This window comes from Eubalaena glacialis, chromosome 15, assembly GCF_028564815.1.
Source record: "Eubalaena glacialis isolate mEubGla1 chromosome 15, mEubGla1.1.hap2.+ XY, whole genome shotgun sequence".
Taxonomy (NCBI): Eukaryota; Metazoa; Chordata; class Mammalia; order Artiodactyla; family Balaenidae; genus Eubalaena; species Eubalaena glacialis.
In genome coordinates, this window is record NC_083730.1 from 74,982,679 (window position 1) to 75,263,905 (window position 281,227).

General features: G+C 45.4%; 5 protein-coding genes across 13 annotated transcripts; 3 read left to right on the plus strand and 2 right to left on the minus strand.

Annotated features, from left to right (window-relative positions):
• The first annotated feature begins 5,850 nt into the window (after window positions 1-5,850).
• Window positions 5,851-33,278, plus strand: USP30 (ubiquitin specific peptidase 30). 8 transcript variants are annotated; one of them, XM_061169589.1, is made up of 13 exons: window positions 5,851-6,010; window positions 8,748-8,857; window positions 10,005-10,187; window positions 15,391-15,494; window positions 20,216-20,314; window positions 21,060-21,105; window positions 22,228-22,322; window positions 26,836-26,895; window positions 27,384-27,470; window positions 28,258-28,338; window positions 28,434-28,653; window positions 29,849-29,969; window positions 30,827-33,278. In XM_061169589.1, the coding sequence occupies exons 1-13, from the start codon at window positions 5,928-5,930 to the stop codon at window positions 31,089-31,091; spliced, it is 1,554 nt and encodes a 517-aa protein (XP_061025572.1). In that variant the 5' UTR covers window positions 5,851-5,927; the 3' UTR covers window positions 31,092-33,278. The 8 variants fall into 8 exon arrangements, with proteins under 8 accessions (XP_061025572.1, XP_061025573.1, XP_061025576.1 ...); XM_061169590.1 differs by having other exon boundaries at window positions 21,063-21,105; XM_061169593.1 differs by having other exon boundaries at window positions 30,849-30,994.
• ALKBH2 (alkB homolog 2, alpha-ketoglutarate dependent dioxygenase) lies at window positions 33,214-37,830 on the minus strand. 2 transcript variants are annotated; one of them, XM_061169598.1, is made up of 4 exons: window positions 37,638-37,830; window positions 36,830-37,106; window positions 35,827-36,025; window positions 33,214-33,800 (listed from the first exon to the last, which is right to left on the minus strand). In XM_061169598.1, exons 2-4 carry the CDS (start codon window positions 37,104-37,106, stop codon window positions 33,494-33,496), a joined length of 783 nt encoding a protein of 260 aa, XP_061025581.1. In that variant the 5' UTR covers window positions 37,638-37,830; the 3' UTR covers window positions 33,214-33,493. The 2 variants fall into 2 exon arrangements, with proteins under 2 accessions (XP_061025581.1, XP_061025580.1); XM_061169597.1 differs by having other exon boundaries at window positions 33,215-33,800; window positions 36,830-37,267.
• Window positions 37,831-41,722: 3,892 nt separating this feature from the next.
• Window positions 41,723-52,655, plus strand: UNG (uracil DNA glycosylase). Its single transcript, XM_061169892.1, has 6 exons — window positions 41,723-42,200; window positions 42,711-42,806; window positions 45,333-45,430; window positions 46,073-46,161; window positions 47,521-47,699; window positions 51,705-52,655. The coding sequence occupies exons 1-6, from the start codon at window positions 41,889-41,891 to the stop codon at window positions 51,843-51,845; spliced, it is 915 nt and encodes a 304-aa protein (XP_061025875.1). The 5' UTR covers window positions 41,723-41,888; the 3' UTR covers window positions 51,846-52,655.
• On the plus strand, window positions 47,628-184,112 carry ACACB (acetyl-CoA carboxylase beta). The gene is made up of 53 exons (XM_061169893.1): window positions 47,628-47,699; window positions 79,592-80,247; window positions 99,407-99,539; window positions 101,543-101,681; window positions 104,540-104,649; window positions 104,864-104,945; window positions 106,469-106,567; window positions 107,565-107,674; window positions 107,769-107,879; window positions 110,803-111,012; window positions 111,300-111,470; window positions 119,107-119,268; window positions 121,124-121,287; window positions 123,969-124,119; window positions 124,218-124,321; window positions 125,379-125,460; window positions 127,912-128,057; window positions 129,207-129,357; window positions 131,047-131,181; window positions 133,295-133,441; window positions 134,979-135,167; window positions 136,696-136,796; window positions 138,363-138,451; window positions 138,544-138,668; window positions 142,992-143,105; window positions 143,270-143,383; window positions 143,964-144,053; window positions 147,070-147,188; window positions 149,939-150,076; window positions 150,882-150,981; window positions 151,070-151,177; window positions 154,373-154,429; window positions 154,666-154,707; window positions 156,427-156,642; window positions 158,091-158,246; window positions 159,119-159,322; window positions 160,655-160,810; window positions 165,494-165,616; window positions 165,934-166,203; window positions 167,127-167,224; window positions 168,276-168,396; window positions 170,077-170,187; window positions 171,054-171,197; window positions 172,487-172,607; window positions 174,455-174,551; window positions 176,385-176,481; window positions 177,902-178,037; window positions 179,042-179,219; window positions 180,832-180,944; window positions 181,883-182,037; window positions 182,747-182,917; window positions 183,010-183,146; window positions 183,869-184,112. The coding sequence occupies exons 2-53, from the start codon at window positions 79,601-79,603 to the stop codon at window positions 183,993-183,995; spliced, it is 7,371 nt and encodes a 2,456-aa protein (XP_061025876.1). The 5' UTR covers window positions 47,628-47,699; window positions 79,592-79,600; the 3' UTR covers window positions 183,996-184,112.
• Window positions 184,113-190,786: 6,674 nt separating this feature from the next.
• FOXN4 (forkhead box N4) lies at window positions 190,787-214,623 on the minus strand. Its single transcript, XM_061170069.1, has 9 exons — window positions 214,538-214,623; window positions 200,878-201,023; window positions 197,768-197,892; window positions 197,560-197,673; window positions 197,125-197,252; window positions 196,402-196,498; window positions 195,285-195,492; window positions 192,111-192,503; window positions 190,787-191,046 (listed from the first exon to the last, which is right to left on the minus strand). Exons 1-9 carry the CDS (start codon window positions 214,621-214,623, stop codon window positions 190,787-190,789), a joined length of 1,557 nt encoding a protein of 518 aa, XP_061026052.1.
• Between the last annotated feature and the right edge of the window lie 66,604 nt (window positions 214,624-281,227).

A 281,227-nucleotide genomic window follows, 5' to 3' on the forward strand; every position in this document is an offset into this window, starting at 1 on the left:
ACAAGTCTTTGTTAGATATATGTATTATAAATTTTTCTGAAATTTGTGGCATACTTTTTCATTTTCTTAACAGTATCTTTCAAAGAGGAAAAATTTAAATTTTGATAAGATTGAGGTTATCAGATTGTTTTTCTTTTATGATTTGTGTTTTTTGTGACGTAAGAAATCTTTGTTTACCCCAAGGTTGCAAAGATTTTTCTCCTATGAAAAAACTCCTCAGAGAGTTTTATCGTTTTCACTTTTACACTTAGGTCTATGATCCATTTCCAGTAAATTTGTGTGTTTCATAACATTTGTTCACAATAGTATGCCCTCTATATTTTTAGGTGTCCTTCCCTTTCTCTAGATCTCTATGGGTTATTTGGCCACTGAGGAATAGTGTATCTTGCAAAAAGGTTTGAGCAGGAAGACAGGAGACAGGGCTTGCATTCAAGCATTGTGACCTTAGACCGATCTCTCCACTTGTATGTGGCTCAGTGTTCTCATCTGTAAAAGTGGCACTGATCATACATTACCCTGCCTGCTGTCCAAGAGTGTGGTGAGAATGGAAGGAGATGCTACAGATGCCAGCGCTTAGAACTGGTCCAGTTCCAGAGAACATGTGGGGTGCTATAACTCTCATCATTTCCAAATGATCTCTATTCCTCTGTCTCAGTGTTCTACCAAGTATAGAGTGTTTACTTCTGAGTGTAATGGAGATGACTTTAGGTGATACATGGGATAAACATTTAGCCTACTTAAATGATCAAATACAGATACTCATTTTTATGTATATTAGAAAAATATGGTTTTTTCCAAATGTGAAAACAATCTAAAAACAAAAGAAATTTAAAAATATTTATGTGATATAGATAAAAAAACAAAACTAAACTAATTAAACAAATTGGGAGATTAGGATGGACATATATACACTACCATGTGTAAAATAGATACCTGCTATAAAGCACAGGAAGCTCAGCTCGGTACTCTGTGATGACCTAGTTGGGTGGGATGGGGGCGGTGGGAGGGAGGTCCAAGAGGGAGGGGAGATATGTATACATATAGCTGATTTACTTCATTGTACAGCAGAAACTAACACAACATTGTAAAGCAATTATACTCCAATAAAAAAATAAATAAAAAAAAATAAAGTGACTTCTGCAGACAAAAAGAAAATTAAATAGTAAAGGTGACATCTAGATATGGCAAAAAAAATTTAGGATGTTATCCAAATAGCTGAAGCTTGTCAAAATGCAGATTTATGGGCATCACACTGATACATTCTGATCCATTTGGCTGGGATGGAGCCAGGAACCTACACTTTTAACCAGGAAGTCAAGAGATTTTTGAGCTAAGTGGTGTAAGGCCCACATTTTGAGGAACATTACTCCTAGTGTCTTAGTTACCTATAGCTGCATAACAAATTACCCCAAAACTTAGCATCTTTGAAAAATATTAACAATTATTATCTTGCACAGTTTCTGTAGGTCGGGAATCCAAAAGCAGGTTATCTGGGTGGTTGTAGCTCAGGGTCTCTCATGAGGTTGCAGTCAGATATCAGCCAGGGCTGCAGTCTCATATGAAGACTCGAATGAGACAGGAAGGTCCACTTTCAAGATGGCGGACTCATATGGTTGGTAAGTTGGTGATGACTGTTGGCAGGAGGCCTCAGTTCTTTGACAAGTAGACCTCTCCATAAGAAGATCCTCTCCTGAGCATCTTCACAGTTAACATGGTCAGTGGCTTCTCCCAAAGTAAGTGGTCCAAGAGAAAGCAAAGTTGACGTGAGAATGTCTTTTATGACCTGGCCTTGAAATTCACATACTGTCCTTATCACAATAATCTTTTGGTTACACATGTCAGCCTTATTTGATGTGGGATATGAATCCAGGATATAAGGGGGTCTTTGGGGCATATCTTGGAGGCTGGCTACTACACTCAGCTTCCCTTCCATATTGTTCCCTATGTTTGAAACTCTCAGAAAAGACAGTAGAGAAAAAACACAAGAGTCTCTGCCAGGAAATGGGGTGACTAGTTTAATTGATGGCAGAAGTTAATTCTGTTATCAATTAACTCTTCTGGGCCTCAGTTTCCTCACCAGTCAGATGAGCTGGCCTCTCATGGCCTCTTCAGTTAAGGCCCTTCCTGATTAGAAAAAGAAGTAATTGTGACTTTTAAGATGTTATGATCAGATGTTCTGGGAAGCAATGGGCTAAAGTCTTACAGGGCTTCTGTCCGAACAGGAGGAAGTGACTTTTAAGCTAATGCCATTCTTACTGGAAAATAAAAAAGGAATCCAGTCACTGTTTGGCAACATATAAAGCAACATCAAATAGGAGGAGACATGCAAAAAACCATACCCAAGTTCTTGGAAACTTGCATGGGCTTGCTGATTTAAGAAAATGAATATATGTGAAATATGAACTGATCAACCATATAAATTAGGGAATAATTCCCACAATTACTTATTGCAAATCAATTATTTTTATAAAGGATTTATATTGAAGAGCTCCCAAGAAGGCTTAAATGTGGGTTTATTGTGAGGATCTGAGAGGTAAAGCAAGCTTAAAAGCTGATTTTAGGATCTCTCTGGAGATTGGAGATCAACCAGAAAAGGAGGGTTTGAGTTACAAAGGCTGCAACAATTCAGAACTACTGCATAAAGAAAGATAGACTTATATAGTCACTCTTAAAAATGTTTCTAATTATGAAAGAAATAAATGATCATGGTAGAAACTCAGATAATATAGAAAAGCATTCAGAAGAAAAGAAAACTTACTACTAATCTACCACAAAGAGATAACCAGAGTTAACCATTTTGGGGGTATAGCTTTCCAGCCATTTTTTGATGCAGGGACACATACATAGACGTCTTCTTACAAATTTGGAATCATATTTATCCTATTAGGTGGCCTGCTTTTTCACTTTTCTTGAGCTTCTAGTGAGCATTTTTTACCAGAAGGAATATCAATTTTGATGCTGTATTTCCCCTGTGTTTTGATGATGCTTTTCAAGTTTAACATTTTAAATTATTTTTTGAATAATAATGCATGCACATGGCACAAAATTCTCAAAGGACAAAAGGTGGCCTCAGTCACACAGTTCCCTTACCAGAGGCCAGCAGTGTCCCCAGTTTCTTAATTATCTCTATATTTATAAACACTTAATCTTATTCTCACACAAATAATAGCATTCTCTTCCATTGCCCTGCACCTTACTGTTTTCCCTTAACAACACATCTTAGAATCTCCCTTATTAGTATACAAGAGCTGGTGCATTATTTTCATAGCACACAGTACTCCATTATACGGGATTACTATAATTTTTCTAGGTATTTAGATGCTTCTAATTTTTTATTATTAGCAACAATGCTGCAATAAATATCTTTATTCTTATGTGTGTGTGATAAATATGTAGGTCACAGAGTATGCAGATTTGTCATTTTTGTAAATAGTCCAAATTGCCCAAGGTGAAGATGGCACCCATTTACTCTCCCACAGGGATGCCCAAGAGTGTCTGTTTCCCCATATACTTCCCATCACTGTGTATTGTGTTTTTCATGCTTTGTCAATCTGATGGGTGGAAAAAAATGTTTTCTGATTGGGGTTTTAATTTGTATTTCTTTCATTACCAAGTAAGGTGGAGCATCTTTTCAAAGGTGTAAGAACCAGTTATGCTTCCTTCCTAACTACCCCAGCTGGAATCAAGGCCATGTGCCCAAGTGGGTACTTGAAACCAACACAATGTGGAGTGTTGATCACAGTGTGGGGTAGTAATGGTCCCATCTTGATGGACTCAAGTCTGAGGCAGAAGTATCCAGCCTAAGACACAGACCTTAGATCCACACAGATCTGCCTGACATCCTGTCTGGTCACAAACCAGTTGTGTGACCTTGGCCAAGTCATTTGGGCTTTCCTCTTCTGTGAAGTGGAGATTTTTTTTTTAATACATTATGCGTTATGCACATGTAACACAACTTTCTAGCAAGTCATCTTTTTTTAAAATTAATTATTTGTTTTTATTTTTGGCTGTGTTGGGTCTTCGTTGCTGTGCGTGGGCTTTCTCTAGTTGTGGCGAGCGGGGGCTACTCTTTGTTGCAGTGCACAGGCCTCTCATTGCAGTGGCTTCTCTTGTTGCGGAGCACAGGGTCTAGGCGCGCGGGCTTCAGTAGTTGTGGCACACGGGCTTAGTTGCTCCGCGGCATGTGGGATCTTCCCGGACCAGGGCTCGAACCCGTGTTCCCTGCATTGGCAGGCAGATTCTCAACCACTGCGCCACCAGGGAAGCCCGTGAAGTGGAGATTTTAATAGAACCTACTTGGTGGGATTGTTGGGAGGATGAAATAGGACAGTGCACGTAGGTACTTAGCACAGGGATCTAGCCGCTAGCAAGTGTTTGGCAAGCGGTTTCAATTATTATGTTTACAGCGAGGAAAGTGTGAAACCCAGTGTATGAGTCAGGATTCTCCATATTTCTCAATTTTAATTTTTAATAGTATAAGTATAGTTAGGCATAATCCACTTAAACAAAACTCTCTATAATTTATAAGCGTATAAAGGGGTCCTGAGACCAAAAACTCTGAGAACCACTGAGCTAGAACTTTGATTTCTTTACTAAAGCAGTTGCAACTACTTGCTCTGGAGTTGGGGGAAGTGATTAAAAGGGAGGGCAGGGCTTCCCTGGTGGCGCAGTGGTTAAGAATCTGCCTGCCAATGCAGGGGACACGGGTTCGAGCCCTGGTCTGGGAAGATCCCACATGCCGCGGAGCAACTGGGCCCGTGAGCCACAACTACTGAGCCTGCGCGTCTGGAGCCTGTGCTCCGCAACAAGAGAGGCTGCGACAGTGAGAGGCCCACGCACCGCGATGAAGAGTGGCCCCCGCTCGCCGCAACTAGAGAAAGCCCTCGCACAGAAACGAAGACCCAACACAGCAAAAATAAATAAATAAACAAATAAATAAATAAATAAAAAAGGGAGGGCAAATTCTCTCTGGCTCCAGTGCTGTAGCTGCTGGCCACTTGCGGCTATAGAGTACATGAAAAACGGCTGGTTCAAATTGAGAGGTACTTAGTACAAAAGAAGAATGTAAATTATCTCATTAATAATTTTTCCATATAAATGACAATATTTTGGACACATTGGGTCAAGTAAAAGATATTGATAAAATTAATTTTATTTGCTGTTTTTCACTTTAATGTGGCTACTAGAAAATTTAAAATGTTTACTTCCATATATTTCTATTGGACACTGCTATTCTGGAGACACACAGACTTGCCTGCCAATCTTGTTTCCACCACTTACAAGCTGTGTCAAAAGACTTTTTCTCTAAATTTCTTATATTTCCTGGGATGTAAAAACTGTGAAGATTGAATATGAATAATGCATGTGACGTACTTAGAGATGCATTTAAGTAAACAATAAGTTTGGTGGCTGTTATTATTAAAGGTCTCGGTTTCTCTTTAGGTGTCGTCAGAGATGGGCCACATGCTCATTAAAGGCCCTTCCTCTGCGATCCATTTCCACTCCGACGACAATTATAACTAACGGTGGCCAAGTCGTGATCCCGTTTTCAGGCGGGGGTCGCCCTCTTCACACCGAAAAATAAAAATGATCCAGGGTTCCTTCTGCAAATGGGATATGTGTAACTATGAACACGGCCCGAGCAAAACTTGAAAACCAAGCGGCCCCGGGCCGCACGGCCTCCCTTAGTAACCGACGCCGACACCAGTGACTAAGGGGGAAAAGGAAAAACAACGCGGTGGTCCATCGACTCCAGTCCTCCGGCGAGAACCACTTCCGTTTCTGCCGGGAGCCCGTCCTTCGGTCTACCCTCCCCGGAGGAGCTGGGACTTTGGCCGCGGGTTCCGCCGTCTCGGGAGCCCTCGGAGCCCTGGGTCCGGCCGCGGAGATCGCGGCGGGGGCGGCGGCAGGCCTCCCGCGCAGCCGCGATGCTGAGCTCCCGGGCTGAGGCGGCGATGACCGCGGCCGACAGAGCCCTCCAGCGCTTCCTGCGGACCGGGGCGGCCGTCAGGTGAGCTTTGGGGGGCGGGACGGCCGGGGAGGCCGTGACCAGAGGGACCAGGGTACCCAGGCTGGCCTATGGCGGCCCTTTCACGCCCTAGTAATGGTCCCCAGGGGCCAGAGTGAGCATTCCGGAGGTTTCTGCGTCCCGAAGTGTTGGAGGCCCAGGCCTTGGGGCGGGAAGGGCGACGGGCCTCCAGGCAACAGCGATTCTGTCGGCACTCCCCAATTCTGCTGGCGCTCCCAGTTTTATCAGTGCCCCCTCCACCCCCCTCCTCCGCCTGCCAGTGCCTCCTCTAATCCTGTCATTGTCCCCAGAACTTCCAGGGAGCCTCAGCCTTGTCAATGGCCCCCTCGGAGCTCTCAGCGCCTCGCAGGCCTTACCGGACCCCTTCTTCCTTTCAAGATACCCCCAATCCTTCTGGGCTCCCTAGTCATGTCAGTTCCTGGCCTGCTAGGGTTCCCCAACCTGTCAAGCTCCCCAGTCCTGCCATGGTTCTCACAGCCCTGTAAAGTGCCCCGGGCTTGCTAGCGCCCCCCACCCGCACTTTGTCAGTACCCCTCTTCCTGTCACACCCCCCCCCCACTTTTGCCAGGGATCCCTTAGTCTGTATGGGTCCCTAATCTAATTAGTGGCTCTTTATCTTGCAAGGGCACCTAAACCAATCAGGACCCCTTAACCTGTTAAGGCTCCCAGTCCTGTTAAGATCCCACATTCCTGCTAGGACCCCCAATAGTATGGGTTCTCAACCCTGTCAGGGTCCCTATGTCCCTTCCCTTATCCACCCTGCCTCGGGCTCCAGGCTTCAGAGCTGAGCACTGTGGCTCCGTCCCTCCCCACAAGCCCCCTTCCTGACCGTAAATGACTGAGACCCATTGCTCAGGTCAGCTTCCTCCCTCTGGAACTGGAGCAGTCTAAAGAGCTTATTATCCCATGTTTGGAAGTCCTCAGTGGCGATCCTGTCCAGTGCCCCCATTCTGTAGTTGGGACACGGGCCTTGCAGTGGCCATGCCTGTGGTCCTACAGCTGAGCTGACAGCAGAGCTGTGGGGAGAAGCCACATCTCTTCACTCCCAGGGCCCACTACTCTCCTCGTGTTGTGGGGTTTCCAGAGTTACACTTGGCCCTGGGTTTTTTATCCATGCCCTACTTAGGACCTAGGCAGGCCCTCTCTCCCATCCTTTTGACATTCTGTCCTTCAATTTCCCCATGAGCTTCCTGGTTTGAAACACAGACTTGGCAGCCCAACAGACATGAGTTCAGATCCACGTGGCCTCACGTGAATATACCTATTGTGTAAAAGTCAGCACAGTGTTGCATTAAGAAACTTCAAGAATAACTTTCACGAATGAAGCTGAGATTATAATTCTTGATAATTGCAGCAGCTAACATTTATTAAGCTCTTACTATGCACCCCATGCGTTAGCACTTATTCAGTCTTTACAATAATTCTGTAAGGTAGGTCTCACAATTGTCCCCATTGTACAGATGAGGAAGCTGAGGCTTAGAAGGTACAATGATGCCGTAGGGAATAGCAGAACCAGAACTGAACCAGATTACGGAATTCCACTTTCTTAACCAAGTTCTGTGCACATTCTACCAACACTGTCTTGGGAGAACAAAGATTTATTTGAAATTCAGTCATCAGTTGTGTATCACATCAGCCATGACATTGGAAAAATGTTGGTTGTTGTAGACAGAGTTACTAGTATCACCAGTGGCTCTTCCCTGAGTTAATGTTGACTGAGTTGAGATCAAAACAATACTCACATGATCCATATATTGGGATAAGAATATTTTAAACACACACACACACATATATGTAGCTAACACATATATACAGGTATATATTGCACAGATATATGTAGGTACATATATTGGTTGCCTTATGTAGTGGAAATACATAACTGTGTATGAAGACAGTGTTTTAAGTTACTGGTGAAATTTCTTTATTTGTAGTAAAAGAATAACTTCAGTATTCGAGTCAAGCCTCAAATGAAGAAATCTGTAATTTAATAAATATTTAGAAGATCTTTTACACTATTGTATGCCTCTCCCCCACTGTTTAATAACCTAAAAGATAAATCCATTTCTATATTTCTCCAGGTCCCAATCATTCAATAAATATTATCAAGAACCTACTATGTGATCTCAATACTTGGAAACACTTGGGATATGTTAGTGTGTAAAACAAAGATCCCTGCCTGTGGGGACTTTGCATTTCAGTTGCGGGAGACCGAAAATAAACGTGGTGAATAAGTGAAAGTTAGGTTGGTGAGCTCTGTGGTAAAAAGAAAAAGTAGAACTGGGTAAAAGGGCCACGAGTGCAGGTTCTAGTAGTTTGTTAGAAGTGAAGGGATGGGGAGCGAGTGAGCCAAGCGGTGGGACCTGGGGGAACAGCATCTGAGGCAGAGAGAGCAGCAGTGCAGAGGCCCTGGGGTGGGAGCTGGGCTGTGGCCGGGGTGGCGGCCAGTACGGCAGCAGAATGAGAGGCAGAGCAGGAGGAAAGCCCTGGCCGGTGGGGCTCTGGGGAGGTTGTGCTCCGACTTAGGTTTTAAATCCTAATGTCTAAATGTGCTGATTTTCAAGACATAATCCTATACTGTATATTAGTTTAATCTGAAAGCTAGGTATTTGGCAGGCCAGTGGGTTATTTTGATGAAATGTTATTTCTGTGTACCTGTACCTGTATATACACATATTGCATTTGTGATGAGGAAAGACAGTAAACTTATTTTCTTTTTTAGATATAAAGTCATGAAGAACTGGGGTGTTATAGGTGGAATTGCCGCTGCGCTAGCAGCAGGAATATATGTTATTTGGGGTCCCATTACAGAAAGAAAGAAGGGTAGAAAAGGTAAGAATGAAGCCTTTGGATTATGGTCTATAGACTGGACCCAAACTCTTATTGTTTAAAAACAGTACAAAAAGGGGAGGACATTTTTGGTTCTCTTGTATCTTCAATTTTGTCAATAGTACTTTCTTTTAAACAGAAGTTAATTTTAATGACTCATTATTTTATACCCCATAGTAAAAAGATTTATATTTCACCCCCACTAAAGTCATGAGTTTGAGACATGCTTCGTAATGAAAAATTTCAAGTGGCTTAATTGTCTAAGTGTTCTCATTGCTATGGCCACTGTGTTTTTCAGTTGTACAGCTGTCTAATTGTGTGACGCCTTTGTGCTTTCACTGAATAGCTGCTAGTCACTAGTAAATGTTTCAAGTTCGTTTCTTCACTAACACAAAAATCTATTTCCTTATTTTAAAAAATGCCCCCCTTTGTCAATGTTGCTCTACTTATATTGATTAAAATTCAGCCAAAATAAATAAATACATAAAAGGGACACGTGTAGCAAAATGTTGATCACTGTTAAATCTGGGGATGGTTGTAACTGGGGTTCATGAGATATCTGCTCTTCTTTTGTGCATGTTTGAGAACTCTCATAATAAAAAGTTTTTTTTTGTTTGTTTTTGTTTTTTAATTTCAGCGGAAGAGGGAAGTATGTCAGATTTTGTTGATCTCTTTGCAGAAGGACTGATCAGAATGGCAGTAGTGGTGTCTTTCCCACTGATTATAAGAACAAAATCATTGTCCTGGGGAACAAGAACAGAACAATTGTTTACTTCTGTTGTGAGAAACATGGCTTTCTTAACAAAGAAGAGAGAGAGAGTGAGGGAGAAAAAGAGAGAGAGAGGTTACTAAGTGTTTCTGAACATTCAATGGAAGCCAGGCTGTGCCAGACACTCTGGTGCATTTCAGTAGTCACACGCGGCCCGGGCTTGTCCTTCTGCGGCTTGCGGTCTCCTGGAGGAGCGGTAGTAGGACTGGGCCTCGGCTAGGACAGGATGCCTGGCCCCCTGCTCTCTGTGGATGAGGACTTTCTGAGGTAGGGGTTTTCAGTCCAAGGCCACGGTGCAGGAATTCTGGGTCCCAGATGGGAGAAGAAAAAGGAGATGGTCCAATGTGATGCTCTGTTCTCTTGTTCCCCCCACTTTTTTAGGCCTTGTGCCTGGCCTTGTCAACTTGGGGAACACCTGCTTCATGAACTCCCTGCTGCAAGGCCTGTCTGCCTGCCCCACCTTCATCAAGTGGCTGGAAGAGTTCACCACCCAGTACACCAGGGATCGGAAGGAGTGCCCCCAACACCAGTACTTGTCCTTGACACTGTTGCACCTCTTGAAAGGTACCTACCTGGAAATGTGAAGGGCGTGGTGTGCACTTTCAAAGCAGCAGCCCAGATGGCAGGCAGAAGGTTAATAGCCTTTGTGTAGAAAAAGATCATAAGGGCCCAATAGATAGACACAGGTATTTTTTTTTTAAATCAAAGCTGTAATCGTTTATTTTAAAAATTGTCAGTTTAGTAACAGCTTTTTAGGGAAGGAGAAAAATCCGCTTCCATTTAAGCATTTTGACTGTAAGAAGTACTCTGGTTTCACAAACATCAAAGTTTAAAAACAAAAAATGTCTTAGCCTAGGAAATAAGGTAATTCACAAAAGAAATAATACAAATTGTATTTAGATAGATACAGAATGCATCTAACAAACAAAATAGGCAATTTGGCCATCATCAAAGAAATGTAAATAACATAATAGTGAGGTACCATTTTTTGGCCTGTCAGCAAAGACTGGAAAATCCACAATCCTGACCAGCTGTTGGGTGACACCTTCATACATGCTGGTGGTGGTGTAACTTGGGGCAGCCTTTCTGGAAAACAGTGGAACCACACAGTAATAGCTTGCAAAATGTTCAGTACCATTTGACCAAGTAATTGGTGGACCATGATTTACACTAGCCTGCAGTGGAGTTCTCAGGGCAAACAAGTGTGGGAATGGCCCAATACTGGCCCTGAGCTTGGAGAGTCACAGTGTACACGGGCTTGGTAAAGGTTTTAAGAAGCCACCAATCTAACTTCATTTTGAAACCACTTTTTTTGACTGTAGAACTGGGTTTCCTCCTACAGCATCTGGACAACCCCACACGCAGATACCAAAATCTGCAGATGCTCAAGTCCCTTATATGAAATGGTGTAGTGTTTGTGTATAACCTACGTACATCCTCCCATAAACTTTAAATCATCTCTGTGTTACTTATAATACCTGATACAATGTAAATACTACGTAAATAGTTGCCGGTGCCTGGAATGCTATGTAAATAGTTGCCGGTGCCTGGCAAATTCAAGTTTTGCTTTGGGGAACTTTCTGGAATTTGTTTTCCTGAGTATTTTCTTTTATTTGGGCTGCACTGTGCAGCGGGATCTTAGTTCCCCTACTAGGGATTGAACCTGGGCCCCTGGCAGTGGAAGCGCAGAGTCTTAACCACTGGACCGCCAGGGAATTCCCTTCCTGAGTATTTTCAATCCTTGGTTGAATCTGAGGATGCGGAACCAGTGGGCATGGATGGCTGACTATATGTGCAAAGATCTCCAACACCTAGTGGTAATGGGGGGAAAAAGGAAAGAATATGGTTATCCAGCAGTAGAATGATTAAGCAATCAATGGAATGTTGCATAGCCGTTAAGAATCACCTTTATGAATGTTTTTGTTTTGCTTTTAATTTGGGAAAGGGCATAGGCTATTCTATTAAGTTTGAAAGAGTGAGGTACGAAATATGGTATAATTTTACTTCAGCCAAAGCAAAAATTTCCACAGAAAAAGGCTGGACAGAAAAAGCCAAAATGTTAGCCATGGCTATTTTGGCATGGTGCAGGTGACAGTTTAAAAACATGAAAAAAAAAAAAGAACTACTAAAACTTTCAATAATTGTGCATTACTCACATAGTCAGAAAAAAAATTGGATTTTAAAAACACTCAGCTAAATATTGCTTCACTGAGGTATGATCTCAGCTTGACACAGAAACCTTTATGAAAAGTAAGTTCTGCTCTTCTGTATAAGAGGCAACTTGAAAATAATTTCTTTTACTGCCCTGTTAAAAAAAAAAAAAAAATACCATCCCAAAGACTGTGTGAAGAACTGACACGTCCACATAGGTGTCATAATGTAGGGTTAGGTGTTGTCCTCCCATTATATCCTTCCTTCTCTGCTTCTGATTCTCAGTGTCTTTTATTTTGGTTTTTAGAAATAGTTTTTAATTATATAAGTAATGCATGAGTAAATTCTTCTTGTTAAAAAATTAAAGCATTACAGATAAGGCTAAAATTCTCTTTATCACTACCCCGGTCCCGCTCCCCTCCTTCCTTCCCAAAAGTAAAAGATAAGTGTAACCTTCCAGACCATTTTCTGTGCATTTAACTATGTTTCTAAGTACCCACAGAAATGATATATTGTTTTGTTTGTTTTTTCATGACCAAATAACGTGATATGTATTAGAAAAATGGCCATTTCAGTACTTGTAGCTCTACCTCATTCACCGTTTTTTTTTTTCTTTTTGTGAGTTTACTGGTCTCATGTATTTTGTCTTTGAACTGCCAACTCATATCCTTTGCCCATTTTTAAAAACTGAGGTAAAATATTCATAATGTAAAATTTACCACCATAACCATTTTCAAGTAAACAGTTCTGTAGTATTAAGTATATTCACATTGTTGTGCAACCATGACCACTATTCATCTCCAGAAAGTTTGCATCTTCCCATATTGCAACTCTGTATCCATTAAACAATAACTTCCATTTTCCACTACCCCCAGACCCTGGTAACTACTATTCTATTTTCTTTCTCTATGAGTTTGACTATGTACCATATTTAAGTGGAATCATACAATATTTGTCCTTTTATGTCTGGTTTGTTTCACTTAGCATAATGTCGTTGAGCTTCATCCACATTGTAGCATGTGTCAGAATTTCATTCCTTTTTAAGGCTGAATATGAGTAATATTCCACTGTGCGTGTATATGTATGTACATACACACTACATTTTGTTTATCCATTTATAGGTCAGTGGATGTTTGGGTTGTTTCCACCTTTTGGCCATTGTGAATAATGCTGCTATGGACACTGGTGTACAGATATCTGTTCAAGCCCGTGCTTTTAATTTTGGGGGGTATAGACCCAGAAGTGGAATTGCTGGATCAAATGGTAATTCTGTTTACTATTTTGAGGAATCACCGTACGCTTTCCATAGCAGCTTTGGCATTTTACATTCCCACCAGCAGTGCACAGATGTTCCAGTTCTCCACATCCTCACCAGCACTTGTTATTGTCTGTCTTTTTGATGGGTGTGAAAGTGATATCTCATTGTGGTCTTGATTTGCATTTCCCTAATCATAGGTTATGTTGAGCATCTTTTCATGTGTTTATTGGCCATTTCTAGGGTTTTTTTGTGTGTTTTTAACGAAATGTCTATTCAGATCTTTTGTCCATTTTTTAATTTGGTTTTCTGTATTTTTGTTGTTGTTGAGTTTTAGGAGTTCCTAATATATTTTGGATCTCAAGCCCTTATCAAACATGTGATTTACAAACGTCACGCACCTTTACAGCTGCATAGCATCCATAATCGCAAGATATCCCGGTTTACTTAGCCATTTGCTTCTGGTGCCTTGTCTACATAAACAGGCTGCAGTGAACGTCCTTGTACATGCCCATCGTGCACATAGGCACCTCTTTCCCTGGGGTAGATCCTGAGAAAGTCATACTGCTGGATTGTAGGATGTGAAAATTAGTAGACATTGCCACATTGGCACACAGCATTGTAGGCAAAATTGGGCTGAAGGGGACATTCAGATTTTCCTTGGGAGGGTAAAAGCTAACAGAAGGGCTGCCTGGGAATGTAGGAGGAAGAAGGAAGGAACAGTACCTCTCCTGATGGGTCTCCTTCATACTGGAGGGTAAAGGTCTGACCTCAGAGTTTATTTGCACTGATAACTGGCTACTGGCTGCCAACGCTGCTGCTTCTCCACCACAGGTCACCACCCACGGCACCAGCCATGTTCCGACAGGGGTGGCGTTGGCAATATTCAGACCCTCCGGAGTCAGAGCCTGAAGTATTCAGAGCCATCTCTCAAGTTCACTGACTGCAAATCAAGGAGGAGAAACAGGCTGGCTTAGTTTATCTGGAGAATCGCTGAACTCCCAGAAACTGCATTGAGAGGGCAGGCTCCTGTATTTTTATCTCCTCTGCACTAGCAGTACTGGCCCAGTGTGATATACTAGTCCATAATAATATGCTGTGGGACGGGGGATGGTCAAGATCAGGAATCAACAAACTATGGCCCTTGGGCCAAATTTGGCCTACCGCCTGTTTTTTTTTGTTGCTTTTTTTAAATGACTTTATTTATTTATTTATTTTTGGCTGCATTGGGTCTTTGTTGCTGCGTGTGGGCTTTCTATAGTTGCGGCGAGCGGGGGCTACTCTTCGTTGCGGTGCGCGGGCTTCTCATTGTGATGGCTTCTCTTGTTGTGGAGCACAGGCTCTAGGCGCGCGGACTTCAGTAGTTGTGGCACGTGGGCTCAGTAGTTGTGGCTCACGGGCTCTAGAGTGCAGGCACAGTAGTTGTGGCGCACGGGCTTAGTTGCTCCGTGGCATGTGGGATCTTCCCGGACCAGGGCTCGAACCCGTGTCCCCTGCATTAGCAGGCGGATTCTTAACCACTGCACCACCAGGGAAGTCCCACCGCCTGTTTTTGTGAATAAAGTTTTATTGAAACACAGCCATGGCCATTTGTTTACATATTATCTATGTAATATGTAATATTACGTATTATTTATCTGTCATCTATGGCTGCTTTTTGTGCTACATTGGCAGAGATGAGTAGTTGCTACAGACACCTGCAAAGCCTAAAATGTTTACTAGATGACCCCTTACAGAAAGAGTTTGCCAACCCTGATCTGGATGTAATTGTAATATAAATTCATAAGCCCATCAGATTTTATTTTTGTCTATTAGGCTTGATTCTACCTTGATTGAAAAGTAAACCACTCAGAAGACCTTTTCAGGCTGCCTCATAGAGCTTGATGCTTTGCAGTGATAATCAGAAACTCAAATGCAAACAAATCCAAGAGAAGGCCTTATGGCCACAGGAGAGAGTCGTGTGGAGGGGGTTAGGGCAGTGAGTGTAGGGTTGGACCAGATGGTTGTTTAAAGGCCCTCCTGTACCTCAGAGTTGTGAGTTAAGATCATTTTATTCACTACAAATCTTGCAACAGTAAATTTATATTGATGATAGTAATTCAGATATCTGAAAGTCAGTTACTTCATTTAAATGCTGCAGCCTCATGAAAAATTACATTCATTCGACAAACACGAAGTGTCTACTAGTGTACTAAGCATTGGGTAAGGCTACAAGGAAGAATAATGAAAGAGATAGAATTCCAAGGTGAATTTTACAGTCCTTACATTTTTAATTAGCTCTGACACGTTGTGCTGTGCAGGTTTTCTGGTTAGTTGTTGTGCTGGTTCACTTAATAACTGTGCTTCCTTTTTTGTTCCCAGCTTTATCCTGCCAAGAAGTCACTGATGAAGAGGTCTTGGATGCAAGCTGCTTGTTGGACGTCTTAAGAATGTACAGATGGCAGATCTCTTCGTTTGAAGAGCAGGTGAACACAACATTCAAAGCAGGTTTCCTTGGAGAATCTTTCCCACTAATGAGGTGGGGCCTGAGCTCCAGAAACAGCTGCATTGCTGCAGCGGGAAGAATAAACGCCAGCATTGACCTTGCAGTTGTCTGCCCTGCGTGGACATTTCTGTGACATTTTAGACAGCCTTAGTGTCCCGAGACCAGATTGTGAACTTTATTCCTGCTCTCGCGATCAGGGGAGAGGGAAGGTTCACAGGATAGGGCATGAGCACACAGCTGCCAAAGAGGGAAAATCTTTTTAGTTCTTGAGTGACTTTGCATTTCAGTGGATGGTGGGGACATCTGGGGCCTATTAGAGAGAGGCAGGTGGCTTTACCTTAGAGGCTCAGAGGTTCAGGTGAGACTCTTTTTTAGACTATACCTTCATTAAAAAAAAAAAAAAATCAGTCTTCGGAGGCTGGCTTAAAGTGGCTGCAAACCTTGAGCAGCTGTCGTATGCAGTCCCAGGGCCTTCATCCAGCCACTCCTGCCCCCCTTTTCCACGACTACAGCTTCCTTATCTTCTTTGGTACTGGCCACCCTCCTCCTCTTCCCCAGAGGACGAGGCTGAGGCTGAGAGAGTGAAGTTCTAGGGACCGAAAATTTTGCTTCCGTTGCTGTACACTTCCGGCGGTCCATCCCCGCCTCCACATTTCCAGGCTGGCCCTGGCCAGCGCTGGGTTGGCTGCTTCTGCCTCCCCCAGGTAGCCCCTGGACCAGAGCCCCTGGGCTCCCAGAACTGTGGGGCTGAAGCAGGAGGCATGTAAAAATGGAGAAGTGAGGCGGGAAGGCTTCCTCTCTCCCCTCTTCTTTAGAGATCTCTGTTTCCACTTTGATCTGAAGCCATGTCTGTGTTACTTCTTAAACACGACGTTGAGAGTATCCTATACTTCCTTACAGTGCTTCTCGATTAATCCATTCTATGTTGAAATAGTTTTCCATTTAGGGAATACTTTTTAAATCCTCCTCTGGTAACTGGAATTATTTAGCTACATTTTACATTTCTCTAAACAGAGAGTGACTGACATTTAGTTCTTAAGAACATCAGATACCTGTCGGCTGAAAAAAAAATGCACAGCCTAAAAGTTGAGAGTTAGGTTTTATTTGACTGACGTCCTGAGGACTTAAGCCCGGGAGGCAGCCTCTCAGATGGCTCTGAGGGACTGCTCCCAAGAGGTAAGGGAGGAGCAGGATATATCAAGTGTTTGCAAAAACAACAGAACCAAAACCAGGTAGTCAGAACATCAAAAGATTACTGTAAATTAAAGAAAAAACAGACATCTCAAGTTAATGAATTTAGCATTTTTCTGTGTAAGGGAAGATGCAAGGGTCTGAGTTCATTGAAATCATTCCTTCGAGATGTCCCTTAGCTGTCTAAGGCTGGTATCCTGCTTTTCTCCATCTTGAATCCCCTCAGAGGACACATTAGGGGGCGGCTGCAGGAGCTGATGGCTTGGTGGCCAGCAACGTCCTTTGTTTACTGATATGACAGGTGACATTCTTTGCCCACATTCCTTTTCTAAGTCCTGCTCTTCTGTCAAGGACCCACTTAAGTCCCAGTTGCTCCTGGGGAGTATTTCCAGTGTCTGACACTGAGCCGCAGAGTGCCGTAGTATGCGTGGGAAGGAGAAAGCATGTCTCTCTCTGGTTCTGTTCCTCTTTGAAGGTATCCAGAGCGTCTAGCATGGGGCCTTGTCCACACCTTCACTATTAATGATCTGGTCATCCAACCACTTTTCAGTGTCTAAAGCTAGAGCTGTCGGGTGCTTTGGACCAGGTATGTGAATTATCTGATTGGATCCTCACCACAGCCCTGTAAGGAGTTACTGTTACTATCCCCATTTTACAGATGAGAACACTGAGGTTCAGAGCAGTCAGGTGACTTGCCCAAAGTCACACAGCTATTTGACAGAGCCAGGATTCAAGCCAGTCTGGCACTAAAGTGGCTGCTCTTCAGCTCTTCTGCGATACTGTTCCTTTTCTCAAGGCCAAGTAGTCACGTGGCTGACAGTGACAGAATAGGTTTTGGATCCGACTCCGTCCTGTCTTGGGATTTTTCTCTGTAGTGGACCCTTGCTCATGCTTCACGGGCTGGCCCAGATGCCTCGTCTGTCAGGGCTCCCCGAGCCTTGCAGGAAGAGATGATCCTCCCTCAGCTCCACGTCCAGGGCTCATTGGTCATAACAGGGCCATAGCATTGCACTGCTAGATAGTAGCAAGGCTGCCATGTCTGCGCCTGGGTTGTGAGTCCCTGAGGGCAAGAGCCATGCCTTACTTACCTTTGACTCTCCATCACTCTCTCGCCAACTGCTGGTCATAGCCTCAGAGGGGATTCATTTATACGTGCAACAAATACTTACTGAATGCCGGCCTCGGGAAGGGCCTGCTGAGGGCGCTGGGTGGTAGCAGCAAGCGTGACTTGCAGGGGCCCTGTGCTCAAGGAGCTCGCGGTGTAGTGAGGGTGGGGCTGCTGACCGTCCACAGGTAACCTTAACATGTGCTAAGAAGGTGATGTGAGAAAGTGTGGGAGGACGGGCGGTGAGAGGAAAGCGGCAGGGGGACTCCTTTAGAGGGGGCGGCTTCTTTAGAGACCTGAGGTTTCAGCTGAGACCTGGAGTCTAAAGAGGACCGAGGCCCGGGGTGCTGTGGGCGCAGTGTGCCAGCCGGAGGAGCAAAGCCGGGGCGAAAGCCTCGAGCAGCTGCAAGGACACAGCGTTTGGAGAAGGGCAGGAAGGGCAGGGCAAGCAGTGGAGGAGAGGGGGCTGTGAGGAGTGCAGGGCCTGGGAGGCCGAGGGCCGGAGCTGGGCTTCCGCTCTGCGTGCAGGGGGAGCCACTCGGAGCTTCGACAGGGGACTGCTTTGGCCCGACCTAACATGTGAACAGGACCACGCTGGCCTCTGTGTACAGGAGGCGTGCAGGGGGGCAGGACGGGAGCAGAGAGGAAAGCTGGGAGGCTGTGCAGACACCCAGGCCGGAGAGGGTCCAGCTCAGACTGGGGCCGAGGCAGGGCAGATGGAGAGACCTCAGGGATTCAGCGGGTGTTTTGGAGGGAGAGCCTGCAGGGCCACTGCTGAATGGCCAGGGGTGAGGTTAGGTCAGGGAGGGCTGGTGAGGGAGGGTTCCCTGAGGAGCCCTGAAGGATGAGAGAGAGGCGGCCGCGTGAAGACCCGGGCCTGAGGTGGGAGCTGGCTTGGCGCATTCAGGGAGCAAGAGGAGGCCAGGGGCTGGGGCACAGGGAGTGGGGGAGAGGGTTCTAGGGACCGGGGCGTGTCAGGGCTGGTCAGCTAGCTAAGAAGGGAGCCATTTACTGCAGCAGTGGAGGCCATCGGGAGGCTGAAAGCAGAAAAGTCATTTGCCTTTAAAAACAGATCGCTCTGGTGACTGTGGACGGAGCCAAGAGTGGCAGCCCAGTGAGGATCAGCCGCATCAGAGTTCAGGGCGCACGGGCTGCCCATCCCAGGGCAGTCGGGGTGGCTTTGGCTTTGGGGAGAGGGGTGTTTGAGTTGATCCTTAAAAAGTAGTCCCCTGTGGGCTTCCCTGGTGGCGCAGTGGTTGGGAGTCCGCCTGCCAATGCAGGGGACACGGGTTCGTGCCCCAGTCCGGGAAGATCCCACATGCCGCGGAGCAGCTACGCCCGTGAGCCACAACTACTGAGCCTGCGCGTCTGGAGCCTGTGCTCCGCAGCGGGAGAGGCCGCGATGGTGAGAGGCCCGTGCACCGCGATGAAGAGTGGCCCCCGCTCGCCGCAACTGGAGAGAGCCCTTGCACAGAGGCGAGGACCCAACACAGCCAAAAATAAATAAATGGATAAATGAATTTATAAGAAAAAAAAAAAAAAGTAGTCCCCTGCCACATGAGGCAGCAACTCTGCTTCTGGGTGTACGCCCGGAAGAGCTGAAAGCAGGGACTCAGATATTTGTGTAGCCCTGTTCACAGCAGCATCATTCACGACAGCTGAAAGGCGGAAGCAGCTCACCCGCCCATCGATGGCTGATGGATAAACAAGATGTGATAGGTGTACATAGTGGAGTATTACTCAGCCTTTAAAAGGAAGGAAATTCTGTGCTGCATCATAGATGAATCGGCATATTGTGCTAAGTGAAACAAGTCAGTCACAAAAGGACAGATACTGTATGATTCCACTTATCTGAGGATAAGCGGAATTCATAGACGACAGAGTAGAACAGTGGGTGCCGAGGGGTGGGGGGGATTGGAGAGTTAGTGTTTAGTGGGCGTGGAGTTTCCGTTTGGGAAGATGAAAAAAGTCCTGAAGGTGGACGGTGGTGATGGTAGCACAACAATGTGAGCGTGCTGAATGCCAATGAGCTGTACACGTAAAGAGCTTAAATTGGATGAGTGTTTTACCACAATGAAAAAAAAACAGTAGTCAGGTAGAGCAGAGGTCAGAGCCATCTCAGTAAAGCTAAAACAGGCTCAGAGACGGCTCGGATCAGTGTGAAGCCTGCCCACCCAGCATTCTTTCCTTCTCTCTCCCCTTGGGCCTCTCAGTTGAGGGCCTTTACTCGTGCAAATGTCTAGGATGTAACCATTTCCATTTAACGCACTGGGCCTTGAGAAGGTGGAAAGCAAATTCTGCCCACCTTAGCCATAGGGGGTCTTCCTGGTGGTCCACACAGGGGTGGTTCGGACGTTGCCGCGGCCTCTTCGGGCCACTCTGAAGAATGCTTTGCCCTTTGACAGGACGCTCATGAGTTATTCCATGTCATTACCTCGTCTTTGGAGGATGAGCGGGACCACCAGCCCCGGGTCACACATCTGTTTGATGTGCATTCCCTAGAGGTAAACCATTAACACTCTCAATACAGTGAATGCGGTCTGTGCATATTGAACAGATACAGGGAATACAAATGTAATTTTCGTGTAACTTTAAACTCAAAAGTAAAATTTGATAAAAACCCAGTAGTGGGAGTGAGGCTGGGGGAGGGTCTTAAACGTCACACTTGGCAGTTGGTGACTTTGGTTAGGGATGTCAAGCTCTTAAAAACGATTCCTTGCTGCAATTTGTGTTGGGCTTGAGATGAAAGAATGTATTTTCCCCCCCTATTTAATACAGGAGAACAAGGAGCCACAGGAATGCTAAATGAATCTTATTTCTCTGGCACATTATAAATGTTAGGGAGTTGATAAAAGTTAATTAGTAAAAGGGGGGGAATATTCCGGAGAGGCAGCATGTTCAATTGCATTTGGTGAAGGAACAGGTACAGTAACCAACCAGAGAGCATAATTAAGGCCCCTTTTAGGAAGCTTGGTTTAAAGTTGATTTTGAGGGACTTCCCTGGTGGTCCAGTGGTTAAGCCTCCGTGCTTCTAAGGCAGAGGGCTCGGGTTCGATCCCTGGTCGGGGAGCTAAGATCCCACGTGCCGAGCGGCGTGGCCAAAAAGTAAAAAAATATATAAATAAATAGAGTTGATTTTGAACTGTGCAGTCAGCACAGAAACTTGTGAGATTTAGGAGTGGGGTGAGGGTGGGTGATCAGAGAGATTGCAGTAGGGTTTTCAGCTTCTTTCTTTTTCTTGCCCTACAGCAGCAGTCAGAAGTGACTCCCAGACAGATCACCTGCCGCACCAGAGGTAGTCATTTTCCGTTGAACTATAACATGTGAGATGTGTACTTTTTAGATGTGACAATAATTTGCTTTATGTTTTCTAAAAATAATGTTTTTTCTGGTGACACGCATTCTGACTTGGAGTGTGTGTACTTGAAAGGAACTTGTGTTGTGGAAACAGTTTTAAACTGTCCCCCTGGTGAACATCTTGAATTGTTCCATCACACCCGAGCCCTGCTCAGTTTCCCCTGAATGGACTTATTTCTCCCTCAAACTAGGGTTTTTCTTTACCTTCTTGAATTGGTCCTCCGGTGAACTTAATAAGATGAAACTGCCGTGTCCTCAGCATTTACACTTTGGCCAACTATTCCTGCAAATGATCCCTTCCTCCTTAGAAGGAAATTATTGTTTTCTTAACACTTAAAAAAAAAATGACGTATCAATTCCTTTGCACACTGGTAGTAATGAGAACAATTCTCTTTTGGGTCCATACCGTGTGCCAGGCACCGTAATATCTCATTTAAGCCTCCTCACAGCTCTATGAAGTTGGCGGTATGGAGGATAGTGGGGTCATAATTATCCCCATTTCCGGCAAACTGAGGCTTACAGGGATGAAGTCTCTGGCTCTGGGTCACATGGCTAATAAGCAAAGCCAGGACCCAGCCCAGGCTGGCCTGACTTGGAGCCCGTGGTTCCAAGTAGCACACCACGCTGCTGTGTTTATTCCGCTAGCCCCCGTCCTGTCCCCCCCAAAACTCGCGTTTTTCAGAACCTGCTTATTCTGATGATTTCAGAAGTTTATCTCACTTTATGGAATGTTCACCAGTGGTATCATTCTTGTGACATCTCAAACATTTGAAGCAAATGTTTGTAAAAAGACATTATCAAACACAAATTTCTTTTTTAAATGTGGCTGTACCTATTATATAGAAACCACATTTAAGGACCTGTGTAAATTCTCCTTGAAGGGAACTGGTTGTCTTTTTGATGGATTTCAATAAGGGAAGCTCTTTCAGTTTCCTTTTCAGGAACTTTTTTTTTTTTTTCTAAAGAAGGTGTGTCTACCACATACTAAGAAGGGGGGTGAATTTTGAGGTTGGTGCCAGTGGGCTAGAGGTGGCCTTTCAAAAGGTGTTCTGTATTCCAGGGTCACCTCATCCCACATCCAACCACTGGAAGTCCCAGCATCCTTTTCATGGAAGACTTACTAGTAACATGGTCTGCAAACACTGTGAGCACCGGGTAAATACAATACCAATACTTGATATTTTCTGGCAAGGTTTTATTTAAGTTAAGATTCATGAAGGATCCAGAGCATGAGGACTGATATTGGTGTCTGGCTTTTGTGATTTTTCTGGGGTCTGTAGGCTTGGTGGACCGACTGCCCACCCTTGGTCAGTGCTGACATATCAGTTGATTCTCAGATGGCATCTTCTGTACCAAGAGCAGCAGACCCATTGTGATTGGCAGGGTTTTGAGTCCTAAGGTTGGGTCTATACCCATGGTGAACACAACAGATTCTAGGGCTGGTTTTTTGGTGTGTGTGTGTGTGTGTGTGTGTGTGTGTGTTTTGCTTTTGAGATTTTAAATTTTTATTATGCAGAATTTTGAGCATGATGCAAAAATAGAGAATTGTACAACTGTCACCTCAGTCAATTTTAGAATATTTTTCATCACCCACCCCTCGCTCCCGCACACACAAAAAAACCACCCCTGTACCCATTAGCAGTCATTTCTCATTTCTCCCCACACTCTGTCAGCCCTAGGAAACCACTAATCTACTTTCTATCTCTATATAATTTGTCTATTCTGGATGTTTCATATAAATGGAATCATATAATATATGGTGCTTTGAGACTAGCTTCTTTCACTCAGCATAATGTTTTCAGGGTTCTTCCACATGTTGTAGCATGTATCAGTACTTCATTCCTGTTTATTACCAAATAATATTCCATTGTATGGATAGACCACATTTTGTTTATCCATTCATCAGCTGATGGACATTTGGGTTGTTTTCACTTTTGCCTCATTTCAAATCTTAAGAAACAAATATTTGGTGTTTCATAATTAAGTATGATGTTTTCTTTGAGTTTTCATATTCTCCTTTTATCACACTGAGAAAGTTCTTTTCTATTCCTAGTTTGCTGAGAGTTTTTATCATGACTAATAATTGGATTTTGTCTTGCTTTTTCTACATATATTGAGATGATCTTTTTTTTTTCTTTTATTCTGTTAATATGGTGAATTACAGTGATTGATTTTTCTAATGTTAAACTACCTTTGTGTTTCTGGGATAAATTTCATTTTATTGTGATGTCATTCTTTTTATATATTACTAGATTTGATTTGCTAACATTTTCTGAAGGCTATTCGTGTTTTATGTTTATGATTTTCTTGTAATGTCTTTCTCAGGTTTTATTATAAGGGTTATGCTAGCCTCATAAAATAAGCTGGGAAGTATTCCTGCCTCTATTTCCTCAAGGTCTTTGGGTAATATTGGTATTGCTTTTTCCTTAAGTGTTTGCTGGAATTTGTTTCTTTTTCTTTCTTTAGTTCTATTTTTGCTGAATTTCTTTTGAGACTTTGCTATTAGGCACATACACATGAATTAATTATGATGAGTTGACTCTTATTGTCGTGATGAAATGTCCCTCTTTATCTCTAGTAAGACTCCTTGTCTGGAAGTCTATTTTGTCTGTTTCTATGGTATGTCTCTTTCTGTGCTCTTATATTTGACCTATCTTTTGTCTTTGTATTTAAAGTGTGGCTTTTGTAGACAGCATATAATCGGGTCTTGCCTTTTTATCCAGCTTCCTATCTGCCTTTTAATCGGTGTGTTTAGTCCATTTACATTTAACGTAGGTATTTATAGGGTGGATTTAGGTCTGCTGTTTTACCGTTTGTTTTCTACTTGTCTCACATAGTTTTTGTTTCTCTGTTCCTCCATTCCTCCCTTCTTTTGGGTTAATTGAATACTTTTTAGTATTCCATTGTAATTCCTCTGTTAGCTTTGTAGCTACACTTTTTTTACATTTGTGTGTGTGTGATTACATCATGCAGTGTTAACTTATCACAGTTTATTTAGAGTTAATATCATATTCCTTTGTGTAAAATGTAGGAACATTATGAAAGTATAGTTCTCTTACCCCATCTTTTGTGCTTTGTCGTATATATTCTTTACATCTACATACATTATAAACCCCACAACACTGTCATAAAAATTTTTGCTCTAAACAGTTATATGTGTTTAAAAGAAATTAAAAGAAAAAAATTTCACATTTACCATTTTCAGTATTTCTCAGTGCTTTCTGTAGATCCAGGTCCATTTGATGTTTTTTTCCCTTCAGTCTAAAAATATTCCTTTAACATTTCTTGCAGGTCTGTTGACAAATTCACTTAGATTTCATTTATATAAAAATGTTCTTGTTTTGCCCTTCTTCTTTTTGAAGACTGGTTTGGCTGCGTATAGAATTTTGGGTTGACAGTGTTGCTGTTGTTTTGGTTTGGTTACATTTATGTACATTTATGCTTTTCACCAACTTTGAACATTTTTTTGGCCATTATTTTTTTCAAAAAAATGTATGCCCCATTCTCGACTTGTTAGTCCATTTGATATTGTCCCTCAGGGTCACTCAGGGTCACTCAGGCTTGGTTCTTTTTTCTTCAGTCTTTCTCCTCCGTGTCCTTCAATTTAGATAATTGCTATTGACCTATCTTCAAATTTACTGACTGTCTTTTCCATCTTCAATCTCTGTTTGCTTGCCCAGTGAATTTTTCATTTTAGTTATTGTTCCTTTTAATTATATATTTCTTTTGGTTCTCGTATAATTTCCACTTCTCTGCTGAGATTCTCTATTTGTCCTCCACTAGATCTAAATAACTCTCTCTTCCTTTTTGTCCTTGAGCATATTTTTTTTTTAATTTATTTACTTATTTATTTATTTTTGGCTGCGTTGGGTCTTCGTTGCTGTGCATGGGCTTTCTCTAGCTACAGCGAGTGGGGACTGCTCTTCATTGCGGTGTGCAGGCTTCTCATTACGGTGGCTTCTCTTGTTGCAGAGCACGGGCTCTAGGCACGGGCTTCAGTAGTTGTGGCACGTGGGCTCAGTAGCTCCGTGGCATGTGGGATCTTCCCGGACCAGGGCTCGAACCTGTGTCCCCTGCATTGGCATGCGGATTCTTAACCACTGCGCCACCAGGGAAGTCCCCTTGAGCATATTTATAATACTTCTTTAGGGTCCTTGTGCTAATTTCACCATCCAGGTCATCACCTCCTCTTCCCTACACACCATGGGTCACACTTTCTTCTTTCTTTGTTCTGTATGTCTAGTAATTTTTTAATATTGACACTGTAGTAGAGACTCTGGATTCTGGTATGTCTCTCTGAGAAATAATGAATTCTGTTCTAGCAGGCGGTTGCCTTGGCTGAGCTCAAACTCCAAACCCCATCTCTCCCAACAATGGGCGGCAGAATCTCTGCTCAGTTTTCTCAGCCTCCAGCCGCAGCTTCTTGCTGAGTCCCTGGAGTCTCTTCCGTGTCTGTGTGCTTTAGGGATCAGCCATGGAATCAGGCAGGGTTTATACACAGATTTTAGGGCTTATCCTCTCTTGGCTCCTCTCTTTCTGGGATTTCCTCCAGCCTCTGTACCAGCCCTGAACTCTGTCTTCTGATACCTTAATCCTGTAAGACTGCTGCTTTTTCCCACCCAACACTGAACTGCATGGATTAGGGGGAACCCTCAGGCAAAGAAGCCACACAATACAAATCTCACCCATGGAGGTCCTGTTTCTCCAAGAATTGACTTCTTCTCCATTTCTTCCTGCTTTTGGTAGCCCTCCAGTTGTTCAAATTGTTTTGTTTTGGTCCAGATTTTACAACTGTTATGTCAAGGAGAGTTAGTCTAGCCAACCTACTGTGCCATCATCGAAAGCAGGAACTCTTTATTTATTTATTTATTTATTTATTTATTTATTTATGGCTGTGTTGGGTCCTCATTGCTGCATGCAGGCTTTCTCTAGTTGTGGCTAGTGGGGCTACTCTTCGTTGCGGTGTGCGGGCTTCTCATTGCGGTGGCTTCTCTTGTTGTGGAGCACGGGCTCTAGAGCGCAGGCTTAGTAGATGTGGTGCATGGGCTTAGTCACTCCATGGCATGTGTGATCTTCCCGGACCACGGCTCGAACCTGTGTCCCCTGCATTGGCAGGCAGATTCTTAACCACTGCGCCACCAGGGAAGTCCGAAAGCAGGAACTCTTAACCCTGTTTTATCATTTGTTGTTTTGGGGCTTTTTTTGCAGCTAATAATATAACATGCACATCTTTCCATATAATCATGTATAGTTCTACTACACTATTTTTAATATAGTATTCCATTCTATAATATATGGACATGATATAATTTATTTAATCATTTCCTAGAATTTTCACCAATTCACATTTTGCTGTCATAAATGATGCTGTGATAACCACATCCTTGTAGTTATGTTATCCATGGTTATTTCCTTAGGATAAATATCCCAAAATTGCTGGGTCAGGTATGCTATTGTATAGTTTTTCCAAGATATCCTTTAGTATTATGTTCTTATGTTTACAAGGTTGTTCTTAGTAGAATTTGCTTCTAGGTAAGTACATTATGTTTGACTATGTTACTGTTGGGCATGTAAATATTAAACTGTTTTATAGGCATGTATCTTCCCATCTATAAAGCTTTGAATTGAACCTAAGTCCTTTCTGGATTTTCTGCAATATGTGTTTCAGAGTCCCGTTCGATTTGATACCTTCGATAGCCTTTCACTAAGTATTCCAGCTGCCACATGGGTATGTACTGATCTGTGGTTTACTTGGGGTCTGTTTTGGAGACATTTGAATCTGAAAGGGCTCTGAGACATTTCATGTAGCTCAGCTACTACACATGACTCAGACACATGGTTGGTTGAACCCGTCTTAGTTTTAATCTGTGGTACCATGGCCTGTCTTGGGGGGAGAAGGTGGGCATATTCTCTCTTGCTGCAGAAATTTTGGCTTTTTTGAACACACACACACACATTAATCTCAAATTCAAAGCTATCTACAAGAACATGGAAGCCCATAATTTTCTGCAGTGTTATGTCCTGATACCCTTGAATCCGTCCATAAGAGCAAATCCAGGATGCTCTGGGCTCCCCATTTGTTCAGGAAACACCCAGTTGTGTCTGTGAAGCTTCACTGCCTGCCCAAGCAGAATAAAGCTCTGGGCTTCACACTGTGAACAGTTTCAGTCTAGCTCTCCTGGAATTGTAATCATGAACGTTCTTCTTGTGCTGTAGGGTCATCCACTGACCCTGGACCACTGCCTTCACCACTTCATCTCGTCGGAATCCGTGCGGGATGTCGTATGTGACAACTGTACGAAGGTATGACTTTAACCCCAAGTGCCATTTCCCAAGCCGGCTCACGTGTCCTGATACAGCGCTTCCCACACCGTCGGCCCTGAGCTCTGCCGACTACCCCCAGCGGCTCTCTGCAGCCACAGCCACGTCCATCTAAGGTGCTGAGGAAATTGGCAGCCCACGGACCAAATCTTTCTCCCAGATGAGTTTGGTTTCATCCACAAAATATTTAAAGAAAAAAATTTGAATGCCATGCTTTGAGGTGAGACAGGCCCGCTCCAATTCACTGCAGTTGCCTCCGTACCCTCCTGTTTCACATCTGCTTCAGCTGAGCGACCTGCCCGACTCCCCCGAGCAATTAAACATCACCCTCTGAATTAAGAGGAACTGTGGGGGCCAGAAATTTTGAAGACACAGAACGAAACAGATGACATGCTAGTGTCAGTTTCAGTGCGGCCTCTTTACTTCTTTTGCCTCCACGGTCACCATTAGTTAATGACTAAAAGAGTGAAGACAACTCACAGATAATTGGGCAGCTGAGTTCCTTCAGCAGGTGGACGTCAAGTGCCCAGTGAATGCACTTGTAACGCCAGCCTGACCCGCAGCTCTCCCTAGGGGTCCTGTTTCAAGAATTTCTGCAGAGGGACTTCCCTGGTGGTCCAGTGGTTAGGACTCCACGCTTTCATTGCCGAGGGCGTGGGTTTGATCCCTGGTCGGGGAATTAAGATCCTGCAAGCTGCGCAACGCTGCCAAAAAAAAAAAAAACCAAAAAAAAAAGAATTTCTGCAGAGGGATGTTTCCTTTATTTCAGATTGAAGCCAAAGGGACGCTGAATGGGGAGAAGGTGGAACACCAGAGGACCACGTTTGTCAAACAGTTAAAACTAGGGAAGGTGAGCCCATGCCGCATGCCTGGCCGGCTCTGCTCCCGAGGGCCCCCCGGGTCCCGCTTCCGACCCGCGGCTCTTTCCGTCTCTCCCACCCACAGCTCCCCCAGTGTCTGTGCATCCACCTCCAGCGGCTGAGCTGGTCCAGCCACGGCACACCCCTGAAGCGGCACGAGCACGTGCAGTTCAACGAGTTCCTGATGATGGACATCTACAAGTATCAACTCCTCGGACACAAACCCGGTCACCGCAGCCCCGAGCTGCACGAGAAGGCAGGGCCTGCGTTGGAGCTGCAGGATGGGCCGGCAGCCCCCAAGCCAGGTGCCTGCCCGAGGGGCCAACGCAGCTGGAATTTGCGGCACAGAGAGGGATCTGCTGGGTTCCTTGTGCCACAGGGCCAGGCTTGCCCGACAGCTGCTTAAATTCTTGAGAACAGCAGGATTGGGGGTGGGAGAGGGAAGGTTTTGTCAAAGAGGTTTAAATGATATAGTCATGAGATGTCTAGTTTTTAAAAACTCTCTGACAAATGAAAAACTATAGGCAGGAAAGCAAAAGGTTGCTTTCTGGTCTTCTGACTAAACAATAATTGGCTCACCTCATTCCAGTGAATTTCTTCTCTTTTCTTCCCCCGAGTACAGTCACCTCGTTTAGACAGGAACTGTGGGGAGGCAGTGTCCTGGCTGAAGATCCCCGAACATCTTATTTGGGTTGATCCTTCTTTACTGAATTGCTTGTTGTCTGATCCCATTGCCATCCTCCCTTGAAGCTAATTATTGAATCAGGTCCCAGTGAAGCCAGGTAGCTATTATCACTCTGTCTCACTGAAGAGAAAACCGAGGCTCCCAGAGGCTGATTGGTCCAGGGGCAAACAGCAGACGGGGGGTCTGGTACTGGAATGAAGTGTCGGGACAGTTTTGTAAAGGTGTTGTATGTAATATGTTCAGTTCTTTGTAAATGAGGAAAACTCACTGACTTTCAAGGCTCCAAGCCTGAACTCGCCACCCATGTGCCAGGACTGTCTTCCCTGCACCCCACCTTTCCCCACTTAACACCCCTTACTACCATAATTCTTTCTTACATCCATTTGTGTGGCCTGGCAGGACATCATTCACAGGGAGACCGAGCTTTGTCCTTTCTCAGCAGACCAATAGTTTAACATGGGGAGCAGCTGGGGTGGGAAGAGGGCCCAGTTTTAAATCAAGGACCTCTTTGCCCTGGCTTCCTCTTCTCCCTGGCAGGGGTGCAGGTCTTTAGCAAACAGGGCTGGGAATCTCAAAGTTTCACAAAGCTGTCAAAGTGAGCAGGAGGCTAGGAGCTGGGTACACTGTTTCCTATTTGGGATTAAAACAGGCAGAGACAAAAAGGAAGTTTTATGAATCAGCACAGTACAAAATCAAGTATCTGTTTTTCTTTTGTAGCCTTATTGGGGAGTTAAATTTCAAGCTAATCCAAACCATATTTTGTTTACCCAAAGCTGCTGCTCACTTTCGTTGCCTTCGGCCTTTTTCTCTTGCAGTTCGGAATCCCCCGGGGGGCACCAAAACACAGATTTTCATGAATGGCGCCTGCTCCCCGTCTTTCTTGCCCACGCTGCCAACCCCGATGCCCTTCCCCCTCCCAGCTGTTCCTGACTACAGGTGAGCCACTTTTTAGACGCATATGCCTCATTCACTGATGGCTTTAAAGATAAGAATTATAATAAAGTCCATAAAATGTAAATGTTATGTGTGTGTATACATGTACATATGTATGAAAGTATGTACATAGAATATAAAGAAAGAAATTTAAAAAATTTTTGGGACACCACCTAAAGATAGATCGCCAGTTAAATCTTTTTTTTTTTTTAATAAATTTACTTATTTTATTTATTTATTTTAGGCTGCATTGGGTCTTCATTGCTGGGCGCGGGCTTTCTCTAGTTGCAGAGAGTGGGGGCTACTCTTCGTTGCGGTACACGGGCTTCTCATTGCGGTGGCTTCTCTTGTTGCAGAGCACGGGCTCTAGGTGCGGGCTTCAGTAGTTGTGGCTCACAGGCTCAGTAGTTGTGGCTCACGGGATCTAGAGCACAGGCTCAGTAGTTGTGGCGCATGGGATTAGTTGCTCCGCGGCATGTGGGATCTTCCCGGACCAGGGCTCGAACCCGTGTCCCCTGCATTGGCAGGCGGATTCTTAACCACTGTGCCACCAGGGAAGCCCTCACCAGTTAAATCTTTGTCTTCCACTCTGTAAAGTTATGTGTGTGTGTATGTGTATGTGTGTGTGTGTGTGTGCATATACTACACAACATACATATACTCACAGAATGGACAGTTTACCAGGCCAGACCTGTATTTACAGGTCTCTATTTCAGTGGTTGCATAGTCTTCAGTTGTCTAGCTGTACCATTGTGTCAGTCCCCTATTGTTGAACATCTGGGGTTTTTTACTCTTCGCTTTTGCCTCTAAAGCTTCCGCGTTGTACTTGTAACCCACTGGCGTTTGTTCCTACCGTTCAGCGCCTCTGCGTACCTCTTCCAGCTGGTGGCAGTTGTCGTCCACCACGGAGACATGCACTCGGGACACTTTGTGACCTACCGACGGTCCCCGCCTTCGGCCAAGAACCCTCTCTCCACCAGCAACCAGTGGCTGTGGATTTCTGACGACACCGTCCGCAAGGCCAGCCTGCAGGAGGTGCTGTCCTCCAGCGCCTACCTGCTGTTTTACGAGCGTGTTCTTTCCAAGATGCAGCACCAGAGTCAGGAGCGCAAGTCTGAAGAATGACTCTGCCCCGGCCCCGAAGCTAGAGCTGATGGCTCCGTCCAAGCTGTGTGTGTGTGTGTGTGTGCGCGTGTGTACGTGCTGTGGTGTGTACCTGCAAGCAGCCCCACTAGAGTCCTGCAGCCTTCTGGCGTGTTCTAAGAGCAGGCTCCACACAGGAGCTGGTGGCCCCGATTCAAACGAGGTCAGGCTCCCCGCACAGCTCTGCCCGTGCGCACCAGGGCGGCGGTGTCGGGCTAGGAAAACAGTCATTGTGTCTAGAGCGTGTCTTGTCACTCACCTGATCCAGGTAATTAAAAGAAACCAGACTCCAGAAGCCACCTTTTTTAGATTCTGATACATTAGGTGTTCTCAGAGGGGAGTTAACTTTGTCTGATCCTCCAACGTGTCAGCATAGATCTTTTATTTTTAATAAGCAGTCCCATAAAAATGGTTGAATTAGTGAAATTATTAAAGGCAACAACTTCGAAGAAAAAGTGCCTTTCACTCTCAATTGCTTTCGTAGCATGTCCCTTATGGAAAATACACCTCATCTGGGAATCATATAAACAATTTTTGAAAAGCTCTGTACCTTCCAAAGTTACCGAATGGAGAGCAACAGAACAGTTAAAAGACGCCTGATGCACACCCGCCTTCCCTTTTTATATGGCTTTTTCTAACCTTTCGATTCTTTATATGTAGTAAAAGCTCATCTGCCAAATCTGCCCCTCGGGGAAATTCTTTCTCTACTTTGTCAGTTACAAGTGACCAGCTTTCTCTTTGCTGTTATCTTTTGTATCCTGGACTCCGAGGTGTGATTATCGCATATTATAAAACTGTGTGAACAGCCAGAACTCGGTGGCCTGTGTGCCACACCTACGACTCCTCTGCTCTGTAGAAAACCCTTTCTCACACAAGGACCCCAAGGTGGACAGCTATTCTCATCTATTTATTTATTGGCCATAAAGAGCTCCTGAGGTTTACAGGTGGAGCCGGGGGCTGTGTCGGAAAGACAATCCTGGCCTCCATTTGAGAGCTGGATTCTGAAAGAAGGGCACTGACCTTGGGGCTGCTGCCTCTCTGGACCTCAGTTTCCTCATCTGTAAAGTGAAGAGTTAGATTCCATGACCATCCAAGTCCAGCCCTTCCCACAAAAAAGAAGCTTAAAAAAACTTTTTGAACATACAATTATGGCTGATATCTAGTACTGTCATTCTGTTCTAGGTCCATATTCTAAATGTATTCGTTTCCAGTAGCCTCATACAAAAGGTCTCTCTTGGGCATCCTCCCCTCTCTTCAGGTAAGTCTAATGAAGGCAGCCCAGGGCCGAAGGAATTTTGATGACACAGGGGTATCTATGTTTTAGCTAGGCTATTTAAAAACAACAACAACAAATGCAGACTGACTCTTCAGAGGTAAGATTTGTAATCAGACGCGTCCAAAAGGTCACCTGAGGTCGGGCTGAGGACTGTGCTTCCCCCGGTGGGGACCAGCTGGCAGACGCTTCCAGACAAGGCCTTGGCGTCAGCTGAAAGCGCTAGAGGCCCAGGCGATCCCCATTCCCCCAGGCCCAGCATGCATCCCGAGGACTTGGAACTCTCGCTATTGACAGAAAGGACTGTGAAGTTCTCCAGGCCACACACCTCAGGGAGAAAGGAGCCGCACAAAGCTTCTGGTCTGTTCACGGCAGACGTCCCTTCCTGACTCCTTACAGACCCCGGCTTTGACGGTGAAAGGCACATCCCCGTGGTAAGGCACGTCCCCGTGGTACCCGCGTCTGGGGGAAACAAATGCTCAATCACGTGACCTTAACCTTTCTGGCAAAGCTGTAGCTTTGAGCAACTGCTGCTCTGCCGCTGCTTACGCTTTGCAATCTGCCATTAAAGAGAGATGCCGGGCATGAACGGGGCTCATCCTTTTAGCGTTCAGTTGTAAGCAGATCTTTGGTCGGAGGGATTGAGCCACGGTTGTAAATGTGAATGATCTCCGTGCAAAGCCTCTTCCCCTGACTTAAAGGCGACTTTCTCATTTTTTGTAAATCATTAGGTATTAAGTAGCAGCCAAATACTCTTATTTCTAGCTTTAAGTTATTTACAAAGTCGCTGCTTTTTGCAAAAACCTAAGTTAAACTCGTAGTTTATGCCATAATAACTGCTGATTTATGTTTTTGCTAAAGGTACCTTTTGTATCTGCTGTGTATTATAGCAATAAAAGAATCATTTTGTTAGGAAAAGAATCAACTGGTATTCTTTCGTAATCCACCGATTCGATACAAACATCCTGTTTCTGAGTTCAGCATTGTATGTAAGAAGCCCTGCGCTTGGGTTAAACCTTTTCCATGTTCCCTGTTGGTAAAGGAAATGCCAGCTCCCTCTTGGAGTAGAGAAGGAAGGAGCTAACAGAAGTACTAGCTGTTAAAAACGTTTTTACTTTGCAATAGGCAGGATTTTCCGAAATGTCAGGTTGACCCGGGGAGCCAGAATCTTCTTTCGGATGGGGAGACTGTGGTACCAGTGAGTGTTGGTTGGGTGGTTCATCATAAGTAAGCTTCCATGGGCCAGCTGGAGCCTGACCACCCCCAGCCTCCGGGAGGGGTGCTTCCCCCGGGAATCCTTATGCCTGAAGAAGAAGTCTCTGCAAGCCCCAAAGGAGACAGAGGCGATGGGGCTCCCAGGAGCCAGTTCTCTCTCATCATCTCTGTGCTCACCAATGTGGTCATGGCCGTCTTTGTACCTGCAGTGAGAAAACAAGCAGAGTTCACAGAACAGCCCTCTGTGGAAACATGCCCACACCCAGAGCCCTCGTTTGCCTGCAGGGAAACAGTGCCACAAGCACAGGTTTCTGCAGGGGCTGGAGGGCTGTATCTGGTTCACAGATGAGGCAAGCCTTTCAGTTTGTTATCAGCCCTCTTTGATCACACGCTTTAAAACCAATAGGGAGGGGCTTCCCTGGTGGCGCAGTGGTTAAGAATCCGCCTGCCAATGCAGGGGACACGAGTTCGAGCCCTGGTCCGGGAAGATCCCACGTGCCGCGGAGCAACTAAGCCCATGCGCCACAATTACTGAGCCTGCGCTCTAGAGCCCGCGAGCCACAACTACTGAGCCCGCACGACACAACAATTGAAGCCCACACGCCCAGAGCCCGTCCTCCACAACAAGAGAAGCCACTGCAATGAGAAGTCCGCGCACTACAACCAAGAGTAACCCCTGCTCCCCGCAACTAGAGAAAGCCCGCGCGCAGCAACAGACACAACACAGCCAAAAATAAAAACAAATTAAAAAACAAAACAAAACAAAAAAAACCAATAGGGAATTCCCTGGCGGTCCAATGGTTAGGACTCTGTGCTTCCACTGGAGGGGGCCCAGGTTTGATCCCTGGTCAGGAAACTAAGATCCCACAAGCCATGTGGCATGGCCAGGAAAAAACAAACAAACAAAAAAACCTCACCAATAGAGGCCAAACACGAGTCTTAGAGTTCTCCTGCAGGGTTCGTACGTGTAAACCTTCATCGCGTAAGACGGTTTCTTCCTACGCTTAGAAGAAAAGCCGTATTCCTCGCCCAGTCTGGCCCCTGCTGGCCTCTGAGCTCATCCCGTACCCCTCTTCCCCTCGTTCGCTGCCTTCCAGCACCTCCAGCGGGATTTCCACTCGAGACACTCCAGGCTCCCTCTACTCTCCCTCCAGGTGCCTGTGTGGCTCACGCGCTCTCTCGGTTTAGTCACCAGCTCAAACGTCACCCCTCCGTGAACCCTCCTCTAACCATCTTCCCTTAAACCCAGAGTTCTCAACCAGGGTGACTCTGCTCCCCAGGGGGCACTAGGCGATGTCTGGAGACATTCTGGTTGCTCTGACCAAAGGGACCCCTGAAAACAACGCACAATCTAAAAGCTAAGAATTATGTTTCATTCCGTGGACAAAACTGAGGACTTAAGCCCAGGAGGCAGCCTCTCAGCTAGCTCTGTGGGACTGCTCCGAAGAGGTAAGGGAGGAACCGACAAAACACGGTCGTTAGAACATCAAAAGATTACTGATAATCAAAAGAAAACCAGACATCTCGAGCTAATGAATTTAGTGCTTTTCTGTGTATGGGACAGTCTGGGCTCACTGAAATCATTCCTTTGATATGCACCTCAGCTCTCTGGGGCCAGTATCCTGTTCTTTCCCATCCTGAGTCCCCTCAGGGGGCACCACTGGGGGTGGCTGCAGGGGCTGAGGGCTTGGCAATGGCTATGTCTCCATCCTGAGTTCCCTCAGGGCTACAGTGGCTTGATGGCCCAGCATCCTTTGTTGGATGATATGGCAGGCAACATTTTTCATTCACAGGGTGGTGCTGGCATCTGGTGGGTGGAGGCTAGGGATGCTGCTCAACATCCTGCAATGCACAGGTCGGCCCCAGAAAGAGGATTATCTGGCCCAAAGCATCAAGAGTGCTGCTGTTGAGAAACCCAGACTCCTTCCTCCCAGCCGTTCTTAGATCAGCCTGCTTACTTTTCTACGAGACACTTATCAACGTCTGAAGTTATCCTGTTCACCTGTTCATCAGTTTGCGGCCTCTCACTCCCGCCATGGTGAGAGCTCCATAAAGACTAATTGCTTGTGTTCCACTACTACTCCCCTAACTACACTGAAGAATTATTTGTTGTACAAATGAGTAAAGTACGGTGGAATCCTAAACTCTTCTTTTTGGAAGAGACAGGAGATTTATAAAATTCAGTCCACTGTCCTAAAAAGCAAAAGGTAAAAACAGTTAGGGTGTCACCTGTTGACAAGCACGAAGTTGAAGGTCTGTCCAGTCACTACAGAAATGCGATCCCGGATGCGCTCTAGGACAGGGACCCAGGGCTTTGGAGACAGAGTAAGGCCTGAAAAGGTGTAGGTCAGCCCAGCGTCACCGTATGTCGCCTGCTTCCTTGGGACATTGTGCCACTTCCCAAACACCTGGATCCTGGCCAGCGCACCTGTGCAGGGGAAACATGGCAGCGCCTCAGACAATCCACACTCACTCCCTGAGTATTCAGAAAAGGAAGTAAAAACAGGAATAACATCTAATACCCCGACCGGGGACCCCCTCCTCAAAAATCATTGTGGCTCGCCCAAAACGTTCATGTGAGGACAGTGATCCTTGTCCGACACTTGGAGAAACAGAGCCCTAGTCCAAGTTTTTTATAAAAACACCCTAACTTAATTGCTCAGTAGAACCGTAATACAGAGGCTGAAATTGGAGCAAAATGAAGTCACGTGACACGCTAGCACAGTGATTTTGCCAACTGTGGGGACAAAGGGCATGGGCATCGATGGAAGATGGTGCTAATGCAGCTCAGGATGGAGGCTGGGTCTCCCGTGGGCATGTCCACGTCTCCCCGTCCCCGTGCTCTGCCACCTTGCAGCGGTTCTCAGTGTGTGATCCCCGGGTCAGCAGCATCACTAGCACCAGAAACTCTAGACACTAGACTGCGGGGGCAGGGCTGGCAACGCTGTTCTCACAAGCAACAAAGTCCTCCAGGTGATGCTGAGAACCTCGTGCGTAGGAATTACCTGGTAATTTACCATCTCTCCGCTCTCAGCGGACAGGAGATCCCTGTTACTAATTAAGTCTGTATCCCAGCAAGTTGCTTGGCCCAGAGGTGCCCGGAATATGTGTTGAGTCAATTAACAAACTCATCCGTAATTAATGGCTCCTGGGTTCAGATTTCCCTAAACACGGACCACTAGTTTTATTATCCAACAAGCCTTCCACACACACCCCACCGTCCCCTGCTTACCTGTAAAATATTCCACTTCTTTCTCCAACTCTTGGAAAATCTCATCTGCTTCGGCTTTGCCAAACAGGACTGTGTAATCGCAGTCCAGGCCCTCGGCTCCAATGTGCCTCCAGCTGAGGCCTGCCGAGTGGACTCCATTCCCCGGGGCTGCTCTCCTGGGCTTTTTCCCGCTGGTCCCCTCCTCTTTGGCCAACCCTGCTGGGCCTCCTCCGGTCTGCTCTTGCTCCCTCTTTCCCATAAGGCCCCTGACAGCCCCCTTCACCAGGAATCTGTCCATCTAGTCTCCACAAAGCAAACACCTGGTAGCCAGTGGCCAGGCCAAGAGAGAGAGAGATTGCCCAGGCTCTGTCCCAAATGCCAAAATCCACTCTGCAAAGTGGTCTTACAGTGGCATTCCTCCAGGTTTTAAGTTTCCATTTTAAAGTTTAACACCATGTCCTATAAAGGAAGTAAGAGGTTAAAGCTGGAAGGATCCCTCCCACACCTGAGTAGGTATTAGAATCAGCTGCCTAGCTTGCAAAACCCACGTGTGCCTGCCCTCCACCCGCAAACATCCGAATTTTTAAAGAAACACCCACCCCCCAGAATTCGCATGCCAATGGCAAACTTGGAAACTGCAACCCAAACCCTCACTTTACATATGGGCAAACTGACACACTGAGAGGGGGAGAGGTTTGCTCAAAGTCACCAAGAAAAGTATGTCTCTCTCTCCCTTCCACCCTGCAAAGGACAGGCTGGGGGGTGGGAGGTAGATAACTGGCCGGCCTCCCACGCAAGTATTAAAACAGGCAAGTATTGCGATCCTTACATGGGCATGATTCTGAATCTAAATGTAACAACGGTTAAACGTGGTCATACACCAGCACGCCGAATTCTGATAGAAAATAAGAATTGTAACACGTGCGGGGTCTGGGTGGTGCCGAGGGTTCTCTTTAAATTCTCAGCTCCCGCGAAGCTCCGCTTCTCCCAGACACTCTAGAAAGGTCCTACGGGAAAGAGGAAACACTTACCCCCTCCACAGAACTGCTTCCGGGTAGATTTCAGCCGCGAACTGGAGAAAATCCAGGCAAATCTGCAAAACAAAGCGGTGGGCGGCCTCCGGGCGCCACCTGTTGGCCCTCCGGGCGCGTTGCAAGCACCGCTGTATTTCTGGATAACGTTATTTGTTCCGCAGCAGTGCAGGGTCCCCGGAGGTTTGGGAGCTGTTGTTCGGTATCATCTCTCCCTGGGGATTAATTTCGTTTCCTGACAGGGAGTTGGGCCAACCTGCATATTGTCGCAGATAGGAACACGAATTCTGCAATCAGACCCTGTAACTTCCATTTCTGTCTCCTCAACCGTAGCTGTGTGGCTCCTACAGGTCACTTAACCCTTCTGGGCTTGAACTGCCTTCTCTAAACAGTGGGGACTACAAAACCTATGCCATGAGAACACCATGAGGAGTAAATGAGAGGATGTGTGAGAAGGGCCTCTGTGCTTCAAACAAATGTCAGCTTTTATTATCACCAATTTTTATTTACTCTCTCTCGGTCAATGGAAGGAAAAGAGGTTGGGGGCTTTGTTTTGAATCTTCTTAGCATCCAGCTCTGCAAATTTTGACAAAGGTAAACAGTTGTGTGACCACACCACAATGAAGATCTAGAATTCCATCATCACGTAAAATTCCCCCAAGTCTCCTAGTTATCAACTCGCCCCTTACCCCGCCCCTGGCAACCACTGATGTGTTTTCTGTCCCTAGAGTTTTACCTTTTCCAGAATTTCTTGTAAATGAAATGATACAATATATAGGCTTTGTGTCTGGCTTCTTTCACTTCGCCTAAAGCTTTTAAGATGTATCCATATTGTTCGTATCAGTTTACTCCTTTTTATTGCTGAGTAAGCTGCCCTTGTACTCATGCCCTACAATTTGTCCACCCACTTGCCACTTGAGGGGCATTTGGGTTGTTTCCAGTTTGGGGAAAATACAAATATGGTCACTATATCTATTCATGTACAAGCTCTCATGTGAATATAGATTCCAATTTCACTTGGGTAAATACGTAGGAGTGGGATCGCAGGGGCACATGGTAAGAGTATGTGTCACTTTATACAAAGCTGCCAAACTGTTTTTCAAAGTGGCTTTTATTTTCTTATTTTAAAAATAATTTTAAATTATGAGCATCTCTTCTTCTTACACATCAAGCTCCTTGTCCTAGGCGCTGGAACACAGCAGTAACAAGGATCAAGTCCCTGCCCTCACCTAGGTTACATGTTGGAGATGGAGACAGAAATAAACAAGGAGAGAATAAATAAGATTATTTTATTTTATTTTGGCCACACCACAAGGCATGCGGGATCTTAGTTCCCCGACCAGGGATCAAACCCGCGTGCCCTGCAGTGGAAGCGCAGAGTCTTAACCACTGGACCTCCAGGGAAGTCCCAATAAGATCATCTTAGATAGTACAGAAGCTATAAATAGAGTGACCTGCTAGAAAGTGGGGCAGGAGGAGAAGGCCCTTCAGAGGAAGGGTCTCGAGCTGAGACCTGAGGTTTTCCAGGCAGGGGGACAGTGCGTGCAGGTGTAAAGACCACACAAGGGACAGCTGGGTATGCCTGGTGACTGTGCTGAGAACCAGACTCATCATGTCACAGCAGCTGGGCTTCCGTGAGAGGGCGAAGCAGCCTTGCCAACTGGTAAGAAGCAGGGATTTTTTTTAAACCATTTTTAAAAGTTGAAGTATAGTTAATTTACAATGTTGTGTTAGTTTCAGGTGTACTGCGAAGTGATTCAGTTATACATATATACATATATTCTTTTTTCAGATTATTTTCCATCATAGGTTCCATTGAATATAGTTCCCTGTGCTATACAGTAGATCCTTGCTGTTTATCTATTTCATATATAGTACTGTGTATATGTTAATCCCAAACTCCTAATTTATCTCTGCCCCATCCTCTCTGGTAATCATAAATTTGTTTTCTATGTCTGTGAGTCTATTTCTGTTTTGTAAATACGTTTATTAGTATCATGTTTTTAGATTCCACATATAAGTGATATCATGATATTTGTCTTTCTCTGACTTACTTCACTCAGTATGATAATCTCTAGGTCCATCCATGTTGCTGCTAATGGCATTATTTCGTTCTTTGTTACGGCTAATATTCCATTGTGTGTATATACCACATCTTCTTTATCCATTTATCTGTCAATGGACTGTTTAGGTTGCTTCCATGTCTTGGCTATTGTAAATAGTGCTGCTATGAACATTGGGGTGCATATACCTTTTCAAATTAGAGTTTTTTCCCTATATATGCCCAGGAGTGGGATTGTTGGATCATATGATAACTCTATTTTTAGTTTGTTTAGGGAACCTCCATACTGGTCTCCATAGTGGCTGCACCAATTTACATTCCCACCAACAGTGTAGGAGGGGTCCTTTTTCTCCACACCATCTCCAGCATTTACTACTTGTAGACACTTTAATGATGGCCATTCTGACTGGTGTGAGGTGATACCTCACAGTAGTTTTAATTTGCATTTCTCTAATAATTAGAGATGTTGAGCATCTTTTCATGTGCCTGTTGACCATCTGTATGTATGTAGAAGCAAGGATTTTATTCCAAACATATTTGGAAACTATAGGATTATAGCCTGGGGATTATTATGGTGTAATTTACATTTCAAAAAGATGATTAGGTAGGAAAAGAGAAGACCCGCTGGGATTGTAGTTAGTAGACAAGAGACTGAGAGCAGCATTTGAATTTGGGCTTTATTATGGAGATAGACCCAAGAGGACCTGTCCATGGTTTGGATGTGGGGAGGGAGGGAGAGGAGAAGAATCCAGGTGTATGGGGATGTCTTTCAGAGGATGACTAGTTTGGAGTTTAACCTTTATGACCTCTGTTAAAGTCTCCCCCAAACCTTACAGGTTAGGCCTCTAGGCCTTAGTTTGTCGTCAGTAAAACAGGTTGTGAAAATTGGACAACTAAAAGCAAAACAATTACTATTTTAAAGCTAATTTCACTCCCACAAAAAACCCTACGGGGCGGGTACTTTTAAGTTCTTTCACCGGCTGAGAGGTGGAGGGACTTGCCCAGGGCAGAGGTATGATGGGTGAGAATAATGAATGAAAGAGTAAACATCTGAGTGAACCGACCTAAAGAACCCCGCTCTCTCTAAAGACCTTTCTGAGCCCCACTTCACCCCAGGGACCTTGCCCAGAGGCCCCTCCCACACATGCGCACTAGGCCCTTCGCTGCCCCCTCGCCCACAGCCCCCCGGTCGGAGCATGCGCGGGTTGCTTGGCGCCAATTACTGACCGCCGCAGCTGGCGCCAAACTCGCGGGTCCCCGGGCAGGGTGCGTTCGCTCTCTCCTCGGCTCCAGGATGATTGGCCAGAAGACCCTCTACTCCTTCTTCACCCCGAGCCCCGCCAGGAAGCGACGTGCCTGCAGCTCCGAGCCGGCCGAGCAGTGGAACGGCGTGGCGGCGGTAGCTGAGAGCGGGGATGCGGCGGTAAGGCGCGGCGGGGACCGCTCATGGGGCCGGGGGTCAGGGGGAAGGGAAGGTGAGGAGGGCGAAGAGGGCGAAGAGGGCGAGGAGGGCGGCGGACCCCGCGCGACCGAGGGGTTGCAGGAACATGGGGCTGACTGGGTAAACTGGGGCCTCCACGTGTTCAAAACACCCGCCGTGGCGCCCCATCGGCGGCCATGCTGAGGGGTCAGCCAATGGAGGCGAACCTCGGGGCCCACGGCGCCAATCAGAGGCGAGGGGGCCGGCCCACCCTCCAATCAGAGGAGGGAGGGGGTGGGTCCTGGAGGGGAGGGTTTTTGCCGCGAAAAGACCACGTGGGGACGCTAGTGGCGGGACCCGCGGGGCGGGGCCCTGGGTGCTGGGCCCCTTCTCCGTGAACCCCTAGCGAGACGCTGCGGGCCTTGCTCACAGACCTTTTTCCTGCCCTGTTTTGGTACCAAACTCGAAATTTGGGGCAGCGGCCTGTTAGTGCCGGACTGGGATCAGCCCTGGGTTTCCAGAGTCCGGTTTTGTACGGACCTGCCGAGCGGGGCCGAAACCCCAAGAATGGGTGTCCTCTACCCTGGGCTGTTGGGTTGGGGACGGAAGCTGCGGGCTCCCGGGAGAGGCCCGCTGCAGCTCGTGACCCGTTTCTGCGGGGACCACTTGCAGGCTAGCCCCGCCAAGAAGATCCCGGCCAGGCAGGAGGAGCCCGGCAAGCCGCCCTCGTCGCCACTGAGCCCCGAGCAGTTGGTCCGCATCCAGAGGAACAAGGCCGCCGCGCTGCTCAGACTTGCAGCGCGCAATGTGCCTGTAGGTTTTGGTGAGAGTTGGAAGAAGCACCTCAGCGGGGAGTTCGGGAAACCATATTTTATTAAGGTAAAGTTGGAGACTGCGGGCACTTGTAAATATAGCAGGCCAAGCCCACGTTTGTAGGATATTGCTTTCGTGAGCTCCTACTTTCCCTCCTTCAACATACAGCCATGATGTTTTGAATCTGCCCAGTTTAAGGTTTTTAAAAGACTATGAGGTGATATCATAGCTTCTTTTAACCCGTTTGTTTAGTCTGCTCTCTAGGAAGGAGTGGCCTGGTAAAACCACAAACCCGACTGAATGAAACCTGCCCTTTAAAAAAAAGAGGGAGGGGTTGGCACCCACAGGAAATCAAGGCTGCCAGGCCAATCAACTTTGACCCAGCCCAAAGAAAGGGGAAGGGAATTAAAATGTCGGGAGGGGAACTGTTTTGATTTTTAAGCAGAATTTGGATATAAAACTTGGCAAAGAGCTAGCTAAGAGCTCTTCCAGTAGCTTGCATTAGAAGCTTTCTTATTGAATTCGTATGCTTTCCAGTGAGAATCTGATTGTAAATCTAGTTTATCTTTCCATCAGCTTATGGGATTTGTTGCAGAAGAAAGAAAACATTACACTGTTTACCCACCCCCGCAGCAAGTCTTCACATGGACCCAAATGTGTGACATAAGAGATGTAAGTACAAGCTGTGGATGAATTTTACTAAAAGGGGAGTAGGACGCAAATGGTATTTTAAAATTAGGGACACTGGAGTTAAGCCACTGTCCATAATTCAGTAATAAATAAAATACTGAAATTGTGAGGTTTGGCGGGCTGTATTTTAGCCTATAATGTACCCTGTTTAACTTTTACTGTGTGCCGTTCATATAGCAAAAAAAGAAAAGTATGTACGTAAACCGTGGGTCTGTATGCTCTCACTTGTATTTTATTTTATCCTTAAACCGACCCCATGCCCGTGAGAGGTAAAGTGTGGTGGTGAGGAAACTGAGGCACGAAGCAGTTAAGTCTTTTTCAAGTGGTTGTCGGCGGTCCCACCTTGACTTGCAGCTCAGTGTTCTTTCTGTCTGACCACACCATCCTTTACGGTTGATGCTTTCAAACTTGACCTCTGGCCTGAACACATCTCCTGTTAACACATTCCTTTGCTTTGGTTCAATGTATACAATGGCTGCTCGCTGTCAGAAGCTTGTTTGTGGCTTCCCACGGTGCAAACTATGAAAGCTGAGGGTGAATACGGCCACCTCCTGCTTCCCAGCCTCACCTCCACCTTCCATTCTCCTCCTTTGGAGCTGGACAGGGCGGTGACCCTCTCCTCACTTCTGTCTTTTGAAAACCAACTAGGTGCATCTCTGGCACCTCCCGGAAGGAGGCCTGTCCCCCACTATATTTGTGATGTGGGTTTCCTTTGTGATGTGGGTTTTTAGTATCTGCTTGCATTGGAGGTGTTCCATTTTTTTGTTCTCCTTTTGCCTTACTGATTTTGTAAGCTGAGGGCAGGAATCCCGTGATTTAGTAAGTACCTGTTAAATCAAAGAGAAGTGAAATTGTTGAAGACGCCATCGTGATAAGGCTGACACTCCTAATACTTAGCAGACTTCACAATTTTCATTTTAGAGCAAGCACTTCGAACGTACCTCCTTGTTTATAAAGTTAAAAAAAAAAACAAGTCCTATTAAATTCAGTACTAGTTTGCCCCTTGTTTGAAGTATGTCCTGTTTTGAGTACCAATGAGCAATATTGTAAAGAAAGACTAAGAAAAGTGCATGAAACTTCTGAAGATCAGATGGCCCGGTGGGGCTTCTTTGCCGATGAGCATGTGGAGGGTCGGGGATGTGACCTGGCTCCTCTGAGGTCCTTATCCAGGACCAGAACCGGAAAGCTTCCCCGCTCGGACAGGTTGCTTCATGATGGGGAATATGCCAGGGGCAGCGTGAATACCAACTGGAGGAACGGAGTGGCCCATGAAAGCTGCCTGATTGTGGGAACGTCTGAAGCTGGATTTTGAAGGATAAAGTGTATGTTGGCTACGGAAGGAGAGTCTTAAGAAGGAACACGGCAGAAGTGTGGGAATGAAGAGAGGTGGGTGGGCAGGCACCCGATCAAAAGGCCTAGTAGTATTTTAACACCACTGACTGTGACAGTGACCTCATTCTCCTCTGGTTCCATCCCTTAAGAGGACACAGGCAGACCTTGTTTTACTGCGCTTTGCAGATCCTGCGATTTTTTCAAATTGAAGTTTTGTGGCAACCTTTCATTGTCAAATGATGGTTAGCATTTTTTAGCAATAAAGTACTTTCTAATTAAGATAATGTACTTTTTTTTGACATGCAATTGCACACTTAATAGATTACCATATCGTGTATGCACTAGGAAACCAAAAAATTTACGTCACTTTGTTTTATTGCGATGTTCGCTTAATGAGACAGTCTGGAGCTAAACCCACAGTATCTCTGCAGTGTACCGGTCCAGGGGAACATGCTCCTTCATATGCTGCTGGTGGGACACTGGAGTTTCTTCAACTCGTGGAAAAGCAATTTGGCATGTGTCGATGAAAATTTTAAATACACTTACACTGTGACCAACAACTCCACTCTTCTGAATCTATTCCATAGAAATGAAAGCAGCAGTATGTAAAGATACATGTAGTAGGATGTTTACTGTGTTATTTTTTTAAGGGAAAAAACTGGGAAACCAGCTGACTGCCCATCAACAACTGAGCTCTGTTGACTTAAAGGAGGCCCACAGTGTATGATGTGAGAAACACAAAAATGTAGGGTGATGAGTACAATGACCCTAATTATATATCAATAAGTGATTATAAATGGTTGAATCAGGACGGGGTAGGGATGACCCGGAGATCTTGATATGTTTCTGGATGGTCGTACTTGTGACAAGGGCGTATTTCCTTTTGTAATTTGAAAAATGAAGGGGATGAAAGCACAGTTGACCCCCACCTTGTTTCAAACACGTGGGTCAGAGAAGGGAGGGGGCACTGCGGCAGGTGACTGAGGGAAGGATAACTGGGTAATGCAAAGTGATGGTGCCAAGTCACCTGCTCCCTTCTGGGGGCTCTTAGTTGGGCCGGGAGGGGGGCCTGCCCTTGTCCTCGTAGTGCCCCTTTGTATAAGTTGTCAGCCAGCCAGGTGTCCGTTCAGACTGCCTGTACTATAGTGTTTGATCCTCGCCATCTGGTGTTCACAGGTGAAGGTTGTCATCCTGGGACAGGATCCATATCACGGACCCAATCAAGCTCATGGGCTCTGCTTTAGTGTTCAAAGGCCCGTGCCACCCCCACCCAGGTACGCAGGCTTTACAGGTGGCTCAGCTCCAATCGTGATTACTTTCAAATTACAGGTGCACCTGTTTGTGGGACCGTCACTAGCCTTTGGAGCAGGATTTCTCAGTTTCTGCACTACTGACGTGTGGGGCTGGGTCTTTGTGGTCGGGGGGCTGCCGTGTGCGTGGTAGGATGTTTAGCAGCACCCCTGGCCTCGAGATGCCAGCAGCACGCCCCACCCCCATTTGTGACAATGAAAAATGTCTTCAGATGTTTCCAGCAGTCCCTTGTGGGGCCCCATCACCCCTGGTTAAGAACCCCTGCTTTGGAGGATTTTACATATCATTTACAAATATAATGAACATTAAAGGTATAAACTAAATCCATCACTTGGGAGTGGGGTGGTAACTCCTGGGCTAATTTGCTTAGGTTTTCCAAAGTTCTCTTAAACCCAAGCACTGACCGAAGTAAAGGCGTTTGGCAGGTGTGCCTGTCTAAAGGAAGGGCAGTGTTTCCCATGAATCAGTGCAGTGTGTCCTGTTGTCCGCCCTGAGGGCTGGCTTTGTGGACTGTAACTTGCGTGTGTGCTGGAGAGTCCTGAACTTTCCGAATTGTGCTTAAGATTCTGTTTTTTTTGTTTGTTTTTCTTCTGGCTTGCTTTCAGTTTGGAAAACATTTATAAAGAACTGTCTACAGACATAGATGGTTTTGTTCATCCTGGTCATGGAGATTTATCCGGATGGGCCAGGCAAGGTAAACCAGCCACTGCTAGATGTGTTTTGGATGGATTTCAACTGTCTTTTCTGTCTGGCTTGCTTATATTTTTGAAAGATACCCGTGAAGAACCAGAGAGCTCTAATAAAATGGCTAAGTTTATGTAAGACAAAGAATGTATCTCACCACCCCCTGATATCCAGGGAGAGGAGATGGGCTGGAAGTTGAATCCATTGCCTATGGCCAGTGATTTAATCAATCATGCTTATGTAATGAAGCCTCCATAAAACCCCCAAAGGATGACATTTGGAGAGCTTCTGGGTTGGTGCACGCATGGAGATTGGAGAGAGAGGCAAGCTGAGAGAGGGCATGGAAGCCACGTGCCCTTTCCCTCTATCTTGCCCTTTGCAGCTCTTCATCTGACTTGACTGCATCCTTTAATATCCTTTGTAATAAACCAGTAATCTAGTGAAAAAAAAAAGTATCTCGCTTTTATCCTGCAGCCAGTGTTTTTCATGTTTTAATCATAGCATGAAAGGGAAAAGTTGGTTCCTCGTCATTCATATTTTACGTTGAGCCACTCAACTTCGACCATTCAGAAGGTGGCCTCAAGTTTTCTCATTTCGACACACGGGTTATGTTGTGTGTGTTTAATACCTATCTGTGTGACTTCTTTCTCCTTTTTTAACAAACTACAATCAGGATAAGGAAAGAATATTTACTCTTTTCTTGCAGTGAGATTTTTGTTTCAGTGAAACGTCTTGGCCTCCTTGTGTTACTTTCCAGGGTTATTTCATATCAGTTAGGGTATATTTTTTTAAACAATTCTTTCTGATGATGGATATAATGCACGGTCACTGTTGCAAACTCAGAAGTTCGGTCTTGAAAGTGCAGAGGTGAAAATGAATCTCGCACAGAGGCACCAGCTGGTCACGTCCTAATGCTTTCTCCACCACCTGATTTCAGGTGGCTGCACCAGTTTCCATCTTGGGGTGGTTTCGTCATGCTTTGAGCCCATTATTGGGTGTTTAGGCCAACTCGTTTCAGCCTCCCCCTTATTTTTTTTTTTTAATTTTATTGAAGTATAGTTGATTTACAATGTTAATTTCTGCTGTGCAGCAAAGTGGTTCCGTTATACGTATACATATTCGTTTTCATTATGGTTTATCACAGGATATTGATGGGTTCCCTGTGCTGTACATCCTGTATGTAATAGTTTGCATCTGTTAACCCCAAACTTCCAGTCCATCCCTCCCTCATCCCCCCCGTGACAAGCACAAGTCCGTTCTCTGTTATCTGTGAGTCTGTTTCTGTTTCGTAGATATGTTCACTTGTGTCGAATTTTAGATTCCACGTTTCAGCCTCCCTTGAACCTGCTTCTTCGCTGTGTGCTCGCAGGTGTTCTCCTGCTCAACGCCGTCCTCACCGTCCGGGCGCATCAGGCCAATTCTCATAAAGAGAGAGGTTGGGAGCAGTTCACCGATGCTGTCGTGTCCTGGCTCAATCAGAACTCGAACGGCCTTGTCTTCCTGCTCTGGGGCTCTTATGCTCAGAAGAAAGGCAGTGCCATTGATAGGGTATGTTTTGGGGTTTTTTTTTGTTTGTTTGTTTTTTTAAACAGTTTTTTTTTAAACAGGTTAGAGAATTCTAGGAATCCCTTTATGTGGTCCTAGAAAATCCATGTCATAAAATGAAGCTTATTTTCCCTTAAAACTGTGATAATTAGGATTAGGTTTCCCATCGAAAATTGAACAGAATTCAGGGACTTCCCTGGCGGTCCAGGGGTTAAGACTCCGTGCTCCCAACACAGGGGCACAGGTTCCATCCCTGGTCAGGGAACTAAGATCCTGCATGCCACACAGCGCAGCCAAAAAAAAAGGAAACGAAGAAAATTGAACAGAACTCAGACGAAATGATTAGTTGTGTATGAGGAGAACAGCTGGCCAGCTTCTGCTTAGATGCAGTTGGTAACACTGGCATAAACTTGCTGCATACACAGAAAGATACACAGGTCCCCAGGTTCCATTCATGTAACAACCGATGCAGTAAATGATGAGCGAGGTAAGTCTCTTGCTTTCAACAAGTTTGAGGGTATATGGAAAACATGAAGAGTTCCACTTAATCGCAAATTTAACCTCCCCCCATGAAAACACCATCAGCGATGATTATTAAACCTGGGCCCTGGTTGCTGGTCCCCGACACCAACCCAGCTCTTCAGTTTCTGCCCGCCCCACCGCATCCTTCCCCGACCCACCTGTGTATACTTGGTTGCTGAGATTAAAAACCGGAAGTCATCCTTGAATGCCCTCCCTCATCCCCTTAAACCCAGTCCTAAAACCATCCTAATTCTGCCTCCCCACTGTGCTGAGCACTGGCATTTCTCTTTGGGATGCCTGTGACCGGACTGGAGGTGATGCTGGTATGAAGGAGACTGGCAAGGGGAGGAGGGGGCGTGGGGCTGGGAGGGAGGGAGGGAGACGGCAAGGAGGAGTATTTAGCTTGGGCTACTGGGAGGCACTGAATTGGGCGGTGAGGGTGGGGGTAGAAATCATAGCATACACACATCATAAGTGAGGTAAAGGGATGAACCGAGGCGACATGGCAGTAGTTTATGGTGTATCAGAGATGTGCAAACAGGTGTCAGGAGCAAGTCCAGCACTTTTCACACAGCATCTCTCCTGACCTTTACAAAGGCTGTTGGGGGTGGGAGGGATACGCTGACCCCGCTTTGTACTGGGGCTCAGGGAGGCGAGGTCACTTGTCCACTTGCAGTGAATGGAGCTTCGGAGTCTGATCCGAGCAGCCCGCTCACCTGGGCGGGCCCGTGGGGAGGCCTGCCCAGCCCACGGGCGAGGGTGGCAGGGTTCCAAGCCAGCCATCAGCTCTAGAGACTTGACTCACATGTCAGTTATCTCCTCCATTTTCTCTCTAGTGGAGTTCTACCTTTATTTCGTAATTTAGGCCTTTTTTCCTTTTTTAAGGTAGTAGATTCACATGGTTAGAAAATAAAGGATGTTAAGGTCTCCCCTCCTAGTCCCCATCTGTTCAGATTCTTCTTGGCCTGGGGTAAGCACTGGGTTTTACTGTCTGACGTCTCCTTCCAGTGTCTTTATACACATGGATGCAAACAGCAAGGGGGCGTGTAGGTCAGATGGAAGAGCTGCTTTCTCTATAAAGGTTCTGTGTGAATGAACAGGATGTTTTCAGGTGTTTTTCTTTTCGGGAAGGGAATAGTAGGAATAAAACCTGGCATGAATGAACTAACTGCTAAGATCTGATTATCTCGGTAGTGAAGTGTGTATGGGAGTGATTTCCAGTCTGTGTCTTAGGGAGGTTTGTGGTCAGAAGCGCCCTTACTCAGTATATCTGTAATCTTAATAATGGTTCAGTTTGAAAGTAAACAGTTGTTAAAGTAGCTTGACCATTAAAAACCAGACTTCCCTGGCGGTCCAGCGGTTGGGACTCCGCGCTTCCATTGCAGAGGGCCTGGGTTCGATCCCTGGTTGGGGAACTAGGATCCTGCATGCTGCATGGCGCAGCCAAAAACAAAAAAAAACTAGTAGATTGACCATTAAAAACCAAGTTGCACATCTCTAACCCGGGGTGTCTCCTAAGCACTAGATCTATATATTCATCTGCTTCCTTACTAGGGACCTGGAAGCACATCAAATGCAACATTTTCCAATTCTCCTTTCCTCGTCCATCCCTCACTAAACTTGGGCCTCTGGATGCCCAAGGATAAAAAGGACCGCTGTCTACCCAGTTGCCCAACCAGAAATCACATATCATTCTTGACCCCTCCCTTTCTTTCCCTCCTCCACCCTTTGTATCTATCCCCACCTCCTGCAACCAGTCATACACAGCCTTTCTTCTCTCAGCACCACCCCCACCTGCCCAACTTAGTCTCAGGTCAGCCCCATCTCATCTTGCCCAGAGCAGAGGGTTCAGACGCCTTCTCCTTGGAGGGCCTTGACCTGGGCTTATGAGCTGGGGTCTGGGCACGGCCCCGGCCTGCCTCTCACCCTCTGTGAACTCCAGGCCCCCTGAACCACCTGGACTTCTCCCCGCCCCCCACTCCCCTGCCTGCCTTTGAACATCCTGCTTCCTCCGTCCAGCATGTAGAGGTCTTTTCCTTCCCTGGAGGCTGGCTGACTGGTCCTTTATAATGCACACAGCTCACGTGTTCAGGGGCCTGTCCCACATGCTGTACCCTGTGCTGAGCACCCGGCCTGCATCCCTTCCCAGGATGCTCTGCGCGCACGACCCATCTTTTGTTCTTCACGGGATCTTCCTGAGCAGGCGCTGCTGTTAACTTCCAGTCCGCAGGTGAAAAGTGACCTGCGGCCTAGGGAGGGTCAGCGACTTCCCTGGGGCTGCGCCACTGCTGAGTGGCAGGGCCAGGACCTGAAGGAACCCAGGTTCCATGCCCTGACCCATACTGCGCTGCCCGGCTTCACTGATGGCCCCTCCTCAGCCCAGCTCCTTGAAGGCAGGGGTGTCTTGGAAGACAATTATTTGTTGGGTGATTTTTTTTTTTTTAATTTTTATTTATTTTTGGCTGCATTGGGTCTTCATTGCTGCGCGCGGGTTTTCTCTAGTTGTGGCTTGCGGGCTAGAGCACAGACTCAATAGTTGTGGTACTCGGGCTTAGCTGCTCCATGGCATGTGGGATCTTCCCGGACCAGGGCTCGAACCTGTGTCCTTTGCATTGGCAGGCAGATTCTTAACCACTGCGCCACCAGGGAAGCCCTGTTGGGTGATTTTTATTTAAATACAGGAAAGAATGAAGAAAACAAAAATGGTCCAGAATCTTCCTGCTAAGTTAACTACAGTTGACATTTAAAAAAATTTTAAGTATTCTATTTTGGTGGTGAGATAATGCAAACAGCATAGAAAGGTACAATCTTTCACCTAAAGGAACTACTATAAATAGTGCCTTGGGTCTTATCCCCCCTACCAAAGAATTTTTTTTTTATTTAATGCATTTATCACTTTTTCTTGCTTTTTTTTTTTTCCACTTGACATATTTTAGAGGTCTCCCTGTGTCAGCATATGTAGCTTGATCTTGTTCTTCTAGTAGCTATGTGGTGTTGCGTTGCCAGAACTTTAGAAAAATATTTGTAATCTGTTGCATAACACTGGATTTATGGTAGGTTTTACCTGATAGGAGCCGTGCACCTCCTCATGCCTGCATCTTTATGGAGATGTGTGCATCGTGGCGTCCTTTACCAAATACAGTCTCAGCAGTGGGAGACCTAGCAGTCCCACTCAGCAGTGGGACTGCTGGGTCATAGGACAAGGGCACCTGCGAGTCCTATCGAGAGTGCCCAGTGGAGGGCAGAGACGGGTGCTCTGCATCCTTAGAGCCTAGCCCAGGCAGTGGCTCTACCAACCAGTGGAGGATGAACGCACGGACCTGTGTGGATGCTGCAAGTAAACCAACACCATGAGGAAAGCAGGCGAATTTAGAGCGGTCACAGGGGAGCGCCAGAGCTGACAGAAAGCGCCACAGCCAGAGTGGTTCTTTTTAAAAGTCCTGAGAGTGTCCCCACAATCTCACTCCCCGTCTCCTCCTCTTTCAGAAGCGGCACCACGTGCTGCAGACCGCTCATCCCTCGCCGTTTTCGGTGTACAGGGGGTTCTTCGGATGCAGGCATTTCTCTAAAACCAACGAGCTGCTGCAGAAGTCCGGCAAAGAGCCCATCAACTGGAAGGATCTGTGACCTTGACCCTTGGGGGTCGGGGGTCTTTGAGTGGTTTTCTGGAAGCTGTGATTGAAGTATCTGTCATTTACGAAGTCAAAGTCAAAAAACAATTTCCCTCCTAATTCTTCAGCACCCTGCACGAGGGCGCACATTTTCCGCGGAGCAGCAGTGAGCCAGGCAGCCTGGCAGCAGCTTTCCCTGGCCAGAAACCCCAAAATCACCCTGGGACCTCTGGCCTGGAATATGCTGTCTGTGGGTCAAGGTTCTTGGAAGGGAGATGAGGTCAAATAGTCTGGACTGTATTCCCCTTTGTTATTACTTTCATGGCCAAAGCAGGGAGATAAGCACCTTTTTGGTACAGCCAGCTGCTACTTGTTTTTACCTGGTAGGTTAGACTTTAGGTTTTGTGGTGTTGAGTGTTTTTATTTGGAAAGGCCCCCTTTCTTTACCCAGCCTGGCATTCCAGTCTTGGTCAGGTACACTGGCCCGTGATCTTTCACGGAGCCCTCAGGAAGCCTGAGGACGTTTTGCAAGTTCCCAGAAATTAGGGATCGAGTTCCTGACTGCAGTACTGGCGAAAATTGCTAAGGAACCATCCTTGGTGTGAACTTTCACGTCTGGAGGCTGGGGAAAGTGAACTGGGTCTACTCTAATGCAATTAGTTATGTAATTCTTTGGGTGTTTCTAGGAATAAGCTGTGGAGGTTGAACAGGAAGGAGGAGAACGGTTTTTGTTGGTTTTTTTAAGAGGAAAGAAATGCTTTTTTCCTAGCTGCACCCCGCGTTGGGTTTGAGCCAGCATATACTGCCAATGTTGTGTTTTCGTGTGTGGGGGGGTAGGGGGTGGGGATAGACTGAAATCACTTTGGGATTTTTTTTTGGCAACACTGGTGAATTTTGCTTTTTTTAAAAAGATACTTAACGCAGATGTGTATATATACATTTTTTTAAATCCTTTTTTTTTTTTTTTTTTAAATCCTTTTTTTAAGAGGCAATCTTTATTAGGTGTGCACCTCCATTCCAGATCCCGTTAGAGCGCTGTTTTGCTGTTAGCTGGGTTAAAGGGTTAACCCTGCGAGAGTTTGATAATAAAAGATTGTTGAAGTTTCGCTCGGTGCCTGGTCCTTCTGGGCCCTGGGCGGACGCCGTTTAGGCTACTCTTGGCTTGGGGCGGCCCGCGGTCGCCATGACAACCAGTGTGGGCCGGAAGGGCCGCCTCCGTGCCGCCCTGCCTCCTTTCCCCCTCCCCCCGCCGCTCCGATGGAGCCGCCCACCCCTGCGCCCGGTAAGCCCTGGGCCGGGTTCACGGGAGGGGCGCGGGCAGGAGTCGGCGAGGGTGGGGCTCCGAGCTCGGCCCCAGCCGAGCCTGGCGCAGCACCCCGGGCGCTGTGGAGGGGGGATGGGGGCTGAACGGGGTCGGGGTCTGCTGGGACCCTAAAGGAGCCACTTCGGACTGGAAAAAGCATTTCTCCACGGATCTTGGCATGCTCACCATGGCTGCGTGTCCTGCCAAGCCCTGCGACAGTGCGAGGGCAGCTTCCCCCCACCCTCCCTCAGCTAGTTTTCCAGACTCCTCTCTGGGCTTGAGGTGCGAGGCCAAGGCACTGGGAAGACCCCCTGATGGTGGCCTACTGACCTGGCAGCACTTGGCTCCAGTAGCTGGGGCGGAACATCCAGAGAAAAGGTCGGCGTCCCCTGCTGTCTGATGAAGGGAGCAAAAAGAATAAAGAAGTCTTGGGAACGCGGGTGCTCGTGTTTAAGCGGGCGAGAAGGACCGCATCCAGTGAGAACATCCAGTCTAACGCGTTTCTTAGGAGGGCAGGGATTTGGAAACTTGCTTGAGAAGATTGCTTCCCCTCTGGGCCTGAGTTTTCTCACGTCTGAAAAGAAGGGTTTATGATCCCACGTTGTGCAAAATCAGCACGAAGATGCATTTGCAGTTTTCCCTCTGGTAACTTTGGGGTCCTCCCCTAAGGGTTCCAACGGATTCCCTTTATCCAAAGAAGAAGTGAGAGCATGATGTTTATCAGTGTGGTTTTAACACTGATCTCCTAATGCAGTGCTGTGAGTAGGGAGGAAGCAGAAAGCTCTGAGGTACCACAAATAATTAAAAAGCAAACTAATTTTTTAAGAAATTGTATTGAACCTTGGAAGTGTAGTGACACTTTAAACAGAACACAGAGCAGCATCTTAAATGGTCTATGACCACCCCTGCCCCCGAAAAAGAAATACAAATTCGATCACTGATTTTTTAGAAACTAGGTTAATTTTGATGAACTTTTAGCTGTGTAGTTGTAACTTTTTTTCACATGTTTTCAGATTTGCTATGATTACAGCACTGGGTCACTGGGTATGCAAAGATGTTGTAAAAGGTGTTAAGTTCAGCTGAGTAAATGAAGATCTAATTGGCATCATTACAAGATTCATGAGTCAAGCAGCATCTCATCTAGCAGAGACATACTCTGAGGGGTTGTACAAAATGGAAGGCATTTGTAGAAAGGAGGGTGGGACAAGGAAATCATCGAAAAAAATGAAAGTTCATTGGAGGAAAGTCAGTTCAAGTGACAGTGGCTTCTCATTGGGGTTTGTGATTGACACGTTGGGGTAATTGACCAGAGTCAGTTACCAGAGGGCATAAGAGCTCCCTCTCCAGGCCCTCCCAACTCCAGTTTTAGTTGAGGTTTCCTTTTATTAATTTTCAGTTACTGCCTTTTGATCAAGATCTTTCTCCAAAAGCATCGCTGATCCAGAGACAGGCTTTCCAAATTCAGCCTTCGCTCCTCGGTGCCAGGAAAGACCTTTTCTGGGTGTCATGTCCCACACTGGAGGGAAAGTGCACGGACCAGAAACTGCCTGAGGCCACATTTGAGTAACAAGAGACAGTAGTAGGGAGAACTCGCAGGCATTTCTTATCCCAAGTCTGTATTTTGTCAAGGTTGTAAGCGTTGGAAATCATCTCAAAGCGCTGAGCTAGCATCACCTCATTAAGCACATCATTTTCACTAAGGTCCAACAAACAGGAGGTAGAAAACAAGTATGCAGAGCAGAATTTAAAACAACATAACAAAACCATCTTTACACAGAACCATAAAGATGGTTCTAAACCAAAACTTTCACATACAAAGATGTAGCCAGGAGGTGTGCATAAGGCTCCTGCGTAAGTGACAGTATCTGTGGACCCGTACATTGTTACAGAGGCATTAGCATCATTCAACCAAGGCTTATATACTGTATTATTATATATTGAAAGGCTGTCTAAATACATGGGTATGTCAGTAAGCTTACAAATGGCCTGATTACATTGGCTGCCCCACAGAGTTTCTTATATAGATACTCAAGAGACCTCATTTTCCCATCCCAGGGTTGGGTTAGATTGAAGCAAAGAACAAGGTTAGGTGGGCTTAGTACCCTCACTTTATAAAACAGGCCCTTGGAACACTTTAAACACAGTGGCATTTGGGATTTCATTGAAATTACTTCTAGGGTGGAGCCAGGCCAAGTGGCAGTTGAATGAAGTCCAGCTGCAGGTGTTCAAGGGTCTCAGGGCTCCAGGAGCAAGAATAGTTTTTCCAGGATGATGGACCTGGCAGATCAGAATTGTTGGTAGTCTGTTTTTGCAGTTTTGTAGACGTCTCCCCACCAATGGTGATTCATAATTTGAGTCATCTTAAATGTACTATGGTGGATGAAGGAATGTAAACACAAACAAAAAACAAAGGGATTTGCCAGGGTTCCAGGAAGAACCAGGCAGCCGTCTTGGGTTTCCAAGAGCCCTGACCATTCATTTAGTTTACAGCCATTGTCTACCCACCTTAATTTCTCTGATTCAGGAGCAGACTGTTGCCATGTTACAAGGATATCAGGATGGCAGAAGTCTGGCAGTGAGGGATGATTTTTTGCAGAAGCAGAACGGATTGCATCCACATGTGTTACAATCTTTATAGATTCCGTTGCTGTTGCCTTTGCATGAGAGTCATCCAGGACATTTCCCTGATACTCAGGTTCAGTCCTTTTAGTGTGAGTCTTAATTTTGATGACAGCAGTTTCAGAAAGTAAGAGAACAGCAGTAAGAAGATTGTTTACTTGTTGCCCATTTTCTATTGGGGTCCCAGAGGATGTCATACAACATTTTAAGATAATAACTAGAATTACAAGTGATAATCATTGTACCAGGTCCTATCAGATTTCTAGGAATTTCACACAATTTCTGGAACACTTACATAGCTGTACAAACACAACATAAAAAAAGCTTAGTGGGGACTTCCCTGGTGGTCCAGCAGTTAAGACTCTGCACTCCCAGTGCAGGGGGCACGGGTTTGATCCCTGGTCAGGGAACTAGATCCCGCATGCCGCACCTAAGAGCCTGCATGCCACAACTAAGAGCCTGCATGCCGCAACTAAAGATCCCGCACGCCACAACGAAGATCCCACACACGGCAATGAAGATCCCGAATGCCACAACTAAGAACTGGCGCAGCCAAATAAATAAATAAATATTTTTTTAAAAAAAGGTTTAGTACTATTTCTTGTTTGACAATGCTTCTCATGTAATTTAACATATCAAATAAGCCTAATTAGTTTAACAAATATTTTGGTAAGTTCCAGGGGCCCTGTGGGAAAATCCCAAAGTTTCTTCCAGGTCAAAAAGACTTCATTTAGAATTTGATTTGGGGAAGCTTGTTAAAAATATGAAAAAAAAAAAAAGGTTTAAAAACACTGCCTAGATAGGATCACAGGTCACTGTGAAACATTACTTAGTTATCTATTTAACCAAAGTGACAAAAATAATTTTAACAGGCAAATATAGAAGATTATACAGCTGTTAGCAAAACTTTAGCTCTTTTAATATGAAGAAGACTCAGTTTTCCTAAGTAACCAAGGACCTGATGACAAAGAGCACAGGAGATGACTGTGATAAAACACAAAATCTTTGCTTTCTAGGCAGATTACTTTTAAAGAAAAAGCTTTTACAATCTTTTATCAGGAGCAGATCAACAATCCCAGAAAACTTGTTCTGTCAGCAGATGAAAGAAAATTAAGCTTTAATTTTACATAATAAGCCCATTTCCAGAACCCTTCTGGTAGCCATCCAAATTTTAACCCACTTGACTACAGAAGGTAAATTTGTCCTTCATAAGCAGAAGTTCTAGTTTAGACAAAATTACTCTCACTTCCCTTAACAAAAATGCATCTTCATTCTTCATGCCTTTTCTTACCCAAAACACATCCTTCTTTCCTTGCATACAGAGTTGTTTCCCTTATTATTTCTAGTAGTTTCAATAACATATGTTAGAATTTTTAGCCCTGAGAAATCTTTAATTTCTAGTGAAAACTAAGAAGCAAGTAATCATGAACTGTCTTTAATATTAGCATTCTGTGGCTTGGCAAATTTATAAATACTTTTAATAGTTTATAGAAACATGCTTTTTGGTGTGGCTTAAAACATGTTTACTAATAGATCCACTTCGTTTCTCTGCAGTGGGAATTCAAAAGCAGATAAACCTATGATCAGTAATTAATATTCAATATTTTATCTTACTAGGGAATGATCCATATATTCAATAAGTTTCTATCATTTAATTTAACTTAGCAAAATTCTAAAGTTTCAGGTTGCCGGAAAGATCTGGGAAACTTATTTGAAAAGTTCACCTAAAAAACCTTTTATCTTACATTTATTTAATTTACTTGCCCTTAGCAGTTATGTTTAGATTACTTATGAAAATTTCATCATACCGAGTTATTTTTCTTGTTGACAAATTTGTAAGCCTAGGTAGAATAAAAGTATTATATTTAATGCTAAAAACTCTAAAGACATGCCTGTTTTATTTAAGCCAACAAATTTAAACTAGCTTTTATTTACTGAAGATTATCCCAGATCACATGAGGCATTTGGGTTAGTTTCTATTTTTCTGAGAATTTAGAATGCCCAATCTTTAAAAGTGCTTGACCTTCAAACCAACTAAATAGAGCTCTTTTACAAAATAATGTTAGCAATACCATCCAGAAGTAGAAAAATATCTCACATTTAATATCTATATCTATCTACCTATTTATCTCTCTCTATATCTATCTAGATACCTTTATATACATGTACACAAATATATAAACATGCAGACAGATTTTATAAGTTTTCCTTTTGTGCAGGACAGTTCTATATCTAATGTCCTGATATATTACAATAGGGGAGGTTTGGGGATTGGCAAAAAGGATTGACAGACCCCTCCACTTATTGTTGGACTGTTTCTTTCTCTCTGGGTACACAGTTCATTTTAACTTAGGGGAGGAGCCTAAAAAAATTACATCAAGCTCTGAATATCAGCTTCCAATTTTCTGATCATAAAGTTATTGAATCCTTTCAAACATCTTGTCAAGTTTTAGCCAGGGCAAACAGTAAATACTACTGGCAGTGTGAACAACCCCATGAATTGTATTTGTAGTTTCCCCTTGGCTGTTAAAGGGAATAACACAGCAGTTTACCAGAAAATCCCTCAGCGTCCCGTCAACTTTGGGAGGGGCCCATATGGGGGCATTTAAGTTGATGTTGAAAAATTTGCCTAAAGTTTTAAGGACAACCACTTTCCCACCGTCCCAGGTGATTACAATTGAGACATCAAGTTCTCTGCCAGTGTTTTTTCTTTTTAATATTTATTTATTTATATATTTATTTATTTGGCTGCCTCGGATCTTAGTTGGGGTACTCGGGATCTTTGTTGTGGCATGCGGGATCTAGTTCCTGACCAGGGAAGTGAACCTGGGCCCCCTGCATTGGGAGCTTGGAGTCTTAACCACTGGACCACCAGCGAAGTCCCTGGGCCAGTGTTTTGATAATGAACTGCTAATAGGGTGAAAAGGGGGAGGCCTAGGTGTTGTTTTAGATACCTTTTGCATCTTTAATTTTTAAAATTATCCTTTTGCAATGAATCTTCCAATGAAACTATTTTGGAATCCTGAAGCATTTTGGTAGCTTCCGCATACCATTTAAAATAGGTATCCCATCTGTTTGTTCAACTTGGGATCCCTTTCTCTCTAGCGTATTTCTTTTCTTTTTTTTTTATTTTATATCTAGCGTATTTCTTAAATGAACAATCTTGTCTGACTGGAACATTCCCCAGGATGGCCATTGTAATTCTATGTAGTCTTTATTAAGACTTTGCCATTTTTGTAGATATCTACAGCATCTGGGACCACAGTTCTTAGACAGAATAAGCAGGTGTGTGGGAAGGTGGTGAGCTCACCTCTTTGGATATAAAGGATCTGTTTCTTTTAGCTAAGTTTTTGGGTTTCTTGGAGCCTCACTAATAATCTGGGGAGTGGGGAAAGGGTTTAACCTCCAGGCCCCAAAGAATGAGGACTGTGGGTTGATTCCAAACAAATGAGCTGCAGCTGCTACCAGTAGTTCCCAAGGTGGAATCTGGGGGAGGATTCCAAATAAATGGGGAATTGTAGACTAAGCTGTTAGCAGTTCCCAAAGTGGAATCCAGAACGGAGTTTAAGGGCTGGGATTTTTCCATCTGGGAAATTGTAGTCTTAAAGGCTAGGGACTTAGCTTCAGGTAGAACTATCTGCCAGCTCAAGCTGACCTGCCCTGTAAAGGAAAGCCAAGCTTGAACGCAAAGAGGGTGGAGCCCAAACAGAGGGGAACTTACCAATGGCTCTCGCAAACGGCAAGAAAGACTGAACTCAAACCATTTCTCATTGTCCCCGAATGTCATCAGGAGTTTGCTTTGGATCCCCTCACTGCCACCAATCTGTTAAAAAACAAATTTCAACTGAGTAAATTTGAAGATCTAATTGGCTTTATTAAATGATTCACAAATCGGGCAGCATCTCATCTAGCAAGCAGAGAGATACTTCAGTTGTACAAAACGGCAGGTTTTGATAGAAAGGAGGGTGGGACAAGGAAATCATCAACAAGAGAAAAATGAAAGTTCATTGGAGGAAAGTAAGCGCTCAGGTGATAACAGCTTCTCATTGGCTGAGCTGTGGCCATTTCCATTGGCTGGGCTTGTTACTGGGCGGGAAGAAAATCTTCCTCCTGCTGGAGTAGTAAAGTAGTTGTATTTGGGAGTGCTAGGTGTGTCTCTTCTGGTTGGGATCTGTAATTGATGGCTTCCTGTTTGGGGTAATTGATGAGGAATGGGAGAGTGTGAGAGCTCCCTCTACAGGCCTTCCAATTTCAGTTGAGGTTTCCTCTTATTAATTTTCACAAAGGCAGTCTTGGCTTTGTAGGGCAGGGATCAGCATACATTTTCTATAAAGGGTCAGATAGTAACTATTTTAGGCTTTGCAGTCATCCCGTCTCTGGGAAATACTCAGCTCTTCATTGACAGGTACAAAATGTAAATGAATGGTGTGGCTGTGTTCCAATAAAACTTTATGGACACTGAAATTGGCATTTAATATGATTTGTGAGTGTCACAATCTTTTGATTTTTTTAATAAAGCATCTAACAAATGTAAAAACCACTCTTAGCCCGGGAGCCATAGGAAAACAGGCAACACGGGCCCAGATTTTGGCTCCCTGTTCTCGTCCTTCCACTCAGATGGCAGCAGTGATGGGGCCCATCTGTTGCGTCCTCCCACTGCCTGGCCAGTTCCGTGTGGCTTGCTGTGGGAGCCCGTGAGAGCCCAGCCAACAAATGATTCCCTTCTCAGGCAAGGAGAGCAGTGTCTATCTGCTGAGGGCTTTTGGAAACACGAGACACTCAGTTATGCAAAATGTTGTTCCGGGAACCCCAAGTTATAAATTAATCGTGTGAAAGCTACTATCTTGTTTGTGACTTAAGTCCAGCGGGGCAAGGTCAGGGAGTGTGAATTTTTTTTTTAAACTTTAGCATGTTGTGGGTATGCTTTCATTATTAGACAATACATTCTCTCCCTCTTAAAATTCCTCTTCGGCTTCAGTTTGCTCCTGGTATAAAAAGTCTTAAGAGTTTTGGATTGGAGAAGCAAACTTTTTGGTGTCTGTGTGTGTGACAGTGGCTTTTCATCCTTGTCAAAGCTTCAAGGCGTACAAGAAAGAACTGGTGGGGGCTCTGGGCTACTTGAAGGAGGGTCCTGGTAAATGACCTTGTTTGATCTCAGTGGGAACCAGTTTTTAAATTTCTGAAGTATGTTTGGAAATGCAAATATTCGTGAGAGGGGCATCCCGAGAGATCAATACATTGCTCCTCAATTGTGTACTTCCTGTGTCCTTGTGTCCCTCTCAGTTAGTGGTATTTGGGGTGATGAAGGGGGGATCTGGCTTCTAGAAAATGCTATGCCATAAACAGAGTGTCCAGGGAGAACAGAGCCACAGAAAGAGTTCTTTATCTGTGTGTGTGGAGCAGGAGGGAGAAGTGTTTCTAGTCTTTTGAGAATAAGGAATTTCATAAAAAACAATATTAAGTGCCTGTTATGAGCAAGCCACCATGCTAGAAGTTCAGTGCACACCATTTCATTTAATTTTCTCAACCATATGGTGAAGTAATTAGATGAAGAAACAGGCTTGGCCATTTGCCCAAAGCCACAGGTAACAGAGCAAGGATTCAAACTCAAGTCAACCTGGTTTCAAAGCCCAATAGCCTTACCACTCCTGACACTCTGCCCAGATCACAATTATTTGGAGTCATTGAGGAGGGATTTTCAATGGAGTGTTACAAAATTTCCCTGAGTCACAGATGGCTCTCCCCGGAGACATAGGAGACCATGTCTATATTTTGAGGGATGCTTCTTCCAAAGGATTGTATGAGCTACTCTAGAGTGAAGTAGGCTTGATAATAATCTAAGCACCGTCATCGGCTGAGTCCTCGAGCTGCATTATTTCATCTCCAGCTCCTATAAAATACATGTGCTACTCTCCCAGGCTCCTGCTGTGATACCCAGTCTCCAAGAGGACACGGCAGCAGGTGAGAAATATGCTTCCTGCTTACAAGTCCAATGAAGAAAATTCCAAGAAGTCCACTATTTGATAACTCTTCCTTCTTGGAAAACAAGCCCAGAAATGAAGTTGCTCTGGCATGGTGAAGGCTGCACCTGCACAGTCACCATTGAAATCATTTTTGCATCAGTTCAGGGCCCTTATGGATTTTTCCACTTGCAAAGCAACTGAACTGCGGTCCCCTTAGCTTTTCTTGGAGCACAATGCAATGCGACCCCCCCTTTAAAAAAATTTTTTATTGGAGTATGGTTGCTTTACAATGTTGTAAAGCACAACCACTGCACAACAAAATGAATCAGCCATACACGTACAGATATCCCCTCCTTTTTGGACTTCCCTCCCATTTAGGTTACCACAGTGCATTAGGTAGAGTTCCCTGTGCTATACAGTATGTTCCCATCGGTTGTTGCAATGCCCTTTTGTGTGGCCTCTGCTTTCCCCGCTCTGGCTTGGACCTGGACGTGACCTTTATCCTACATGCCTCTGGCTCTCCCCAAGCTGTAGAACACTCTGTCACTGTGGCATAGGCTGGATTTCTGTCTTCCCCGCCAGCCCGAGCGAGAGCCAGCTGACCCTGGCTGGGAACGGAGCTGTTTTGTTTCTGTCTTTTTCCCCGACAAGTCCGGAAAAATAGGAAACATTTCATCGAGTGGCGTCTTCCTTGAGAGGGTTTTACAAAATCTCTTCCGGGGAGAGAAGCCAGAAGAGTTTTTGATAATGATCATCTTAACCCATTCGAGCCTTCTCTGTGGGCTTGTTCCAGAAGCCATTTCTCAAACACTCAACAACCTGCACGGGGTTAATTTTCAGCATGTCACAGGAGGGCCAGAATGACTTTGTATTGCTGACGACAGCTTGGACTTTAGCTGGGCCGTGGCTTAGATATCTAGGGATTTTGAAATAAAGCAAGTGATGGGATTAAAAGGAGGGAGGCAGAACTGCTCCCACTTCACCTGGGTTATGCCTCCTCTTCAGAGTCTTGAAAGTTAAGCGCTCTGGGGATATTTTTAAATGGCAGGGGTCAGTTAATCTAAAAGTGACATTTACAGTCACAGCAGTGAGCAACTAGCTGGCTGAGATTCAGGTCCTCGGCTAACAGGGAACCCGGAAAACCTCAGCCTGAACGCACAATTGAGAGGACATGGGGAAAGAAAAGGTGGAGAGATAGTGGTAAGTGAGTTCCCCCCCTCCCTGGGGTCACTGACCATACAGCCAGCATCCATGTGAATAGGAATTTAACACATGGTGAGGGCAGCCCCTGGACAGAGGCTTGCATGCGGGCACGGAGGCATGGCTGTTTGCGGGAAGCTGATGTAAAGGGCTTGAAATGTAATGTAGATGAAGGACATTTTCTTTGCTTCTATAAATGGTTATGTTGCTGGGGATCCCAGTGCAAACTTTCATCAGCTCCACACACCAAAATAGTTTAGGCTTTAGTTTTACCTACAAGGCAATTCTGGGAGATTTTGGCCCCCAAAGCTTCTGTCTTCAAGAAGAGAATTCTGTTTCTTATAGATGTCCAATCTCTCAGACTGTTGCTCATTTTTTTTAAAAAAGCAGACTCTGAGAGTAAAGCATTTCTGGTGGTCCTCTGTTGCTAGAAAGACACAATTTTCTTTCATTTTTAAAAAGCGTAGTACGAAGTAAAAGTCTTGAAACAGCACAAAGTAAAATGAGGCGTCTTCTTGAACCGTCCTCTGTCTGTCCCTCCTCCTCCAGGGAAGCACTATCCCCTTACCTTTTACAAGGCACAGTTTGGTATGAAGCTTCCCAGAACTTGTTTCCTTCAGACCTTTTGTTCTGGGCATTCACTGTGTGCGTAATCATATCTCTCACGTCAATCATTACTGTTATTTTAACATAAACAGGCAGGACTGAGGGGGAGTTCCCGGGAAGCAGGTCTTTCAATTTAAAAGCTGAAAGGTATAGACATTGTTTTCTAAATAATTTTTCCTTCTAACAGTGTCTTGGGGGATCTTTACAAGATGTGATTTCTTTACTGACTTCTCCAGATTTTAAATGGAAAGACCCAGCCAATCCTAAGTCAGGTGATCAGAGGTGCAAACATCCCCAGATCGTGACGTTATTTGAAGAGCTCTTTTGAAGGCATTTTATATTAATGCAAAAGAGTTTTATTTGCTCCTGCTCTGGTGTCATGTAAACTCCCTCAGACTCTAATCAACTTCAGATCTGAGACAGAATTTAGAGTATGATGTTATATGACACACTTGATCTTTTTTTAAAAAATAAATTTATTTATTTATTTATTTATGGCTGTGTTGGGTCTTTGTTGCTGTGCACAGGCCTTCTCTAGTTGCAGCAAGCGGGGGCTACTCTTCGTTGCGGTGCACGGGCTTCTCATTGTGGTGGCTTCTCTTGTTGTGGAGCACGGGCTCTAGGCACACAGGCTTCAGTAGCTGTGGCACGTGGGCTCAGTAGTTGTGGCTCACAGGCTCTAGAGTGCAGGCTCAGTAGTTGTGGCACACGAGCTTAGTTGCTCCGCGGCATGTGGGATCTTCCCGTACCAGGGCTCGAACCTGTGGCTCCTGCATTGGCAGGTGGATTCTTAACCACTGCACCACCAAGGAATTCTGAGATACTTGATCTTTATGGGGAAATAAACATTTTAATCTTTTGAAATGGAGTTTCCTCAAAGTCTTATCCCCGTAGAAACATTGGGATACCTTATTCTAAAGCTTCCTCCGCATTTTGACTCAGGGATCTTACTTCGGAGGAGTGTATCTGTTCCTTGGGGAAGCCTGGAAGCATGGTCAGAAATCTTGCATTTTATCTGAAAACTTCATGTACAGTTCACATTCTGTTCTAATAGATCTCTTTGTTATTATAACAGTAAGCTTATTACCATAGAGTAAGATGGTTCTCCAGGAAGATAGTCTATGTTCCATTATTCTAGGGATCCAGGGCTGCTGGCTACAGCAAGGAAACTAAGGTATGGATTACTGAGTGGTTGGCATGTGCCAGGTGTTTACCCACAAGGACACTCCTGGTAAGGAGATATTATTTACTCCTTTTCACAGAGCAGGAAACCAAGGTTAGGAGAATTTGGGTGACAGGCTCAGGTCAGTCAGATGACAAATGTCAGAGCCTCCACCCAGGTCACTCCCACATCAGAAGTCCCGCTGTCTGCCCCTCTGGGGCACCCAGCACACATTAGCCACCCCGACCTGTGCTGGGGCCCCAGGAAAACAAGCACACTCTTCGGGGGTTTTGTGCCAGTCCTGTTGGACTCACTAAAGCGCCACCTCTTCAAATCAAATTAAATCATGAGTGACAGTGATATTAGAGGGAAACCTTGAACACACCCTCCTTTCTATTTACAAGTAAATCAGTCACAGGCTCCAGTACTAACTAGAATAATCGGTTGTTGGAAACGCCTCTCTTAGCAGGCTTCCTCCACTCTGTTATAAGGAAAGCTGTGCTCTCTTATTTCCACACTCCCAATAAAGTGGGGCTTTCGGAGCCCTCCTGCTGTGGAATAACCGGTGCAACGTGGAAAAACTCCTCTGGTTCCAAGCAGTTCAGGAAACATTGGGCTGCCTGTGGGGAATCCAGACCCTTTCCAGCAGGACTTGTCAGAGCCTTTCCTGTGCTCACCTGCAGTGGGACTCTCCAGGATGTGACTTTGGGATTTGGCAAGGATGGGGACTGTCTTTTGTACCGCACAGCCACCTCTTGAGAAGCATGGAACAATTTAATGCCTTCCTCCCTTCCTTTCAAGAATCCTGGGAGGCAGGATCGTGGAAGGGTAAGATTCCAGGCTTGAACTCCTGAGCAGGGTTCAAAGGCTGTGTGTGTGTGTGTGTGTGTGTGTGTGTGTGTGAGTATACGGAGCTCAGGCTCCCAGGGCTCTGGATGGATTGGAACAGGGAGATCTGCTAACAGACGATTGCACTAACTCAGCTTTGGGTGGAGCTGGGTATAGGAGAAGGGATGGAGAAAACACACGTGCGCGTGCACACACACACAGACACGCACACACAGCAGCTGGACAGCCCAACTCAGGTCCCTGACCTGCCACTTGACGATGTGACCTTGGGCAACAGACTGCCCCCCTGCACCTCATCTCCATTTGCGAGGCAGGAGTACATCCTTCATAGAGTTTTTGCAGACCTTTAAAGGGATGATAAATGTAAACTACGCAGCATAATGCCTGGTAGGTAGTAAGTGTGCAACAAATATTAGCCTTTATTATTATTCAGCAATTTCATTGGTTTCTTGAGGAACTGGTACGTTCTTCCCCCTGTGTCTACACCGGATCTACCGAAGAGCCCTATTTCCAGAGTCATTTTTTCAGATGCCTGCTTGCTAGGAAAGGGGTGGGGAAAGATTAAATCTGGGTAGACTTGGGTTTCAGGCCCCGGCTACCCTCCCAGAATTGACTTTCAAGGCGGGGAGACAGGTATGCATGTTACAGTGACCTCACACAAGACTACACGCTGTGATGAGTGCCAGGAGGGCGAGGACAGGGAGCCGTGAGGGCACAGAGCAGATGCTGGGCATTCTGGGTGCTCTGTCTCCTGCAGTCCCTTATATCACAGGGAGGGGGAGCAGGGTGCCCATCCAGGTGGTTGCCCCGCGCCTCAACTTGACAGTCACACCCTTGGGGCAGGAGGACTGTTCCGGGAGGCAGGAGGGCTGGGCCATCAGACACACTTGAGCCAGGTGCGGGCATCCATGCATCCAAGAGGTACTTACCAACCCTTCCATGTGTGAGGCACTGCACTGGGGAGTGGAGAGCAAGACAAAGCTGGTCCTTGTCCTCAGGAAGCTTACATGCCACTGGGGCAGATGGATGAGAGTATGAGTGAAAATATGGTGTAATTTCAGCAGGTGATAATTGACATAAGGGAAGGGATGTGTCATAGAGAATAAGACAGACCCATAGGGGGTCAGGGCAAGTCTAGGGGGGGAACACTGGAGCCAAAGACAAAAAAAAAGGAGCAAGAGATAACCATGCCAGGAGGTGGAAGGAGGCAGGGAAGGGAAGAGCATTCCAGAACATGGGCCAACGCCTGCGGGACTGAAGGGGACCAGAGTGGCCAGATCACCAGGGCCACGTGGACCATGGGAAGCAGTGCAAATTCAGTTCAGCTGCTCACTGCCAGCATGACCTTGGGCGAGTTTTTTTTTGTTTTTTGGCTTGGGTCTTCGTTGCTGTGCACAAGCTTTCTCTAGTTGCAGTGAGCGGGGGCTACTCTTCGTTGTGGTGTGCGGGCTTCTCATTGTGGTGGCTCCTCTTGTTGCAGAGCATGGGCTTCAGTAGTTGTGGCACACGGGCTCAGTAGTTGTGGCATGCAGGCTCAGTAGTTGTGGCATGCAGGCTCAGTAGTTGTGGCGCACGGGCTTAGTTGTTCCACGGCATGTGGGATCTTCCTGGACCAGGGCTCGAACCTGTGGCTCCTGCATTGGCAGGCGGATTCTTAACCACTGCGCCACTGAGGAAGTCCCCTTGGGCGAGTTTAACTTCTCAAACCCTGGGTTTCTTCCTCAATAAAATATGGCTTCTGGTGACACTGATCTCACAGGGCAGAGTGAGGTCATGATTAGAAAATGCTCAGTATAAGGCATATATCCAGAAAAGATGAAAACTCTAATTCGAAAAGATCCGTGCACCCCAATGTTCAAAGCAGCACTATTTACAATAGCTAAGACATGGAAGCAACCTAAATGTTCACTGACAAAGGAAAGGATAAAGAAGATGTGGTACATTTAGGTTGCTTCCATGTCCTGGCTATTGTAAATAGTTAGCTAGTGGGAAGCAGCAGCATAGCACAGGGAGATCAGCTCCGTGCTTTGCGATGACCTAGAGGGATGGGATAGGGAGGATGGGAGGGAGACGCAAGAGGGAGGAGATATGGGGACATGTGTATGCATATGGCTGATTCACTTTGGTGTACAACAGAAGCTAACACAGTATTGTGAAGCAGTTATACTCCAATAAAGATCTATTAAAAAAAAAAGATGTGGTACATATAAAAAGAATGAAATAATGCCATTTGCAGCAACACGGATGGACCTAGAGATTTTAAAACTAAGTGAAGTAAGTCAGACAAAGACAAATATCATATGATATCACTTATATGTGGAATCTAAAAGAATGATACAAATGAACTTATTTACAAAGCAAATAGGCTCACAGACACAGAAAACATGGTTACCAAAGGGGAAGGGTGGGGGAGGTATAAATTAAGAGTTTGGGATATGTACTATATAGCGAATAAATAAAGAACAAGGACCTACTGTATAGAACAGGGAAGTATATTCAATATCTTGTAATAACCTTTAATAGAAAAGAATCTGAAAAAGAATATATATATAACTGATTATATAATTGACATCCTTACATAATTATATAATATATAATTGACATCCTTTCCCTTGTCTGTATATATATATATATATAAACTGATTATATATAATCAGTTTATATATATATATAACTGATTCACTTTGCTGTACACCGGAAACTAACACAACATTGTAAATCAACTACACTTCAATTAAAAAAAAGAAAAGAAAAAAAAAAGAAAGAAAATGCTCAGTACAGAACCTGACACATAGTTAGTATTAGTAAGTATTAACTACTGGTATTCAGGTTCCAACCAGCCGCTGGGTGCCTTACATCTTGCTTTATGTGTTTTTAAACTTTTTAGTATAGAAAATTAACTTTTTTGAAAAACACATTCAGAGGTAGAGTGAATAGCACAACAAGCTGCTACCTATTCACCACCCACCTTCAGTAACTATTGACTTTCTGCTCTTCTAGTTTCTCCTGCTCACACATACACCTTTTCCCCTGTATTTTCCTCCCAACGTTTTATTATGAACATTTTCAGACATACAACAACGTTGAAAGAATTTTACAGCAAGCACCCATAAACCCACCACTTAGATTCTGCCATTAACAGTTTACTCAGGACTTCCCTGGTGGCGCAGTGGCTAAGAATCCGCCTGCCAGTGCAGGGGACACGGGTTCGAGCCCTGGTCCGCGAAGATCTCACATGATGCGGAGCAACTAAGCCCCTGCACCACAACTACTGAGCCTGCGCTCTAGAGCCTGCGAGCCACAACTACTGAAGCCCGCGCGCCTAGAGCCCGTGCTCCATTACAAGAGAAGCCACCGCAGTGAGAAGCCCGAGCACTGCAATGAAGAGTAGCCCCTGCTCGCCGCAACTAGAGAAAGCCCATGCACAGCAACGGAGATCCAACGCAGCCAAAAATAAAATAAATTAATTTAAAAAAAATTTTAAAAATCCCAATTTACTCTATTTGCTTGGTCACATGTCTGTTTCTCTACCTACACTTTTTACACATTTCTTTTTTTTTTCTTTTTGGCCGCACCACGCAGCATGCGGGATCTTAGTTCCCCGACCAGGGATCGAGCCCGTGCCCCCGGCAGTGGAAGTGTGGAGTCTTAACCACTGGACCACCAGGGGAGTCCCTTACACATTTCTTATAAATTGCAAACATCAGTACCTTTCCCCCTGAATACTTCAGTGTATGTATCAGTAGCTCGAGTTCTGTTTTTCTGGAGTATTTTCAAGCAAATCTCAGAGCCAGATAAATACTTTAGTACATATCTCTAAAAGAGATGAGGACTTTTAAATTTTATTTATTTATTTATTTTTGGCTGCGTTGGGTCTTCCTTGCTGTGCGCGGGCTTTCTCTAGTTGCGGTGAGCGGGGACTACTCTTCGTTGCGGTGCGCGGGCTTCTCATTGCGGTGGCTTCTCTTGTCACGGAGCAACGGGCTCTAGGCGTGCGGGCTTCAGTAGTTGTGGCTCACCGGCTCTAGAGCGCAGGCTCAGTAGTTGTGGTGCACAGGCTTAGTCGCTCCGTGGTATGTGGGATCTTCCCGGACCAGGGCTCGAACCCGTGTCCCCTGCATTGGCAGGCGGATTCTTAACCACCGTGCCACCAGGGAAGCCCTATGAGGACTTTTTTTAAAAAAGCCATTGCCATGATTATCTACCTCCAGCACAATTATTTATTTATTTATTTAGGCTGCGCTGGGTCTTAGCTGTGGCACACAGGATCTTTTTAGTTGTGGCATGCGGGATCTTTTAGTTGCAGCATGCGGGCTTCTTAGTTAGGGCATATGGACTCTTAGTTGCAGTATGCAAGTGGGATCTAGTTCCCCGACCAAACCCAGTGGGATCAAACCCAGGCCCCCTGCATTGGGGACGCGGAGTCTTACCCACTGGACCACCAGGGAAGTCCCGTACCTCCAGCACAATTAATGCTATTTCCTTAACCTAGTATCCAGCTCATGCTCAGTGTCCTCCAGTTGTCTCAAAGGTGTCTTTGAGGTTGTTTTGTTCAAATCGGGACCCACAAAACGTCCTATTGTCTCTTTTAATCTATAATAATCACCACCATTATTAAATGCCAGTTGCTTATTGAAGAAATGGAGTCATTTGTCCTGTAGAATTCTCCCCATCCTGGATTTGGCTGATTAAGCATCCTCCAAATGTCTTTTTTTTTTTATTATTATTATTTTTTTTTAATTAATTAATTTATTTTTAGCTGCATTTTCGTTGCTGTGCACGGGCTTTCTCTCTAGTTGTGGCTCACGGGGGCTACTCTTCGATGTGGTGCGTGGGCTTCTCGTTGCGGTGGCTTCTCTTGTCACGGAGCACGGGCTCTAGGCGCGCGGGCTTCAGTAGTTGTGGCACACGGGCTCTAGAGCGCAGGCTCGGTAGTTGTGGCGCAGGGGCTTAGTTGCTCCACGGCATGTGGGATCTTCCTGGACCAGGGCTCGAACCCGTGTCCCCTGCATTGGTAGGCAGATTCTTAACCACTGCACCACCAGGGAAGTCCCCTTTCTTCCATTTTTTTAACCCCTGTACTGGCATTTAAGAATATCCTCTCTCTGAATAACATAAAAAGTCACACACACACACACACACACACACACACACACACACACACACACACAGTTCTCAGGACCATCTCCACTGATCAGGGAACAGACAAAATTTAATTTACAGAATTTAATTCAGCCTGACGCAGGCTGCTGAAGCCCCAGAGATGCCTCCCCTTTGGGAAAGCACCTGCCCTGCGGGACTGAAAAGCTGAAGGGAGTCCAGGGACTGTTTCTGATGTGAGTATCTGCCTGTCCCATCCAGGCACCTGACCAGTGTCGGACGGGTGCCCCCACCCACGTGAGTCCATTTCTGTCCCTTGGTGGAAGAGGATCCTTACTCACCATCACCAGCCGCGTTCTTTCCGTTTTAGCTCACCAAGAAGGGGAAGGTGGTGTTTAGCGACCAAACAGATCTTGGTTGATCCTGCCAATAATCCTATGAGGTGGGTGAGGCTGGGGATTTTCCCTCCTTTTCTAACATCTTACAGAAAAACCTGAACGCACTTTTTGGCCAACCCAGTAGATGGGGAAACTGAGGTTCAGAGAGGGGACATGATTTAGCCGAGACAACACTCTGTGGGTAGCAGAGTGCCACCGTGCAGTGACTTATCCTGCCCGAGGCTCTCAGCTCGGATCGCTAATGATGATCGCTAAGATGAACTGCGCCTGGCCCTGCGCTCAGCGCCCTGCATGGGTGACCACTTTGGACTGTCGAGAACTCCGTCTTGGAGCTGCGTCCTTATGCTGCTTTGCAGTTGAGCAAGCTGAGGCTCCCTTGCCCAAGGCTCACCCCACATACAGGCAGCAGAGCCGAGATGAGAACGCAGATCAGTGTCCAGGGCACCCAACAAGGTACCCAAGGGCAGTGGCTCTTTACTCTGAATATCACCCCACACAGGCCTGGAGCGGGGGACCTTGGTGCTAGTCATGGCTGTGTCGTTAACTTCACATGTGACCTCTGGCCTCTGCTCACCTACAAAGCAAGGACACTGGACATGCCAAGTGTCCCCCTCTTAGGCTGCAGGTTGGAGGCTAAGTGGCTTTTTGGGAAACGCAGGGTGACCTGTGATGCCCCCCACCCTGTGGGCTGGAGTGCAGGTTGAAGTATCCACCTGGCGGCTTTGACCACACTGGCGGCCCGGCATAGCTTCCTCTATCACTTTAATGATCTCTGAATTTGCAAAACGTTGTTGCACCATCGCCTGCCAGCCAGAGGGTCCTCGAACTTCATCCTGATGCTTTTGCTTCTCTTTCCATCAATATCACCTTGGCCAAACCCAGGTTCTGCTGGGACTCATGCTCCCCTTCTAGCAGGTGTCTTACAGATGAACACATGGGAACAGGAGGCTGGCGTGATTATGGGAGTGTTTAAAACGCATAGAGTGTTTACAACTCTATGCATAGCACAGGGAGATCAGCTCAGTGCCTTGTGACCACCTAGAGGGGTGGGATAGGGAGGGTGGGAGGGAGACGCAAGAGGGAGGGGATATGGGGACATATGTATGCATATGGCTGATTCACTTTCTTATACAGTAGAGACTAACACAACATTGTAAAGCAATTACACTCCAATAAAGATGTTTAAAAACAAACAAACAAACACTAGAGGCTCAGAGTTGGGCAAGGGGGTGGCTGACCACACGAGCAGCTAAGTAGGCTCTAAGTCCAGGAGTGTGGCAAGCCAGAGGGAGGTGGCCCTGTGGGCCAGAGAGTGTACACAGCCTCTTAAGTACTTGAGCTTGAAGCTGGGGGAGGGGGAAGGGCGAGGACCTTGGCAAATGGCTTATATTTGTGGATGACAGATAAGGGCGCCTGACTTGGGGGAAAACTCACTCGTGTCCAGCATGAGCTGGTCCAAACTCCTCCCCATGGACTGATGCATGACACCAGCCTCCTGCTGAAAGGTGACACTCCACGGCCCCAGTTCCCTCAGGCACCCTGTGGGAGCCTGTCAGACCCACATGAGAATGGAGCCGGTGGCCGTGGCCACAGTGGCGGTAAGTGGCAGCGAGCGATCGGGAGTTCATCTTGGTGGGAGGGAACATCCGAGTGGGGAACAGGGTGGCTGGTTTAATGCTGACATTCTGCCCTCCTCTGTCCCTCAAAGGCTAGGCCAGGTATGGGTGGGTGTGTTGGAGGCGGGTGGCTGGAGAACAAACTCCCGACCCCCCTCCCTCTCCAGCCCTTGCTTGGCTGCCAGCCAGCACCTGTTGGAAGCGAGCAGTTTCCTGCATTTGTTATGGTCAGGGCCACGATTGCTCTGGCACCAGGCAGCTGTTGCTTGAGTTCGGTTTGCAACAAATAAAAATAGCTTCGGCCCTCGCTGGGTTTTCTGGTCAGCAAAGGGCAGCAGCTCGGCATGGCATGTCCACGAGGGTTCACTGGAAGGACTTCTCTGGCCTTGACTGCCCGTGGATTTGAACCACATGCACAGTGCTCCTTCTAGACCGCTGTGCACATCTGGCTCCACCCTCCAGGTACACAGCCAGGTATCTGATTTTAGGGTCGTATCCAGGTGCTTGTGGGAACACCCTCCGCTTGATGGAATTTATTTATATCCAGTTTCAATGGTGGAGCAGTGGGAAAGGTATGAGCACTGGGCCTGGATGTGAGCAAAGTCAAGGAACCGAATTTCTCTGAGCCACAGTTTACCGAACTGTAAAATGGGACTGTAATAAAGACCCTAGCAATCGTAACATCCACCAAGTTGTTCTGAGGATTGGAAGCTTGAAGGCACTGTACATGCTTGGTGGCTTTTTGATGCTTCTGATAGCATTGACACAAATGCTATATAGGTTATTCGAAGAGCAACTGTGAGACAGGTAAAGGGGGCAAGACTCAGCATCCCCATTTTACAGACGAGGAAACTGAGGCTCAGAAGGTTTCTTTGGGAGCTTTCTCAGAGAGTTCCCCATTTGTCTCTATGTACTTACTTGGGAAAAGTTCTCATGTGGTGGCCTGTGGATCCCCCATCATCACACTGCCAAGAAAAGGGAAAGACCCTGAGATTTTTTGTGCGGGTAACCTCTGCAAGGTAGGTTTGGGATGTTTGACCCACTGGCTCCTATCAGAATAACAGCAGATCATAAAGGATTTGCCGAGTGAGGGAGGGGGCTGAACTGGGGAGAATTGCCGGTCCCTCCATTCATTAGAACTTCCAATTTAGAGCTTGGCAACTTCACCCACCAGCCCTCAATTGCTTACCATGCATGTGTCTCGCCATCTTGCCCAGCTGGCCATCCACTCAACCCCTCTCCACGCACCACCTATCCATCCTTCCACCACAGTCCCCATCAGCCATCCAGTCATCCAGCCAGCAAGTTCCCAAAGTGCTTGTGCTATGCAAAACCGCATAGTGTGATTGGTTTTCCAATGGAAATCAACGTAAAGTATTCATTCTCAGGGTTCCTAAACTCCGAACCATTGTAGCATATTTTTGCTCTTTTATTTCCTCAGCAATAACTCAAGTATTTTTCTATTTGGGGTAGGGGGAAGCTCAGCATTTCAATGTAATGCACTTACTATTTCTTATTTCTCAGAATTTCCAATGTGTACATTTAAAGTGTACCTAAAATTGGCCACATTTGTATGAGGTCTTCTGCTTGGCACTCTACTTCAGAACTGCCATGGAGACACCCAGCTTGTTCCCCTGGTGTTCCTGAATGCAGCTTCAGAAATGAGATCCTGAAACCAAAATTCCTGCCTGCCTCAAGCCATCTGTTGGTGCTCAGTGGGTGTGCATGGATTTATCATTCATTCGGTACATACTTTTTGAGCACCTACTATGCACCAAGCACTAGCCTGGGCACAAGGATCCAGAAGTGAGTGACAGTTGGTCTGTGTTTCCAAAGGTCTCTGAGTTGGCCAGGGAAGACCAGTGAACAGGCTGTTTCCATGGTGGAGGTCTGTACCCACTGGCTGACTTGGATGGGGTGGGCAGTGGAGCTGTGAAAACACTCGGCCCATGTGGCCAGCAGAGGGTGTGAGGGGGGAGTGGCCAGCTGGCACAGTCTTGAATGACCTTTATGCACTGCCATAACCTCCTGCTTGGGGAGGATGTAGGGCTTTAAGCTGTCGAGCCTCCAGTAAAGCCAAGATAGCCTTTGCACCATTTTTGGCAATGCCATCTGCCAATTACCAGAGAACACGTGTGAGTCAGTAATTTCAGGACTCTGACCTTTCTTGCTGGTGCTTTTTAAACTTTTCTTGAGAACTTACTGTATGCAAGAGATGAGAAAGAAATACACCTTTTCCCCAGAAGCTCCCGTCTCACAATCTAGAAGCAGTGGGGAAGGAGTGTATAGGTGTAGGAGTTAAGACCAGTGGTTCTCAGGTGAGGGCAATTTTACCCCCCAGGGACATTTGTCAATGTCTGGAGATAGTTTTGGTTGTCACAACTGAGAGGGAGGAGGGTGCTACTGGCATCAAGTGGGTGGAGCCCAGGGATGCTCCTCGATATCCAACAGTGCACAGGACAGTCCCCACCACGAAGAGGTATCCAGCCCCAAATGTCAGTAGTGCACTGACTCAGAAACCCAGGAGTAGGAGCAAGGCTTGAGTATCAGAAAGTTGGGGTGCCGCTGTGAACATGTGCGTTTATGTATTTGTTTGTCCTTGTTTTCAATTCTTTTGGGATATGCCTAGGAGTAAAATCCCCGGGTTGTATAGTAATTCTATGTTCAACTTTTTGAGGAACCACCAAACCATTTTCCATAGCAGTTGAATTATTTTACATTCCCCCTAGTAACTTACAATTTCTCCACATCCTCACCAACACTTGATATTGTCTTTCCTCCTTTCTTTCTCCCTTCTTCCCTCCCTCCCTCTTTCTTTTTCTTCCTTCCTTCCTTCTTTCCTTCCTTCCTCCCTCCCTCCCTCAATCCCTCCCTCCCTCCCTTCCTTCCTTCTTTCATCCTAGTGTGTGTGAAGTGGTACATTGTAGTTTTGATTTGCATTTCCATAATTACTAAGGATGCATGTTTTCATGAGCTCTTTGTATATCTTCTTTGGAGAAATTTCAATTCAGGTTCTTTGCTCGTTTTAAAATCAGGTTGTCTGTCTTTTGTTTGCTGAATTGTAAGAGTTCTTTATGTGTTCTGGATACTAGGCCCTTACCAGATATATGGTTTGTAAAAATCTTCTCCCATTCTGTACATTGTTTTTTCACTTTCTTGATAATGCCCTTTGGTGCACAGAAGTTTTTAATTTTGATGAGTCTGATTTATCTATTTTTAATTTTGCTGCTCATGCTTTTGGTGTCATATCTAAGAATCCATTGCCAACTCCAAGGTCATGAAGATTTACCCCTATGTTTTCTTCTAAGAGTTTTATGGTTTTAGCTCTTGTATTTAGGTCGTTGATCCATTTTGAGTTAATTTTGGTGTATGGTATGAGTTAGGAGTCCATCTTCATTTTTTTGTATGTGGAAATCAGTTGTCCCAGACCCATATGTTGAAGAGACTATTCTTTCCCCATTGAATGGTCTTAATACCTTTGTCAAAAATCAATTGGTCGTAGATGTATGGGTTTACTTTTGGACTCTCAATTCTATTCCATTTGTCTATATGTCTGTCTTTATTCTAATACCACACTGACTATAGTTTTCTCGTAAATTTTGAAATTGGAAAGTGTGAGTCCTCTAATTTGTTTTGCTTTTTTAACATTGCTTTGGCTATTTGGGGCCCCTTGCAGTTCCATATGAATCTGTAGATTGCTTTGGGTAGTGTGGCCGTCTTAACAATAGTAAGTCTTCCAATCCATGAGGATGGGATGTCTTGCCATTTATTTAGGTCTTCTTTCATTTCTTTCAGCAGTGTTTCATAGTTTTCAGTCTATAGGTCTTTCACCTTCTTGATTAAATTTATTCCTAGCTATTTTATTCTTCTGGATGTGATTGTAAATGGAGTTATTTTCTTAATTTCCTTTTCAGATTATTCATTGTTGGTGTATAGAAACACAACTGATTTTTGCATATTGATCTTGTAGCCACCAACTGCTTAATTTATTACCTCTGTTAGTGTTTTTTGGTGGTCCTTTAGGATTTTCTATATATAGGATCATGTCACCTGTGAATAGAAATGATTTTATGTCTTCCTTTTCAATTTGGATGCGTTTTATTTCTTTTTCTTGTTTAATTGCTCTGGCTAGGACTTTCAGTATGATGTTGAATAGCAGTGGTGAAAGTGGGCATCCTTGTCTTGTTCCAGATCTTAGGGGAAAGCTTCCCATCTTTCAACATCGAGTATATATTTTCTGTGTTTTTTTTTCATTAATGTGCCTTATTCTGTTGAAGTTCTTTCCTATTCCTACTTTTCTGAATGTTGTTATTAATGGGTGTTGGATTTTTTTTTTTTTTTTGGGCTGTGCCATGCGGCTTGTGGGATCTTAGTTCCCCAACCAGGTATTGAACCCGGGCCCTTGGCTGTGAAACCGCAGAGTCCTAACCACTGGTCCACCAGGGAATTCCCAAGGGTGTTGGATTTTTGTCAAATGCTTTTTCTGTGTTCATTGAGACGATCATGTGTTTTTTCCCTTTGTTCTATTAATGTGGTTTGTTCATTGATATTGAACAACCCCTTGACTGACTTTTTTTTAAAAGGAAACTTGATGATCTTAAAAGAAAAAAATCTCCTGACCCTGTGTATTACCTAGAAAATACCCCTGACAACATTTCAGCAAATTCTGTTGCCCAAACTGTGCAAGAAGTACTTGGATCATTTAGTTCTGGGAGATCTTGAGAACTTTTCCACTTCCCTTAAGACTGTTGTGTTGAAATTTAAAAAGAAAATGCAGGACTTCCCTGGTGGCACAGTGGTTAAGACTCTGTTCCCAATACAGGGGGCCTGGGTTCTATCCCTGGTCAGGGAACTAGATCCCACGTGCATGCCTCAACTAAGAGTTTGCATGCTGGAACTAAGAGTTTGCATGCCACAACTAAGGAGCCTGCCTGCCGTAACTAAGACCTGGTGCAACTAAATAAATAAATAAATAAATAAAAAGAAAATGCCTTTTAGATACTAAAGTGATAAGCTTGAGTTTTGTGGTCCTCCTTTTTTTAAAAAAAATTTATTTAATTAATTTATTTTTGGCTGCATTGGGTCTTCGTTGCTGCGCGCGGGCTTTCTCTAGTTGTGGTGAGTGGGGGCTACTCTTTTTTGCAGTGCGCAGGCTTCTCATTGCGGTGGCTTCTCTTGTTGCAGAGCATGGGCTCTGGAGCGCGCGGGCTTCAGTAGTTGTGGCACGTGGGCTCAGTAGTTGTGGCACATGGGCTTCAGTAGTTGTGGCACACGGGCTCAGTAGTTGTGGCTTGCGGGCTCTAGAGTGCAGGCTCAGTAGTTGTGGCGCATGGGCTTAGTTGCTCCATGGCGTGTGGGATCTTCCCGGACCAGGGCTCAAACCCGTGTCCCCTGCATTGGCAGGCGGATTCTTAATCACTGCACCACCAGGGAAGCCCTGGTCCCGCTTTTTTAATGCTTCTACTGGATAATTATGGCAAAATTGGGTCAGAAATCTCAATACGTTCAGGTTGCGTTTTTGTTTGTTTGCTTTTTAAACTATTTCCTGCAAATAATAATTATCTATTCATTAATAGGGTAGAGTTAGTGTGTTGGTCAGAGGCATGGGTTAGAAATCGGAATATCTGAATTCATGTATTCAACAAAATGAATTTTTGTCCATTGTTAAGTTCTCACTCTGTACCAGGTGCTGTTCTAGACCCTGGAACAGAACAGACCCTCCTTGGTCTTGCTGAACTTTCATTCTAGCTATGAGCATACCTGCATCAGGTGTACTAGCGCTACAAAGAAAATACGACAAGATGCCCATTCCTCTTTCCAAGACCATGATGATGATTGTGATAATAATACAGTGATGCTGATGATCCTGGTAGTGAGGAAGATGATGATCATAGAAGCCAACAATCCTTTTCATCTACAAATTGGAATATAATGAAGTCTTTTTTTAAGATAAGCTTTATTGAGATATAACTCGTATACTGTTTGACTCACGTAAAGCGCAAAATTCAATGGTTTTTATTCTATTCAGAGAGTTGTACAATCATCACCACAATCAGTTTTGGAACATTTTCATCACTCCAAACAGAAACCTTGTACCCTTTAGCCTTCACCCCCATCCCATTAGCCCCAGGCAACCACTGATCTTTCCATCTCAATGAATTTGCCTAATCTGGGCATATTATCTAAATACATGGAATCATACAATATGTGGTCTTTGGGGACTGGCTTCTTTCACTTAGCATGGTGTTTTCAAATTCATCCATGTTGTAGCATGTACCAGTGGTTCATTCCTTTTTGTGGCTGAACAATATTCCACTGTACGGATAGACCCCACCTTGTCTATCCATTCATCAGTTATTGGGCATTTAGATTGTTTCTGCTCTGGGGATATTATGATTAATGATGCTGTAACAGAGTCTTTTAATGTACCTGATCTCATTTAGTTCTCTCTCACATGCATGTTTATGATTTATGGTGAGTGTGTGTTAGTTTATCTAAATTAGAGGTGGGAAACTGAGATCCAGAGAGGTTAAGAAACATGTCCCAGGGACTTCCCTGGCAGTCCAGTGGTTAAGACTTTGCCTTCCAATGAAGCGGGCGCAGGTTTGATCCCTGGTCGGGGAGCTGAGGTCCCACATGCCTCGTGGCCATAAAACCAAAACATGAAACAGAAGCAATATAGTAACAAATTCAATAAAGACTTTGAAAATGGTCCACATCAAAAAAAAAAAAAATCTTAAAAAAAAAAAAAAAAGAAACATGCCCCAGACCACAGAGCATGTAAGCCGGGAGGAGCTCCCCTTCTCTGCTCCCTGTCTACTGCTTTTCCCTTCCAGCTCTCTCAGCGGAATACACAGAACCTTAACTGGCTCTCACCACCACCTCCTTTAAGAGCTAGATAACATGATTACATAAATCCTAAAACGTCTCTCTTGTTCCCTTACAGATTTTCTGAATGATCCTTCTTCTTTTTCTATCTTGTCTGATTTTCTCCTGCCTGACCTTTTCCTGGTTAAGAAGCTGGGGGAAAATGACGGACTCCAAGCAAGTCATCAAGAGTAAATTGAAGGTGAGCTTCATCACAAGTCAGGAGCCTCTTCCAGCCTCAGACAGCTCCAGGGAGCCACTGCAGGAAAATTGCAGCAGCAGCTCTCTGCCAGAGACCCCTGACCAGGCTGAGCCAGCCTCCCACAAAGGTCCCAAAGACGCCTGCCAGCAAAGAACCTCCCAGCCACCCCTGCAGCAGAATCCCCAAGGAAACCCCCTTTCCTCCGATGACACCTTCCCAGCACGCCAAGCCAACGGGACAGGGACCGAAGGCCTGGAGACCCCAAATACCAGTGGCCTGTCCGTGCTAGCCAGACCCCAGGGCCAGCGAGCCAGAACCCTCTCCAAAGAAGACAGGAAGCAGGCGCACATCAAGAGGCAACTGATGACCAACTTTATCCTGGGCTCTTTTGATGACAACTCTTCCGATGAGGACTCTGGCACTGGCTTGTTCAGAGAATCTTCCCGGAAGGGCAGCCGAGCCAGCCTGGGGACCCTGTCCCTGGAGGCTGCTCAGACCGCAGGCGAGACTGAGACCCCCGTCCCCACTATAAGGTAACGTACCCTCTGTCCTCGTAACCAGGAGGCGCAGAGTTAGGGTGGGGTCCACACCCTTCCCTGCTCGGCCAAGCTACCCACTGATGCCAATGCTTTGAGGGTAGCTATGTGACAAGCAGAAGACATGAGCCTCCCTGCTTCCTTCCTTCCCTCCTATCAAAATCATTTATTGAGCATCTACTGCGTGTACAGGGCCCCAGGCCAGGAAACTGGCTTTCTAGAAGATCGCGGTCTGGTTGGGGAGGATGACCTTGTATGCAACAACTGGTTATAATTTAAGCAGGATGAGCTCAGGTTGGCAAGAGCCAAAGCAATGATGGGAACCCAAAGGGAGGGACGGTTTCCCTGACTCCTGATGAGACATTCATTTACTTGCTCATTCATTTGTTCATTCATCCAATAGGTAATTAACAACTGTAAAACATGCCTTCCCCTAGTGATGCCTTAAAAGCGGAAATTCAAGGGAATTCCCTGGCTGTCCAGTGGTTAAGACTCTGCACTCTCACTGCCGAGGGCCTGGGTTCAATCCCTGGTCAAGGAACTAAGATCCCACAAGCCATGCGGCACGGCCAAAAAAAAGAAAAAGGGCAGAAATTCAAATACTATAACACATCCATCAAACTGATTGTTGGAAACAAATACCTACAGGTCCATCACAGGTGGGACTGTCCCGGGAGTGTAGTCAGTGGCTTCATTTCTGTTGTTCTTGTTATCAGACTTTGCCACCCCCCACTCCCAAATTACAAATGGAATACGGTAATTCCAGGTAGAAAACGTGGAAAATATGGGAGAGCAGAGAGTACAAAAGAGCCACCAACCATGACTTTGCCAGCCCGAAAGAACTAGTGTTTCTTCCTGCTTCCAGTCTGTTCTTCTGCCCTGGGAGTGGAATCTTGTTGGCTCTTCTTTTAAGCAGCTCTTGCACGCTCTCTGCTAAAATGAGGAAAACCTGGACGAGGAGATGGGCTCTTACATAGGCACCATGTTCCCGGTGAGCATGGTTACTGGAACATTTTTAACCCTGGTTACTGGAAATTGGAGATAGAGAAAAGAGAAAAATGCAAATATTCCCTATACTGATGATCTTTAGGGGAAGACTGTCTTGAGTTTCTGGAAGGGTTAAAGGGACAGTCAGACTTCAGAGTTGAGTTCCACCCTGGCTCTGCCACCCCGCACTGTGTGACCTTGGGCATGGCACATCGCCTCTCCTGGCCCCGGTCCCTCATCTGTAAAATTTTGAAGGATTAAATCGGATAATGTTTATAAAGTATGCACAGAGTTTGGTATACAGTAGGTGCTCAATAAGCAGTAAATTCCTCCCCAGCTCCTTTCCCACCAGCACCCACTTCACCCAGCACTCGAATTCACCCAGAGCTTCCCCACTTCTACCTACCCCTCTTCTACCTACAGTTTATATAAATTACCCATTTATCCTTTATAACAATGGTACAAAGCTGGTGGTGGATCCCTATTTTACAGATGAGAAAACTGAGGCTCTGAGAGGTGAAATAAATACTACTCAGCTTTAAAAAATAATGAGATAATGCCATTTGCAGCAACATGGATGGACCTAGAGATTATCATATTAAGTGAAGTAAGTCAGACAGAAAAAGACAAATATCATATGATATCACTTACATGTGGAATCTAAAAAAATGATACAAATGAACTTATTTACAAAAGAGAAACAGACTCACAGACATAGAAAACAAACTTATGGCTGCCAAAGGGGATAGCGGGGGGTGGGGGGGATATAAATTAGGAGTTTGAGATTAACATACACACACTACTATATATAAAACAGATAGACAGCAAGGACCTACTGTATAGCACAGGGAATGATACTCGGTATATTGTAATAACCTATAATGGAAAAGAATCTGAAAAATAATATATATATATATGTGTGTGTGTGTGTGTGTATATATATATGTATATATATATATATATATATATATATAACTGAATCACTTTGCTGTACACCTGAAACTAACACAACACTGTAAATCTACTGTACTTCAATTTTAAAAAATGGTTAAAAAAAAAGAGGCAAAGTACCTTTTCCAAGATCATGCAGCTAGGAAGTGGCAGAGCCAAGTTTCAAGGTCAGATCTGTTGGACAGCAGGATTCATTTCACTGTGTCACAGTGTTGTTCTCCAGTAATCTCCAACATTCTCTCCCTTCCAGACCCCATTCTTTCCCTCATTATGACGGTTTCAGCAGGGATTAGGGAAAAACAGTTTATTAAACCAATTCACCCAAATGAAAAAGCATCAGAGATTATGTTAGACGTGGATGTCCAATGAGGGGTTGCTAAGTGGCATCTAAGGAGGACGAATGGTGAGATACATTTACCACACTGGCTCCAGCAGGAAACAAGATGGAGAGTCCTAGCAGGGAGATAGGAAATGTACAAATAAACAGGTAAACTGATCAGATAGTTTCCAAGTATGTTCAATGCCAGGAAGGAAACAGGCTACAGAAGAAATACCTGTGGGGATCTGTTTTAGAAAGATGTGGTCAGGTCAGGGACGAGCTCTTGGAAGAGGCAACTTTCAAGCCAGAACAGAGCAGTCCAACAGAACTTTCTGCCACATTGGGATGTTCCAGAATGGAATGTTCTAGAACTCTGCTGTTCAATATGGCAGCCACTCATCATATGCAACTATTGAGCACTTGAAATGTGACTAGTGTGACTAAAGAGCTGAATTTTATTTATTTATTTATTTTTTTGTTTTTGGCTGCACTGCATAGCTTGTGGGATCTTAGTTCCCTGACCAGGGATCGAACCCGCGTCCTCAGCAATGAAAGTGCAGAGTCCTAACCACTGGACTGCCAGGGAATTCCCAGAACTGAATTTTAAATTTAAGTTTCAATTAATTTAAATTTAAATAGCCTCATGTGGCTGGTGGCTGTTGTCTTGGATGGCACAGACCCAGCCCTAATGGATAAAAAGGGAACAACTGTGTGAATTCTTCCTACTGGTGCTAATTAAGAACTTATCAAGCAAATAGGCTTGCCAAAATAATAAATGATTATATTATTATTTTCTCCTGAGTCTTGGATTCCGAGAAAGTTCTGAAGATTAAATCAACTCATATTTCTAAGGTGCTTAGCAAGAGAATAAAGCACTTAATAAATGGTAGATTAAAATGGTAGGGCAGGGGGAAGACTCCCAAGTTTCTACTCCCTGTCTTCCACTACTATTTTGAGGGATCTTTGCTGGTTTGTTCTTAAAAAAACAGCTTTTCTGGACTGGCAAATTTATAAAGGTAAACGATACTTAACCGAGGGCTTATCTTTGCATGGCTGTGGGCCAAAACAGGAAGTGAATTTTCTGCCCTTATATCTTCATTGCATAAAACTTAGCATTGTATGTGAATCATTTTTCCTGCCTTGTCCCAGCAAAGGACTGGGGGAGGGGTAGAAGGATCTTGGTTTTTATAAACCAGAGGCACCAAAACATAGAGATGAAGGTGCATTGTGGGGTGATGGGGCACAGGGAGGACCAATGTGCTGTGTGACCTTGGGTAGGCCTCTTCCCCTTTCTGAGCCTCCAATGCCTCATCTGCAGCATGAGAAGGCTGGACCAGACTCCTGAAAGCTCACAGGGCACACAGTTCTTTTGCCCCCAGTACATGTGCTTTTCAAAGTCGAGAATTTTGAATTTTAGTACCAGGGGCAACTCAGGTAGTTCTGCTGGTGCTTCCCAAGATCCTGGTATTTCCGTTAGAACATTTCCAGCCCCAGCCAAGTCCCCGAATCAGGGGCCTCTGATGGAGGAGACCCGCACGTGTTCATTGTTTCTAATGACCTGGCATGAGAATCCCATGTGGAAGTATCTTCAGGGAGTCGAGGCCCACCTTTACAGTATTCCCCACGTGCCCCTAGTTTCTTGATCGATCACCCTGATGTGTCGTGAAAACTTAATCACTCCTTGAGATCATGTCTTTAGTTTCTTTATTTGTTTACTTGGTTGTTACCTGTCTCCTGCATTGGACCACAAGCTCCATGAAAACAGGGCCATATTTTTGGGGTCTCCACTTTTCCCCACTGCCTAGCCTAGTGTGGGTTCGTGGTAGACTTTGAAGAATTACTCACCAAATGCATGAATGAAACAAGCAACCCAAACCTGCCAAAGACAGAATTCTGAATTTCTGGGGCAAGCAAGACACTTTGTGAATGAGTCTGGGGATGAATGAATGAATGAATGAATAAATGGATGGATGGGTGGATGGACGAATGGGTTGGTGGATGGATGGATGGATGAACAGACGACTAGGCGTTTTGTTGTCCCTCTTTAGCAGCAGTAGAATTTCTGTTTTCATAAAATCCTTTTTGCATAAATCTTGTGGTTTGTATACTAGTTCTGAGGTTAAACTCCAATTTCAAATGTTTCTTCTGCCTTTAATACAGTTATGCAACCTCATACTTCCCTTCCCTTTTCCGACTGGACAAGGGCTGGCTACGATTATAGATTGATTACAGATCCAGTGACTGTGCTATCTACTCAGGGCTTCCCTCCTGTCTCTTTCCTTTTGGGTTCATCTCAAGCCAGGAGTTGGAACGTGGTCTTTCCTTGGACTTGGAAACAGTCCCCCAGGGTTGGAATTTCCATTCAACCCTTCAAAACAGAGCTGATGAGAACATTACATGATGTATAATAGCGAAATAGTTGCTCACATATTGTGAAATGAAGGTTACATGTGTTATCCCACATGTTTAACAAGCAGCAAAGTGGTTAGTACACGATGGACCTGGGCTAAGACACCAGGTTCAAAGCCGCCTCTTACTATCGTATAACCCTAATAATCCTACCCTATGGGGTGCATATGTGGATTGAGTGGGATGGGACACATTCAGGATCACGCAATTGCAGGCCTGAAATTTAAAGTTCTGAAACTTAAGTTTATAAGTTGGCAGTGAACTCACCAGCAAAACCTGCCTTGATGCAAAGTTATTTATAGTCTTGTCCCATTTTGTGTGAATATTTATGCCTTCTGCTGGTGAAATATTAACACCATAATGTGTCACATAAGGCTTTACCTTCGTAGAAAAATTTCCAAATTTTAAAATACATTGGGCCCTGGGAATTTCTGGTAAGGGATTGTGGGCACGTGTATGTCATGTGCTGAGAATATCCCCTGGTGCATAATAAGCACGAAAATATCCTTAATAAATGTGTGTGTGTGTGTGTGTGTGTGTGTGTGGCTGGAGAGACTGTAAGGAATGTCTCCAAATAGTAATCATTGTCTAACTATAGTAATAATTGTCTAATTATGTGGTATACTTATGAGTCATCTAAATTTTCTTCTGCATTTTCTAACTTTCTGCTGTAAATATCATTGTTATAAGAAGTTTTAACAATGTTTAATAATAAAACAATATAAAAATTACGGGGAGGAAAAAGTGAATCAGTCATCTCACTTCCTAGATAAGAAGCTGAAACCCAGAGAGGTGCAGGGGTCTGTCTGAGGCCTCCCAGCAAGATATCATAGGCCCTGAAGCCATTCAAACCCAGACCCTCAGCAGATACAGATCAGAAAGTGGTCTTCGAACTCCCAGTGTTGATGCTGCCGCCTAACCTGGGCCCCAGAAAAAGTACCTCCACCCTTCTCCTAACTTGTTCTTTCTATAAATGGGAAGCGTGAGGAGATGAGGCAATTTATCAGGCAGCCTTCAGCTGTGCATCCTTGGGGATGTCACCTACCCTCTCCATGGCTGGACTGGATGCTCTAAGTCCTTTGTGGCTCTCATAGTCTTTGCTTTTGTGTGGAGGGTTAGACAGGTCTGGGTTCGGATCTCAGACCAGTCCCATGCCCTCTCCGCTGCAATTTCCTCCTCCGTTGAAGGGGGATAACATCAGTGTCTACCTCAGAAGGGTGCAGAGATCATGAGAGCGGAAGTGCTGGGAGTGGACAGCCCAGAGGCTGCCTCGGTTGCCATCATTTGCTTTTTTTTTTAAATTGAAGTATACTTGATTTACAATGTTGTGTTAATTTCTGCTGTACAGCAAAGTGACTCATACATATATTTATACATTCTTTTTCATTATTGTTTATCTCAGGATATTGAACATAGTTTCCTGTGCTATACAGTAGGACCTAGTTGTTTATCCATTCAGTGTATAATAGTTTGCATCTACTAATCCCAAACTCCCAGTCCATCCCTCAGTTGCCATCATTTGAGTGGGCATCTCCCAAAGTTCTTATCTGTGGCCACGGCTATTTCCAAGCCCCACCGGGCATACACCTTTAAGGTATAGCAACCTGTGTCCACAGAGGAAGACGGACTGAAGAGGCAGGTGAAGCTCTCTGATAAAAGGATACGATGCAAAGCAGAGAAGTTGAAATATCCACACAGTGTCAATGAGTATTGGGGTTTGTCAATAGAGAATAAATATCTAGAAAAACGTGAGTAAACAGGAGATCCTAACTGACTTTGGGTAGGGTAGGGTGTTTTGAAATACCTTCATTTCCTGATTTTAATTGTTTTTCCTATTTTGAGGTGGTTACATGGAAGTGTGGGCCATTTGGGTCATGAGTACTTTTGGGTTTTTATTTGAAACTTAAAAAAAAAAATCAGCCTACGGCAGGTTTCTTTTTTGGAAGGACTAAAGATAAAGCCATGAAGAAGCTTCCGGAAACTCTGAAGAACTGAGAATTTTGTTCACCTGTTTTATTTATGAAAAAAATGTTTTGTTGTTGTTGAAGTATAGTTGATTTACAATATTGTGTTAGTTTCAGGTGTACAGCAAAGTGATTCAGTTATACATATACATATATATATTCTTTTCCATATTTTTTCCATTATAGATTATTACAAGATATTGAATATATATATTTTAAAATTATTGTTGAAATATTGTTGAATGTATAGTTAGAGGACTAACCAGCTAACCAGTGCCCTCAGGCAAGGCTGCTTACACAACTCCAGGGAAAGGTCACTGTTCACTTTGTGGCCGCCTGGATGGCGCCCCCTGGAGGTGTGGCCCTAGCTGTACCTTTAGAAGAGAATTCCTTTGCATTTATTTTATTTCTAATTTTTTGGGTTTGCTATCCACATAAGCTACATTTACTACTGTTGCAATGCTTGCTAGGCAGTGTGTCGGATCCTTTTTATTTATTATAACTACTTGGAGAAACATTCATTCATTCATTCTAACTGGAATCAGATTGCCTGGGTTCAGGTCGCCAGCTCTGGCACCTTGGGCGATAGACATCTCTGCGTCTTCTTTCCTTATCTGTATTACAGAAATAAAACAGTAAGATTGCTGCGACGATTAAATGAGACAGAGGCACCAAAGAACACTCTGTAAATACCTTATCAGAAGGAAACTTACTTAGGGTCACAGGGCAGCTGCGTCTTTCCTGTCTTGGAGGCCCTCATTTTAGCTGGGGACCCAGGTGGTTCCAAGTGTGTGCTAGTAGCTCACTGGGGGGAGGGGAGGCATGGAGCAGACACGTCCCTGGAAGTATAGGTGAAAGAATAAGCAAAAACCGGAACTTGGAAGCCATAAGTTGATTTGACTGCGGGGGCTTTTACCAGGCACCGTGGTGACATCTGACTCACATTTTAAATAACCCATATTTTCCACCACTTCCCTATTGTGTGCGTATTCCCGCACATGAATTGCTTGCAAGTTTTTCCCAGCTGCCAGTTTGTAGGGGGGGATGCCATCCTGGAATTGTTCTACTCCAGTCCGGGGAGCTGGGGAGCCAAGAGGTTTTTTAAAGTCTCGGGCCACACTCTCCCGGCGCCCAAGGTCAGCGGTGGCTGCGCTACTGGCTGGTCCGGGGCGGGGTGGGGGGGAGGCGGGACCCGGTGTGGGAGACAGCAGGGCCTGTATCCTGTCCCGGGACAGGAGGCGGGGCCCGGTCAGGGGGCGGGACCTCCCGGGAGGCGGGGTCCGCTTGGTCGGGGCGGGCGCGTCTGCCCCGGACACAGGAGTGCAGGACGCATTTCGGGATGGAGGAAGTCCCGCGCCGAGTTGGGCTGCTGCAGGGTGGTGCGCCGCCTGGCCCGAGGCGCTCTAGGCCCGCGCCTCTGCCTCCCTGTCGCTACCTGGCTGGTCCCCGGGACAGGAGTCTGCTTCACAGGGGTAGGGGGTGCATGCTGTGCATCCCAGCAGGAGCCTGGTGGGCGGCGGGAGGGTCAACATGAGTCCCGCCAAGTGCAAGGTCTGTTTCCCTGATCGCAAAGTAAAGTAAGTAAGGCTTCGACTTTAATGACCGTTGTCTTTTTTAAAAAAAAATTTATTGGGGTATAATTGACTTACAATGTTGTGTTAGTTTCAGGTCTACAGCAAGTTATCATTTTATAATCTCGTGCAGAGTCCCTCCCACCCCCCACCCCCCGCCCCCATCCCCTAGTAAAGACGGGCTGCGCCACCCCCTCCTTCCCTGCCCCATCCAAAGAAAGGCCGGCTTCAGTTTGGCAGCTGGGGAGATGGAGCCTGCCTCGCAAACTCTAGCTGGTCTTGGCGGTTCAGGTGGATGCCAGATTTGGCAGTGATGTTGATTGAAGAAGGGCTCTCGGGAGCGCACAGGTGCCTCAAGGTTGGCTGGTTGGCGGGGCCCGCGCTTTCCCCCTCCTCCTCCCCTTAGCCTTGATAAAGGTGATGGTTGCCCGATGGCAGGTCGTTTTGAAGCCTGGTGATCGTGAAGCCCGGGGCGAATCCACGTACCCTTGGGCAGGCATCCCACTTAAGGTTATTTTCTGAGCAGGTTAACCTGAGCAGGTTAACCTACACAGAAATGTAGGCATTTCTGTGCCTGAGCCCTTCTTAGCACCACCTGCTTCATTTCATTTCTTTTTTTTTTTTTTTTGTCTTAATTTTATTGCATTTTTTTAAGGTTACCAAAGTGATGCCGTGTTCGTTGTTGAAAATTCAGAAAATTATAGATAAGCAAAAAGGAAGAACAAGCTCACCCATACTCCTCCTCTCCATTTGATCTTTATTAACAGCTGCTGTATAGTCTTTCAGCCTTTTTAAATTTTTGGTGCAGGTATGCCTTAATTTATGAACTCGAATCATACAGAACATACTATATTGTAACTTGCTTTTTCACTGGGCATTAAGTAGTCTACCACGGGGCTCAGCACACTGTGGCCCACAGCCTGTTTTTGTGTGGCCTGCGAGCAAAGAATAGTTTTTAACTTATTTATTTATATGTTTTTTGGCTGCGCTGGGTCTTTGTTGCTTCGCGCAGGCTTTTCTCTCTAGTTGCGGCTAGTGGGGCTACTCTTCATTGTGGTGCGCAGGCTTCGCATTGTGGCGGCTTCTCTTTGTTGCGGAGCAAGGGCTCTAGACGCGCAGGCTCAGTAGTTGTGGCTCGCGGGCTCTAGAACGCAGGCTCGGTAATTGGGCGCAGGGCTTTAGCTGCTCCACGGCATGGGGGATCTTCCCGGACTAGGGATTGAACCCGTGTCCGCTGCATTGGCAAGTGGATTCTTAACCACTGCGCCACCAGGGAAGTCCCAGTTTTTAACTTTTAAATGGTTGAAAAAAATATCGGAATTCCCTGGCAGTCCAGCGGTTAGGACTCTTTCACTGTGGCGGCCTGGGTTCAATTCCTGGTCAGGGAACTAAGATCCTGCAAGCAGCGTGGCACGGCCAAAAAAAAAAACAGTTGAAAAAAAATCAAAAGAAGGCTACTATTTAGTGAGATGTGAAAATTACATGAAGTTCAGATTTCAATGTCTACAAATAAGGTTTTATTGAAACGTAGCCACGTTATGTATCATCTATGGCTGCTTTTGTGCTTCAAGGGCCGTATTTAGTAGAGGAATAGAGACTGAATGGACTCTAAAACCTAAATTATTTACTGTCCGGTCCTTTACAGAAAGCATTTGCCAGCGCTTGTTCCGCATGGTGCATTCTAGGGGTCCATAGTGTTCCTTTAAACGGATACACTTTAAAATTTATAAACAATCTCCTACAGAGAGTGGTTATTTGGGCTCTTTCTCCCTTTTTGTTATTATAACTAACACAGTGAAGAACAGCTTTGTAGCTAAGTCTCTCTCTATCCTTTGTTCTTTTCCCAGGAGGTATCCATCTGGTCCATAAACATTACCTGACTATCTCCTGAGTGTAAGGCCTGCATCTGGAAGCAGGAAGGGACACAAAAATGTTTGGGAAACATGACCTCTGCCTTCTAGGAACTCTTTTTTTTTTTTTTTTAATTTATTTATTTTGGCTGCGCTGGGTCTTTGTTGCAGCTCGTGGGCTCTTTTTTTGTGGCTTGTGGGCTCGTTTTGGCAGCGCACGGGCCTCTCTAGTTGTGGCATGTGGGATCTTAGTTCCCCGACCAGGGATCAAACCCGGGCCCCCTGCATTGGGAGCATGGAGTCTTAACCACTGGACCACCAGGGAAGTCCCTAGGAACTCTTGATCTAATGGGGGAAGCAGGTGTTTTCTTAGTAATTCAAATTCAAGGCCCACGGGAGCAACAGTAATTAACTGCTACCCTTCGTGGGGTGCTTTCAGGATGCCAGGCTGAACACTTTGTACATGTGATCTTCTGCCAGGTTTACAACAGCACCATGGGACACTCAGTGGGTGCTGTCATCTCCATTTTACAGATGAGGAACCTGAGGCTGTCAGTGCTGGTGATAGCGTAACGGGGATTCCGCTCAGGCTGTTACCCAAAGGGCTCTTCATGGGCAGCCAGGTTTTAATGCATAATGTGCTTGAATAGACTCTTTCAAAATATAAGCCCTTCCTGATGTTGGACTAGTCAGAAGACTAAAGGACTCGACTGGTAACTAGTTACTGTGGCTGGTGAGCGTGCCAGGGAAGTGAAGACTCGTAGAGTCAGAAGGGCCTCAGTGGTTGTTTAGTTTCTCAGATGCAGGGTTCAGAGAGGGCAAGAGACCCAGATGTGTGGCCAGCCCACCAGGAGGGAGGCTGACCCTCCAGTTTTTTGGTATTTCCGCAGGGGAGACTAACAGAGCCTTCAGGGGCACCCTCCTTGGAGCGCTCAGAGCATGTCTGAGCAAAGGGCCCGCAGAAGGAGAGGGGCCCCAGATTTGACTCACAGTCATTCTTGTGCACTAGGTTTTTTGTGGAGCATGGTAGTCACATTGCTTCCACATTTGGAGCCCTGATCTAACCCATCTGGCTAAAACCCTCAAGTCTTACAGGAACGAAAGCAGGCCACATGGTCTACAAAGGATACATTTTTCTCTGATCTATAAAACTATTAACACAAAAAGTTTAACCTATAACTCTTGAATCACATTTTATTGTACACTTTAGTCCAGAAGAATAGCTTTCACAAACCATTTTATTTTTTATTATTTTTTTTTAAAATTTATTTTTATTTATTTATTTTTGGCTGCATTGGGTCTGTGTTGTCACACGCGGGCATTTCTCTAGTTGTGGCGAGCGGGGGCTACTCTTAGTTGTGGTGCGCAGGCTTCTCATTGCGGTGGCTTCTTTTGTTGCAGAGCACAGTCTCTCGGCGCATGGGCTTCAGTAGTTGTGGAGCATGGGCTCAGTAGTTGTGGCATGCAGGCTCTAGAGCGCAGGCTCAGTAGTTGTGGCTCACGGGCTTAGTTGCTCTGCGGCATGTGGGGTCGTCCCGGGCCAGGCTTGAACTCATGTCCCCTGCATGGGTAGGCGGATTCTTAACTGCTGCGCCACCAGGGAAGCCCCGACACAAACCACTGTAATCCAGAAGAATGAACTTGCACGAAATTGGAATTGTCCTGGCAAGTTCAGACCATGTGATCACTGTATATATAATAATATGAAGGGCTTCCCTGGTGGCACAGTGGTTGAGAATCTGCCTGCCAATGCAGGGGACGTGGGTTCCAGCCCTGGTCTGGGAGGATCCCACATGCCACGGAGCAACTGGGCCCATGAGCCACAACTACTGAGCCTGCGCGTCTGGAGCCTGTGCTCCCAACAAGAGAGGCCGCGATAGTGAGAGGCCCGCGCACCACGATGAAGAGTGGCCCCCGCTTGCCGCAACTAGAGAAAGCCCTCGCACAGAAACGAAGACCCAACACAGCCAAAAATAAATAAATTAATTAATTAATTTAAAAAAATAATAATAATATGAAGATGCTTTATTGGGTCACTGTGTGGTTCCTCTCTTAGCTTAAAGTCGCTAAAAAGATGGAGATAGACAGCCACACTCTGCCGCTGAGCTCTGTAGCCTTGAAAAGTGCCATCAACCCTTTGAACCCCGGTTTCCTCATCTGTCAATGGGGCTGATCCTAATTGGCCTTTCCATGGTTCTTATGCCCAGCACTCAGGGCCGTGGGTGCTGTCCTGAGTCAGCACAAACATTTGCACAGCTCATAACAGTGATGACAGAATTCTGTTGCAAAAGAGGCCTATGCAGTCAAGAGGCATTTGGGATCCTGTCCTGAAGTCCTGGACCATCTACTAAGGAGCCAGAAATGATAGGAAGGCAAGGTCCCAAATGCCGGCCAGCATTCCTTTGTGTGCAAACAGGGCCAGAGTTCAGAGAACAGAGAAGTGAATGTGGGTCGGAGTGGTTGGAGGACATCTCAAGAAGAGATTTGAGTCTCTGTTGGCATGAAATAAAGTTGAGGACCGGAAGGCAGAAGAGTCTGGTCTTCAGTGAGCCCCACAATATCCCGTTATGATGTCACTGCCGAGGGACTCCTGCTCAGGACCAAGGCCCGCTGCCCATGTTGAAATGTTGGTTGTTGATCTGTGGGTGGTCTCACTCTATGTTGTGCACATTAGAATTTCCTGAGGGGCTTTTGAAAAACCAAAGTCTGCAAACTTTTCATAAATGGCCAAATAATAAATATTTTCGGCATTGTGACAGTATGGTCTCTGTCACAGCTACTCAGCCTTGCCTTTTACTGCTCCAGCTCCCACAGACAATATGTAGTTGAATGGGCCTGAGTGTATTCCAGCCATGATTTACAGACACTGAAATTTGAATTTCATATAATTTGCACGTGTCACAAGGTACAATTCTTTTTCAACCATTCAAAAATGTAAAAACCTTTATTAGTTTGTGGGAGGTACAGAATCAGGTGGCAGACTAGATTTGGCCCTTGGGCCCTAGTTTGCTGACCCCTGGCCCAGCCAAAGTGGCCATCTCTGGAGGCACTGAGGGGGCAGTTGGCCTGAGAAATTTCCAAGCGTCCACTTATCTGGGGGTCCAAAGATGAGTTCAAAGCTATCGACCTTTCCTGGGCTATGCAATGTCCTTTCTTGCTTACTTGCTGGGTGATAATAGTAAGGCCTTTTCTTCCATCAGGGCATCAGCTCAGAGCAGTGACCATCCCTGTTTTACGAAAGAAATGGTAGGGTAAGGGATTTAAGAGCTGGTTAATGCCAGGGCCCTAGCCTGATGGCCTCACACTGGGACTTTTATACTGGCTCCCGTGCAGAGAGGCACCTCAACTAAAGCTCTTTCCTGCAGGCCAGGCCCAGTGGTGAACCCTGGACACATGCTCTAGGCGGCAGATCCTATTAATATTATAAATATTCACATCCTATCAGGGAGGCAAGGCACAGAATGTTGACGCAACTTTCCCAAGATTACACAGGTCATAAGTAGTAGATTTTGGATTCAAAGCCTGGGAGGATGGTTCTAGTCTACTGGGCTTTCTCACTTGTGGCACTGTTCACATTTGGGGCCCTGTAATTCTTTGTTGAGGGCTGTCCTGGGCTTTGCAGGATGTTGAGTGGCATCCGGGCTTTTTATCCACTAGATGCCAGGAGTACACTCCACGCTGTGATGACCAAAAATGTCTGCACAGTGCTGTGCGTCCCCAAGGGAGCAAAGTTGCACCCAGTTGAGAACCCCGGATTACCATATTGTCTCTCAAATGTAAGTGCTTGTTTTTGAAAGTCCAGACCATAGAGTTACTTCCATTTATCTCAGATAGCTTTGTGCCTTGAAATTAGATCCTGGGGGTCAGATAGACTTCGATTGGAAGCCCAGCTCTGCCACTTGCCAGCTGTGTGACTTGAGGTCAGTGGGCCTCTCGGAGCCTCGGTTTCTTCATCTTGAGCAGGAGATGATGGTCTCCCCTGCATAAGGCTGTGGGGATTCAGGGAGGAGCCTCCTGTGCCCAATCTATGGTGACATTTGAGGATGTTTATTCCTTCCTTCCCAGTGCAGTCCTACCTGGTCTCGTGCCTGGGCAGCTGATGGTGTTTGGTGTTTGGTGTTTGGCTGACAGCTCTGTTGTGTAGTTGACCGCACCTGAAGCTACTTCCAAAGTCACCGTGGAATATTTCAGCCTCCACACTTGCCTGGGAACGAATGCCTGCCAAAGGTCAGTCCCCCAGAGCCAATGTTGATTGGCCTCCAACTTCATCAAAAACAGATAAAAATAGCCACTAGCCTCAGGCTGGCCCCACTGAAGCAAAGCCACACCAGCAGCATTGTGTGTTCACCCGTGTACTTCGCTGTGATGGGTTTGGGACCCTTCTGGTGGAGGGGCTGTGTCACCAGTTTTGAAGTCAAAATGGCACCGTGAATGGTTTTTCCCAGGCCACAGAATGGTGTTTGTCTAATGGTTGAGTTTTTCTTTGTTGCTCTTTAGGTCAAATTGCTGAGTTTTAATGTTGTGTGTATAAAAATGGGATGTCTCAGACTTTCTGAAGCCACAGGATCAAGCCAGCCAGTTGGGGAAGACCATGGACAGAATGGGGAGGGTGGATGGTTGGGGAGGAGGCCATGGGCAGAGGAGTGGCCTGATGCCTTTCTTGGTTAGATTGGGAGATCAGTAGCCCCTGATCCTCTTGGCATCACTGCACTGAAATAATATAGAGTTTACCGTGTGCCAGATGCCATCTTTTACTTTCTATGTATTGATATGAGCTTATTTAATCCTCACAATCCAATGAGGTACATGTTATTATCCTCATTTTACAGTGGAGGATACTGAGTGCCTTACCGAATGGATACCAAAATGACCATGGCTTTCGGCATATCCCTATTACAAAGTTAATAGCTTTTTCTTCTTACTGAAAATAATATATCATGGCAGAAGATTTAACAAACATAGGCAAAGAGGAGAAAACAGAAACCACCCATAATTCAACCACTTTGAGACAGCTACTCTTAACATTTTGGTATCTATTTCCCTAGATCAGGGGTCTGCAAACGATGGCCCTCAGGCCGAATCTGCCTGTTTTCTAAAGAAATAAAGTTCTTAAAAACAAACTGAACTGCTTGTTGGTTAATGGAATGTAATTATGATGAAAGCACTGTTCATATTTGTAAGATGATATTGACCTTCAGAGTCCTTTTCTAAGTCCTGTTTCGTTTCAGCAGTTCAGTCCTAGGAGGTTTTAGAAGAAAAGCTGCTTGCAGTTTGTGGGAGGCAGGAAGGCCAGTTCAGGGGCCGGAAATCATTTGTTCATTTGTTTGTTCTTTCGGACAACATGCATAAGCCTTGTTGAACGGAGATAGTCTTAATTGAAAATACAAATCCTGTGGTGGCATAGCATCATTATGGGTTTCTGTCATTCATTTCTGGTTTTGTTTCCTGGCCAAGAAGTCCGTTTTTTCATTTCTGATAGGCAGAGCTTGGCTTGGGGCGGGGGTGAGGGGGACAGACTGCAGGTTTGTGGAAGGCTTTTCCCACGGGGAACTGTCCTGGGTGCAGAGACTTTATACAACAGAAAATGCCCACACCCAACATTTCCTGGTGTGATGGAAAGAGCCCCAGTCCCGCTGACTTGCTGGGTGATTCCCTCTACCTGACGGGACCTCAGTTTGCCCATCTGTAAACTGGGCTTTCTCTCCCCACAGTGGCTTATTGGCTTCCAGCTTTGCTCTCCCCGGTGATGTGCTGGCAGTGTTCCTTAGGGTCTATCAGTTCTTTTTTTTTTTTTTTTCAAATATTTATTTATTTATTTGGCTGCGCCGGGTCTTAGTTGCGGCACGTGGGATCTCCGTTGCCGCGTGTGGGATCTTTTGTTGCAGCATGCGAACTCCTAGTTGCAGCATGTGGGATCTAGTTCCCTGACCAGGGATCGAACCCGGGCCCCCTGCATTGGGAGCACGGAGTCTTAGCCACTGGACCACCAGGGAAGTCCCGGGTCTATCAGTTCTTCACCAAAACTTTTGGCCCCCCGAACCCACTCAGCCCCAGCCTCCCAAAATGCCTGGTGACACAGTTGCTGGATGCACCCCTGGGTGGCGAACCTCTAACTTAATGCCTGGCAGGTGGCTATCTCCCTGCTTGAATAGCCCATTTCCAGGTTGAGAGAGTGGGCTGAATGCCTGATTCTGCACGTGTCAAAACCCCACCAAATGATAGCAGAGAGATCTTTCTTAAAGAGCTGGAAACCCATCAGGCCCTGGAAGAACAGGAGGGGAAGTTGGCAGCAACATTTTGGAAGCCAGAAAGCAGAAGAACAAGCAGTCACTGGCTGAGCAGAACCACGAGGGCTGAGCCGTCAGGCAGCAGTGAGGGAAGCTGAGAACCTGTGCCCCAAGAGGCGCAGGGATTAGCAACATTGGGTGCCTCTGCGTCTGGGAGCATCTACCTGAGAAGGATTGGGTGGAAGAATCCCAGATCCCCTCATCTGCTCCAGGTGGCTGGAGGCTGCCCACTTCCACCCCAGTAGCAGGCAGGGGGTTTGATCTCTGGAGAGGGAAAAGCAGAGGGTCTTTGGACTGGAGACCGATGGGCACTGCGGAGCATGTGGAGCCTGTGTCCCGAACCGGAGGATGGGTGCTGTGTACGTGCTGAATCCTGAAAGCTGCCCTGTCCCCCAGACCTGTCCCAACAGTTCTCCCACTTCCCCCTGGTCCCTAGGCTCCTGGCCAACCTTTATCCTACAGGCAGAAGACCCCAAAACTTGTCCTCACTGGGGGAATTGGACCAGCCAGGGAGGATGACTCTAAAAATACTTGGGGTTCCCCAACACACAGTCCTCCCAGATCACGCTGCATTGAGGTCAGGGTCCAGTGACCCCAGCACATGCTCAGTACTTCTCATCAGCCCTCTAGTTCCTGCTCTTGGTCATGAGGAAGCAACCATAGCTTATCAAACATTTGGGTGCAGTTTCTAAGATGGAAGGCAGGCCCCAAACATACAAACAAAGGGGACACAGGAAACGTGGGAGCAACAGAAACCACATCAGGAGAAGAGAACTTGGAGAAGCTATCATAAATACCCTCATCGGGGGCAGGGAGGATATTATACACATAGGAACAGGATGTATAGAAAAGGGGATATTGACAGACCAAAACCAAGCTCTTAGATGTTAAAAACACGATATTAGAAGTCAAAAACTCCACTGAACAGTTAGGAGATGAGGCTGAGGGAATCGCCCAGAAGGTAGAAGAAAAGAGAGAGAAAATAGGAGAGGGGAAAAATACATAAACTAGTGGGCAGTCCAGGAATTTCAACATCCAGGTAATAGGAGAGAATGGAGAAAAAAGAGGCAGGGAAGTCACCAAGGAAATATTTGAAGATAAATTCCCAGACCTCAGTTTCCAGACTGAAGGAGCCTGACAGCTTCCCAGCCTTACTGATGGAAGTAGGCACATACCTCAGCACATCACTAAAATCATTCCCTAAAATTGTAGAATACTGGGGCAAAGAGAAGATCCTGTAAGCTTCTGGATATGAAAAAACAGGTCACGTACAAAAGGATCAAGGATCATCATGGCTCTGGTTCTAGCGTTCTTGGAAGCCACAACAACAGTGACAGAATGCTTCCAAAATTCTAAAGGAGAAGGTTTTCCCTCTTAGAATTCCATGCACAGCCAAATGATCGGGTCCAATGTGAGGGCAGAAGGAAGACAGTTTTAGAACATGCAAGGCCACAAAACGTTTATTCCCCTGAACACCGTTTCTTAGAAAGCTACTGAAGGATGTCTTCCATTGAAACAAGAGAGTAAACCAAAGAGGAGCAAGACATGGAGGACAGAAAAAAGGGATCCAAGAGAACCAAAAAGAGTCTCTGAGGTGATAGTGGCAAGGGAACCCTATGCAGCCAGGATCAAGACAAGCATGTTGGGGCATTATTGTCATGTGTCCTGCCATTGTACCATCTTTTTAACTGGATGAAACTACAGGCGGATATGCCCCAGTAAAACACGGGAGTCCATCAAGAAAGAGGGAGCCATGTGGTCCCTCAAATTCAGGATCAAACCCCAAGGAAAGGCAAAGGGAATCCTAAGGATGCCAGTGAAGGGAAGTCCCAGTTGACGGTTGCATAGGGGTTTAGAGAACAGCGTCTGGATGAAAGGAGAGTCGAGGCCTTCAGGAATGATGTGGCCAATGGAAAATCATGGAACCGATCAATTATCTTACGTATACTAAGAGGCTGAGGAGTGAGATGAATTAGTGACAGATGCAAGGAAAACCAAGTCAATGAAAAAAAATCACTAACTCCAGGAAAAAAGAAAAAAAAAGGAACATCTGGTATACCACAGCCCCTCACCTGTGAATAATGATCCCAGACTCATAAAACACTGAATACTGAATTTACCAAATTGCAGTATACCTGTATTGAGAGGTTGGGGAAAGGGGAGCAGATGGGATGGCTGCTTAAGAGCACTAATTCCACATCTGTCAAGATAAGAAGTTCATAGATGGATGGTGTCTTAAATGGATGACTCATGAGATAATGTACACATATTGTTCAGAACCATGGAGATGTGTAAATGCCAGAAAGAGTCAAACGTGATTTCCTCTGGGGTGGGGTTCTAGAGGGGGGATGGGGCAAGGACCCTCTATTTGTTATACATTTTTTTGTTTTCAGTTTTTTCAAAAAATTTGATATACACGTACAGAAAAGCACAGGAAAGGTACGAACTGTTTAACAAGTGTAAAGTATTAGAATGTGGGAACTTCCCTGATCATAAACTTGCACCCCTGTTCTAAGCTTTTTTGTATTATTTGAGCTCCTAAATTATGGGCATATAAAGTAAGAATGACTCTAAGATGAAAAATCTGATCGTACAGCCTGGGGCAGATCAGGGGTTTGCTGCTACTTCACTTGTGATCTGACCTCTCGAGTCTCCTCGTAAAGTGTTTCAAGTTCCCCAGAGAGGGACTGCAAAGCAGCAGGGATCTGATGGGCTTTGGCTTCTCTGTGGATGTGCATTTCATAGCTGCCGGGTGCCCGACCCCCTCCCCGAGCGTCCCAGACCTGCTTGCTCACGGGTCTGTCCTGTTCCCTGGCAGGCCCAGCATGTCCGGGCTCCACCTGGCGAGAAGAGGCCGAGAACAGAAGAAGCTGGACCTGCACAGAGACTTTACTGTGGCTTCCCCTGCCGAGTTCGTCGTGCGCTTTGGGGGGGATCGGGTCATCGAGAAGGTACAGATGGGGTCCCGGCACTTGGTGTGGGGTGAGGTGGGCCAACCAGCCTCAGGCTGCAGAGAAAAAGTCCTGCCGCTTTGTGAGCGCTTGCGAAGGGCTGGGCGCTGGGGTTCATCAGCTTTTCACCCTCACGACAGCCTAAGTGACAGGTGCGTGACCCCATGTCACAGAGGAGGAGACTGGGGCCTCTGAGAAGGGTGGGGAGGCAAAGACCCTTCGTGCAGGGGGCTGCTTTCTGAGTTTCTAGGAGGGGAAAACCCAGCCTAAAACCCAGCCCTGCCCTCTCGAGGGGTATAGCTTCTTACAGGAGAGCAGACCCAGATACTAGAATGACAGTGACGGAAGGAAACAGCTAAAATTGGTGGTTTGTGAAGCTTTTCACATTGTTTCCTGTTCCAGCCGGTAAAGGCCCTGACCTCGTGCCGTTTGATCATTCCCGTCGTATTCACGGAGAAGCTAGAACTCAGGGATTTGACATTGGTTGTCCAAAGTCACGTAGGTAGTAAGTGCTGAAGTCAGGATTTGAACCCAGGTCAGTTTGACTGAAAGGCCTTTTTCTTTTCCATTTTATTTGAGGGTGGTAATAATAATAATAATAACAACAACAACAACAACGGCGGCAGCTACCATTTATTGAGGGTCTCCTCTGGGCCAGGTATCCTGTTAACTGCTTTACATTGTTGTGTCTCATTTAACCATCCCCACAGCATTGTCAGTGGGTATTATTTTACAGATGAGGAAACTGAGGCCCAGACAGGGGAAGTGGCTTGCCCGGGTCTCACAGCTAATCAGTGGCGGAGCTGGAATTTGAAACCAGAGCCCATGCCCTCACCCCAGCATCCTAAGTACAGCACTGAGCCACAGAGACTCATATAGGTTCCCCAACCCGGCTGCCACCAGTCTCCCTGGCTGAAAATGCACACACCCACACGCCCCCCCAAGCCTTGCTCTGATAATTAGGTTGAGGAAGCCATAGCCCAGCCGTTCTATCATCACTCACGGGAGGCATTTTTGAAAGGGGAGAAGGAACGCAGAAACTACGGTGGCCACTCGTGGGATGTGATGTCTGGGCTCGCATTCCCTTCTGTAAAATAGAGGCGATCACATCCCAAATCTCCAATGAGACTTGTCCTTCAGGGCCATCATGAAGATTAGTCAGCGATGGAAGGACCTTAAAATTATGGACTTGGTACAGAAGTTGGAGCTTTGAACCTATACACCTAATTTTTTTTTTTTTTTTTTTAACAAGAAAACTAGAGCTTGGTTTTATAGAGACCAAACCAGGAGGTTTACCAGTCTGAGCTCCTCATATGAAGATGAAGCACAGAGTGGGAAGGGATCTGCCTAATGCCACACAGCAAGTTCACAGCACAGTGAGAACCGAAACTAGGACCCCTCTGTTGCTGGGGACAGCCAGCCTCACTGCCTTTCTTCCTTCCCAAATCTGGGAGCTTTAACCTTCTGGATACAGAAGCAGCCACCGGGGACAGTTCAGAGCATAGGTCATACTGTGGAGGGCTCACGAGTTGCAGCTCTGCCACTTACTAGCTGTTTGATCTTGGGCAAGTACCTTAACTCCTCTGGGTTTTAATGTCTTTAACCCCAAATAGTGATAAAAATACAACCTCTTTCAAAGGGCTGTTGTGAGGTTGAAATGAAATGGTGCTGGTAAAATACACTGTACTGTAGCTTGGTACATACTAAATGCTCAAAAAATGTTACATGATCATGATGGCGCCAAACAGAGGAATCAAAAATCATTCATCCATCCCTCTGATCATCCATCCTCCCATCATCCATTCAACCATCCATCCATTGGATCATCCATTCATGCATCCAGCAGACTTTAAGTACCTGCTCTGTGCTGGGCTGAGTGCCGTAGAACTACAAAGAGGTGCCATGGGAGGCTCACAGAGGTGAGATGAGCCCTGGGGTAGCACTCAGCCTCCAGCACAGGTAGATGTGCAGCTCTGGCCCCTTCCTCGTTTTCCCCTGTCCAGGTGCTCATCGCCAACAACGGTATCGCCGCCGTGAAATGTATGCGCTCCATCCGCAGGTGGGCCTATGAGATGTTCCGAAATGAGCGGGCCATCCGGTTTGTAGTCTTGGTAACCCCCGAGGACCTCAAAGCCAACGCAGGTATTGATACTTGGGCCCTGACTTTCTTCGCCTCTGCCACGTCCCCCTGTCCTTACCTGCCCTCACCTCCTTCACCCCACCTGGGCCAAGTCCATCCTGGACCCCAAACAGCATCGCAGGGTACCTCTCCTGAGCTCGTATTTATTTCCCCTTTCTTTATTTAATTAAAATTCCTGCTGACAACAATAGTGACCCATATTCTTATAAAAATGCAAATGGTTAACATGCAAAGCGGAAATCTCACCTTTGAGAAACGTTACAGTAGATTGGTGTCTCTTCCTCCATATGTTTTCTTCTTGCACTTGTATGTACTGTTTTTCAATCATTCCTTCATTTTTCTATTTCTTTACCTCTCCATGTCTATTACCATTGATCATTCTGTTAATAACTATTGGACAATTTGCTTTTTTCCCTGAACAATTGTATCCCTTTACAGACCCTGCACACAGCAGCCAAACAGAACTTTTAAAAATACAGCTTAGGGCTTCCCTGGTGGCGCAGTGGTTGGGAGTCCGCCTGCCAATGCAGGGGACACGGGTTCGGGCCCTGGTCCGGGAGGATCCCACATGCCACGGAGCAACTAAGCCCATGTGCCACAACTACTGAGCCTGCGCTCTAGAGCTCGCAAGCCACAACTACTGAGCCCACGTGCGACAACTACTGAAGCCCGCGCGCCTAGAGCCTGTGCTCCAGAACAAGAGAAGCCACAACAAAGAGAAGCCCGCACACTGCAAGGAAGGGTGGCCCCCGCTCGCCGCAACTAGAGAAAGCCCGCATGCAGCAACGAAGACCCAACACAGCCATAAAAAAAAAAAAATAAATAAATAATAAAAATTAAAAAAAAAAAAAAAAAAATACAGCTTAGGTCCCATCAGCCCCCTCCTGTGTCCAGCACCAGCTACCTCACCCCCCCGAGCCTCCCCAGAGTTCAGGCCCTCGGCTCTGCTCTGCACAGACGTGGCCTCCTTTTTGCTCACTACAGTGAGGACAGGTTTCCTTGTTAGCCCCATTTTACAGATGAGATAATCGAGGCATGAGGGTGTAACTCACTTGCCCCGGGTCATGCAACCAGTATATGATGCAGGCGGGATTAAAACCCTGGGCTGAGTCCACAGCCTTAGGCTGTCGGGTCTCCCATCGTGCTCAGGCTAAAATTCCAGAACCTCACTCAGGCCAATTAAGGCCTCACATGACTTGGCCCCTGCTGGCCTCCTGGACCCCCATCTCCCGCCTCTAGACATCCATCCCTGGGCCCCAGTCACACTGGCCTCATCAGTTTTGGCCTCGCTCTTTCCTGTTGCAGAGGCTTGGAATGTTCTGGATGTTCTGCTGACAGTGTACAGCAGGTCTCCACCCCTCCACGCACGACTTGGGTCTCATAGTCCTCCTGGGCATCCCTCTCAGAGAGCCCTGGCGCTGCTCACAGTCTGTAGTTATCATGTTTGTCTCTTGTTTATCTTCTCCAACATGATAGTAAAATTCAGCGAGGAGAGGGTCATGGTCTGACTTCTCGCTTTATAATCTCTGGGACCTCTCCAGTCACCAACACGTGTTGGGTAAACATCAGAGGCAGGCGGGCCGGAAGGAAGCATGGCTCTCGAGTCTCTTTCCAAGTCTGCACATAAAGTTCGACATCATTCCTTTTCAGGGTCTTCGAGAATTTCATAGTACAGATGTACCAACTCCTGACTTTTGATTGAGTCTAGCTTTTCACAGTTCAAAACACTGCCCCGTGAACACCCTCTTACATCAGTCTTTGGCCTCGTCGATGAGTGTTTTCTTAGAACATATTTCTAGAAGTGGGATTCTGGTTTTAAAGAACATGAATATTTTAAAATCAAAACATTGTATTGTATTCAGCTTTGAAAAGGAAGGGAATCCTGTCTCATGTTACAGCAGGGATGAACCTTGAGGACATTATGCTCAGTGAAGTAAGCCAGTCAAATACTCTATGATTCCACTTATATGGGGCACCTAGAGTTGTCAAATTCATAGAGACAGAAAGTAGAATGGTGGTTGCCAGGGGCTTCGGGGAGGGGGATGGGGAGTTGTCATTTTATGGGTATCGAGTTTGAGATGCGTGAGATTAAAAAGTTCTGGAGATCTGTTTCACAACAATGTGAATACTTGACAGTACGGAGCTGTACACTTCAAAAGTGATTAAGATGGTAAATTTTGTTATGTGTTGTTTTTTTTTTACCATGATTAAAAACAAACATTATATTGTTTAATGGCTAAACAATATTAAGATAAACCTTATATAAGAATTTTTAGGGAGTTCCCTGGTGGCCTAGTGGTTAGAATTCCAGGCTTTCACTACCGTGGCCTGGGTTCAGTCCCTGGTCGGGGAACTGAGATCCCGCAAGCCGCGTGGCAAGGCCAAAAATTTTTTAAAAAAAAGAATTTTTAAAACCCACCTCTAATCCGACTATCTTGATAGCTTGTTTCCTTCTTTTTTGTTGCCTTCCAGGCCTTGTCCAGACACCCATGTGTTTTCTTTTTCTTTTTTGATGTGGACCACTTTTGAAGTCTTTATTGTTTATGTTTTGGTTTTTTTTGGCCATGAGGCATGTGGGATCTTAGCTCCCCGACCAGGGATCAAACCCACACCCCCTGCATTGGAAGCACAGAGTCTTAACCACTGGACCACCAGGGAAGTCCCCAGATACACATATATTTTCACATGATTAAAGTCATACTCAGTTTTCTTTGAACTATCATATACATTTGTCCATCGTTGCCCTAGAATCTTCATGGTTATCCTTTCAGTGGCGGTGCGTGGTTGCATCCTGCAGATGTCCTGTCCTCGACTTCAGTCTCTCAGCCCTTCTTTTCTTTTCTCTCCTGTTTAATCCCAGAGTATATCAAGATGGCAGATCAGTACGTCCCCGTCCCAGGAGGGCCCAACAACAACAATTATGCCAACGTGGAGCTGATTGTGGACATTGCCAAGAGGATCCCCGTGCAGGTAAGTCAGACGGGACACCCCAGTCTACCCACGGCGGGGGTGATGCCCTGAGCTCTGGAGCAACCTGATTCCGCAGTTTGGAAGGGATGGAGGAGCTGGGTCCTAGGAGACTCTGAAATCCAGGGCTGATGTGACCCAGCAGAGAGCTTCTGGGGTGTGATGGGAGGCGGGTTCTTGAAGAAAGACCTTTGTTCATGCCTCTCTGTGTTTGCAGGCGGTGTGGGCTGGCTGGGGCCATGCTTCTGAAAACCCCAAACTTCCGGAGCTCCTGCACAAGCACAAGATTGCTTTCTTAGGTAGAGTGCGCCTCCATCGGATGCGTGGGAATTGGGGTGTTGACGGGATGCTTGGTGGGTCAGATTCTCTTTAATACAGCCCTGTAAGGAGGGGACCAGTTTGATATTCCCACATCACACTTTCATGGTCAGGAGCAAATGAATCCAGGGGTGGGAGGTCACGTGGACGGGTCGGCCAGCCCAGGGAAATAGGAGCCATTACCATGGTTACCACAGCAGAATAATGCCGGGCAAGCAGAACCCTCCCCTCTGCTGGTGTTCCTGTTGGCACTGAGATACCAGTCATGTTCAGATTTCTAACTAGGTTTGGAAACCTTTCTGATAAGGCCACACCTTTTCTTGGGCTGTTCTCAGACCTTTGGAATGCCCTCAGCCCCTGGGACCAGAGCCCCTCATCTCTACTACTTATTAGGTAAAATGATACTTATTGTCTATGGCATCTGTTTGTTTCAGGATTTGGATTTGAAATTTGTAAACTTTGCTCAGTTACACTCTCTGTTACGTGTGATGGGAATCATTTACCATCCCCAATAAATCCCTATTGCTGCTCCTTACCTCTGGGCCCACAACCCAGACTTGCATATAAAGCAGCTTGGTGCTAAGTCAATACCTGATATTCACCTAAGGGTCTGCCTGGTGACCTGTGCTTGCTGATGTGTTCTTTGTCCATGACCTCTGATTGGCTGTCACATGGGACTCTCATTATCTCTCATGTTTAATTCTGGAGATTGATGGTCCAGCCCCAGAGCCAGCCAACTACAGCCCAGGCCAAATCTGGCCTGCTGCCTGCTTTTGTAAATAAAGTTTAGTTTTTTTTTTTTTTTTTTAATAAATTTATTTTATTTTATTTATTTATTTTTGGCTGCGTTGGGTCTTCGTTGCTGCGCGCGGGCTTTCTATAGTTATGGCGAGGGGGGGCTACTCTTTGTTGCGGTACGCGGGCTTCTCATTGCGGTAGCTTCTCTTGTTGCGGAGCACGGGCTCTAGGTGCGCGGGCTTCAGTAGTTGTGGCTCGTGGGCTCCAGAGCGCACCTCAGTAGTTGTGGCGCACGGGCTTAGTTGCTCCGTGGCATGTGGGATATTCCCGGCCCAGGGCTCGAACCCATGTCCCCTGCATTGGCAGGCGGATTCTTAACCACTGCACCACCAGGGAAATCCCGTAAATAAAGGTTTATTGAAACATGGCCCTGCCCATTCATTTATGTATTGCTTATGGCTTGTTATAGAAAAAGTTTGCATGGTCTAGTGTTTTGAGGTGCTGGCTTGCCCCCTTGGTCTAGCTTTTTGCTAGTGAACTTTGTATAGGCCACAGAGCTTAGGTTGTAAATCACGTTTACAATCCACATGTATTGAAAGTTGACTGGTAAAGTAGGAGACTAATAGATTTTTTTCTTCCCCAACTTGATGTTAAATCCTTGGAAGCTGGAACTTGGAGACTTTTCTTTGTGTACCTGGTTGGCACCTGGCTTCCAGGGCCTTGTGGCTGACTTGAGTCTGCCTTCCCCTTTGCCCCAATCCCTCAGGCCCTCCCAGCGAGGCCATGTGGGCACTGGGAGACAAGATCGCCTCCACCATCGTGGCGCAGACGCTGCAGATCCCAACGCTGCCCTGGAGCGGAAGCGGTAAGCGACCCTGAACCTCACTTCGGGGGAACTCCTGGGCCCAATCTTGCTAATGTGAGCAGAGGGGGTGACAGGAGTATACTTTTTTAATTCTTTCATTAAAAATTTTTTAAATGATCATGAAAGTGGTCCTATTTCATTGTAGACAACTTAGAAAATAGGAGAAGTACAGAAAAAGAAATAGAAATCCTTTATAATCGACTGAACCGGTTTTTATCATTTGTTATATTGTTCCAGCCTTTTTTCTAGGCACATCCTTTAAAAAACCAGAGCTCTTACATTTAATAGTTTGTGACTTGTTTTTTCTCACTAATCTTTCTATGTCAGTAAATACACTTTACAGCATTTAAAATGCCTGCATAGGACTATATTATACAGATGTACCGTAATTGACTTAACAGTCCTCTATAGTTATACATTTAGGTTGTTTCCGATGAATTTTTTTCTAATTTTGAAAATATTGAAAGCTTTGATAGTCCTGTACCTAACTTTCTATGTCCATTTTAATCACTTCCTTAGGATAAATTCCTAAAAGTGGAATTTCTAGGATAAATTAAAAAAATAAACAGGAAAAACGTCTCAAGACTTTCTTATTCAGTTTGATTTTTTTCCTCCAAAGGTTGAATTTTAAATTTAGAATTAAAAGTTTGTTTCTGTTTTTGTTTTTTTTTAAAATCTTCGCAGGGTTTTGGAAAGTAATGATTCACATACGAATGACTCCATAGGGTAGAGTTGGAGTTGGGAATTTTTTGGATTCAGGTTAATATGGCTGTTCTTAGTAGACTCAGTCTGAATTTTCTTAAGCTTGGTTTCCCATTCAGGGTTGAGTCAGTCCTTAAGGAAATTAAAATCCACTGCAGGAAGCTGAAGGGCTGTGTCTGAATTCTGCTGGTCCAGAGGCCAGGTCTAGAGTGGCTTTGGTGGGAAGAGGCCCTGTGTTTCTGTGTCGTGCCTATGCTCTTTTGGGGAAGATTCAGTTTTCTTTGTGACCCTCCAGGTCTGACGGTGGAGTGGGCAGAAGATAGTCTGCAGCAGGGGCAAAGGATCAGCGTCCCAGAGTACATTTACAACGATGGTTGCGTGAAAGATGTCGATGAGGGCTTGGAGGTAAACGCTCCTGGGGGGTCAGGTGCCAGAACCTTCTCAACATCCTGGTAGCAGCGGAAACCTCTAAAGTGGTCTGTTTGTCCTTTGCCCCCAGGCAGCAGAAAAAATTGGTTTTCCCTTGATGATCAAAGCTTCTGAAGGCGGTGGAGGGAAAGGCATCCGGAAGGCGGAGACTGCTGAGGACTTCCCAATACTTTTCAGACAAGTGAGCAGTTCGCGCTGCATATTTTTCCATGTGTCTTTGGGAATTGTGTTTATTCAGTTGGTGGCCACCAGATTCTTTCCACTAACATTATTGTGTCACAATCAAGAGGACACTTGCGGGAGCTGCAATATTGCTGTGTTGTGTTGCAAAACAAATGCATATATTTTTACTCGCAGAATTCCAAGGTTTTTGTTGATCTGTACACTATTTCCTTAAGACGTTTGATTCTATGAATCAGTGTGTCTGTAAAGGATTTCAGAGGTATCTGTTTGTGTCTATATTTGTCTATCGAGAGATGGGATATTTTGTACATTTTAGCAGTTTCAATATTTTTAACATTTCTAGAAAATTGATTTTTATTGTCTGAATGAATCGTATATTTACTTATTTGTGGCTGGTTTTAAAACATTATGCCCAGGGGGTGGGGGAAGGGATAAATTAGGAGCCTGTGATTAACATATACACACTACTACGTATAAAATAGATAACGAACAAGGGCCTACTGTATAGCATGGGAACTATACTTAATATTATGTAATAACCTATAAGGGAAAAGAATCTGAAAAAGAAAAAATGTATATATAAAACTGAATTGGGCTTCTCTGGTGGCACAGTGGTTAAGAATCCACCTGCCAATGCAGGGGACACGGGTTCAAGCCCTGGTCCGGGAAGATCCCACATGCCGCGGAGCAACTAAGCCTGTGCGCCACAACTACTGAAGCCCGCGCCCCTAGAGCCCGTGCTCCGCAACAAGAGAAGCCACCGCAATGAGAAGCCCGCACACCGCAACAACGAGTAGCCCCCGCTCACTGCAGCTAGAGAAAGCCCGTGCGCAGCAACGAAGACCCAACGCAGCCAAAAATAAAATTTAAAAAACAAAAAACACTGAATTGCTGTGCTGTACACTTGAAACGTACATGATATAGTAAATCAACTATACTTCAATTAAAAAAAATTTTTAAAGGTCATCTAACTATAGATTAAAGAAAAACCCGTTATGCCCATTGTTGGCAATGTTTATAAAAATTCATACCGGTAATCTTCCTGTTCTTAACCCAACTATTTTAATATTTCTAGGTTTTCTTGTAGACCTTGCTCACATGTATATTTAATTTATTTTATTTTTAAAATTTTTATTTTTTTATTGAAGTATAGTGATTTACGATGTTTCAGGTGTACAGCGAAGTGATTCAGTTATACATATATACCTCTTCTTTTTTACATTCTTTCCTATTATAGGTTATTACAAAATATTCACATGTATATTTTAAAGAGTTGTATTTGGCCTACACAGTATTTTATTCTACGTTTAAAAAATTTCAAATTGTGGATCATAAACAGTTTTACCCTGTCCAGTCCTTATAGTTATTTTGATTGCACAGTAGTCCCTATGTGGCCATTGTCTTATTTATCAAACCTTTCCTTTTTTGTGAAATGTTAAGCTTGCTTCCATTTTCATTATTATGCACAATGCCACTATAGTATAATATGGTATTTAATACTATAAATAATATTTAGCTTTTTTTCTTCTTCTGAATTATTTTCTTGGGTAGAGACCGTGGGGGAAGAAGGATTTAGTTAAATAGCATGTACTTTACATGCACTGACAAATACATACCAGTAAATTGCGTTCTCAAAAGGTTTACCGATTATAGAGCTGTGGGCCATGTGTGAGTATTATATAAAGTAGTGGTTTCACTACCACATGTCCCTATTGGGGTGTACTGGTTTGGGAGTATTTTGGGGAGAAGAATTTATGTTTTTGGGAAAGTTGCAACAGCAGTACAGAGTCCCCATCTACCTTTCACCTCCTTTCCCCTATTGTTAACATCTTTTGTAACAGTACCATGACTGTCACAACTAAGAGATTAATTTCATTAATCCATGTCTATTAAGTGAACTCCAGACTTGATTTGGATCACCCCACTTCTCCCCACTAATATTCCCTTTCTGTTTCAGGATCCAGTCCTGGATCCTACCTTGCATTTAGGGGTTGTACAGATTTTAAAACTTTTTTCTTTCTTTTTTAAAAAACAGGCTTTACTCTTTAGGGTTGTTTTTAATTCACAGCAAAATTAATTGGAAAGGACAGAGTTCCCATATACCCCCTGTTCCCCAACCGCATGCAGAGCCTCCCCCAAGCTTGCTTTTTTTAATTACATGAGTGCAATATGAAAATGTTCTCAGTGTCAACATTCAGGCAATTCAGTAATACGTTACGAATAAAAAAGGAAAGGTCCCTTTCGCAACATCACCTCTCAACCCCTCGCCCCTTCTCAGATGTAACCCCTGTTAGCCACTGGGTTTCTTTCCAGTACTTTTACTGTAGTATAGACTTTTACATAGACCTTCATATAATTCTGTTTTATTATTTTTCACATAGGTGGGATCATCTCATGTGTTATTGCAACTTGCTTTTACAAAGAATTTGTCTTAGAAATAATTCCATGTGAACACTTTTTTACTTCATTTTTAAGGGTCTCTGGACAACATGCCTATGAGACAATGCCTTTCAGACATTAAAAGTATAGAGTAAGTCGGTCTGTAGGTTCCACTGAGGAGAGCTGGCTGAGAGAGTGAATTAAGTGGGAGGAAGAGAAGCCTACAGAGTAGTGTGTTTTGGTTCTATTTTTGTTTCAAGAAACATTTTCTCTGTACACATAGAAAACCAATTTGTACCCAACTCTTAACAGCATATTATCCTTAGGAGATGGTGTTGCAGGAGAATTTCAGTTTCTGCATTATGTATTTTCATCATATTTGACTTAAAAACCACGAGAATGTAATGTCTTTGAGAGAGGTAAAACTAAAAGATCGGCAAAACCACGGGCATCCCTGCCATCGTTTCGCGCCCTCTTTGGAGAACTTCCTGCTCCAGCCCTGCTTCCCCAGGGAAAAGCCAGCCACCCTGCCGTCCCCCCAGGTGCAGAGCGAGATCCCCGGCTCCCCAGTCTTTCTCATGAAGCTGGCCCAGCATGCCCATCACCTGGAGGTCCAGCTCCTCGCTGACCAGTATGGGAACGCCGTGTCCCTGTTTGGGCGCGACTGTTCCATCCAGCGGAGGCATCAGAAGATCATAGAGGAGGCGCCGGCCACCATTGCCGCGCCGGCCGTGTTCGAGATCATGGAGCAGGTGGGCTCTGGGGAATTCGGGGGGAGGCATCTCAGCTCAGAACCATCAAGAGCTCTCAACAGTCCAAGTTGCCAAAGTGGGGTGGGTGTCCAAGAAGAGACCAAGTGGCGTGGGGGGCCCATCGTGGAGATGATTTCAGCCTCACACGGGGTTACCGGAGTACGATCTCGGAGGTCCCAAGGTAGTTTACACACAGCAGGTCCTCAGCCTGCCTTTGGTGAGGGAGCTAGTACGTTTTCCCCGAGACAACCACTGGAAGCCCCTCACCCACCTCCGTCTCTCTGCAGTGTGCCGTGCGCCTGGCCAAGACCGTGGGCTACGTGAGCGCGGGGACCGTTGAATACCTCTACAGCCAGGATGGCAGCTTCCACTTCTTGGAGCTGAATCCCCGCCTGCAGGTGGAACATCCCTGCACGGAAATGATCGCCGATGTCAACCTGCCGGCCGCCCAGCTACAGGCAAGGAAATGGGCTCCGAACCCTGGGGCTTCTGCTCAGAATGGGGGTCCCCTGTCCTGCTCAGATTAGACCTCCCTGCTCGTCTCTTGGTTGGTGTCCTGGGGAGTGACTGTTTTAATGTGTGGGTAGCACGGAGAACCATGCAGTGGTTTGTCACCTTCGTCTGGCCATATAGCCCTTGGAGAAACTGGCAAAAGTCATGGACCTTCACCCTGGAAAAATCTATTTTATACAATTTGGGGGCATTTGTAGACCTCCCCAGTACCCGTTCATAGACCTTTTTTGCATTACAGCCTCCTCATGGAGCCCTTTTAGACATTTCCGCCCCTAATTTCTCCCCTATGAAATGTTAATATCACAGATATACTGTATATCGGTTTGGATACTGTAGATATAGCTGTGCGTTATACAGGCATACCTTGTTTTATTGCACTTTGCTTTATTGCATTTTTTTTTTTTAACCCTTTTATAGGAACATATTTACAAAAGCATCAGAGTACACCCAGAACTGTCTGTAAATGACAAAAGACTTAAAAATGACCACGGTTAAAGATTTGATGAAAGTTCATAATAATGCAGTTGACAAGAAAATTAGTTATTTCTGAGATATACATTTTAAAGTAATAACTAGGATTATGACTTATAACATTATACCAGAACATATAAGATTTTTAGAAATTTCATGTAATGTCTGAAACATTAATATTAACATATTTCCATACAAATAACCCAATGAAAGTTTAGTATTAGTTGTTTTGTTTGTTTGTTTATACTGCAGGTTCTTATTAGTCATCAATTTTATACACATCAGTGTATACATGTCAATCCCAATCGCCCAATTCAGCACACCACCATCCCCACCCCACCGCGGTTTTCCCCCCTTGGTGTCCATATGTCTGTTCTCTACATCTGTGTCTCAACTTCTGCCCTGCAAACCAGCTCATCTGTACCATTTTTCTAGGTTCCACATACATGCGTTAATATACAATATTTGTTTTTCTCTTTCTGACTTATTTCACTCTGTATGACAGTCTCTAGATCCATCCACGTCTCAACAAATAACTCAATTTCGTTCCTTTTTATGGCGGAGTAATATTCCATTGTATATATGTACCACAACTTCTTTATCCATTCGTCTGTTGATGGGCATTTAGGTTGCTTCCATGACCTGGCTATTGTAAATAGTGCTGCAATGAACATTCGGGTGCATGTGTCTTTTTGAATTACGGTTTTCTCTGGGTATATGCCCAGTAGTGGGATTGCTGGGTCATTTGGTAATTCTATTTTTAGTTTTTTAAGGAACCTCCATATTGTTCTCCATAGTGGCTGTATCAATTTACATTCCCACCAACAGTGCAAGAGGGTTCCCTTTTCTCCACACCCTCTCCAGCATTTGTTGTTTGTAGATTTTCTGATGATGCCCATTCTAATTGGTGTGAGGTGATACCTCATTGTAGTTTTGATTTGCATTTCTCTAATAATTAGTGATGTTGAGCATCTTTTCATGTGCTTCGTGGCCGTCTGTATGTCTTCTTTGGAGAAATGTCTATTTAGGTCTTCTGCCCATTTTTGGATTGGGTTGTTTGTTTCTTTAATATTGAGCTGAATGAGCTGTTTATATATTTTGGAGATTAATCCTTTGTCCGTTGATTCGTTTGCAAATATTTTCTCCCATTCTGAGGGTTGTCTTTTTGTCTTGTTTATGGTTTCCTTTGCTGTGCAAAAGCTTTGAAGTTTCATTAGGTCCCATTTGTTTATTTTTGTTTTTATTTCCATTACTCTAGGAGGTGGATCAAAAAAGATCTTGCTGTGATTTATGTCAAAGAGTGTTCTTCCTATGTTTTCCTCTAAGAGTTTTATAGTGTCCAGTCTGACATTTAGGTCTCTAATCCATTTTGAGTTTATTTTTGTGTATGGTGTTAGGGAGTATTCTAATTTCATTCTTTTACATGTAGCTGTCCAGTTTTCCCAGCACCACTTATTGAAGAGACTGTCTTTTCTCCATCGTATATCTTTGCCTCCTTTGTCATAGATTAGTTGACCATAGGTGCATGGGTTTATCTCTGGGCTTTCTATCTTGTTCCATTGATCTATGTTTCTGTTTTTGTGCCAGTACCATATTGTCTTGATTACTGCAGCTTTGTAGTATAGTCTGAAGTCAGGGAGTCTGATTCCTCCAGCTCCGTTTTTTTCCCTCAAGACTGCTTTGGCTATTCGGGGTCTTTTGTGTCTCCATACAAATTTTAAGATGATTTTTTCTAGCTCCGTAAAAAATGCCATTGGTAATTTGATAGGGATTGCATTGAATCTGTAGATTGCTTTGGGTAGTAGAGTCATTTTCACAATGTTGATTCTTCCAATCCAAGAACATGGTATATCTCTCCATCTGTTGGTATCATCTTTAATTTCTTTCATCAGTGTCTTATAGTTTTCTGCATACAGGTCTTTTGTCTCCCTAGGTATTTTATTCTTTTTGTTGCAATGGTAAATGGGAGTGTTTCCATAATTTCTCTTTCAGATTTTTCATCATTAGTGTATAGGAATGCAAGAGATTTCTGTGCATTAATTTTGTATCCTGCAACTTTACCATATTCATTAATTAGCTCTAGCAGTTTTCTGGTGGCAGTTTTAGGATTCTCTATGTATAGTATCATGTCATCTGCAAACAGTGACAGTTTTACTTCTTCTTTTCCAATTTGTATTCCTTTTATTTCTTTTTCTTCTCTGATTGCTGTGGCTAGGACTTCCAGAACTATGTTGAATAATAGTGGTGAGAGTGGACATCCTTGTCTCGTTCCTGATCTTAGAGGAAATGCTTTCAGTTTTTCACCGTTGAGAATGATGTTTGCTGTGGGTTTGTCATATATGGCCTTTATTATGTTGAGATAGGTTCCCTCTATGCCCACTTTCTGGAGAGTTTTTATCATAAATGGGTGTTGAATTTTGTCAAAAGCTTTTTCTGCATCTATTGAGATGATCATATGGTTTTTATTCTTCAATTTGTTAATATGGTGTATCACATTGATTGATTTGCATATATTGAAGAATCCTTGCATCCCTGGGATAAATCCCACTTGATCGTGGTGTATGATCCTTTTAATGTGTTGTTGGATTCTGTTTGCTAGTATTTTGTTGAGGATTTTTGCATCTATATTCATCAGTGATATTGGTCTGTAATTTTCTTTTTTTGTAGTGTCTTTGTCTGGTTTTGGTATCAGGGTGATGGTGGCCTCATAGAATGAGTTTGGGAGTGTTCCTTCTTCTGCAGTTTTTTGGAAGAGTTTGAGAAGGATAGGTGTTAGCTCTTCTCTAAATGTTTGATAGAATTCACCTGTGAAGCCATCTGGTCCTGGACTTTTGTTTGTTGGAAGATTTTTAATCACAGTTTCAATTTCATTACTTGTGATTGGTCTGTTCATATTTTCTATTTCTTCCTGGTTCAGTCTTGGAAGGTTATACCTTTCTAAGAATTTGTCCATTTCTTCCAGGTTGTCCATTTTATTGGCATAAAGTTGCTTGTAGTAGTCTCTTAGGATGCTTTGTATTTCTGCGGTGTCTGTTGTAACTTCTCCTTTTTCATTTCTGATTTTATTGATTTGAGTCCTCTCCCTCTTTTTCTTGATGAGTCTGGCTAATGGCTTATCAATTTTGTTTATCTTCTCAAAGAATCAGCTTTTAGTGTTATTGATCTTTGCTATTGTTTTCTTTGTTTCTATTTCATTTATTTCCGCTCTGATCTTTATGATTTCTTTCCTTCTGCTAACTTTGGGTTTTGTTTGTTCTTCTTTCTCTAGTTTCTTTAGGTGTAAGGTTAGATTGTTTACTTGAGATTTTTCTTGTTTCTTTAGGTAGGCTTGTATAGCTATAAACTTCCCTCTTAGAACTGCTTTTGCAGCATCCCATAGGTTTTGGGTTGTCGTGTTTTCATTGTCATTTGTCTCTAGGTATTTTTTGATTTCCTCTTTGATTTCTTCAGTAATCTCTTGGTTATTTAGTAACGTATTGTTTAGCCTCCATGTGTTTGTGGTTTTTTACGCTTTTTCCCCTGTAATTCATTTCTAATCTCATAGCGTTGTGGTCAGAAAAGATGCTTGATATGATTTCAATTTTCTTAAATTTACTGAGGCTTGATTTGTGACCCAAGATGTGATCTATCCTGGAGAATGTTCCGTGCGCACTTGAGAAGAAAGTGTAATCTGCTGTTTTTGGATGGAATGTCCTATAAATATCAATTAAATCTATCTGGTCTCTTGTGTCATTTAAAGCTTCTGTTTCCTTATTTATTTTCATTTTGGATGATCTGTCCATTGGTGTAAGTGAGGTGTTAAAGTCCCCCACTATTATTGTGTTACTATCAATTTCCTCTTTTATAGCTGTTAGCAATTGCCTTATGTAATGAGGTGCTCCTATGTTGGGTGCATATATATTTATAATTGTTATATCTTCTTCTTGGATTGATCCCTTGATCATTACGTAGTGTCCTTCCTTGTCTCTTGTAACATTCTTTATTTTAAAGTCTATTTTATCTGATATGAGTATAGCTACTCCAGCTTTCTTTTGATTTCCATTTGCATGGAATATCTTTTTCCATCCCCTCACTTTCAGTCTGTATGTGTCCCTAGGTCTAAAGTGGGTCTCTGGTAGACAGCATATATATGGGTCTTGTTTTTGTATCCATTCAGCAAGCCTGTGTCTTTTGGCTGGACCATTTAATCCATTCACGTTTAAGGTAATTATCGATATGTATGTTCCTATGACCATTTTCTTAATTGTTTTGGGTTTGTTTTTGTAGGTCCTTTTCTTCTCTTGTGTTTCCCACTTAGAGAAGTTCCTTTAACATTTGTTGTAGAGCTGGTTTGGTGGTGCTGAATTCTCTTAGCTTTTGCTTGTCTGTAAAGCTTTTGATTTCTCCATCAAATCTAAATGAGATCCTTGCCGGGTAGAGTAATCTTGGTTGTAGGTTCTTCCCTTTCATCACTTTAAGTATGTCATGCCACTCCCTTCTGGCTTGTAGAGTTTCTACTGAGAAATCAGCTGTTAACCTTATGGGAGTTCCCTTGTATGTTATTTGTCGTTTTTCCCTTGCTGCTTTCAATAATTTTTCTTTGTCTTTAATTTTTGCCACTTTGATTACTATGTGTCTCAGCGTGTTTCTCCTTGGGTTTATCCTGTATGGGACTCTCTGTGCTTCCTGGACTTGGATGGCTATTTCCTTTCCCATGTTAGGGAAGTTTTCGACTATAATCTCTTCAAATATTTTCTCTGGTCCTTTCTCTCTCTCTTCTCCTTCTGGGACCCCTATAATACGAATGTTGTTGCGTTTAATGTTGTCCCAGAGGTCTCTTAGGCTGTCTTCATTTCTTTTCATTCTTTTTTCTTTAGTCTGTTCCGCAGCAGTGAATTCCACCATTCTGTCTTCCAGGTCACTTATCCGTTCTTCTGCCTCAGTTATTCTACTATTGATTCCTTCTAGTGTAGTTTTCATTTCAGTTATTGTATTGGTCATCTCTGTTTGTTTGTTCTTTAATTCTTCTAGGTCTTTGTTAATCATTTCTTGCATCTTCTCAATCTTTGCCTCCATTCTTATTCCAAGGTCCTGGATCATCTTCACTATCATTATTCTGAATTCTTTTTCTGGAAGGTTGCCTATCTCCACTTCATTTAGTTGTTTTTCTGGGGTTTTTTCTTGTTCCTTCATCTGGTATATAGCCCTCTGCCTTTTCATCTTGTCTATCTTTCTGTAAATGTGGTTTCTGTTCCACAGGCTGCAGGACTGTAGTTTTTCTTGCTTCTGCTGTCTGCCCTCTGGTGGTTGAGGCTATCTAAGAGGCTTGATGGGAGGCTCTGGAGGTGGGTAGAGCTGACTGTTGCTTGCTTTATTGCATTTTTTGTTTGTTTTTTACAAATGGAAGATTTGTGGCAACCTGTCGAGCAAGTTATAATGGTGCCATTTTTCCAACAGCATTTGCTTGTTTCGTGTCTGTGTCACATTTTGCTAATTCTTGCAATATTTCAAACCCTCCACTAGCAAAAAGATTAAGACTCTCTGAAGGCTCAGGTGATGATTAGCATTTTTTAGCAATAAAGTATTTTTTATTTAAGGTACGCACATTGTTCTTTCAGACATACTGCTATTGCACACTTAATAGACTACAGTATAGTGTAAATGGAACTTTTATATGTGCTGGGAATCCAAAAAATTTGTGTGACTTGCTTTATTGCAATATTCGCTTTATTGTGGTGGTCGGAATTGAACCCCCAATATCTCCAAGGTCTGCCTGTACATAGAGTAAGATTATTTTCACCCCCAAGAACAAATGTTTGCCCTCTTGGGCTCACCCCTGCTAAGAACATGTCACCCAGAGTTAGGAACTCTTGCATTAATAGAAACTCTTTAATTTTTTTATTAATCTCTCCTTCCTTCCTCCCTTTCTTTCTTTCTTGAAAATTTCTTTTAAATTTTAAAAAATTTAAATTTGGATTAAATTTAATTAACTGAAAATTTAATTTAATTAGTTTTTACTTTGATTTAATTAGAACTTAACTTTAATGTCTTAAAAATCCTCTCAGAGTTTTTATTCTGTTTTTTATTTTGTCTATTTTTTTCAGTTTGAAAAATTTCAGAAAAGTTGCAAAAATAATACAATTAACACCCCTACCCTCCACCTCGGTCCACCACTTGTTAGCATCTGACCACATTTGCTTCCTCTCTCTCTATTTGTGTTTTTGTATAATTTTTTGTTTTTTCTTGGCTCAACCTTTTGAGAGATGTTTTGGCTTGAACTTCATGCCACTTTGCCTCTAAATCTTTCGGATAAGAACCTCCTGGGAATAATACCGCGGTAGAATCGCCCCACTCCAGAAACAGAGCTTTGACACCCTCCACTTACCTATCTGTTACTTACTGTCCACAGGGAAGTTTTCCCTGTTGTCCCAATAATTTGTTGCTGTCCTTTGTTTTTCAAGTCCGGGATCCAATCCAGGACCCATACATCCCTTTCCATTTTCATGTCTCCTAATCTCTTTAATCTGGAACCGTTCCCCAGTCTTATTTTTTTGTCCTTGATGTTGACATTTGTGAAGTGTTCTGGCAGAATGTCCCTCCATTTGGATTTGCCTGGTCATTTCTTCCTTCTGGAAGTCACTTAAACCCTTTGGCAAGATATTACACAGGTACCACTGGGTCCCTTTTAGTGTGTCACATCCAAAGACCCAGCAGATTCAGTTTGATCTTTTGGTTCACCTGGTGTCCATCACTGTCTGTTTTTCACTCGGTCCTCCAGCCCAGCTTTCCCTGTGTCCTTCACAAAACCTTCTTTGACTCTGCAGCTGGACACCATTCCCCCACCCCTTCCACAGCACTAAGGATCTGTAACTTTTATTTGATGCTCGCGATGTTGTTCTGTGACTGTCGCTTCTTTTCCCAGCGACACAGTTCACTCCTTGGGGGCAGGGTCAAGCCATCTGTCTTTCTCTCTCCGTGCCTCTCCTGCCACCGTGTCGCCCGGTCTGGTGGGCACAGGAGGAGCTCAGTATATCCGAAATCATTCACCCACCCCCCCACCTCCATCGCCTCTAGCACTGGCCTCCGCGTTTGGGCACTGACCCTCTTTTGGGATGGATTTCTTGATTTCAGATCGCCATGGGCGTGCCTCTGCACCGGCTGAAGGATATCCGGCTTCTGTATGGAGAGTCCCCATGGGGGGTGACGCCCATTTCTTTTGAGACCCCTTCCAACCCTCCCATCGCCCGAGGCCACGTCATTGCGGCAAGAATCACCAGCGAAAACCCAGACGAGGCAAGTCTGAGGGCCCTGAGTTTCCACCATCTCCGACCTCCCAGCATGTGGCAGACCCCGAACCTTAGCCTGTTGAGACACCCAGGTTCACAGTTTACAGGCGAGGACGCTGGGATGCGGGAAGGGACATGTCACGGTTTATCCACATGTGATGTGTCCCAGGTACCGGGCAGATGCCTTCATATGTCAGTTACATGACAGCCCTGCCACTGGGCATTGTGACCCCACATTACAGCTCGAGAGGTTGGGGTGACCACCTTCACGCCCGGGACTTGCTGAGGCCATGGCCAAGCCCCACTGGTGGACTTTACAGACCACGTCCATCTTTGGGACAGCCAGGTTTAGAGCACAGGTCCTTGGATTTCTGGCCCCATGAACTTTTTGCTGCAACATACAATCTGGTTCATTCTAAGGAGTCCCTATGTGACTTGTTCTTACTTGTGCCTTATGATACCAACCAGCTGGCATCTATCAAGTTTACATGCTTACTGACAGTTGATTGTCACATAATCTCCATAATCTACCACAATTTAGTTGTTTAATAACTACATTTAAGAAATTTGGGAGAAGAGAGGTTTGGGGTTTTTTTTACCTCCCACCTTTTTTTTTTTTGTAAATAAATTTATTTATTTATTTATTTATTTTTGGCTGCATTGGGTCTTCGTTGCTGTGCCCGGGCTTCCTCTAGTTGTGGAGAGCAGGGGCTACTCTTCATTGCGGTGTGCGGGCTTCTCATTGCGGTGGCTTCTCTTGTTGCAGAGCACGGGCTCTAGGCTCGCGGGCTTCAGTAGTTGTGGCACGTGGGCTCTAGAGCGCAGGCTCAGTAGTTGTGGTGCACGGGCTTAGTTGCTCTGCGGCATGTGGGATCTTCCCAGACCAGGGCTCGAACCCATGTCCCCTGCACTGACAGGCGGATTCTTAACCACTGCGCCACCAGGGAAGTCCTCTCACCCCACCCCCACCTTTTTAATGGAAGAATTTTAAACTATGGTGACTGTATTAGTTTGGGATCTTTGGCTACAGGCGAACAGTCAGTTCTGATGGTGGACAAGCAAAATGGGAAATTTTCAGAGGGTTGATGCCTTGTTCACAGGTGCCTGGGAGGATGGAGGATCACGTGTAGAAATAGCCCAGGCACCTGGAACTTTCCATCTCTTGCCTCCAGGCATGTCTGCCAAAACGAATGCCTCCATCACAAGCTTCAAGAGTTCTAATCCCAGCAAGAGGATCCAACCCACCCCCCTTTACCACAATTATACTCAGAAGGGGTTGTGTCATCCCCGCAAAGGGAATTATGTGTGTGTTAGCATCAGCAAGGGCTGACACTGGATTTCCTTACCTGCTGAAATTTTCATAATCTGGAATTGGAAATCCAACTCCTCCTTTTTTTTTTTTTTTTTTTTTTTTTTTTTGGCTGCGCTGCACAGCATGTGGGATCTTAGCTCCCTGACCAGGGATTGAACCCGTGGCCCCTGCAGTGGAAGCATGGAGTCTTAACCACTGGACCACCAGGGAAATCCCGCCAACTCCTCTTTTATTTACACTTTTTATTGTCAACAATGGCAAACATTTAAAATCAGTATGTACCTTCACTCAGCTCCATCAGTGATCACCGGTCCCAACTTGGTGGTGGTTTTTTGACTTTTTTTTTTTTTTAAGTAAAAATGACACACATTGACGTGCTCACCTGGAAACACCTGCACCCCTAGTGAGAAGTATCAGTGTTTTATTCATCACGCTAAGCTCTTGGGTGTGTGGGGGTGGGGGCTCTTGGGTTTTCCTAGGATTTAATTCTGATGAAAATATATCTGGAGTAACGATTTCTTCCATTTTGCTCTTTCTGTCTGGGCTCCAGGGGTTTAAGCCGAGCTCTGGAACGGTCCAGGAGTTGAATTTCCGCAGCAGCAAGAACGTGTGGGGTTATTTCAGCGTGGCTGCCACTGGAGGCTTACATGAATTTGCTGATTCCCAGTTTGGGCACTGCTTCTCCTGGGGAGAGAACCGGGAAGAGGCCATTTCGTCAGTATCTCCCTCCCTCCCTTCCTTCCCTCCCTCCCTTTGAGAAACTAAAAATTAGCCTGCTGCTTCAGATGCAGCAGCACTTTAGGAGACGAAGAGCAGACCCTATTTTAAATACCCTATGCTGAAGTCCGAGAACCCAGTCTGTCCTCTTCCCGTACTTGAGATCCATGACATACATGAAATCAGTTCACCAAGGTCATTGGTCTTGAGCTTATTACAGGTCGATCTTGAAGGAGATCCAAAGAATGTTCAAGGTGATTCTAAAAGTTTAAAAGGTGCTGAGTACTATAGCCTTTTTTAAAAAGGTGTTGCTGGTTGGGATGGGGCTGGGGATTCTTTTAAATTTAAATCTCATAAGTGGTTCCTGGAGGAACCTACATTGACAAAGAAGCTTACAAATTCCAAAACCTCCACATCTTTTTTTTAATTGTTGAAGTATAGTTGATTTATAATGTCGTGTTAATTACTGCAGTATAGCAAAGTGATTCAGTTATACCTATACATACATTCTTTTTTTTAACATTCTTTTCCATTATGGTTTATCATAGGACATTGAATATAGTTCTCTGTGCTATACACTAGGACCTCGGTGTGTATCCATTCTATATTTAAAAGCTTACATCTGCTAATCCCAACCTCCCACTCCATCCTCCCCCAACTCCCTCCCCCTTGGGAACCACCAGTTTGTTCTCTATGTCTGTGATTCTGTTTCTGTTTCATAGATAGGTTCATTTGTGTCATATTTTAGATTCCACATATAACTGATACCATATGGTATTTGTCTTTCTCTTTCTGATTTACTTCACTTAGTATGATAATCTCTAGTTGCATGCATGTTGCTGCAGATGGCATTGTTTCATTCTTTTTTATGGCTGAGTACTGTTCCATTGTGTATATTTACCTCATCTTCTTTACCCATTCATCCGTCAATGGACATTTAGGTTGCTTTCATGTCTTGGCTACTGTGAATAGTGCTGCTATGAACATAGTGGTGCATGTATCTTTTTAAATTAGAGTTTTGTCCAGATATATGCCTGGGAGTGGGATTGCTAGATCATATGGTAATTTTATTTTTAGTTTTCTGAGGAACCTCCATACTGTTTTCCACAGTGGCTGCACCAACTTACATTCCCACCAACAGTGTAGGAGGGTTTCCCTTTTCTCCGCACCCTCTCTAGCATTTGTTATTTGTAGACTTTTTAATGATGGCCATTCTGACCAGTGTGAGGTGGTACCTCACTGTAGGTTTGATTTGCATTTCCCTAAAAATTAGCAGTCAAAACCCCCGCATCTTAACATTTCTCCTGCCTTGACCTGGGAACAAAAAGGTAAACACCAGTTCAGTTTGTAAAATTAAACATTCTTGTGGAGGTGTCTTTTAGAGTGAAAAATCCCTAAGACATTTCATTTGAAAAGCATTTAAATGTCTGACCTGGGGCGCTTAGCCATGAATTAAATGGAGTTTGGTGCTTTTGAGGGAGAGAGTTTCTTTGCCAGCTTTGAGTAATTCATCTTAATCAGTGAAAAATTGAGACGCTTGGAGCAAATAAGGATTAATGAAAGGTGGGATGGTGGTCAGCCAACCCAGCTGTCTCCGAGTGAAGTGACCTGTGGCTTGTCCCACACTGTGAGTGGCCAGTAATCACTTCAGCAGAATAGGAAGGAAAAATTCCAGCTCTTATTGCTGTCAGTGTGCAAGAGGGGGATCAACTGTCCCTGTCTTCCCAGGACTGAGTGTTTCCTGGGATGTGGGATTTCTCAGTGCTAAAACTGGGAAAGTCCTGAGCCACATGGGACAAGTTGGTCACATATGAATCCAGTGGCTCAGCCTGTAGATGCAGGTTCGGGTCCCACACCCAACTTGCAGTAGCCTATTTGACACCCTCATTTAACCTCACTGCGTCTTCATTTTCTCACCCTCCCGCTGGGGTCTCGTGGCCCCTTTGTCACACCTGCTGGCAGCACGCAGGAGCATCGTAACTGGTGTGAAAGCTCTCCTCTCCCACGAAGTGTGCTTATGCCCCCTCTTCCTCTGGTGCCTTTCCCCAAAACACTCTCCCTATGATTTCATGGAGAGTGGAGGTTTCTGCCCTTTGGACTGGACACCCTGTTTGGGGGGAGGCAGCCCCTCTGGGAAACGGGAGGTGGTTACAGCCAAGCACGTGTGGGCTGGTGACCGCCATGCCCAGAGGGGGGCACTGGTGTTGGCCACCTACTCGTGCACCCCAGGCACACTGGACAGCTGTGTGGACAGGTAAAGAGCGGCTCGTTCTTGGGACACTGGGGGATTTTGATAGGTCCAGCGGGGGAGGGAGTCAGAGCAACTGGCATGGTTAATAACAATTATAATCACTGTAATAAATCATTTCATAGCAGCTAAGGTTTATTGATCAGTGACCATGTGCTTTATACAGACTGTCTCATTTTAATCCCCAAGCATCTGTGTGAAGGCAAGGTTATTCCCCCATCTTCCAGATGAGGAAACTGAGGCCCAGGCAGTTAAGTCACTGGCCCAAGATTTGCTGTACCAGTCAATGCTGGAGCTGACATTGCCCCAAGCCGTCTGACTCAGGGCCCTCCCTAAACTTCTGTGCGGTTCTGACTCACTGGAAACCACTCCAGAACTCTGATGACGCATACGTTAATTGGGAAAACAATCCGTGTGCCTTCCCCTCAAGGAACATGGTGGTGGCTTTGAAGGAACTGTCCATCCGGGGCGACTTCAGGACCACCGTGGAATATCTCACCAACCTCCTGGAGACCGAGAGCTTCCAGAACAACGACATTGACACCAGCTGGTTGGATAATCTCATCGCCGAGAAAGTGCAGGTGGGGAGCTGCACGTGTCTCCCCTGGGGGTCCTGGAGCCCTCCTGGCTCCCCGTGGCTTTGGTCACTGTGGATACTGACATGCAGAGTCTCTCCCAGGCCGAGAAGCCGGATATCATGCTCGGGGTGGTGTGCGGAGCCTTGAACGTGGCCGACTCGATGTTCAGGACCTGCATGACGGATTTCTTACACTCGCTGGAAAGGTGGGGCCCCTGGGTACTTCCTTTCCCCTCTTGGGATACGTGTTGGTGGCAAGTAAGGCAGAAACATGCTTTATTTGGGTGTAAATCCATCACCAAGCAATTAGTGAACCTCTCCTACGTGCTTGCCTCTGTAGAATTCCTTGGATAAACCTGGACTGCCCTAGAAGAGGCTGGGGTAGGGGGCGGGAGGGGAGGGATACTCAAGGCCAAGGCAGCCATCATCCTATAGACAGCAGTGCGCTTATTCGTGCTGACCTGTGCAAGGTACGTCGTAGCACTCAGGAGTTCAGAGAGGAGGAGGTGGATTTGAGAAGCAAAGCGGGTTATAGGTCACCTCTACAAATGGTTCTTTCCCATACCCTCACCTGAATCAGGTGACCAGTGAAATGGACCCTGTGGAAGTGGCCAGGAGCTCCCTCTTAGGATAGACCAGGGTTTCCCAACCTCAGCACTGCTGACATTTTGGGCTGGGTCATCTTTTGTGGTGAGGGCTGTCCTGTGGGACAGGGTAGGAAGTTAGCAGCATCCCTGGTCCCATCCATAGCATCCCCTCTCCCCCTGGAAGTCAGGACAATCAAGTATGTCTCCAGATATTGCCAGATGTCCTCGGGGTAGAGGCAAACCCTACCCTCCCACCCCACATTGAAAACCACTGTGGTAGGCAAAGGAAACTACTGAAAGGGAACTAGAAGGGCGAAAGTTCTTAGTGCTTGGATAATATGCTTTTGAATGGTAATAGAATCACAATCCGTGCATTCGTTTCCTTCATAAGCAGGCGGCAGAATTCCCACGTAAGGAATTTTTTCAAGAAGAAGCAATATGGTTATTGCTTCTTAGAGAGCCTTTTTGAAATGTCACATCCCGTAGCAAGAGCAATTTCCTTAAGTTCTAAGGGATGTCAGGTTCCTTGGGACTCTCCATTCCTTGACTTTTATCAGTCAGGTGTGTCGATAGTTAGAAGAGGCAAAGAGTGGGCGGGTTTTCATATCCAGGGGATGGATGGCTGCGGAGTTCTTGGTCACTCCCAAACTGACCACAGGTCTGTCTTCTCTCTCAGGGGTCAGGTCCTCCCCGCAGACTCTCTGCTGAACATTGTGGATGTAGAATTAATCTACGGAGGCGTTAAGTACATCCTCAAGGTAAAGGTCTCTGTTAGATGTCTCCCACACTCTGGTGGCTCAAGGGAGTTTTATTTCTGCGATGGGCCATCCCTGCAGTGGATTTTCTCATGCTTGGTCCCAGGACTCCCCGTGCAGTCCCGTGACCTTGAAATCTAAGGTCTTTGGATTCCAGAACCCGTAGGCTTGAGCCACGCACACGAGGCACGTTAGAGCGTGTATTGGTTTCCCGTGGCTGCCATAATGAAGTCCCATAAACTGGTGTCACTTCAAACAACAGAAATTTATAGTCTCAGTTCTGGAGGCCAGAAGTCCAAAATCAAGGTGTTGGCTGGGCCATGGTCTCTTTGAAGGCTCCCAGGGAGCATGCATTCCTATCTTCTGGTAGTTGTGGGCAGTCCGTGGTGTTCCTTAGCTTGTAGGTTGTCACTCCAGTCTCTGGCTTTGTACGGCCACCTTCTCTGAGTGTGTCTGTGTCTGTCTGTCTGTCTTCACATCCTCATCCTTCTGTGCCTGTCTCTCTGGGTCTCTTCTCTTACAAGAACACCAGTCAGACTGGATTTAGGGTTCAGCCTAATCCAGCACAACCCCTCCTTAACTAACTACATCTGCAAAGACCCTATTTCCATTAAGGTCACAAGCTGAGGTTCCAGGGAGGACATGAATTTGGGGGGACATAATTCAACCCCTTACAAAGTGTGAGCCGGACCATTGCTCAAGAGCAGAGCGTGTGGGTGCATTTCCCAGGGCTGTGAGACTGGCTTTGTCCAGCGTCTCTGCACCGAGAATGAATGTGTGGATTTCCGACTGCTTCCGGGTCTATCACCAGCATCCCTAGGGCTTGTCAGGGTTGCTTTTCTCTGTTGGAAGTATCTAGTTACCCGTCCTGAGCCATCCCAGGCCAATTCAGCAGAGTATCAAAGAATATTTGAGATGTGCGAGCACAGGATGAGCCCCCCGGGTCCAAGTCGGGGTGACCTTCGGGAGCGATGTGTCCCCGGGAAGCCAGGGCCTCCCCAGCACTTCCCAGCCTCACATTCCATGGAAAAGGCAACAGAATTTTTATTTTCTCTTACTTGATTTTTAACATTGCTGAGCACACATTGAACTTTCAACTTTGGAGATTTTCAGGCTTCGTTCAGCCAAACGAGTGTGTTATCCACGTAACGTGTGTAAAATCGCTTCCCTTTTGGCCCTGATGCTTCCTGGCTACCTTTGGGGGCCTGGGTCGCCTCACCTTGATTTTAAATATGACACATGCTCGTTGCAGAAAATTTCAAAACAGCAAACAAGCATGAAGCGTCAGAAAAACAGTCCACCATGGGGGAGTTCCCTGGTGGCCTAGTGGTTAGGGTTCTGCGCTTTCACTGCTGTGGCCCGGGTTCAGACGTTTTAGCAGACCTCTTTTCAGTTATTTTTTTCCTTATGCATTGATTTTATAAAGTTAAGATCATAGTGCAAATGTTTTTACTGCTTTGATATTATCATGGCCTATAGTTTCCCCCTGTTATTAGCAAGTTTTCCTTAACATCAGTTTAGAGTCTGCAGCACGGTCCAATAGAACTTTCCGCAGGTATGGAAATGTTCTAAATCTGCTCTGTCCAGTATGGGCCACCTGGGGCTATGGAGCACTTGAAATGTGGCGAGTGTAACTGAGGAGCTGAATTTTACCTTTCATTTAATTTTAATTAACTTACATTTGAACGTCTGGCTAGGGGCTACCATATTTGACAGTGCAGGTCTAGAACATTCCATGGCAGCACCCACTGTTGGAGAGCTCGTTTGATTCTAGGTTTTCCTGTTACCATAAATAATGTGGCAATAAATATTCCTCTATTTCTTGCCATCTTTTGTCACTATATATATATTTCAGAGGTTGAGGGCTCTTTAGGGTGTTAGTTTTCTGAGAGAGAGCACATACTTTGAACTGAGGGCCAGGTGGGGCTGGTATTTCAGATTGAAATGCAGAGCCGAGGCCAGGGCCTGGCCGTATATGTCTCCTTCCAGCGTCCCAGATCCACTGTGTGCCCCTGGGCAGGGCCAGGTCTAGCGGGCAAAGCCCTAGTCCATGTCCAGGCCACTGATGGAGGCCCCAGGTCTGCCTCACCCAGAGCAAGGCCCCCATCTCCCTGGCTCCCAGGGCAGCCCTGCTTGGAGACAGAATCGGAAGAAAGCCCCCAGCCCTCCAGGGCACACAGTGGGCAGTGATGCCCGGCCTGGGTCTACACCTGCGGCCGGCAGCCACCAGCCCACCCACGGGGCAGGTGTGGCTCGCTGACCCCGGGCTCCCTCCCCATCGCTGCTCCCTTGGGGTGAGTGAGGGCTGGCCCTCAAGGGGTGAGGTGTCCACCCCAGCACTCCCGCCGTGGACACTAGCCTTTCCTTGTGGTCAGGGGGCCAGGCGGTGCTCTGGGGGCACAGGGCCAAGCAGGCATCCTCATTTCAGGTGGGGACATTGAACTGTCCCCACAGGTGGCCCGGCAGTCTCCAACCACGTTCGTCCTCATCATGAACGGCAGTCACATCGAGATCGACGCCCACCGGCTGAACGACGGGGGGCTGCTGCTGTCCTACAGTGGCAGCAGCTACACCACGTACCTGAAGGAGGAGGTCGACAGGTGTGTGGTCGTGGAGGGCACACAGAGCCAGCTCTCACCTGCGGGTCTGAGGGTCTTCGCTAAGGCACCTTCTCTGGAACATTCTGGGGCTCCTGGAGAGGTTAATCTCTCGGCTGGAGTTCCATGCAGCTGGCAGGCATATATGGGAGGTTCCCAGGAAGCCCTTTTCTAGTGTTGGGTGGATTCAGAGCCGAATGGGACGTGACTCCCAGCTCCACGGCCTGCGAGGTGTGTGCTGAGTGCCAGCGGCTCCGGGTCTGAGCTGCAGTGTCCGTACCCATCAGATCAAGGCTTGGAGAAGATGAGGCCGTCCGATTAGGGAAGGGGCTATTTATTGAGCATCTGCTTACACCAGATGCCGGGCTAGGTGTTAGGATACAGCCGTGGTCATGACTCATGGAGTCTGTCGGGGAAGAGACACGTGGAACAAGCAGATGGCGGCGGGAAAGCTTGCTCTGTGTCTGGCTGGGTGGAGGACGGGATGATCCGGAAGCACTTTGCACAGGTGCATCGCGTGTCCTCCTGCTCCAGCGCGTCTGACCACCCTGAGCTCACACGATGAAACACAGACCCGCCCACCCCCACGGACAGGCAGCAAAGACCCCCCCGACCAAGAGAATAAGATGGGGAGGAGTGGGGTTCCAGAGGCCCCGTGCCTGAAAAAGCTCCAGTTAGATTCCCTTCCGAGTCCTCGATGGAAGAAGGTGGACTAGATTCATCCCAGATCGGTGGTTTTTAACCTCTTTTTAACCCGTGTTCTATCTGCCAAGAATATTCAAGATGATTATAAGCTCCATCCATGGGGCATGCTCTTCCCAGTTCTAAGGCGAAGGCTTTCAGTGGGTCAGTATTTACTGAATAATAGTGATTGACTGCTTTCTCTATGCCAGGGCCTGTTGGAATTATGTCAGGAAAAGGAACTAGTTTTCAGCCAGTAAAGGGTCCCACCCAGCTCACTCCCAAAGTCTCTGCGGTAACTGTCAAATGCTACCATTTGGGAAAAATGGAGTAAGTCCCTCAAACCACACACAGGCTGATGCTCACGGCTGCCTTTAGGAAGGGAAGATGCTGTCGAAACCCTGACTCGGGCACCTGGGTCGATGGTCCTCCCCAGTCTCCCCACCACCTCCCCACTCCTTCTCTCTCCAGTTACCGAATCACCATCGGCAACAAGACATGTGTGTTTGAGAAGGAGAATGATCCCACGGTCCTGAGAGCCCCTTCGGCGGGGAAGCTGATACAGTACATGGTGGAGGACGGGGGCCACATCGAGGCTGGGGGCAGCTATGCTGAGATAGAGGTGACCGCAGAGCTGGCCCCCTGGGAGGGGGGTAGGGCTGCAGCCAGGTCTCCCTTACACCCCCTCCCCGAGGGAGGGCCATCTGCCAATGCTGCTTCACCTAAGCCAACAGACCTCCCCTCTCACCTGGGCTGTCATCTGCAGATTCCTAAGAGAGCCATGTGTGTGGGGTTCAGCCCCAATTCCCTGCAATATCCAAAGGGAAAAAAAATCTCAAAAATGTATACCCCCCCAGGAGTGAGTAAGGACGGATGAATGATCATGATGTGGACAATTGAAAAGTGGTAAGCCAACAGAAGCAAAGCACTTCCCACGCGGCAAGCACTGTTCTAAGCATTTTATCTGTCTTTAATGACCTTCTTTAATCTTCCCAGCAATCATATAAGTTGGACACAAATGGGACCCCCATTTTGTACATGAAGACACGGGGCCCGGGCAGGCTAAGGAACTCACTCAAGGTCACACCAAGCCAGGATTCAAACCCGGCATCCATTCTCTGCTGCCCAGGAAAATAGTGATTTTTGTAATGAAAATATAGCAACGGTAGTAGCTGATGCTTGTCGGCCTCCTACTATGTGCCATCCTGCTTCATCCTTATCAGCGCCCTGTGAGGCAAGACTGTCATTTCCTCCCATTTTACTGTTGGGGAAACTGAGGCTCAGAGAGGGGAAGGCATGTGCTGGAGATCACAGAGTGATGGGTGGGAGCAGGGGTTCCATCCCAGGCCTGGCTGACTTGGGTGCCCAAGCTGTGAACTTCTGAGCAAAGGGTGGGACAGTCCTGTCAGTCTGCAGCCCACACGTGATAAAAAAACTCATCACGTCCACACGGCCAGACTCTCAGACCAGTTCAAGGGGCTGACGACTGTACTGCAATCATGTTGTTCATTCCCCAGAGGGTTTTCTCACTGCCTTTAAAAAACGGAGCTGCGGGGCTTCCCTGGAGGCGCAGTGGTTGAGAATCTGCCTGCCAATGCAGGGGACATGGGTTCGAGCCCTGGTCTGGGAAGATCCCACATGCCGCGGAGCAACTAGGCCCGTGAGCCACAATTACTGAGCCTGCGTGTCTGGAGCCTGTGCTCCACAACAAGAGAGGCCACGATAGTGAGAGGCCTGCGCACCGTGATGAAGAGTGGTCCCCACTTGCCGCAGCTAGAGAAAGCCCTTGCACAGAGGCGAAGACCCAACACAGCCATAAAATAAAAATAAATAAATAAATAAATAAGCAAATATGGTTAAGAAAAATATATTTAAAAAAAAAAAAGTCTGATAGCTGTCTCTCAATCTTTAAAAAAAAAAAACAAAAACAAAAACAAAACGGAGCTGGTCACAAAATGCACCGCATTTTAAGAATGTGTGTGTCAGTCACCCTACATCATATGATTCATCTGTATTTCTAAGACAGAGGCCTTCCTTTGGAAATAAAGATCAGTTTCCATGTCTGTAAAATGGGCACAATGAACACCTGCCTCCCTGGCTGGCTTTGCAGATGGAAAAAATTTATGCCCAGTGCTGTGCCTGGTACACAACAGATTGTGAAAATGCTGGTTCCCTCTCTACCCTCCGCTTGAACTCTGCCCACGGAGTCATTCAATGTAAATGACACGGTCCCTGCTCCAGAGTTACTAGTTTGGGATGACACAGGCCAGTCCTAGTGGGCTCCATCTAATTTCTTCTTTCTGCAAAACAGGTGATGAAGATGATCACGACCCTGAATGTGCAGGAAAGTGGCCGGGTGAAGTATGTCAAGCGCCCAGGGGCTGTGTTGGAAGCAGGCTTTGTGGTGGCCAGGCTGGAGCTCGATGACCCTTCTAAAGTGCACCAGGTATGTGGCACCCGGCACGGCTACCCCGTGAGCCAGACAGGCTTGTGGCCCCGGCTCTCCTGCCACCACCCGCCCCCAGCAGCCAGCACGACGGGCGTAGGAGTGTGCCTGCCTGTGCTCACATCCTTCTCAGCAGCTTCCCATCCCACTTAGAATAAAAGCCATGTGTTTCCGATGATCTCCAAGACCCCCCCATGAGCTGTGCCCCGCTTTCTTCCCTGGCTTCATCTTCTCTCCCACTACCCCTCCCTTAATCGAATGCTCCAGACCCATCCCCCTGGGGCCAGCTCCCTCTGCCTGGAAGAACCTTCTCCCAGACGCCCACAGGGGAAGGGTTCCTTCTGTGAACTTTGACGCAGACGTCATCCCCCAGTGCGTTATATAGAGCTGTCGTGTCTCCGTGACATGACATGACTTACCCTCCTAGAGTAAGCCAGGCCTGCGGGGAGGTGGCTCGCCATTTATGCATGTAATTTTGTTTTCTCTACAATAATTAGTGTATATGCCCAGGAAAAAAGAAAAGCTAGAAAAGCATTTTTTAAAAAAATCAAATCGACTCTTTTCTTCATACTATTCTATTAGTTTCATTTGTTTTCTTCTTCTTTTCATTATTCTTTTTAGAGGGTTCCCAAAGCTAGAAATAGACTGAGCTTTGTTAGATCACCAGGAAGGTCTGTGCCTGCGTTGTGATTCCTTTTAGCAAACGTTTCCCGGGCTAGGTTCTTCAGACAGCGCCCAGCCACAGGTCTGGAGGCTCACAGATGCCCGTGAGAAAGACGGGCAGATAAGCTTTTGTACTTCAGCTCGGTAAGTGCAGTCAGAGGGACTGCCCTTGGCCGCTGGCTATGAGGGCCCAGGTGGAGAAGCCAGCAGCAGATTGTGGAGAAAGGAAACCCTCCGGTTAATCTTCAAGGGTGAGAGGAGCCTGCGGGGTTGGGAGTGGAGTCGAGGGCCGGGAAGCTGAGGGTTCTGGGCCAGCAGAATAGCATACCCCAGCTCCTGGGGCCCAGTGCCTCACACAGTTGGTGTTGAGTGGATATTTGTAGAATAAATTAACAGACGCATGGATACATTAAGTCAGTGTTGCCCCTTTGGGGAGCTTTTTATTTGGGGATCCTTTAAGGCTAAATGTTTATGATTTACAAAAAGCACGTACACTTGCATGAGAGTTTCCTAAATTTTCACCCTGCTAGGCATTCATCTTTAGGGTTCGAGTGAGACTGAAATAAATAGAAAAAAACAGGAAGATGATCTTGGTTAGAAAGCAAAGCAAAACAAAAACGTCTGTCGACAAAAATAATAAACAGTCTTTAATAGGAATAGAAAAGAGTTTTATTTGAACCAAACTGAGGACCGTAGCCGGAAAGACAACCTTTCAGATAACTCTGAGGAACTGCTCCCAAGGAGCATTTTTTTCAGCACAGTTTTATGTCTTGTCAGAACAAAGAACATGAAACAAGTCAGGGATACATTCCTTCAAGGTTTCAAAACATACACACACACACACACACACACACACACACACACAAACAGAACAGATCGACACGTACACAGCGAGTCCATATGGCCTTGGCAGCTGGGAAGGGAATCTTATCATCAAAGGAGAACCAGCATTGGCATCCGAGGAAGGGAGGCATTTCATCTTTATTTTTAACATGGACATTCTTTACTTCTGGTCAGTGTGCCCTTTTCTTTAATAATTAAAGCAGATGTACAATGTATGTTTGATTGGCTACAAACTGGCTGCTCTAGTTAGCATGAAATTCAAGTTAACTCATGTAGAAGCCAGAATGACTTCCCCAGATCTCAACATGTGAACATTTTTTTTTTTATCACATCTAACGCCCTCCAAAATTATTTGGGGTACATAATTGACTCTGACATTTGTAAAGGGGAAGATTTGGAAACCTCACACAGGGGTGTAAATGTAGCAATTTTAACTTTCCAATACAATGTTTTCTTCTGTCCCCCCCTCCCCCACAGGCTTCATGATAACTACATTATGTGTATTGTGTATATTGTGTGCTGGTAGCTCTGCCTCGGCCCTTGGCTTGTATGTCTCATTCAGAGGCCACAGCGGCCTTGACCTCTGACTCCTGTTGTGTCTCATCAGGCTGAGCCATTCACGGGAGAGCTCCCCTCCCAACCAACGCTGCCCATCCTCGGAGAGAAACTGCACCAGGTTTTTCACAGTGTCCTGGAAAATCTGACGAACATCATGAAGGGCTACTGTCTGCCGGAGCCTATTTTTAGCATCAAGGTAGGTCACGTGTGCAGGGTAGGTGTGTATCACACACACGTGCATAGGTCCGTATGAAGAGCCGGAAGATCCCAGAGATCTTTATTGAGGTAAGAAATGAGAAAATGATTCATCTTCTGTTGTTTCTATCAAGGACCCAGTCTCAGGAAATTCCTCAGTTTCATTGTAAACATCAGTGTATGTTTCTGTCTGATTATAAACTGTTGTAAAGGTGACATTGTTTTTTGGGGTTGGGTTCAGCTCAACACTGAGAATGTTCACATAGTAAGTTAAGAAAGGAGTCGATGTGGGTCACCCTCTTAAAGAGACAGCGAGGAAGGGACTTTGTCCAGAAACACAACTCTGTTCATCATCCCAGGGTCCCGTTGTCTGTAGAGAAACAAGTCCTCAAATTTGCAGACCTCCATGAAAGACCCATGCTGCTAAACTCAATGTCAGTAACTATAAAATTGTGCTACATCACATTCCGTCCCAGAAAAGCCAATCACGGTGATGGTGGTCATGGTGATAACTCAGCACTTGTCCTATACATGCTATGTGCCGTCTACTACTCTAAGTACTTAAACCTTATTAAGTCATTTCACCGTCCCAACAACCTAGGAGGTAAGAACTGTTATTATTTCCATTTTACAGGTGAGGAAACTGAGGCACAGAGAGGCTACAGAATTTGCCTGGTTTCACCCATGAGGAGGCAAAGAGGGGACTTGAACCCTGGCCCTCTAGCTTCAGAGTCCATGCACTTAGCCCCTAGGTTATGCTGCCTAATTGCTAGAATTACAACATTTTTTTTAGTCTTTGCACTTGCCTGTGTGTGCATGGTTTCATTTTTAAACCTTACAACCACGTTATGGGGTTGGCGCCATTATCCTCCCCATTCAAAGACCATTGACAGGTCTGCTTCCGGGTGAGCCGGAAGCAGTGCAATGCAGCTGTTAAGAGTCTCTGAGTCTTCCTGAGTTTGCATCCTGGCTTTACTTCCTACTAGCTGTGTGACTTTGGGTAACTTAATTAACCTCTCTGTGTTTCGGTTTCCTCAACTGGAGTCTGCCTGAGTTTGCATCCTGGCTTTGCTTCCTACTAGCTGGGTGACTTTGAGTAACTTAATTAACCTCTCTGTGTTTCAGTTTCCTCAACTGGAAGATGCAAATAATGATTATTCCTACTTCATAGGGTTGTCTCTGAGGATCAAATGAGAACATGCAAATCCAGGTCCTAGAACAGTGTCTGGTACAGAGCCAGTGTCCCACAAATGTTTGCTTTTCCCAGGGCCTGGTGTTCTATCCCCACACCAGGCTGGCTGTTTGGATGCATGGAGAGGGGAGTGGGGCCTTCCTGGGTTGGGAAACTGGGTGTTCATTCCCCCTGTGGTCAGGGGGCCATTCTACTCCGGACTGTTCCACAGGCCACTGGGTCTAGATCTTTGGCCACTCAAGTGCACAGGGCCTGGATGGGCTGAGTGTGTCAGACGCCCTGTGGTGGGTGCCCGTGCTCATGCCCCCAGCACAGCCTTGGGCCGACTCTGTGCTCCCCGCTGCAGCTGAAGGAATGGGTGCAGAAGCTCCTGATGACCCTCCGGCACCCAACGCTGCCACTGCTGGATCTACAGGAGATCATGACCAGCGTGTCGGGCCGCATCCCCGCCCCCGTGGAGAAGGCTGTCCGCAGGGTGATGGCCCAGTACGCCAGCAACATCACCTCGGTGCTGTGCCAGTTCCCCAGCCAGCAGGTGGGTACCCCCCACCCCCACTCCAGCCCCGCTGGGAACTCGTCTCCCCATCAGTGCGGACGTCCGGTCTCTGATCAAATCGGGCCTCACAAGACCCACTTACAGCCGAGATGCTGGGGACTGAGAGATTTCTTTCACGCTTTCTCTGCAGAATCGCAGCATTTCCCCCAAAGCAACAGTTGTTTAGAGGAACATAAACAGTTATTAGGCCTCACTCTGTATAACTTGGCTTCGGAACAGGAGTAAGCAGTTGGTGCAAACAGAGTGAGCTTTCTCCAAATATACGCTGGCTGACACAGTAGAGGATATTGTCAGTTCTTCTTGCCAGTGTGTAGCACTGATTCTCCCCCTCTGCTTTGTGTAAGGTGATAATCTTGGGGCTATACGTGTATGTAATATTTTTTAAGAATGGAAACCATTCCCGGGTAGTATCAGAAATCTCTAATAATTCTACAGTGGCCTCGTTTTGTTCTTTTTTGGGGGTGCTTTTATCAGGCATTTTAAAGGAAATCTGCATTTGGAAGAGGCACCTCTTTTTTACCTTTGTTTTCTCTGCCTGGTTATAAGGGCTGCCTCCCACCATCACCCCACCCACATGTCAGCAATTTGGGGTGCTCGAGGTCAGTGTAAGTCAGTTTATTCCCAGAGGTCAACCTCTAGGTTGGAGTATCATTCGGCCATAAAAAGGAATGAAATACTGATTCATGCTACCCCAGGGATGAACCTTGAAAACATGATTCTCAGTGAAAGAAGCCAATCATTAAAGACCGCATGTTGCCTGATTCCATTTATATGAAACATCCAGAACTGGCAAATCCATGGAGAAGAGGAAGTAGATTAGTGGTTGCCAGGGGCTGGGGGCAGGGGGGTTGCGAGTAGCTGCTAAGGGTTATAGGATTTCTTTTGGGGGAGAAGAAAATGCTCTGAAATTAGATAGCGGTGATGGTTGCACAACTCTGTGAATATACTACAAAGCACTGAATTAATTGTACACTTTAAAAGAAGGGGGGTGGAATATGATGGTATATGAATTCTATCTCAACTAAAAAATAATGAAAACAAAGCTCTCAAGGACCCCAGTTGAGAAAAATACACGTTGGAACGTTCTAGGAATTTGTTATTGATGCAGGTTTTTCATTACATGTTTTTTTGTCGCCACAAACAATATGCCGATCGCATTAAATCTAACTGTAAAAATAGGACCCCCATACCCAACACCCTCATGCTCCCTGGGGTTGGAAATTCCTTTCTCCTCTTTCCCCAGAGCATTTGTATTTGTGGAGAGGGATGATACAGTGGTGCGTGTCTTTATGTGATTGTTGTCATTCTGAGCTCTTGAGTCCTCAAGCCACATGTTGAGTGGGGTGTGCAGAGCTGTTTCTGGGTGGCCAGAGGGCTTTGGGGCTGGAATTTTAAATTTTTGAATGGGATCTCAATGGGAGCCTGTGGTGGGTCCTTCTGGTGACTTCTGCGTGGCAACCAGATTGTGTGGTTTGAGTGGCCAGACCTGTCCTGTTTTCCCATGCAGATAGCCACCATCCTGGACTGCCATGCGGCCACCCTGCAGCGGAAGGCCGATCGGGAGGTCTTCTTCATGAACACCCAGAGCATTGTGCAGCTGGTCCAGAAGTGAGTCCTGGGCCCTCCTTGGGGTGTGGTTATCACACTCAGTTATCCATGTATTGCCCCAGGGTGGTGCTATCTTAAGGGCAGGCTCAAACTGAGAGACAGTGCCTGGGGTCTGATACCCCAGTTACAGCCCCAGCACAGCCCTTCCTAACAGCAGAACAAAACAACACCCTTTACTTCCGTGAATCTCAGTTTGCCAGTCTGTAAAATGGGGATAAAAACACTTCACACACCATAAGTCATTTTGAGCTTTGAGCAGATTGATTTTTATAAAGTGCTGACACATAGTGAGTCCTTGTGGTAGCTTTGATTATGAGACAGTGAGATGAGATGGCTTTATAGGCTGTAAAGGATTATACAGATTATCCTTGCAGTTTTGGGGGATCCTTGCAAAGGAGGAGTTGGCGAAGAATTTGTATTTTATCTTAAGTAGTTCTTGAGCAGGGAGAACTATTCTGATGATAAAAAGAACTGCCCTTTTGCATGAAAACTCAGCAAGAAAGCTTTGCCTATAAGGACAGAATCCAAACATTCTCAGACTTCAGTGAATTAATTCAGCGCATATTCGCCATGTGCCAGAAACTATCAGAGGTACAGAGGGTATAGGACTATAGGAAAATGCCCTCCTTTTCAGGGCGCTCCCTGGCTCATGGGGACTCATACTAACAATATAGGATCGCAGCTGAGGAAGGAGATTTGAGTTCGGATTCCCCACAAAGCGAGAGTCACAGCTGAGGGCTAGGAGGGGAATCCCTTCCCCAGAACACTTTGACCGCTAACGCTAACCCATCCTTCAGCAATGGAAATGCCTAGAAGAAATGAACAAATGATAAATGAATCAAATTCCATAGCAGGTTTTTTGTGTGTTAAATATAAATCTCAAAGCTCTGTCTTATGTTGTGTTCGTGTGTGTTTTAAAAATCACATCTGAATAAAAGAGTATTTTAGGTTCTTATGCTCTTTTGTTGCCATTTGGTGATGCTGGGGTGAAGCTGCTTTCAGCTTCCCTAAAACTCAGCATCACATTCTCTTAAAAACTCAATCCCCTGTGTTCTGAAATAGTTTAGAAGAGGAAATGGTTTAAGGAACATCCAGGTTACCATTTGGTTTTAAAAGGGAAGTAAAATTTACACAGGGATCTTTTGGTAAATGTCCTTCAAGTTTTGTTTTGTTTTGTTTTCCAATCTGTCTTTATACATTGAGTGGTTAATTGAAAATTTTTGCTTTTCAACCATGCATGCAAGGCTGACCCCTTTCAGCATCCCAGCTCTGTAAGTGTTTTTCCTTCTCTCTGGGGACGGGCAGGCATCATCCAAAGGCTCAGGCTTGGCCTCTCGTTGGATGTGTGACTTTGGGCAAATCATTGCTCTCTCTGGCCTGCGGAGTTATTAGCACAAATGAACTAACTCACACATCCCTCCCAGGCCTAAAGATTAGAGGGAGCAGCCTCCAGTTTCTTTATTAGTGTTTTCTCCTTTTTCAAATCATAAAAGTCCTGGCTGTGGATAACTCCGGCACCCCAGGAAGTGGAGTTGATCACTAAGGCAGCCTTCCCTTCCTCCCCAGATACCGCAGTGGGACCCGGGGCTACATGAAGGCGGTGGTGTTGGATCTCCTGCGAAGATATTTACTGGTTGAGCACCATTTCCAACAAGGCAAGAGTCGCCGCCGCAGGCATTGGTGACAAGCCCACGGGGGCAGGAGGGGCCCCGAGCCTTACCCCACGTGGCCTTTTGTCTCCCTGCAGCCCACTACGACAAGTGTGTGATAAACCTCAGGGAGCAGCTGAAACCAGACATGTCCCAGGTGTTGGACTGCATCTTCTCCCATGCGCAGGTGGCCAAGAAGAACCAGCTGGTGATCATGTTGATCGTAAGCAAGAAAAGTCGCCCTTTACCCAGAGTGGGGGTAGCTCAGGGCTCCACCGACTTTTTCTGGAAAGGGCCAGAGAGTAAATATATTAGATTTAGCCCAGCATATGGTCTCTGTCCTGACCTCTCAATGCTGCTGTGGCACAGTGTAAGCAAATGGGCATGGCTGTGTCCCAATAAAACTTTGCTTATGAAACTAGGCAGTAGGTAGGACTTGTTGACCCCTGGGGAAGATCATGACTAACCCACAAAGCACCTACTGTGTGCCAGGCACTCCTGACATGCTTTACAAATACTAACTTGTTTAATTCCCACAGCAGCCCTAGGAGGTCGGTACCGTTCTCATCCTCCTTTGACAGAACACAGAGAGGTGAAATCACTTTCCCAAGGGTACCCAGCTTATAAGTGCAGAGCTGGGATTTGAACCCACAGCGTGGCTCCAGAGTCATGAGCCATGATTAGTCAAGGGATATTGGATTCCGAGTCTTCTGGTAGGGCTTTCATTTTGCCTTCTTGGTGAAGCATGGAATGTTTTTGTTCTTATTTCTCTTCCTGTCAGGTAATAATTAGCAATCCTTTATAGCTAAAGATTTTTTTCCTTGACGTGACTTGGAAAATGCAGGATCAGCAGATAGTAGCCGAGACTTGGGCTTGGCTGATAGCAGGAAGGGGTCAGCAGATTTTTTTTCTGTAAGGGGCCAGAGAGTAAATATTTCAGGCTTTGGCCATGCAGCCTATGTTGAAACTACTCAGCCCTGCCATTGTAGCGTGAAAGTGGCCATAGACAATATGTGAATGAATGAGTGTGGCTCTGTGCCAATAAAACTTTATTTACAAAATTGGGCAGTGGGCCAGATTTGGGCCTGGGCTTATAGGGCAGTTAACACCCTAACAAGATGGATTCATAAATATTGATATTTTTGTAAAGAATCATTTAAAAATCTGCTAGTGCAGCGTGAGATTCTCTTAATTCTGGCTGTACTTGAGAACCACCTGGGGTGGGGGTGGGGGAGCTTTTAAAAAATACAGATGCCCAGGCCCCACCCTTGGTCCATAACTCAGGGTTTCTGTGGGTGGGGCCCAGGCATTAGTACTTTCTGAAAGCTTCTCCAATGGGAAGTTTAAACGGGGACTGTATATTAGATAATAATATTGGTTTAGTGTTCAATTTTTGGGGTGTTTTAACACTTCTACAGTTAGCTGGGGAAAGATCTTTTTTCTCAGGGAGGTACATTCTGAAGTAGTAGGAAGGATCATGGTGTCTGCAACTGAAAGAGAGAAAGAGAAAAGAGTGAGAGAGTGTGTTTGTGGGTACAGGCATGCATGTATGCTTACTAGAAAAGCAAATGTGAAAGTTTAGCGGTTGCTGAATCTGGATAATTTTCGATGAACTGATCTCCTGTAGTTTTGAAGTTCTTCAAAATTAAATTTGGGGGACTTCCCTGGTGGCGCAGGGTTTAAGAATCCGCCTGCCAATGCAGGGGACACAGGTTCATTCCCTGGTCCAGGAAGATCCCAACATGCCACGGAGCAACTAAGCCCATGCGCCACAACTACTGAAGCCTGCGAGCCACGACTACTGAGCCCGCATGCCATAACTACTGAAGCCTGCGCGCCTAGAGCCCGTGCTCCACGACAAGAGAAGCCACCTCAGTGAGAAGCCCGCGCACCGCAACGAAGAGTAGCCCCCACTCGCTGCAACTAGAGAAAGCCCGCGCGCAGCAACGAAGACCCAATGCATGCAAAAATAAATAAAATTTTTTTTTAAAAAATTAAATTTGGGAGGAAGGCTCCCCAAGTGATTGCAACATGCAGCCAGGATTGGGAACTTATGACCAAGGACATATGTAGTCTTGGGGGGAATTTCATTGCTAAAATAATATAACCCTCTTCTCAAAGTACCTCCTTTGGATGGAGTCTTTTTTTTTTTTTAATTAATTTATTTATTTACTCATGGCTGTGTTGGGTCTTCGTTTCTGTGCGAGGGCTTTCTCCAGTTGCGGCAAGCGGGGGCCACTCTTCATCGCGGTGCACGGGCCTCTCACCATCGCGGCCTCTCCCACTGCGGAGCACAGGCTCCAGATGCGCAGGCTCAGCAATTGTGGCTCACGGGCCCAGCCGCTCCGTGGCATGTGGGATCCTCCCAGACCAGGGCTCGAACCCATGTCCACTGCATTGGCAGGCAGACTCTCAACCACTGCGCCACCAGGGAAGCCCCTGGATGGAGTCTTTTTAAGTGTGAGCGTCTGTAAAACAAAGGATGCCTATAATTTATTACAGTCCACTCACCATTTGTTCATAGGCCAGGGCTTGGGTCTGTGGGTTATTCTGCTGTTTGCTCTTCTTTGTGTACATAATAACTCTCTTTTGGGCGCAAAGTTCTTAAAAATAATGTTCACCAGAGGATGGCCTGGGGAAGAGGATGGCCTGGTGGAATGGCCCCCAGATCAGAGAACTAGGGCACTGCCAGGGGCTTCTTGGTGAAGGAGGCTAAAAATGTTGTAGCAGGTGTGGTTTGGGGGTTATATGTGAGATTCATCATTCTTCTGGCTCTCTTGTTTCCATTTGCTAGAAAATGGTGAGTTCTTTGCATTTGACGGTATTTGATGCTTTGGAGATTTTGAGCAAAGACTTGTTAATTGAGTGATTACTTGGAAATGAAATTTTTTTGAGTCTTTACAGGGAACCTCATTTCTGAATGTCAATTCAGTGGTCATAGGACTTTGCTAGTGACAAAACAAAAAAAACAAAACATGATGCTGTGAACTAAAATATACGCCATGGGACCACTTCACAAAAGTTAACAAGAAGGAGAGAGAGTATTTTAGACTTTTGTGTGTAGAGTGTGGTGGCCAGATTTAAAAATTTTTCATATAGAACTTGTCTTGAGTCTTTCCTCTCTTATTTATTTTTTATTTCTATCTTTGGCCATGCCACACAGTTTGCAGGATCTTTCCCAACCAGGGACTGAACCCAGGCCACAGCAGTGAAAGCCCAGAATCCTAACCACTAGGCCACAGGGAACTCCTGAGTCTTTCCTCTCTTAGAAAACCACTAGCCTGGTTGTTGGACAGCGCCTGTGTTCTGTGCTATCCTTGGAGCCACAGGCTGGTGGAATGATGGAGACTAATGCCACCGCCACTTGATAAAGCAAATCAGAATTTGGGAGGGAGAGAAAGTTTAGAATAATTTCCCATGAGATTTCTTCAGCACTGACATGCTATGTGTTTGTGTACAAGTGTGAAATATTAATATGTTAAAAAAATTTTTTCTGATTGTGAAAACAGTGTGGGCTCATTCTAATTAGGAAAATGCAGAAGCAGATGCGGAAAAGAATGACCCCTGGCCCCACCATCTGGTGACCACTTGGAGAACGGCCTGGTGCAAGGAAGGGGGGTGTGATGCCCAGGCATTCAGATTCCCAGCATTCATTGTTCTGTCTTTGTGGGTATTGAGGGAGTATAAGCTCTGAGCCATTACCAAGCCCTTCTTGCATTTAGGGCGTAAGAGGAGTTGCAGAGACCAGTCGCATGTGGCCCTGGTCTCCAGCAGAAAGGTCCCTTGTTCAGAAGCAGAGAGGAGGGATGCACATAGGAACCCTCATCCCTCCCTCTTCTGCAAGTTCCACCTCTAGATCTTCTCTCTTGCAGGAAGCCTCCCTTGACCTCTCCAGGCCCTAGATGCTCCCCTCACACCGGGGCTCCTGGAGGGTAGCTTACACACCCTCACCAAAGCCTCCCATGTGGCCCTTACTCTTTGTTCATACCTGCCTCTATTTCCCCTCATCCCTCTTCTCTGAAACTGAGCTCCATAAGTCAGGCAACAATGTTTAGAGGAAAGAGGGAGAGGCCATAGGGACAGGAGAGCTCTGGGTTCAAATCTGGCTCTGCCTTGCACGTGCTTGGTAGCTTTGGGGCAAGGCACATTGCCTCTCTGAGCCTCAGTTTCCTCCTCTGTAAAATGGGAATCATATAGTAACTTGTCAGTGGGTTGGGGGCATTTGAGGAAATGAGTGGAAAGGGTCTAGCTGCTTGCCCAGCCATAGTAAGTACCTGATAAGTGCTGGCCATTAATAGTGATGCAGGCAGAGACTTTGTTGTCTTTTTCTTCATGCCAGAAATTTAGGGCATGTTTTGGGGTGGATGAATGGAAGAGTGAATGAATAGGGGGGTACTTGGTGGAGAGTGGCTAAGGGTATGTGTATCACGCTGTGCAGGTTTGCGGGGGCAGCCACACCCCCACCCCCCTGGCCAAGGGTGAGTGCTGGCCTGTTTCCTTCTGGTAGAACAGACAGCCATTTGGATTTTGTTTCTCTCCCCCAAAGGATGAGCTCTGTGGCCCAGACCCTTCCCTGTCAGATGAGCTGACCTCCATCCTCAGCGAGCTCACTCAGCTGAGCAAAAGCAAGCACTGCAAGGTGGCCCTCAGAGCCAGGCAGGTAGGGTCGCCAGCCGTGGTCCCCACTGTGCGTGAGGTCATAGGGTGCCGTCCTTCCCCACACGCGGCCCCCACCGTGCATGTCCCCTCTGCTGCAGGACCCGCCCCTTGGCTCCTCCCCATGAGGATGGCTCACCCCAGCCCCTCTGTCCCCTCCCCCTGCAGGTCCTGATTGCCTCCCACCTCCCCTCCTATGAGCTGAGGCACAACCAGGTGGAGTCCATTTTCCTGTCTGCCATTGACATGTACGGCCACCAGTTCTGCCCGGAAAACCTCAAGGTGAGGCCATCTCCATCCATCCACTTGGCACAGAGCACACGCCGTGACCCAGGTGGGGCCTGGGGCTGGGGAAGTGGGCTCCCCCTTCCCTCGATGGGCTGACACTCGGGTGCAGGGCACAGTTGCCAACTCCAGTGGTTTAGTCCAGTGTGGCCAGGGCTGCCCAGGGGAGGCTCTGGGAGAGGTTGAGTCCTGCAGGATGGACAGAGCCTCAGGCAGCAAGGCTCTCCCAGGAGGTGTGATGTTAAAAATTCATGTGTGATGGAACTTATTGGAAGCTGGGAGCACTCACATGGTTGGGTCATGGCTTCATCTTCCCAGGGCTCCCCCACCCCCTAAATCTGCCTCATTCACAGGCTTCCAGGCACCCCCTCCACGTCTGGAGCTGGGGGCCCTGGGAGCAGTCACCCCAGAGCTGCCTCCATGTTCAGATCTCGTGGGCCTGGGAAATGGGCAACGTTTTGTGATAACAACACGACCAGCCTCCTTCCCTGCCCCCATCCCTCCTGCTTACCTGATTGCTGGTTAGAACTTGTTAACATTCCCTTTTCCTTCTTTTTCCCCTTTCCATTTCCTGTAGAAATTAATACTCTCAGAAACGACCATATTTGATGTCCTGCCCACTTTCTTCTATCATACTAACAAAGTCGTCTGCATGGCATCCTTGGAGGTAAGTAGGAGAGAGGCCCCCGTAACAGCACCAGTACTGACCATGCCGGTCCTAACATCTACTGCCCGCCTGCCACACGCCTGACCCTGGGCCACGTGCCTGGCAAACGTGATCTTATCATTCTCTCTACAAGGTAGGTCCTGTTACTTACACCTGTCTCACGGAGAAGGGAACGGAGGCTCAGAGAGGTGAAGCAACTTGCTCAACATCACACAGCTAGGAAGTAGCAAAACCAGGATTCACATTAGGTCTGTCTTAGTCCAGAGTCCTTGCTGGTAACCCCTGCTATCTTGTGTGCCATTCCAGTCTCCTCCGGACCAGGCACAGTTAAATATGAACCCCCAAGGGCCAAGTCTGAGGCACTTCATCCAAACTTTCCGACTCACCTGCCTTAGATGCCTTTGAAAGACTTTTCCACTTGGAACTATGAGAGCCGGAAGGAGCCTAGGTGACAGCTTAAGGTGACCTCCCTGTGTGTCAGGCAGGGACGAACATGAGCAGTGGCGAAACCTGGATTAGAGCCAGGTTGTCTGTTCCCGCTCTGGTCGTCCTGAATTCAGGGGCTGAGAGGTGTTCGGTTAATTTCAGGACATCACGACATTTCATCTGCTCTTTCAGAATCCTTTCAAGGAGTTATGAGATGATGGGTGTTTTCGACTTGACTGTCTTCCTCTGGTGATGTCTCCTCATTTCTTTACCCTCTGAACTTGGAGTCTCAGTCCCCTGTGGTCCCCACTCTTCTGCCATCTTTTAGACCCCATGGGTCACCCATCCTGATGCCAGAAGGTTGACTGGGTCTCCATGGAGACCATTTTGTGCTTGTAAGCATGTTACAGCCACTGTCTCTGGGCCTGCAGTTTTTACCCCTCCCCTGGTTTCAACTCCAAGAACCCCTCCAGGCCCCACTCTTTGTTCGCAGCAGTGAGACCTAATACAACTCTTAAGTAGCTACCAAGTGTTTTCCCCCTGTCTTCAATTTTCACCAGTAATTATTGAGACCTACTGTATTCCAGTTGCTGGGGATACATTAGAGAATAACCATAGTCTCTGCCTTAGTGGAGCTTCTCTGGCTGGGGAGAGACACACACTCAGTATTTCTTTAATTATACACGTGATAGGGCCACAGAGGGAAAATGCAGGCCGTGATGAGAATTGCATAGCAGTACTTAACCTTACCAAGAGGTTCGACTCAGGCTTTGATGAGAAAGTGACATGAAAGCGTCTGAAGAGCAAGTAGGAATTGGCGGGAGGGAGAAGCAGAGAGATTCCAGTCAGCGGCGTGTGCAGAGGTCCAAGCTGTGTGACCTCTGGCAAGTTGCTTTCCTTCTCTGGACTCTTAGATTCTTGCACTTTAGATAGGGATAGTAATGCTGACCTCACAGGATGAGTAAGCATCAGATGTGAGTGTTGATCACCATTGTCACCCATCATCCAAACACCTGTCTATTTAGGGGGTCCTAAGTCTAGGGATCCTAAGTCAGATAGAAAGCAGCAGCCCACCTTCTCCACTTAATAAAGTGCTGAATCCCATTTATTTCTGTTAGTGATTTTTCTAGGATGCTTTCTTTACACGTTCCATCACTTTGTTGGGCAGTTTTATTGAATAGAATCCAACCTTTTCTTCATGACTCAAGATGAGCATTGTAAACATAAGGTTTTCACTTGGCCTCTTGAGTTGTGTAGAGTTTTGTCCCTGCTTAAAATGTGTCTGGTGCTCCCAGACCACGCCCAGGGTCACTGATTCTCTAGAAGACTCCCAGGACTCAGCATATAGATGTGCTCACAGTTGTGATTTATTACAGCAAAAGGATACAAAGCACAGTCAGCAGAGGGCAAGGGCTCATGGGGTGAAGGCCAGAGGACACCACACACAAGCTTCCAGTGGTCCTCCAGGCACTTTTAATTCCTTGACAAACAAATTATGGCAACACATGTAAAAGTTGTCTACCACAGAAGCTCATTAGAGACTTAGCTCCCACAGTTTTATTGGGGGCTGGTCACATAGGCACTCTCTGCCTAACACATACCAAAATTCTAAACTCCCAGGAAGAAAACACATGTTCAACATAAATCATACTGTTTGCATAGTTTAGGCAACATCAACCGTTCTTATCTGGGAATGGTGGGAATCCTCCCTAAATCTGAGTTCTTAGGTGCTAGCAAAAGGCCAGCCTTGCAAGCAGGCCTTTCAAAGGGTAGCAATTAGGCCTGCTGTGTTAACTTTTGCTGCACAGTCCCTGGCTTCCCTATTCAATTAAAAAAATTCCCAATGCTTAGACTCTAGAACTGTGTGGTCCAATATGGCAGCCACTGGCCACACATGGCTTTTGAGCACTTGCAGTGTGGCCAGTCTGATTGAGCTGTGCTTGAAGTGTAAGATACACACTGGCTTCCAGAGACTCAGTATGGAGAAAGAATTTTAAATATCTTAATTTTTTTTAATTGATTACATGTTGAAATGATAATGTTTTAGGTATTGGGGATGACATGAAATATATTATTAAAATTATATTTAACCTGTTGCCTTTTTTTAAGTATCAACTGGAAAATCTGAAATTGATTTAAAATTGCCTACGTGGCCTGTGTTATATTTCTGTTGGACAGTGTTACTCTAGAGCAGGAGTCAGCAAACTATAGTCCGTGGGCCACATCTGGCCCACTGCCTGGTTTTGTAAATAAAGTTTTATTGGAACACAGCCACGCCCACTCATTTACGTATTGTCAGTGGCACGAACGTGTGCCCCCTGTAGTGGAAGCATGGAGTCTTGACCACTGGACCACCAGGGGAGTCCCTACAACAGCAGAATTGAGTAGTTGTGATAAAGATACATTCCACAAAAGCTTGAAATATTTACTATCTGGTCCTTTGCAGAGAAAGTAGCATCCTGAAGAGTGAGCAAATTTGCTGTTAGCTACCGCTTTAGGGATCATATTTCAAGATCGTTTCTGGGAACCTTCAGCCTGAGTTTTCTCAGGTGTTGAGGGCACTCCGTCAGCTGTGCTTCTGTTTCGTTAGGTTTATGTGCGGAGGGGCTACATCGCCTATGAGTTAACCAGCCTGCAGCACCGGCAGCTCCCGGACGGCACCTGCGTGGTGGAATTCCAGTTCATGCTGCCCTCCTCCCACCCAAACCGGTACAGAGTGGTACCCACCTGGGGGGCCAGCTTGTGCTTCTTTTCTCCCTGACCACTGTAGCCCTGTTTCTGGAGGGACCCAACAAGGATGTCTGGGAACTGCTGGGAAGACGTCAGGCTCACCACTTCCCCACCCTGGCGTCTCCCCCCATCTTTGTTCTCTTGTCTGTAAAATGGAGATAGCCCAGTGCTTACCTCCGGTAGCCACTACCCACCTGTGGGATATCGAAATTAAAATGCATTAAAATTAAATTAAAAATTCAGTTCCTTGGTCGTACCAGCTGCATTTAAAGTGTGCACTAGCCACAAGCTCACATGTGGCTTGTGGCTGCCATGTTGGACGTTGTGATGTTCTAGAACATTCCGTCACTGCAGAATGTTCTAGAACATTCCGTCACTGCAGAAAGTTCTATTGGACAGAGTTGTCCAAGACCATGATGAAAAGTAAATGAAATAAGGCAAAGACAGCATTTAGGACTGTGCCTGGCATGCAGAAAGTTGATGAATATTAAGGGTCCCTTTGAAGATCATGACCGATACTGTTATTACTGTCCGATGGCATGACGTGGGTCAGGCCCTATGCTGAGTGCTTCCACACTCTATTTCATTCAGACTTATTCCCCCCCCCCACCAAAAAAAAAATTGTGACATTTGCCCAATTGAGAGAAAAGGAGACTGACTCTTTGGGGGCCTGGAATCATTTTGGGGGTCTGTGGGAGGGGTGGTGTAAGAACTTTTGAACTTGTCCGCACCTGAGGAGGAATTCTTTCCCTTTGGATGTCATTGTCACAGCAGTTCAACCCCGTTAGGAAAGGGGGGCCGCCCTCTGAAGGCCGGGGGTGACTCACGCCTTGTTTCTTGGAAGAACCTACACGGGTGTCCAGGTTATTGGTTGTGACCCTCAGTATAGACACAGGGTGTTATTATCAGCCAGGGAGACGTTGAGGACCCTAGAGGGCTTCCCTGACTGTCTCAGGCCCTTGCCATTGCTGTCGGCTGGGAGGGCCAGGAGCTTACTTGGGACCTGTGGCCTCAACTTGCCAACACAGCTCTGCTCTTGCAGGCCTCTGGGAAGGTCATGAGGGGTGAGGTCTCACCGCGCAGCAGGGCCTGGCTGGACCCTCCACACCTGTGTCTGTAGAGCCAGGCACATTGTGAATTGGGTCGTGAGACCAGAGGGGAGGTCAGGCGAGAGGCCAGCAGGACTTAGGTCCAGGCCCAAGGGGCGCTGAGCATGGCCAGAGCGGGGGAACTCAAGAACACGGCCATGCCTGAGGGGCTGTTGTCTTAGTTCCAGAAAAGTAGCTGGTGGGGCCAAACCTTTCCTTGTTTTTTCCAAGAGAAGCAGGAAAGCGAGACTTTAAAAAGAAAATCAAATCCTCAACTTTTCAGTGCGGACAGGTAGTCAATGTATAAGGAAGATATTAAACATGCTGCGCGGACCAGCGTCTGGCTGGAGCCACAGCGTCCATCTGTGGGCCGAATTCAGCCCATGCCGCCACACCAGTGTGTTACCCCTGCATACAGCTGTCTGGGAGCAGGCGACCTGGCGGATGGTTTCAGGGGTATCCAACAGGAAGGCACACACAGGCCCTGCCCCACCTGGATCGGGGGTCCCCAAGAGCATCCGTGGTTTCTAGAATTCATTAGAAAAATTTCCAGGATTCAGTATGTTCATGCTTGTGACTGTGATTTATTATAATGAAAGACACAGAGCCCAGTTAGCAAAGGGAAAAGGGGCATGGGGTCAAGTTCAGAGGAAACCAGCGCAAGGTCCCAAGAGTCCCCTCCCAATAGAATCACCCAGGACATGCTTCATTCTCCCAGCAGGGAGTTGTGATGGTGTGTGTGCAGTGTCGTCCAGCAGCTGGTTAGGGGCTCAGCGCCCAGGGTTTTCACAGGGAGCTGGTCACGTGGGCACCCTCTGCTGAGCATGTACCAAAATCCTAGAGTCCAGAAGGAAAGCTCAGCCTAAACCACACTGTGCTAACAACGTGGGCACAGTGAGCCTCCCTCATCATTTAGGGAATGGGGGCAACCCCGAGTTCCTGGACGCCAGCCAAGGGCCAGCCTTGCAAGTAGGTCTCTTTTTCAGGAGAGCAACCTCAGACCTGCTCTGTTGACTCTTTTCTGCCCCGATCTGATGAGCAGCCCCTCCTTTGCTTGATTCCAGGGCCCCATCCTAACTACCCGGGGGCCCATTTGGATTTGCTCCTGGTGTGCAGACAGTCCTGGGGGCAGTGGCCACCTAAACTCCAATGGGCTGCTGGCCTGGGGGTCAGTTTTGGTTTCTGGCCCTGTCCGTAGGGCGGGTTTGATGGAGGGGAGGGGTTAGGGGAGCAGAGGCCTGGAATGTCTTTCAGAACCAAGGCTGGCCCTTCACCAGCCGCCGGGGGCTGGGGCTCTCCAGGAGAAATTGGCGCTGAGTGCATTCTTACTCTGTGGCTGAGTTCACTGCTATGGATTTATCTGGCGACCATGTTGGAACTGGACTTGCATGCATGCACGTACCATTCAGTCATTTATTCATTCATGTGTGGAGCTCTTGCTCTATACCAGGTCCTGAGGAATCAGATGAGACTCCCCAACCCCTGTCGCTCTACCCCGTCCCTTCCACCCCGATTCTAAGCCCCCCTCTTTCAGAAGGCTCTAATGTGGCGCTGGCTCACCAAAGCTTCCAGGGCAGGAACAGCTCTTGGGGCTAGATCCACGGGTGGCTGCCTCACCCCCTACTTCCCACCCCTCTGCAGGATGGCCGTACCCATCAGCATCACCAACCCTGAACTGCTGAGGCACAGCAAGGAGCTCTTCATGGACAGTGGCTTCTCCCCCAAGTCCCAGCGGATGGGGGCCATGGTTGCCTTCCAGAGATTCGAGGATTTCACCAGGTACCCAGTGTGGCTCAGTCTCCCCAGAACACCCCACGTACAGGGGTTGAGTGAGCTTCCCCTGACCCCCACCCATTCATTGCACACACAGGTGGGAGTGGCCCAGACACATGGCACAAGGAGCTAATAATAACAGAATAATAATATCATCAAAAGTGTGGGCTTTTGTGTCAGCACCTCCTGCTTTTGAATTCTGGCTCTGCACTGCTTTCTGACTATAAGACTCTGAACAAATGATTTCTCTCTGTACCTTCGTTTTCTCATCTGTATAATGGGCATAAGAGAAGGACTTACTTCGTAGGGTCACAAGGCAAATTAAATGAGATAATACATATAAAATATTTAAACTATAGTTAATATGTAAATAACATGCTCAAAAATGTCAGCATCGTTGCCCTTTTTTCAACTTGGTCCTGTATATTATGCATCATGCTTGGATTATCTTGTATGTTCACAACAGCCTTGGGAGATGTAGTGGTTACTTTTGTTATCCTCAGTTGACTCAGCGGGGTGAGATGAGGTTGCAAGGGTCTACCAGCCAGTAAAAGGGGGACCCCAGCCATGCCCCCAAAAGTGTTGGGAATCATTTCTTTTATTCACCATCTCAAATCACATAGGTTCATTCTTCCCTTTTGGGAAAGACCCCATCGATGGTGCCTTGGACCTAGTCAGGAACCACAGGAATTCTGCACAGATTTGGATGTGCTTGCAGAGTGGTGGTTGGGAAAGAGTGAGGGTCGGGCCTGACCTATCACCTTGTGGGGCAGCGGCCCCTCAGCCCTCCCTCTCTGCCCCTTGCCCCCAGGAACTTTGATGAGGTCATTTCCTGCTTTGCCAACGTGCCCAAGGACATCCCTCTCTTCAGTAAGGCCCATACTTCCCTGTACTCCGAGGATGACAACAAGGTGAGTGTCTGAGCAGGGAGCAAGCCGAGGAGGGGGCGGGCTGGGGCCCTGGGCCCTTCTACTGCCTACCCTTGGTTTTCTCTCCCAGAGCCTCCGAGAAGAGCCGATCCACATCCTGAACGTGGCCATCCAGTGTGCAGACTACCTGGAGGATGAGCAGCTGGTGCCCATTTTCCGGACATTCGTTCAGTCCAAGGTACGCTGGGCAGCCTCTGCTTCTGGGTCCCTGGAGAAGGAGGAGGGGCTGTCTTGGTGAGGCGTCCATGTGCCCAAGTCACTTACATAAACAACCATGTATGCATATAACTGTGGGTTGGTTTTATAAACATGTGGTGGCCATTGCTGGCATGGATTCTTACCCAGCAGTAGGGACAGCTGTTACATATGCTTAATGACCCCAGCTGCAAACAGATGTGGAGCAGCTTGGCAAGTGTAGGTAGTAGAACTATGGGGCAGGTGCTGTGTGACCTCCAGCAGGTTACTTTATCTCTCTGATCCTTAAGTTTTCCCATCTGTAAGATGGGATACTTAAGCTCATAAATTAATCAAATCTGCCAGGCACACTGTATAGCTGTTAGCTCTTTACCCTCCTGACTTGGTCTCAACTTTAAGAACACTTGGAAATTTTTGGCTGTTGCTTTTTAGTGTATTTATCTGTATATGTGTTGTATCCCCCATGTTATTCTGGTGGGAGGGACACCTCTTACCTCCTCTGACTTGGTGTCCCTCAGAGGACCTGGCCTGGTGCTTCCTAGGCAGGAGGTGTTGGGTGAATAATGCACGGATGATGCCATGAAAGCTTAGGGACATTATTGTTAGTGATGTACTTAGCCTTATGTGATTGATTAATCAACAGTGTAATGATGTACATTGTAGAAAATTTTTAAGGGGCAGACAGATCTGAAAAGCTTGCCCCACCATCCAGGGCAGTGACTGTGAGAATCCTGGTATATTTCCCTCTAGCCTGTTTCTTAACATAGCTGATGTCCTTACTGGACTTTGAGCTTGGCATCCATGGCTTAGATAAGGCAACGTTTGAGCTGTTGGCAGTTTGCCTGCCCCCTGACCAAATCAGACGATGCTCAAGATACTTGGTGGTTCTTCCCCCGAGGGGGCAGTGAAGGGGTGTCAGAATCACCTGGGAACAGCCGTGCTATGGGGGGCAACGTGGCTGTGTGTGGGAAGGAGACAGTTCTCTACATATCGACCCAGGAGGATATGCATGAGCTAGAAAAGATTAAACGTATGTGTCTCTGTACAAATAAGTGTTTATATACAGCATACCAAAGAGAGGAAAGTTAGCAGAATATACACCTACCAGGGGAGTGAGAGACATTTTAATGTTACATATTTCTATATTATTTAAAAATTTTTGCACTAAGCAGATACATACGTGCACATTCGCAGACACATACATACACCTGTACGTTCACGCACACCTTTAATTGAGAACAGTAATCAGGCTCCCAGTAGAATCCTCTTCATTTTCCAATTTATCCTGTTTTCTTTGCAACCTGCATTCTGTTAAGTGTTTTTTTGATTATGTCTCCTTGCCTCTTTCTGAAATGGACTAAGACTATTCATTTCTCCTAATAATTTTCCTTATCACATGGAGAAATTTAAAAATATCCTTATTTTCTGGTCTTCTGGGTTTTTTTCCTTTCCCCAGAGAACTATACATAATAGTATTTATTTCGTTTAGGGAACAACTAAAAACAGTTTAGTACTTTTCTTGGGTAATTTTTGACTGAAGTCAAATGTACACAGAAGTGCACAAATCATTAATGTACAGCCTGATGAATTTTCACAGGGAATTCCCAAGTGTGACCAACATTCAGATCAAGAAATGAATGTTCTGGCCCTTCTTGAGCCTCTTCCCATCACTACATCTCCCCCGCCAGAGATAACCAACCAGTATCCTGACTTCTAATAGTAGAGATTAGTTTTGTCTATTTTAGAGTTTTGTATAAACTAAAGCATATGGTTTGTACTTTTTTGTGTCAGGCTTTTTTATTCAGCTTGTCGTCTTTTTTTAAAAAAAAATACAGCAGTGCCCCATCCCACCAATTTCATTAAAGAGTTCATGAAAAGTTAAGATATATATATATATATGTAATATATATGTATATATATATATATAAATAGCTTTACTGAATATAATTCACTTAGCACACCATTCCCCCATTTAAAGTGTACAATTCAGTGCTTATTAGTACAGTAGTCCCCTTTTCTGCAGTTTTGTTTTCTGCAATCTCAGTTTCCCACAGTCCACCACAGTCTGAAAATATTAAATGGAAAATTCCAGAAATTTTTAAGTTTAAGCAATTTGTAAGTTTTAAGTTGTGTGCCATTCTGCATAGTGTGATGAGATTTCATGCCATCCTGCTCCGTCCTGCCTGGATGTGAATCATCCCTCTGTCCAAGCGTAGCCGCCCGTTAGTCACTTAGTAGTCAGCTCGGTTATCCCATCAACTGTCATGGTATTGCAGTACTCATGTTAAGTCACCCTTATATTACTTAATTATGCCCCCAAAGCACAAGTGATGCTGGCAACTCGGACAGGCCGAAGAGAAGCTGTCAAGTGCTCCCTTTAAGTGAAAAGGTGAAAATTCTTGACTTAATAAGGAAGGAAAAAAAAATGTATGCTGAGTTGCTAAGATCTATGGTAAAACCAAGTCTTCTATCCATGAAATTGTGAAGGAGGAAAAAAGAAATGCGTGCTAGTTTTGCTGTCACACCCAAAATTGCAAACGTTACAGCCACAGTGAGTGATAAGTGCCTAGTTAAGACGGAAAAGGCATTAAATTTGTACAGGAAAATATCTTGAGAGCCCACATTCACATAACTTTTATTACAGTATATGGCTATAATTGTTCTGTTTTGTTATAATTATTGTTAATATCTTACTGTGCCTAATCTATAAATTAAACTTTATCATAAGTATGTATATATAGGAAAAAACATAGTATGTATAGGGTTTGGTACTATCCGTGGTTCCAGGCATCCACTGGGGATTTCGGAACGTATCTCTCATGGATAAGGAGGGACTACTATGTATTCATAGAGTTGTGTAGCCATCATTATGATCATTATGTTTTAGAACATTTTCACCACTCCCACCAAAATACCCATTAGCAGTCACCCCATTTTCCCTCAACCCAAAACCCTTTCCCCTGCCCTAGGCAACCACTAATCTACTTTCTGTCTCTATGGATTGGCCTATTCTGGGTATTTCCTATAAATGGGATAAATGGAATTTCATACACTATGAGGTCTTTGGGGACTGGCCTCTTTGACTCGGCATGCTTTCAAGGTTGATCCGGGTGGTAACATATATCATTCCTTTTTGTGGCCAAATATGATCCCACTGTGTTTTTGGTTTTTCATACAGAAAAACATCCTTGTGGAGTATGGACTCCGAAGAATTACATTCCTGATTGCCCAAGAGGTCAGTCCGATTCTCAACACATCTGAGGTTTTCGCATTCTTCAAGACTTGGTGCCATTTATTTGATGCTTACTCTGTAGATTGGGGTGGAAAAAATCAGTCCCTAGAGAAGAGATGGCTTTCCAAATGATTCATTCTAGAAGTGGACTGGGTTAGGGTTAAAAATCACAAAACAGGTCTATAAATATTTAAATGAGTCTTGCTTGATTTGTCTTTCATATGGATTTCTTTTTGCAGAAAGAATTTCCCAAGTTTTTCACATTCAGAGCAAGAGACGAGGTATGGTGAAGAGCAATGAACTGGTTCTCGCTTCCCTGGGATATTTGATATTCAGCAAGAATATAGTCCTTAGTCCTTGTGGTATCCCCATATTCTAGAACATGCAACTTTTGTGTAGATTCCAGCCTTCCTCTGGGCTGGTATTTCCAGTGAGAGCCCTGTGTTGCTGTGTGGAGCTCAGACCTCACGTTTCCCGCCCTTTCAGCCTTCACTTCAGGTTTCTGTCTCACCTGGGTACTTTTTGTACTTACCGGTGTAGCTCTGTAAGACGGTTCTCCCAACCTCTTTTTCCTTTCTTTTTTTTAAATGTCTTTATTGGAGTATAATTGTTTACAATGTTGTGTTAGTTTCTGCTGTACAACAAAGTGAATCAGTTATATGTATACATATATCCCCATATGCCCTCCCTCTTGAGGCTCCCTCCCACCCTCCCTATCCCACCCCTTTAGGTGGTCACAAAGCATCGAGCTGATCTCCCTATGCTATGCAGCAGCTTCCCACTAGCTATCTGTTTTACATTTGGTAATGTATATATGTCAGTGCTACTCTCTCACTTCGTCCCAGCTTACTCTTCCCCCACCGTGTCCTCAAGTCCATTCTCTATGTCTGCGTCTTTATTCCTGGCCTGCCACTATGTTCATCAGTACCGTTTTTTTAGATTGCATATATATGCGTTAGCATATGGTATTTGTTTTTCTCTTTCTGACTTACTTCACTCTGTATGACAGACTCTAGGTCCATCCACCTCACTACAGATAACTCAATTTCGTTCCTTTTTATGGCTGAGTAATATTCCATTGTATATATGTGCCACACCTTCTTTATCCATTCATCTGTTGATGGACATTTGGCCAACCTCTTTTTCTTATGTTCTTCCAGAACAGTGGTTGGCAAACTATGGCTTGCAGGCCAGCCCCCTGTTTTTATAACCAAAGTTTGATTGGGACAGAGGCTGCACCCGTTAATCACTTACTGTCTCCTGTGGCTTTCTCGCTCCAGCGGCTGAATCAAGTACAGTTGGCCCTCCATGTTCACGGATTCCACATTCGTGGATTCACCCAACCATGGATGGAATCTCCGCAGTTGGTTGTGTCCGCGGATGCGGGACCCGTGGATTCGGAAGGTGGACTGTGGTTGGGACCGACCGTATACTCCATCAGTCCTCTGGCCTTTTAAGAAGAAGTTTGCTCATCCTTATTCTAGAACAGGTGGGCTTGTTCCCAGCACAGATCCAGTCTCCACTAAACAGTATTTTAATTTATCCAAAGCCTTACTTTCCTAGTTAAGACACATCCTTTCTTTAGCTTCTTCATTTTCTCTTCAGTCTCCAGCACCATCAGTCGCTTCCTTCTGGGGACCAATTTCCACAAGGAAACTAGGGCTTAGTGACTTCTTGAGAAATACTCTGTGTGGTGGCATATAGAGAACAACCTGGTGGTGCCAGCAGGTGCTGGGTACTAGCTAGGCTCCCCTGGGGCCAAGAGGCTTTTGCCAGCACAAGATTCCATGCTCGTGGCTCTCCTCTGGACCATCGCAAAATCCCAAATCTCTTGAGCTCACAATTAGAGGACATCATGAATGCTTCATTCCTGAGTGCTAAACCCGCAAACACCAGGGATCTGCAGGACAGGGCGTGGATCAAGCAGGCACGCAGCCCCAGTGTCCAACTCCACCTGTGTCTGTGTGTCCATCTGTTTTCTCTCTCTGGTCGGCCCACAGTTTGCAGAAGATCGCATTTACCGTCACTTGGAGCCGGCCCTGGCCTTCCAGCTGGAGCTCAGCCGGTTGCGTAACTTTGACATAACTGCCATGCCCTGCGCCAACCACAAGATGCATCTGTACCTGGGCGCTGCCAAAGTGAAAGAGGGCACAGAGGTCACAGACCACAGGTTCTTCATCCGCGCCATCATCAGGCATTCGGACCTGATCACCAAGGTAGGATATCACGGGGTGTTTCTTTCTCCCCCTGAACTTGTCACTCACGTGCTGGCCTTGCCTTCATTGAGTTCCCGCTCTGGGTCAGGCCCTGGGCTGCCCTCTGGGGATGTCAGGGTGCACAGGGCACACACAGCCCTGCCCTTGTGACTGACACTCCAGTCTGGGGACAGAGTGGGAGGTGGATAATGAAGTGGTCTGTTTTCATGGGCTGGCATGTGGATTCTTTCTTCTGTCACGGAGATCTCTCTGCATGAGGAGAGAAGTGGGAGGATAGAAAAGAAAGATCCTGGTTTGTTAAGGGGATTTTTTTTGTACTTGCTCGTTGTGTGAGTGATCATGTCCCATTGTTTCTTGCCTTTAGAAAAGTAATTCATGATTATATTGTGAAGATTGCAAAAAATACTGAAAATATTTTTAAAAATCAAGGAAAAGGACCAGAATCCTGCCACTCAGGGGTCAGCCCTGTTGGTGACCCTTTCTAGGCCTAATTCCATATATGTATTGGGATTGGGTTGTAGGTGTAATGTTACAGATAGGAGCTCAGGCTGGACAAATCATTTAAAGACTTTTTTTTTTTTTTTTTTTTTTTTTTTTACTGTAGACCTCTTTCCATGTTAATGAAGATGATTTCCTTCATGCAATTCCCTTGCATGGATGTACATCTTGTGTGTGTAATGTTTTTTAACAAATCCCCTAGTGATGGATGTTAAGCTAATCTCAGTATTTTGCTGCCTCTGTCACCTAGATATTTTAATAACTTTTATGATTATCCAGGTATGGTAAGGCCAACAGATCAGGAGACAGTTGTGATCGAAAAGATGGTTTATTTGTTATCACAGATTCCAAGAGGAGGGGACATGCTGAGCCATGGGGGCCACATGGGGAAGCACCAGGGCTGCTCAGGAGGCAGAGGGAGGGGGGATACATGGACAGGAGCCTTTCTTGTGGATTCCGCAGGAAGGAATGGGTGAGGCAGGGTGAGCAGGCTTGGGATTGGCTAGCTTGAGTAATTTCAGCAGGCTGTGAGCATAGGGACCGTCTCTACTTGTCTGATACCTGGCCCTGGGGTGATTAGGGCCAGTGGATAGTGGCCTGGAGGGTGAGAGCCTGACAAGGAGGTAGTTGGGGTGTGGGGTCTGGATTGGTTGGTTTGCCTGAAAAGCATGCTCGTGGGTGAGTTGTTTACAGGCTCTAGGAATCGGCTAACCCTGGGAGGGGCAGTCCCTCCAGGGTCAGCAAGGCCCAGCTGTCAAAGCATCAGAATACAGAAAATAAAAGAGGTGCTGAATACACGAGACAGCCTTGGACATCCCTTTACCTCTGGAGGCAGGGCTCTGCTGTCTGACCTGGCATGCCTTTTGGAGGAGGGGGATGTTCTCCTTTCCCTTCGACTCTCTGGGCCCTGCACCCCTGGCCTAGCGGCTGCCCCTCCCCCACTTCGACAGGAAGCCTCCTTCGAGTACCTGCAGAACGAAGGCGAGCGGCTGCTCCTGGAGGCCATGGACGAGCTGGAGGTGGCGTTCAACAACACCAGCGTGCGCACCGACTGCAACCACATCTTCCTCAACTTCGTGCCCACCGTCATCATGGACCCCTTTAAGGTCTCACCTCTGGGGGTGGGGCTCTCACCAGGCTCTAGGTTCACCTTCACTGGGACCTTCCTGCTTCAGGGTGTTGTCTCCTGGTGCTCGAGACCTGAGTTCCAGGATGCATATGTGCATGTCTGAGCCTCACTTGCTGCAGGTGGAGAACAAGCCTTCCATCGATTAATTCTAGAGCCATTTCTCAGCCACCACCCTTAGGACCGTCCCTAAGGATGTTCCCCCTCCGTGGGCACACTTCACGTTTCGGAAGACACAGATGCCCAAAATGTCTTTTGCAAAACAAAATTTTGTCCTCTCCCTAGTTCCAGGCTCTGTTGGGGGCTGCATGTGGGTGGGGGAAGGGAGGTGAGAACCTGAGGTCTGTGGCTCAGCCATTCTCCATTGGCTGGTTCTTCACGAGCAGGCAGAGTTTGTGGTGGTGATTCTGGATGAAAGACGTTCTAGTCCATCAGCTTGGCATGTGTGGGGTGCAGAGGCCCATGCTGATTGCCCAACTCCACCAGTTCACATGGTTCCTAGACGAGAAAATGCATAGGCTTGGGATGCATGATGGAGAGAAAGACAGGGTAACATAGGGGCGCTAGCTCTTACCAGCCTCAGTTTCCTCATCTGTCAGTGGGGGACAAAAATGCCAGCCTCTCTGAGTAATTATGGGGACAGAGTGAGATAATGAGCTTAAATGCTTAGCAGGATACCTTTGATTATTATCAGCTTATCGTTAATGGATACGTGCTACGTATTGCTCTGCTATATACGTGCAGTGCATTTTGCATTCAGTATATCTCATCTTTCTGTTATAATCAGAGCTAGAACTATTATGAGTGTGCACGGAATGGATCCTGAAATTGAATTGCTGTGGTTTGTGGCAGATTGAGGAGTCAGTGCGGTCCATGGTGATGCGCTACGGCAGCCGGTTGTGGAAACTCCGCGTGCTCCAGGCTGAGGTCAAGATCAACATCCGCCAGACCACCACCGACTGTGCCGTTCCCATCCGCCTGTTCATCACCAATGAGTCAGGCTATTACCTGGACATCAGCCTCTACAAAGAAGTGACCGACCCCAGATCTGGAAATGTAAGGCCGGGCTGGGTCACAGAAGTCAAGTCAAAGTGGAGGCAGGCTGTCCGGAGAGCAAGACGTAGATTAAAATGGCACTTGGAAGCTTTGCTGTGTCAGATTGGGGCTGCTCCTCTGAGTTTTATGATAAACGTGTTAGCTTCTGAATCCCAGTTGTTCATTCCTCTCGGAAGGAGAATGAATCCAAAGTTTAATCCAGTCTAGAACCATGTTTGGGATAAGATGTGGAGTATTACGGCTGATTATAATACAGTTCCCAAGTTAGTTCAGTTAGGGAAATGGTATTTTCCCCAACTGTGTTTTGGAATAGACTTTTGTAAAATGAATCAAGTTTCCTATTGACTACTATATATACATGTAGTAGATTACATGTATATATATAATCGTTTTATTTTGAAACACTTAAAGACTCTCAAAAAGTTGCAAAAATAGCACAGAGGAGAAAATTTAGTACAGAGAATACTCATGTACTCTTCACCCAACTTTCCCCAATGATAGCATCTTTTTTAACCAGAGACCTTGTCAAGACAGGAAGTTAACACTGGTCCAGTCTATTAACTCAAATGCAGACCTTATTTGGGTTTCACCGATTTTTACATACACTCTGCTTTGTTTTCAGTGTGTGTGTGTGTGTGTGTGTGTGTTAGTAGTATGATAATTACAGTTTTGGAGCTGTGTCTCCACATCTGTTTCCCACAGTGGCAGAGAAGAGAAGATTATTCTCCCGGGCACTCACTTTGTTATGTGATACATGCTGTGCTTCTCCTCATTGCATTTTTTATTGAAATATAGTTGATTTACAATGTTGTGTTAATTTCTGCTATACAGCAGAGTGATTCAGTTATACATATATATATACACATTATTTTTTTAATATTCTATTTCATTATGGTTTATCACAGAATACTGAATATAGTTCCCCGTGCTATACACTAGGACCTTGTTGTTTATCCATTCTATATATAATAGTTTGCATCTGCTAACCCCAAACTCCCAGTCCAACCCTCTCCCACACACCACCAGTCTATTCTCTATGTCTGTGGGTCTGTTTCTGTTTCATAAAAGTTCCTTTGTGTCATATGTTAGATTCCACATATAAGTGATATCATATGGTACTTGTCTTTCTCTTTCTGACTTTCTTTGCTTAGCATGATAATCTCTGGGTCCATCCATGTTGCTGCAAATGGCATTATTTCATTCTTTGTGCTGGCTGAGTAGTATTCCCTCATTGCATTTTCACTGAGGACTGGGAAGAAATAAATTGGGCAGGAGTGTGGTTCTCTGAGACTTGCCCTCCTCACTCTCTGTTTTTCTTTCTTTCTGGTCCAGATCATGTTTCACTCCTTCGGCAACAAACAAGGGCCCCAGCACGGGATGCTGATCAATACTCCCTACGTCACCAAGGATCTGCTTCAGGCTAAGCGATTCCAGGCCCAGTCCCTGGGTACCACCTATGTGTATGACTTCCCGGAAATGTTCAGGCAGGCAAGTCCTGAGGCTGAGACTCAGCACTGCCCAGGGTCCCCTTAGAGACTCCACTGGCATCCACAACCCCCATCCTTAGTTACTCTTTTTTTTTTTTTGGCCATACTGTGCAGCTTGTGGGATCTTAGTTCCCTGACCAGGGATTGAACCTGGGCCTACGGCAGTGAAAGCACCAAGTCTCAACCACTGGGCCACCAGGGAATTCCCCTTAGTTACTCTTCTGAAGACCCCACTCTAAAGAACACAGTATTCGTGAAGGAAAAGAAACTAATATTGAGAATGACTTCATAGTATATTTTTCTAAAACAAACCTAATTTCATCCCAGTGATAAAAAGGAATATAATATAGAAACTTTGGAAAGTAAAGGAGAGTGGAAAGAAGGAAAAAGTGACGCCTTGTTCCACGTACTAAAGACAAATTGCTTACCATTTCCTTCTGGTCTTTTTAATGCTTATATTAAGTGCTGGCTACATGCCAGGAACCATTCTAAGGGTAGATAGACCATGAGGAAGAGGATAGGGTCACTGCCTTTGAGGACTTTTTGGTCTACTTAAAAAAAATAATGTTTTATGTTTTTATGATTATTAAATATACACTGGATACAGAAAAATAGGAATAAGCAAATAAAATTTCACTCATAGGTAATCACTTGTCTACCATTGAGGACTGCAATAACATTTTAGTGTATTTCCTTCAAGTATGCTTTCTATGCCTTTATTTTTTTTACGTAGAAGGGCCCTTCAAGGAGACTGAGCACACTGGCATTGGTGATGTGGGTGCCTGTGTACATCTTCTCCATTGCCTTGTGAATGACGTTCATGAAACTGAGGTCGTGGACTTCAACTGTCCGCGGTGTACTTTAGGCATAGGAGATGCAGGATAGTAGGAAAAGCTGCCGTTTAGGGTCAGTAAGGCCTGGGCCTGAGTTCCAAATCTGTCCTTTGCTTCCTGTGTGTCCCTGGGCAAGTTCCTTCACCTCTCTGGGCCTCACTTTCCTCCTCTGTAAAATGAGGCTAATAATATTACCTACTTCCCCAGGTTGTGGTAAGAAATATATATAAAGTATTCAGTGGATGCTTAATAAATGGAAACTTTTATAATTAAGAATGTCATTGTCTGTATCCTTTTGCCTCAGAAGTCACAGGCCATAAGAATAAGAAACAGACAAATCAGCAATAAATCCATCCACTTTCTTTTAGATAAAGAAACAGAGTATGGTGGACAACCCATAAATTTGAAAACAGATGAAAATTTCTAAGAAAAATATATCTTATCGAAACTGACTCAAGAAGAAATAGAAAATATAGATTATAAGCATTAATGAAATTGAATTAATAGTTCAAAAACATCCATCTACTAAAATTGGGCCCAGACAGGGACTTCCCTGGCGGCACAGTGGTTAAGAATCCACCTGCCAATGCAGGGGGCACGGGTTCGAGTCCTGGTCCAGGAAGATCCCACATGCCGTGGAGCAACTAAGCCCGTGCGTCACAACTACTGAGCCTGCGCTCCAGAGCCCGCAAGCCACAACTACTGAAGCCCGCGTGCCTAGAGCCCATGCTCTGCAATGAGAGAAGTGACAACAATGAGAAGCCTGTGCACAGCAACAAAGAGTAGCCCCCGCTCGCTGCAACTAGAGAAAGCCCACGCGCAATGAAGACCCAAAGCAGCCATAAATAAATAAATAAATAATTTGAAAAAAAAGCATTAATGAAATTGAATTCCTAGGTCAAAAACACCCATCTACTAAAATTGGTCCTAGACAGTTTTACAACAATTGTTGTCAAACCTTCAAGGGACAGATAATTCCCTTTGTATACAAACTGTTTAGAGAATAGAAAAAACAAAGGGAATGCTTCTTAACTCATTTTATCAGGTTATTATTACTTTAATATTAATCCAATATAAGAACATTAGGAGAAAGGAAATTTATTATCTCATTTATGAACATGGACACAAAAATCATAATTAAAATATTAGCAAATGAAATCCAGTAATGATTTTTTTTTAAAAATTTAGACTAAGTAGTATTTATCTTGTGACAGCTTGTATGGTATTAGGAAGTCTATAGTTTACCATGTTAATAGATTAAGAAAGAACTTAAATTTCTCAATAGGTGCAAAAAATGTGTTTGAAAAGATAGTATCTATTTATAATAAAAGCTTTTAATAAACTAGGACTAGAAGGGAATTTTTTTTTTTAATTTATTTCTGGCTGCATTGGGTCTTCGTTGCTGCGTGCGGGCTTTCTCTAGTTGCGGCGAGCAGGGGCTACTCTTCGTTGTGGTGCACAGGCGTCTCCTTGCGGTGGCTTCTCTTGTTCCGGAGCATGGGCTGTAGGCACACGGGCTTCAGTAGTTGTGGCACGCGGGCTCAGTAGTTGTGGCTCATGGGCTCTAGAGCACACCCTCAGTAGTTATGACACAAGGCTTAGTTGCTCCGCGGCATGTGGGATCTTCCCGGACCAGGGCTCGAACCCGTGTTCCCTGCATTAGCAGGGGGATTCTTAACCACTGTGCCACCAGGGAAGCCCCGAATTTGTTTATTTTGATAAAAGACATCCACCTAAAATTAATAGCACCTAATGGTGAAATGTTAGAAGTATTTGCTTCAAAGATAGGTACAGATAGAAATATCCATTAACACCCCTTCTATTCAACTTTTTTTACTAGAGTTCTTGGCCAATGCAGAAAGATGAGAAAAGGAAATAAACGGTATAAAGACTAGAAAGAAGGAAGCAAAGTTATGTTTTTCATAAATTATATAAATGCCTATACAAGAAATCCAAGAGAATTTATGGAACCAATTAGATAATACAGCAAGATTGCTAGATACAAGAGCAATATACAAAAATTAATTGTACTCTCATAGACCAGCAATTATTGTAAAATCTAATCGGAAAAAATGCCATTTACAATATTAAGATCAGCTCCAAGTTTAGGGATAAATCAAACAAAAAACATAGAAGACCTTTATGGAGGAAATTTTGAAACTTTACAGAAATACTTTAAGCCTAAATAGAGAGGTATATCATGCTTATGTATGATGGGAAGCTTCAATATTATAAAGATAATAGTTCCCCCCAAATTAATACATTCAGTATAATTCTGGAGTTTTGGTGCAACTGAAAAATTCATAGGGATAGCAAAAGTTCATGAATAGCAAAAACACTTTTGAAAAAGAACAAAATCAGGCGGACTTGTCTTAGCCATCCTTTAAAATAAGTCATTATTTACTTTCAAGCAGCAGTACGTACTACAATGTGTAATATTATTCTAACAGAGCTAAACAAATAGGCCAATGGAACAGAATAGAGTCTAGAGTCAGACCCACTTACAACAGAACCTTGATTGAATGCAGAGGTGGGATTCTGAATCAAGGGAATAAATTTCACTAAAGGGTACAAAGAAATTTCTTATCTAATTGGGAAAAACAATTTTCGATTTCTACCTCATCTGGTGTACAAAAATAAATTTCAAGACGATTAAAACCACTTGGAGTGAGTTGAAAGCATAAGCATAGGAAAACTCCATAAATCTGACTATGTTAAAATTTAAAAGTTATTTATGTAAAAGAGAAAAGACAAACCCCAGATTGGGAGAATATGTTTAAATATCTGTTTCCAGCAAGGGATTAGAGCAATATTATCTACAGAGCATTTATAAATCAATTGGAAAAAAAAAACAAGCAAAACTATAAAAAATATGGGCAAGAGTTATACTTAGGACATTGACAAAAAAAAGGAGAAACTTACAAGATCAATCAATATATTCTAAGGTGCTCACCTCACTGATAATCAGTGAAGTACCGATCAATATCACAGTACAAAAAAAAAAAAATCACAGTACGGTTTCACACCCAGCAGATGGGTAAACATTAAAATATTTGACCAAGCCAAGTGTGGCCAAGTATATGGAGCAAAGGAGCTCTCACACCTTCTTACTAGAACTGTAAAACAATCTGATAATATCCAGTAAATCTGAATTTTCACATACCCTATGACCCAGCAATTTCATTCCTAGGTATACACCCATTGAAACACTCATCCGTGTTTATTAAAAAAAAAAAAGACCATAAAAATGTTGATTACAGCATTGTTGGTGTAGAATTGGAAAACTAAATGTTCCTAAAAAGGGTTATGAATAAATAAATTGTGATATATTCATATCATGGAAAACTGAACAGCAGGGAAAATGAATAAACCAGAGCTAAATTTATCAATATGGATAAATCTCTCAAATATATTGGAGAGTTGGAAAAATAAGTTGTGGAAGGACGTGTCCAGTGCAATACCATTACTTAAAATATAAGTCATGCAAAATAATGCTATGTTTTAAATGTCTGCACATATGATGAAATAAAAATGTAAAAGCATACAGAGGACTGATGGACAGTAATTCAGGATAATAGTTACCTGAGGGGAGCAGGGGGGAGGAGGGATGAGAATGGGATGGGGAGGGGTACACCAGGGACTTTAACTGCATTTTTCTTATTTCTTTAAAAAAAATCTTAAGCTACTATGGAAAAATTATGATTTGACAAAGCCATGAGATAGGTGCTTGGGTATTTATTTTTCTGCATGTATGCTTTAAATAGTTCATGATTGAAAAAGAGAGAAAGCAGTAGAAAATGTACTTCCTTACTGATGACTTCAGGTTTTTCTCTTTCCTGTCCTCTCTGTAGGCTCTTTTTAAAATGTGGGGCTCCCCGGACAAGTACCCCAAAGACATCCTGACATACACCGAACTAGTGCTGGACCCGCAGGGTCAGCTGGTGGAGATGAACCGACTTCCTGGAGGAAATGAGGTAAAGAACTGAGTCGCTTTGCTGTACAGAAGAAATGAACACAACATTGTAAATCAACTATACTTCAATAAAATTAAAAAAAAAAACTCACAGAGCCCAGCCCCTGGCCGGAATCACCCTTTAAAAAAATTTCCTCCTGGGGGACTTCCCTGGCGGTCCAGTGGTTAAGACCCTGCACTTCCACTGCAGGGGGCGTGGGTTCAATCCCTGGTCGGGGTACTAAGGTCCTGCATGCTGTGCAGTGCGGCCAAAAATAAATAAATAAATTCCTCCTGAAGAAACAAGCCCGTTTTCTTGTGCATTCATGTCCTCGCCAGGTGGGCATGGTGGCCTTCAAAATGAGGTTTAAGACCCTTGAGTACCCAGAAGGGCGTGACGTTATCCTCATCAGCAATGACATCACCTTCCGGATAGGATCCTTTGGCCTTGGAGAAGACCTTCTGTACCTGCGGGCATCCGAGATGGCCCGGGCAGAGGGCATCCCCAAAATCTACCTCGCTGCCAACAGTGGGGCCCGTATCGGCCTTGCGGAGGAGATCAAACACATGTTCCAGGTGGCTTGGGTGGACCAGGAAGACCCCCACAAGGTACGTGATAAAGCTGGGGTGGCAGTGTGACTGCACTAAGCTCCTGTTGTATTTTCTGTGGGGGTGACAGCACCTCCAAGGGGGCGGAAAAAAATCTTCTTGCTCTTTGTGTAGACAGCATAGATATCCATAAAGTACATAAACAGGCATTAAAATTTCATGGGAGGGGGTGACGATTAGGAAAAAAGGTGTAAATAGGATCCTTAGGGGGACAATAATGGAAAAAAAGTTATTTTTTATGTAAACATAGAGTTAATACATACTGAGCATCTCTTGAACGCAGTGCACACCAAGGATGCAAATGTGAATGATAACATAATCCCTGGCCTCAGGAAGTTCTTAAAAATCACCCAGGAGACCTAGAGACACCAGCTACCATAAAAGGCAAAATGAATAGAGAAAAGCATACATCTTGTAATGTGAAAATGCAGGGGACAGAGTCATTCTTTGCAACCAGAGCATGAGTTCTCAAGGGGGTGGTATTGCCCCCCCTAAGGGGGCAAAAATTATTCTTTTCATGTAAAAAGCATACATGTACATATATATGTATACATACATACACACATTACATAAACAATATATCTATAATAAAATTTTATTGGGGGGGTTGGCATTAAGGAAAAAAAAGCTCCGTAGGGGAAAGAGAATGAAAAGATGATTAAAAAACATTAAATCAGAGAGCCCAGGAAGAAAGTGAGGTTGTGTTGTAAGGACGAGTGGAAAGCACAGAGCAGACCTTCAGTTTATTGCTGTTATTAACATGGTATTAACATCAGACAGGTGACTGTGTTATTAACATGGTGTTATTAACACCCCCACGCGCCCCCCCCCCAACACAGTGTTGACATTAAAACAAAACAAAATAGTGGCTGTTGAGTGCACGAAACTGGACTCATAACCTTACTGAAGTATGTATTTTTAAGGGAATTAAATACCTGTACCTGACTCCCCAAGACTACACCACAGTCAGCTCCCTGAACTCCGTCCATTGTAAACACATCGAGGAAGAAGGAGAATCCAGGTAAATAACTTACCAGGCAGCTCCTTCATTTTGCCTGTGGTTAATTTCAGCTACTCCCAGGGAATCTGCCTCTTCGCCTCTGGGCTTGTGACAGCATATCAAGCAGGTGGTAGTGTTTGTACAATGGGACCCCCGAGCTCCACTGGGGGCACTGATAGCTCAGACACCTGGGGCATCCTTTAGGGTGAGCCCATCCTTGTCATCCCAAAATGAGGCACGCCCTTCACAAAAATAACACATCGTGCAAGGAGAATTAGGTTGGATTCCCACAGTGTCCCCAGAGCTGCAGGTTCACATTTTGTGACCAAATGAGCCAAACTGACTCAGCGGTGATTTGGTGAGCTGGGAAGATGCGGGGAGGGCCTGCTCCATGAGAACGTCAAGGGCAATACCGACTGTCTTTTCCAGGGAAGGTTGTGGGTTTTTTATATCAGATTCTGATTTAAATCAGAATTTCCCAGGCTGAGTTTCCTGGAACGTTAGTTGGTGATTTGGGAGGATGGGAGGGAGTGAAAATTTTCCATAGTCAAGTAAGTTTGGGAAACACTGGGTTAAATGAGATCCAACAAGCATCTTTATTGCAGGCCTTCTCAGAACATTTAATGCACTGAAATGCCTTGTGAATCCCTAATGGGTTAGGCTGTACAGTGTACTTATGTGGCCATGGAATCTTGATTGATTGATTGATTGATGATGAACCAAGTGGCTTCTCCTTGTATACCCCCATGTCTCTGTAGACCAAAGGCTATTCTAGGTTGCTTCTGGAGGAATGCAGGGTGGGGTGACATTTCATTAGGACAGCCTCTGAATAGGCAAACTTTATCTTTGGTTGGAGGGATGATGATTATTGATGCTGTACTTGCCCTTCTAGAAACTTTAGGGCCAATCATCAGGGGCCTAGACCCCTGCCTTCATCTCACCTCTGGCTGCTTTATCACTTTCCAGTCCTTCACCTTGCTTAGCCTTCCTTCCTCGGGTCCTTGGGAAACGCATCAGCCTTGGATTTTTCTGGGCTAGAGCTCAGTGTTTAACCCGCATTTGGTTCTTGAAGGTATGTCATCACGGATATCATTGGGAAGGAGGATGGCCTGGGCGTAGAGAATCTGAGAGGCTCAGGCATGATTGCTGGGGAGACCTCCCTGGATTATGATGAGATTGTCACCATCAGCTTGGTGAGTCCCCTCCTATTTTCTTTTCCGTCTCAACTTTTTATTATAGAAACTTTAAAATAGTCAAGAAAGTAAAGAGAATTGCTAATGAGCCCTATGTACTCATCACCAGCTCCAACAATTATCAATGTGTAACCATTCCTATGTCCCCAGTCCCTCTGCCCCCCTGTTCTGGAATATTTTAAAGCAAACTCCACTTATATCTTTCCATCTGTTAAGTACCCCAATGTGGATCTTTACTAGATTAATGCTCCCCCCCTCATTTTTTAAAAACATAACCACAGTACTGTTACACCCAACAGTATCAATGGCAGTTCTTTAATATCATCAGAACACAGTTTGGGTTCAGTTTGAATAGTTATCTCAAAAATATCTTGTTACAGTTGGTTGGTTTGAATCAGGGGCCAATCACCTCTTATTTAAAAGGTACTGAGTATTTAGAAGAACTTCTGTCCGATTTTAACTAGTACTAAATGACTCTCTTCCCACTCCCCAGTTTGGCCTTTTCAAAAATATTTTCTGTTTCTGGTAGAGTCGTAGTAATAGTACTTTTCAATGGTAAACTGTCACTCAAGATATGATTTTTACATTCAGTGTTGTATCTTCAGTTTCCAAGGTGGAAGATGTTGGCCATGAGTGTCTTCCTTAGGCTTGTTTTCTAGATGTCATTTAAATATGTTTCATATATACTTCAAAATAAAAAGATTTATGCATATATTTACATATTCCAAAATATTTTTATTTTGAAGGATATAAAAAGGTATGTATATTTTTATATATTCCAAAAATATATAAATATATATGTATCTTTTATTTATATATATACAGACAGGCACACCTCAGAGATGTTGCAGGTTTGGTTCCAGACCTCTAACATAAAGCAAATGTTGCAATAAAGTGGATATCGCAATAAACGTCACACGGATTTTTTGCTTTCTCAGTCCATGTAAAAATTATGTTTACACTATACTGTAGTCTATTAAGTGTGCAATAGCATTAATGTCTTTTTAAAATGTACACACCTTAATTAAAAAATCCTTTATTGCTAGAAGATGCTAACCATCATCTGACACGCAGGGTTGCCAGAAACCTTAAGTTTGTTATAAAAAAAAAAAAAAGCAATATCCATGAAGTGCAATAAAACGAGATCTGCCTGTATGTCTTTTTATTTTGAAATAGTTTAGGACACACCAGATACGAGATAGCATAGGCAGGTCCTATGTACCCATCACCCAGCTTCCCCCAAGACAGTATAACCATCGGACGTGATCAGAACTGGGACATTGACGCTGACACAATACTGTTAACTCGGTACAGACCTCGCTCAGATTTTTCCAGTTTCACACGCCCTCCTAGGCCTCCTTTGGTTGTGTGAACGGCTGCAATGGCTCAGGAGTGACCAAGCTCAGAAGAGCCACAGACATGCCTCTTGAAGCAAGAACCAGAACATTCCACTTCTGCTGTCTTTACAACACTCTTCTTTGCTAACCCCATTCTTTCTGGTTAGGAGGCCGAGGTCAGGCACCCTGAAGGAAGGCTTGTGTCACGCTGTTTGGCCTCCAATCAGGTTGCCAGTGGCCAAGCTTAGCTTCCGTTGGTGCCCAGCGGGTCCCTGGGCTGTCCCCACTGTGGTAGGTGGGGCACGTGGCCCTGGGGAATGCAGGAGGGATCCTGTCTCCACAGGTGACCTGCCGAGCCCTTGGGATCGGGGCCTATCTGGTGAGGCTGGGCCAGCGAGTGATCCAGGTGGAGAATTCCCACATCATCCTGACAGGGGCAATGGCTCTCAACAAGGTGACCTTGAAGGGGCCACTGGGGAGTGGACATGTAGGGGCGGGGCGGGGGAGGGGTCATTTTAACTTTCCCAGTGTCCCCGATGGGGGATTTTTCTCAACATGAAACCAGTTTCATCCCTACTGATGTCAGAGCTGTTTTTCCATTTTACAGTTATATGGGCCTCTTATGAGCCCAAAAAAATATGTATATATATTAGGCTCTTCTGGTGGAACTAACTCTGTATTACTGTAATTTAAATTTTTAAATATTATTGAAATTTTAAAAATTATTAAAATGGCATTACACATTGCAGAAAATTGGAAAAAGACCCCCCCAAAAGTAATTTTGCTCCTACTATAATTTTGGTGTATTTTCCTCTAGTCTTGTATCTTAACATGGTTAGACTCCTAGTGAGTGCAGTTTCATTCAACTTTTTTCACTGTATTAAAATGCTTTCCACGTTGCTGTAAAGCCTCCATAACATAATATCTGCTAAAATCCCACTGAGGGTCTCAAAGTCCGGCCCCTGAACCGGCAGCATCACCTGGGATCACATAAAAATGCAAATTCTCAGGCCACACTGCAGACCTGCTGCATCAGAAATGTTAGGTAGGGTTTTGCTTTGGAGTTGACTATAGTAATCAGCTGGATCACTGGTTCTCAAATTGGGCTACATATTGGAATTTTCTGGAAGTTAAAAAAGAAAATACCAAAGATTCTGATGTAATCAGTCTGGGTACAGCCAGGGCATCGGGACTTTTGAAAGCTCCCAGATGATTCTAACATGCAGCCAGAGTTGAGGACCACTGAGGGAGATGACTTCCGAACAGGTGGAAGGGCCCCGGGCCGGGCAGAACCTTGCTAACCCTGCCATGTCAAAGCAGGTCCTGGGCAGAGAGGTTTACACGTCCAACAACCAGCTGGGCGGCGTGCAGATCATGCATTACAATGGCGTCTCCCATGTCACCGTGCCGGATGACTTCGAGGGTGTTTGTACCATCCTGGAGTGGCTGTCCTATATGCCAAAGGTGCAGTATCCCCCCCCATGCAGCTTAGAGCCTGGAAGACTCTGTTGTCAAGTTCATTTGCCAGGTGGTGTGGGGAACAGGGAGCACTGAAGATGTGGCTGGGTTTAATTTTTCTTTACTCCTCCCTCCTTCCCTCTCTGATACCAAGCCCTGTACTTGCTGTTCTTTGCTTTCTTTTTTTTTTTTAATGCCATTGTAAGGATGCTCTCTGTCAATCCTTTAGAAAGAGGTGGCAGTTTCAATGTGGATGGACATGTGTTAAATGTGGAATGATGTATTTAATGAAATGTTTAAAAACAAAATAGAGTTCTTACAACTCCTACACCAAGGCCAAGATTTAAGAGTCATCACTAATATTTACTGAGCACTTACTAAAGTCATTATGTGAAGCCCTTTATCTTCATAATGTTGTTAAATCCTCACAACAGCCCTATTGGAGAGCTGCTATTATTATTACCACTTTACAGATAAGGAAATTGAGATTTAAAGAAATGCAGTACCTTGTCCAAGGTAATATGGCCAGTAAGTGAGTGGAAACAAGCCTCTAAAATGCACATGCCATCCTGTATGACAATTACTAGCAAACTAATTACCCTGAGATAATACAGCTAGAATTTTACACACAAGGTGCTTTGAATTTTAATGTCAAACATCAGCAACTTTAATATTTATTTTTAAATCTTTGTTTATTAATCCCACAGCTCAGAAAGTTAATTGCTAAATATCCTCTTTATACCCAGGGAAATAGTTTATACTTAATTTACCAAAAAAATCACCTCTGTACTATTTCCGTGTCATTGTAAATTCTCTAAGGGAATAGTGGATGGTTGGTGCCTGAACAAACAGAATAAAAGGCTGTTCTCTAACAACAACAACAAAAAGGTGGCATTTCCTCTCATCAAAAGAGGTAACATTGGACAACAGAGAATCCTCAAGCTTTGCAGTCAGGCTCGATTTGATTCTTGGCTTCCTCCTCAGTAGTAATGAGACCTCAGGACCATCTCTTAATCTTTCTGAGCCTCGGTTTCCTCATCTGTGAAATGGGAATAACAATAGCACCCACCCCAGGGTGTTATCATGATGGTTAAGTGACATGATGTGTAGAGTCCGGCGCTTACTAGGCCCTCACCAAATGCTACTCATAGATGTGACGATGAGCTATTTGGGGTTGGGCTTCTGTCACGTGACCAGGCATCACCACCAGAGGAGGAGGGGAGGGCAAAGAGCAGACTGCAGACGTTATTGACAAGCACAGAGGACTGAGCTGGAGACCTGGCTTTCTTTTCTAGGATAATCGCAGCCCAGTCCCAATCATCACACCCACTGACCCCATTGACAGAGAGATTGAATTCCAACCATCCCGCTCACCCTATGACCCCCGGTGGTTGCTTGCAGGAAGGCCTCACCCAAGTAAGTCCTAAAAGGCGTTGCCTGAGACCTGGGTCTTGGGGTTTCTTTTCTGCGCCTGGGATAAAGGAACGTGTCGGTAGAAGCACTGTTACTTGGTCAGATGTCCCAGAGGGATACACCTGAGATCGAATGCAAAGGGGGTGGAGGAATGGAGATTTTTCTCTAAGCTTTTCCTGAGCTATTGACCAAGAAGAGGTGGAAACAGCCTCCGGTTTCTGGAGCTGATGGATGGAGGTGAAGGGTAGCAGAGGTCATGGCCTCCCTCCCCAAATTTCCCCAAATGCGGTTACATAGGTGGAAACTCTGGTGCTGTAACATCAGGGTTTCAAAGAGAAGAATGCTTCTCTCTCTCCCTCTCTCTCTCTTTCTTTCTTTTTCTATTTGGCTAAACCTAATAAGGTAACTCTCCATGAGTTTACTCAGGACGAGCAACTTAGCCTCTTCTGTACCCACGTTTGCAGATTCACATGGATAGATGTGCACACACATGTTCAAACACACCCGTGTGCACCCACATGCTTTCACACACACAATTCTCTCTCTCTCTCTCTCTGAAAGGGACAGGTAGGCCTCCTGGAAGTATTTGATTACATTCGGAGCAACCAGAACAGGAAAGCTGAGCCGCCCCGTTACCACAATCCCGAGTCTAGAATTTCACACGCTGTCCCCTTTAGAACTTGGCCTCCCCATCCAGCTGTGTGGGGCAGGGGACGTGCTGCCAGGAGCGTGCCAGGCCCTGCCAGCAAAAGAAGCCCCATGCCCTACTTCTCCCTCTGCCATTTCTCTTGGGCTTTCTCGCCTGCGAGCACTGGCTTTATCTTGATTTAAAAAACGCCTGAGGGGCTTCCCTGGTGGCGCAGTGGTTGAGAATCTGCCTGCCAATGCAGGGGACGCGGGTTCAAGCCCTGGTCTGGGAAGATCCCACATGCTGCGGAGCGGCTGGGCCCGTGAGCCACAATTGCTGAGCCTGTGTGTCTGGAGCCTGTGCTCCGCAACAAGAGAGGCCACGACAGTGAGAGGCCCGCACACCGCGATGAAGAGTGGCCCCCGCTTGCTGCAACTAGAGAAAGCTCTCGCACAGAAACGAAGACCCAACACGGCCATGAATAGATTAAAAAAAAACAAAAAAAAACAAAAAAAAAAACGCCTGATATATTACTGACAGTTTTCTCCAGCTAGTCGGGCCAGCCCCCAGGCAGACACTGAGGTTGGGCTGCTTTGTTCCCAGAAGCCCAACCTCCCACTCCTGCAACTTGAGATCTCTCATCCTACCTGGCACCTCGTGTCCAAACTGCTGTCATTTACACCGTGGTGTAGATTCCTGGCACCACGTCCTCTCCAGGCATGGCTGCAATTGACATCATCATATTCATTCTCTCTCTCTCTCTCTCTCTCTCTGTCTCTAAAATTGAACACTTTCTTCCCAGTTAAATGGTTTTGAAGCTGCAGCCACCAGGTTAGGGATGAGTTTTTTGGGGCAGGTGGTCCCTTCTTGAAATCCTACCTTCGGAAGACATCCATCAGCTCTCTGCCTCTTGGGAAGAAAAGGCAGAGATTGTGATTAGGGTCTCCTTGTGTTTGGCCTTGACAGGAGTTGATGTATATAGTTGGATGTTCTATATGGACTGAATTCCTGACTTGCTGTATTTTTTGCAGCCCTGGTTTTGTGTGTTGGGGGGCGGGGGAAGGGTCGGTATCTGTGTAGTTTTCCAGGAAAAAAGGTATTTGGGCTGTCAAGGTCAGGCTGTCCTTAGGGAGACAGGAGAGCAGTCTGCCCCTCCAGGCGGACGCTGGGGGGCCCTTATCAACCCAGCCCCTGGCCTGGGCTTCTGCCCTTCTGCCCACAGCCCTGAAGGGATCCTGGCAGAGTGGATTCTTCGACCAGGGCAGTTTCAAGGAAATCATGGTGCCCTGGGCCCAGACCGTGGTGACAGGACGAGCAAGGTAACTCTGAGGATGGGGCAGGCAGCACACACCTGGCCTCCCCAGGTATTGGGACTCCCAGGTACAAAGCCAGGGATTCTTTCCTCCTAGGTGGCCCCTAGGGACACTTTCTTCCTGGCCCCAGGATTTTCTGAAAGGAAAAGCAGTGGGGGGCAGGGGGGATGGTTTTCTGGATGATGAACTTCTTCATAAAGCCTGGATTTGTCTGTGGCTTTAGAAGGCATCTCAGCCAACCTCTTGCTGGGGTCCAGCACCCTTGCCCCTCGTGTCTGCCCCTGGGGCAGGGCTCCCTAGCCAGGGGGGCCATGGACCCCTTTGGGAATCAGAAGGTGGCCCTGGTACTCCCCCCGGAAACTGCACAGACAGTCAGAACTGTGAATTCCCATTTCAGGAGGGCCACAGGCAGGAACCCCTGTTGTAGACCATAGCTGGCAGAAGGCTTAAATGCTTGAATGCTTTGAAAGCTGAGCCTCTCATTCCTCAGTGGTGTAGCCCTTATCTTTTTGGATCACTCCAGCTGCCCAAAAGTTCCTCTTTATATGGAGCCCAAAGCAGCATCCTCATAATTTACCACTCAGATTCCTGACACGATGTAGTTGCTTCAAGTCCAGGTTCTGGAGTTGGACCTGAGCTCTGTCATTCACCCTCTCTGGGCCTTTACATCCTCATCTGTAAAATGGGGGTAATAATTCGACACCTCCCCCACCACAAAGTTGTGATGATTAGAAGAGATAACATATGTTAGGCACTTAAAATATAAACAGGGAGTTCCCTGGTGGTCGAGTGGTTAAGACTCCACGCTTCCACTGCAGGGGGCGCAGGTTTGCTCCCTGGTCAGGGAACTAAGATCCCGCATGCCACACAACGCGGCCAAAAAATTAAAAAATAAATAAAAAGCTTTAAAAAAAATCATAACCACTCCACAGGTGGTAGCAGCTACCATCACTGTCATTATTGTTATTATTATTTACCTCCCTGCAATAACTACGAAAATACTAAGCCTAGTATTGGAACTTAGCTGCTTCTCCGTAAGTGTTTTATTTTTTTTTAATATGTTTTTTAAACATGAGATGAAATCTACTCCTCCCTCCATAAGGAAGCTCTTTATTTGAAGACTGCTCTCCCCAAACCTGCCTCATACAACTGTTGGGAGTGTAAATGAGAGTAATTAAGTGCCGCATGTGGCTGGGGGCAGCCAGTGGTCAGCGGTGATGGATACCGATGCCACGGACTCCCGGTGACTGAAGCTCCTTCAGGCTCAGCATCCCTCAGCCCTTTTCCAGATGTGACGTGGTGTCTGGACCCACGCTGTCCACCGTGGTAGCTGCTGGCCACACGTGACAGTTCAAATTCAGATGAGTTACAGTGAAAGCACGACACACATTCAGTTCCTCCGCTGTCCCCGCCGCATTCCAAATGCTCAGTGGTCACGTGTCGCTCGCGGCTGCCACACTGGTCAGGCAGAGAACGTGGCCATCATCACGGAAAGTTCTAGTGGACGGTGCTGCTCCCGTCCTTGCACTGGCCTGACCCTCCCCCCAACCATGGCCGCTGTTGCCCCAACAAGGGCACCCAAAGGACCTTGCCAGCCTGCTAGTTTGTGAGGCTTTTCACTGCTTTGGGGCTGCTGCTTTGCCTTCCCGTAGAATAACCTGCCAGACTGAAAACAGCACTCTCCTCTGTACGCCCTCATCCCGGCCACCCAGGACCCAGCCCATATGCCTGTAGAATATCACGTGTAGAATATCAGCTTGGGCTGGCTGGACTCATCGGTCCCCAAATCTGCCTGGGATGCTGCCCAGCGCCCCAGTTCCCCTGTGCTCCACCTTGCAGGCTGGGGGGGATCCCCGTCGGAGTGATTGCTGCAGAGACACGGACAGTGGAGTTGGCTGTGCCCGCAGACCCTGCCAACCTGGATTCCGAGGCCAAGGTTAGGGGCCAGGGAGCTGGGGCTGCTATTTTCGTGTTTTTTTTTTTTTTTTAATTGAAGTGTAGTTTACTTACATTATCATATTCATTTCAGGTGTACAGCACAGTGATTCAGCCTTTTTACAGATTTTGCTCCGTTAAAAGTTATTACAAGATAATGGCTATAGTTCCCTGTGCTATACAATAGATCCTTGTTGCTTATCTATTTTATACATTGCAGTTTGTATCTCTTAATCCCATCCCCCTAATATGCCCCTCCTGCCTTCCCTTTCACCTTTGGTAACCACTAGTTTGTTTTCTATCTGTGAGCCAGTTTCTGTTTTGTGTATATGTTCATCTGTATTATTTTTTACATTCTACATATAAGTGATATCATCCTGTGTTTGTCTTTCTCTCTCTGACTTATTTCACTAAGTATAATATTCTCTAGGTCCATCCACATTGCTGCAAATGTCAGAATTTCATTCTTTTTAATGGTTGAGTAGTATTCCATTGTATGTATATACCACATCTTCTTTATCCATTCATCTGTTGATGGGCACTTGGGTTCCTTCCATGTCTTGGCTATTGTAAATAGTGCTGCTATGAACATTGGGGTGCGTGTATCTTTTCAAATTAGTGTTTTTGTTTTCTTTGGATATATACCCAGGAGTAGAAGTGCCAGACTGTATGGTAGTTCTATTTTTAGCTTTTTGAGAAACCTCCTTACTGTTTTCCAGAGTAGCTGCACCAATTAACATTCCCACCAGCATTGTACGAGGGTTCTCTTGTCCACATCCTCACCAACATTGTACGAGGGTTCTCTTGTCCACATCCTCACCAACATTTGTTATTGTAGACTTCTTGATGATAGCCATTCTGACAGGTGTGAGGTGCCATCTCATGGTAGTTTTGCTGGGGCTGCTGTTTTGGCTGGCTCAGCTGACAAGAGTGGGTCCTAAGTGGTCACACGTCTGTCTTTCCAGCTCAGAGACTCAGAGGAGTCTTTGGCCCTGGGGGGGCTTCAGCACTCTCTGTGGGATGCATGGTGCTCTGCACTGTCTTCCTCAGAGGATGACGGGTCCCTAGGAATCCCTCCCACCTCCAGCCCCCATTGCTGTTGCTATTTCTAGGGTGGGCCACACCGCATACTGGGAGGAGTTCAGAAGTCAGAGGGCGGGTCCTCGGACCCCACTCAGAGTGGCCTCTACTAGCTTGGCACCTGTCAGTGGGCAATAGGAACCTCCCTGGGCTGCAGCGTGAGGGTCACGTGTCTGAGGGTTACAGACGAGCTTTGGGCCTTCCCCATGAGCCCTGGCTCCAGCCTTGGTGCCAACTCGGATCAGACTGCCTGTCCTCCGGGGTGAAGTGTGGGCGGCCGTCCTGTGTTCCGGGGCTGCCCTTGCACAGAGGAATCGGACCCAGGCCACTCTGTGTTCCAGATAATCCAGCAGGCAGGCCAGGTGTGGTTCCCAGACTCGGCCTACAAGACAGCCCAGGCCATCCAGGATTTCAACCGGGAGAAGTTGCCCCTCATGATCTTTGCCAACTGGAGGGGGTTCTCCGGTGGCATGAAAGGTAAAGTGGCCTTCTTGTGGGTGCCCTGAAGCCTCGGGGTCAGCACTCAGGACAGCCCCCTCGGGGTCTCATCATCATCTTAGCTCAGCTCCCCCCAACCCTGAGCCATTCAGGTAACGCCGCCCGTTTTACAGTTGAGGAACTGAGGGTGCCTGGTGTGACTTGCTGGAGGTCACGGTCACACCAGGAGTGGCAGGGGAGGCAGGGGCGGCCCCGGGAAGCTGCCCAGTGACCTGGGCTGTCACATCCCCACTTGGTAAGATGGGGAGAAGACGCCTGCCCTCCTCAGGGGCTGCTGTGAGCATCAGTGACCTGACAGTCACGCAAGTGCTTTTTAAGCCACCAAGCGCATTTCAAGATACAGTGACTATCAGTGGGCTGTTGAGGAAAGAGCCGGACGGGGGCCGGCGGACCTGGTCTGAATCCTTGCTGGGTGGGTGACTGCTCCGAGCCGCAGTTTCCCTCCTCTGTGAGGGGAGTAAGAATAGGACCAACTCAAGGGCCAAGGTGAGGACTCGCTGAGCCCATCACTGGCACGTGGTGTTTACTATCAGTGTGATTATGGTGGATTTTGTCATGGTGCTGTTGTTACCATGTAGGGTGCCTGGTACTGGATGGACGCCTCTTGGTAGAAAATAAGGACCATCTGCCTGTGGACAGGAGGGGAGGGCCTGTGTTATTGTTGGGGAGGGTTCTGTTCTGGGAATAGTGGGACAGGCTGGGTGCATCTCAGAGTCAGAGCTGGAAGGAATCTTAGAAATCGTTCTGTGCCTCCTTTTCCAGGTGCGGACACTGAGGCCCAGGAAGGGAGGGGGACCTGTCCAAGGTCCCGTGGGCACTTAGGGAGCAATCTGTGCCTGGGCCGGTTCCTGCCTCTCGGCCCAGTGAGAGTCTTTCCGTAGCGCTGTACAGCCTCCCAGCTGACCACGCTCTCCCAGACCCCCCCAGGACAGCGAAGACTGGGACCTGCAGTCACCTCACCGGGTGTCTGCCTTGCTTTTCAGACATGTACGACCAGGTGCTGAAGTTTGGAGCCTACATCGTGGATGGCCTCCGGAAGTACAAACAACCTGTCCTGATCTACATCCCGCCCTGCGCGGAGCTCCGGGGAGGCTCCTGGGCGGTCATGGACATCTCCATCAACCCACTGTGCATAGAAATATACGCGGACAAAGAGAGCAGGTGAATGCGCCACCCCCAACCCACCTTAGCCTTTTCTTGTTCTCACTCCCAGTCCTCAGGCCCCGTCACCTTTGAGCCACTGGCTTGAGGATCGCAGGGGTGTTCTGAGTTTCTGAAGGGACAGAGAGCCTCCAGTTTTACCAATCTGAAACTAGCATCCAGTGTGCGACTGGATTTTCTCAGTAGAATTAGTGGCTGGAGCCCAGAAGTGGTGGAGGAATTGTTGTCTCTTCTTTCATCACTTATACTCACCTGCTTCCCAAGGAGGTTTGCAATTAAATTAAGAAAGACCCAAAGCATCTGAGCTTCCTGGCAGCCAGGATGAAAGGGGAAATATGACCAGTCATCTAGTTCTTACTAGACTCTGAGTCTCTCCCAAAGCTCTCCTGTAGAGACTGGGTTTTTTTCAGTTTTATAACCCAGGGCCCAGTACAGTGCCTGACTCCTAGTGGGTGCTTGGGAAATACTAGCCAAACAAATGACTGAATGAATACTTGCATGAGAGGATACCAGTTCTTCAGGGGAGAGAAACCTTCTTGGCACTTTTTTTTTTTTTTTTAAATCAGGAATTCATCCCAGGAACTCTTACAGAAAGGATAATGACAATAATACTTGCAACTCAGTGTTTGAGTGCCTTCAAAATGAAGACTATGCCAAATGCTGTGTAGACTCTAAAGGCTTCAAGAGTAGTTCTGCCCAAAATATAGATAGGCACCTTCTTCCTGTGTCTATTCCCTTATTCATTCCTTAATCCAATGAATATTTATTGGGTACCTCCTATGTCTCAGGCGGTGGGTTAGGCATTGTGATATGGTGCAAATGAGCCAAACCTGCCCTGCCTTCAGTGGCCCTAGACCTTCATGGAAGGCTGCTGAGGTCACCCTCCAAGAAGACTCAGGACGAGAACAGCCTTGAATGGGGTCATCATTAACTTTTCACTCTGGCCACCAGGAAGCTCAGAGCTACATATAGTATTGCTCAGGGTTTCCAAGCTATCAAAAGAAAAGGGGGCAGGGGGAGACTGAGGGGTGAGTGAGAGAGTTGGGAATGAGAAGGTCACTCATACCTTGGATCCCTCAGTGTGCCTTTGTGGGCTTTAAGGAGATCAGAAACAGTACCCTGGCCCTAGGAGAGCAGAGATTAGGAAGGCCAGAAAGGACTGTGGCTGAAGAGCTCGAGACTTATGTTGTTCTGGAGAAAGTCATACACTCTTGGAGCTGAAAGGGCCTTCCAGAGTTCAGCATAGTCCATTCCATTCCATCCCATTTTTTACTTTTTGGCCTCACCATGAGGCATGTGAGATCTTAGTTCCCCGACCAGGAATCAAACCCGTGCCCCCTGCAGTGGAAGCACAGAGTGTGAACCGCTGGACCGCCAGGGAAGTCCCAGAACACTTTATTTTAAAAGCTGGTTTAGTTCTTCATTCTATGGATATAGAAGCAGATGACCAGAGAGGGGAAGTGACTTGCCCAAGGTCACACAGTGAGTCAATGAAAGAGCAGAGGACTGACACCAGATTTCCTGGCTGTCTTGCCTCCCCCTGCCGTGTCCTCTGGCTGTCGCTTGCTGGGGGACACCTCATACACCACCCCCCTGCTGCTGTTTTTTTCAGAGCGAGTGTTCTGGAGCCAGAGGGAACAGTGGAGATTAAGTACCGGAAGAAAGATCTGGTAAAGACCATGAGAAGAATCGACCCAATTTACAAGAAGCTCGTGGAACAGCTAGGTGAGTGGGTCTGAAATGAATCACTTCTCAGAGGTCAAGAGAGGCTCAGCCCGCTCATTGCTGGAGGTTCCTGGTATGTTAAAAATAGTGAAGACATACCAAAACACAGCAACAAAAATTATGAGATATTTTAAATGTTCACATACGGTGTATCAACTCCTTTAACATTAAAAAATATACACTATGCCTTAGTGAGTGTATTTCTCGGCACACGTAAGATATAATAATTGAAGTATTTCGAGCCAATAAGAAACATTAGAATTTTGGTAGCAAAATTACCCTTTAGAATTTTTCCATCAGACATATTTTTGTTTGAGTGATAACTTTGTTTCACTTGTAACTTTAGGTGTAATTCTCTTTAAAAGTCCATGTTAGGTGTCAATGTCTTTATAACTGATCTGTGTCACCATAAATTCACAAGATTTATGATGATGGTGATGATGGGTGTATAATTTCTTTGATTTGGTATCAGGGTAATGCTGATATCACAGGGCGAGTTGAGAAGTGTTTCCTCCTATTTTCTGAGTTTGAATTGGCACTATGTCTTTAAATCTTTGATAGCAGGTTTCTAACTACAAATTCAACTTCTTTATTATATATAGGAATGTTCAGTTTAATCTGTTTCCTCTTAGGTGAGCTTTCATAGTTTGTATATTTCAAGGAATATTTCTATTTCATCTAAATTATCGAATTGGCATAGACTTGTTTATAATATTCCCTTATTAGATTTTACCATATATATTAAAAATGGTAACTGATAGTGTCCTGTAAGCACAGTGGGCCTGATAAAAGGGGATAAATTTGAAGTTGCGTGTTGAATGCTGTCTTGCAACTCTGGGTGCATTTTTGAGACTGCACAAGCGACTTGACTTCTGGGCATTATCAGAGTTAAAGCTGAGGCCTGTCTTGCATACCCTGGTTCTTGCCCTTGCCTGCAGGAATGTCTGAGCTCTCCGACAAGGACCGCAAGGAGCTGGAGGGCCAGCTGAAGGCCCGGGAGGACCTGCTGCTGCCCATCTACCACCAGGTGGCGGTGCAGTTCGCCGACCTCCACGACAAGCCCAGCAGGATGTTGGAGAAGGGTGCCATCTCTGTAAGAGCCTGCAGCTCTAGGGTCGGCGTGAATGGCCTATCCTAAGGTCACCTGGTTTCCAACACACAGAGGATATTTGGGCTCAGGGCTTTGGGATGAGTCAAATGCCACACGTTAGAATCCCCTAGGGAGCTTAAAAAAAAATAAAAATCCTAGTGCCTAGGTGGCTCTCCAGACCAATTAAATCAGAATATGGGTGGTGGGAGTGGGGAGATGCCAGGCATCAGTATTTTTTTTTTCAGATCCCCAAGAGATTCCAATAGGTAGCCAAGTTTGGGAACCACCAGTCTAACCTCTGTGTGTGTTTAGAACTGCTGGTCCAGGTTTGGGAACCATTGTTCCCACCCTGCATTCACCCACCACTGACCGTCACAACCCCGCCCTATTGCCCTGTCTCCACGAGGACATCCCCAGTCCTGCTACCCCTGCGTCCCGTGCTCCTTCCTACCTCGCCTAAGCCCTCCGTACCTCTGGTGAGCCCGTGTTCTGTGTCTGGAGGTGGAGGTGGGCGCCAGGTTTGTTCCCCAGGAGAGGCAGCCTAGAGGCCTGGCAGTGTCCTGCCTCTGCCGCCTCCCCAAGCCTCAGTTTCCCGGCCTGTAAAATGGGAATGGTCCCAGAGCCTCCCCCAGCACAGGGCCGGGCCCCAGCAGCCTCCCGAGTCCCCCCGCCCCACCGTTTCTGGGGGCTCAGGCCTGGGGCTTGTCCGCAGGACGTCCTGGATTGGAAGACCGCCCGCAGCTTCCTGTACTGGCGCCTGCGCCGCCTGCTGCTGGAGGACCAGGTCAAGCAGGAGGTCCTGCGGGCCTGCAGCGAGCTCAGCCACGTGCACGCCCAGTCCATGCTGCGCCGCTGGTTCGTGGAGACGGAGGGGGCCGTCAAGGTGGGCCTGGGGCAGAGATAGGTGGGCTGGCGGGGGCCAAGGGGGGCCCGAGGGGGAGCCCCGCCCTGACGCAGCCTCTGCCGCCTCTCCAGGCCTACCTATGGGACGACAACCGGACGGCGGTGCGGTGGCTGGAGCAGCACTGGCAGGCGGGGGAGGGGCTGCGCCCCACCGTCCGCGAGAACATCGCGTACTTGAAGCGAGACTCTGTCCTCAAGACCATCCAAGGGTGAGTGGCCGCCGCGCCTGCCCACCCACCTCTTGGACTTGTCAGCGAGCACCGGAGCCGGAACTCGTGTGCTGCCGCCTGCCCACAGAGGGGCCGCTCGAATCCACCGCATCTCACGGTCCCCGGTCTCAGCCTTGGTGTCGGGGTCCACGGCCCAGCCCCCCTGGCAAAGAGGCCGCCACTCCCCCAAGCCAGATCTCCCAGCACAGAGTCCTAGGGATGCTATCAGGAGGTTGTGCAATGATTTTAGTTCATGGTCCTTGTTGGAATATACAGGGGGCCTGGTCCAAGGTCACAGCCAGAGCGTGTTTGGTTAGAGAACCCACATTCCGAATTCCTAGGCCTCAGGCTGCTGGCTCCCACTCTGTATCAGCCTTTCTGGAGGGTTGGCTCCCTGCATCCCCATGGGGTAGGTGGCAGAGCACATGGGACCCCATTTGGGGGATGAAGCTGAGGTTCAGGGGGAGTGTTGTGTCTTGGGTCACACAGCTTATGACCAGGAGATTCCACTGTTGTTCCTTGAGGTGGTTCTGCTTCCCTCCTGCCCCAAAGGACCGTCACCCTGACAGTGACCACAGCAGGAAAAGTGTTGGGAGCTCTGGGTGGTTGGTTGCCCCCCCCCAGGAATGGGAAGGGGCCCTGCACAGGGATCTGGGGCTGCCGTAGGGCCCATTGAACTCAGTGGCAGGAATGATCTCGCCCTTCCCTCTCCTCCCATGCAGCCTGGTTCAAGAAAACCCCGAGGTGGCCGTGGACTCCCTGGTGTACATATGCCAGCACATCAGCCCGGCCGAGCGGGCCCAGATCATTCACCTCCTGTCCACCATGGACAGCCCGGCCTCCACCTGACCCCGGTCCTCCCGGTCACTTGCAGGTCCACGGGCAGGAAAAACCACACTGATCTGCTGACTGCAGGCCCTCGCCTGCACCTTGGGACTGCTTTTTAAAACTGCTGCAAGGCTGCTGACCCCCAAGTCACTCCTGTTTCAATAAAAGGCTCAGAAGTGCCCCCTTCCAAGCAGAAATCACCTCCTCTGCATTGTTGGGAAGTCTGTTTTTTGTCTCTTAAGACATTTTGCTGCGTCACTGAATTGAATTGAACCCAAACACCCCAGTTTCCAGCCACTTTGCCTGCTTTGTGGGATCCAGGTGTTCTTTTTAGGCTCTATCAGAGCATGGAATCTTATTATTTTTACTCTGAGACCAGCTCATGATGTAAGCATCTCACAGCAGCATAATAAAGAAAGAAAAATAGAGACAAGACAAGAGAAAACCTATTTTTGTAATGATGCTTATTCGGATCCTGTTGAGTCACCCAGGAAAGGGTATGAATGATTTTTTATTAAGAGTGTAAAATGGTATTTTGTTCCCCACGTGGCCCCTAGTAGTGAATCACTAGCAACGTCCCATTACCAGGCTTAGTTCTCTCATTAGCAGAGAATTGCATAGCCGTAGGTTCAAGGGCATTGGGAGACTTCTTTTATGTGATTCACAGCCCTCTGCCTGCCCCTTCCCTCCGAGGAGGAGAGGACGAGCCCTCCCATGTCCTGGAGGGTGCATGAAGAGGCATGCATCCTCCAGCCCAGGTTGGGAGGACAAAGAAGAGAAGGAAAGCCTTCTCCAAACTCGAAGCCCAGCTTGCTCACAGGTGTCACCGCTGTGATTGCCATCACCTGCCTTGGAGGGCCCTTCGGGTCACCTTCACTCTTTCGCCTCTTGCCTCAATGTCCGTTGGTGGGATCTGGCCCTGACGGACAGAGCTGTTGATTCCCGAGGACTGGACCACAAGGACCGCACTGATTCACTCAGGGAGGGCTTCGCAATGCATCCGCCAGTACCCAGCTCTGAAGGCCACACAGCGTCAGGACCTGCGATCCTTCTGGCCCCGTCCATCTGTCCCTGGGTGCCAGTGATGGGAGGGAGTTGGCCACCCTCCACTGCTGTGATGGGCAGTTTGAGGACACCAAACATTACACCTGTCCAACTTGGAGGCCAGCAAGGTTGCCCGGGGAAGCCCCTACAAGCTGGGATGCTGGAGGATGTCTGAGGCCATCGGCCAGTGACAGCTCTGGCCGATGAAGGTGGTGTGGGTGCAGTGAGGGGTGGGAGAAAGATAAATTGGCCATTGTCGCATCCTGAGACTGGAGGGGGCAGGGAAGAGTCCATACTGCTTTGGGAACTGAATGCTTTCTGTGGCGGGGGAGGCCCTGCTGGTTTGGGAGGGATGATAAGTAGATGACTAGCTGCTACCCAGGAACAGTGGGCGGAGGAACCTGCCAGGAAATATGTGGAATGAATAATTTTTTGAAGGAAGCACTTTGGCCTTGGCTTATTTGGACCAGAGAAAGCAGGCCGCCTCACTGGGGAATCGCTCTCCATCCTCCGACAACCACTGAGATCTTGTGCAAGCCCCCATCTCAGGAGGACAAAGCTTTGATTTGACTTCCCCTCCCGAAGGCCACCAGGGAGCGGGGGACCACTTCATCCTTGCAGCTCAGTTTCAAACATGGACACAAGCTGCTGTCTGCCGGCAGCTGAACAGACTTTCCCTGACGGGGTTGACTTTCTTCCCTCGAGAGACTCAGCACAGGCGCCTCCAGGGAAGGGAGAAAGGATCAGACCACTGAGTGTGGACAGAGGCCTGGGTGGGCAGCCCGGGTCTAAACTGAATGCTCAGGGTGACGGCCACTGGCACCTGGCCTCGTCCCGTGCAATCCCATGAGCTTTTGAGGTGGATGCCACAATCCTGTCTACTTTCTGTCTCTCTGAACGTAGCTATTCTAGGTACCTCATATAAGTAGAATCATACAGTATTTGTCTTTTTGTGACCAGCTTATTTCATTCAGTATAGTGTACTCAAGGTTCATTTATGCTGTAGCAGGTGTCAGAATTTCCTTCCTTTTTGAGGTTGAATAATAACTCCATCATATATATAGATCACATTTTGTTTATCCATCATCCATCGATGGACACTCGGGCTGCTGTGAATAGTGCTGCTATGAACATGGATGGCAAATATCTGTTCGAGTCTCTACTTTCACTTCTTTTCTTTTGGGTATATTCCCAGAGGGGAATTGCTGGGTCATATGGCAAATCTGTATGTAAGTGTTTGAGGAACAGTCACCGTTTTCCTTGGGGCTACACCATTTTACATTCCCACCATCACTGCGTGAGGGTTCTGATGTGTTCACATCCTCATTAACACGTGTTGTTTTCTGTTTGTTGTTTTTTTATGGTAGCCATCCTATTGGGTGGAGCCTAGAAGTCATTTTAACTCAAAAGACACTGAACCTTTTTCCTTGCATCCCTCAAACATCACGGGCGGGATGTACAGACCCCACCAGCGAGCCTTTAAATTCCCAATTCCTCTGCCTTCCGCTTCCGCCGCCCACTCAGCTGCTCCTCCCCTGGTTGCCCTGCCTCCCTTCCTTCCGCCAATGAAGTTTCCCATGTTTCAGCTGCCAATTTGGTCTTTGTCCTGCTACCCCTGGACTCAGGGGGCTGTGACTCTGGAGATGGAAGGTTCAGCATCTGTACCCAGAGGAAGAACGGCGTCGGTACAACCAGCATTGTCCAGAGGCACCACCTCATCTCCTACTTCTGACCTTTTATCCTTCCCCTAACCTCCATCAGCTGCCCTTCAGGAGCAAACACTACACCAGGCAGTATGGTGCCGTGGAAGGGGCCAGGAGATCTGCAGACCCAGGGTTAAATCCCAGCAGCGTAACCTCAGAGTTTTGGCTCCTTTTTAAACCAGCAAGTAGACAGTGTTCACTGAGCCCTCTGAGACTGACGATTGACTGTGGGGAAGCAGAGTGTCATCGGAATCCCATCTCTACCCCTTGCTAATCACAGGTAAGCTACTCGGCCTCTCTGAGCCTCCGTTTCCTCTTCTGTAAAATGGGGGTGTGTTTGTTTTCTACGGCTGCTGTAACAATTAGCACAAACTCAGTGGCTTAAAAACAACACAAATTTATTCTCTTACAGTTCTGGAGGTCAGGAATCCGAAATAGGTCTCGCTGGGTTAAAATCAGGGTGCTGGCAAGGCTGCAGTCCTTCTAGAAGCTCTAAGGGAGAATCTGTTTTCTTGCCTTTTGAAGCTTCTAGAGGCCTCGTTCCATCTTCAGAGCTTGACATTGACTTCCCTCTTCTACTTTGAGCCTGTGATTACATTGGGCCCACCTGGATAATCCAGGATGCTCTCCCAGCTTAAGGGTAGCTGATGAGCAACATTAATTCCATCTGCTACCTTAATTCCCTTTGCCACGTAGCATAAAGTCACAGGTGCTGGGGATTAGGATGTGGCTGCCTTTGGGGGCCATTGTTCTGCCCACCACAGGGGATGACAGCTTTACACCATGGGGAGTAGGAGGGAAAAATAAGGTACACTGTGTCATAGTGCACATTGTAGCATGGAGTAAGCCCCCTCTGCTCGTAAGCCGGTGTTATTTGTCTTTTTGTTGTTAGACTGTGGGTGATTTCTTGTGGCGGAGGAAGAAAAGCTGCATGATCATGATCTGAGACTCAGTTTTCTCATCTGGGAAATGGGACCATCCCACTGGCTGGGTGTCTGGTTGTGCTGTTTCAGGGAGATGCTGCCGGAGCAGCGTTTAACTCCACGATGCACATGGCAGGCCCTCAAAGGGTGGCAATGAGTATGTTTCTCCGGTTAGTTGGCCAACTGCAGAGAAACCCTCAACTAAGCCTCATTCCTCCGTCTCTCCTCTATGCTTTCTTCTGGCGTCAGCGTGGTCCCTGCACAGGTGGGGTTCTGGCTGTGACTGGGGCTCTTGCCCAGAGCCCGTGACCCTCTGGCCTTGGCATTTTTGCCCTGACTCTGTACATACCTGGCCCCACTTGCCTGTGGTAAGGAATGGATGTGACTCAAGAAAGGGCTCCCCAGCCCTCTCCACATGGTGATCCAGCCACTCAGGCTCCATCCTTCCAGCTTAGCACCCCAGGAGGAGGGCACCCCTGTGTCTCAGAGCTTCTACAAAGCCCCCAGGTGATGCTTATTGGCTGTGACCAATATGGCCTGAGTCACTTGCCCCCCAGTCAGTCACCGGGGATGCCCAGGGGTTGTGATGCTCTTACTGGTCAGTCCTGAGTCACAGGGCCACCCTGGAGCCAAGCTGAGGAAGAGGGGTGCTGGGGAGAGAAAGGCAGCCCAGGGCTGCTGCAGGCACCCCCTCCCTGCCGCCTGCCTGTTCTCCACTGAGGTGGGGCCCCATTCAGCACTTCCCGATACCACCCACAGCCCCATCATCCCCTACCTTCCCTACTTGCTAATCGTTGCATGTGTGTGAATCTGGTCTCCCCAGTGAGGCTGCAAGCCCCTTCCTGGGTGGGCTTAAGAGTTCAACCAACTCCTAATTAATATGCCCTTTTGCTGTTATCTTGGATGGCAAGTCACCTCCGTTAGTCCTCTGAGCCTCAGTTTCTCCGTCTGCAAAATGGGTGTAATAACTAGTAAGACACGCCTCTTAGGGTCGTAGCGAGGATGGAATGAGCTAATTTACAGCAGTGACTGGCGCAGGGCCTGGTGCTGAAAAGGGTGCCCCCTCCTCCCACCTTGCTGCCTTCTCTGACCCCAGGCGGGCACCAAGGGCCAGCTCCGGGGAGTGCTGCTGAGCTCTGGCTCTGGACCTGGCACACACGGACTCAGTCCTGCCTCTTCCCTGGACCCCGAGTCCTACCCAACCTCTCTGAGCCTCGCCTTCTGAACAGTAAGCGGGGTTCACATCACTGCCTGAGCGAATGCCCATCCAGAGCCTGGCACCGTGGGATGGTGACCGGCGGCCAGGCTAATTTTACCAATAATGACAAAGTCCTCCCAGCGTCTGGCACAATGGGAACCTGGCATCAGAAGACCTGGGTTCAGTGTTCCCTCTCTGGGCCTCGGTTTTCCCATCTGTAAGGGGGGTGTCTCCGCTGTGAGGGGCGAGGGGCGCTGTTGTCCTTTACCCCTCCCTCCCCCGTCAACCCCACCCACCCACCCACCCACCCAAGTCACAGAGCTGCGTTCAGCCTTTATTGACAGAAGACGGTTCTCCACCACTATGGTACACAGTCCTGGCATCACCCGAACACATGTCTTCCTTGATGACTCAGACATCTTATCGGCGGGGGGCGGGTCACGTCACACAAAGCAGCTGAGCAGTGCCTGTCAGACGGGCAGCACTGAGCTGTGTGTAACGATGGTGATGCTTGGTGGAAAGTTCCAGAATTAGGAATAAGTTAGAGATGGTCCTTTGAGACAGGCCTGAACACCAAGCCTCCCAGGTGGCTGTGGATTAATCAGAAAATTCTGGCTCTAGGGTTCAGGAACTCCCAGATGTAGGAACCCAACATCCAGTTGGTCAGAAGAGGACAGTGGTATAAGCGGCTGCCGTAGGCCGATCCCTGGTTACCTCCTCTAGTCCCAGCCCACTCACCTGGGTCCCCTCTAACCCGACTGTCTGCAGAACCTGCCACTTGGAAAGTCAGTAACTGGCAACAAGAGGGGGGAAAAAAACATAAAAAAGGTCACGGGGCAGTGAGACAGGCCAAAAAGTGCCCATAAATACTCTGCATTGCGGCTTCGACAGCCCCACTCGCTACAGCCCCACTCACTATTACCTGGTTCACAGTTTACTTTCTTTCCATCAGGGGTGTCTTCAATTCCAGTACAAAAAGCCCCCTGCCATTCGTCCCATTCCCATCCTGACTTGAAGCCCCCAGAGCTCAAAACTAGGGTGTCTCTCTTTTTAGGTACACATGGCAAGAGATTCGAATCATGACTGAACAGTTAGAAAAATATCTGGTCTCTGATTTTAAAAAATAGGATGCTTCACAGTATCAAAAGTGCTTGCTTGTTCTAAAAAGCAGCCCAAGGCTGCAAAGAGCTTAAGAGCCAGTTGGAGACGTGATGCGCGGATAATTTAGGAGTTAGGATCGCTGGGCTGCAGGGAGGGACCACAGAGTCTCGTTCCAGGGGCCACGGGCTGGGTTTGAAGAAGTGGCGTGGACGTGCTCCAATAAATATAAATAAATGTACGTACGGTCACAGTGGCCGGCATGGCCCAGGGATTCGCTCTGTGAAACCCTAACGGACTAAGGGAGAAGGGGGCCCGGAGGCCAGCGGGGCGGGCGCCCGGTTCAGAGTTCAAGTTGCTCCGGTCCAAGGGAAGTTGTACGGTCTGCCAGCCCCGCTCCCAGCCTCAGGGCCTGTCTGCCGGAGGCTAAGGCAGGTGTTTCATCCTAGGAGAATAATAAATTAAAGGCCTTCCCCCTGGGGTGTTTCCATGGCACACCAACGCGTCCCAAAGTGGGCTGCAGGTTGTTTGGGAGCCAGACTGGGGAAGCAGTCTAGAGATGCCTTGTTCTCAGCTCGGCTAGGCCGCGCGTCTCAAGCCTCGGAGGAGCATCTAGAGTGGGGGAGGCGGGGAGGCTTGTCCGCTCTCCTCTGTCCCCCCGACTTGGGGAGGCCCCAGAAACTTCCCGTGGAGGTCAGGGAGGAGAGCAACTGCTGCCCTGTCGGCCAGCAGCCCCAGCGACGGTTCAGAGGCCTGTGGGAGGGTGAGGGGCCTTTCTTGCAGGAACACCCGGCTCGGTGAGCATCCTTCCTGGGCCCAGGTTCTGGGGCAGGCGAGGCCGTGGGCTCAGAGCAGGGCTATAGGCTTGTTCCCCGGGGCACCCAGGTACTGAGAGGAGGAGCTGGCGGCTGACGTGGCCGCACTGTCCGGGGTCGAGTAGGTGGTGTAGAGGCCGGTCACCTGAAGGTCTGGGAAGGACTGGTCACTGCCGCCGGAGACGGGGGTCAGGCCCGAGGCCCCCAGCTCACAGCCCAGTGGGGAGTCTCCGAAGGCGCCCAGTGTGTCCAGGCTGAAGCCTTCATCCTTGATCTCCTCCCAGAGGTTCCCTTTCAAAGACAAGAGCGTTCATGTCAAACGGACCCGAGTTCGAAGGCCGTCTTAGGGCTGAGGCAAAGACCACGTGTGGTGTTTAAAGTCACGCGTCGCAGGACAGCATGGAGGAGGCAGCGATCCCGGCCCTTCCCTCTCCACTGGGCGTCCTTGGGAACGTCACTACCATCTCGGAGCCTTGGGCTCCTCGGGAGGAAATGAGATGATCAGAGAACCCACCGCCTAGGATTGAGAGGCTGAAACTAGGGGATGAGTGGGAAATGCTCGGCCCTCGTTAAGTGGTACCATCATGGTCAAAGCCAGGGGACAAAACCATGATTTTCCCAGCACGTTTTAACTGCACGATAATCCAGGCGGAGAAGCAGGGCAGTTCACACATACCCATTTCACAGCTATAACTGACTAACTTGCTAACTAACCTGATACCTTGTCCATTTCCCTCACTAGACACGCAACTCCTTGAGGGCAGAGGATTTCTTGGCCGTTGGCTGGCACACAGTAGGCGCACCAGTGTTAGTGAATGGATGACTTATGAGCCTCCACTGAAGCCTGAACTCCCCTTGCTCATTCATTCATTCATTCATTCGTTCCCCGTGTATTGAGGATGACCATGTGGGTCAGAGTGTGACCTGGCACGAGGTTGGCACATGCAGGTTGAAGCAGTTACTGGTTGAAAGTTTGGGGTCAGAGAGGCCCAGGTTGAAATCCCAGCTCTGCCACTTACTAGCCGGGCGACCTCAGGCCAGTGACTTCACTTCTCTTGGCCTCAGTTTCCTCATCGGCAGAATGGGAATATGAAATGGCAGTGGCCTCCCAGGACTGTCGCAGGACGATGACTCTGAAGTGCTTGGCACGAGGCCTGGTATACCGTAAGTGCTAACTAAATGCTTGCTGTAATTTGCTAGGATTATGTGGCTGGGAAGTGTTTTTTGAAGGGACGAGCTGTGGGATAAATGCAGACTGCCCTCCTTTCGCTTGCCCTCCCTGACCTTTCGGGCTGCTCCTCCCCCAGCCTGCCCCTCCCCCCTCTGTTCCCCTCACCCCCTTCCTCCAGCCTCACCCTGCAGAGCGAAGTCCATGATGCTGGGGTCCAGGGCGTCCACCTCGGTGTTCATGTCAGCGCTGATGTTGATGAAGTCCACAGGTGCCCTTCCCATGGTGGGCTGGGGGAGGGGGCTGGGGCTCAGGTCCGGCAGGGCATGCAGGGGTGGGGTCTGGGCCGGGGCAGGAGAGTCTGGGGTGAGATGTGCCTGGGGCTGGACCTGGTGGTGCAGGGGAACCGACTGCAGGGACAGGGTCATCAGCGGCTGGGGTGGGAGCTGGGAGACGGCCAGGCAGCTGTGGGCCATGGCCACCGTGGTGGCATGGGTCAGCACGGGGGCCTCAGGCTCCCCTGGCTTGCGGGGGCGTCGGCAGCTTTCTGGCCTGTCCGAGATCAGCTTGTCCAGCTCCTCTGCAGGCAAGTGGGAGAGGTCACTCATCAGAAGCCACCCTACAGTTTCTGGGCCCCAGCCCAGGCCTGGATTCAAATCCCAGTGATTTTAGCAAGCCTCTTGGACTCTGACCTCAGTCTCTTCATCTATGAGATGGCATCACACACTGCACGGGGTTGTGGAAATGGAATGAAATCAGATTACATAGGGACTTTGAGGAATGAGGGGCATCTCAGGTAGCATTGGCTCCTCCCATGGGGACAGTGTTTTATGGGACAATCCTGTAACTCTAGGACTTCACTTAAACCTCGTAACAGCCCTACGAGAGGGAGGTAAGGCAGAGATTACAAATCCCACGAGATTGGGACAACATGTATTAACATACAAGGGGTCCTAGCCACTCCCTGCTGATAAAGAGACACGAAGCGTTGCTGTGGATTGAAAATTGGATCCTCCTTAATGCTCTTGGATAGAAACAAGATGCAAATTACTCTTGAATTATTTTTGGTTGTTGGCTTGTATCTCATTGACTACAACACAGTTTTGAGACTGGATCACTAGGGTCCCAAGATCTATTTGGGTTGCACCCATTTTAGAAACGAGGACACTTTGAATTTAGAAGGTGAAATGGCCTGTCCTAGCTCACACCAAATATGTGTCAGGACGGGCCCTGGATCTCGAACCAGACCCCAGAGCTCTCAGCTGAGGGCCTACTGGACCCTGCTCTGGTCTTTCTCCCCATCTTATTGAATTGTTCATCTCTGAGCTAGACTCCCATCCCCCTTGATACTCAAACCTCAAACACGATGATATTCACAGGGCCAGGCCAAATATTCCTAAGGCTGGGTGGCATTAGCCTCCCATGTCACTCTTTCCATTCATATGTCACTTGTATGTCCCCAGCTTCCATCTCTTAAGTAAAAAAAAAAGCGGGTACAATATTTTTTTCTAATCTAAAAGTAATTCATGAACAGGGTAGAAGATTTGGAAAATAGAGAAACATGTGAAGAATATAAAAATTATCAGTGGTCTCTCCATTCACAGTAAAGATTTTGGTATATTTCTTCTAGTCCGTGTGTGTGCGTGTGTGTGTGTATACATGTATGTCTATAGATATATACATATGTGTGAGTGTATGTGTGTGTATGTATATATATATGTATACACACACACACATATATATACACAAATGGGTGTGGATATATACGCATTTTAGAATGTGACCATGCTGTGTATATTGATTCATAACCTGCCTCTTTTCACTTATTGTATTGGGAGCATTTCTTTATATTCCCAAAATATTTTTATCTCTAATACTTGCACGGTATAACATTATATCTATTTAAATAATCCCCTATTGCAGGTTGTCTAGATTGCTTTCAGTTTTTTACTATCAGAAATCACTTCATGATGGATAACTTTGTTCATAAACCTTTTGGTCAAATCTTTGATTTCTTCAGCATAAACTGCCAGAGTAGAATAAGTGGACCAAATTGGAGGACCAAGTTTGCAAGTTTTCGCTACATTACTTTGCCCTGGAAAAGTTTCACAGCTTACGTTCCCACCAATTGTACATGATGCTGCTGATTTCTCCACATCCTAGCCCACACTGGGTGTTATTGTTTTATTACTTTGGGAATCTGTACTGATGTGGTAAGAAAGGTAAGGAAGCCGTGCTTTCCCATGGTTGTTTCGTTCGACATGTCTGTGGGAGAAACTGGGATTGTTAGCGAGATTCTACAGCTTTTCATGTTTCTGACCAGACCCTTCAATGGACCAGCCACCACGTAGGGATGGAGAGGAGAGGTGTATTCAGGGGAGGGGAGGGGGGACAGTCACCAGGCGCCCATGTCCCCGCCATGGTGTCTGGGCTCGTTGTGGGATGGGCAGGATGCCGGGCGTGTGTGTGTGTGCGTGCGTGTGTGTGTGGCGGGGCACCCGGGCCTCACCGGGGTTGGCCATGCTCCGGTGTGTGTGTGTGTGTGTTTGTGTGTGTGTGTGTGTGTGTGTGTGTGAGGCGGGGCACCCGGGCCTCACCGGGGTTGGCCATGCAGGATGCCGGGCGGGTGTGTGTGTGTGTGTGTGTGTGTGTGTGTGAGTGAGGCGGGGCACCCGGGCCTCACCGGGGTTGGCCATGCAGGATGCCGGGTGTGTGTGTGTGTGTGTGTGTGTGTGTGTGCGCGAGCGTGTGTGTGCATGCGGGTGTGTGTGTGTGTGTGTGAGTGAGGCGGGGCACCCGGGCCTCACCGGGGTTGGCCATGCTCCGGGGTGTGTGTGTGTGTGTGTGTGTGTGTGTGTGTGTGAGGCGGGGCACCCGGGCCTCACCGGGGTTGGCCATGCAGGATGCCAGGCGGGTGTGTGTGTGTGTGCGTGTGTGTGTGCGTGCGTGCGTGTGGCGGGGCACCCGGGCCTCACCGGGGTTGGCCATGCAGGATGCCAGGCGGGTGTGTGTGTGTGTGCGTGCGTACGTGTGTGTGTGTGTGTGTGAGGCGGGGCACCCGGGCCTCACCGGGGTTGGCCATGCAGGATGCCAGGCGGGTGTGTGTGTGTGTGCGTGTGTGTGTGGCGGAGCACCCGGGCCTCACCGGGGTTGGCCATGCTCTGGGGTGTGTGTGTGTGTGTGTGTGTGTGTGTGTGTGTGCGTGCGGGTGTGTGTGTGTGTGTGTGTGTGAGGCGGGGCACCCGGGCCTCACCGGGGTTGGCCATGCAGGATGCCGGGCGGGTGTGTGTGTGTGTGTGTGTGCGTGTGTGTGTGCGTGCGTGCGTGTGTGTGTGTGTGAGGCGGGGCACCCGGGCCTCACCGGGGTTGGCCATGCTCCGGTGGATGGCGGCCAGGTCCTTCCTCTTCCACTTGTGCATCTCCTCCTCCATCTTGTCGATGCGGGCCAGGTTCAGGGCCCACAGGCAGCCCTTCCGCGAGGAGCCGCTCATCTTATTCTCCACCTTCTCAAAGCACTTGTTCAGGGACAGGTTGTGCCGCACTGAGTTCTTCCAGCCGTCGGGAGCCGTCTGTGGGGAGAAATGGGCCCGTGGGAGACCCCTGCAGGGACGCCCCTCTGAACCCTCTCTCTCCTTGGGGATCTCAGACTCAGGGCTAGAGGGGCAGGGGAACGATGTCAGTGTCCAATGCTCAACCTCGAGTCGGGAAGACAAGAGAGAGCAGCGGGGCAAACTGTGGCAAACGGGAGGGTCCATGCCCTGATTAAAGGGGCAGCTGCACTTTAGCTCTGGGCAGTGGTTAAGACATGAGGACAAGGCCCAGGGCTGCCAGATCTCCCGCTCTTTCTCTCCCACTCAGGAAGCAAGCAAGATGATGCTAATATGTGGATAACTGGTCGAGTGCATTAAATGCCGATCATTTTTATAAATGCTCATACTTTACTGTTAGGTAACCAGATATTGCAATGCACCTCATACCCTATTCATTTTATTCTCTCTCTGTCTCTGTCTCTCTCTCACTAATGGTCAGCCAGGTGCCAGGAGCTGCCAGTGCCTTTACATGCAGATCCTTACTAACCTTGCCAGCTGGGTATCATTCTCCCCATCTTACAGAGGGGGAAACTGAGGCACAGAGGGTGAAACTGAGGCTCAGAGAGGCAAAGGTTCTCACCAAGTCTGTGTTTAGCATCATTATGTTTTACTGAGTCTGTGCTGAATAACTAGGTTGGACCTCTACCCTTTGCCCCCTGGGATGCCTGGTGAAGTCCTCTTCATCCGTCAGAGCCCAGCTCAAATGCCCCCTTCTCTTTCGGGATTTCTTGGCCCATGTCTGTGTGAGTGCACGTTATAGGTGTCTATGGACATAACTAGGGGACTAAAAGGGTGGTCCCGTTTGGCCCGGGGCCAATCCTGGGTTCTGGCAGTGCCAGGGAGAGGCCAGAGCTACTCCAACATCCCTACCCTGGCTGGGCCCCTCACCTTGAAGTAGGGGAAGTGCTCCTTCATGAAGCTGTAGATCTCGCTCACGGGCAGGCTGCCTGTCTTGCTGTTCTTCAGGGCCATGGCGATCAGACAGCTGGAGGCAAAATGTGGGGCAGGCCAGGCATGAAGTCATCTCAGGCTGACAGCCCAAGCCTCCTCTGCCAGGAAGCTGTCCCTGCTTAACCCTACTGGTACCAGCCCCTACACATAGTGTTAGCTCTTGATACCTTTTCCTGGCCCTGTCTTTCCCACCCCCTGACCTTGACCCTGAGCTCAGCCATTGGTACCGATTTGAGAAACCTTGTCTTTTCCTCCTTTCTATCCGTTTCCCATAACTAATGGGCCTTTAGACTTTCACTAGGCTGCTTACCCCCCTCCCCAAAACCTTGTGAGGTACATAATACTATTATTTGATGACTTTTTACATCAGAGGGAACTGAAGCTCAGAGAGGCCAAGCCACTTCCCCAAGACCACACAGCTTGTGAGTGACAGAGTGGAGTGCTGGGCTCTGTGTCTGGGGTGGGTTCTCAACCCTGGGGGTTGGCTGACCACATGACGGTCCTTCCTAAGAACGGGTCCCACCTGGGGGTTCCCCACTCCCCAAAGCCTCCCCCTTGGAAGCCTGGGCCACCACACCCAGCTGTCTGAGGTGCCCTCAAGGCAGCCCTCACCCCTCTCCTCCCTGAGGTCCCCACAGTCCCAGCCGCCCTGGACCTCACCTGTATGAATAGATGGGCTTGGGGTAGTGTTTGGGGTGCAGTTCCTGAGATGAATGCACAGCCATGCGGGGCTGGGGGTAGGGAGGCCGTGCCCCAAACGGGGAACCATACAGGCCCACAGGAGCGCACTTCCCACGGGTGGGGACGGGGAAGAGTGGCAGAGAGAGAGACGGTGAGAGAGAGCATCAGTCACTCACGATGACCCCACCCCACCCCATCTCAAAGAGCCAGGTGCAGGGTTTACAACCGCAGCAGACCGTCTTGTCTCCGCCCACCGCAGGGTTTTCGGGGGAGCCGAATGAACAACCCCATGACATGGTGAAGAATGTTATTCCCATGTTCCAGGTAGGTAAACTGAGGCTCAGAACAGTCCCTAGCCAGTCCAAGTCAGGAGTGTCTGCCTCTGAGTCCAGGGCCCCTCCAAGCCCCCGGTACCTGCTGGACACCCGGGGGTAGCGGGAACTGTGGTTGGGAGGTGGGAGAGTACAGCTGTGGTGGGTCCTGCAGGCTGGATGCGGGCTGGCCCCCCACAGGGAACTGGTTCATTTGCTGGGGCCGGGAGAGAAGGAGACAGAGGATCGAGGGGGGACTCCAGCCCTGTCGGACACCCCCCTCCCTCCCTGACCCCTGTGGTGGCACTTACGCTGGCTCCATGGTTGGTCAGGTGACCCAGACCCAGCATGCCTTGGGGGGCCATGCCAGCTGGGCCGTGGAGCAGGGGACCTGGGGCGGCTCCCACGTGCAGGTCAGCTGCCCTGGCCAAGGCACCTGGATAAAGGAAGCACAGAGATGCCCAGGCTGGGGGAATGGTGGCTGCGGGCAGGGACAGCCCAGTCCCTGGGCACCTCCAGAGAATGGAGCCATGCCCCACCCTTGGGGCCCGGCATATGATAGGTACTTGACAAATTACTTCTCTGGGTATAGTGGTGGAGAGTGGGTTCCTACCAGCTGTGGGCCCCTATCTGCTCTTCTGCCAAGCATTAGCTCAGGGATAGCAGATGTACCCCCCTTCTCCTGTGCTGGGCCTGTGACAGACGTTGCTAATCTATCACAGATTCTCACTGCACCAGCCTGATTTTAGGTAGCCACCACCTCCGATCAAGCAAAGCTGATGTACAAGATGATCCTGCTTTGGGGCCTTCAGCTCTCCTCTGAGTTCTGGCTGCCACCTGGGCTCATCCTTTGTGCTTTGGTCTGTCTGCCTTGTCCTTCTGTCTGACCAGATCCTTAGCTCCCTCAGAGCCAGGACCATATTTTATGTGACTCAGGGCTCCAAACACCTGGCATAGTGACAGGCACGCAGGAGGTGTGCAGTGATGGAAGGGGCTTTCTTATTTCACAGTTTACATCTACGGAACACCTACTGTGTGCAAGGTACTTTCTGCATCGAGTCCTCACAACACCCCATGAGGGCAGTTTTATTATCTTTTCGTTGCAGATGAGGAAGGAGGTTCAGAGGGGAAGGCACCCGCCCAAGGTCACACAGCTGTCCCCTTGGGGTTCTAGATCAGGGATTGACAAACTATTGGCCACTAGGCCAAATTGGCCCACAGCATTTTTTTTTAATTAATTAATTTATTTCTGGCTGTGTTGGGTCTTCGTTGCTGCGCATGGGCTTTCTCTAGCTGTGGCGAGCAGGGGCTACTCTTCGTTGTGGTGCACAGGCTTCTCATTGTGGTGGCTTCTCTTGTTGCAGAGCATGGGCTCTAGGCACACGGACTTCAGTAGTTGTGGCACGCAGGCTCAGTAGTTGTGGCGCATGGGCTTAGTTGCTCCGTGGCATGTGGGATCTTCCTGGACCAGGGCTCGAACCAGTGTCCCTTGCATTGGCAGGCGGCTTCTTAACCACTGCACCACCAGGGAAGCCCCACAGCATGTTTTTTTAAATAAAGTTTTATTGGCACACTACACCCATTCACTTACATATTGTGTATGGCTGGTTTTGCACATCAGTGACAAAGTTGGAAAGTTTCAACAGAGACCATCTGGGTTACAGGGTCTAAAATATTTACTGGCCCTCCACAGAAAGTTTGCTGACCCCTGCTACTTGGCCAAGAACAATTTGTCCAATGAATGACATACTACTGGGGACTTCCCTGGCAGTCCAGCGGTTAGGACTGTGCCTCCACTGCAGGAGGAGTGGGTTCGATCCCTGGTCGGGGAACTAAGATTCCCACATGCCACGCGCAGCACAGAGAAAGGAAGGAAGGAAGGAAAGGAAGAAAGGAAGAAAGAAAGAAAGACTAAACCCTAGGCATTAATTTTTCAACTACGGGTACTTTTAATGTACTGTGGTGATTTTTTTTTTCTAGCTTAAAATTACCACGGCATATTTATTTTTAAATACCAAAAGCCTCTCTCTGGTCCATTTTTTGAGTTTCTTTTGATCACTGACAGGCATTCAATTCAGATTTAACAACTTGGTCTGCTGGAGAGAAAATTACACTTATCTAAAAATCTGATTCCATTAATTTTAGCACAGAAATACAGAAGTCTGTGAGAACAATATATTCCTGCTTGTAGCATCTGTATTTTATTTTAAGAATATAGCTTTATAAAATATAGGAACTTGAGAACCACTCATAAGAGGACAGAAGCAAACCCAGTGTTTGTGTACAGTTAATCCTCCGTCTTGGGGAAGGAAGTCTGCCTAGTGCATGTACTGCAGTGATTGTTTTTGTTGACTGTTTTTCTTTGACACTTTCTGTGCCCCTAAACATTTAATCCTCTTGCTTTGACTGCAACTAGCTGCCATTTACTGAGCACCTACTGTGTGCCAGGTCCTGAGCTCAGCACTTTCTTTGAAGAAGTCAAAGTACTTTAAAAAAATTTTTTTTTATAATCATTTTTTAAAATTGCAGCGTAGGGACCTCCCTGGTGGCACAGTGGATAACACTCTGTGCTCCCAATGCAGGGGGCCCATGTTCGATCCCTGGTCAGGGAACTAGATCCCACATGCATGCCGCAACTAAGAGCTCACGTGCCACAACTAAGGAGCCCGCCTGCCACCACTAAGACCCGGTGCCACCAAAAAAGAAAAAAAAAAAAAATTGCAGCGCAGTTAATTTACAATGTTGTGTCAGTTTCAGGTGTACAGCAGAGCGATTCATATATATATGTCCTTTTTCATATTCTTTTCCCTTATAGGTTATACAAAATATTGAGTATAGTTCCCTGTGCTATACAGTAGGTCCTTGTTGTTTATTTTATGTATATCAATAGTAGTGTGTATATGTTAATCCCAAACTCTTAATTTATCTCTCCTCCCCTCCTCCCCCTCAAAGTACTTCTTCACTTTTTAGAGGTAAATGAAATAAACTTCTGTAAAGGGTCAGACAGCAAATATTTTAGGTTTTGCCAGCCATGTGATCTGTCTTTGTTTTTTAATAACCCTTGAAAAATGTAAAAGCATTCTTAACACAAAGGCCACAGGCCACAGGCTGCATTTGGTTCCGGAGACTGTCGTTTGCTGACTGCTCTAGGTGTTCAAGATGTACAGGGGTAAGGGAAGGTCTGTCTTTATTTGCTGCTGAAAACTTAGCTCACACAGAGCCTGGCACACAGTGATGCGCATATGAACAAACCACATCCCCCTGGGGAAGGTAGAGTTAGTCCCATTTTACAGAGGCAGAAACAGAGGCCCAGAGAGAGAGAAGGTGACCTGGCCACGTCACACAGTGGTGGATGGCAGTGCTGGGCATCGCCCCTCCCCCGCACCACCCTCACGCCACCCCACCTCGCCCCCGCGCCTACCTGGGTGCGTGTGCGGCGGACTGGGGCCACCCAGGTCCACATGGCCACTCGCCCTCTGCTGCAGCCTCGGCACGTCCACGGCCGTGAGCCACGACAGTGACTGCAGGTCCCCGGGAAGGTCATCATCGCCGGTGGTGGCCAGGAGCCTGCGGGGAGGGGCAGGAGCTCGGGCAGGGGCGGGGAGCTCAGGCCAGCTCTTGAGGGGCTCGCCTACCTCTGGAATCACCCCCTTTAGCCTCTCACCTCCCCCAAGCCACCCTAATCCTCCAATCTGCCCACCCCCAGAGATCCCCCTTTGGCAGCCAGATCGCACACCCTCAAATCTTCCCTTCCTTTATTCACTTAACACGTCTTACTTAGCCCCTACCCCCAAATAATAAACATTAACGTCTGTTGAGCACTTACTACGTGCCAGGGACTGAATCAAGTCCTTCACAGGTATTAACCCACGGAACACCCGTCACCTGATGGGGCAGGTGTTATTATTATTCTCATTTCACGGATGGGGAGACTGAGGCTCAGGGCACTGGGTCACTTGCCCAAGGCCACACGGAACAGGAAGGGGTGGGGCTGGGAGCCCAGCCTGAACTCTTCACCGTGACCCCAGGTAGCCCCTGGAGGTTCCAGTTAGGACCCACACCCACCAACCCTCAACTGATTCACAAGCAAAAGCATAGCTTTCTGTGGAAAGAAAAAGTCTGCCCATCGAGGACAGCAGGCAGGTACCCCAATTTGGGGTAACCATGGCTCCCCGGTGCCCTTGAAGTCATGCTCGCCCCACAGCTCGAGGGCCCCGGGCCTCACAGCAGCATCCTGCCCGTGTTATGTGGCTGCAAACCAGCCAGGAGCCCACGCCACACCCAGCACACCTGCGGCCCCGCAGGCCAGGCGCTTTCTGGTCTGTTGCCCAGAGGCCCACCGTCCAAATTCTAAACTCCAGGTTTCAAAACTAGGTGTCCTGGGGCCTCAGAGAGAGAGAGAGAGAGAGAGCAGCAGCCTGTGGTTTTCTCATGCACGTGACCGTGGACCCAGCTGGGGCATCAGCCTCCACCCCCTCCTGCCATCTGCATGGCTGCCTCAAGCCTGTGTTCTCTCTCCTTCCCTCACTCTGTCTCTCTTCCCCCCTCCTTCCCATCTCTCCCGCTCTCTCTTTCCTTGTGTTTTAGGGCCACAATTAGCGTTGCCATGGCACCCGCTGCTCGGTTGTAGCCGGGCCTGGGCCCTCAGCCCACCAAGCTGGCATCAGGTGACCACACGGCTGCCCCGGTGATTGGCTGCCTCGTAGGAAAACAGGGCCTGGAAACGATTTGAAAACTCGGCTGGTCCGTGTCCGTAGCAGCAGTTGGCCCGGCTGCTGTCCCCTGGCGGCCCATTGTGTGACAAACGACTGTTGCCCCCATGGCACGTGGCTCCCATTGTACTGGGGTCTCCCTGCAATTGTTTTTACAGCCCCCCCGGCTGCCGCCCATTTGACCCACTCATAACTCATCTGGACAAGTGACAGCCACAGGCCAGGCCTGGGCGATGCCATCTGTCCCGTCCGGCCCGTGGAGACCATGGGGTGAGGCTGAGGGGCAGGGCTTGATGTGCCGCCCGCTGTCAGGGGAGCCTGGCCAGCCCCCACCCAGGCCCCTCCTCACCCCACGGCCAGCCGACCTCCCAGCATCGGTGGTATGAGCTCCACTCCTGCTCAGTAACCTGCTGTGGCTCCCCAGTGCCCTTGCTGCTCTACCTGGCGCTGGGGCCTCAGGGAGGAGTGGAAATGAAGCCCTGGTGGCAGGTTTCTCAAGAGGGGGGCCCATCAGAGCCCCCTGAATGGTGGTGGGGGACTTGTAAACACACCAGGTTCCTGGGCATCACCACGGAGCAGGATCTCTGGTGGCAGGGTGAATCTGTTAGATTATGTGTTGGTTAAGAGCTTGGACTCTAGGTTCTAATCCTGATCTTCACTTACCAGTGGCCCTTGGGGCCACTGACTTAACCTCGCTGAGCCTCAGTTTTTGATCTGTAAAGTGGGGCTAAATAATAGTTCCTATCACATAGGGTATGCTGAGGATTAAACGTATTGTTGCATGAAAAGACTTGGAACCATGCCTGACTTTGCCGTCATTAATATCAATATTAATGTTAATGATAATATTAGCCAAGTCCTCAGGGGACTGGAAATACATCAAAGCTTTGGGCTCTGGGGTCACACAGACCTGCCCCTGCTGCAGCTACCACTAGCGGCTTCCATTTACTGAGCACTTCTTGTATGCCAGATGCTGGGCTCCATGACATGCCCATTTTACAGATGGAGAAACTGAGGCCCCGAGCTCGCAAATGCTCTGAGCTTATTTCCCCCAGAGTGAGAATCACATAACGTAACTGCTTAGCACACAGCTGCACATGTGGTAGGGGCTGAGTTAATGGTGCTCTTCTGATCGTTCTTTTCTTTTTTTCCTGCTGTTTGTAAGCCCTGTTGGGCCTCCCCTTCCCTCATAGCAGCAGCCCCAGCATCTGTCCTGCCCCTGGCACCCCATGGCCCCACCTCCATGCTAGGAAAGCCGTTTTGGTTCTTCCTCCCCCACCCAAACTGTGCTCATCCCTGGAGGCTCACTTCAAACTCTGTCTTCTGGCCTCTTAATGCCAAAGTCTCCTCAGACATCACCTGACCCCACCCCTCATTTTACCCATGGGGAAACTGAGGCCGAGAGAAAGGAGGCAGTTTGCTTCCAATGTCATACTCCAGGAAAGGAACAGGGCAGGGGCTCCTGGCTCCCCATGTGGCCCCTCCCAGCCCAGGAGTACCTTCTCCTCCAGGAAGTCTTTGCCACCCAGACCCCAAGCTCAGGGACCCCCTCTGCATCCTGACTGCTCCCTGGGCCGGTGAGTCCTGCCTCGCCATCCCTCTGCCCACATCCTGGCTCTCGGCTCGCTGAGGGCTGGCCCTGAGCCCCCCATCACCCTGTGGCCCAGCACACAGTGGTACTACTTAAATGCTTGCTTGGCCGGTTGAAACAGGCTGACCCCAGGCCACCAACCCAGAGAACTGCTTGACAGTGACTGTCACATCCAGCACTTTTAGCCGTCCTCTGCCCCCTTGAGTCCTTGAGACAGCCTCAGGACAGGGACAGGGAAGAAATAGCCTCAGGACAGGGACAGGGAACAGACATCCCCACTTTACAGATGGGGAAACTGAGGCCAGACTGGTGAAAGCAAAATTGCGACCAGGACTCGAATTTGGGTCTGTCTGCTGCCATCTTGGGCTGTACCTGCGGCACCACAGGCAGAGAACCGGATGTCGTCTCAGGCAGATGCCCCACCCCGAGTCCTGGGCTCTCAGCTAGGCTGTGTGAACGACCATCACCCAGGGGCTGGTTCAAATGCAGAGTCTAAGGTCCAGCCCAGACCCTGGAATCGCACCCTGGGGCTGTGGGGCCCGGGAAGCTGTGTTTTAGTGCCTCCCTAAGCTCTGGGGGGAGGGCAGCCCTGAGGGGGTGTGGCAGGGGCTTTGGCGCAGCTCAGGCTTTGGTTGGATGGATCTGGGTTCAAGTCCTTATGACCCCCCGTCTGTGAGACCTCGAACAAGTTACTTCCGGTCCCTGAGCCTCCATTTTCTCATCTGGAAAATGGGAGAGGAACAGACCACATCTCCCTGGGTTGTTGCAGGGATCAGATGAGCCAGTGTGTTCAACTTTTGGCACAGGCCTGGCCCCCGTTCTCCCTTCTTGGGGGTTTGCTTGCTCATTCTGGGGGTGGGCAGCCAGGTCCTGTTTCCCTGCTGCCTCAGGGATCCCAGGGTGGTCTGGTCCCCCCTCCAGTTCAGGCCAGAATGCCTGCTTCCATGTGCCTGGCACATGGCCCGGCTGGCCCCGCTGGTCTCCTGAGATGGCTGTGGATGCCCCAGAGCTCTGTGATGGAGTCTGCGGGCCCCGAAACCTGGCTCATGTCCCGCTGCCCCCTAGGCTCACCTGGCATCCAGGCACCTCTCCACTGTGTGTCACAGGAACCAGGAGGTGATGCTCTAGGGCCTAAATGGGAGTGTCCCATCCCCACTGCCTGGCCCGGGGCCTTGACCATCTCTGTCCCCTTCTCTCCCACCCTCCTCTGCCCCTGCAAAGAGGCATACAGCCCCCTCTCCACGGTGGCATGTAAAGGTCCCCCAAACCTCTCCCTAACCAGTGCCTAGAATTCCCTCATTCAAGGTGTCCCCGTGTGCCCCATTCCTGCTCTCTCCTAGCACTTCATTTTAAGTGGCATAAACCATGGGATCCTTGGCAGTTGTGACAAGAGAAAGACTTCTTGGTTCAGGAGCCACCATGGCTTCTGAGCCATAGCCCTTGGAAAGGCACTTAATCCCTAGCCTCAGTTTTCCCACCTATAAAATGGGCACAAATGATAATAAGAGCTGTAATATCTTATAACCTGCCTGGGACTGGCTTGCTGGTGTGGAGGCGAAGTGCCTTGTGAACCATCCTGCCATCTGCGAGGGTTTGGGATTATTCCCTGGAGTGTGTGTGTGTGTGTGTGTGTGTGTGTGTGTGTATGTGAGAGAGAGAGAGAGAGAGAGAGAGACACCCTGTGTCAGTCTCCTGAGTGGGTTTCTTGTCTGCTGGAAAATGATGGGATATTTGCAATGCAAAGGAAGAGGCAAACCCAGCCCCATCGCCCTGGGATCTCCCAAGACCTGTCCTACTCACTCTCTGCATCTCTGGGTGAGGAGGAGAGCCAGCCCCAGGTCACCATGTCGCTGATGCCTCCCCACCCAGGGTCACCTCTAGAGGAAGCTACAAGGAGAATGAAACTATGAAACTTCAGAGACACAGCTCCTTCCTTCCATCTACTCCCTCCACTCTCCCCACCGCGCCCCACCCCCTGTCTCACCCTCTCACCCCCGTCCCTCTGTTCTGACTCTCTCCCACTCTTTCCTTGCTGGTATCTCTGTGTTTGTCTCTGTGTATGTCTCTCTGTCTCTCTGTCTCTGTCATTGTGTCAGTGGCACCCTGTGATGAAGTCCTGGCCCCACTTGTCCTGCCTGGTGACATCAGATGTGCTTCCAAACCTTCCTGAGCCTCAGTTTCCTCCCCTGCAGAGTGGGATAACAATGACAGAGGCAAAGCGCTCACAAGAGGCTCTTAGTAAATGTCCATCCTCTTCTCCTGTCCCATCTCTCTCTGATGTGGCATCCAGGGCCCCCAGATCTCTCGCAGACCTGTCTCCGTCCCACACATTCACTCACCCATCATTCCTGTGTCCCCAGTGCCAGCACTATTTAAAGACACTGAGCCAGGCTTTCAGGGGATGAAAGCAGTTAACCCATGCTCCCGCGCCCAGGTAATTCCCACACGCCCAGTGCTGGGGAGCCATGGCCCCCGCCACACCCTTCTGCCAGCTCAGGTGACCCCGTGGCTCTGACACGGATGTAGTGTGTGACGGGCCCTGGGCCCCAGGATACCAAATGTTCCCACCTCCTCCAGCACCTGCCATTGCGCCTGTGTATCTTCTCTTTTCACAAAGGATGCCTTCCCTTCTCCGTCTCTGGACCTGTCATCATCCCCCCACTTGAGCCCCTGTTTCTCTGAGCTCCAGGGAGCCCCTTAGTGGGCCACAAGCCTCCACCTTCTGAACCTGGCTGATGTCCCCAGGGAGGGCAGGGGCTGCACTCCCAGATCTCGGGGGGGCCCCAGGTCTGGCAGGGAGGAGGCCAGGACAGGGGCCGAGTTCGCTGCTGGGTGCTGATGCTAAAGCAGGACCCTTGCACCCTGGGAGGAGCCATATACCCAGAGCCCATCACAGGGCCGGGCATACAGTGGGTGCTTAATAATTACTCAGAGATTGGACAAGTGAGCAAACAGATCCAGCCGTCTAGATGCCCCGCCCCCACTGCCCCGGGGCCCAGGCAGGGGTGAAAGGCTCAGTGTAATTTAATTTTATAGTTAAATAAAATTTAATCTTATTACAGCCTGTGGACACAGGTTGGGGTGAGTGAGCCCCTGGGGTGCACCTTGTCCCTAATGGAAGTGGGTTACACAACTGATCTCGCGTCATCCTCACGAGAGCCTGATCAGGGAGGTATGTTACCATTACTACCTTCCCATTTGCCAGGTAGGGACACTGAGGCCCAGGAGAAACAGGCCTGTTTAGGGTCCCCCAGCCAGAGCCTGGGTTGACTACAGCCCCACTGTCCTCTCTCCCTGCCCTACAAGGAACAGTTGAAGAAATGTGCTCTGTGAGTTCTAGAAAATCCAGGCACTGTGCTGCCCGATAGGAAGCCACAGGTGGCTATTTAAATTTAAACTCACTAAAATTAAATAAAATGATAGATTCAGTTTCTTCGTCACGCCAGTCACATTTTGAGTGCTTGGTGCCCACATGTGGCCAATGGCTGCCATAGTGGACCGTGCAGATGTGGAACATTCCCATTATCGCAAAGCATCCTACTAGGCGGCAGCCTTCTGGAACATTCTTCAGTCTTGATGGAACAATCTGTGGTGTTTCTACCTTGCCTTAAGACAACTGGACATTTGATTTGGATTTGGACATTTAAGGAGCTGATTTCATGGAAGTTTGAGTTTTATTAGATTTGGGTGTAAAAGAGTCCTCCACCCCACCCTCCCACCAGTGAGGAAGTTATGGGGAAGGGCTCTGTAAAAATTGGAGCTGCATATAAGGCAACTCATGAAGTAGTGAGCTCTCCATCCTGGGAGCATGCAAGTAGGAGCCAAGGGATGACCTGTCAGGCCCCTGTTGGATGAAAGATGAGGCTTAAGCAACCTCCAAGGTTCCTTTTGACACAAAGACCCTGTAACTCAGGGGAGCAGTCTGCAGGTAAATCCCTGGTTGCATTTCCAAAGTTCTAACATCTTGGGCAAGCCCCTTTCCCTCTCCAGGCCTCAGTTTCCCCATCTATAAAGCACTACTGGCAGAGTAGAAGTTCCCTCAGGGTCCCACTGGCCCTAGGGCTCTAGGAAGGCAGAGTAGCACCCCAAGGTTAGGAGCAGGTGTGAACCCCAAGACAGGCGGGCCCGGGCCTGACCTCTTCCTGGCTGTATGACCATCACCTGCCCTGGGCCTCAGTTTCCCTGCATATAAAATGGGAATAATAATAATAATAATGGCACCTACCCTAAGGGGGCTGTTGAGAACACATTAACAGTTCATCTAAGCATCATATCAGATGAAGCATCTGATTTCAGTTCAACCTGAAAAAGCAGGTTAAACTATTACCTCAAGGGTTCCAAAGGAGACCCCTGGCAATACATCCTTCTCAAACCAAGTGGAGGATTTGTCACCAGCAGGGGATCCTCATTAGTGAATAGAAAGCTTTGGGGGCAAAAAGAAAAGAAAAAGACCTAGGTAGCACTCCAGAGTCCCTTTCTGAATAAAAGGGTTCACTCGCGGCTCCCCGCCCATACAGGAGGCACTTCTTTTCAAAGCTCAGCCACATCCATCTTCTTCTTATTAAAATGCACGTGCACGCGTGCACACACACACACACACACACACACCCTTAAGGGGCATCATCATCCCCTTTCACAGATAGGAAAGGTGAGGCCAAGCCAGGTGAACCCACCTCAGCAGCCTCTTGGCAGTGGTCCCAGGTACTGGCCCCAGCACCTCCAGCCTGACCCTCCCCAGGCCTCAGTTTCCCCATCTGGAACACAAGGGGGTTGAGCCCCTTGCACCTCCATGGGGCGGCCACTGGGACACACCACCTGCAGGGCCACCTGGGGTGGAGGACTGTAGAGGTGGGCAGCCCACCTCTGCCGGGGAGTGGGATGCTGAAGGGTACAGTCCCATTCTGAGGGGGTTGCAGCATGGAGTGTCTGAGAGGTGGCAGACCCTGGTTAGGAGCCAGGTGGTACCCTGGGAAAATCGACATCAGAGTAATAACCCTTTCTCGTCAGTGCAATAATGGGGCTGCCATTTCTCAAGTGCTTCCTCCATGCTTATCACTTTACCTGTGTTTCCTGTAATGAGTTTTGCTCTGAAGGTTCTGGGTTTATCAGAAGGCCCAGGCCCGCCCTCCGTAATGCTACATTCTGAGCCCATCTCAGCTAGAAAGCCTGGGTCCTGGCTCCCGTGTTTCTCTTTTTGCAGCATTTCAGTGTACTTGGTTACAAGTGTAGGCTCTGGGGTCCACCAGGCCTGGCTTTGAATCCCACTCAGTCACTTAGTAGTTGTTAGATTTGTGTGCAGTCATCTGCCTCTCTGAGCCTCAGTTTGCTCACCTGTAAAATGGGAGTGCTAACGCCTGTACACATCTCATAGGGGGCTGTAAGGACTGAATGAGATAGTTCAGGTAGGGCGCCCAGCACATCAATGTGTATTGCATGCCAGTGGTTCAGATTAGTGTCAACATCCTCCAAAGAGTATGGATTCAGCGTGAAGTGGGCTCCATGGGGAGGGCAACCTGCAGAGTACCTGACACTCAGGAAGCACCAGCTTCATTCCACAAATTTTTCCTGAACTCCTACCTGCCAGGCCCTGTTCTGGCAGGCAGACAAAGTTCCCTCTGTCCAAGGAGAGAACTTTCTAATTGATCTAGGGATTCAAAGAAGGGGAAGTCTGCCCCATGGCATGCCCACCTTCCTGCCAGCCCTCTTAGGTCTGCATCTCCCTCGTCTCCTGACGGCCTGTGGGATGGCTATTTATCATACCCATTTCACAGATTGGATGGCTGAGGCCCAGAGAGAGGAAGGGATACCCCTCAGCCACACAGCATGTCAGCAAAGGAGCTGGGATTTAAACCACCCACCCTGGAGCCTCTTCACTTGGATGATCTGCCAGTATGGCTGAAATAAATCAAGTTGTAAGCAGGAAGGGCAAACGATTATCACGTCATTTTTAGAAGGATCAGGCTGCAAGTTGCCTCCATGGTGATGGGGCCACTGGTCAGGGGACTCTGTGGTAGCCCTGGGCAAAGTGAGATCCAACTGGAGTCCATGGCTGCCATTCTGCACTGGCCAGGGGACCAAGCTGATAACATTAATTAACAATATCCTTAATTGATCAGCCGTGTTAATTAATCCCATGGAGGGATGGAAGATGAGCCAGGAGAGTAGGGCACTGGATGGGGTGAGCCCAGGGGGACCTGGATTCCAGTCCTGGCTCCACTCCTAATGGGGGTCCTTGTGCAAGTGACTCAATGCCTTTGAACCTCAGTTTTCTCATGTGTAGAATAGAGGTGAGAAAAGGGCCTGGCCTGCTTCCTGGTTCAGGGTAGGTAAATCACTGCAGGGCGTGGTACAGTATGTGGCTCGAGTGCTAGGCAAGTGTTTGTGGAATGGATGGATTTCATACCCAGAATTCAGAGCAACCTTTCAAAAGGGACATCAGAACTTGTCACTGTCCTTAAAATCCATCAGGGTAGTAAGAGTCGAGCTCCTTGCCGTGATCTGGCCCTTGGCCATTTCCTTCCTTCTCCCCTTTGCTCTAGCAAACCTGTCCATCTTTCAGTTCCCCAAACATTCTATGTTCTCTTTGCACATGCTGTTCCCTCTGCCTGGAATGCTGTTCCATGCACTCATTCACAGCTGGCTCTTTCTCATGTTTCTGGCCACAGCCTAAAATTTCCCTCCTCTGAGAGGTCCTCCCTGGTCACCCCAACCCCTGGTGGTCCTTCCTGTGTTGTGTCTGCAGAACATTTAGCATTTTGCCATGAGGTAGATTCATTTATACATGTTTCCAGTCTTTCCACTCTAGGAGGGCAAGGATGGAGAGGCCCTCTATTTTGTTCAGCACCCACCAAAGGGCCAGGCACCCTGTGGGCATTTATTCCATACGTACTGGAGTAGGAAAGGGAAGAGGGATCCCCCCCAGTCCAGCCCAGTTCAGCTCCAACACATCTTGCGTTCCCCAATCTCTATCCATTTCCCGCCCAGCTTAGACACCACCTCCCCCAGGAAGCCCTCCCAGACCAGTCCAACATCTCCCAGTCTTTCCATCCCCGGGAATGACTAGTGCCATTAGTATCTACCCATGGCATAGATTCCTGAGATCACTCAATAATTTTAACTCTCTTGTCTACTCCTGCCTTCTCAGTGCAGAGCCCACATTTAACCCTTTATTTCCTATCTTGGGAGTTCTCAGAGTTGAGACAGCAATTGCGCAGTAGAAGGAACATCTGTTTGGGGTTCGAATCCTATCTCAACGCCTTTGTAGCTGTGTGACCTTGGGCAAGTCACTTCACATCTCTGTGCCTCAGTTTTCCCATCTGTAAAATGGAATAAGAATTCCCACCACAGAGGGAAATTGTGAGGATAAGATCAGATAACCTGTAAGAAAGGGCACCAGGCAGGTACTCAAACCACATTTCTTTCTTTTCTCCTCTGGCCTTTCATGGCTACTAGGAGGGGTTTGCCAAGAAAATATTGTCTCTGCGGGGAGTGGGGTGTCAGATCAGCATCCCTGCAGTACAGAGAGACACGTCCGCTATGATTATAACCAGGAGGTTTTACCTGCCTTCTGGAGATATGGTTAGTAAGAAATTGTTACATCGTTACCAACTGTTCTTGTTTACGATCCAACCTTTACACAAAAGGGATTAAACATTTCATGGAGCTGTTTACTTAGCGAACATATCATTTGTAATATCTTTCCTAACCGTTTACAGGAAAAAGAAAATCTAATGCCATTTTAGCAAGCTTAGAAATTCCCAACTGGGCCAAGAGTGAGGGTAATGTGAAATGATTTGATTAGGAATTTGGAAAAGAGACTCTCCTTTTTAGAACTTGGCTCAGGACTTGGTGTGCGTGGGCATGCTGTGTGCATGTTTCTAGGGGTGGAAACACAAGACCCCAAAGGAGAACTGCACCCCAGGAAGGCTACCTCTCTTTCTTTGTCCGAGGGTAGGCTGAGGAGCTATTCTGGCCACCTGAACACCCTGAAGGGTGCAGGGTTGTAAAGATGCTCAGTTGGTCACTGCCCCTGCCATATGGAGCCCCTCACCCAAGGAGGTTACAACCGATGGGTGGAGCCACTCTGGAATGGGGGTAAACCATCCGCCACACTCAATGTAGTGGGAGGCTTAAGAGGAAAGGCAGGTGGTGTCCGCCTGCCCTGGTCCACAGGACAGGATTTTGTCATCACTTGAGAGTGAAACTTCCCTGAGTTTCCGTGAATGTGCTATTTCTCATGTGATATTTATCCATCCATCTCTCCATCCGATGCATATTTATTAAGTATCTACTGTGTGCCTGGCACTGTGGTTCACTGATGAGAAAACCACTGTCCAGAGAGGGAAAGGGTTTTGCCCAAAGTCACCTCCTTTATTAGAGGAGGGACTGAGGGTTTGGGGAATAAACACCCGGCACAAGGCTCTGTAATGATAACCACTGAGCCGCATGGCCCTGGGAGAAGCTGAAGTTCCAAGGAGCTAGCAGCCTGCCTCCTTTTGCAGCTCTGGGCCTCAGTTTTCCTTTCTGTAAAAGGAGGTTGTTGGATCTGACCTCTAAAATAAGGAGTTAGCCCACAGTTAAGTGCTTAATAGCTCTCATTATTTCCTAGTACCCCTAAGAGTGGATTCCCTCCTAGTTTTGAGCCAAGGCGAAAGCAGCTAACCCACGCCGAGCACGAGCTGTTGTTAGCCGTTGCTCAGGAGATCCTCAGCCCCAGGCAGGCCGGGATGCTCCTGCCCCTTTGCTGTCTAGGCCTGGCCACTGACTCTCGACAGCTCCCTGGGGACAGGGCAGCAGCCTCCAGCTGCTACGCCCCCCCCCCAGCCCCCACCCTCCCTGCACACAGCCATTGAGACTTAACGGCCAAACTCAGCCCCTGGGGATGGAGGGGCAGGCAGCTGCATGGAGGGCTGCAAGGGGGCTGGAACCAGGCTGCACTAGCAGCCTGAGTGGTCCTCAGAGTCATTCTCTGGAGATGTGGCAGCGGCAATGAGAAGCCCATAAACTTCTCCTGGGCTATTATTCAGGGAGAAAAATGGGAGTGGTTGGAAGGGGTGGGGGAGTCTCTGTATAATCATAAAATCTCCCCTCCATGAGAAAGCACTCTACCCCAGGCCTGGCTGAACACCATTTCTAGATGGAAGCACAGGATCCTCCCAATGACCCGCAAATTGGGCTCTTTCATTGCTCCATTTCCCAGATGAAGAAACTGAGGCACAGAGAGGGGCAGTGACTTGTCCAGGGTCACACAGCTGTAAGGTGGTGGAGAAACTTGCTCTGTTCCAACTCCATGCACTCTTCACCAGTGGGGCATGGGGGTGGTGGCCATGGTACCCTCTGGGTGGGACAGCCTAGGGTTCGAGTCCCCACTGTTCCCATAACTACCTGCATCATCTTGTAAGGTTACTTAATCTGACTGAGCCTTGGTTTCCTCATCTGCCAAATGGGCACAAGAGTGCTACTCTCATAAGGTGGTTGTGGCACAGGGCAGGCAGGTACTAAAGGGTTAAGAAACCACCAGCTATTATTATTGTTGTTGTCATTATTTTGTTATTCTGCCTTCTGTTTATGCTGTTTAACATAAGAAAACAGCCCTGAATCCATGTGAAAAGGAACGGCTGGACCCCCAGGATTTTTCCAAGATCATATAGTTGGCAAGTGATAGAGTTAAAACTGTTATTTAATCTTTCTAACAACTCTATGCAGTGGGTACTATTTCTGTCCCCATTTCATGGATGAGGAAACCGAGGCTCAGAGGTCCACACAACCAGAGAAGCTGGGATTCTAACTGACTCAAGAGCCAAGCTCCTAACCCTTAGGCTGTCCCCAGCCCACTTCCCATAATTTAAACCCTTTCAGCGCAGAAAGGAAGCCCATAGGTCTTTGGTTGTGTGATCTTGGGAAAACCATTTCACTTTTCTGAGCCTCGGTTTCCTCACCTGTACAATGGGGGCTCATCTGAGCAGCCTCCCAAGCTGGGCATACAGTAGGTGCCCACACACTGCTGTGTGCCTGGCCAACATCTGGGGTCCCAGCCCCACCCACAGCAGTCTCTCAGCAAATATTTGTTTGAATGTGTGGCCTCATTCGGGTCTCAGAAGGCAGCCTTCAGGCCCACAGCCCTTGGGAAGCAGCCGCCCTCTAATTGGGGGCTTCGGTCTTCCCCAAAGGCACCGCTGGTGAGTTGCAGTGGCCCCGGGAGGTCAGACAGCCCCTGGGTAAACAGGGCTGATCTGACGTGACAGCCTGCTCTTCCCAGGCCAGCCCCTGTCCTGTCTCCACTCCACAATCTGGGCTGTGCCCCCTCTACCCATGGACACGGTACTTGCCTTGTGGGTGGGGCACTGGGAACCAGGGCAGCCCTTCAGTGGCTCAAGGGAGAGAGGCTGGGATACTTCCTTTTTCTCCTCCTCGCTCCCTTTGCTGGTGACCTTGGACAAGCCCTTTCTCCTTTCTTGGGGGGCATTTCCTGGATCACTGTTAAGACCACTGGAGGAGAAGCAATAACTGCTATTGTCATCTTAACATCTACCCAGTTGCCCAGTCTCTCACCCAGGAGGGGACAAAAAACTGCAGGCTTTCAGTGGTCCCATTGCCCCATGCTACAAGTCACACACCCTCAGAGAGACCACCTTCGAAACCAAAATCTTCTCGCTCTCCTGCAAAATCACAGAATTTAATGTAACCATAGTTCTTGGTCAATTTCAGAAAACATAACCAGCACATAAACACTTTAAACAATTCAAAAAGATATCATTTGTTATTGTTGAAGCCCTCACCTGTATTCCTGTGGAGAGGGGTGGTGATTTTGCCCTGAGTTTCGAATAATTCCTGACATCATGGATGAGATGTCACTTTCTATCATCTCCTTGGGGAAAAGACAAGCAGAAAACAAAGCTCCCATCAGCAACGATGTGGACAGGGCAGAAAACTCATAGTTCTCCCACAATTCAGAAGGATGGAGCTCAAACAACTAACAGAACACTTTAAAAAAAAATTGTAAAGCAATTGTACTCCAATAAAGATAAACAAAAAAAAAGTACTAGAGGATTCCTGGGTGTCACAGGTCACTTTCCCAGGGCAATTCTACGGGGTTTTAGAAGCAAATGAAGAGAATGGAATGAAATTCCAGGTTCTTTCAAATTAATGGGGGAAGGGCAGAGGAAGACTCTAGAATCCAAATGTCAAGTCTTGGATAATGTGGACTTGCAAAATAGGAATCAGAAAAACCTGATTCCCTTCCAAGCCTAGTATTTTCAACCACAGCTCGATTTGACCACTTTGGAAAAAATAAACAAAAAAGGACAGCTTGACGTGTCATGTATGTTTCTCTGGGGGAGCCAAATTCCCACTTGCAAAGGGAATAATCTCCGCAGGGCTCCCGCCCTGGAAATGCCTTCAAAAATGCCACATGCCCTTGCTGGAAACCCAATCCAACTCCCCACTCCACCTCCTAACCCCCCGCTGCACACAAACTTAACCTTTAAAAGAAATCTTCCCTAAGTTTCTCAAACTCTGAGGCTGAAACGAACACAGAAACCCACTAGATTCTCAGATCCACCCCCAAAGTCATCAAGGACCCCTGGAAAGGAGAAAAGGGGAGCAAAGAGAGGCAGCCCCCCGCAGCCCCTGCCCCGGGTCTCCCCCCAGGAAACGCAATGCAGGGCACTGCCCGGGAGGAGGGAGCAAAGCCGACCCTGCAAGGCGGTACCTGGAGCCGATCCTCGCTGGGCCGCCGCCGCAGGCGCTCCTGGGGCGGGATGGGGTTTCTGAGGGGGACTCCCTCGCGCTCGCCCCTCGCGTTCTGCAATTTGGCCGCCGTCGCAGCTCGAACCGTTTTTAAATTTCCCTCTCTGGAGCTGTCCAGCTCAGAGCATGCGCAGTAGCTGTGCGGGGGGCTTTTCCCCAAGGGTCAGTTACAGGGCAGGGTCAAGGGGATTGCAACGGGCGTTTCCCAGCAGCAGCGAGCCTTGCACGCCCCGTGGCTCCGGGTGGGGTGTGGCGCAGGGGTAGGGACACCCCTCTTCAAACTTTGCCAGCAGTGGCCCCAGCTGCACGCCTGCGAGCATGCGTTGAGGAGCAGTGGGAGGGTGATTTAGGCCAAAAGAATTAAGTTGCAAAAGGATGCTGGGTGCATTAAAATTTGCAATCCGTCACTGCCCAGGGGAAAAGGAGGTGGGTGGTGTGGAGATCTGTTGCAGCCCCCTCTCTTCCCCGAAGGGGGGACGGGCCAGGAGGCCGAGTCGGGGCCCCAGGTAGACGCGGATTCCGGCCACCTGTCTCTTTAAGAAAGTTGCGCCCGCGCGGATGGGCGCGGCGCGTGGCCGGAGGGAGCCCGCGGAGCCGGGAGCGCTCGCGCCGAGTGCCTCCACCTGCCGGGACCGCTGGCGGTTGGTGGGGGCCGGGCCGGGCGCGGGGCGTCCCGGGTGTGCGCGCCGCGCCCCCCTGTCCCGCGTGGAGAGTGAGTCGGCCCGGAGCGAGCGCGGCTGGGCCAGCGGTTGTGGTGGAGGCTGCGATGCTCGGGGTCCCGCGCGGCCAGCGGAGCGCAGCCGAGCCGTTGGGAGCCGCGGCCCGCCGGTGCGCCCGCGCTCCCGCCTTCCCCGCCGCCCGGCCCGCGCCGCCGGCTGCCCCGCCCCGCGCCCGCCGCGGGAAAGGTGGCGCGGACCGCGGGCGGCGGCGGGGTCGAGAGCGGACAAAGGTCTCTCCAGACGCCTTAGAAGTGGGGCTTGAGTTAGTTTGATCCTCCGAAAAAGTTTGCATTTTCGACTCCCTCCCTCTTGAGCCTATATTGGAATAGTTTGAAATGATAACAACAGCAATAATAGTCACAGTCATCCTTTATTTGCTTAGTTCTGCCGCCTCGTTTATCCTTCACACCAGCCCCTTAGGGGAGAGGATGCTCCCCTTTTGGCACAGAGGGAAATTGAAGCTCTGGGCGGTAATGAGTGGACAAGGGCGCACGGGCAGAGTGGGGATTCAAACTAGGCCACGGCGACTCCACAGCCTCTGCCCCTGCATGTGGATATTCGACTCAAATCTGCGCCTCTGGCCGAGTCAGGCCGGGCATCCAGTGCTTCTTGGGTTTCTCCAGGCTGTCCTCACGTTGTTTATTTATCCCGTAGCGGGCAGGGGAACCGCGTCTCCGCACCTGTGGTTGGGAAGCCTTTCCGACCCACTGTTTACTTTCAAGAAGGAGCCGGGACTGCCTAGGCTGGGTGTATAGTACCTGGATTTCATTTTTCATTCAGGTGGGCTGTGACCTTGGCGCTGCTCCATGTCCCGAATGGTTTTCTTGTAGCACCTGGGCGCCCTTGCTCCTTTCTTCTCTTCCAGAAGTAAATAGATCAGCTTGCATTCTCTAGGGGGAAAAATGTTATTTACAGATGTTAGTTAAGGTCATGGTCATGAACTGTCTCAGTTTTCATCTCTCTGCGACCTGCATATATTGAAAATGTGTATTTTGACCGGTTCTAGTTTACGTTGTGGTAATGTAGTTTACTACGTTACTAATGTAGCAATGTAGTTTGCATTGCTTTGGATGTCCCCGAATGACCTCCAATTAATTCAGAGGTTAAGTTGTAAGCATTCAAAGCATTTGGGTTTATTTCTGTTAATCCTTAATGGAGTTGTCAGTAAATAGTGTGGGAGGGGTGGGGGGTTGATGTGACAACCTCCTTTTGAAGTAACAGTCCTTTTCCTCCAGGTATAATTTTATATCTTTAGAGTGGTTTGGAAAGTCTCCCTTCTGAAACCTGGTGGAGTCAGTAAAGCTTTTAAAATAAAAGGCAGACAATCTGAGTTCTGTAGACTCATGCACTATGGAGAAAAAAGAGCAAAGACCTTTCACTAAAATAAAACATTTTTTAAAAATAGAGGTTCAGTTTGTCCTGGGCAGTCCTCAAAACCCCCATTTTTTCCTTAGGAACTTGGCCTCTCTGCAGGGATTTTTGGTTAGCAACTGTATCATTTCCCTAAAGAGCTGAGCTTTTGAGTTCTTTGCTTCAGGCTTGGTTGGTGACAATATTGCCACTCAAACGCCTACTGTTAGAGTTATTCAGAAAACCCAGGTAACTTAGCAGAAATCCTTCTTTTGTTAGGTTAATGTATTTTCCCTTTTATGAATGTATGGTATTTCTCAAGCCTGCTGAATTATAAGAGTCACCTGGGGTGAAATTAGAACCATAAAAGGGAAGAGCTGGGGAATTCTTGTTTTGTAACAAGAGTCTGGGGTGATTCTCTGATTGAATAAATATGGGTACCTGTACCAGGTGATCTTACTGAATTACATATAGATGGCCAATACTACCCTTTTTTCTTTTTTAAATGAAAGAATGTGAAATTCACCTGTTTCCATGGCTATATAGCACCTTATCATTTGCTTCTGGCTATGGAGAGCCTCAGATCGATTCTGATTTTGCAAATGGATCTGCTTCCCTGCTAGCAAGCTTTCCAAAAGGCTCAACAGTTCAGTCCTCTGATTATAAAGGAAAGGCAGAAGGGAGCAAAAGCAATAGGTATATGGCTTTTCTGCTTACTCTCTGGTTTGACGTAACAGAGAATGTTCCAACTTGGGCTGGTATTTCTGAAGTTTTGGGAGTTAAGCAGTAGATTATTTGCCCGGTCTGTTCAGAGCTAGGGTGCCCAAGACTACGTAAGAAATGTTTGTTTGAGATGTTGTTGATGAGCTTATAAACCAACTGAGTCATAACTGGGAAGACCAGTTCCTCATAGGCAGTGTGCAGGAACAGTGCTGCTATTGAAGGATTAAAAACTACTCACTCACTTAGCAAGTTTAAAGCAGGCTTTGTTTGACCAAAAAGCAGCTTGATATTATTACAGGCTATGACTATTTCTTCTTTTTCCTAAGTTCTTGACTTTTGCTTTGCTTATTGTTCTGATTTTCCGGTAGTGAGGAGGCAAAGGGCGTATGGTCAGGAATATATGATTTGTAGCAATAAATAATCACTTCTCTTTCTCCCACCCTGATTCACTGGCTGGTGTAGTGAACCACAGGGCATATCTTTGAAGCAGAAATGTCAAGGTGCTTTTTCACGAATGATTATACTAGAACAACCCGTCTAGGCCACAGCACCCTGGACTGTGTCTGGCAAGCAGGAGACTTACAGGCTTAAAAAAAATTTTTTTTCTTGCTTTGTCAATTGCAAAATCTAGTCAGGTGGCATTTTCTCATAAGAAAGTTCTCAACAGAAAGCTTACCCAGTATTCATTCCCCAAGGTTGATGCCGCCTCTAAAAGTAACTTCTGATTCTGATTTCCAAAGATGTCGGTTCCACGGCGCTGTGAAGCCCCTGTTTTGATGTCTAAACACAGCTTCTGCAGATGGGAGGACAGAATGGGTTTTTTCTGTGGGAGATCATGAAAGTACGCTGGCCGTTGATCTCTTTTGCTCTTGTTAGCATGACTGATATGTGTATTATGGTTCTTTGGGAGTGCGCTTGTAGAGGATAATGCCACTTATAATTGTTGGCATGCGTCTTATTTAATAAAAGGATGCTAAACCCTTGGAGGTTTCCAGGAAGGGAGTACTCTAGGTTTTTATATCTTGATGGTACCCTATTGCTTCCGCCAGTTCAATCACTGCCCTGTCCTACTCCTCAGAAAGGTGCTTGGTAGCTAATAAATTCAGCCTTTTATTGAGTGGGACCCTTGAATGTGCTCCAAGCAGGTTGTTGGAGCTTTTCTCCTCCCCTTTATAACAACCTAATTTAGTTGTTGTTTTGGCTATGTCTAGGCATTCCTTTTATGAATTTTTTTTCTTTTGAGAATTTGAGTGTTGAAAGAATAAAACCCAGAGGCTTTTTTTGTCTGCGACTTCCCCAAAGCCAAGTTGAGATCACTGGGTTGTAGGTTCCAGGGCTTATTTTAACCGGGATAAGGAAAAACTTGCTAACACTAAGAGCAGTCCCAGGCTGGCCTGTCTCCTCTGATGGTAGAAAGTGCCCTTGACCCAGCTGCTGATGCAGAGGTTAAGAAGAGGTGAAGGGGGATTCACAAACCAGAGACAAGTCAGATTAGAGCTCTGAGGCTCACCCAGTGCCGAAATTCCATGGAGTTCTACACCTCATCCTAGGATGTCAGTGCCAAGTCCATGTACACAAGTAGCAATTTTTCTGTTGAACATGGACAAGCAAGTTTCTGTTGTTTTAACAAACTTAATTACAGCTAATCGTGATAATTCAGAGTACAAAAATAAAATAAATGCTTTGAAAAAAACCAACTTAAAGTCCGGTATCAATTTCAATGTATGTATCTTGGCAGTGACCACATTGAAACTATTGGCCAGTTGTCTTTCTATTTGGCTTCAGTTTAAAAACACAAAGACTTTAGAGACTAAAACGGGCTCCTAGAATTACAAATATTTTAAAAAGCTGGGTTATCTCTTGGCTGGTATGGCTATCTACATTATCATAATGTTCATTGATGTAATGCTCATTTATCCGGCCCTGAAAAACTCTGAGATACTTTCTGAATAAAAAAAGACATATCTAATTGTTTGGCATAATCTTGACCTTAAGCATATTTTATTTTTGGAAAGTAAATAATCACAGGCATTTTAACATAGCAATTCCATATGAATTAGAATATTTAGAATCACCCATTCCCTGCAGACTCTAAATGTGATGACAGCACCCTAGGAGGGGGACTTTGTAATGGCTCAGCTGTGAGGCCAGCCAGGGTTCAAGTCTCAGTGCTGCCTCTCCCTTTTGAGTAGTTTTGGGGTGAGTTATTCCCGTAATTTTGTTTCCCTATTTCGAAAAAACAAACACCACCCATCTGTCAGGGCTGTGTGAGGCTTGGAAATAGCACCTGATGTAGAGAAGATGCTCAGCCAACGACGGACTGTTTCCAGGTGAGTTTGTGTTCCGAAAGGTTCTTAATTGTTCTGTAGCTAGATTCTGCTGAAGCAAATAAGGAATCAACTGAGTTACTCTGGGAAGCTCTCTCAACCATCAATAGTCTGGATTTACTACAGTTCTCTCGTAATCTGAAAGGTTGGACAGCCTTTTTCTGGCATCCAGGGAGAAATTAGTTTAGGCTCCCTCAAGATAATGCTGTTTTAGGTACGAAAAAAATATCCAAGATCGTTATCTTCCGCGCCAATCCATACTTTTACCCAATCTAAGCCCTTTGTTTCATTTATCCACCAGGAAATGCCATTCAGCAATCACCATGCGGGGAAAGCTCTGGGCCCTGAATTCTATAATTGATTTAATCTGGCCACTTTGCATGCTTTGTCGTGTGTGTATATGTATATTCTCATTGTACAGGGTATATTGCTGCAGCCTCTAGATCTATATTATGGGTGCAATTAATGTACCATTCCACATCTGAGTCTACATTATTAGACAGAACTGTGACGATCACTCTATTCTATATTCTGTTTTCTTTGTATGTCTTTTTCTATTGGTTTCTAGCAGGCATCCTTAACCAGGGGTCTGCAGGCCACACGCAGCCACAGACAGGCTTTGTTTGGCTCATGGGCTTTCTTTTTAAAAACTTGAATTAGAAGCCAGCATTTCAAAATCCTTCAAGCTGTGATTTCCAGCTTTTCTTGAAAAATCTGAAAAGTTGGCCGTGCTAGGCCCACAATCCCAGGAGGGAGCCCTCAGCTCGGACTGAATGCCGCTGCCCACCCCCACCCCCCACCCCCGTTAGAGGGAGGATCACGTGCTTTCCAGTTTGCCACAGGCTCCACCACTCCTTATCGCCCAACCCCAAGGCCAAGGTCTTTGCCATTGGTCTCTGACCATGTTTTTCTTGGATCTTTGTTTTCTTATAATAATGAAGACAAAAGTAAAATGGTTTTTGTGCCCGTGATGCTGTCAGAACCTCAGAAAGATTGTCAGTAGCTAATAAAAAATAATAAGGTATCCTTTTTGGAAAACTTATTCCGCTGGATGATGTGCTAAGTGCTTTGTACATCTTTCTTGGTCCTTACAATGGTGCGGGGAGGGGGGGTGTGTGATTGCACCCATATGAGACAGGAGGAAATAACTCTGATTTGGCTCACTTTAGCTATTGTACCTGACGGTGTCAGGGGATGGGGAAGAAGTGGTAGCAGGACCCCACCCTCCTACACTTCTGCACTGAGTGGTTTCTAATGGGCAGGCCCTTTTAGGCATCTTTTTAAATGAGGCATGGCTTGGGACAAGGCACATCCCACTGAGAAGGATGTAGCTACATCCCAGGGAATTGCTGGTCGCCACACAGGTCCCATAGGTGTCATACATTTAGTTTATGGGGTAGATTATAATAAAAATGAAGTTGAGCGAACTTTGTAACTGGAACTGGTTCCAACATCTCCACCATCTGATCCATAAAAGGGAACATTTGAACCCACCCTAAAAAGTTCGGGAAAATAAAATTGCTGTATGTGTTTCAATCTAGTGGAAAGGCTTCATTCTTAGTAAAGTAGGCAAAAATGTCTCAATATTTGGTATCCTGGCTGTGGTTAGACTTTATTTCAAATAATATGCTCTTTTGGACAATATATTTTGAAATTCGTAGCGTTAAAACTTTTGATTGGCGTAACACCTTTTGTGTAACAAACCAAGACGTGAAAAAGAATATTCTCTGCACACTTCAAGCCAGCTCTTTTTAATATCACAGACTGATTTTGGAGGCTCCTCATTTGTCTACAAAAAGCTTTTAACAGTTCTTTGCTCAATAGAGGATCCAAACTTGGATTTTTTACTGTAAGTTCCTTTTTGCTGCAAACACCAGACAACCCTGAGTGCTTTTTAAAGACTGCTCAGAGAACTCTCTTACTTTTATCACTACTGCACGTTCAGATCCTGTTCACCAGGAATAAAAAAGCAGTGTGTTCCCTTACTTAAAACCCCTTCCCAAGGATCTGGGCTGGGTTTTTTGTTTTTTTTTTTTTCATACCTCTATTTGTGTCTAAAGAGAAGTGAATGTAAAACAGTAGCACATAAACTTTTTGCTTTTTATTGCAAGGTAACAATCCTGGCTGTTTGTTTTAGAAATGGTAACGTTGTATCATTGTAACAAATTATACTTAAAAATCATTTAGTGTGAAATTTGAGATTAATCCCATAGGGACAGGATATTAACAATCACCCAGCCCTTTGGAACATACAGATGGTGAATCTGGGATTTACAATAGGAACAATTGCTGATGACATGCATGGGTGTAACGGACAAAAAGACCTCCACAACTTCAGCCTGGAGAAATGCGGTGGAGGTCCTAGCGCCTGACTTGTTTGAGAAGCTCAGTCCCTAAGGATGCCTGCGTTTCATCACCTAGCCTGTGCCATATTCTGCAGTGCCTTCTGTGTGCTCTGAAACCTCCCAAGTGCCTATGCAGAAGCATCCTCTCAGCGTGCTTAGCTTTGACTCTTGTAAATTCCACTAGAATTCCTGTAAAGAGCAACTTCATAGTGGGACATGCAGTGGGAATTTGGCAGATGTGCCCAGCCCAGAGAGCTGGTTATCAAAACCAATACCTGCTATTCACTAATTGCCGGGAGGAAAGTCATCCTGTGCTGCGTGGACTGGGGGCTAGGGAGGGTTCTCTGCTTCAGAAATTAATCTGCACCAGAAATGAAAAGGACTCCTAAAGATCGATACAATGCCCCTGATTTTGAAACTGTCAGTCCGCAGAGCCACAGACTGAAAACCCCTTGACATACTTAATGTTGAGAGTGAAAACGGCACCCTCGTACACACAGTCTTGAATCCAGACCACGTTACAGTAAGTGACCAGCCAGTGTGTCCTTGGGACTCTGAACTAGGTGAGTAAGCCTGTTTTCTTTTTAAACTATTTGTATTCTTAAAATAACTGTTCACAAAATTTTAAAATCAGAGCGTAGCCATTTCAGTGGTAATTAAGATTCATAGGCAATGTCTATATACAACCACATAAGTTCTCCCTCCAAATCTCTGGTTTGATTTCAGAGGTAAAGGTGAGAAATAACTTTCCAATCAGGAGAATACGTTGTCTCAGAAGAAAACCCGAAAGCCTGAATGCCTAAAAGAGTTTAAGGCGATTCTCTTGGCTGTTTAGGATTTGTTTCTCAAAAACAAAGCAAAACCTTATATCCACATGAACTGTTTATCCTAAATATTGTTTCCAAACACCGTTTTGTTACAGAGCTCAAAACAAAAGTACGAGTGAACACTGTGTATGTCTGACTCCAGAAACTGTCTTGCTTTTAGGCACGTGCACCCCACACGGGTTTTATTGCTTTTCCTGAACCCAGGGATTTGTGACAGAGATGGGCCAGCTGAGTGATAACGACCATGTCCTCTATTGGACCAATTAATTACCCTCCCAGAAGGGTTTGGCAACCCCATCTTGAGGGGACGCTTGTAAGCTTCTCAGGATTATTCTAGAGGTGCTTGGCAACTGGCTCTTAGTTCAGCTCTGTTTCTCAGGCGCTGGGGTGGATAGGAGCTTGTTCAGAATGACCAATGTGGCCTTTATTGTCATAAATATCAATGATATTAGTAACATTGAGGTAAGACTCATTCCTTGGAAAAAGCCTATCAGGTTTGAAACATGTTAAAGTATCAAGTGCAAGATACATAGTTGTTGATATACTATTTAGAAAAGCAAGGGATGGCCAAAACAAACAAAAAAATTGGAGTCTAACCTAAAGTGTAAAATAAATATCCATGAGTATGTACCGACATAAATGATTGAAAAAAAAATAGATAAATGGGGGAGAAACGAGAAATATTCTTAACAGAAGATCCCAAATAATGTATTTACATACTCTCTCCTCCAGGAGGCGGATATTAGTTCTCTCCCCTTTCCTCCCCCTTCCCCACTGGGCTGGTCTTAACGACTCACCTCCGAATAACAGTGTATAGAGAGGGAAAAATAGTAACGTTACAGGGGAGCAGCCTGGCCCATACAACCTTAACCAAGTGATGAAGGTTAGTATCAGTGATGTCATGTGGATCCCATGAGTCCCTGATGGAATGGGATAGGATGCGATGAGATGCACTTCACCTCTATGGTATTCTTTCTAAATCTCTAACTTTGCTCTACTGATGAGAAGAACAGACAAACCCAAATTGAGGCACATTCTACAAAATACCTGACCCGTGCCCTTTAAAACTGTCATGGTCATGAAAAACAAAGAACGAGAAACTGTCCCAGCCCAGAGGGGACTGGGTAGGGATGACGACTAAAGGCAGTGTGGTGTCCTGGGTTGGATCCTGGAAGAAGAAGAGGGCATTAGTGGAAAAAAACTGGTAAAATCTGAATTAAGTCTGGAGTGCAGTTAATAGAAATGTCCCACCTTTGGTTTCTTAGTTGTGACAATGTACCATGGTAATATGAAATAATAATGGAGGAAACTAGGTGAGGGACAGATGAGAGCTCTCTGTATAATCTTTGCAACTTTTCTGTAAGTTTAAAATCATTCCCAGTTTATTTTAAATCAAGTAAATGACACATCCATGTTCACAGCGTTATGGAAAAGAGTCAAGAGGTGGAAGCAACCCACGTGTCCACCAGTGGATGAATGGATAAACAGAACTTAATAGTATTCAGCCTTAAAAAGGAAGGAAATTCTGACGCATGCTACAACATGGATGAACCTTGAAGACATTATACTAAGTGAAATAAACCATCACAAAAAGACAAACAGTGCATCTTTCCACTTATATGAGGTGCCTAGAAACAGTCAAATTCACAGAGACAGAGAGTAGAATGGTAGTTGCCATTTTATGTGTTTTACCCCCACAAATTTTATGTGTTTTACCATAATTTAATACATTTTTTGAAAAATCAAGAAAATGAATATAATGGTTGTACAAATTATGAAAAGCTTTGCTTACCATAAAGAAAGCTAGAGAAGGATTCTCAGCCTTGATGTTATTAACATTTGGGCTTGTTGATTCTCTGTTTGGGGGTGTGGAGCTGTCCTGTGCTTTGTAGGATGTTTAGCAGCACCCCTGGTATCTACCCACTGGATGCCAGTGACACCCCACCCCCCATGATGAAACCAAAAATACCTCCAATGATAAATGACTCCTGGGTTTCAGGGGCAAAGTTGCCCCTGGCTGAGAACCATTGGACTATTGTAAGACTAGGGAGGAAAGGAACAGATTTAAAAAACAAAACCTTCACTGTCTCATATAGTAGTCAATAGCCACATGGGGCTATTTAAATTTAAAATGAATTAAAATTTAAATTTGTTGCTTGTTCATTAGCCACATCTCAAGTGCTTGATGGCTACCATATTGGACAATGCAGATCCAGATCATTACCATCGTTATAGGAAGTTCTATTGGCGGCACTGATCTAGATGTTGAGCTTATTCACTGTGTTGATTTTCATCTATTTGGTGTGTGTAACTTTTAAGTCCTTTACAGGCTCTCCATGTGTACGATGTTGATGGTGAACGAGAGAGCAGATTCACCATTAGCCGTGCTGATGACTGTTAACCAAGCTGCCCCTCATGACCTGCTCACAACTGTCCTAGTCAGGAGAAAACTAAGGGGGACAGAAAGCAAAATAACTTGAGTTGAGCTTACCCACCTGTCAATGATCATAGGACACATTATGGTCTAAGAGCTCCTCATTGCCTCTCAAATTAGAACAGAGCCCCCCCATCAGCTGAAAACAATCCTAGTTAGCAGTCCCTCCCAATTCTGGCCATCTTGGTATCTTTCCCGCCCAGCTGGGTCTAAGGAGCAGACAAGCAGATGGAAGCCAAGGTCTATTGGTCCCAAGGGCAGAGGGTAGAAGGAATGTGCATGTAGTTGGATGTTGCTGATTACATCCTGTAAGCACATAGAAAGCATTCCTGGATTATCTACTGTATGTCTACTCTCCTCTCTTAGACAAATAAAAACTAGCTGTTACTATTCAAACACACCTTTAGGTCTCAGAATGGGGAAATGCAGACTTCCTTCTTTTTTCCAAGACCTTCAGACAGGGTCTTCTGGTGAAAGGATAGCTCCCTAGGATCTGACACTTGGCAAGATCCTGGGTACAAGAGCAGTCCAGTTAGTTGCCTGTTTTTCTTTCCAAATAATCTGCCTTCCGGTTGTCCAGGGTGGTGTGAAGCCATTCTTTTATGCTTTTATCTCATTCCTTGTTGGTGTTTTAAAATTCAGTTGTTAAATCACCAATACCTTGTTTATCCACCTGATTTCCTCTGGTCTGGAAAATAACAAGAAAGAATTGGGCTCCTTGTGGGAGAGGGGCCTGGAAAGGTGTAGGATGCGGTAAGGTGTCTGTAGAACACTGTGCCAGTAAAATACACTTAACAACACTGTGTTACACAGTTAAAACTTTAAGAGGGTAAAACTCATGTTAAATGTTCTTACCTCAATCAATCAATCAATAAACACATGTTATATGCCACTAAAAAGAATGAAATGAATCCAAAACTTTTTTAAAGCTTTTTTGAGGTATAATTGACAATTGTAACATTTAAAGTGTACAATGTGATGATTTGATAAACATAGACGTTGTGAAAGGATTCCCCTCCATCAAGTTAATTAACAAATCACCTCACATACTTACCTTTTTTGTATGTGAAAGCATTTAAGATCTACTTTCAGCAAATTTTAATTATAAAAGACAGTGTTATCAACTATAGTCACCATGTTTTTCATTAGATCTTCAGACTATTCATTTTGTAGCTGAAAATGTGTACCCTTTACCAACCTCGCCCTATTAACACCAGTCCCCAACCCCTGGCAACCACTTTTCACTCTGTTTCTTTGAGTTTGTCTTTTTTTGTTTTTTTAAGATTTCACATGTAAGTGATACTATGCAGTATTTGTCTTTCTCTGTCTGGCATACTTCACTTCACATAATGTCCTCTAGCTTTATCCATGATGTCGAAAATGGCAGGATTTCCTTCTGAGGCTGAATAATATTCCATTGTGTATATATAGCACACTGAGTTTATCCATTCATCTGTCAACAGACATTTGGGTTGTTTCTATACCTTGGCTATTGTGAATAATGCTTCAATAAACAAGGGGGTACAGATATCTCAACAAGAAGTGATTTCGTTTCCTTCAGATATATAACCAGAAGTGGGATTGCTGGGTCATACAGTTCTATTTTTAATTTCTTGAGGAATCTCCATACTGTTTTCCCTAGTGACTGTATCAGTTTACATTCCCACAAACAGTGCACAAGGGTTCCCTTTTCCACACATTCTTGCTAGCATTTGTTATCTTTTGTCTTTTTGATGAGAGCTATTCTAACAAGTGTGAGATGATACCTCATCGTGGTTTTGATTTGCATTTCCCTGATGATTAATGATGTTGAGCATCTTTTCATGTACCTGTTGGCCATCTGTACATCTTTCTTGGAAAAATGCCTATTCAGGTCTTTTGCTCACTTTTTAATTGGGTTTCTTGTTTTTTGCTATGAGTTGTATGAGTTCCTTGTATATTTTGGATATTAAACCCTTATCAGATAGGAGGTTTGCAAATATTTTCTCCCATTCTGTAAGTTGCCTTTTCATTTTCTTGCTAGTTTTCTTTGCTGTGCAGAAGCTTTTTAGTTTGTTTTACTCCCACTTTATTTATTTTTGCTTTTGCTGCTTTGCTTTTGGTATCAAATCTAAAACATCATTGCCAAGACCAGTGTCAAGGAGTTTATCCCCTATGTTTTCTTTGAAGAGTTTTACAGTTTTAGGTCTTATGTTTAAGTTAATCCATACTGAGTTGATTTTTTTTTTTTTTTTGGTACGGTGTAAGATAGGAGTCCAGTTTCATTCTTTTGCACATGGCTGTCCAGTTTTCCCAACACCATTTATTGAAGAGATTGTCATTTCCCCACTGTATATTCCTGGTGCCTTTGTTATAAATTAATTGACCATATATGTATGGGTTTATTTGTGGGCTCTCTATTTGTTCCATTGATCTATGTGTCTGTTTTAATGCCGATACCACACGTTTTGACTACTGTGGCTTTGTAATATAGTTTGAAATCAGGAAGCATAATGCCTCCAGTTTTGCTTGTCTTTCTCAATATTATTTTGGCTATGAGGGTCTTTTGTGGTTCTGTACAAATGTCAGGATTTTTTTTTCTATCTCTGTAAGAAAAAAAAAAAGCTGTTGGAATTTTGATAGGAATTTTGCATTGCATCTGTAGTTTGCTTTGAGTAGTACAGACATTTTAACAATATTAATTCTTCAATCCATGAACATGAAATATCTTTCCATTTATTTGTGTGTGTAATTTATTTCAATGTGTTGTAGTTTTCAATGTACAGATCTTTCACCTACTTGGTTACATTTATTCCTAAGCATTTTATTATTTTTGATGCTATTGTAAATGGGATCATTTTCCTAATTTCTCTATCTGATAGTTCATTGTTGCAAAACACTTTAATGAAGAATAGTTTTAAAACTTTGAAAGATCTAGAAACAAGATGAGAATAAATGGAGAGAGAGACAATTTTTCATGCATGAGATAATTTATTTATGGTGGTAAAATAAATAAAATTTACCATCTTAACCATTTTTAAGTGTACAGTTCTGTAGCATTAAGTACATTCACATTGTTGTATAACTATCACCACCATTCATCTCCAGAATTCTTCTCCTCTTCCCCAACTGAAACTCTGTACCCATCAGACACTAACTGCCTCCAGTCTCTGGCAACAAGCATTCTACTCTCTCTCTCTATGAATCTGACTACTCTGTACCTCATTTGTGCTTTTGAATCTGGCTTATTTCACTTAGTGTAATGTCTTTAAGTTTTAGCCATGTTGCAGCATGTGTCAGCATTTTCTTCCTTTTTAAGGCTGAGTAATCATCCTGTGTGTGTGTGTGTGTGTGTGTGTGTGTGTGTGTGTGTATGTGTGTAGACACACCACATTTTTGTTTATCCATTCATTCATCAATGAACATTTAGATAGCTTCCACCTTTTGGCTGTTTCGAGTAATGCTGCTAGGATCATGGGTGTGCAAATATCTGTTTGAGTCCCTGCTTTGAATTCTTTGGGATATATACCCAGAATTGGAACTGCTGGATTGTATACTAATTCTATTTTTAATATTTTGTGGAACTTCCATACCGTTTGCCATAGCAGTTGTACCATTTTACAGTCCTACCAGCAGTGTACAAGGGTTCCAATTTCTCCACATCTTCACCAACACTTGTTATTTTGTGTGGTTTTTTTTTTTAAATAATAACCATCCTAATGGGTATGAAGTGATATCTCATTGTATTTTGATTTGCATTTCCCTAATGATTTAGAGGTGATAATTTAGCATTGTAAATATGTCAGTTCTCCTTAATTAAACCATTTGATAAAATTCCAATCAATTATTAATCCACACTCTTAAGGCATAATGAAAGCACACATGAACAGTGAAGAAGAATAGAGATCCAGAAATGCACTCATGCATGTGAGAAAATTTCTCTGACTGGCTAATAAAGGTGAAACTGACTAGCTAATAAACATTTGTGGTTAATCATTCTCTCTAACTTCACAAATAATCAGTAATACAAAGTAAACTGCAATGGAATACCACTTTATACCCATGAGACTGGCAAAGATTGTAAAGCCTGAAAGTACCAAGGAAAGACAATGATACAGAGAAACAAGAGCTGTAATGCATTATTGAAGGAAGGACAAACTGACTTCTACGATCATTCTAGAAAAGGGTTTTGCAGAATGCAATGAAATTATGTTCTTATGTGCCTTATGACCCAGTAGTCTCACTCCTGGGCATACACTCCTGAGAGGACTTGAGTGTATGTTCAAAAGAGAACACATCTGAGATGTTCATCACGCTGGTGTTTGAGGGAGTGGTGAGCTGGAAATGACCTAAGTATCTATCATTAGGGAAATGGATGGGTTGAACAAGGTGGATCTATACCTGGAATACTGTACAGCAATTAAAAGCAGAGAACTGGATATGTTTTAAAAATGTTTAGTGATGCGTTGAAAGACCTATACATAAATTGAATCTTCCTTCTTTAAAAGATTTCCTGAAAGCCTCTCCCAGGCACTCCCACTTGTAGCTCTTTGGCTAAATATGGGCCGTGTTGCCTCCCCTAGCTGCAAGGGAGCCTGGAAAACCCAGCATTTTACATTTCCATCCTGTCAGATAGGAGGCAACGGAGGAAGGAGCTCTGATTGGTCTTTGGTGCACAGTGTCTGCCATGCATTCTGAAATACTCAAACAGAATCCTGAGTATTTTATTTTAACTGGGGGATCTTATCAAAAGGCAGATTCTGATTCAGTAAGTCTGGGATGGGGCCTGAGATGGTACAGTTCTAAGCCCTCCCAGATGATGCTGAGGCTGCTGGTTCCTGGACCTTATGTAACAAGGTTCTAGAAGGTCTTCTGCTGCTTTTGAGAGTTCAGCAGGCCTGGGTGTCATCAAGGTGTCAACAGGGGATGGAAAGCAATGGCTAGTCTTGGGATTTGGTCCATGGAGGTCAGTCAAGAGAGTATATGCCTCATTGTTTTGGTTACTACTGGAGAATAAAAAAAACGCCCCAAATTTTGTGGCATAAACAACCATGCTTTTATTATGCTCACTAATTCCGTGGGTGATGAATTTCAGTAGGGAACAGTGGGATGGGCTTGTCTTTGCTCCTTGATATCCGGCTCCTCATCTGGGAAGACTGGAAGGCTGGGATGGGAGTGATTTGATAGCTGGGCTCAAGCTATCTGAAAGCTTGCTCACTCATGTCTGGCACCTGGCTGGGGAGACTGGAGGACGAGAGCTGCCAACCAGAAGGGCTGCAGGTGGCCTCTCCACATAACTGGGCTTCCACACAACATGGCAGCCTCAGGGCAGCCGGGCTGCTCTGATGGCGGCTGTGTCTTTGAAGCCACACAGTGTCCTTTCTGCCACATTCTGTTGGTTACAAGTGAGTCACAAGCCCACCTAGATTCAAGGGAGGAATTAAACTCTACCTTTTGATGGAGGAATGGAAAGATCTAGAAGAGCAGGTGGAATGGGAGATACTCTTGTGACCATCTTTGGAAAAATCCCATCTGCCAAACTTATTTTTAAAACTTTTTTTTCCTCTTTATGATTAAGATATTTTTGCAAAACACAACACCTTTTCAATATGTCTCTTATATAGGTGTTAATGTTGTCATTTTGTTAGAGTTTAAAATCTTGCTCAGGGAACCAGGGGTGAAGACGATGGAGTCACACTGAATCTTTCCAAATGCACCATCCTGAGAGTGCCTTAGTTCTCTCTTCTTTAAGGCTTACACAAGACATTTGCATCCTTGATGGCTATTTTTCATTACAGGGTAAACACTCTGTCTAGAAAACATTTCTGTGCTGAGGTCCTGTCAGCTTGCAGCAACCTTTGCCAGAAGAGGGTAATCAGATACCTTGGGCACAACCTGCTTGCCTGTCTGTACCTGTGCAGGTGATCTCTTTCACCTGGTGAGTGGTCCCATTATTGTCCCAGTTGCCCAGGGCCCCAGCAGCTTGTATGTTTCTGCATTACTTCCTGCTGCATCCCTGTCCCCCTACTTCAATCCCATCACACCATCTTGGTCTCTCTTCTCCCAGTCCCAGACTAATAAGTGTAGTTGACAGAAATGGTAATTTCATTTCTTAGTTGTGATAAACGTGCCAGGTTATATAAGATGTTAACATTAAGGGAGACTAGGCGAAGGTTATATAAGAACTCCCTGTACTGTCTCTGCAACTTTTCTACAGGTCTACAATTATTCCAAATAAAAAGTGCAAATGTGTGTGCACATATACACGCATGCATAAACATACACACATATGTGAAGTCAGCCACACTTCTGTTCCAGTATTTTTTTAAACAATCATTTAAATGTTACGGTCATTATTTTAAAGTTTTTAATATCAATAGTCACCCTGTTTGGCTAACAATGTAGATCTGAATGTGGTGGGGTGTAAGTGGCTGATGAATGAACGATTTGTGGTGTTATTCCTACTTCCTTATTTAATAACTGGATTCGTAAGGGCTTCTTAAGCCTGAGTGACCCATGTTTTGTTGCCAGGCCTATCCCAATGACCCCGACCAAGACCCCTGTCCCAATTCGTCTATCAGAGAAAAATGAATCTATTTCAGGAACTATCACTCCTTATTATCTCTAATTGGGTCTGGCGGCTGGAGACAAGCCTCATTATTTTTAATTGGGACCCATCGTTCTAGAACAAAACGCCACCCAGTTGCATGCAGATCATGCCTGGATATTTGCTTGCAAGTTCAAAGTGAAATTGCATCGTGGGATTTCCAGGAAATCACACTATTTTTATCCCTTTGTTTCACCTAGCTTTATAGTTGTAGTCTTGGGTTGTTAAACCAAAAATAATCATTGGATTGGGACTGTCTCTGTTTATGTCAGAGGGTTGGTTTTTTGTTTGTTCGTTTTGTTGTTGTTGTTTTTGAATGTGGGTAGCAGTAGAAGTTTTTCTTTCAAAATTAATGAATATTATAATACTGGACATAATTTGACAGACTGCTCACTTAAGTATCATTTAAATGCTGCTTTTGGGCATGGCATTATGCCATGGATAAATTTTCCTGGTTGAAAGGGACTCATTTTTTGTTAATTATTCTAATTTACTGTAAAATAATCCTTCACGTATCATACACTTTAGTGTTTCTTCATTATTATCCTGTTACTAAACCGTCCGTCAGTGTCTGAAGTAGGAAATCCATTTTAGAAAGTTTGCAGGAGTATGTCTCCTGTTGATTTTTAGAGCTTTTGGTTGTCCCACCTTTCATATTTTAACAATCCAAGATGGCAAATAATTCCTTCTTGAGCTCAATTGACTTCAGAAGGCCTTTTGAGGAATGGTTTCCACAAGAGGTAGAAGTTCTGAGATCCAGCCTGGGTCATCTCTCTTGAGAGAGCTCATGCCCACACAGGGTGGGGGGTCTCTGAAGTCCCCAGATGCCTGGCCAAACAGTCAGACACAAAGTCTGGGCCCTCCTCAGAGCCAAGAGCTTCTTGGGAAGAAGGCAGACCACCCTGGAAGGAAAATTGTTAGGAGCAGCTTTTATGTGCTTTGCCTCCTCAGGAGAACTTTTTAGACCTTTCAGAAAAGAGAAAAGCGTCGGGACAGGTCTTCCATGTGATGGGAAATGATGGATATGGCAGGGGTCAATTCCTTCAGTCCCCCTGCAATGATTTGTCCCTCCCGCTCTCAGTTGTATAGTGTAACTCCTTTTTCAAAGCTGAAGATTTGTTGCTTTTGTTTAATAGTGTAGTTCCGTAACAGACACACAACCTAACCTGATAAGGATTTTCTGCCACCCTCTCGTGTTTGAGATTCCTTCTGAAATCTCTTTTTGTCTCCAGTAGACACGTCAGAATTGGTGCTGTGTCTTTTGATGGCAGATTCACCATATAAAGTAGAGGGATTTGTCACAGATCTTCCTGTTTTTGTTCTGTGGACACTCAGTGAATATTTACTGATGAAGAAGAAAATGAAGAAACAGCAGATTGGCAGTCGTTAACTTCTACAAGCATAGGCACTGTTTTCCCCCAATGCACGTAGAACACGTTTATGGCTCTGAAAATTAGCACCACATGCTTCTTGACTGGGGAAATTTGCCCCCTTGCAGAAAGGCAAAATATAACCCTGTGGTCTCTAATTTATGGGAAAACACTTTGCTCAAATTGTGATAAAACTGTTCATTGAGAACATTGTCTAGACCTTACATCTGCTGGTTTCGTTCCCAACACCTCTCAATTCACTCTTTAGAAGATTGGGTGTGAGGTGTTTGGCCATATTTCTCCCTGAGAAGGGGACCCGTTTACCATTTCCCCAAAAAGCTCGGTGGGAGGGATGCCAGGCTCGCCACCCCCATATGAGAGCCCCAGGGTCTAATTCCCTGACAAGGCTCACTCCCCAGGCTAGTGTGTGTTTTACATCTTTTCAACTTCATTTTCATAGCACATTTGAAAAGCCAGTTACAATAATTGCGTGGCTCTTAAAAGATCATTTCAAGCTATTACTAACCCAAGTTGCTATGACATTTTGGTTTTATCACACTTCATAAAGCAAACATTTTGAAGGTACAATAGAGAAAATGTGGAATATAGAAGAACCAGGTACTATAGCTGACTTTCTGGCTTTGTGACTTTGGGTAAGTTATTTATCTCCTCTGTGCTTTGTTTCCTCAACTTGAGAACAGGAACAATAACAGGATCTATCTTGTAGGTTATTGTAGGGAGTAAATGATTAAAAATGTATAAAACACTTAGAACAATACTGGCCACAGAATCAGTACTGTGTTAGGATTTGCTACTATTACCAAAGAGCTGCAAGATTTTCATGGACCTTAGTCCTTTTTAAGCCAACTCCCAAGTTTAGGTGGTACCTAAATGCCTTAGCTACTCTACGTTTATCCTGCCATCTCTAATGACCCACTTGCCCATTTGCTTATCCATCACCTTCTCTTTCTTATTTATTCATTTCCTAGTTTTCTCTCCCTCTCTGTAGGCAGCAGTCTCCTCTGATGTTCTTTCTCTTATAACCTTTGCCTATTCAGTCTAGTCACTGCTGACTTATTCTTTTTCTCGAGATGAACTGAGACAGCAACCACAAGTACACAGATATACATGATTGTGGCTGACATGAGCCGCAATCCTACTGTGTGTGAAGGCCACCCTCATACCAACCCTGGGAAGTAGATATCTTTATCCACATTTTCACAGATGAGAAAATAAGGCTCAGGAAAATTAAGCAGTTAGGAAAGCTAAGATTAGATCTGCTGAAAATGCCAGCTGAAGCTACTACATTTTTTACCACCTCAAGCTGCCTCCTGCTTTTTAGCAGGGTATTTTCTTAGCCATGTATCTAGAAGCCTCTGTTTCATTTTATAGACATCTCCCCCCTCTTCTTATATTTAGCATTCTTATTCTGTGGTTAATTTTTCTTCCCTGTTTGTTGTTGTTGTTGTTTTAATAACATCTTTATTGTCATTTGAAAACCATAAAATTTACCTGTTTAAAGCATACGCTTCAGTGAGTTTTAGTATATTCACAAAGTTGTGCAATCATCACCGCGATTTCAGAACATTTTTGTCACCTCACAAAGAAACTCCATACCCATTGGTAGTTGCTCCTCTTTTCCTTCTCCCCTTAGTCCCTAGCAAACACGAATCTACTTTCTGTCTATGGATTTGCCTCTTCTGGACACTTCATATAAATAGAATCATACAATATATGGCCTTTTGTGTCTGACGTATTTCATTTAGCAATGTGTCGAAAATTTATCCATCTTACAGTATGTATCAGAACTTCATTCTTTTTATTTTTTTTTGGCCATGCAACACGGCTTGTGGAATCTTAGTTCCTGGACCAGGGATTGAACCCAGGCCATGGCAGTGAAAGTGCCAAGTCGTAGAGTCCTAACCACTGGACTGCCAGGGAACTCCCTCATTCTTCTTTAAAGCTGAATAATATGACATTGTATGGATATACCACATTTGTTTATCCATTTATCAGTCAATGGACATTTTGTTATTTTTCTTCATGCTGTATAACTTAGTCCACAATTTCTTTTGAAGAAAGAAAAGAAATGGTCTTTTTGAGGTTGACTGGATTAGGAGACTTTGTGACAAATGAAAGTATTTCTTATAGAATTATGTATACATTTCATCCCCTTTTCAACAGTATTGTACAGAATTGCTCTTTTCATAGTGTAAAGGGAATCAAAGGGAAATAAACCTAACAGATACATAATCTCACCAGTATTCTGCAATATTTTTTTCTGTTCACGTCTGATTTTTTTTTTTTTTTTTTTTTAATCAATGAACTTTGAATCTCAGCAGGTCTGGAACTAGGATGAGGCAAGGGTGTAAAATTTAAATGGTTGCCAAAAAAAGTCAATAGTCAAGATAAACAATGTTTTTAAAAAATCAAAATTAATGTAAAAAAATCCATGATGAATAAAATATCAAAAATGTAAATGAAGACAGGATCAGTATCTCTGACATACCATACTTCTCACACAGTACAACTAGGTTCTTTTTGGTAATATCCTACTTCCAAATATTAATCATACCTTAGATTTAGTGAATTTTGAGTCTATAAAGCACTATCTTGAGACTACTTCTGTGCCTGGTACCGCACTGGTTACTGTGAAGGCCAGGATGCAAGCAAGAACATTTGGATAAGAAGTAAGTTTCAGATATAATTTTGCATGTTGGGATTGGGTGGGAAGGAGGAGGAGTGTTTTGGGTTTTTTGTTTTGTTTTTTGTTTTGCCAACAAAGAAAAGTACAAAGAAAATTAAATAGTTAAAATAATTTGGATGTGATGTTGTGATTTATAGGAAATATATATTTGGTCTTTGTCCACAGTTACTGGCTCACAGCTCCCCAAACCCTTGGAACTTTCTAAGTGTTACAAGTGATAAAAAGCATCTTTTGTTATGTTAATGAGGTGACTTTTGGGATGCACCGGAGGATGGGGGCTGGTTGCCAGGAGACCAGTGCTCACCCCCCACCCCAAAACCTCTTCCCTCTCTGGGGACAAAAGAGGGGCTGGAAGTTGAATCAGTCTCCAATGGCCAATGATTTAATCAACTGTTGACTTGGGGCGGGGAAGGCACAACGTAAAAGCTGTGGGTTGAGTTTATTCAGTATCTTACTGAGGACTATAGCCTGGGTGAGAGCCTCTCAGCTCTTAGAAACTGTTCCAAAGAGGTAAGGGGGGAGGACAGTATATGTGTGATTTTGGTGAAAGGTACTGAAACCAAGCCCACATCTCAGTAGAAGTTTTCTGCTGGTCACAAGTAATTGATATCGTGGTTAATGGTTTTAGTGCTTTTCTAAGTATGGGAAGATATAAGAATCCAGGATCATAAAAATTTCTCCTGAAAATATCTGACTATCTGAAGGTCTATTTTGCCAGTTTTCCCAGTGCGCAGAGTGCCTCATTCCTGATCTCTGCCCTGAATTCCTTTCAGGGTGTGTTGAAGGTCATCGACTACAGGGGCTCATGACTTAATTCTTGTAGAATTGGGAGGCGAGCAACCTTCCTTAGCTGGTACAACCATGCCAGTGTAATGAAGCCTCCATAGAAACCCCAAAAGGACAGGAGTCAGAGATCTTCTGGGTTGGTGAGCACGTGGAGATTCTGGGAGAGTGGTGAGCATAGGACATCGGAATTCCATGCCCCTTCCCACATACCTTGCCCCTTGCATCACTTCCGTCTGGTTGTCCCTGAGTTACATTCTTTTATAATAAACGAGTGATCTAGTAAGTAATAGGTTTCTCTGAGTTCTGTGAGCCACTCTAGCAAGTTAACTGAACCTCAGGAGGGGGATATGGAAACCTCTGGTTTATAGCCAGTTGGCCAGAAGTCCAGGTAACAACCTGGACTTGGGGTTGGCATCAGAAGTGGGGTGGGGGGGGGATGAACCCTTAACCTGTGGGATTTGGGTATAGTGTCAGCATCAACGAATTGTAGGACACACAGGGGGTGTCCTGAGAATTGCTTGTCGTACAATATGTGTGGGGAACCCCACCCCCCAAAATTGGAATTCAGTAACCAGAATACTGAAAGGGTCTTGAGGAATTTCTTAAGGAATATGACCAATATAATCAGCCTTGTAATTATGAGAAACATACTGAAACCGGGACTTCCCTGGTGGTCCAGTGGTTAAGACTCCGAGCTTCCACTGCAGGGGGCATGAGTTCAATCCCTGGTCAGGAAGATCCCACATGCTGCCCGTGTGCCATGCAGCCAAAAAAAAAAAAAAAAAGAAAAGAAATATATTGAAACCAAATCTGGAGTCAAAAGGAAGAATGGTTTTATATATTTTTTCTTAATGTTTAAGTTTACGTACAAGAATGAGGATAGTGCAAAGAAGACCCATATACCCTTTACCCAGATTCCCCTATCGTGAGCAGTTTATCCCATTTGCTTTATCATTCATGCTCCCTTTGCCCTGAAATCATCTTCTTTCTAGCATCTTTTCTCCTCCAGTGCAGGATTTCATCAAGGGTCAGGTTTTGTGTTTAGTTGTCACAACTCTTTAGCCTCTTTAACCTGGAACTTTTTCACAGCCTTCCCTGGTCTTTTTGTTTGTTTGTTTGTTTTTTTATACTGCAGGTTCTTATTAGTCATCAATTTTATACACATCAGTGTATACATGTCAATCCCAATCACCCAATTCAGCACACCACCATCCCCACCCCACCGCGGTTTTCCCCCCTTGGTGTCCATACGTTTGTTCTCTACGTCTGTGTCTCAACTTCTGCCCTGCAAACCGGTTCATCTGTACCATTTTTCTAGGTTCCACATACATGCGTTAATATACGATATTTGTTTTTCTCTTTCTGACTTACTTCACTCTGTATGACAGTCTCTAGATCCATCCACGTCTCAACAAATGACTCAATTTCGTTCTTTTTTATGGCTGAGTAATATTCCATTGTATATATGTACCACAGCTTCTTTATCCATTCGTCTGTCGATGGGCATTTGGGTTGCTTCCATGACCTGGCTATTGTAAATAGTGCTGCAATGAACATTGGGGTGCATGTGTCTTTTTGAATTATGATTTTCTCTGGGTATATGCCCAGGAGTGGGATTGCTGGATCATATGGTAATTCTATTTTTAGTTTTTTAAGGAACCTACATACTGTTCTCCATAGTGGCTGTATCAATTTACATTCCCACCAACAGTGCAAGAGGGTTCCCTTTTCTCCACACCCTCTCCAGCATTTGTTGTTTGTAGATTTTCTGATGATGCCCATTCTAACTGGTGTGAGGTGATACCTCATTGTAGTTTTGATTTGCATTTCTCTAATAATTAGTGATGTTGAGCAGATTTTCATGTGCCTCTTGGCCATCTGTATGTCTTCTTTGGAGAAATGTCTATTTAGGTCTTCTGCCCATTTTTGGATTGGGTTGTTTGTTTCTTTAATATTGAGCTGCATGAGCTGTTTATATATTTTGGAGATTAATCCTTTGTCTGTTGATTCATCTGCGAATATTTTCTCCCATTCTGAGGGTTGTCTTTTCGTCTTGTTTATGGTTTCCTTTGCTGTGCAAAAGCTTTGAAGTTTCATTAGGTCCCATTTGTTTATTTTTGTTTTTATTTCCATTACTCTAGGAGGTGGATCAAAAAAGATCTTGCTGTGATTGATGTCAAAGAGTGTTCTTCCTATGTTTTCCTCTAAGAGTTTTATAGTGTCCGGTCTTACATTTAGGTCTCGAATCCATTTTGAGTTTATTTTTGTGTATGGTGTTAGGGAGTGTTCTAATTTCATTCTTTTATATGTAGCTGTCCAGTTTCCCAGCACCACTTATTGAAGAGACTGTCTTTTCTCCATTGTATATCTTTGCCTCCTTTGTCATAGATTAGTTGACCATAGGTGCGTGGGTTTATCTCTGGGCTTTCTATCTTGTTCCATTGATCTATGTTTCTGTTTTTGTGCCAGTACCATATTGTCTTGATTACTGTAGCTTTGTAGTATAGTCTGAAGTCACGGAGTCTGATTCCTCCAGGTCCGCTTTTTTCCCTCAAGACTGCTTTGGCTATTCGGGGTCTTTTGTGTCTCCATATAAATTTTAAGATGATTTGTTCTAGTTCCATAAAAAATGCCATTGGTAATTTGATAGGGATCGCATTGAATCTGTAGATTGCTTTGGGTAGTATAGTCATTTTCACAATATTGATTCTTCCAATCCAAGAACATGGCATATCTCTCCATCTGTTGGTATCATCTTTAATTTCTTTCATCAGTGTCTTATAGTTTTCTGCATACAGGTCTTTTGTCTCCCTAGGTAGGTTTATTCCTAGGTATTTTATTCTTTTTGTTGCAATGGTAAATGGGAGTGTTTCCATAATTTCTGTTTCAGATTTTTCATCATTAGTGTATAGGAATGCAAGAGATTTCTGTGCATTAATTTTGTATCCTGCAACTTTACCAAATTCACTGATTAGCTCTAGTAGTTTTCTGGTGGTATTTTTAGGATTCTCTATGTATAGTATCATGTCATCTGCAAACAGTGACAGTTTTACTTCTTCTTTTGCAATTTGTATTCCTTTTATTTCTTTTTCTTCTCTGATTGCCGTGGTACGACTTCCAAAACTATGTTGAATAATCGTGGTGAGAGTGGACATCCTTGTCTCGTTCCTGATCTTAGAGGAAATGCTTTCAGTTTTTCACCATTGAGAATGATGTTTGCTGTGGGTTTGTCATATATGGCCTTTATTGTATTGAGGTAGGTTCCCTCTATGCCCACTTTCTGGAGAGTTTTTATCATAAATGGGTGTTGAATTTTGTCAAAAGCTTTTCCTGCATCTATTGAGATGATCATATGGTTTTTATTCTTCAATTTGTTAATATGGTGTATCACATTGATTGATTTGCGTATATGGAAGAATCCTTGCATCCCTGGGATAAATCCCACTTGATCGTGGTGTATGATCCTTTTAATATGTTGTTGGATTCTGTTTGCTAGTATTTTGTTGAGGATTTTTGCATCTATATTCATCAGTGATATTGGTCTGTAATTTTCTTTTTTAGTAGTATCTTTGTCTGGTTTTGGTATCAGGGTGATGGTGGCCTCATAGAATGAGTTTGGGAGTGTTCCTTCCTCTGCAGTTTTTTGGAAGAGTTTGAGAAGGATGGGTGTTACCTCTTCTCTAAATGTTTGATAGAATTCACCTGTGAAGCCATCTGGTCCTGGACTTTTGTTTGTTGGAAGATTTTTAATCACAGTTTCAATTTCATTACTTGTGATTGGTCTGGTCACATTTTCTGTTTCTTCCTGGTTCAGTCTTGGAAGGTTATACCTTTCTAAGAATTTGTCCATTTCTTCCAGGTTGTCCATTTTATTGGCATAGAGTTGCTTGTAGTAGTCTCTTAGGATGCTTTGTATTTCTGCAGTGTCTGTTGTAACTTCTCCTTTTTCATTTCTAATTTTATTGATTTGAGTCCTCTCCCTCTTTTTCTTGATGAGTCTGGCTAATGGTTTATCAATTTTGTTTGTCTTCTCAAAGAACCAGCTTTTAGTTTTATTGATCTTTGCTATTGTTTTCTTTGTTTCTATTTCATTTATTTCTGCTCTGATCTTTATGATTTCTTTCCTTCTGCTAACTTTGGGTTTTGTTTGTTCTTCTTTCTCTAGTTCCTTTAGGTGTAAGTTTAGATTGTTTACTTGAGATTTTTCTTGTTTCTTGAGGTAGGCTTGTATAGCTATAAACTTCCCTCTTAGAACTGCTTTTGCTGCATCCCATAGGTTTTGGATCGTCGTGTTTTCATTGTCATTTGTCTTTAGGTATTTTTTGATTTCCTCTTTGATTTCTTCAATGATCGCTTGGTTATTTAGTAACGTATTGTTTAGCCTCCATGTGTTTGTGTTTTTTACGTTTTTTCCCCTGCAATTCATTTCTAATCTCATAGTGTTGTGGTCAGAAAAGATGCTTGATATGATTTCAATTTTCTTAAATTTACTGAGGCTTGATTTGTGACCCAAGATGTGATCTATCCTGGAGAATGTTCCATGCGCACTTGAGAAGAAAGTGTAATCTGCTGTTTTTGGATGGAATGTCCTATAAATATCAATTAAATCTATCTGGTCTCTTGTGTCATTTAAAGCTTCTGTTTCCTTATTTATTTTCATTTTGGATGATCTGTCCATTGGTGGAAGTGAGGTGTTAAAGTCCCCCACTATTATTATGTTACTGTCAATTTCCTCTTTTATAGCTGTTAGCAGTTGCCTTATGTATTGAGGTGCTCCTATGTTGGGTGCATATATATTTATAATTGTTATATCTTCTTCTTGGATTGATCCCTTGATCATTATGTAGTGTCCTTCCTTGTCTCTTGTAACATTCTTTATTTTAAAGTCTATTTTATCTGATATGAGTATAGCTACTCCAGCTTTCTTTTGATTTCCATTTGCATGGAATATCTTTTTCCATCCCCTCACTTTCAGTCTGTATGTGTCCCTAGGTCTGAAGTGGGTCTCTTGTAGACAGCATATAGATGGGTCTTGCTTTTGTATCCATTCAGCAAGCCTGTGTCTTTTGGTTGGAGCATTTAATCCATTCACGTTTAAGGTAATTATCGATATGTATGTTCCTATGACCATTTTCTTAATTGTTTTGGGTTTGTTTTTGTAGATCCTTTTCTTCTCTTGTGTTTCCCACTTAGAGAAGTTCCTTTAGCATTTGTTGTAGAGCTGGTTTGGTGGTGCTGAATTCTCTTAGCTTTTGCTTGTCTGTAAAGCTTTTGATATCTCCATCAAATCTGAATGAGATCCTTGCCGGGTAGAGTAATCTTGGTTATAGGTTCTTCCCTTTCATCACTTTAAGTATATCATGCCACTCCCTTCTGGCTTGTAGAGTTTCTGCTGAGAAATCAGCTGTTAACCTTATGGGAGTTCCCTTGTATGTTATTTGTCATTTTTCCCTTGCTGCTTTCAATAATTTTCCTTTGTCTTTAATTTTTGCCAATTTGATTACTATGTGTCTTGGCGTGTTTCTCCTTGGGTTTATCCTGTATGGGACTTGCTGCACCTCCTGGACTTGAGTGGCTGTTTCCTTTCCCATGTTAGGGAAGTTTTTGACTATAATCTCTTCAAATATTTTCTCTGGTCCTTTCTCTCTCTCTTCTCCTTCTGGGACCCCTATAATGTGAATGTTGTTATGTTTAATGTTGTCCCAGAGGTCTCTTAGGCTGTCTTCATTTCTTTTCATTCTTTTTTCTTTATTCTGTTCCGCAGCAGTGAATTCCACCATTCTGTCTTCCAGGTCACTTATCCGTTCTTTTGCCTCAGTTATTCTGCTATTGATTCCTTCTAGTGTAGTTTTCATTTCAGTTATTGTATTGTTCATCTCTGTTTGTTTGTTCTTTAATTCTTCTAGGTCTTTGTTAAACATTTCTTGTATCTTCTTGATCTTTGCCTGCATTCTTTTTCCAAGGTCCTGGATCATGTTCACTATCATTATTCTGAATTCTTTTTCTGGAAGGTTGCCTATCTCCACTTCATTTAGTTGTTTTTCTGGGGTTTTATCTTGTTCCTTCATCTGGTACATAGCCCTCTGCCTTCTCGTCTTGTCTATCTTTCTGTGAATGTGGTTTTTGTTCCACAGGCTGCAGGATTGTAGTTCTTCTTGCTTCTGCTGTCTGCCCTCTGGTGGATGAGGCTATCTAAGAGGCTTGATGGGAGGGACTGGTGGTGGGTAGAGCTGACTGTTTCTCTGGTGGGCAGAGCTCAGTAAAACTTTAATCCACTTGACTGCTGATGGGTGGGGTTGGGTTCCCTCCCTGTTGGTTGTTTGGCTTGAGGCAACCCAACACTGGAGCCTACCTGGGCTCTTTGGTGGGGCTAATGACAGACTCTGGGAGGGCTCACACCAAGGAGTACTTCCCAGAACTTCTGCTGTCAGTGTCCTTGTCCCAACGGTGAGCCACAGCCCACCCACCCCCTCCCCCCCGCCTCTGCAGGAGACCCTCCAACACTAGCAGGTAGGTCTGGTTCAGTCGACCCTGGGTTCACTGCTCCTTCTCCTCGGTCCCGATGCGCACACTACTTTGTGTGTGCCCTCCAAGAGTGGAGTCTCTGCGCCAGTCCTGTCGAAGTCCTGCAATCAATTCCCACTAGACTTCAAAGTCTGATTCTCTAGGAATTCCTCCTCCTGTTGCTGGACCCCCAGGTTGGGAAGCCTGACGTGGGGCTCAGAACCTTCACTCCAGTAGGTGGACTTCTGTGGTATAAGTGTTCTCCAGTCTGTGAGTCACCCACCCAGCGGTTATGGGATTTGATTTTACTGTGATTGTGCCCCTCCTACCGTCTCATTGTGGCTTCTCCTTTGTCTTTGGATGTGGGGTATCTTTTTTGGTGTGTTCCAATGTCTTCCTGTCAATGATTGTCCAGCAGCTAGTTGTGATTCTGGTGTTCTCACAAGAGGGAGTGAGAGCACGTCCTTCTACTCCACCATCTTGGTTCCTCTCCCTGGTCTTTATAACATTGACGTTTGGGAAGAATACTGTCCCTCTCACCCCATTTGATTAATAGAACTTGTTCATCTTGTGTTTGTCTGATGTTTCCTGGCAATTCGATTCCAGTTATGCATTCTTGTCACAATACTGCAGAGGTGATGTTGCTTCCTTCTCAAGGAATCAAATCTGGAATCTCACCATGTCCGTTTGCCCCTCGTTGGTGATGCTGACTTTCGCCACCCAGTGGAGGTGTTGGTCTGATTTCTCCAGTGTAGAATTACTATTTTCCTCCTTTCTGTTAATGTGCAGTCTGCTGGAAGATATTCTGTACCTTATCAAAATGTCCCCCTGGGTTCAGTATCCATTGAGAATTCTAGCGTGATTCAGTGTTTACTAAGATGGTTGTAAAATGCTGGTTTAACCTCTTAAATGTAGCCCAAAGACAACAAAATAGAAAAGAAAAAAATATGAGAGGTTTTTGTTCTGATTATACCAGAACCTGATAAATGAGAACTGGGTACATTTTCCCAGCATCTGGCACAGTGGTTAAGAATACTGGCTTGCATGTCTACCTGATATCACCAGTTACTAGCTATGTGACCTTGACCTTGGGCAAGTTACTTGGTTTCTCAAATCTATATCTTGCTCCTCTGCAAAATGAGGTTATTCGTATTTGACTCAGAAGATTTTTTTTTTTAACATCTTTTTTGGAGTACAATTGCTTTACAATGGTGTGTTAGTTTCTGCTTTATATCAAAGTGAATCAGCTGTACATATACATATATCCCCATATCTCCTCCTTCTTGCGTCTGCCTCCCACCCTCCCTATCCCACCCCTCTAGGTGGTCACAAAGCACCGAGCTGATCTCCCTGTGCTATGTGGCTGCTTCCCACTAGCTATCTATTTTACGTTTGGTAGTGTATATATGTCCATGCCACTCTCTCACTTTGACTCAGAAGATTCTTATAAGGCATGATGGTTCATTTTATGTGTCAACTTGACAGGGCTAAGGGATGCCCAGGTAGCTGGTAAATGTCATTTCTGTGTATGTCTGTAAGGATGTTTCCAGAAGAGATTAGTATATGAATTGGTAGACTGAGTAAAGGTCACCCTCATTAATGTGGGTGGGCGTCATTCAATTGTTTGAGGATCTGAATAGAATAAAAATGTGGAGGATGGGGATACATGTATACATATAGCTGATTCACTTTGTTATACAGCAGAAACTAACACACCATTGCAAAGCAATTATACTCCAATAAAGATGTTAAAAAAAAACAAAAAAAACAAAGGTGGAGGAAGGATGAGTTTGAATTTCTGTTGTTTAAGCCACAAGGTCTCTGGTATTTTGTTATGACAGCCCAGGCTAAGATAATTACTGAGTTTTTGTTTTTGTTTTTGTTTTTTTAATGAATTTATTTGGATTCCCAGCATCTTATTTTTTTAATATTTATTTATTTATTTATTTATGGCTGTGTTGGGTCTTCGATGCTGTGTGCGGACTTTCTCTAGTTGCGGCAAGCGGGGGCTACTCTTCGTTGCGGTGCGTGGGCTTCTCATTGTGGTGGCTTCTCTTGTTGCAGAGCATGGGCTCTAGGCACGCGGGCTTCAGTAGTTGTGGCACGTGGGCTCAGTTGTTGTGGCTCACGGGCTCTAGAGCGCAGGCTCAGTAGTTATGGCGCATGGGCTTAGTTGCTCCGCGGCATGTGGGATCTTCCTGGACCAGAGATTGAACCTGTATCCCCTGCATTGGCAGGCAGATTCTTATCCACTGCACCACCAGGGAAGCCCAATTACTGAGTTTTTGACACCCTCTTAAATTTTGCACCCGTGAGACACTTACCTCACCCTAGTCCTGGCCCTGCTGCACTGTGAGCATCCTGAGGTCATATCTCATCTGTCATGTTCACTGCTGAATTCCTAGTATGTGGCACCCAGTAGGCCCTCCACAAGTATTTGTTGAAGGGTACATGAATGATTGCATTTGGGCATCCCACCTGGGCTCTCTGGCCTTGCTGACCTCATGGTGATTATTTACACCATTCACACAAGAAAGGACATGCAGCCTGCCTTGCCCTGGAGTAGGATTCATTGTCAGCCATCAGCCTCTTGTTAGTGGCAGTCAGCATCCAATTCACATACCACATCACTCACCACTTTAAATTGCACAATTCAATGATTTTAAAAATATATTCAGGATTACACAACCATATATGTTCAGAGTCATACAGCCATGTACATACACATATTATAGAACTATTATAGCTCTACAGTGTTTTACTATCTCAGCAGGACAAACACCCCTAAATTGCAATCCTTTTTCTTAGCTATTATCATCTGTTTATTCTTTTTCAAAACACTGACAGTATTTTGTCAGTTTTCAAACATGGATTGATCTGTAGATTGGAATTGCATTCAATCTATATAAAAATGGAGGATAACTGACATCTTTAAGTGTTGTCTTTCTAGCAGAAATATTCAAGCCATCTTTATCTCTTAGTAAACTTAAAACTTTTTCTTTTGGAGGCTCCTGTGCATGTCTTTTTAATGTTAGCGCTAGAGATTTTATGCCCCTGTAGATGAGGTTTTCTTCCCATTTTATTTTCTGTTAGAAAATCAATAGGCAGGGAATTCCCTGGCGGTCCAGTGGTTGGGACTCTGTGCTTTCACTGCTGAGGGCACAGGTTCTATCCCTGGTCGAGGAACTAAGATCCCACAAGCTATGTGGCGTGGCCAAAAGAAAGAAAGAAAAGAAAATCAATAGGCAAGTGTTGTGTCTTGTATTTATCCTGTATTCAGCCACTTTACTGAGTGCCCTTTTTAACTCTAGGGGTTTTTACATTATTTCTCCTAAGTTTTCTAGGTATGTCATCATTTCATTTGCATTCCTCTTAATTTTTGAAATCTCTACATGAAACAGCACTCTAGTTAATGTTTCCCTGACTCCACTTATGCAAATCCATTTGGTTCTTCCTTGATGCTGTCTGTTAGGTCTCCTACTTCTACTTCTCTTTTTCCTTCCTAAGCCCCATAGGACCCTCATCCAGTGACCTAGACCCTTCCCAATTTAGCCCATTCCTTTGCCCTCAGTTCCCAATCCATCTTGCCAACTTCCCTCCCTCCCAACTCCTCTTACTACATCCTTCAGAACTACATCTGTATTCATTAAGACTTTCAGTTTCAAGTGGCAAAAATCCAATTCAGACTGGGTTGAGTATTGGATCACACTTCTGAAAAACTTGACTGGATCCAAGGGTTTTATGCTGATATCAAGACTTGCTCTCCAGCTCTATTTTCTTCCAAGATGAGTTAATCCTCAGACAGATTTTCTTCTTGAGATCGCTTCTAGGTACTACAGGCTAACTTCCTACAGTTTATCAATGTCAGTGGAATAAGAGGGCTTTTCTCTCCCAAGGATTCTTTTAAATTCCAGAACGAACTGTTGTCAGACTGGCTTGGGTAAAACGTACAGCATCTGTGCTAATAATAACCTGCTCCCTTTTCTTAGTGTTCCTGCCATAGTACTTATGTTTATAGGAGGCTTTCAAAATCTTGTATATTTTTCTGTAAAAGAGTGGTTTGTTCATATATAAGCTTTTAGGGGAAAAGAAGTGCTTCCCATTAATAAGCTAACATTTCCACCTGGAGCCATTGCTGTCCCTTTAAAGACTAGAGAGCTTAGAGCGGCAAAGGCCTTGATGAGCAAAATCCCAACCTAGAAACCATTAAGGAAATGACTTCCAATCAAGTTTAACTATATGCCAATTGAAAACAAAGTTTGAAACTCCTAAAAAATGTCAAAAGGCAAGAAAGAAACTGAGATGATTATTTGCAACATGCGACAAAGGGCCAATTTCCTTAAGTTATAAAGAGCTCTTACAAATCAGTAAGAAAAAGATCCACAATCCAGAAAAGGGGAGGGAGGAGAGAGACAAGGATTAAAGATGAAGAAATTCAAGTGGCTTTTAAGCATAAGAAAAAAAAAGTCTCAACCTTCTTTACAACTAAAAGAAAATTGCAGCAATCAAGACTTTTGATAATACGCAGTGGTAACTGGCAGGCCATATTGTGATGGAACTAATAAGCATCTTTGGGCCCTGCTGGGAATGTAAATTTGTGCATCTTTGTTGAAGGACAGCGTGGCAATGTTGAGCAAATTATAAAATGCACATAAACCTTGACTTAGCAATTCCACATAGGAATTTAGTATCCCACAGTTCTTCATATATGTGTGCCTCAAAGTCAAGTGTACGGCATTATTTATAGTAGCAAAAAACTTGAAACAACCTAAACACTAATCTCTGGGGTCTGGTTCAATATTTTATGGTGAATTCACACAACGGGAACCTACACGGCCATGAAAAAGACCATTAGCCAATACAGTTGTGTACCTGGAGCATCTGCCACCTGCCGAGGTCATTTTGAACACCTCTCTCTTCTATACAGTAAAACTATTTTCAGTAATAATCATGAAATTAGACAACAACAATAGTCAGAAAAAAAGTGGAGAGAGTGAAATTTGTCTTATTTCACTTTTTATTGGGTTGGCCCAAAAGTTCGTTCGGTTTTAAGTAAAAGACATTTTTCGTTTTCACCAAGAATTGTATTGAACAACATATTCACTAAATGAACGAACTTTTTGGCCAACCCAATACATGTAAAATCATGCCAGTAAAAAAAAAAAATTCAAAATTAAAATATTTCAGTACAAAATAGGAAAAGAAGTAATGGATTGGTACTTTTTAATTACATTAATGTGTTTTGTGACAAAAGGGGGAAAAAGTTATGCCTACATATTTTCTGTCACAGTGATGAACAGTAACATTACATTTTGAGTTTTCAAACCTTAACTTCTGCAAATTTTGCCAACGTCTTCATAGCTACCGATCTTTTTTGCATATGCATGTTCAATAGATGTGAAGAAACAGGCCATGCAAACAGTTAGAAAAAGTCTTAAACATAAGGATAAACTTGGTAGATACTCATAAAAATTCGTTTTCACAGTACATTCCAGAAAAATGCAATATCGTCCATGTCTATTTCTTCAGCTCAATTCTTGCAACTTTCCAGTGTCTCCAGAGATGGAAGTTCCCAGCACAACAATTTTATTAGAGAATTCACTATAGTCATTGAAAATTTCTGAAGTTTTTCTTCTGCAAAAATCAGTGAAAATGGCTGAATGACAGCAACTGTGGAAATAAATGAAGACCAACCGAATGAGAACAAACAAAGGCTATTTATTCAGAGCTTGGGACAACAAGGGAGTCAGCCACCATCATTTGTGTTTGGGCAGGGAATCAAAGGCCAGGAGAGGAGTGAGAAAACCTGCATAGTGGAGAAAAAGGGAAGGCATCAGGGATGCCTCAACTGGATGTTGTTGGCACAGGGAACTGGACGTGGGCTAACTAGAAGTGGGGCATCCTCTGTGATTATCTAAGGGTACATATTTGGCTTTCTCTAATTGGTCCTAAGTTGGAAGTGGGGACAAAAACTAGGGAAGCTGGCAGTTTTTAATCAAGTCCTGGCCATTTTGAGCCAACAGTTACGGAGTTATTGTTTGGCTTTCCTGGATTATTACTGGAGATGGATGGCAGGTTGGCTTCCTGGGCTGTGTGTTATAGGTATGGTGTTGGTTTCCTGAGCAGGTAGCTACAGGTTATGGGTCAGAGTTCTGATTTTATACGTGGTCTGGCCGTTGTCCATTTATATATTCTGTCTCTTGTGTACACTGATGTTATTTCATTCTTTGCTTTAGAACAAGCTTCCAATCATGGGTGGAAATAAAATGTCAGGGTTTAAATGCCTTGATTAATTTTTTTTTTTCCAGTAAAACCATTCTCTTTTGTCTTTTCTCCTGTCACTCTTCTTTGAAATTTGGAGTTTGTCTGATGTTTTCTCATGATTATTTCAGGGTTATGGGTTATTGGGAAGAAGACCACAGAGGTAGAGTGTCATTTTCATCACATCACATTGAGGGTATGTCCTATAGACATAATTTATGACTGGGACTTCCCTGGTGGTCTAGTGGTTAAGAATCCACCTTCCAATGCAGGGGATGCAGGTTTGATCCCTGGTCGGGGAACTAAGATCACACATGCAGTGGGGCAAGTAAGCCCGCACACCGCAACTACTGAGCCAGCACACCACAACTAGAGAGAAGCCCACATGCGCAAAAAAGAGCCTGTGCACCGCAGTGTGCCACAACTAAGACCCAACGCAGCCCAAAATAGAATAAATATTAAAAAATAAACTGAAAAAACCACATAATTTATGACTGTTGATGTTGACCTTGACCTGACCTCTTTTTAAATTAAAAAAATATATATTATGACACCAAAAGAACTGTTACACCTGATGAGTTCAACAAATTTTCAAGATACAAGATCAATATACAAAAAAATCAGTTGTATTTCTGTATATTAGCAATGAAGAATCCAAAAATGAAATTAAGAAAATAATTCCATTTTCAAAAAGTATCAAAAAGAATAAAATAATTAGGAATTTTGTTAAATAGTAATTATTATTAAATAATTAGGAATTTTGTTAAAATTTTGTTAAATTTAACAAAAGTGTAAGACTTGTACACTGAAAACTATAAAATACCATTGAAAGAAACTGAAGAAGACCCAAATAAATGGAAAGACATGTTCATGGAAAGAACGATTTAATATTGTTAAGATGGCAATACCCCTAAACTGGTCTACAGATTCAATGCAATCCCTATCAAAATCCCATCTGGCTTTTTGCAGAAATTGACAGGCTGATCCTAACTCAGAATAGCCAAAATAATCTTGAAAAAGAAGAATGAAGTTGTATTACTTAAATTTCCCGATTTCAAAACTTACTACAAAGCTATTGTAATTAAGGCTGTGTAGGGACTTCCCTGGTGGCGCAGTGGTTAAGAATCTGCCTGTCAGTGCAGGGGACACGGGTTCGAGCCCTGGTCCAGGAAGATCCCACATGCCGCGAAGTAACTAAGGCTGTGTGCCACAACTACTGAGCCTGCGCTGTGGAGCCCGCGAGCCACAACTACTGAAGCCTGTGCGCCTAGAGCCCGTGCTCCACAAGAGAAGCCACCGCAATGAGAAGCCTGCACTCCTCAACGAAGAGTAGCCCCCGCTCGCCGCAACTAGAGAAAGCCAGCGCTCAGCAACAAAGACCCAACACAGCCAATAAATAAATAAATAAATAAATATTAAAAAACAGACAAACAACAACAACAAAAAGACTGTGTAGAACTGGTATAAGGATAGGCATGTAGATTAGAGGAATAGAATTGAAAGTCCAGAAATAAACCCATACATGTATGGTCAACTGTTTTTCTACAAGGTTGCCAAGACAATTCAATGGGGGAAAGAAGAGCTTTTCAACAAATGGTGCTGGGACAACTGGATATCACATGCAAAATAATGAAGTTAGACCCTCATATTGTGTTTAAAAATGAACTCAAAATAGGCCAACTATAAAATTCTTAGAAGAAACATAGGTGTAAATCTTTGTGACCTTGGGTTAGGCACTGGTTTCTTAGATAGGGCACCTAAAACACATGTAACCAAAGAACAAACAGATGAATTTGGCTTCACTGAAATTAAAAACTTCTGTGCTTCAAAGGACACTATCAAGAAAATAAGACAGGGACTTCCCTGGTGGTCCAGTGGCTAAGACTCTGCACTCCCAGTGCAGGGGGCCCAGGTTCGATCCCTGGTCAGGGAACTAGAGCCCGTGCACTGCAACTGAAGATCCTGCATGCCACAACTGAAGATCCTGCGTGCTGCAATGAATATCCTGCATGCTGCAATTAAGACTCAGCACAGCCGAATAAATAAATATTAAAAATAAAATGAGAAGATGACCTACAGAAAAGGAAGAAAATATTTGCAAATTATTTATCTATTAAGAGTCTAGTATCCAGAATATGCAAAGAACTTTTACAACACAACAATAAAAAGATGGATAGCCCAATTTAAAAATGAGCAAAGGATTTGAATAGACATTTCTCCAAAGAACATATACAAATGGCCAAAAACACATGAAAAGATGTTCAACATCATTAGGCATTAGGGAAATGCAAACCCAAACCACAGTGGGATACTGCTTCACACACACTAGGATGGCTATAATCAAAAAGAAGAACAATAACAAGTGTTGGCCAGGGTACGGAGAAATTGGAAGTCTTGTACATTTCTGATGGGAATATAAAATGGTGCAGACACTTTGGAAAATTTGGCAGTTCCTCAAAAAGTTAAACATAGAGTTACACATAACTTACCAGCAATTCCACTCCTAAATATATGCCCAGGAGAAATGAAAATATATGTACGCAAAAACTTCTACATGAATATTCATAAAGTCATTGTTCGCGATAGCCAGAAAGTGGAAACAACCCAAATGTCCATCAGTAGTGACTTAAGTTTTTTTTTTAATTAATTTATTTTATTTTATTTATTTTTGGCTGCGTTGGGCCTTCGTTGCTGTGCGAGGGTTTTCTCTAGTTGTGGCGAGCGGGGGCTACTCTTCGTTGTGGTGCGCGGGCTTCTCATTGCGGTGTCTTCTCCCATGCAGAGCATGGGCTCTAGGCATGCAGGCTCAGTAGTTGTGGCGTGCGGGCTCAGTAGTTGTGGCTCGCGGGCTCTAGAGCGCAGGCTCAGTAGTTGTGGTGCACGGGCTTAGTTGCTCCACGGCCTGTGGGATTTTCCCGGACCAGGGCTCAAACCCGTGTCCCTTGCATTGGCAGGCTGATTCTTAACCACTGCACCACCCGGGAAGCCGCGAGTTAAGATTTTAAGCATGATCTAGTGAAAGCCTGCTGGGCACTGAAATGCCAAGAACTCCAAGCTGAATCATTGAGTAAAAATATCAAATTGCAGAACTTTATATACCATATGATACACTTGCATAAATGTGCACATGTGATCATACCCCTACACACAAATCAACACCGTACTTGTTATGGGTACATATACAGGCACGTACATGCATAGAAAAAAGTCTGGAAGGAAACACAGCAAGAAAATAATGGTGGACCTCTGTGGGGAGGGGCCTGCAGAGGAGGTGGGCTTAAGGATGCCAATCTTAGCTATAATATTAGTACTAGCACTTAATGATGCCACTGGTGCCAGGCACCTTTCCAAATGGTTTACAGGTATTACAATCCTCGTAACAGCCTGGGGAGGTGGTACCATAATCCTCCCAAGTTTTATACAGCAGGAAACTGAGGCCCAAGAGGGGAGCCACTTACCCATGGTCCTCCTACATCCTATAGGGATCATGGTGGGGGTAACAACCCAGATACCTGCTCCACAGAAGTCTTTTAAATAGAATACAACTTGACAAACATAAAATTAGTTCCAGCGCTTCCCTGGTGGCTCAGTGGTTAAGAATCCTCCTGTCAATGTAGGGGACATGGATTCGAGCCCCGGTCTGGGAAGATCCCACATGCCGCGGAGCAGCTAAGCCCGTGCTCCACAACAAGAGAAGCCACCACAATGAGAAGCCCGCACACTGCAAGGAAGAGTAGCCCCCGCTCGCTGCAACTAGAGAAAGCCCGTGCGCAACGAAGACCCAATGCAGCCAAAAATAAAAATAAATAAAATAAATAAAGTTATTAAAAAAAAAATTAGTTCCAAGCCTGGAAGGGACCAGCTCTGAGTTTCACAACAAAGCCACCTGCGGTTCCACTGCCTCCAAAAACCTGAACGTTGTAATTCTTTTTAATTTCGCAAAATTTTCTTTTTAAAAAAATTTTATTGAAGCATAGTTGATTTATAATGTATTAATTTCTGCTGTACAGCAAAGTGATTCAGTTATACACCTATATATCCTTTTTCATATTCTTTTCCATGGTGGTTTATCACAGGATGTTGAATCTAGTTCCCTGTGCTGTACAGGAGGTCCTTGTTGTTTCTCCATCCCTATATCATATTTAAAAATTAACTCAAAATAGGCCAACTATAAAATTGCATCTGCTAACCCTGCATCTGCATCTGCTAACCCCACCCTCCCAATCCTTCCGTCCCCCACACACCCTCCCCCTTGGCAAACACCAGTCTGTCCTCTCTGTCTCTGAGTCTGTTTCTGTTTTGTAGATATCTGAACATTGTAATTTTTTAATGAGGCACACATGCATGATATTTGCTTCTGAAAATGAATAAAATGAAAATAAGAGAAATCTCTGGGGAGAGCCAGAGTCTCCATATTCTGGATCTTGAAGTTGCCCTGTCAACTTGCTTCCTTGAAGTTGGAGGATGTAAGGTTTTCCAAACAGAATCAAGAGAGGGTACCAAGAGGATTTCTGCTAAGCCGGATCTAGGCTGGGAGGTCGGGGAATTTTTACTTTTTTAGCATAGCTCACTGAAGGACCTGATGGCGACCTGTCAGGAACGTAAGTGACTAATCAAAGATCAGCAGTAGCTGTAACATAATCTCGAGGGAGGTCCAGTTTCCAGTTCTTATCACTCTCCAGCAGCCCCGTGTGCACACAGGGGGGTGGCCATAGGACGCAGTCACTGCCTCCCGTGATAAATTATGAATACTGCTCCCCCCAGCAAGGTAGAGTCACCTCATACTTTGCTACTGAGCGTCAGGCGTCGCAGGAGCATAAGCCAGTGGGAAGCAAGCTTTGAATGGCTTAAGCGGAATCATTGCTAACAACCCGGTCTCTTCTGTGCAGGATGGCATCCAAGGTAATGGGACTCAAAGGTGGCCTTGCTGTGACATTCTCTCTTCTACCTGGAGCCGCCTAGACACAGTAATACCTGGGCTTCCAGCAGGCATGGGGAGAGAACAGGACTCATGGATAAGATTCTGAAATTGGTGAAAATTTTATTTAAGGCAGTCTTTGGATGCCTCCCTTTTGTTGGTTGGAGGAGGTGTGATCACTGAGAACTGAAACGTGGTGTGTTACAGATTCATTTCAAATTGGTCTAGAGGAGAGCCTTCAATCAAACATTCTGTGGTGATGGAAGTGGTCTGTATTCTTGATGTCCACTGTAGTAGCCCCGGGCCATGTGTGACCTTTGAGTGCTTGTGATCTGGCTGCTGTGACTGGAGAACTAAATTAAAAATTTTTCTTTATCCTAATAGCCACATGTGGCCAGTGGCTACTGTGTTGAGCAGCCCAGCTAGAACCTTAAATAATAGATGGTGACCTAATAGTGAAGAAAATCGTAGGTAATTTTTGCCCTTAGATGTAAGACTACCTGTAAATTTTCTTTTTTATCCCAGATATATTGTGTTTATTCTTAGACGTGGTAACTCCAAATTATCCCAGGTAAAAATCACCTTAAAAAGCGAAAACATATTTTCACTAGCCTGTAGACAATGAGAAAATTCTCCTGAGGTGATGGAAGACAGAATTTGAGTGTCAGACCTATTGCCTTTTTCCAGGAATTAATTAAAAGGCATAAGATCTAGAAGGACAATTTTTTCTGGTTTCCCCCCCCCCTTTTTTTGGCATAACCGTCTCATACATTGTCTATTCAGAAAAAATTATTTGTTGAAGGATTATTTCTCCTTCTCTAGACAGTCAAAAAGGTTACAGAAGCATTTATATATATAGTTAGAATAATTTAGTAGCTGGCCACAGAACCCTCCTGCACAATGAAGAAACTCTAGATACAGCCTGTCATCGAGCCGTTCAGTCAATGATTCATTTCTATAGCACCTAATACTGTCTGCTTGGCAACCGGTAACTCCAAAAGGCACTGTCCTTGACCGAAAATGTATTTGAATGCCCAGAGGTCCTGGTTTTACTTGCCATTCCTGCATTATATCTTTTTTTTTTGTCTGCGTTGGGTCTTCTTTGCTGCGTGCAGGCTTTCTCTAGTTGCGGCGAGCGGGGGCTACTCTTCGTTGGGGTGCGCGGGCTTCTCATTGCGGTGGCTTGTTGTGGAGCACGGGCTCTAGGCGCGTGGGCTTCAGTAGTTGTGGCTCGCAGGCTCAGTAGTTGTGGCGCAGGGGCTTAGTTGCTCCACGGCATGTGGGATCTACCCGGACCAGGGCTCGAACCCGTGTCCCCTGCATTGGCAGGCGGATTCTTAACCACTGCGCCACCAGGGAAGCCCCCTGCATCATATCTTAAAATAGGAACTCTGGGAAGCCTGATTCACTGGGAGAAATAATTTGGTTGATTGGTGGAGAGGAGTATTCACTGTGGCTGGGGTCTTCAGAGGAAATGGCACAGGTAGACCTGTCCTCAAGCAAGGTCATGTGTGGTATTTTCTATTCTCATGGCCATATGAAATTCATGTAGAAATTCATGCAGATGTATCTATATGTAGTTATACTTTTTTTTTAAATGAAGGAAGTTATCCTTCCTTAATTGGTGAATTAATTCCCAGACTCACTTGGTAAACCATTATTGGAATGGAATACTACTCCATAATAAAAAAGAACAAACTATTGATCCATCCAAGTTGTTGGGTGGATCTCAAAGTCATTATGCTGAATGAAGAAACCTGTCAAAGGTTTGTATACTGTATGTCTTCATGTAATTTTTGAAATGATATTGATTATAGAGATGGAAAACAGATTCCTGGTTGCCAGGAGTTAGAGAGAGGATGGTTGGTATGACTGTACAGGGTAACATATCTTTAGGGATAATGGAGCAATTCTGTATCTTGATTGTCATGTTGGTTACATGAATCCTTACATGTGATGAAATTACATAGAACTACACACACACACACACACACACACAAGTGCATGTAAAAACTAGTGAAATCCGAATAAAACCTGAAAATTGTCCCAATGTCAATTTCCTAGTACTAAAGTTATATTACCTTTGCAGGACTTGGGTAAAGGTTACATGGGATATCTCTGTATTATTTTTGCAACTTCTTATGGGTCTATAATTATTTCAAAATAAAAAGTTAAAACTTATTTGGAAATATTAGAGATGAAGCCATTTAGAAATGACCTCAGAGGGAGCTGGGTTTGATGAGAGAAGCAAAATGAAGAACTTAAAGCCACATGAATAATGATGCTGATAATAACTGAGTACTTCGTTCCTGCCACTTGATTGGGCATCATCCATGTTTGGGTATTTCCATATGCTCCTCACTTTATGCAAATCATGTGGTCAGTTGCCTCTTTCCTTCAATTAATTGGATTGTAGGGACTTGGTCAGAAATCGGAAAACTCTCCTATCAGGTAATAAGGAAGAGACTCATGGTTTACATCCATGTTCAATATCTATAGAGGATGGCTTTCATCATGTTTCAAATAAGTACTTTGCCATGGTTCAAATATATTTTGTGACTTTATATATTTTGTGCCTTTATGACACATCAAAGAGTCAAAATGCAATAAGCAATTTTTAAACTTTTTATTTTTAAAATATAGACTTACAAAAAGTTTCAGAAATTGTACAGAGAAGATCCCATGTACACTTAACCCAGTGTGCCTCTATGGCTACATCTTACGGAGGTATAGTCAATATTTAAACCAGGACAGATGACATTGGTACGAAGTTCATGTGTAGTTCCATGCCATTTTTTATCACATCTGTAGATCCATGGAACAATCACCACAATGTATTTATTTTTATGCTGGTGTCTTAAGTGCTAATTAATTAAGCTCATTAAGCCTCTAATAAACTTATTCTCCTGTTCGGTTAAGAGGTGGTTTCACTAGAATGTAGGTGAAGTGGTGTCCAAGTAATATTATGGGTTCAGAGAATAATTGGGCTGGGTGAGTTGCCCCTTGGGTTTCATTTCCAATAACTTCATTTTTAGTTTTGCCACTAATTTTGGTATGGCTTATTTTTAAAGCAAAGCTGCATTTAAACCAGGCTGCATGTTTTTGTTATTACTACTATGAAAACTCTTATGAACGCTTTCCTCCAGTCAACTTCCACTATCTAACCTTATTTTTTGACTAATAAAATAAATATTTTATACTAAAGTTTTGAAGAAAAGCAAAATCACACAGAATTTTACAGCAGGAACTTATGACACTATTTTTTTTTTTTTTTTAAAGTTTATTTATTTATTATTTATGGCTGTGTTGGGTCTTCGTTTCTGTGCGAGGGCTTTCTCTAGTTGCGGCAAGTGGGGGCCACTCTTCATCGCGGTGCGCGGGCCTCTCATTATCGCGGCCTCTCTTGTTGCGGAGCACGGGCTCCAGACGCGCAGGCTCAGTAATTGTGGCTCACGGGCCCAGTCGCTCCGCGGCATATGGGATCCTCCCAGACCAGGGCTCGAACCCGCGTCCCCTGCATTGGCAGGCAGACTCTCAACCACTGCGCCACCAGGGAAGCCCTATGACACTATTTTAAGTAACTTTGTAGTTAACCACTTTTTACTAGAATCAGATAAAAGCCATTTAAAAGGTTAGTCACTGAGTCCAGGCTTGCTGTCTTGTTCACTGTTCCTATAATTGTATTTTATTTCTAAAGAGATTGTAAATTCCTGATAAGGACCAGGTACCCACCACAATGCCTTGCACACAGTAGATGCTCAGAAAATATTTGCTGACTGGTTGATCAGGTGCTGTGTTCATTTGAAAAATAAGAAGAAAGCCCCCATATTATGATGATTTTGATTGTGTTCATTGTCATGGTCCGAACGCGGGTTGGAAAAGAATTTCCAGACACAAGGCAGAATGTAAAGAAGATAGAATTTATTAGAGGGAAGGCTCGCTGCCAGAACAGCGGGCCGACTTCCTAGTAGTCTGGGAGAGTTGAGCCCAAACATGTGCTATTGATCAGTTTTTATAGCCAGAAAACAAGGAATGGTCCGAGGTGAAAATTTCATTTACTGATTGGTCGAGGCACATATACCTTCCTTCTATATATAGGGTGGAAGTGGGACAGGGCATATGCCTTTCCTTATTTGGGAAAGGTCCCGTTGCCCAGGTGGGCGTTGCCCAGGTGGGCTCAGGAATTTCTTAACCATTGGTAGGGAGGGCGATTAAGAGTCCGGTAGGGGGTGTGTCGCTGAAACTTTTTCAGGCAGGGTCGTCCTTTGTCCTTGAAGCACCATTGTCCTTGGGGCACCACATCATGTCCCTATTTAATTGGATCACTCAAATTTCCAATGTGATCGTTGGCTTCTTAAGTGGACAGTACATATTCTAGGGTCAACATTTCCAGTAGTAGTTTTAGCAGGTTCTGTAAAATTTTCTCTGCTTGAATCTAATGTAAATGATTCCATGGTAGTCGGAGAAGCTGGTTCCGATTATGCTTTTTTACCCCCATCACTTTCATTTAAAGAAAATGAAACTCTATTTTCTCTCCCCTTTGATTTTCTAGATGTTCAGGATTCTGTCAGATGAGCTTTACTCTCTTTCTTCGCTTCAGAATTTGTTTTACTAGTGGAACAAGAGGATGCCCTCAATATGGTTCAGAAGATGAAGGGTTTTTGCCTCTTTTCAAGGCTAGATCCTTTGTTGTCACAGAAGCCTGGCTCTGCTCATAATTCCACTTTTAATGAAGTCTTTAAAAGATGACATGTAATGATGAAAATAATTCTAGTTCTTAATACTTTAATATCAGGGGTACTTGGCCATAAGACTTAAACAATACCACTGTGGCCCAGAGAACTTACTGGGAAATTAACTGTTGCCTGAATTTTGATTTCTAACCTTGTAATTCTGCAGGTTTCAATTCCAGATGATCTTATACCATGTGATATTTTATAGTATCATTCCTTTTTTTTTTTTTTAAAGTACATTGCTCTTTTTTTAAAAATTTATTTTATTTATTTATTTTTAGCTGTGTTGGGTCTTTGTTGCTGCGTGCGGGCTTTCTCTAGGTGCAGCGAGCGAAGGCTACTCTTCGTTGTGGTGCATGGGCTTCTCATTGCGGTGGCTTCTCTTGTTTCAGGGCATGGGCTCTAGGCGTGCGGGCTTCAGTAGTTGTGGCACGCGGGCTCAGTAGTTGTGGCTCGCAAGCTCTAGAGCGCAGGCTCAGTAGTTGTGGCACACGGGCTTAGTTGCTCCGCGGCATGTGGGATCTTCCCGGACAAGGGCTCGAACCCATGTCCTCTGCATTGATAGGCGGATTCTTAACCACTGCGCCACCAGGGAAGCCCTATAGTGTCATTCTTAATTTATGAGAATTAATCATGTTATTTTAGAAAAATGACATAAAATCACATATAAAACAGTATCCCAGTATTTTTACATACACACATACACATGGGTGGGAAAGACGAAAAGGAATATTCCAAAAGGAAAGCAGTGGTAATTTCTGAGTGGTGGGATTATGGATACTTTTTATTCTCCTCATCACGTTTTCCCAAAATGTCTGAAATGAACGTGTAATTTTTTTTTAAATTTATTTATTTATTTATGGCTGTGTTTGGGTCTTCGTTTCTGTGCGAGGGCTTTCTCCAGTTGTGGCAAGTGGGGGCCACTCTTCATCGCAATGCGCGGGCCTCTCACTATCGCGGCCTCTCTTGTTGCGGAGCACAGGCTCCAGACGCGCAGGCTCAGTAATTGTGGCTCACGGGCCCAGCTGCTCCGCGGCATGTGGGATCTTCCGGGACCAGGGCTCGAACCCGTGTCCCCTGCATTGGCAGGCGGATTCTTAACCACTGCGCCACCAGGGAAGCCCTGAACGTGTAATTCTTTTATAATCAGACAGGAAAAGAAAAGATAGCATTTTAAAAGAGCTATATTTATGGGAGGCTTTTAATAGTTGCCTATTTAATAAGTATACTTTTCATCCTCATCTCCCTACTTTCTCTCATCAGAAACCATTCAGTGTTTTTTGTTTTTGTTTTTTTTTTTTGCTTTTGGCTGAGCCGCGTGGCTTGCGGGATCTTAGTTCTCAGATCAGGGATTGAACCGGGACCCTGCAGTGAAAGCGCAGAGTCCTAACCACTGGAGCAGGGAAGTCCCAGAAACCATTCAGTGTTAACAGCAAAATCCAGAAAAGTAAATTTCAAAAAATGGTACACATTGATCTTTATTTGCTGCATATTTGTCCCCAAGGGATACGTGTGTGGTCTCCCTCTCTCCCCCTCCCCTTCAGTGAGCCCTTTTCTCAACACTAATTCTTTCTCCATTTTCTCATTCATTCTGCCTCAGGGGAATTAGTTTCCTTTTACTTTCAATCTTCCTTAACTTTAAAATTTTCCCTAGATCACTGGGTCTTAACATAGGTTTTATTCAAACAGTAAGGTGCATACCAATCACAGAGGGCTATTGTTAAAATGCAGATTCTGACTCACTAGTTCTGGGGCAGAGCCTGAGACTCTGTAATTCTAACAGGCACCTAGGTGATGCTGATACCTTGCACCACAGTCTGAGGAGCAGAGTTATAATTATGGTCCTGGGTTACCCTCATTGGAATGGCCTGGGGTACCCGTTAAACATACAGATTCCTGGGCCTACCCTCTGCACTGTCCCAGGCTTCACCCGGAGATTCTCCTGCGTGTTGAAGTTTGAGAACCACTGCCTTAGGTTTAAGTGATTGCTAACTGTGCTGGACGTCACAGCCATTTTTCCCTGAGTGTTGGGAAAGCACCCCTTTGGGGATGGGGAATAGTTTAAAAAGCTATGTTGAAAGTTGTCTATTAATTTCCTCATTGTCCCACAGGGATGTGGACTGGGTAGGGGGGTACCCTGGGAAAATTCCAGGCCACACATTAGCATTTGTTGTTCCAGATAGGTTTTAGTATAATCCATGGCCAATGTCCAGTTTCTGTTGAGTGTTCGCAAGGCTCCCAGACCACGAACCATCTTTCTTTCCAGTGAAAGATAGCTGAGGATACCAGGAAGATTCTCCTTAAGGCAAGAAAATGCTTCTTTTATAAATTCATCTATAAACTCAGGGAAATGGGACTTCAAGAACTTCCATGGACTTGAGCAAAAGCTAAAAGTAATTAGGATAGATATCCTCCATTCAAAACTGCTAGGTTGTACCACCATATTCATCGCAGCATCATTTATAATAGCTAAGACATGGAAGCAACCTACGTATCCATCGATAAATGAGTGGATAAAGAAAATGTGGTGTAAATAGACAATGGACTATTACTCAGCCATAAAAAAAGAAGGAAATCTTGCCACTTGTGACAACATGGATGGACCTTGAGGGAATTATGCTAAGTGAAATAAGTCAGGCAGAGAAAGACAAATACTGTATGGTATTACTTATATGTTGAATCTTTTTTTTATTAAACTATTGTTGATTTACAATATTGTGTTACTTTCAGGTGTACAGCAAAGTGATTCAATTATATATATATATAATTACATATTTTATATATATTCTTTTTCAGATTCTTTTCCATTATAGGTTATTACAAAATATTGAATATAGTTCCCTATGCTATAGAGTAAATCCTTATTGTTTATCTATTTTACATATAGTGGTCTATACCTGTTAATCCCATGCTCCTAATTTATCCCTCCCCTCCCCCTTCCATGTTGAATCTCAAAAAGAAAATAGAACAAAAACCCAAGCTCATAGATACAGAGAACAGATTGGTGGTTGCCAGAGTTGGGGGTTGGTCAAAAGATACAAACTTCCAGTTATAAAATAAATAAGTCATGGGGCTGTAGCGTACAGTATGGTGACTACAGTTAATAATATTGTAGTTATATTTGAAAGTTGCTAAAAGAGACCTTGAAAGTCTCATCAAAGGAAAAAAGTTGTGTAACTATGTAAGCTAATGGCTGTTAACTAGACTTTGTGGTGATTGTTTCCTAATGTATACAAAAATCAAATCATGTTGTACACCTGAAACTAATATAATGTTACATGTCAGTTACACCTCAATTTAAAAAAAAGAATGTGTATGGAGGAAAAAAATGCTGTAAACATCCAAAGATCTTTTTTCTAATATTTACTGATCTAATTTATTTACTTATTGTTGGGAAGTAGTGAGAGAAGTTTAGCCCTTGCATTTGATATTGTTTAGTCCTTGACTCTATGCTGAAAAGTATGTGCAGTTAATGGCCATTTCTTTCTCCACCTGCAACTCCCATGGGGCAATTAAGGCTCCATGAACTGTTCTAATTCTTACTAGGAGACCATCTAATCCCTAAAGTAATTTAGAAGCATTATTCTGTTTACTGATATTCATAATTATATGCATTCAGTAGTGATTAAGGGGCCGCAGTTGGATAATCAAAAGCTGACGGTTTTCTTGTCGTTACGTGAAAAGATAGTCCCTCGTTTCAGCCGTTGAGCCATCAGTGTTGAGCAAATTGGATACATAAAAACTTGCAATATTATAATGCTCTTATCACTCAAGTATGAGCCTTGTCATTTCCACAGCTGAGACCCCTTCAATCAAAATACCAGGCCATGCTTTCTTTCTAGAGGTCTGTTTGGTTTAAATTTTAGCTGCCACAGAGTACTGTCATTCAGACTTGGGGACGGTGCCTTCAGAAGGGTTTTCTTGAGAGCTAGAAGTGTTGTCTGTTTATGGAGCAAACACTAAGTTCTACTCGAGAAACTGCTACCTGCTGTTTGCACAGTTAATTTTTGGTTTGTGTTTGGTGAGCAAAGAAGCAGCCGTGGGTCTGGAAAAGTAACGTCTCACCTCGAGTTCTCAACGACCTTATTTTTCAACGTCTAACAATGCTAACTGTAAAAATCTTAACTAAGAAGAATCCTAGCCACAGTTGGAGGGATGTAGCATAAACCATCAAACATTTGTTTGGAAAGGGTTATATTTGAAATTCCACTTTGCTTCTCTTGGTGCGTGCAGCTTTTAAATACCATGGATTCGGAAGTCTGGTTCCTAAGGAATAGAGAAATTTTTTATAAAGGGCCAAATAGTAAATATTTTAGGTTTTGTGGACCATCAGCCTCTGTTGCAACTACTCAAATCTGTCATAGCAGGAAAGCAGCCACAGACAGACATACACAATATCATGACTGTGAATTTCATATGACTTTCTCGTGTCTTTTAAAAAAATTATTATTATTATTATTATTATTTGTTTTTGGCAAAAACATGCGGTTGTCTGGATTTGGCCCACGGGCCGTGGTTTGCTATTCTCTGACACGGAGCATCAAAACTGTTTTGTTTTTAGAATTTCATTGACCACTGACCGAGCTTCTGTAACTAGCTTCATTATGAATTTTGCTTTCTCCTTAAGTACCCACTGATTTTCTCCAGCATCTTTTCGCTGTTTGACTCTGTGACCAGAGGCAGTTTCCTATGACACATCAAGATGATAATAAGAAGCAAGTGTAACATGCAAACCTCAGGATTGCTATAAAAATAACCATACAGTGACATGAGTCATTTCTGAGAATCTATGACAGCCAAGCCCGTTGGTACTCACTGGTTTCTTATCAGCATCACTAGGTGGTATATAATCTTCATACAGTTGCAAAGTAGAAACAGCACCAGAGGTGTTTTAGATTTGTACATATTCCCATATGATTAGCTACATCTTAATCTGGCCAGACTTTCAAGATGGGATTTTTCCCACCACCTTAGGGAAGGATCCTCTGGTGTTAAAACTATTTTATTCCTTTGAGTACCTTTTAAAAATTGGCTCTAAGATAAATGTTTCCCAACTTTTCCTACGAATCGGCTTCTAGGTCTTTGGGTCTGAGTTTTCAGTTAAATTTTTTAATGGAGGCATGAAAGGAATATAGATACAGCCCATCGGGAGTTGGCATGTAGTCTTTCGCTGATGGAGCAAATGTTTCAAACTGTTGTTATTCAAGATGGTTTTCGGTGTCTGCGCCCCCGGGAGATGGCCCTTCACTACGGGAGGGTGGGAGGTGACTGGGAGCTGCCTCACTAACTAACAGAACTGCGGGCCGGATTTCTGGCCTGAACCCAGACGTTTCAGCGCCTCGTAGCTCCTAGGGAACCTGACAGGCAATTGTATTATGAAAGCTGACATGCTGAATGGGCCGCTTTTAACGATATTCTTTACCTGTCTCTTTGTGTTAAAGTGGGAACGAGCAAAGTAGCAGAGGAGAGAGTCAAGGAGGGCGGGAGGGAGCTGGCAGGTGGACTAAAATATCGGGCGGGTTTCATGTGCGGAGCCCAATGTAGACTGCGTAACAAGAAAGGGTTGCACAGAACAAATCTCTTTTGTTCCCTGTCATCTTTAAATGAGTGTCAAAGTAGGCAGGGGGGCTTTGACCGTTAACCGCACAATTTAGCCGGCCTGTTGTGTCCTGTGGGCCCCACCTCCTTGGAGTTTCTCAGATTAGAAAAGAAGACCCCAGCCCCTTATAAATGGGCCATCTCTTGTTCTTTGTGTCCAGACTGCCCAGTGTGAAATCCACAGTGACGTTAAATGTTTTCTAATGAATAATTACTGAAAGGAAATGGAGGACTATATGTGTAATGGATTGTAGCGCATTAAAATGTTTTATTTTGCGCACAAAAATGTTGTCCTTCACAAGCACCGTGATTGTTGCAAAAAGGCCTTTGTGCCGGACCTGTTTCAATGGATTATCTGCAAGCGTTTCCATCCCAAATGGGAATCAAAGGCCCCTTTTGGCAAACTAATGTTTTTCAAGATGGCAGCCATGAAACACATTTAGTATTTAAAGTTGCGGAGTTTAAAGGAATGTTTGAACTCGGGAGATTTTCTCACTTACTTTCCCCCCCTTTTGATTTGGGAAAGGGTAGCAGCTCCCCCCCGACCTCTGTCCTGTTCCGGCAGCCGGACGGACGGTCCTCCTTTAAAGACTCTTGGAGCCTATTTCTTAGAGACAAGCAAAGATGTCCCAGGCGTGGGTGGTTGGCAGTTTCTCTTGGCTAAATTTCATTTTATTTTTTTCCTGGATGCATGTGGATGAATATGTGACTGCAGAGTATTTCAAATGTCACCTTGTGGTGAACTTATTAAGAATTTCCCAGTGGGTTTTACGGGGCAAACTATTGGGATTTGAGTGGCTATTCAGCGTCTAAGCATTGAGATCCTTGGGTTTGTATGCCAGCTCTAATCGGTTTATGACAAAACTAATGGGAGTTTCTGTGCTACTTGAATTGGTGCGGGGATATCTACTTCAGAGTTTCAATACTGTTTTGTTGCCAATGAGACAACTGCCATAGCAAGGGTCTTCTCTCTCTTTCCCTGGAATTTTACTAATACTAATGTGAGGGTGCTGAGGACAAGAATAGCTATGTCCGATGCTTGGCGAAATTTTTCTGGAAGGTAATGTTCCAAACTCTTTGGTCATCTGCCTTCATGGGGTCGAGGATAAATGTGTTCGTTCCCTGGAAGAAGTCTCTTTGGTCCTCATGGATGTAGCCAAAGACATCCACAGTCTTGCTTTTTTCCATGGGATTAATCATATTGAAGTATTGTACTAAGAAAAAAAGACCAGATACGCATTTCTCATCTGCGAATTAAAGATGTCGACAGAAGTGGGTCTTGCTTGCAAGATGCTGCCTGAAATCCTCATTGGTTCTTAAGCTTTAGATAAGAGACACAGCCACAGGATTCTGTGTTAGAAATAGATACAAAAATCAACAGTTTTAACAGGTACAACAGCGTATTGATCTCCTTTCTGATAACGTGAACATAACTTCCATCCCCCAAGTCTTTCTCTGTTGGTTTATCCTGGTTACCTGCTGTCTTCACAAGTCTAACTAATTTTCCAGGTGAAACAAGGCTTCTCAGTGACTTAGCTTTCCCCACTAAGATTTTATAGAGAATAAATGAAAAATAAAAGTGTGCACTTCCTCACAGGCACTGCTGTCCTACATTCTTTATCTTGAGAGGAAACATGACGATTAAGATGTGATTTTTTTTTTTGGTCTTGTTTTTTAATTTATTTATTTTTGGCCGCATTGGGTCTTCATTGCTGCACACAGGCGTTCTCTAGTTGCGATGAGCGGGGGCTACTCTTCGTTGTGGTGCGTGGGCTTCTCATTGCGGTGGCTTCTCTTGTTGCGGAGCATGGGCTCTAGATGCGTGAGCTTCAGTAGTTGTGGCACACATGCTCAGTAGTTGCGGCTCAAGGGCTCTAGAGCGCAGGCTCAGTAGTTGTGGCGCACGGGCTTAGTTGCTCCGCAACATGTTGGATCTTCCTGGACCAGGGCTCGAACCTGTGTCCCCTGCATTGGCAGGCAGATTCTTAACCACTGTGCCACCAGGGAAGCCCCAAGATGTGATGTTTTTTAAAAGGCTTTTTATTGTGGGGTATAACCCACACACTGAAAAGAGTATAAATAAATGTGCAGTTTGATTAATTATTATAAAGCTCACACCCACATAACCACCATCCTGGTTACCCCAGAAACCCCTCATGTGCCTCTTTCATTCAACTCCTTTCATAGCCACTAAAGATAATCACTATTTGGATTTTCATGACTTTTTTTTTTCATCATTTGTTGAGCATTTGCAAACAAAAATTACAGTTTTTAAAAAAATCAGACTAGTTTCACAAAGTGGAAGCATCTAGATGATTTTAACTGGTACAGAGATGGCATAGTTGTGTGTTCATGTGTATTGGGGAAAAGAACTAGCAAACGGAATGCATCACTGTTCAGATACTATTACTTAGAACAAAATGAAAGTAGGCCTTGTTGCTGATCTTGCATCAATACAAAGAAAAACAACTGAGTCAATAATAGAAAAAGGTCAGGCTTGGACCCAGCAAAAGTCACAACTGAAACGTGCAGTGACTGGATTCATTAATGATTGTCTTTTGGATGGAGCAGATTGCTTCCAGTTTAAGTTTGGAAAGAGAAAGCAGATATCCAATAGCCTTTATTGTTCAGCCACCAAAGGCTTTGTAATTCTGTCAGCAAAAATGAGAGCTTTTACTCACAAGCTACAAGTCACCAAATAACTGTTGAGGAACATCAAGGTGTGTCCTTGTTATTTCATTGATGGAGGGCAGGGCGCCACTGATCGAGAGATTTATTGAAAGGGCATATCCCTGTATTGAACCTCATGGTTTAAAATTTGAGCTCTAGCTTGAGCCCAAAGATCATCCTTTTTCTACTGAATTTATTTAAAAAATTCTATCCATTATGTTATCGTTACCAAACGCAAATTCATGTGCCTGATGCACAGTGAGGCCAAGCAAACCAAAACCTTGGAGTTTGGAGCAGAGAAAGGTTTATTGCAGGGCCATGCAAGGAGATGGGGGCTTGTGCCCAAAAAACCCCAAAGTCCTTGAAGGGTTTCAGCAAAGCACTTTTAAAGGCAAGGTGAGGGAGGGCCATGGTTACTTGTTGCAAACTTCTTGGTGTGGGAATCCTTTGTTTTTGCAGCTGTCCACATAGGTCAGGTCACCATGTTCCTGTAAATCTCCAACAAGACAAATTCTCTGTTCTGCAACTTTTTATCTCTGTGTGAATGGACTCTTAAAGGTCAGAGCCCTGAGAATAGGCTACCCTGTATATTTCAGGCTATAGGCAAAATTCTTTTACAAAAGATGCAGAGCCAGCATGACTAAGCACAGGAAAAGGAACAGATCTAATATGGAGTCAGATTTGTTCTTCCCTATTACATTATGTCTTATTTCACTGGTTACAAGCAATAGAAATAACCCTAATTAAGCCAAAAAGGAATTACTTGTTTCTTTTCTTTTGACCTTAGATGCAGGTGACAAAGATGGAGTGTCCCCGGTTCATATCACTCATTGTGGTCTTTGTGAAGCCTCTCTCCTGATTTGTTTTCTTCCTTCTTCTCCCCTCCATTCACCTTCCCAATTAGAGATTCCCTGCCCCTCAGGGCATTTGGAACACATCCTTAAATATGGCTATATCCATGTGCAACATGTAGCTTTGTTTTGCATGTTGCTTAAAGGGTAAATTTGTTTCTTTGTCTGACATAATGCATGTAATATCTTTCCAGATACTGTGACTTCCCTGGTGGTCCAGTGGTTAAGACTCCTCGCTTCCACTGCAGGGGGAATGGGTTCTATCCCTGGCTGGGGAAGCTCCACATGCCTGCAGTGTGGCCAGGGGGCGGGGGGGGGGGGAAGATTCCCTGGGGTGCATCTCCCATGCTATTCAGTCCCTAGTGGTAGACACTGAGGTGACCTCCAAACTGAGCTGTCAGTAATGACCATTTCCCTTCTTTATATTCCTGCAATCAAGGTCTAAGTCTCTGGAGAGAGAAATCTGGAAGTCTGAGCTGTGTCTTCCACCCTCTTCTTGGCTAAAGGAGGTGGGAGCATCTTACTGGACTGGACCACGTGACACCTTCCAGTGGGAGAGAGGACACACCTGTGGTAGGGGTGTAGTCAGAGGAGGAGGTACAGGGGCTGTGAGAGCAAAAACAGACATTTAGTACCACAATAGGAAAAAGAAATAACTTGGACTCAGTGTCTGACCAGGCAGTGGGAAAAGCAGACAGACACAAGAAGTGGGAACAGTGTGGACAACCGAGTACCTGTACCTGTCACCTCATGTAACTCTGGCCCACATCCCAGTCCAGTCTGGGACTATTAGCATATATTTGCATATATATTTTGCAGTCACAGTACACATATACATTTGTACTCTGCTGCTCTCCCTTAAAAGGGAGAAAACATCGGCTGCATAATCTCATAAACATTACTTTAATCTCTATACATACTCTCTCCAGTTGGTGTAATATACTTGACTCTTTACTGTTGTAAATTTAATGTAGATTTTAGAGAACACCACAGAAACATAGAAACATCAGTTGTTTGAAATATTTCCTTAGCACAGTATTACTGGACCAAAGGTATAATAATTATTCTAATGATTTTTTTTTTTTTTTTTTTTTTTTTACATATGACATTACCTTTCTAGAGAGAATCAAAACTTACTATGCTACTTGCAGTGTATTTGGTTTTAATCTCACCTCAACCTTGCAAGTATTGTGTATTATTCTATCCCTTACTTGATATTTTCTGGTAAAAGCATGATGCTGTTGTTATTTTCATTTGTATGAATTTAAATATTACTGATGTTGAGCACCAATAGGTAATCTTTGGCCCAGATGTCAGGTACCGCACAGGCAACAGTAGTAATGGCAGTAACGTAGCTCAATTCGGGGCATGTTCCTTATTCCAATTTTGTTGCAAAACTGAAAATGCTTCCCAGGCAAGTGGCAGTATGTAGGCAAAACCAAAGGAGATCAAGCTTCTATTTAAAGAATGGCTTTGGGATTTTTCTTCCCATCCTTTTCTTCCATCTCATACTTTTCCCCTCTGGCACTTGGAGCCCTGTGGGGGCGGGTGGTAAGCTTGGAGTTGGGTGCAAGAGCTCTGGAGTCAAGCCTCCCTCACTTACCATCCGTGGGCCTTAGATAGTTCTTTCCTCTTTTGAAAAATCAAGATAGGTGCTATTATCTTTGCAATGGGGCTTTGTAAGGAATAAATGAGATGGTTGACATAAGGCTAAGGACCCAGCACCAGCACCCAGGGTGCATTTGTGGCCCATCCTCCATCACAGAAGGAGGGTGAGATGCCTCTCTGAGACCCACTACCACCCAGACCACGGAGATGTGCCTTCCCCGGAACTTCGTGTGCTTTTTCTTTTCAGTTCACTTCTTTTTGCCAAAACTTCTCAAACCTGTGTCCCATCAACTTTAGGCACTACAATCGAACCCAAAGCAAAGGGGTCCAGTGGTGAGTTTTTAGCCAAAGCTACAATCTATCCAAGATAGGGGGGCTTGGAGAAGTTTGGGGGTCCCCATCTGTACCCCTCAAGTCTAACCACATAGGGATCCTTGAAACAGCCCTAGAACTGGCTTTGAGGCCATTTTATCTGGTGGTTTTATTTTGTGGTTTAAGTAGGATGAGCAAATCTATTCAAGGTTCCAGAACAATCTCCTTCCCACAGAACCAGAAGCTCTAAATGCAGGACACATCTGTGGTTCTCACTCAGATGCAGATAAACCTGTTATATGAAAGGGATGAAGTACTATGTTGGAGCATTGAAACAGACATAGAAAAACACTTGCATTTGCTACATAAAAGGCCAAATTGAGTAGAGAAAGAAGAATGAGTTGGGAGTGACAGTTGTGTGTTGAATCCCAGCTCAGCCCCTTACTGGCTGTAGGAACTTAGTCAATTCTCACTATTATTACTACATCCATTGTTATTTTATTATTTACTACTTCTGGGGGAGGGACTACTTTTTATTTGGTGCTACCTCATATCATTACAACAAATCTATTAAAGAAATATTGTGACCTCACGTTATATGGTAGCAACCTATTTGCGAGATTCTGTACCTTTATAGAGTTCCATTGTATCGCATGTACCATAATTTAATTTACCTATTTCCCTATTGATGAATATTTGGATTTTATCTTTGTGAGATCATATATAATAGGATAAATATAAATAAAATCACTGCATCAAAGAATGTGTACTTAGTTTTTAAAATATAATAGCAAATTACATTTCATTGCCATACTCTCACAAAGTATGTTCTCAAACTTCACCTATCAAATTGCTAAAAATGAGAAATGGTATTTCAATAGTATTTCGATATATTTTAAATAGCATTTCTCTTTGGAGAGAAGTTAAGTATTTTTTCCTTGTGTTTAAAAGACAAATTTTCATGTTCTTTTCTGAGAATTATTGTTTATTTCCTTTGTCCACTTTTGGGGTGTATGCATGTGGAAGGGTGTTCGACTTTTTCTTACTGATTTATGGAAGCTCTTATATTAAGGAAATGAGTCATTTGTCTGAGCTGTGAGTTGCAAATATTCTTTTCCAAAATTGTTTTTATCTTTTGACTCTGCTTATGATGTTTTTTCCTAGGCTGAAATTTTTCTATGTAGTTGATCAGTCTTTTCTTTTGTGGCTTCTGAATTTTGTTTCATACTTAGAAAGGCATTCCTCCCCTCACCTGTATTTTCTTCTAATATTTTATTTTATAATTTTCTTTTTTAATGTTTCAATCTGTGATCCTCTGGAATTTGTTTTGGTTTCTACATTTATCAAAAACAATAATTATCGAGAATGAAATGAAACTTTATCAAATGCCTTTTCGGAATCTATGAGATGCATAGTTTTTCCACTCTTGATCAATTGATATGGTAAATCTATTATTAATAGATTTTCTAATATTGAATTCCTGGAATAGATCCCACTTGGTCATGTTTTACTATTCCTTTATTGTTATATTGAATTCTGTTTACTAATCACTTATTGAGGAATTTAGTATTGATATACCTAAATGAGGTTAGCTTAGTTTTTAAAAATATTTTTATTGCAAAATACCATACATGGAAAAGAATATGTATGTGTGTGACTTAAAGAATAATAACTATATGCTTCCACCCAGTGTAAGATACTAAGTACAATCCTTGATTTTCATGGTAGTTGGATAACCTGTGAATGTATCCTTAAGCAACATATTGCTTAATTTTGCTTGTTTGGGACCTTGGTTAAAACAGAATGAAACTACACATATATGTGTATATTCTTATGTGACTTGCTTTCTTTGAACGATGCTGCTTTTTTTTTTTTTTAAATCAAACCATGTTGATGAGCCTAATTGTGATTCATTCACTTTCACAGCTGTGCACAACATAATAGTTGAATTAAACCTCTTTGTTGAATCTCCTTATCCAGGATCTGGCATGTATTTCCATTTCTTGAAGTCTTGTTTTGTGTGCTTCTGGAGTGTGTTAAAAAGAGCATGGACTCTGGAATCAGACTGTTGAGGTTTGAATCTCTGTCAACTATACTGTGTGGCAAGTTATTTAACCTCTCTGAGCCTCAGTTTTCACACCTGAAAAACGGGAGTAAAGTACCTATTACCTCATAGCGTTGTTGAAAGGTTTCAAAGGTTTCAAATGAATTCATATAGGAAAAGTACTTGAGGTAGTGCATGGTGCTCTGTATAACTGTTTGGTATGACTATAGCATTATGTGATAGTGATAGCCATGTATTTTATTATTGTTAGAACTTGAGGTTGTTCCCTGTTTTAGCTTGTTACAAATAATGCTGCTGAGTGCTTCTTGTGTTTGTCCCTCACTGCACATAAACAAGAGGAATGAAGTTGCTTGGTCATAGGGTGTGTGTCCTCAACTTTTACTAGGCTATGCTAAATTGTTTTCCAAAGTAGTTGTACCAATTTACACTCCTATCCACAGAGTTTGAGAATTTCTGTTGCTGGACATTTTTGCTATCCTGTCCTATCAGGTTTCTAAATTTTTACCAATTTGTTAAGTATGCAATTGTATTCCACTGGGGTAAAAATTTGCCTATTTTGTATTTTTATTGGCCATTTTATTCTTCAACAAAATGCATTTGTCATTGAGCCGGTTGGTTTTTCTTATTCATCCCTAAATTATCTTTATGTGTTAGAAATAGTTTTTCTTTCACCCTGTACCTTTTCTTTTCACTTTTTAACTATCTTTCGATAAACAAAAGCTCTTGATTTTCATACAGTCAAGATTGCATGTCATTCCCTCTATGGTTGATATATTTTTGTATGAATTATGAAGAAATCCTACCCCATGGTCATGAAGATAACTTTTACATTCTCTTCTAAAGATTTACAGTTTTGCCTTTCACATTTAGATCTTGATTTTTGTCACATCTTTGAGATATAATTCACATACCATTCAGGCAATTCACCCTCTAAAATATACAACTCAAGTTTGTTATTATCAGTATATTCAGTTGTACAACCATCACCAAAATCAATTTTAGAACATTTTCACCACCTTAAAAAGAAAACTTTTATACTATAGCAGTCACTTCTCATTTCCTCCCAAACCCACTAACACTTGGCAACCACTAATTAACTTTCCATCTCTATATATTTGCCTGTTCTGGACATTTCATATAAATGGAATCATGTGATCTCTTGTGACTAGATTCTTTCACTTAGCATAGTGTTTTCAAAGTTTATCCATGTTACGTATCAGTACTTCATTCCTTTTTATTGCCAACTAACATTCCATTGTATGGATACACTACATTTTGTTTTTGCATTCATCAGTTGATGGACATTTGGGTTGTTCCCACTTTGGGGCCATTATGAATAATGCTGCTGTGAGCATGTCTATATGAGTTTTTGTGTGGACACATGTTTCCATTTCTCTTGGGTATATACCTGAGAGGAGAACTGCTGGGTCATATGGGAAGTCTATATTTAACGTTTTGAGGAACTACTAGGCTGTTTTCCAAAGTGGCTGCACCATTTTATATTCATCAACAGTGTGTGAGGGTTACCATTTTTCCACTTCCTTGCCAACACTTGCTGTTGTCTGACATTTTGACTGTAGCCATACTAGTGGGTATGAAGTAAGTGATGGCTTATTGTGATTTTGATTTGCATTTTCCTATTTCAACTCTTTTAATATACAGACTATCTTGCAGTGTTCTTCCACAAATGATGAAGAAACTTAGTTTGTTCCATAGAGTTTCCCAGTCTGGATTTAGGTGATTGTGGTGGAAGCGTTTTTATTAAAGTGTTTCTCATTCTTTGTTTTCCTTTGAATTGGAAATTAGATTCCAGACCTGTGCAGCCTAAACACTAGTCACTAGCCACCTTTGGCTATTTAAATCTAAATTAATTAAAATTAAATTAATATTTCAGTTCCTCGGTCTCATCATATTTCAAATGCTCAGAGGCCACGTATGGCTCGTGGCTGCTGCATTGGACAGTGAAGCTGCAGAATATTTTCGTCATCTCAGAAAGTTCTGTTCTTTTGAAGTGTTGGCCTGATCAGGTTCAGTGAGGCTTAATCAAGATTAAGCTGTGCATGATTTGAATCCATTGAAATCTGAGATTTGCTTTATGACCCAGGTGGTGGTCAGTTTTTGTCAGTGCTCTATGTGCTAAATGTATACCGTGCAATTGTTGGGTGTAGTGTTATGCTTGTGTTAGCTAATTGTGCTGTTTAGATTTTCTCTGTCCTACCGATTTTTTGGCCATTGTTTTCTGTCAGTTGCTGACAGAGGTTAGTTAAGGTCTTCCACTATTAGACTGTCTGAATAAACTATAGTGTAGTTGACCCCTGAACAACATGGGGGTTAGGGGTGCCGACCCTCTGTGTAGTCGAAAATCCACTTATAACTTATAGTTGATCCTCCGCAGATTCAACCAACCACAGGTCCTGTCATACTGCTGAAAAGCAGTTTACTCTTGAAAAAAATCTGCATTTAAGTGGACCCACAAAGTTCAAACCCGTGTTTATTCAAAGGTCAACTGTATAGTGTGAACATACAGTGGAGTACTTTGCATCTAAAAAGGAATGAGGAATGTCATTGTAAACAACTCTGAAGGGATCTCGGGGATAGATTTCCCAATGAAAAGACAGGTGGAAACATAACATGTAGAGTTTCCAAGCACATGCCTAAGAAAGGGGGTAAACAAATCTACGTGTGTATTTGCTTCCATTTAAGAAAAGAAACAATTTTAGCATTTTAAAGCTTTTGAAATGGTTGTTTACGGTGGGAAGAAGGGAATAGGGTGGAAGGGACAGGCATGGGAGCTAGCTCTTTGAATATGCCTTATTTTGTTTTTGGCACCATTAAATATATTTTACATAATGATACAACAAAATTTTAAAATTAGTCTCCCCAAATAAGGAATAAAACAACAGGAATGAACCTAAATATGTATCTGGTTGCTGGTACAGACGGCCACATGGAAATCAACTATTTCAAGGGAGCTTAAAAACACAGTAATGTGCCTATACAAACCCAGTGAAGTACATTCTGAAGACGAATAATTTTAAAAATTTCAAACTCTCTTCAGTAATCATGTTGATGATGGTGTTCGTATTGCTATTTTGAGACTGTTGTGTGTATTGTGGAATAAAGCCAATGAGTAATTGACTGTGTCACTGAACTGGAATTTTAGATAGGAGAAAGAGGAAGAGATATAGGTAAAATAAGGTTAAGCACAAGCCCCTTAGTTGTGTATATGAATTGGTAGAATCAGAATAAACTCATGATGTATTTTATTTTAAGAATACTTCCTTGCTCTTTAGTGAAAAGCCTTAGAAACAATGATCAACCCAGTGGCAATGAGCGCCCCTAGTGTCTCATTATGGTATCTACCACCTCCCCACTGAAAGAAACCAGAGCTCCTTGGGTAGATTCAAGGTCTGGGTTGAAAATATATAAAATAAACCTAAAAACAGCTTGGCATTTTGATAAGCATGGGAAGCTATCAAAGACTATTAAGACCATGTCAAAAGGACTCAAGAGCCCACTTAAAAGGTTCCCACTGGCCAAAAATCGGATAATTTTAGCATCAGTAAGGAAAAATAATTGCCACGGAATGAAATATATCAAATACATTTAAACCTACTAGCTCATAATATTAAAAACTCATTGTCCCCTTTGAAGGATGCTACAGAACCAACTCATTATTCTGAAAATGGGAAATCAAGCATTTATCCTGCCTTTTATTTTTTTTTTCAAACTGTACCTCAGGGTAACCAAGTAATTGATAAGGTTTCTCTTTATAGAAAGATCCCAGCTAATAAATGAAGAAGTGGTAGAACTGGAACATTACCATTTTTTTTGCAGTCTTCTAAGAAAATGTGGATTTAGGCAATGTGTATAAGAGCACTGACATCTCAAATGACAGTGAGACCTTATGTGCCTTCTGCTGGAAGTACACTTCACTGCCTGTAAAGTCTTTTTGCCAGAATAACTCAAGCCTGTATTTGATAAGTCCTCTAGGTCAAACTACCAGTTTTTAGGAAATGCAGGGCAAAGAAAAACATGTTAAATGACCCCATAAGTATGCAATCAACAAAAATCCAGAAGGTGGGAAATTCTACAGGACAAATTGTCCTATTTCTTCAACAAATACACTGCAAGAAAAAAGGAGAGGGAGCCCATAGAACAAGAGAGACTTGAAAGACCCATTGACTAAATTCAATGTGTAGACCTTGTTTGGATCCTAATTTGAGCAAACCAACTATACCAAAATCATATAAGATAGAGAAATTTGAACACTGATTGTGTATGATAATTAACATTAAGGAATTATTGTGAAGGTCTTTATATATGATAATGGTGTTGTGTACATATAATTTAAGAGCTTTTTACCTTTTAGAGATGCCTACTGAAATATTTATAGATAGTGATATGGTATCTGTGACTTAACTTGAACGAATCCCTCCAGTGTCGGGAGGAGTGGCGAGGCATAGCTGAAGTAAGAGGGGCCGTCAGTTGGTATTTGTTGAGGCTGAGTAGTGGGTACATTGGATTTGGGATGCGTTTGATACTTCTGTGTGTGAACATTTTTTCATAATAAAACTTTAACTGTATATATTTACAGGAAAAAAAGCTCTTTAAGGAAACATTTGAGGTAAAAAATAGTACTGGTGGTATACTGATATGACTATAAATGTAAAGGAAGTCGTCAAATAATGAAGCTTGGGGAACATGATACAGGGGACATGCAGGGGTTTGCAAACTCTCCTTTGCCCTCAGGGTTCCTCAGACTCTATCCCAAGGAGATTTTCCCTTCCACCTTAATCAGAAAGGCTCCGCTTTTTAATTTTGTATATTGAGGTTTCTTATGACTTACCTTGAACAAAGTGTTCTGAAGTATAAAATAAAATTCAAAAGCTACAACTCTAGGGCTTATTTTCTCCCTTAAAAAAATGCCTCCTTCTCATTTTCCAAGCTTAAGGATAGTAGCCAAACCTGTTGGCTGAGTTTAACATGCAAGAGCTGTGGTTCACATTCAAACTGCTATTCTACCAATGGAAAAGGCTTTTGGCATCTGTATTAGTCAGGTTAAGCAGCCTTAGGCTACAGTAACAAACAGGCCCCCAACTCTCAGAAGTTTACCATAACAGAAGTTTATTTCTTGTGTTCACAAAGTCTACTAGGGTCTGGATGATTCTTTAGAACTTCTCCATGTGATGACTCAGGATTCTAGGCTGTTTTGGTTTTGTGGCTCATCCATTCAATGAGAGAAATTCTCAATCATTGCAGCACTGAAGGAGTCCTAATAACCCACTAAAGGGTCTGGCACAAATGTCACTTCTATTCACAACCTGTTGTCTAGAAGTAGTTATGTGACACCACCTAACTGCAAGGGGAAATGTGGGGCAGCCCATGGAATATCTGGCAGGCATTTCTCTCGCTGCCAAAGCATCTCACCATCTTTATTCACATTGTGCCCACCTCCCCCACTGCCCTCCATCCCCCGGACACACTGGGTCAAGCACTAGATTGTGTAGAAGGTGGTATGATCAGATCACCATTGACAACATGATGCTTCCAAAACAATGGTGCCGTTGGGAGCATCTCATTGAATCCCTTGCCTTCAGATGAGTGAAATACCTAAACCATCCAAGACAAAGGGAGGCCTGCTTTATTTTGCAGTGTCTGCTGCAGAGCTTGCAAACTAGTGTCCCACGAGGCTAAATACATGCTATAGGACTTTACATAAAATTCTACGTTTTCAACTTTTCTTGAGGAATTGGAAGGTTTGGCAACACAAGCCGTATATCCGTCAACCAGCCAAAACTGAGCAGTGGCTGCACACAGATGGCCATTCACTCCCTAGTCTGAAGTGAGTCCCGGCCACCTGCAGCTTGATTGAATCCCAGTACCTGCTCTTTAGGTAACAGAGTTTGTGATCCCCGCTGTGTGTGTTTGCGTGGTGGTATCTACAGTTTTATCACCCCAAAGATGGAGTTCTTTCATAGGTATAGTAAAGACCTCTCACTCTTTAATTTCCCTCTTATCTGGTCATTTATGGTATTAATGTTCTCTTTCTTGATAAAGTCTCTTAATCATCTTCTTTTTGGTCAAAGCTGAAACCCTTCAATTTCTTTATTACTGTTCCCTCTTCTGCTCCAATATTCATCCCTCTGACCGTTCTTGTCAATATCATTAGGATCCTCTAGCTTGTTCACACCCTTCTAAAGGTATTTTGAAACGAACTAGATAAAAGAAATCCAGATATTAGGATTGAAATACTGCAACAAACAAAACTCCAGGCTGACATGGATAGACTGTGCTTTGGCCCTTGCAAGTTAAAATTATTGTCACATTCCTTAATCTAAGAGGTTTTGTCAAATCTCTTTGGGCTGCAAGTCGCATAAGGCGCTGGGGCTGACTGCAGGACTCACTCCTGTAAGCATGCTGCGGCTCCCATCTCTAGGACTGGAATAAGAAAGAAGCTTTTCTTTTTTTTTTTAAAGATTGATTGATTGATTGATTGATTGATTGATTGATTGCTATGTTGGGTCTTCGTTTCTGTGCTAGGACTTTCTCTAGTTGCGGCAAGCGGGGGCCACTCTTCATCGCGGTGCGCGGGCCTCTCACTATCGCGGCCTCTCTTGTTGCGGAGCACAGGCTCCAGACGCGAAGGCTCAGTAGTTGTGGCTCACGGGCTTAGTTGCTCCGCGGCATGTGGGATCTTCCCAGACCAGGGCTCAAACCCGTGTCCCCTGCATTGGCAGGCAGATTCTCAACCACTGCGCCACCAGGGAAGCCCCAAGAAAGAAGCTTTGTTACAATCTCTGCACCCTCCACCCGCAGAGATCCAACTGCAGTAATATTTGTGGGTACAGCTCCAGAGATTACTTCAGACTCCAGCCCACTCCTAATTTAATATGGGGCTTGTTGACTACTTACCAGCGGATTTCTTTTTTGCTTTATTACGGTCTTGTTTCTAATAATCTAATTATTAATATTAATGAGGACAGAAGCCAGTACTCACAGAGCTGATATTGTATCCGGCACTGTTCCAAGAGCTTTCCATGGTTCTGTTCAAACCAATAACCCTATGAAGTAGGTACAATTATATTCCATTTTACAGACATGAAACAGACTGGGGCTTGGAGAGATTAAGAGACTTTCCCAAGGATTTGAAACTGGACAGACTCATGTTCCAAAGTCCTTGTGCTTCATCACTATACTATACTGCCTCCCTTATAAAAAATATTTAAAACGGGAATATTTGTAATCACTAATATAGTTTGATCTAAATGCATCGTTTTCATTCTTAGAGAGCAGGTGATTGCGCCTTCTAGCTCCATTTAGCTAGTGAAGGGAGACACCTGGTGGTGATCTTGTTTTTTAAAACTTTTCATTATGGAAAATTTCAAGCAAATACAAAGTAAACAGAAGAGTATAATCCCTCCTGTACCCATCACCTGGCTTCAATAATTATGAACATTCTGCCATCCTGTTATCATTTTTACCTCCACCTACTCTCCATCCTCTCCCCACTTGATTATTTTTTATGGTTCTTTTTAAAACAAAATTTACATGTATCATGATGTACAACATTGTAACCATTTATCTTGACAAATAGATACACCCATGTAACTCAGAGTCCTCTCAAGTTACAGTATATTTCCATCACTCCAAAAATGTCCTTGGCCAGGCAGTCCCCCCATAACCAGGCAACAATTGTTGTGATTTTCACTGTCGATTAGTTTTGCTTGTCCTAGAATTTCATATAAATGGAATCATACGGCATGCAGTCTTTTGTGTCTGAGTTCTTTCACTCAGCATAATGTCTGTGTCATTGTGCATACCTGTCATTTCTCTTTTACTGCTGTACCCATTCTATTGTATAGATGTTCCACAACCTTTCTCCAGTTGATAGGAATTTGGATTGTTTCCAGTTTGGGGCCATCATGAATAAACTTAATGTAAACCTTCATGTTCCAGTCTTTTTGTGGACATATGTCTACATTGCTCTTTTGTAAATACTTAGGAATGGAATTTCTGGATGAAA

Bases quoted from the DNA above. Each gene is read 5' to 3' on its own strand.
- USP30 (XM_061169589.1), top strand. From the start codon at position 5,928: ATGCTGAGCTCCCGGGCTGAGGCGGCGATGACCGCGGCCGACAGAGCC. The intron at 22,323-26,835 runs GTAAATACAATA...TATGTGTTTCAG, and splicing joins GCAAACACTGTGAGCACCGG to AGTCCCGTTCGATTTGATAC. The intron at 27,471-28,257 runs GTATGACTTTAA...CCTTTATTTCAG, and splicing joins TATGTGACAACTGTACGAAG to ATTGAAGCCAAAGGGACGCT.
- ALKBH2 (XM_061169598.1), bottom strand. From the start codon at position 37,106: ATGGACAGATTCCTGGTGAAGGGGGCTGTCAGGGGCCTTATGGGAAAG. The intron at 36,026-36,829 runs GTAAGCAGGGGA...TCCCCTGCACAG, and splicing joins AGAAGTGGAATATTTTACAG to GTGCGCTGGCCAGGATCCAG. The intron at 33,801-35,826 runs GTGACACCCTAA...TTCTCACTGCAG, and splicing joins AACTTCGTGCTTGTCAACAG to GTACAAAGACGGCCATGACC.
- UNG (XM_061169892.1), top strand. From the start codon at position 41,889: ATGGGTGTCCTCTACCCTGGGCTGTTGGGTTGGGGACGGAAGCTGCGG. The intron at 42,201-42,710 runs GTAAAGTTGGAG...TCTTTCCATCAG, and splicing joins GGAAACCATATTTTATTAAG to CTTATGGGATTTGTTGCAGA. The intron at 47,700-51,704 runs GTATGTTTTGGG...CTCCTCTTTCAG, and splicing joins AAGGCAGTGCCATTGATAGG to AAGCGGCACCACGTGCTGCA.
- ACACB (XM_061169893.1), top strand. From the start codon at position 79,601: ATGATCCTTCTTCTTTTTCTATCTTGTCTGATTTTCTCCTGCCTGACC. The intron at 107,675-107,768 runs GTAAACGCTCCT...CTTTGCCCCCAG, and splicing joins ATGTCGATGAGGGCTTGGAG to GCAGCAGAAAAAATTGGTTT. The intron at 183,147-183,868 runs GTGAGTGGCCGC...CCTCCCATGCAG, and splicing joins GTCCTCAAGACCATCCAAGG to CCTGGTTCAAGAAAACCCCG.
- FOXN4 (XM_061170069.1), bottom strand. From the start codon at position 214,623: ATGATAGAAAGTGACATCTCATCCATGATGTCAGGAATTATTCGAAAC. The intron at 197,674-197,767 runs GTAAGTGCCACC...TCCCGGCCCCAG, and splicing joins TGACCAACCATGGAGCCAGC to CAAATGAACCAGTTCCCTGT. The intron at 197,253-197,559 runs GTACCGGGGGCT...ACCCGTGGGAAG, and splicing joins TACCCCCGGGTGTCCAGCAG to TGCGCTCCTGTGGGCCTGTA.